At 41.3% G+C, this 288,358-nt stretch overlaps 7 protein-coding genes and 3 non-coding genes across 12 annotated transcripts; 4 read left to right on the top strand and 6 right to left on the bottom strand.

Annotated features, from left to right (window-relative positions):
• Positions 1-54,760: 54,760 nt before the first annotated feature.
• On the bottom strand, positions 54,761-66,384 carry LOC117496793 (nucleolysin TIA-1-like). 3 transcript variants are annotated; one of them, XM_034148556.1, is made up of 12 exons: positions 66,134-66,384; positions 65,279-65,375; positions 64,937-65,035; positions 63,313-63,367; positions 62,138-62,225; positions 61,865-61,940; positions 61,605-61,713; positions 61,416-61,511; positions 61,060-61,144; positions 59,563-59,701; positions 57,588-57,742; positions 54,761-56,148 (listed from the first exon to the last, which is right to left on the bottom strand). In XM_034148556.1, exons 1-12 carry the CDS (start codon positions 66,157-66,159, stop codon positions 56,010-56,012), a joined length of 1,164 nt encoding a protein of 387 aa, XP_034004447.1. In that variant the 5' UTR covers positions 66,160-66,384; the 3' UTR covers positions 54,761-56,009. The 3 variants fall into 3 exon arrangements, with proteins under 3 accessions (XP_034004447.1, XP_034004445.1, XP_034004444.1); XM_034148554.1 differs by having other exon boundaries at positions 54,761-57,081; positions 61,416-61,514; positions 66,134-66,359; XM_034148553.1 differs by having other exon boundaries at positions 61,416-61,514; positions 66,134-66,159.
• A 2,285-nt stretch (positions 66,385-68,669) lies between these two features.
• trnag-ccc lies at positions 68,670-68,740 on the top strand. Its single transcript has one exon. It is a non-coding gene; the product is annotated as a tRNA-Gly (tRNA).
• Positions 68,741-69,489: 749 nt separating this feature from the next.
• On the bottom strand, positions 69,490-69,563 carry trnai-aau. The gene has a single exon. It is a non-coding gene; the product is annotated as a tRNA-Ile (tRNA).
• Positions 69,564-69,590: 27 nt separating this feature from the next.
• On the top strand, positions 69,591-73,826 carry LOC117496808. The gene is made up of 2 exons (XM_034148578.1): positions 69,591-69,663; positions 72,963-73,826. The coding sequence occupies exon 2, from the start codon at positions 73,023-73,025 to the stop codon at positions 73,680-73,682; it is 660 nt and encodes a 219-aa protein (XP_034004469.1). The 5' UTR covers positions 69,591-69,663; positions 72,963-73,022; the 3' UTR covers positions 73,683-73,826.
• Positions 73,827-74,132: 306 nt separating this feature from the next.
• On the top strand, positions 74,133-76,725 carry LOC117496807. The gene is made up of 2 exons (XM_034148577.1): positions 74,133-74,947; positions 75,533-76,725. Exon 2 carries the CDS (start codon positions 75,571-75,573, stop codon positions 76,234-76,236), a length of 666 nt encoding a protein of 221 aa, XP_034004468.1. The 5' UTR covers positions 74,133-74,947; positions 75,533-75,570; the 3' UTR covers positions 76,237-76,725.
• Positions 74,745-74,818, bottom strand: trnai-aau. The gene has a single exon. It is a non-coding gene; the product is annotated as a tRNA-Ile (tRNA).
• On the bottom strand, positions 76,542-94,798 carry ttc37 (tetratricopeptide repeat domain 37). The gene is made up of 41 exons (XM_034148575.1): positions 94,767-94,798; positions 94,275-94,375; positions 93,974-94,117; positions 93,750-93,841; positions 93,548-93,623; positions 93,292-93,438; positions 93,035-93,133; positions 92,790-92,898; positions 92,546-92,686; positions 91,765-91,863; positions 91,442-91,566; positions 91,132-91,218; positions 90,815-90,918; positions 89,954-90,080; positions 89,279-89,458; positions 89,018-89,142; positions 88,669-88,919; positions 88,488-88,590; positions 87,665-87,847; positions 87,339-87,486; positions 87,178-87,256; positions 85,806-85,867; positions 85,655-85,711; positions 85,493-85,561; positions 85,076-85,150; positions 84,717-84,858; positions 84,530-84,623; positions 83,550-83,627; positions 83,327-83,451; positions 83,119-83,242; positions 82,649-82,873; positions 82,455-82,527; positions 82,303-82,356; positions 81,987-82,098; positions 81,359-81,487; positions 81,151-81,275; positions 80,822-80,986; positions 79,782-79,934; positions 79,144-79,274; positions 77,032-77,155; positions 76,542-76,946 (listed from the first exon to the last, which is right to left on the bottom strand). Exons 2-41 carry the CDS (start codon positions 94,362-94,364, stop codon positions 76,866-76,868), a joined length of 4,707 nt encoding a protein of 1,568 aa, XP_034004466.1. The 5' UTR covers positions 94,365-94,375; positions 94,767-94,798; the 3' UTR covers positions 76,542-76,865.
• Positions 94,799-94,944: 146 nt separating this feature from the next.
• On the bottom strand, positions 94,945-99,454 carry arsk (arylsulfatase family, member K). Its single transcript, XM_034148502.1, has 8 exons — positions 99,238-99,454; positions 98,919-99,048; positions 98,661-98,820; positions 97,065-97,347; positions 96,787-96,958; positions 96,057-96,281; positions 95,703-95,918; positions 94,945-95,603 (listed from the first exon to the last, which is right to left on the bottom strand). The coding sequence occupies exons 1-8, from the start codon at positions 99,343-99,345 to the stop codon at positions 95,329-95,331; spliced, it is 1,569 nt and encodes a 522-aa protein (XP_034004393.1). The 5' UTR covers positions 99,346-99,454; the 3' UTR covers positions 94,945-95,328.
• Positions 99,455-100,783: 1,329 nt separating this feature from the next.
• arrdc3a (arrestin domain containing 3a) lies at positions 100,784-109,051 on the top strand. Its single transcript, XM_034148562.1, has 8 exons — positions 100,784-101,302; positions 103,345-103,426; positions 103,543-103,690; positions 103,936-104,038; positions 104,201-104,457; positions 104,856-105,012; positions 105,101-105,243; positions 106,140-109,051. Exons 1-8 carry the CDS (start codon positions 101,023-101,025, stop codon positions 106,206-106,208), a joined length of 1,239 nt encoding a protein of 412 aa, XP_034004453.1. The 5' UTR covers positions 100,784-101,022; the 3' UTR covers positions 106,209-109,051.
• Positions 109,052-137,580: 28,529 nt separating this feature from the next.
• On the bottom strand, positions 137,581-279,801 carry adgrv1 (adhesion G protein-coupled receptor V1). The gene is given in 97 exon segments (XM_034148508.1): positions 137,581-138,016; positions 144,758-144,935; positions 149,153-149,338; positions 161,208-161,329; positions 169,960-170,117; positions 174,099-174,277; positions 180,720-180,836; positions 202,548-202,648; positions 202,848-203,008; positions 205,006-205,145; positions 205,243-205,489; positions 206,781-206,953; positions 207,291-207,698; positions 209,400-209,642; positions 211,326-211,497; positions 211,581-211,698; positions 212,057-212,123; positions 212,125-212,321; positions 213,436-213,487; positions 213,489-214,005; positions 216,497-216,635; positions 217,054-217,225; positions 217,872-218,015; positions 218,563-218,842; positions 218,920-219,140; positions 219,486-219,635; positions 219,900-220,139; positions 220,227-220,446; positions 221,615-221,813; positions 222,141-222,289; positions 222,786-223,021; positions 223,699-223,884; positions 223,998-224,136; positions 224,234-224,357; positions 225,384-225,504; positions 226,113-226,277; positions 226,767-226,946; positions 227,059-227,241; positions 227,783-227,959; positions 228,612-228,814; positions 229,507-229,762; positions 230,395-230,541; positions 230,972-231,176; positions 231,281-231,503; positions 231,727-231,849; positions 233,417-233,681; positions 233,774-233,854; positions 234,787-234,933; positions 235,238-235,419; positions 235,860-235,987; positions 236,586-236,761; positions 237,157-237,422; positions 238,234-238,375; positions 238,642-238,780; positions 239,080-239,158; positions 239,876-239,899; positions 240,129-240,216; positions 240,312-240,475; positions 240,578-240,757; positions 240,850-240,949; positions 241,172-241,302; positions 241,639-241,848; positions 241,935-242,244; positions 242,898-243,396; positions 243,766-243,947; positions 244,028-244,272; positions 244,358-244,573; positions 244,868-245,083; positions 245,167-245,410; positions 245,530-245,895; positions 246,054-246,193; positions 247,667-247,747; positions 247,968-248,097; positions 249,303-249,496; positions 250,833-251,013; positions 251,395-251,574; positions 252,939-253,312; positions 258,020-258,754; positions 259,522-259,745; positions 259,868-259,994; positions 261,904-262,164; positions 262,285-262,408; positions 262,495-262,658; positions 263,118-263,298; positions 263,680-263,865; positions 264,321-264,447; positions 266,664-266,887; positions 267,105-267,281; positions 267,760-268,086; positions 270,068-270,338; positions 270,441-270,778; positions 271,220-271,450; positions 272,756-272,869; positions 273,080-273,184; positions 274,526-274,621; positions 278,718-278,867; positions 279,616-279,801. Coding segments are annotated over 97 exon segments (18,645 nt in total). The 3' UTR covers positions 137,581-137,897.
• Positions 279,802-288,358: the final 8,557 nt, after the last annotated feature.

Here is a 288,358-nt window from a genome sequence, read left to right as displayed (position 1 = left end):
AAGAAAGTGCTGTTTCAAAAGGTTTTTCAAAGGTGATTTACTAACTTCAGTGTTGTGTTGACAGCTTGTTGAGCTTCCCCCAGGCCGACAACATGATCAGTTGATGAAGGCTTAACTTTTCTAAAATATATAAATAAATGTCTAGTTTAATCCTCTCTAAGAACAGCTAGTTCTTGACACACGTCGGAGAGTTTGTCTCTTGGTACTGTAGGATCTCATGCTGCACACAATGTACTTTACATGTACTCATGCAACAAAAGTGCCAAGAAATAAGAGACAAACTGAGAAAGCTGCAGTCTGCAACCAATACGATTTTAGAACCTTATGTCACTAAATCAGGTACAAATGTTGAGAATTATGTGATTAAAACAAATATTGTTTCTGTTTTGAATTAATCCCATTTGAACCTTTTTTAACGTCATGTGTTCAGATGATTAATAGTTTTGACTGTTGCAGCAGTGTAGCCTGGAACAGAAATTTAACAACTTGGCTGAACGTCTGATGAAGGTCTTTTAATTTCTCTCGGATCTGTTGAGAAAAGCCAGACTGCTCTGAAGCTGCGCTGCTGTCCCGGAGTGTAATGTGTGTGTTGTAAACACCAGCGTGCCACCATATTGTCTGGCAGCAGATCATATTTTACCATGTTAACACACCATCTGTTTACCCTCATAAGCATTCATTACACATAAATGAGTACACACAGCAGACTGCCACATCAGAGAGCGGGGGCACACACACACAAAAACATTTCTTAACAGACACAGGCGTACATAACAAATAAAAGTATGCAAATATACCATACATGTGGATGTTAACAAAAACACAGGAGTACACATTCACTGTATAAGTGTACTTCTCAATCTCTGCAGTCCAAAGACCCTCTAAAAATTCAGCAAGCAAAATACATTCATCCTTATTGTAGTATTATACTTTGTACTACTGCTCATACTTTGTTTAGCAGATCTCTAGCGTATAAGCCGTGTTTATACTGTGTAACACCCTTAACCAATTCTATGCTATCCCTTACTGTATGATGTTTATATCTCTCCTATATTCCTTTACATATGAAAATATTCTCCGCACTTTTTCCACATTTGGTCGTGGTCATGAGGATGGGCATGTGGTTCTCTTCATCCCAGTTGGTGTGGGTTTTACGCTAGGAATCAATGCTGTTTGGATGTCTTTGTATTATTTTTAAGATGCATCAAAACACGCCTGTTTGCTATCCTGACTCCAAAATGGCGAAATGAGCTTCCCATATATATTAGGAAAGTCTACACACCCTCTGTTTCCAACTGATCCCACCTGCTTTGTTTGTACCTTGGCCAATCGTTTGGAATCTAATTTACTTGCAGGATTTTTACATTTCTTCATGGATTGCACTTATTGTAAGTCGCTTTTGATAAAATCGTAAGGTAAATGTAATGTAACAATTATTAGTTTGTTCTTTCTTCTTCTTCTTCTTCTTCTTCTTCTTCTTCTTCTTCTTCTTCTTCTTCTTCTTCTTCTTCTTCTTCTTCTTCTTCTTCTTCTTCTTCTTCTTCTTCTTCTTCTTCTTCTTCTTCTTCTAGGCAAACAAGCTAAAGGGAAATATGCCACCATCTGGACTGGAGGGGAAAACAAATCAGGCGGGCACAATTCAAGCATCTCTCACAGTTATTGATGACAATTTCCCTCCAGAAAATGCATATATTTTGAGGAATCTGCTACATTAAATATATGTTTTAATAACACAGATATGTTTTCCTTTCTTGAAATGACTGAGTCTCTAATGTGATGCTTTCCCACAGCTGAATATGTGTCCATGCCCCGGACATGAGACTGAGCCTCTGACAACAGACAAGATTATTCTAATGGACACGGATCACTGCTTATAGTGAGAAGTTATTTACCCATATCAGTTATAAGGCCAGCTGTCAGACATTTTTAGCGGCAAGTAAACAGTTGCTCCTAAATTAGTTTACGGCTAATTATAATATGGCATTGGGAAAGAAGGGAAGAGGTAAGGGGAGGGAAAGAGTGGGGGAGGAAAGTGAGGTGATGGGGGGGGGGTGGGGGGGGGAGTTCTGGCTCAGCTGACAGAGGTCCATTCATCGTCCTGCTGCAGACAGAGAGCTGGCACTGAGGGACACAACCTATAAATCAGAGGCTATCACACCCTGCTGACACACACACACACACACACACACACACACACACACACACACACACACACACACACATGCGCGCACACACACACACACACACACACACACACACACACACACACACACACACACACACACACACACACACACACACACACACACACACACAGAAAGAGAGAGAGAAGGGAGAGAGAGAGAGTCATATAAATACAAGCCACAAACACACATACAGTATAGAAAAAACTGTTAATAAGATTAAGGTTTTTTTCCGCATTTCACATCTATACATCAAATATTCAGATCTCTTTTACATCCCTAATGGTACATGCACATGTGTATCCCCCAGACACACATATACACAGACACATACACACACACACACACACACACACACACACACACACACACACACACACACACACACACACGCACACACTCAAATGCTGCACATAGACATATACACTCTCACAAACACACACATTCACACACAGCCTCATATACAGACCATACTATGCAATATATACAACAGATATGCTCACATACACATTTTTTTGCACACTCAAAAACACACACACACTTACTCACACACAAACACTCACACAGTAACATTCATCCCACATACACACAAACAAACACACACAAACACACATACATACTTCACACACTCTAACATACTTCACACAAACAAACACAAACACACACACTCAGGGATACATATTTGTAGATACAGTTTTTCACTTCCCGTTAACTCTTTCTGCTGCAGCGTCATAATATTTGTACAAAGCACTCGTATCTCTCCTAACCTACACGTGTATGGATATAAATAATCAAATGTGCTCTTTCCTGCACTCTCTCTTATCCTCTTATAAAAGCTGCCCTCCCTCCTCCTTCCTCCTCTCCCTGTATCTCCTCTCTTTCTTCTCCATGCTTTGTTTTGCTCCGTGGGTCTAATAGAGGATGCACTCTAGCAGGCTAATGATCGCCCGGCCGGGGTTATTGATCACGCCCATGATTGATCTGAGGACCCCTCTGATTATTGGGTCATTAATCAGGCCTGGATTACCCTATCAATGGAGCTGCCACTGACTGGTCCAGTCTGGAGATGGATGACCAGGGGGTGAGGAGGGGGAGAGAGGAGAGGGGAGAGGAGAAAGGAGAGAGCATGGGAGAAGAGACGAGGAAGTGGCCATTACATTTAAAGGGTCAATAAAGTGTCCCTTTCTGTATATCTTTTTATATTTGGGACCGTTAAACTCACAATATGTTATTTTCTGACACTAGGGGTTGGACAAACAGTTTTGATTTTAATTATCTCCTAATGAATGACTTTCAATTTGATGGTTGTTTTGCTTTTTTCTTTGGCATGCCTTCATGTTTTCATAGCTTTGCAGAAATATTCTTACACCAAAAAAGAAACTAAGACAAAGTTTTGAAGCATCTTAAGAAATCCCTTAAAATAATGTTTCAGGATGCTTCGTGGTGATGTTGTGGATTCAATTGACTGTTATAGGTCTCAGATACATATATATATACAAAACATGTCTCTGAAGTGTTTGGCTCCAAACACCAAACAGATCATTGCAGCATCCCATAATCCCCTCTGTTTCAGCCCTGTTTCAAAAGTGCTGATTCTCTGTCTGTTACTTTAAGGCCCTTACACACCAGGCCGATATCGGCCGTCTTGCGTTGTTGGGCGAAAACGGGTTCCTTGTCGCCCAAATTCAATTTGGTGTGTCCCGAACCCTCGGCCGTGACACGCCTTATTTGGCCTTTCACGGTCGACACCCGGCCGATTCAACATGTTGAATCGGCCGGGTGTTGGACACAAGCTATCGGGCCAAGAAACCACTCTGATCAGCTGTTCAGCTAGCAAATGAGAAGCGAAACGGAAGTGAGGGACGTAAACAAACGATTTAAGGCACAGGACAGCAGCTAAACACCAGCAGGTGATACTTAAAGACATCAAACATAGCCCTTAAATGTCCTCTCTTACCTCCCACACATAGCAGGGACATCTCTGATATCGGCGGGAGCGTCCCCGTCTGTCCTCTGCTGAGAGCTCCGTGATTTGTTTGGTCAAGTCCGGTTTTTCATCTCATCGTAAATTTAGCAAGAAGTGGCCATTATTACATTGCTGACTCAATAAACTACACACCCGCCAGAACACTGCGATCATCAGATGCAGGTCTATTAACTGTGATTTTATAGTATGTCTGCACTTTATGTGCTCATTTCATCATGCATGTATTTTTATATTCTAAAACATGTTTTCGATGGACGAGAGTGAAAATGGAACGGCACCCGCCGCTATTTGTTTGTATATCAGTCTGTTCTTCTTCTCTGTCTTCCGGTTGTTGCCTATTTTGAATGACGAATACACACTACCGCCGGCTGCTGGTAAGGAGAGTTATTGCCACTCACGCATGCGCAGTTCGTACGTGCTCGGCTGTAGTAAAGCGGTGTATTTCAGTGTACACACGGCCAAGACGCAGGAGAACTCGTCGATGGATCTGTCGGTGTCGGATGTCGGCGAGTTCTCTGGTGACTGCCTGGTGTGTAGGGGGCTTTAGATGAAAATAAGGAGCCACTCCCCACGCCCCTCTGAGAGATATTTGGTTAAAAAGAACACAATGGTGCTCTAGGAGGAGATTCAGGTGATAAGGTGGGGGGGGGGGGGGTTACCTTGGTTGGTGATTGGCTAATGGTTACACAAGCCAACAAATCGTTATGACATCATAAAGTGGCCAAAATCTGATCAGCTCATTTTCAGACAGGTTTTTATATAAATGGATCAGGACAAAAAGAGAGAGAATCTTTGTTCCTGAAACTTTCAGAATCTCTTTACACAGAGGGGACACGTGTTGATGTAGAAAAGACATGAACAAGTGGATTTTGCATAATAGGTGACCTTTAACACACTTTACTTATGTTCCATTACATGAGTGACGTCACTGTCGTTTTACTTTCCTGTCGAGAGTAGTTTAAAATCCTCCTGGTTCTTCTTACTGTAAATTCCAATTGTCGTCTGTCAAATGTTGGACTGGCTTTGGTTGATTCCCTTTGTGAGCGAGTCTTGAAAGTGGTCACATGATGTACACTCACACACATCGAGGCCCTCAGGCTCCACTTCCTCGCTCCCCCCGGGAAAGTTTCCTTCTTACAGAGTACAGCCCAGTACCATGGGAAAGTGTGTGTCTGGGTTTAGCTGCGGTAAACCAGCTGTATGTGAGACTGTGTGATTATGTACAGTCCAAATATCTGCGGTGGACTATAGATCATCATCTGTGTGACAGTCTGCCTCTCTCTGTATTATCACTGTCACAATCTGTCCTTCTCTGCAGATCACAGAAACATATACACTCCACCGTGGAAATGTTATAGGAGAGTGTCTGCTGTTGGGAATGTCAAAGGAATACTCCCAGGGATTTGGTCAACAGGCATAAACACTGAAATCATCCTTATGTCTGTCATAAATCATTTTCTCTGGTGCTTAAAACTAGCTCTTTAGCATGCACTGTGTGATAAATGGGATAACAGCAGGACACAGACAAGGGAGAAACATGTCAGTCTGTTTATTCTCTATACAATCTGCAGGGATGACAAACGGAAAGCTAGCATCACAATGGTTCACTCAACATAAAGCCAATAGGATTTCTCCAATGGATTTTAGTTGATTGTACAAAATAAAGCCCCGGCCACACGAGGTCGATAACGCAAACGGACCGCAATCGTTATCAAAAAAGTCTTCCGTCCACACGCAACAGGCACCAGAAATGTGTCCGTTCACACGAGACCGCTCGAAAGCACTGGAGACGCTGTAGTACATATGCCAGGCCTGTAAGTGGCGCTGTAATCCTGCCACAAAAGCAGCGAAGAAGACTTCCCGCGCATGGTTGCCATGGTTGCCCTTCTGTTTATTCTCCGTTTGCTCCTACTCTCCGGTTAGTCCACCAGCAGATGACAAACACCCACCTCTCCGCCTCTTCCAAGGGACGAGGGGGCCGTGCGGCAGAGTTTCCGTTAGATTTTTTTTCGCCGGTCAACATGTCCGTTAAAGTTTAAATCTTCCGGACAAAATTAGAAAAGTGCCGGTCAGATGTCTTCTTTGTTATTTATTGAGCTTTAAAACAAATTGATAACGACTCTATATAATAATATAAGAATAAAAAACGGAGCCTCTCTTTTCCTCCCCCTCTTCTGACAGCCCAGCAGCTGATCTCTGAGCAGGAGAGGTGGGGAGAGGTGGGGAGAGGCGGGGCTTCAACGTTATCAGGAAATGATCGTATAGGCGTAAATACGGAGCCGTTTGCCCCCCCAGAGCGTTTCGTTTGCAGATCTACCCACCTTGGGACCCGTTATCGTTATCGTTTTCTGCGTTTCCAATGTCGGCCTCGTGTGGCCGAACCGTCTATCTGATAGTGAACTGTAGCAGATACGACCGTTATCGTCCTCATGTGGCCGGGGCTTAAGATCTATGGCAAACACACGTTTATGATACTTATACATTTTCTTAAATCAAGATAATGTTCATAACTGATTTGAACAACATATTTTGAATTTTCAAGCGCAAATGCAATCGCCATAAGTAAAAAAAGGCAAAAGTGGTTAACTAGAGGAAATCTGATTGACTGAATCTGTGATCTGTCTTTGATTCTCTTTTCAAAACATCCTTTTATCAGTGAGTCTTTCCTGATTTGACTACATTTTGAATGTCGTTTGAATTGTCTTACATTTATTTAATATTTTTGAAATGGCTTCCTATTCTTATCTTATATTGTGCTGTATAAATAAAGACTGTGTGCAGGGTTAGAAAGCAGCTCATTATTGTGGGGGTTCCTTTTTTTAAATATCTTTTATAATTTGGCATTTCTTTCAAATTCTCTAACCAGGGCTGGTGATTGTTGAAACAGTGGAAGAATACAGACAAAGACAGTTTTGATGGAGTTTGTTTTACTACAATCAGCGAGGTTAAATGACTGATTCTGTCAATAGAGTCTGATGGCTCTGAGGAGAGTTCAGTTCAGTTCTTCTTAATTGTCCCATTAGATGAAATTGGACTTGCAGTAGACTACAATAAACTGCAACAGAAGACATAACAACGCAACAGGAAAAGAAAAATCACAGCAATATCCGGAAATGGACACTTTATCTTATCCACAGTTGTATAAGATAAAGTGCAAAGGTCTTAAGTGTTAGTAGAAAGTGCATAAGTGCAAGGGAGCATTTACCTAATGGGTAATGTTGAGAGCTTATTAATTATAACTTTGGTGTGTTCATAAATGATGATTTTGTTTGCTATATATTTAATTAAACTCCTCACATTGAGCCCGGAAAAGGGTCAAAGATGGTCGTGTCCAACGGGGAATCGATAGATATCGTCACTACTGCAGAGTCATTTGTCACGGGAATGAATGCCGATTGTAAACATTGCCATTGAAGACAAAAGCCAGATTTCAGTAGGTGTTAGTGGGTGTTTCTCTCAGTTAGAAAAAGGGGGCGTTAGTTTCACTTTGAAAACAGAGAGTGTGTGACAATTCCCACATGATAAAGAAAGACAGAATAAATCTAATTCCACTGATTGTACAAACCATGCCAAAGCCTATCAATGGCTCTGGCTCTTACTAATTGGGCAGACAGCAAAGTCTTCCCTTGAGAGAGGAAGAAAAGTAGTTTCTCAGCAGTGAGTATCGATAAGGTTGTGTGTAATGGTCCCTTTTGTGTCTGATCCATGTACGTCTCTTGGAGGTCTGCGTCCCCCGCTGAGAGACAGACAGATATAGGGCCCATTATGGATGAGAGCCTGCGTGTGATCGATGACCTGCGGGACTGAGCACAGATCAGCCATCGATAGGTGTTTCACTCACACACACACACGCACACACACACACACACACACACACACACACAAACACAATGCTCTATCATTTCATTTATTACAAGAGCAGAGACATATTTCAGGTTGAGGAGGGAGACAATGATTAAAGACCTCAGCTGGTTGTGTCTGCTGGTTAGTTTATAGAGTGGAGACAGAGATTGTGAAGAAGGAAGCTTTGTCTGCTTTCTGCCTGTGTGTTGTCATGCATGGACATGTTTAAATAGATGTTATTATTCATGCACTGCCATATCTAGAGTAACAGGACATCCGTGACTGCACCGATATGTCCTCATTCAATTCTCTAATCAAAACTCACCTATTCAGAACTGCTTTTATGTGTAATTAGTAAGGTGTGTTTTATACTTGATTTATGAATTTTTATATTTATCTGTAAAGTGTCTTTGAGTAACAAGTGCTCTATAAATAAAATGCATTATTAATATCATGATTAAATGGAACAGCGTTAGGACATGCAGAAAAAGGTTTCTGTTTCAAAACAAAACAACATCATCAATGATATTATAAATACAGTTAGAAAAATGTGGATTATTAGCAGGATTACAATTAAAATACAATAAAAAAATCAACACATACTACTATACACATGTGCGCACATTATGTTACTCACACCATGGCTTCTTGTGTAAGTCAAAATAAATGCCAATGTTGGGTGAAAATGTCACAATTGTTTTCTCAGTTTAGTGCCACTTCTGCCTTCTACAGTAGCTGTGAAAATGCATGTGAAATGTGAACAGTTTACTTCACAAAATGATGTTAAGTTTAAAAGCACATAGTTGTTTTGCAGTCAGATACACACAAGGACGCATCGTCTAGCAAAGCTGAGTCCTTACAACTCCATGTTTAAATCTCTCTGTCCACTTTTCCTAGGTGTCTGCAGCTGTCCTCCAATCCAATGAAGGCAGAACATATTCCTTAAAACATGCTCTCTTAAGGTGGAATCACTTCAACTTGGTTTTCACAATCGACCAAAAGCTCTGGCCTTAAATCACACAACTCATTCACATTCCTAACCAATGATCTCAGGGGACAGTTTGTGAGTATTCTGAGTCCAGATTCAGTCCTGGTGCTGTCAGAGACTTCAGCCTTCCTTGTAATTGTACACAAAGCTGCATACTGTGCTTTGCAAGTTGTTCCCATTTTACTCGCTAACTTTTGATTAAGTTGTTGATGTGTCCAACTTGCAAATATGGTGCCAAAAAGCCCCAACACTTCTTGCTTGCACTGCTATTCTCAAAACTTCTCCTCCAACTCCTGAATGTGTGTGTCTTTGTGTGTGTGTGTGTGTGTGTGTGTGTGTGTGTGTGTGTGTGTGTGTGTGTGTGTGTGTGTGTGTGTGTGTGTGTGTGTGTGTGTGTGTGTGTGTGTGTGTGTGTGTGTGTGTGTGTGTGTGTGTGTGTGCGCGACACTCCCTGTACTGCTCACACAGATTACATTTCAAAAGGATCAAAAATACACCAGACAGTCCTGCTAGGATAATCAATCACCACACCCAAGATGTGTGTGTGTTTGTGTGTGCGTGTGTGTGAAGGAAGGAGAGAGAGAACAGAGGAACTGATAGAGACGGAGCTAAAGATAGGGAGAGGGAGAGAGAAGTGAAGCCTAGGAGAGGGGGGAAACTAAAATACATACATATAGTCGGAGTGTGGCCTGCGTCTATGTGTCTGCGCTGGGGAATTGGAGTCATAAATCAAACGGCCTGTCAGAAGTGGTGGTGGGGTTGTTGGAGAACATGAAGGGGGGAGACAGGGGGCTGGAGAGAGGGAGAGGAACAGGGGGGGAGAGAGGGAGAGGAACAGGGGGGGAGCCTCAGTGATCACACACTGCATCACACACACTGCGCCTGGATGCAATTTCCCCTGAATGTCAGAGATGCGAGGTGGGGTAGATAAGAAGAGTGTGTGTGTGTGTGTGTGTGTGTGTGTGTGTGTGTGTGTGTGTGTGTGTGTGTGTATGTGTGTGTGTGTGTGTGTGTGTGTGTGTGTGTGTGTGTGTGTGTGTGTGTGTCCTCGACCCCAGGACGTGAGACACAGGTCCAAATCTCATTATGCCGACATGATAGAATTTGCTCTCTGTGTAACCTCATTATCCTCACTGTTAGATAAGGCGCTGTAATTGCTCGCGGCAACAACAGCCGTACTGAAACGCTTAAAGTCTACTCGCTGTTAGTGTGTGTTTTGAGGCCTGCGTTGCATCCCTTTGTACCACGCAGCCAATCATCTTTAGGAATTATATTCCTATAGGAAATGAACATCAAATTCCAACAGTGTACAATGGAGTGCATGTGACCAAGTTTCTGCACAGAGTTCACAACCTCCAGGTCTGATTTCATAAGCAGAGGCTCGTCTGTCGCTCCTGTATAAACTCTTTGACATGAAGTCAGAGAACGTCACTTCCAATGCAACTGCAACCGGAAATGATTCCCACTACATACAGACTCATGGACCATTACACAAATCCAACAAATCAACTCCCTCCAATAAGCTAATTGAATTCACTTCAGCATTAAATATTGCAAGCACTGAACTTTTTCAGTGTTTGATTAAATTAGAGAGGACCTGTTTGTCTTATTTTCAGGTTCATATTTGTATTTAGTGTCTCTCCTGTGACATGTCTCCATGCTTTAATGTTCAAAAAGCTTTTTCTCATACTGCCTGTGCTGCAGCACCTCTTTTCACCCTCTGTCTGAAACCAGAGCCCAGTCTGCTCTGATTGGTTAGCTGGCCGGCTCTGTTGTGATTGGTCCACTGCTAAAAGGTGTACGGCCCCTTAGCCTATCACGTACAATGTGTTGGAGCGCTATCCAATAGAAGCGGGAGTGTTCCACTCCCGCTTCCAATGGAGGCGTTTCAGAAGTATACGTGGCAGAAAATGGTAATACTCAAGTAAAGTACAAGTATGTCAAAATACTCCTTGACTTAATTGAGTAAATGTTCTGTTCAAAACCAAACCACTTACTAAAATTTCACTTCAACACATACTTCCATTACACCATGACAGAAACCGTCTGAAATGTGCACGAGAAGCACAAACACCCCTCCGACCTCAGGACCAGAGAAGAGGCTCATGGGAAGTGCAGACATCCCAACTGCGTGTTATCCCTCCGCTGCATTTATTCAGCTGCACATGGATCATTCTGGTAAGAATAGCAGTTTTGTGGTAGACCCCGTCGAAACTGAATATATTCTGTACGTGTGTGTCTGTATGCATTGGTTCCTACAACCTCCGACCACCCACAATACACCTCGCTGGTTGTCTCGCTCACTCCCTTTTTTTGCCAAAAGCAGCATGAAAAAGCTAGCTTCATGAGCTTGTGGGCAGCAGAGGAGAAGAGGGGAAATGTAGACGATTTGTAGGCAGACCATAATGGAGACAGATGATCCGTCTCTGGGTCTGTCTGCCACCCAGTAGGGAGTGTGCATTCTCTGGCTCTTCCTCTGTGTTATTTCTGCTTTTATATAGACCTCCACTGCAGTCCATTTCACATCCATCCCAGAACATCCTGAGCATGCTCGGTCTGTTAACAATTTTGTGACCCTTCATAATCTTTATTGCATTATAAATATGTGCACGTTCCGCTGACAATTTAGTACATTCCTGCACACAATTTCCCCTGAAAACGGCGCATTACGGCCACTTTAAATTCAGATAAACTGTAAACACTTTTCCACACTAATTTGTCATGTTCTAATCGTTTGTTTTTCTTTCTTTTTTAAATTATGTTTCTTTGTAAATAAAATGTGTTTTTTATAATATATATATATATATATATTTCCTGGTGAAAGGGTAGTTAATCATTTTGGGGGAAAAGGATGACAAGTTGCTCAATGGTAAATGAAACTAAAAATCCGATCTCTGTGGGAGGCGGTGGCGCAGTGGCTTAGTGCATTGGTGTTTGGATCAGCGGGGCACAGGTTCAAACCCCACTGCAGTCAGCATGTCGTTGTGTCCCTGAGACACTTCACCCCAAATTGCTCCTGTGGGGATTGGCTACAGTATTGAGTATGTAAGTCGCTTTGGATAAAAGCATCTAACATGTATTGTATTGTATTATCGCTGCCGACCCTGATCACCTGTGTCTCTTAGTTCATTTTACAACTTTTAGGACCACATTTTTTAAATAAGGGCTGTTCAAATGTACATAATAAGTAGATTATTTGAGAATGGACTCCCTGATCCACAGACATTTCTTTGCCAATGTACATAAAGGGGGTTAAAATCTTTTTGGGGTCACCATGGCATCATTTAACCTTCCCAAAAGTTGTAACTCCACAGTTTGGCATTATGAGAAATGTCTTCAAAGTCCGGATCTCTTTTAAGAGCGCCAAACCGCCCTGTCTCCTCTCACCTTCCTTAGTCGATCGCTTCTTACCTCCTTCCTCTCCTCCCACACCTCATCAATACCTCTTTGACAGCTGGTTGTTTTCCTAACACTCTGAAGCGGCTTAAGAGAACTCTCTTTTAAAGAAAGCCACATTCAAACCTTCCGATGTGAGGAATTACAGACCTGTCTCTCTTTCTTTCTCAAACACATGAATGTGCACACTCAACTTTTTAAGCATCTCCACCAGAACAAACTTAGTAAACCCACATCAGTCTGTGTTCAAGGCTAACCACTTAACTGGGGCGGAGAAACTCTGAGCTGCCAGTGCAACCTCCATCTCGTTCATCTACATGTTTGGGGCAACTTTGACTCACGTTGTGGAGTGGTCGGTGGTTTGATCCCTAACCCCTGCATGTCAAAGTGTCCTTTTGCAAGAAACTAAACCCCTATAAGCCGTGTTAGAGGGGCCCTTTTATTCTATTTTGGGTTTTCCCTTTCCTGTAATGTGTCATAAAGGATTTTGTGCATTTAAATGGTCTGCAAAGGCTAAAATCCCAGCTTCAAATCTGCACCACTGAAGCTGGAAGTGTGTCTTCATAAACCATGTTTTAAAGGTTTGGTTAAGTTGTTAAAAGACTATATGTAATCAGGAGGACATTTAGCACTCCACATTGTTTCGTGTGCTTATTTGTGGGAGGCAGAGACTCAGCTGTGTCTGGTGTTCTATTCTTCTGCATGTACAAACTTGAGGAAACATTTCAAACAACACTCTGGTAAGCATTGTGCTGTTAAATTCCCACGACACCCAGACGGGCATTCTTCAGCGCCATTATGAGTACTATAGAGATGCTAAAAATGTCTATCAACAGCACCCTCATACCCCATAATCACATAAAAGAACGCCCTCACGGCAATGCAATGCATTTAAATGGCACGATAATAGACATCATCATTTTATCTCTTAATAAGGATTGATGATGACAGGGATATGTCAAATATGGAAATGAAACTGATTGTCCGTGTAAGCGCTTTTCTCTTCATTTTCGGTGTAAAAATGACCAAACACTGAGTGGATGTGTAATAAGAAAGAAGAAGCACAATTATATAGTCTGTAATGCATACTTTACGGTTTTAACACTGGCAGCTGTGGACTTCTGGGAAGTGTCTGGGAGGCCAGCTGTGGTCTCTGGATACAAGCCATCATGATGGACTCCTTCTGGTTGAATTTAGTGAAAAGGGACCAAAGAGACAGCCGTAAATTAAATAAACTATTATCAGAACATAGCCTAAAAGCCCTGACGCCAATACATCAAACTGATAATAGTCTCTTACAAAGGTTCTATCATGTATAAATTAAATCAGTTGTATTTTTGCTTACATGCAATCATTTAAAACATGTAGCCTGGTCTCACTCCCTGGGTTTCAATTAAGTCCAATGTAAACCCAACTAAGATTGTAGAGAAACGTACCCAAGCGCAATACTGCTGTAGTTACTATGAGCAGATAAATAAATAATACAAATAATTGAAAACATTGTAAGTTAACCTTTTGTTTTGTATTCATATGTTTTGCAACTTGCCAGTTCATTAACAATGCATTTACCTCAACATGTTGCAAATGAGATATATGCAATTGTAAAATGTTGAAAATGTAAATAAAGTCATACTAATATTACTTGCCGTAATTGCTTTCAATGCCATGCATAATAACAATCATAATAAAAAAAGTTTTGTATTATTATGTTTTATACAACATTATCGTTATTTTATTAGAATTTGAATTACTTCACCTATTGTTAGATATATATATTTGTATTCATTATTTGTAATCTTATGTTTTTGTAATTTTTTAACCATGTCTTACAAAATAAATTATTTTGATACTAATAAAGTTGTATCTTATTTTAGGAGACAGGAGTTTTACAGTTTGATTGTTGGGCTTTGAGGTTTACATATCTGGGTATAATGATGGGAATGATTTGATTTCGGTATGTGTTGTAGTCTCAAAGAAGAAAACAGCTCTTTGCTTTGACTTGTTTGGGAGGACAGAATTTGGACGTTTGTGATCGGTCTCATCACTGTGACTGACAGTCGGACAGGCCAGCTGCTGTCCCAATGCAAACAGGGCGGACATGGATGTGTGTGTAGGTTTGTGTGTCTGTGTGTGCCTGCATGCCTGAGATTTGAAGTCCCTGTGTTGTCCCTTTTGTGAGAGAGCCACACTCTGCGGCTCTTTGTCGGGCCTCCTGCAGCCTGACAGCCTGTGAATGGCCGTCCCTCTGTGCAGCGCCAAGTCAAAAACCTTCAGCAGCCCTTATTAGTGTCAGCGGCTCACACACATCAGGGGCCTCTGGCATCAGCATGAGCAACGCTGTGTGTGTGTGTGTGCGTGCGTGCCTACGTGTGTGCGTGTGTGCGTGTGTGTGTGGTTAAATCTTTGCTTTTTCTTTTATTGTTTTTATCCCAGCCCATTTTGGAGTTACTGGAAAAATGTTCATCTGTCCTGCAGAGTAATTGAATTGAACTGAAAGACACAGGAGGTCTGTGAAAGAATGTGTGTAGGAGAGAGGGCACGTGTGTGTGTGTGTGTGTGTGTGTGTGTGTGTGTGTGCGTGCGTGCGAGTGTGTGTGTGCGTGCATGCGTGCGTGCGTGCGTGCGTGCGTGCGTGCGTGCGTGTGTGTGTGTTGCCACGTCAAATGCCTCCTCCTACTCGTCCTCCCTCCTCTTTTCATGTCTGACAGTGATTAATGATCCTCAGCTGTCAGGTACATTACTCACACTCTTCATCATCTGCTTCTACTTCTTCTTGTCTTTCTACTGTTATCAAATGTTGTAGATGGGGAAGGATATCTTGTCACCTCTAAGATAGTCGCAAGAGATGTAAGTAATTAAAAGACCTCAAACAATATTACAGCAATGCAGAAAACTGGATGTAAATATTTCATTTTATTTCATGTCTTTGTGGGATATCAATGCGGCAAAATTAGGAGAATATTTTCTTTCAACCTCTATCTCAATTTATTTCAATGGCGCTCGAATGACTATAATGAATAGTACACCATAATATGAATATGAATATTAACAAGACATTTACATGTTGTTGGATATTGGGCAGCCATGTCTTCTTCTCCTAGTAGTATTTCTAGTTTTGAAAGGTCATTAAGTTCTTTGAAAACATGGGATTACCGAGTCACATTTTCCTTATTTTATTGAATGTCTCACATTTTTAGGAGAAAATCTGGTGGGGAGAACAACCAGAAAAGACCTTTCACAGTCGACCCAGCGCTGAGAAGAATAATACCACTAATGAAAGGCAAGAAACACGTGAGCCAGAATATATTCACTGCTGTGTGTGTGTGTGAGTGCGAGCCATGAATGTGCCATGCGAAGGCGTTTGAAAGAGGCCAGACGTCGGGTGTCAGGCGTTGCTCTGTCTTTCCTCCCCCTCTCCTCCCCCTCTCCTCCCTCCCGATGATGGATGATGGCGAATGAGAAGTTTCCTCTCCTGGACTGCAGAGGGCCGGCCATCTGCTTTCCATTGCAGGGGCCGACGGGGGCCTCTGGCAGCACGATGGGTGAAACAGAGAGCCAGGCGTCGAGGCAGGGTGGGCTGCAGAGGAATGAAACCTCTGAAACTGACAAATGAAACATACGAAATATTGTTTATTTCAACTAAACTGCAGGCGTGATTAATCAGTCTGGATCACTGTGGTGTTGGAGCTCCTGTGTTAGGGATTAGTCCAAACACTGGCACCTCAACTTTCAACTACAGAACGTCTTTGAAGTCTGGAACTCACCATCCAACTCCTCGGAAATGTATCATTTGTGTTGCGCTCTGCATAAGCTTGGGTGTGTTTGTTTATTTGTCAGGGGCAATGCAAAAACCAGGATACTGATAGTCAGTGTGCATCTAATGTTGGGAACCACACTACCATGAACCATCTCACACCAACTTCACATCTTTGCCATGTCAGAAAGTTAGTGCTGAAAAACGGCAGATTCAAACAAATGATTTTAATCAGAGTCCATCCTGTGTCGAGCCAAAACCTCGGTGTGTATGTCAGTTCTCATTTATTAACCCTGGAGGTATTAACTCGGCACGAGATGAAGACTAACACTGGCAGCACTGAGGAGAAAACTCATAACACAGAACAGAAAACTGAGAGACAGAGAGGAAAATAATCACTTAGCTTTGCTCTCCAGGTTTCAATATGTTGTACATTCCTGCATATTCTTTCACCAAAACACTGCAGAACTCAAGTACCCCAGCATACAGAAGAGTCTCAATACACAGCATTGTGAGGTCAATCAAGTTGAACAGGTGGTTATCATTACATAACATGTGCTGTTTGTATTCTGCTTTTTAATTGTGTTAAAATGTTTTGGGTGTACTGTGTGGCCAGTTTAATATGCCTGTAATGCATACTGAATTTAAGTTAAACTGGAGACAATAGAAACAGAGAGAGAGAGAGAGTTGAGGCCACAAACCCAGAACATATGTACCTCTATGTCGGTCTCTGTAAATATTATTATATTTTACTAAACATGACATTTTTCATTTGGTGCATTCATGCTAACAGTCTTAAAGTCAAACACAGTTCTGATGCCGACACCCAGGATTTCCAGTATCTTGGACAGGGACGAATAATAATAATAATAGATGACATTTGTATAGCGGCTTTCAAGGGACCCAAGGTTGCTTTACATGGTGAACAAACAAACAAACAAACAAACATACAAACAAAATTAAGAAGAATGTATAGACAGATGTGAGAATCGAGTTACAAACTTGATGACTTTAAACTTGATTGGACAAAATCAAAGACTAGAATAACACTTACAACTTATTTTGTCTTTTGACTTGGAAAACTTGATACCTTCCCCAAGCATGAGGATTAAAACAATGATTTAAAAAGTGTATCAATCTATTGATTTCCCTTCATTTGCAGAATCTACCCATTTTATCCGTAGCGAGTCCACACTTCTGTAGATTCTACTGATCTCTAATAAAACATACCAATGATCATTTCCCTCACTTGTTATTATAAAAAAGGATACTAAAAACCAATTGAAGAATGCAGAACACGCCAACCAAAACGAGTGAAAAGCCCATTAAGCGTTTGCTACTAAACATTATGACATTTACATCAACTAGAGTATTTACTTTGAATGTATTGGTCTTAAGAAGGGGTGTCAAACTCAATTTCATCGCGGGCCACATTCGCATAAAGGTTGCACTCAAAGGGCCGGTTGTAACTATATAAATATATAATATATATATCAAATAATGTATTATATTACATTATTGCCTCTGAATTGGATTATTATCGGATAGGATAATAACTTAGTAATTAACTACGTCTGAAAGCAGAAGTCCACGGCAAATAATTGCAAGTCTCTTCAGTGCGCATGTCACAAAACGAGATGCATTGTGGGACATGTCGTTTATGGGCAACGTGCTTCTGTAAATCGCCATGTAACCGTATAATAAACGTATTATATTCTTTGCAAGCACTTGCGGGGCCACATAAAATGAAGTCGCGGGCCGGATTTGGCCCCCGGGCCTTGAGTTTGAGACCCCTTAAGAATAACATGTTATGAGCTCGGGGGGGGGGGGGGGGGGGGGGGGGGGGGGGGGGGGGGGGGGGGGGGGGAAGTGTACAATAATTCCTATAATCCAATAAAGACAGAAAGGGTTACTTCAACGTGTTGCTGAGTCACTATGGTTTACTTTGTGTTATCCGACAGCATCCAATCAATTGAAGGACAAAATCATGGAGCACTAATGTAACGTTACAGAGTACATGCTGGAAAACATGAAAGTCTTTCCCACATTTATCAGCAATCATTTCAGGGAAAGGACTTAAACGCTCATCCCAAATACACACTGGTTGAGTTTAGTGATAGAAATAAGAAAAGCCTGAGCTATTAACTGCAGATTTTGGGCGAGGCCATAGTTTTATTATTACAGTTATATTTTGACGTCATCATAATAGATTTATATAATCATAATCATTTATATAATCATACCAGTCACATGATTATGGCCCAAGTGGAAGGAACGCAATAGTTGTATTCATTTAAACCAATCAGCCGAAAGAAAGCATTAGACCTACATTTTGCTGAGTCACTAGTCATGGTTTCGCAATGTCATGGGAAAAACGCTCCCAGGTGAATCTCCATTTAAACCATCAATCATCATCCCACTGCTTCCATCCTGCGCTCCCACACACATCCTCCCTCTGTCTGCTCTTTGTCTCACACACGGTATCCTCCCATGCACTCTTCTTCTTCTTCCTTTTTTTAAGGAGAGTGAGCTTTCCACTTCCTTTTGTTCTGTTTTTAGATGAAAGAAATGTCTCGGAGCAGGAGAAACACAGCGCAGTGTTTGTGTGATTCATGCCCAGACAGCGAGGTATAGAGGTTAGTGGTGAATGATAAAAAGTGTGGTCAAATATGAACCTCCATCATGGAACTGTATGTAAAATATGTGGTTAGTAATCTGAGCCCTATACTCCACAGGTACGTTGGGGTCGCTGAAAAAAGAGATTTGTGCGTGTGTGTGTGTGTGTGTGTGTGTGTGTGTGTGTGTGTGTGTGTGTGTGTGTGTGTGTGTGTGTGTGTGTGTGTGTGTGAGGGTCACTGACTGATAGGTGAAGGGTTTTCATGCAGTCATCAGTCGCCTGCCAGTTTTCTGACATCTCTCTCCTTGTGTCTCTGCCTTTCTGCTCTCCATCACTCCCACTGACACCTGTCTTTCACTCAGATGTGTGTGTGTGTGTGTGTGTGTGTGTGTGTGTGTGCGTGTGTGTGTGTGTGTGTTGTCTCCAGGCTTGTTTGTCTCCGTTTTTATCTGTGTGGGCTCTCCTGCGTTCACACACTTCCTGTCGAACCTGCACTCAGCCGGACGCAGATCGATGGACGGACAGGGGGAGTCGGCATTGATAAGGCAGTAAATAAAGTGATTGGCAGGATCAATGGAGACCCCCAAGGGAACAATGAGCATTTCTGCCTGTCTGTCTGCCTCTCTCTGTCTGTCTGTCTGCGGGGTTGCAGACAGAGACAGAGTGCATGCACAAGCAGAATGTAATACATAATGGAGCTCACCCCGGCCTCATCCATCCATATGACAACACAATGAAACAGCATGGCACCGTACTGAGCAATGGCTCCCATTGTGAGGAGAGTCAAGGGACTGGAACACAATCCATGCACTGCAGAGGATCATTCAACACCTACTTTCTTTTTTACACTCAAGCTTTTATTGAATTCAGTTTGACAATGTTGTGTATTCTCTCTTTGTTATTCATGTATGTATGTTTTGATGTACAACATGTGATAGATGGATGGTCAGTATCATGGATGAATATGCTTTATTGATCCCAAATTTGAAAATTCTTGATGTTAAAATGAAATTGAGTTCATTTAAAACTTCCCTGACAAGCCCTGTCTGTCATGCACCCTAGATAATTAACGACAGACATAATGACAGATTAAACCTTTATTCAATATTCTTACAGTCAAAACACTGAGACAGTTTGGTGACTGTCTTTTTTTCAGTGTTTGTCAAACTGCAGGTGTAATTTATTGCAAAATTGCCTAGATTTGAATATCAATCCAAGAAAACCAATTCATAAACTCAGGATTGGTTACAGCTCAGCTCTCTTAATCTGAAATCCCGAAATTTCTCACAGTCAAAACCCCCAAAAAACTAGATTCAACAATAGCTGTCCTTTTGGCCAGAAGAGTCAGAAAACACTCCCGTCTCCAGTTTCACTTTAAGCACCAGCTACTTTATGAATATGTATTTCATGTATACATAAAGGATTAAGATCTCTCCCTCAGTTCCTCTCCACCTCCTTCCCTTCCTCACCCTCTCTGTCTCTCCTCTCAGCTGTTCAAATATTGTCTTTCTATTTATACTGAGCTTGGGGAAATATTTACCCTGGGCCACTGAAGCAGGGTGGATATGAATGGGCATCATCTCAGCTTGTCAAATTAGCCGCCGCTCACTGCCTGCTAATGTCTCTGTAATTGGGAAAGCAGGCAGTGCCGCTGCCTGTTGACACTCAGGTCACGTGTTGCCTCGCGGCTCACAGGGTACATGCTAAAAACATTTAGATGACCTTTAGTTTTCTGTTAACATCCAACAGTGGATCGTACTTTCAAGCCTTACAACTTTTCAGTATATGCATTAATTATTTTAACTTAAAGGTCACCTATTGTGCAAAATCCACTTGTTCATGTCTCTTCTACATCAACATGTGTCCCCTCTGTGTAAAGAGATTCTGAAAGTTTCAGGAACAAAGATTCTCTCTCTTTTTGTCCTGATCCATTTATATAAAAACCTGTCTGAAAATGAGCTGATCAGATTTTGCCCACTTTATGATGTCATAACGATTTGTTGGCTTGTGTAAGCATTAGCCAATAACCGACCAAGGTAACCCCCCCCCCACCTTATCACCTGAATCTCCTCCTAGAGCACTATTGTGTTCTTTTTTACCAAATATCTCTCAGAGGGGCGTGGGGAGGGGCTCCTTATTTTCATCTAAAGTAACAGACAGAGAATCAGCACTTTTGAAACAGGGCTGAAACAGAGGGGATTATGGGATGCTGCAATGATCTGTTTGGTGTTTGTAGCCAAACACTTCAGAGACATGTTTTGTATATATCTGACACCTATAATATATTGATGAAAAACAGTATAATAGGGGACCTTTAATATCGCGTCACATATACACATAGACATGAGTTACTGCACCAGTTCAGTCAGACAACTCACGTGTTTCTTTAACATGTTTATTAGAAGCAGCATATAGTTGAGTTTGGCATCTAGGCTCGGGCCTCATCACTCCACAGATATACATAGCACGATGAGTGATGATTAAATAACTAACCCCCCGAGCCTACAGGTGGAAGCTGGGGTGGAAGCTGGGGTGGTGGTGGGGCAGGCAAGCAGCAGCGACGTGGAAGTAGCTGCAGCAATAGCAGCAGCAAGCAATGCATAGAGAGATTTCTGGCAGGTTAAATAGAGCGGCATATTAAGGAGACTCTGTTTGGTTGGTTGTAGAGTGGCAAGGGGCGATATGTATGAATGCAGCATAAGTGCTCGAGTTGACTGCCTGAACTAGCTCGCAGGCTTCGCCCCATTAGTGGTAGAGTGAGTAGCGATTAAAAGATTTTATCAAAAAGATTTGTACGTTCACATGTAGCCTAAGCATCATATTTTTCTCACTATACATTTGTGGTAATGACACATTATTGTTAAGAATACCAATTTTAATTGAAGTACAAATAATGGAGTCAAATCAGGTGGAGGTTTGGTTTCTTTAAAGTGAAATTCAGGGTATAAATGGGACTTCTAGCCACAGTTCATCTTTTCAAAGCTAGCTTTACGCTCACCGTACTGTCCCCAAACGATAGGTTGCGTTAGTCAAAGTGTTTTGCGTAAAGGATCCCCATATCAAGCCAATCAAATGTTTGTAATGAGTTGCCAATGGTACTAAGAATCTCCACTTTTAGAATATGAATGCCACAAATACTGATAAAAGCAAATAACTTAAAAAACGGTCTCCTACATATTTTTCATCTCAAAATTGGAACCATTACCAAATCTACTTTCCAGACATTTCTTTAGATTTTTCAGACCATATTTGACTTGATAACTCTGGATGCAGAAGATACTGTAAGCAGACTTAAATACCATTGCAAGGCGTTTGGCTTACAATTCCGCTTTCCTCATGTTTGAGATTTTGGACGACTTTTCTAGAAGTTTGCATCACATTAAGAATCTCTATTCAAGCTTTATATGTAGGACTGTCAAGTCAACTATCTAAAACTCATATTTACCAGAGTTAAGTAGGGTTTAAACAAAGGGTGTATATTTACAACATGTGGCTGAATCCTTTTTTTTGGAGTGGAATATCTACTGTTTTATTTTGTAGTTTTTAGCACCAGAATTTACACCGTTAATACATTTCATTTTATTCTGCACAACAACTGTGTTTACATTATTTAATTTGCTTAAAAAGTGCTATGGTAAACTACGCTATGTGCAGGTTTTTGTATGTGTTGACAACATTTTTGAAACACTGATTGAATCTCTATTGCTACATTTCAATACAAACCATGTCTTTCAATCCATAATTCATACCAACAGGTGTGAGGTACAAGTATATTCATAGTCATGCATTATTCACGTTCAATACGGAATATGGGTAAAGAAGTGGAAACAGTACCCACAGGAAATAGAGCACAAACGGGTGTTTACCCTTTTGAAAACAGCTGAAAGAGAGCCGGCAGTAAAACAGTGATGGAAGTGGTTAACAGCAGAGAGGAAAAGCTAATGGAGAACCAACTAAAAAGGATCCTAAACTGCAGACGCGGAGAGAAAGAAGGGAAGAAAAGCAGCCGAGGCGCTGATATTGATCTTCTGCCAGGGAGATTGATAGAGCAATAAGGATCTGAGGAGAGGAGAAGTGGAGTAGAGGAGGAGGAGGAGGACAAGGTGAGAGAGAGGAGTGCAGGGTGTGAGATGAATGGAGGGCGGGAGAGGAGATAGAAGAGGGGGAGGAGGAGGGGGGAGAAAGTGACAAACAGCAGGATGAAAAAGAGGGAGAGAGCAGGGGGAGTTGAGGTTGATAAAGTAGCCAGAGTGACATCATTTGAGAGGTGAAAGATCAGGTGTCTCTTTCTTAATTAGGTCAAGGAGAGCAGAGCGACGGGGTGATGGATGAATTAGAGGGGAGGCGATGGAGACAGAAAAAAAAGCGAGCGAGAGAGATGATTGGATTTCATGTGGAATAGGGAATGTGTGGCTGAGACACTAAAGGTGACCCAACCCCCCCCCACACACACACACCCACACACACACACACACTCACACTCACAGCATAATGGCACAATACATATTCTTTAATGAAGTCATAGTGCAGTCACATCTAACCACAGATCCACCGGCAGCCCCTGAGTGAAGATGTCAGTGTGTGTGGGTGACACGTGAAGCTCGGGCACCATTCATCTGCCGCCCCAAGGTGTGTGTGTGTGTGTGTGTGTGTGTGTGTGTGTGTGTGTGTGTGTGTGTGTGTGTGTGTGTGTGTGTGTGTGTGTGTGTGTGTGTGTGTGTGTGAGTGATATATGGGCGTGTGGCGCGGTGAGTGGAGGACCAGCACAGCCATCACTCAGGTCCAAGGCCTAATGGAGAGTCCTGGCAGACAGCTGGCTGATTGATGGCCTGACCAACACACACACACACACACACACACACACACACACACACACACACACACACACACACACACACACACACACTAACACGCACACACAGTCATCAGATAACAGTACTAATGCCTGACCTCACCCACTACACGTCCTTCAGGAGCAGCGGAAAGAGAGACAGGGAAGGATTTTTTTTAAAGACATAGCATTGTGTGTGTGTGTGTGTGTGTGTGTGTGTGTGTGTGTGTGTGTGTGTGTGTGTGTGTGTGTGTGTGTGTGTGTGTGTGTGTGTGTGTGTGTATGTGTGTATGTGTGTGTGTGTGTGTGTGTGTGTATGTGTGTATGTGTGTATGTGTGTGTGTGTGTGTGTATTGTGCATTGTGAGTCTCTGGCATGTCTACATGTCTGCCGATATGATCTCAATTTCCCTGTTAGTCTCTCTCCCCAGTTTGTCAGGAGCCATTAACATCAGCAGCAATCCTAACTTCCTGGACACACACTCTCAAACACACATACGCACACACACAACGCTCTAATGGACAAGTTTGATCGAGAGTGACACACTGGTATACACACGCACACACACAGATGCACACACACACACGCGCGCACACACACACACACACCTGCAGCCTCCACTGAAGCCACATGTGTTTTGTGTTGGTGCGGGCCGCAGTACGTGGACTGCCTTCACTCTTCGTTAGCTTCTATTTGAATGAGATGCTCGGAGACATTAAGGTAATGTTACCGGCCAATAAAGTATTTAAAGCCCCCCGGGTCTCGGTGCAGGGGGCGCAGGGTGGGGTGAGGACACCAGGGGCCAGGAGAGGAGGGGAAGGTGCTAGGAAGGGTCAGAAGGAAAGACGGTTCATATGTTCTACAGATCTCGTCAGAATTTGTAAATGACATATTTCTTTACCACAGAAAGAGATAATGTTCCTGTTTCACTTCTTTCTGATTTGGGTCACATCACTACATAAATATTATATCATATAACATTTGTTAGAAATAATGTCCAACCTTTTCCATTTTTGTAGTTTTCCCCAGATAGATTCTAATATTCAGCAGGTTAATTTAACTTTTTGCACTAAAGTCTGATTGTATAGAAGACTATAAGAAAATTAAACTGTGGGGTAGTGGTGGTCTAGTGGAGTAGTGGTGGTCTAATGGATAGTGAGGTGGGCTGAAGATCGGAAGGTTGTGAGCTCAAATCCCGCCTGGAACACCACCACTAGTGTGCACTTGAGTAAGGCACTTAGCCCTCAGTTACTCCAGGGAGAATGTCCCTGTAATTGGTAATTGTAAGTCGCTTTGGATAAAAGCGTCAGCTAAATGAAATGTAATGTAATGTAAACTAGTTCTCACTTGATTTAATACCTCAGTCAACATTTTCATAATTATTTGTTTGTTTTAAATCTCTAGTTTCAAGTCACCTTAAACTCTATATGATATTTACTTTTTAAATCATGGTGCCATTTACAGTCAAATAGACGATGAAGTTGGGTATGGTTTACCATGTGATTGATGTACTGTTTTCGTCTTACACATCATCCCTTTCACGGTTTGTTTTCAGTTCATGAAAATAACTATTCACATTTTGGTCACTTAAAAACATTTTTACAGTTCGGGTGTGCTTTGCTTAACTCAACCGTATCAGTTCTGGTTCCAAAAGCAATAAGATGGCGACCGCCAAAATGCCAACTCAAGGCTTTAAAACTGTAGCTCATATACAAACACCACTGTACTACATATATTTCTTATATAATCTTTGCAAATAAACTGAATAATATAACTTTAAAAAGTGTTTCAATCGTATTACTTCATATAGAGCTGTTTTAATCTGCTGCTATTCAATAGCTGTAAGTAACTTGCTTCATGTCCATCACAATGTGTTTACTAACCGTGTTTATTTAGCACTTTGTTGGATTTTGCTTTCATCGATGTACCCACTTTTCCACCAACACTTTTGTATATTGACAGTTTTTGTCATTTAACAATTTTGGTTTGTTCTGGCCTTTGCAAGTATTACAGCTCAATGATGAACCTAGAGGGTGAACCACATTTTTACAGCTGTATGTCACAGTTATTTCCGTATACTCTCACAACATAAAGTCTTAGCTGGAGCATCAGGGAGGAAGACATCAACCATCAGCATAACAAATACCAAGCTTTCAACTTAAACGACTGCAGACACATTAGGGATGGATCTTGCTTTGTGGACAATGGGTATAGTCTCGCTCCATTGATTTCTCACCAGCGTTTATTGCACTCCATCGACGGCTAATGCCCCTAAGATCCTGCCGCAGCCTGAATTATTCAGCAAGAGGGTTTTGTTTTTGTGTCAGAGCCGCGGGGGTAATTCTAGATCGCCGATATTTGATGATCTGCTGCAGGAGTAAAATGTCTATTCTCAGGGTAGCAGAGTGACTTTTCTGAATGGTGGTGTCCGTATCAGGTGGAGAAAGGCCCGTGACAGTGATATTTAGCGTCTGGCTTTGCTCCAATATTGTCCCAGGCGACATCAAGGCTTTTCATTTCAAAACAGGACAGACAGGTGGAATGAGACGGAACAGGAGATGACCGACTTCTCAATATCACGGGGGATTAAAAGAGGCATTGATGGAAGAGCTCAGAAGGGGAAAGAATAGACAAAGATAGAAAAAAGGGATGAAGAAGAGACAGACAGAAACACAAAAAGGGTGGGTATAAAGCAAAAAAAAAAAGCAAAGATAACACAATAGCACAGAAGATGAATTAAAACTAGTCAAAACAGCTGGTTTCAGACCTTGAATAATACAAGTAAATATTACATTGTTAACACGACAGAAAGGATTTAACTTAGGAAGAGTTCGGACATCAATATTTGGTGGTTTAACCCTGATTTACAATCACAGCTCTCATGTTTGTTGGCATCCTCTCCACTAGTGCTATTGTGGGACTTAATGCCAGCAGATAAACAGATAATCTTGCAGTGGTCTCTTAATGTTCTCCGGAGCTGTATATACACAGAGAGAGAAAGAAAGGATCCGAAGAGACGAGAGGAGAGGACAAAAGTGCGTTGGTTAAGATTCAGGGCAGGCGGTGGCGCGGGGCTATCATTACCATACATCAGGACAATAAATGAGGCTTTCAGCGGGCCGTAATAAGAGTTTGATGAATCATCGGGGCCAGAATTAACTAGACGTCAAAACAATGTGAGGGCTCTGACGGATGGCAGAGGAGGGGCCGATGGCACAGATTAGTCTAGCTGGAAGTGAAGGAGCGCTGAAGGAAGAGAGGGGGGGGGGGGGGGAGACATGAGGGAGAGGGGAAGGAGGGGAGGAGAGGTGAGGAGCACAAGGACAGAGGCAGGCAGACTGTTAAACAGAGGAATGAGACTCGGTCACGTTCATGTTGATAAGGAAGTTTGGATCACACTGGAAATGTGTGTTTGTATCAGTGTGTGTCCCATATGGGTTTTAAAATAAGCTGACCTCTGACCTCAGGGAGATGTGTGTTTATGGTAGACTGTATAAGTAATGGATGTAGTTAGCATTTGGGGTTGAGTGGGGCTAAGTAAAGTAATTATGTGACAAAAATGGTAATATTAATTTATATGAACACGCTCTAATGTAGTCTAATCTTATTATATCTAATTCAATCTCAAATTGTAAGACTAAAATGCAGACAACAACCAAACCAGGACATTATGGTACCTGCTACCTTTTCATCCAAATATTTCAAACATTTTTACCTAATTTCGAGAAAAACAGCAAAAGAAAATGCTTGTTTTCATCCAATACCATGCAACGATAAGGAGTTGTTCATTGAGGTAAACAGTAGGTGGCGCCAATTGTCATGTCACACAATAAGGAACAAGAAGTCCAAACAAGATCACAAATGAAATAAGCGCTAGTTGGACCCAATAAGGTAATAGTAAATTAAAAAAGTGGAAATTGGATGTTAAGGCTTTTATTGATTCACAAACCTGCAAACCTCGGCCGAGATAAAAGACTGTTTTTGGAATATTTCAACTTTTTTTTTTGTAGAAATTGAAAATGCGCATGAAAGGAGCCCCACCCTAAAGCATACACTGCTTTATTGTCTATTTATTTCTGAATAGGACCATTAGTTATAGATAATAAACATCATGCTCAAATAAATAAGACTTGAAACCAGTGTTTGAGGCCATAAACTCACCAGAAAAATGTTTCCTGAGGTAGGAAATTAATTTAGAAGTACAGCCATTTTCTCATAGGCTTCTATACAATCTGCCTTATTTTCGCCCCCTGCTGGATATAAGAGAGAATGCAGGTTTCAATTATTCTGTTCATTTGTGTGCATGTGTTTTCGTGTGTCGAGCTCTCAGCACCCCACAGCTAATCCTGTTGGTTATCATGATGAGAGGTTAGTGCAGCGCTGCTACTGTCCGTCTCCCCTCTCTCCCTCAACCCTGTCCTCACCCCCAATGGGGTAGCTTTAATTGCCAGGCTCTGACCTTTGCCGAGCGGCAGTGACAAGGCCTGTCTGTAGCGGTGGGAGGTGGTAGCAGCTCGATTAGCTGTGACAGCAGAGCGAGGTGATCGTGGGGGGGGGGGGGAGTGAGAGAGAAAGGGGGAAGTGTGGGGGGGGAGAGAGAGAAGGAAAGAAATGAGGGAGAGTAGAAAGCCAGCGCCGGCTAATTGGAGCCCCTCATCCTCGGAGCAGTGAGCCGGAGAGCAGTCGCTGCGAGCTGGGGCATGGTGTGTGTGTGTGTGTGTGTGTGTGTGTGTGTGTGTGTGTGTGTGTGTGTGTGTGTGTGTGTGTGTGTGTGTGTGTGTGTGTGTGTGTGTGTGTGTGTGTCACTGCCCAGCTTGAGGGCAATGTGTGTGTGCCTTGAGGTGAGTATTGTTTGCGTATTATAGATTCTATGTAAATTATTTGTGTGCAGTACTATCTTGTCTGACACGTATCAATTCAACCAGTTTGTACGTGTGTGTGTATGTACGTGAAAGGTGTGTGTGTGTGTGTGTGTGTGTGTGTGTGTGTGTGTGTGTGTGTGTGTGTGTGTGTGTGTGTGTGTGTGTGTGGGGGGGGGGGGGTGTGTGTGTGTGTGTGTGTGTGTGTGTGTGTGTGGGTGTGAGACTGTGTGGGTGTGAGACTGTGTGTGTATGAGACTAAGTGGAATGGACAGTTAGATTGAACAGAACGAGGCACAATTACCAGGTGAGGCTGAGAAGATAATGTTGTCCCAATCTAAGTCACCCCTTGGCTCCCCATCTCTCACACCCACACACACACACACAGACATGCACGCACACACACACACACACCCACACACACACACACACACACTGATGTACACTCCCCTCTCTTTATGTGTCCTACAGGCAAGAATTGAACGGTCTCTGAAGAGTCACTGGGTGGACATCCTGCAGGCAGAGAACACCGAGTCTTCATCAGCTGTCTTTTCTTTCAATGCATACTAAGAGTACGCTTTTAGGCCTACTGGTTACAGAACATCCCCAGGAAGTAATTCAGACAAATACATCATAGTAGCAGCAAAGTGTGGCCTCCAACAAGTTTCTATGCATGTCTATGGGAAGCTAAGGCTGTAATTATTGGGACAGGCAGCACCTCACCAATGGCTGGTGTGTTTTCCCTGTAAAGGTTTGGAGCATACAACCAAATACAATTAATTGTGGTTTCTTTTCGACACCAGTATAGTGGTACGAATGTAAAATCTAATTTAAAAAAGACGTTCATAGCCTGTATTTGTTTTGTGCTGTGTTGACGGAAGCAACCACAATTGCATTTTGACCCAAAACTATACGGTAGCCAAGATGGTGGTCAGTGAATGGGTGAAGTGTCCGGGGCTCAACATTCAACCTTTTGAACGTTATGAGTGTACCATCTGGGTACTCATAGCACATTCTGCCATACTTGACATTGGGATGCACCTTAACACTCAAAATAGCACATTTAAGTACAAAAGTACACAAATTGAGACACAGCATTTGCCCTATTTAGCATGTGTCACCATGAATATACTAAACATGCAGCTACTCTATTATTGAACCACAACTAGCTATTTCAAGTAGTTTGTCCTTCCCCATTTATCATCTAAAAATGTTTAATTCAATTGCAGTAATAGCCCACATTTGTGAGTCAAATATGTAAGTGTTTTTTCCACCACTGATGAAATTACTCAGCAACTTGGATCCAGTTTCCAATGAGAATCATCGCCCTTGGATCGTAGTTTATTGAAATTCATGCATTAAAGATCCTCTGCGTGACAAGATGTTTCTGGAAAAAAAACACCCTAGTCTTGGCTGCCCTCAACCCAACAGTCAAAACACTCTTCAGATTCAGCTCCTTTTATTGCATTTCTTACCAAGTTTTTTGAAACATAATACACTGAGGAGTGACAGCAAAGTGCATGGCTGACAGGGAGGAAATGAGGTGCAACCTGGACTCAAACCCACAAAGTCATAATCACATGGCGCATGCACGCTAAACCTCGGCTGAACCTGGACACCACAACCACAACCTTCATATCTAATCTCACTCTACCCAGTAATATCCAATTCATACATGTACAAACACCCTCAACTGCTTCTAATATTAAACTAAGAGCAACCACACTCTGAATCTTGGTGCCACTAAGTGTACAGTGCTTGACACGGAGGAACATTTGGTTTGAAACACTGCCAGAGTACAGTCAGTTTACAGCTCTATTTAAAACGGACATACACTTTTTTCGGTGCACCCCTTGTTAAATATGATACTCTTGTCAATCCTGCAAATAGAGAAGTAGAAAATAGAAAGGACTGAGAGATCTCAATCTGGTTAAATCGACCCAGGTGAAGTTCAGGGGTTCGTGGCAGGGACAAACTCGGCGCCACTTGGCGTGAAAGTTAAAATGTCTCTCTGCTGCGGCACCACTTTAGATATTTATCTCTGGTTTGACTGTGAAGCAAAATGAAGAAACCTCAAGAACATCTGTGGCTGTTTACTGTAAAAGTGAATCATTATGGAAGGAAACTTGAGACAAAAATGACAAAATCTGAAATGACAACTTGTTGTAAATTCAAAAAAATGTCATGATTCAAATGTTAAGTCACTAGTGATATTTCAGACTTAATGTACATACAGTTGACATTAAACCCATACATCATGCAAATGTACATCCCGTGTTGAAGGAAAGGGTTGGACCGGAAAACCTAGGACTGTAAAAATCAAGCCGTTGTTATTATACATTCATTCAAACAGAGAAGCTTTTGTAGACTATTTTCAAACCACTTTCTCAACACTAAGCTTCATGTCGTTGTAGAAATGATTGACCATTAGAATGAACAGATGACATGAACATGAAAAACTAAACAGCCAGTTAGAATGACTTCTTTCACTGCTGCCAATTTAAAATATTGACGATTTGAGACACGCTGTCAAAACTAGGCCGACAGGCGCTCGAAACTACCTGACATTGGCCAACAGCCCATATTCAGCTTAGTGTGTCTTCCAAGACTCAATCAATGGATGCACCTTCAGCACACTGTAGAGGTGTGTGTGTGTGTGTGTGTGTGTGTGTGTGGTGTGTGTGTGTGTGGTGTGTGTGTGTGTTGTGTGGTGTGTGTGTGGTGTGTGTGTGTGTTGTGTGTGTGTGTGTGGTGTGTGTGTGTGTGTGTGTGTGTGTGTGTGTGTGTGTGAATGACCTGAAGTATAGAGTGGTGCAGGGGTGACCTCGACAAAAAGCAATGAGATTTGGAATTATGCAGAAATTGAGCTATGTGGCAAACACCCACGATACTAAAACGTTTTTTTTTCAGCAGGATTATCTCAACATATTAACACCACTTTTATGATTCATAAAGTGTAAATGTAATTGGCAGGAATAGAAAGCTAACGTTAGGCTATAAAGGAACTACAGCATGGTCACATGACTTCACGTCCCTACCGCTAAGCTAAAGGCGGCTGATGTTCGTTGTGATGACGTTTAATAGTCTCATTTAGCAATTTTTTTTAGCAATTGCCGTTTTTAAGACACATAGAAGCTTCGGACATTCACAAGTGGGGTAATTACTGACGAGTTTAAAATTGTGAAAGTCTTTTAAGCTTGTGTTCAAACTGATCATATTTCAAGCATCTAACCAAACACAAGTTTAAGAAACGATTGACTTCTAAAAGAGGGGAAACGGAAGTAGTAAATGCAATGTAATGTAAACTGCTAACTCATTTCCAGGTGTTAGGACTCATTCCTGCACCAATCGATAGAGTTAGGGTGGTCTGATCGACGAAATATGTCCCAAAACCAATTCACACACTTCCCACTGCTCTGTTAGTAATATTAACTAACCCTTCATGGCCTGGTGTCTCTGACTGACAAACAGCAGTTTAATGACAACCATCTGGCACAGTAATGAAGCCAGCAGTGGGAATGAGATGTTTTAATTAATGAAAGCCACTCCATTAGCTCTGATGAGCGGCTTATCAGCTCCGGCTCATTATGCAAATGGAATTAAGATCGCTGAGCGTCCTGCATGGTTAATGACGGAGATGTTAAGCCGTTTTGTTCAAAGTGACTTCCTTCAGATGAGACTGGACAAGAAGCCCTCAGCTGTTCCTACAAAAATATATAGAGTTAGGCTAAACGTATACATACTTGGGCTGTCAATCCATTAGAATTGTAAACAACTTAATAACATAATATGCTGATTAATCAACTGAAATAATTGCTATTAATTGAATACATAATTAGAAAGGTTCCTTAATAAGCATATATATATATATATATAATATATTTCACATAAAAAACATTGCATTTTTCACAACGTTATTTGGTTTGTCTGTGAGCAGCATTACTAAAAAACTGTTGGCCAGAATCTAATGAAGTTCGGTGCAATGGTGAAGCATTGGACAACACATTTAAATTGATTTCTAGAGCAGATGAAACAATTATCTTTTACTTGCATTTGATCAATTGCAAGATAGGGCCTAAGACGATGCATTTAGGAACAAACTCAAAGCTGCGTTAATTCATCTTTGTTTTAACCATTGACTAAATGATGGGTCATATTATGACAGGGGTTGCTTGTAGTCATAAACATACTAAGCCTTTTTACCCCCTTGTAGCTTATTGTTTTGATTCTCTACCCGTATTAACATTTTTTTCCATGTGGTGCTTTAAAGGGGCAATACTCAACCATTTATATTTTTTAACTTTTCTTTGCTGTCTTAATTGTTCTTTCTTCTTCCTGCATCAAAGTGTGTGGTGTGTGTGTGTGTGTGTGTGTGTGTGTGTGTGTGGTGTGTGTGTGTGTGGTGTGTGTGTGTGTGTGTGTGTGTGTGTGTGTGTGTGTGTATGTGTGTGTGTGTGTGTGTGTGTGTGTGACTTGGGGCGAGGTTGTGTGGCTCTCTTTGACCCTGTGGTCATTAATCTCACTTGCTGTCAGCGTAATGGACACTGATGGACAGAATTGTGTTTGCTCACACACACACACACACACACACACACACACACACACACACACACACACACACAAGTACCTCGAGGTGCTGACAGCTTCAAACAGCCTCTCTCCACACACACAACTCAGTTACTCATTCACAGCAGCTGACGGCCATTCACTGCATATCCCAAGTTTACTTTTCCCGTGTTAGTTTGTGTGTGTGTTGGCGTGTGTGCGTGTATGTCACTCCCTCTGCTGGTCAGATAGAGCACTCAAACCTCTTTTTTGTCCTAGTCAAATTGGTCAAAGCTGCCTTCACCTATTCCCTGCCCCGCGAGGGTTCTCCATTTCTCCCAAACATCTGCATGTTAAATGTCCCGAGTCACGGCGAGGTTAGCGTCATGGCCCCCGCTCGAACATCGCCGCGTTGTCCAGCCTGCATGCTCGCTTCCTCCACATTTCAAAGCAATTACTCCATGTTGATTTAGCTGTCATTGGGGGCATGTGTTGCAGCGTGATTTATAGACGCCCGCCCGGTGCCAGTTGACTCGCGATAAATTGCACAATATTCCGAAAGGCTCATTTGCTTAGCGCTACATTAGGGGGCCGATGATTGCTACACAAAGCCATGTAAATGAGTTCTGAGAGGGGCCCCATCACTCAACATGTCATGTAGCCAATCCCATTATTATTTATGACTGGAGCTGGGCCGTGTTTCCTCAGAGGCCAGGCAAGTGAGTTTGGGTGCGTGTGTGTGCGTGTGTGTGTGTGTGTGTGCGTGTGTGCGTGTGTGTGTGTGTGTGCGTGTGTGCTGAGCAGGAAGGAGACAGGCTGTCTGTGTTATCTGCTGGAGGGTGAAGATTAAAAGATGGCGCTGATTGTACAGAAGATGGAGAGATGACTACTAACATGTTCATATTTCTCTTTCTCCCTCATTCAAGTCCTTTGCTGTACATTAGTACAATTTCTAATGTTCGTCTACTATATCTGAGTATTTTCATCTTCTGCTACTTTAAACTTCTATTCCAATACATTTTGGAGGCATGTATTGTTTTTCTCCTCCACAATTATAAGACATGCAGCTTTGATAAATTAGCTTACAGCTTATTACCTGACACAAAATATAAAATAAATCGTAGGTTAAAGAGGCCCTATTATGCTTGTTGGGGGTTTTACTGTAGTTTTAGTGCATATAAATGGTCTGCAAACCCTTTTTTTCAAAATATGCAATTACGTGTCTTCTGTTTTTTGGATGGCAGGAGAGTCTCACTGCGTCTACAGTACGAGTGCCATTACTGTAGCATGTTTCTGATTGGAAGAATAAGACATGTCCCGATCAACTCAAAATAGTACTTTCCACCACTGTTCTCTTATAATACACACACACAACCACACACACACACTTAACAAGCCAATACATCTGAAGATGTCCCCAAACAAAAGCCTCTCCAGTGTACAGACAGTGGAGGAGATCAGTGCAGTTCATTGTGTTTATTCTCTCTTATCTGCGTCGTGTCAGGGGCCGGTGTGAGGGGCCCGGGTCGACAGCGTTCAGCTTCTTCACGGTCGCTCAGACACGTCATAACACCGCTACTTACACACACCACTGTCAAACATGTCAGCTCTCCACACCATAACAAAGATAACAGAGGCTCTGCTCCCACATCCATCGCTCAGCGAGGGGATAACTGTGTGTGTGTGCGTGCGTGCGTGCGTGCGTGTGTGTGTGTGTTGACATTACCACTGAGCTGTTATTTGATCAAAACGGTGATCTAAGTGTCTTTGGTGATTAGGTGTAATCCGCTTTCCAGGCCTGTGATCTATGGTCTGCAGCAGCTGTATGGGGAGTCTGTCTGTGTGTGTGTGTGTGTGTGTGTGTGTGTGTGTGTGTGTGTGTGTGTGTGTGTGTGTGTGTGTGCGTGCGTGCGTGCGTGCGTGCGTGCGTGCGTGCGTGCGTGCGTGCGTGCGTGTGTGTGTGCAGCAGAAAGGGTTATAACAGGCAGAAATCTCATGTCTCAAAGCTTTGTTGCTTCTGCAAAGACATGTAGATCGGTCAAACATGAAACACTCTTTGTATGTATAAATGTACAGTATATGTACTATATGTGACTCCTCAATTAGTTAGCCTAATATCATCTTAAACATATATGCTTCTTTCATGGACATGGCTAAACTTTGTTAAGCTTTCGCTAAATCAATGATATGCTGTCTACAAACAGATCAGGTGAGGCTCAGTGAAACACAAAATATGAAATTAGTTGAAGAAGATTGCAGCGAACAGCTTGTTATTTGGTGAGAGTTCAGAGATTCTGTATAGTTTTAGGGAATTTTCATTTTTTTCTCACTTGACCAGAGTCATATATGGTTCACTATGTAGCTCTTTTTTATTATATATTTTTTCATTTTAAAATGAAGCAACCATTTAAAGTATTTCTGGCTCTTAGTGTTAAATCTTCATCCTAAAAGACACATGTTCAAAATGAATTTAGGCTACTTCATTGAGGAGTGATATATATGCATTACATATATAAAACTAAACAGAGTTGAATGTTTATCAAAATGTATGTGAATGAAAGTCAGTGTGGTATTCAAAAGTAGAGTCAACACACTAATCCAGAAGCCTAGAAGAGATTCAGCCATTGCCACACACTGAGATGGCAGTTTTTATAACTTACTTTGCATCCAGGACACTGTACTAATCTGGACCTAGAAGCATATTTTGCCCATAAAGTAATGTCCTGACATTACACCACTGATTAGTGCTACTGGTTAGTGTTGCTTCATGTATCATAATGGGGTGCGCTGATGAATGTTCACTCCCACTTACCACCTTCATATGATGTAGACATTTACTGACATAAACAAACATATGCAGAGCCACTATCTGCAGCTGTGAGACAGTAATACTATCTTGATAATAATCACGGAGGAAAGACACATTTCAGCCTCTTCAAAATCAAAGAGCGGATTGAATTTGTCGCCCCCACTGATGACTGACAGGGATTTGACGCCATGCTTACTGCTTGATCTTGTACAATGCTAGCACAAAGCCAGATATAATACAACAAGTGTAGCATAAAGCTAAGATTGCAATGGAAATGTTGATCTTTATGGCACTTTTTTGTCTGCATGAGCATTATACTGTAATGCTGCAAAGCCAGGCTTACTTTCAGAGTCAGAATATCTTTATTCGTCCCACAGAGGGGAAATGTACATTGTTACAGCAAGTAAAGAGCCAAATATATAGCTTAATATTAATTAACCCTCCTGTTGTCTTCGGGTCAAATCTGACCGATTTACTACTTTCATCAATCATGACTTTTTTGTTTTACATTCGATTGCATTAAGGCTTTACGATATCCTTCACAGTAGACATTTGAACATATCAAATTGCTGATCACCACTTTCATTGCATTTTGGATGATTTAGTCAACTTTGTAACACCCATGGTGTTCCCGCCATAAAGAAAAGGAATTAGTAACCATCCGGATCAGATAAAACACACACACAAACACCCCACACACACACACACACACACACACACACACACACACACACACACACACACACACACACACACACACACACACACACACAACACACACACACACACACACAAACACATACTCTAGATGTGTGTGTGTCCCTTATGTGCCCAATCCCCCCATGTGAATCACACCTGGCACTCACAAACACACACACAGAACAGTTTGACACATTTCCCGCTCTTATGTGCCCATCCCCCCACATGGATCACACCTGGCACACGCAATACATGTTCAGTGTCTATTCTTTGTATATTTACTGCTGTTTTTCATGTATACCAGTAGTCTGATACAATAGTTACAGTTTGAAAGGGTGTTAAATGACATTTGGTGATGATTAATGGTTTTTGTGTTAATGTAATAGCAGTTAAAACAGGACCGGTCAAATTTGACCACGAACACCAAAGTAAGGGGGGGGTGGAACGAAGACAATAGGAGGGTTAAGAAGCGTGCACAAAGATAAAGGTTTTAAAGATAAAAAGTTACAAATACACATCCATTAACAGTTGTGATATAGCAGATATAGGTGAAAGTGTTAAAGGTTAAAGTATTGCACAGTAATTTACAGGTTTATTACATAAGATAAATTGTCTAGTTAAGGGACAGCAGCCAGTAATATATATAATATTTATGAAGCAGTATATATATATATATTGCACATAATATATATATATATATATATATATATATATATATATACATATTTGAGTCATTGAACACTTTAATTGCATAATTTGAGGCTTGATAGATAGATTTTATAGAAAATATTTTTATCTTAAAGGGGACCTATCATGCAAAATGCACTTTTGTACGTCTTTTATACATGAATATGTGTCCCCGGTGTTCCAGGGAACTCACCAAGTGTCAGAAAACACAACCCTCTCTATTTTCCTCCATACCCAAATCTCTAAAAAAGGGGCTGCAACGGATCTGATAAAAACTGATCCAGATTTGAACACTTTCCTGACGTCAGGACAGTGGCGCTACGGCTATTGGGCCAACTCCACCAATCAGGAGGAGACAGCCACGGACATTGCCGTTCGAAAGCGCTGGAGACGATGTAGTACATATGCCAGGCCTGTAGGTGGTGCTGTTCTCACATAATCAGCCCTTGCTAAAAACAGATCTAGAAATTGTCAAATTGAGCAAAATGAGGCATGGCTAAAATGCATGATCTGTTTGGTATTTTGAAAAAAAAAATAATATTAATATGCCTTATATAGGTATGGCCCTACACTATATTATTCAAATATAGCATCATAGGTCCACTTTAAGATTTTTCAGTGATAAATATGACAGTTGAGTAAAAAAACGTAAAGCACCTGTTTTTAAAAGCCATGGTGTAACCAGAAGTGAAAGAAGCAGTAATACGGCAGTGTAGGCTTAGGATAGGTTGCTACTAAATCAAAAAGTATTAGTGTACTTAAAGCACCAATAGTAAAGTATACTCATTGTGCAGGACGGCCCTTTTCATAACACTTTATATCTAATTATTGCATTATAATCATTGATGCATTAATGTGTTTAATTAAGATGGTTAAGGTGGAGCTTATATAATTATTCTATACTCCTAAGCAGCTTGTCAATTAACACCCGGTATGACTTAAGTTTAATTTATGTGTTAATTTAGTTCATGACATTCATCTAAATCTGCAAAGTAACTCTACGTATTAAATACAAATATGAGAAAGAGTACTCTATCTCTGAATTGAAGTGCAGTGAAAGTATAATGTAGCATAGGCATGTTCCTATAAATACAACAGGGTAGCTTTAAGTACAGTTCTTGAGTAAATGTACTCTGTTACTCTCCACTGACTGCAGTTAAAGCATTTGCAGCTTCATTCATCTACTCCATTGTTTCCTCTCTCTCTCTTGCATGCTTGCTCCTCTTGTGTCCTTCATTGCCTCCCCCTCCTCCCCCTCCTCCCCCTCCTCCCCCTCCTCCCTCTCTCCACTGGAGCTTTTTGTTTTTTAACGGATGAGTTATTGACTTAAGCAGGGCCAATTAATCAGGGTGTAATGGGGCAGTGGGGAGGCCCAGGGAAGCAATGCATCATGGGCCAGAGATGAGCTCTGTCAGACTGCTCATGCAGCCCTCCTCAATCACTCCCACATTAACGCCAGGCGGAGATGATGAGGAGGAGGAGGAGGAGGAAGAAGAAGAATGGAGGATTGGGAAGGAGAAACAGGGAGAGGAGGGAGGAGAAAACACGAGAGAAAGAGGGTGCACGTATAAATCTGAGTAAAAGACGGAGAATGTGTGAGATTGTGAAAGACCACACGTAGACTGCAGACTTCATTTACCACCCAAAGACAACCATCAGTGTGTGTGTGTGTGTGTGTGTGTGTGTGTGTGTGTGTGTGTGTGTGTGTGTGTGTGTGTGTGTGTGTGTGTGTGTGTGTGTGTGTGTGTGTGTGTGTGTGTGTGTGTGTGTGTGTGTGTGTGTGTGTGTGTGTGTGTGTGTGTGTGTGTGTGTGTGTGTGTGTCAGATTAGACCAAACACTTGACTGCACTTTACACCCAAACATGGCATGCCAGAGATCAAACTTACAAACAAGCTGACATATTTGGTGTTTCTGCGATGAAAGCACACACACACACACACACACACACACACACACACACACACACACACACACACACACACACACACACACACACACACACACACACGCACACACGCGCACACGCACACACACATAATTCTGCATTATCTGAAATATACATCTGTCGGATAAAATGATATTTGAAATATAAAATAAAAAAGCTTTTTGCAGTGTTTAAATGTCTCTCTTTACAACCTCACTTACTTTTCTGGGTTATTTGTATATCCATTGCTGCTGTTTAGGAATTTACAGGCTTTTCTCTTTGGGCTACTTGTTCTTTCTTCATTATCAATAAACAGCCAGTTACCATTGACTTCCATTGTCAGTCGATGTTATTCCTGTAGCACTCTGGGAAACGGGTTCATGTAAAATTCATAGCCGACCATGTCAGACACATGTTGTCTCCCTCAGCCTGATTGACTTATCTGACTCCTTTTGGGAGAGTCTTTACAAATATCACGACATGTGTCAGTCACTGGCGTTAGGCCCACCACGCAGCTGTGTGTCACATCATAATCCTCCCCGTCACGACACACTTACACTGGAGTAAAATATCCACTTAACATGCCGTCCATCACTTTTATCTCCTTCAGCGAGTCCTCGTCTCCTTCTCTGTCTGTCTGAGCCTGACAGAAGCTGAAATATTGCTCTTAAAGTACTTTTCCTGTGAAATCAAGGACAGGATGTTGGATAGAAACATTATATCTGACGTTTTTCATCCAATGGGCCTCTCTGCAGTGTTAATGCATACAGAGTTGACCTTTTAACCCCCGATGCTGACAAGTTCGGCCCACCGACCTTCACTTTCACTTATTCGGCTCCACAAAAGTTTCCCTCCGTGTTTGTGATTCATGCGATGAAGGATCAAAACTTCACTCCGGGTCTCTCATGAAAGTTGGCAGCCTTGGGGAGAATACTGATCTTAATAATGGCTGCTGCAAAGCCAAAACAGAAGTGCAGCTGAGTTTAAAAGGATATGCAAATCACCCTCATCCTCCCCCCTGGAGTCGAGGAAATCTGGTGTCTGGTGGCGTCTGCAGTGATTGTGCCAGGGGGGCTAAAATGAGTTGCCAAGCTAAACGTTACAGATAACAGAAAAGACAAAGTGAGAGAATTTTGAAGAATAAAGGACGGCAAGTTCCCTTCTCTACCATGTGCTATATAAATGAAATACACTTGAAACTTAGGCACACTCGATACTGCAGCGAGGGGGTGATTTGGGATTATTTTTGTGCTGTTAAATTGTACAACAGGATGTAAAATCTTCGATATTAGGTTGCAGAATGGGCACATGGCGCAGGAAATTGAATTGAGAGAAATGTACAACATGAAGGATGTAACAGACGGGAGCATAGGACATGTGATCTAAAATGTATTGCACTGAAATTGGATCATAGGAATCAGGATCCGGCACACAACTAATTTAAAGACAATTACATTTACCCAGTGAAGTATAAATGAAAAGGCTGAAGTGACTCCAATTCATCTTAAAGCTTGCCATGCATTACATTACATGTCACTTGTTAGACGCTTTTATCCAAAGCGACTTACATACTCAATACTGTGGGCAATCCCCACAGGAGCAATTTGGGGTGAAGTGTCTTGCCCAGGGACATAACGACATGCTGACTGCAGTGGGGTTTGAACCTGTGCCCCCCCTGATCCGAACACAAACGCACAACCCACTGCGCCACACGCCTCCCTTATTACACACAAACCCTGAAAACCAGCCCCCAAACACAACTCAAAAGAAAATTCATCTTGACAATAAAGATTATTTTAATTGATTTGTGTGAAAACTGCAAACACACAGCGCAGTGGTGGAATGTAAGTAAGTACTTTTACTCAAGTGTTTAGGTTAAGTGCAATTTTGAAGTATTTATATATTGTGTTTTCATTTTATGTTTATACTTCTACTTCTCTACATTTTAGAAGCCAATATTGTACTTTGTACTTCACTCATTTAGTGTACACTTATTACATCTTAACTAGCTGTGATCGACAAAATAATGCATCAATAGTCATAATCCAGATATATATTTTTTAAACGGGCCATTACGAGTCCTCATACTTTTGTATATAGTGTAGTTTGATGCTTATACCTTTGTACTTTGGATTTTCAAAGCGGGACTTTAAAGAGGCCCTATTATGCTTGTTGGGGTTTTCTCTATAGTGTGGTATATAGGTTTGTGTGCATGTAAATGGTCTCAAATCCCAAGTTCCCTCCAGAGGGAGCTTATCTCCCACACACATGTAAACATGCACACAATACAAATATGAAACCTAAAAAGGAGCATAATAGGGACACTTCAACTTGTAGCAGAGTATTTAAAGTGGACCTATCATGCTATATTTGAATAATATAGTGTAGGACCATACCTATATAAGGCATATTTATACTTTTTTTTTTCAAAATACCAAACAGATCATGCATTTTAGCCATGCCTCATTTCGCTCAATTTGAAAAATGTTAGCTCTGTTTTTGCAAGGGTTGATTCTGTGAGAACAGCACCGTCTACAGGCCTGGCATATGTACTACAGCGTCTCCAGCGCTTTCGAACGGCAATGGCCGTGGCTGTCTCCTCCTGATAGGTGGAGAGTTGGCCCAATAGCCGTAGCGCCACCGTCCTGACGTCAGGACAGTGTTCAAATCTGGATCAGTTTTTATCAGATCCGTTGCAGCCCCTTTTTTAGAGATTTGGGTATGGAGGAAAATAGAGAGGGTTGTGTTTTCTGACACTTGGTGAGTTCCCTGGAACACCGGGGACACATATTCATGTATAAAAGACGCATTTTGCATGATAGGTCCCCTTTAATGTAGTAACACATCATGCCTGGTTTTGCTTGTATGAAGGCTCTGCCAGTACCTTTTGTGTGTTAGTGGGCATAAGGGTGTGTGTGTGTGTGTGTGTGTGTGTGTGTGTGGTGTGTGTGTGTGTGTGTGTGGTGTGTGTGTGTGTGTGTGTGTGTGTGTGTGTGTGTGTTGTGTGTGTGTGTGTGTGTGTGTGTGTGTGTTGTGTGTGTGTGTGTGTGTGTGTGTGTGTGTGTGTGTGTGTGCACATTGGCAGGAAGCGGAGCTGCGAGGAGTGATTGTCCCTCGGATAGGGACTGAGTGACATGAGGAGGATGGTGGTGGGAGGATTTCGAGGGATGGGTTATTTTGTTGTGGCGCCCCGAGGCAGACTGAGAGACGTGTTTTGACATGTGGCCCTTAACTCCCATAATCCAGCTTGATCTGACCGCTTTACAGAGCCAAAAACCTACTGTGTGTGTCAATTCACTGTCACAAGCATAAACAGAAAGAGATCTCACATACCTCCAAGCTAGCAGATATGGTAGTCAGCATTTTGAGACAGATTAAATATTATGCCATTACCAACATGTTTAAAGGGGCCCTTTTTTGGGGGGGGGGGTTTCTCTTTCATGTAGTGTGTTTATATAGATTGTGTGCATGTAAACGGTCGGTAAAGGATAAAAGTTCCCTCCAAAAGGAGTTTCTCTCCCACACACTTTCCCACTTGCCTTGATCGTCTTCATTGGACTCCTCAGGAACATAGTGACATCACTGTAACACTAGCACTTATATTGGCCGGTGCTCCAACACATTGGACGCTAAGGGGTGGGACCAAGCCCCCAGGAAGTGCGCCGGACTCTGTGCCAATATATGTGGTGTCCAAACGGCGGTACTGCAATTTCCGCATCAGTCCGTGACGTCACCCGGCCCAAAACCACTTTTTCCCATGGGGAAAGAGACGTCTGTAAATCGGTGGATAATTTTTTTAAACTAAATAAACTACCCAGTATGAACTATCTTATAGCCCTTATTAGAATCATTCGGTCCTTAAAGTTGTAAAATGAACTAAAAGCCGAATCTAGATTTATTTTCTGTCTCCATTCATTCTAGTGAGCCGAGAGTGGGAGCTCGGGGGGCGGGGCTTAAGGGGCGCATGCTCTATGAGCGCACATACGGGGTGTTTCTCAATCGCGAGTAAAGCTGCTGCAGAGCCACTATTTCAAGCATACTACGTCATCGAGTGCCGCCGAAGTACTGTTCCAATCTCCAGCATACTTGGAAATCTACCGAGCCCGGCGTACTCCGTTTGGAGAAATATCGAGGCTGCACATGAGTAGACTCCGCGGTCTTAAAATCCCCACAATGCTTTGCGCACGGACCAATTTCCCCAAATCTGTGGCGGAAGATGTAAGGCGGGGCCTCTCATATGACGCACACCTGCACACTTGCTAGCGTGTTCCACACTTCGTTTTCTGAATGCCAGGAAGTATTCTTGACTCGCTTCTGAAGCAAGACGCTCGGCAGACATGTGCTACCAAGCAAGCGTACTCGCGATTGAGAAACACCCACGGGTTCTTCTGCTCTGACAGCCAGGCATGATGGGTAATCTGTGACGTTTCGCTCTCTCAAAAGTTGGGCCATTTTGTCTTCATGCGCCAATGAGCAGCTCTCATAGGAAAGAACGAGACCCCGCCTCCCACGCTGTATCCAGTTCTTATTATACATCCATGGGTGGGACATCTCTAAGTGGTTGACCAATCACAACAGAGCCGGCCAGCTAACCAATCAGAGCAGACTGGGCTCTGGTTTCAGACAGAGGGGGAAAAGAGGTGCTGCAGCACAGACAGTATGAGAAAAATAAAGAGCTTTTTGAACATGAAAGCATGGAGACATGTCCCAGTAGAGACACTACATACTGATATGAACCTGAAAATGAGCACACCACGTCCTCTTTAACTACAATTTATTTTATGACAATGATATAAAATACAGACTTCAATAAAGTGTTATTTTAAGCAATAGGAATTTATTTTTTTGGACAGCAATTCTGTGTAAATCATGTCTGACATCTAAACTTTTTACAGTAACAGCGATGTCTAAAAACTTTTTTCTCTGAGGAAGAAAATATAAAAGTAATTGTTTCTCATTTTGCATGAGGGGATGCAGGAGCTCCTTCGGGGGCCCAACGGAGTGCAACACGCAGAATTGAGCAGCAGCATTTGGTTATTGCCTGAAAATATAGAGGTGAAGTGACAACAACAAAACACTCTATTGCTTTATTTCTGTTTCCTTCCCAGTGCCCCCCCCCCCCCACACACACACACACACACCGCCCCATCCTCCGCTGCACCCCCCCCCCCCTTCCCTTTTTCTCTCTGGTGCTGGTTTATGGGTAATGTCGAGTGACACATTTAAGCGGGAGCTGTCAACTCTGGGTATGTACAACTGACTGGCAGAGCCACTCAACGCTGGCGACAGGCAGGCAGGCAGGCACACACACACACACACACACACACACACACACACACACACACACACACACACTATCCATAAGAAGAAAGCACATACTGTCAAAACATAGATATGCACCATTGACCTTGGCTATTATATGTTTGTGTGTATGTGTGTGCGTGTATATGTGTGTGCGTGTATATGTGTGTGTGTGTGTGTGTGTGTGTATGTGTGTGTGTGTGTGTGTGTGTGTGTGTGTGTGTGTGTGTGTGTGTGTTTCAAACCCTTTTTCAACCAAAACTAGTGTGTATATGCAGTTGTTTAAAGGTGGATTCAAAAGCTAAATATAGGTGATAGACTCCATTTCCATTTCCTTGTGTTACTCTAGAGTTTTTTTTAGATATAATTGATACATTTACTGTAATGATCAAAATTACGGAAATTATTAGAAACCAATTTGAACAATCAACTAGTCTGGTGTCTTTGAGGAAAGCATATTACAGCTGTATTTTTTTACATTTACGGTTTTGATGACATTTATTTATTTTCTGTTCAGTTTGAAGTATGGTTCACGATGATCAGCTTGGAAAAATGACTGTTTCTGTCAATGGAGACTGGTAGCTGTGAGTAAAGCTTATTAATTGTATACATTCATTAATAAATCATCATATTTATCCAAATCTCTGTTGATTTTATTTATGATATGGTCACTTAACCACATGGCTGCACAACTACCAATGTTAAACGGACTGCATTTACATTGCACTTCTTTAGTCTTTGCAACCACTGAAAGCACTTTTACAACACGTCAGCACTCACCCATACAGTACGAGGTGCCACTTTAAAGGTCCCATGTCATGGCCATTTCTACTGATCATAATTCCATTGTTGAGGTATACTAGAATAGATTTAAATTGTGCAATTTTCCAAACTCACATTGGTTTCTCATACAGCATCTCTGTATAGTATGTGTATTCACTCTCTGTCCTAAACGGCTTGTTGGAGCTCCTGCCCCACCCCCTCCCTATGAGCTCAGTGGCCGTCTGCGAGACAGCGAGACACAGCGAAACCCAGCCCGAAACCAGCCCGAACACGCACACACACACCCACTCCTGGCTGGGAGTTTGTGTGTGTGTTCACACACGACTCACAGCCTCGCCGCGTCCCGCCGTCTCACGGAGGAGAAATCGGCGGAGCTGCAGCTGAGAAAAGATTGAGTGTGTGTGTGTGTGTGTGTGTCTGTGTGTGTGTGTGTGTGTGTGTGTGTGTGTGTGTGTGTGAGGAAGTCCGCGGATTGGTCTATTTGGACCAATCCACGGACTTAACGTAACGGCTCCGCGGACGTAACGTAACGGCTCCACGGATTGGTCCATTTGGACCAATGGGTCCATTTGGGTATGGGCACGTCACTGTACCCAGGAAGAAAAAGAGAAATCTCCAACGAGGCATTCTGGGGCAACATTTTCAGGAATTGCAGGTCTTTTCTGTGTTAGAGTTTTACTCGCTACGGGGTGTACTTTAAGGGTTTGTGACTTTGCAGACCGTTTACATGCATAAAAACCTTCATAACACACAAGGGGACGGGTAATAACCGGAAAAGCATGACATGGGACCTTTAACACACGTTTGCTTTGTGTGTTCAATATCTTCAATATCTTACCAAGGAGAGTGGCTGGGCATCAAACAACCGGCCTGGGAATGAATGCAGATTGTAACCTTTCCAACTGAAGACAAAATCCAGATGTTTGTCAGAGCTTAAGACACATCATCTACCATCAGCCCCTTCTTTCTTTTTCTTCCTATTACTGCTCAGATCTCATCTCCTCTCTCTGTGTCAGCCATGAAGCTGTCAGCGGTGCGTCCAGCGGGCCAAAAGTAAAGAGAGGAAGAAGAAGAAGAGGAAGAAGAAGAAGAAGTAAAAAGGCAGAAACATTTTATTTTTACAAGATGCTCGGCGCTGTCAGAGATCTCCTCTTCTGCGCTGACATCTGGATTTACACATCTCATTTTCTTGAGTGACAAAGTACATAAACACACGCTTCAAGTCGAGGAGCTTGGCAAGCTGCTCCCATCTCACACACACACACACACACAAAAACTTCGCTTTGGCATTCTGGATGAATTTAAGGAAGGGGAGGGGGATATGACATCTAGTCTCTGATCCATGGAGCTCTCTGTGTGCTGGCGATGAGCGATGAGTCAAGTCAGAGGGTTTTTTTCTTTATTTGGAGCGTTACAGACAGTTTTAATGGGGGGGGGGGGGAGTTTGCCGCAGGCTGTCTTTGTCCTACATTGGACTTCTTTAAGATTCCCACTACAACCGTGAGCACACAGGAAGTGACTCGGGTTGATCTACAGCCAACCATTAATAGAATATAAGCATTCCTTCTGTTGTGTTGAACTAATTATGTAAATGTTTTGGCTAATCTGTTTTATAAAAAGCCCGGGGTTGTTTTTGTAAATCCTATAGGTGTGTCCATACAATCTGTAGGTTACTGCTACAAGAAAGTGGATCACATCACTCCAGTTTTAAGATCTTTACACTGGCTCCCTGTCCGTCAGAAATTTGAATTCATCCATTCAATGCTGGTTTCTAAAGTTCTGAATGGTTTAGGGCCAAACACATTTCTGATCTCCTGCTACATTAAGAACCATCCAGAACTCTCAGGTCTCCTCGGACGGGTCTGCTTTCTGTCCCCAGAGTTTAAACTAAACATGGAGGGACAGCGTTCAGTTATTATGCTCCAAATATCTGGAATAAACTACCAGAAACAAATATGTTTTGTTTTTTGTAAAGCACTTTGAATTGCCTTGTGTTGAAAGGTGTCATATAAATAAACGTGCCTTGCCTTACTTGTGAAATGGGATTCAAGACATTCCCAGTTTACAGTCCTCTTTACTTTTTGTACTCTCTCTATCTAAATGCATCCGAGCCAACGTTAGCTTGGTGAAGTTAGCTATAAATGTATTAGTGTGTGTGTATGTAAAATGATCTTGAAATGACTGTTATTAGCTAGATTCCAAGAAGCGATTAAGAAACTTTGACATCGAAAAATGAACAGTTTTCAGGGGTCATTCATTTTAATTTAACTCAAAGATGAGCCAATCATAGTTTATTTTAAAATACTGGCTAGAGAAAGAAAATGTATATACAAATATCATGGGTTTCTATATGTCCAAAGTATGAGTGTTACATTAATGTAGGGGAGGAGAACGAACAATATGTAAGATTATACTGTATGGAGCATAAAATTGTAATATTCAAGTAAAGTACAAGTATGCCAAAAATAATACTTAAGTACAATACTTGAGTAAATGTACTTTGTTACATTCCACTACTGCACACAAACACAAAAGACGACTGAACCGTGATCACCTACGACTGCACGGACACAAACCTTAAAAACACACATTATCAAACACACTGTCCTGACCTGTGTGTGTGTGTGTGTGTGTGTGCGTGCGTGCGTGCGTGCGTGCGTGCGTGCGTGCGTGCGTGTGCGTGTGTGTTTACATTGGAAGCAGTAGCAGCTGGAGTGTACCCGAGAGAGCACAGCTTCATCTTTATTTGCCTGTTGGATTATTCAGCTTGTGTTTGACGTACTGCCTATAAATCAGTCACGACTGTCTAGCGAGCTACAAAATCACCTGAAGTCTATTTACACATGCCAGGGATTTGACTTGCTGCTGAAGCTGTACACAAAGTACACAATAAAGCTGTCAGAGTTATAAACACAGTGGCAGAGCTCTTGGCACAGCAAAGTTTATGGAGTTAGAATGATATAAAGGTTAGACTTTTAAATGTTTTATGAAAACAGGATAGCAGCCAGCCTGACTGTCTGTCAGACCTGGATGACACCTGCCTTTCTTCTTCAAAACCTGCTAACCCGTCTTTACAACTACAGTATGTAGCCATACAAAGAGTTGTAAAGGTCCCCTATTATACTGTTTTTCATCAATATATTATAGGTCTCAGATATATACAAACATGTCTCTGAAGTGTTTGTCTGAAACACCAAACAGATCATTGCAGCATCCCATAATCCCCTCTGTTTCAGCCCTGTTTCAAAAGTGCTGATTCTCTGTCTGTTACTTTAGATGAAAATAAGGAGCCCCTCCCCACGCCCCTCTGAGAGATATTTGGGTAAAAATAACACAATGGTGCTCTAGGAGGAGATTCAGGTGATAAGGTGGGGGGGGGGTTACCTTGGTTGGTGATTGGCTAATGGTTACACAAGCCAACAAATCGTTATGACATCATAAAGTGTCCAAAATCTGATGAGCTCATTTTCAGACAGGTTTTTATATAAATGGATCAGGACAAAAAGAGAGAGAATCTTTTTTCCTGAAACTTTGAGAATCTCTTTACACAGAGGGGACACATGCTGATGTAGAAAAGACATGAAGAAGTGGATTTTGCATAATAGGTCCCCTTTAATTGCACATATCCAATATCAGTGTTCCAACAAAAAGGAAGTGAACAAGATTTAATTCAAGATATTCAACAGCGAGATCATTGTATATAAATCAGGCGTGCCCAAACTTAAAACTGAACGTAATGATTTGCAACAGACCAAAAGCAAAAACCTATTGCATTTTGTCGTATTACTAAGATGCAAAAAGGTACTGCTGTAAGTAAATACTAACTAGACTACCAAAAGTGTGTCCATTTGCAGTAAAACGAATAATAATATTCATATAAAACTGAAATGCCACTGTTTCAGTAACGTATGGAAAATATCAAGCTTCAATTAATCCTGTATTCTCTCTAATATCCAGCAGGGGGCGTCATCACTGGTTGCAAAAAGAAGTCCTTTGTATAGAAGTCTAGGAAAACAATGACCCTTTTTCTCACTTGATATATTATCTCTTTTCCATTTCCTTTTATGTTTATGGTCTTAATCTAGTTTCAAGTCTTCTTCAATATAGCATGGTTCATTAGCTGACAAATAAATCAATTTGATTGACAGAGAATTAATTGGCAACTACTTTTATAATTGAATTTATATTATTAAAATGTTATTGTTCCAGCTTTTTAAAGTTTTTTTTTTTAAATGCTGCTTTAATCTATTTAAAATAATGTTAGGGTTTCTGGATTGAGTATTTTAGTTTAAGACTTTACTTACTGTAAGTAACATTATCAATAGAGGACTTTTACTTTTCGTTGAGTATTTTCACATTGTTGTCTTAGTAATTGAACTGAAGTAAAATATATAATAACTAATTAGATCCTCCACAACTGATTATATTTAGTTTTTTTGTAATAGTTTGCCACTCTTGTTACATGTAGAACCTATTAAGGGAACACATGTGTGAGTTCAGAAAAGCTTCAAATTAAGTATAATCATCCAGTGTGACTTTTAGTCTCTTTTTGTAATGCGTAATGTATTTCCCCTCTCACACACACACACACACACACACACACACACACACATGTTCAGTGCTGAGTGTGCGGTGTGACAGAATGCCTTAATTATGGATTAATTGTGTCATTAGCAGGTTTCTGCTGTTGCCACCACATTGGGCCTGTCAAGGTTAATTACTGGAACATGTTTATTTGCTGTCAGCCGCTGCCGCAAGCTGTCACTTGCATGGAAACACAGACAAACACACACAGACGCTGCTCACTCACACACTCCACAGGGCACCTCGTGTCCCCGAAGCTCTGCAACGTTCTCTGCTGCTGCACACTTTGTACAAAACTCTGTCAGCCACCTGCAAAACAAACACGCCTCCATTCAGAAGTATTTGTCCCCAGTCACAGAAAGAAGGGGTGGATCGATGTGAGTTTATCAATGGTTGATGCTGTTTGGAAATCAGGGCCATATTTCACATACAGTATATGTAATGCTGAAAAAAGCTACATTAAATAATACCAACAAATGCAAAATTGCTGAATTGAAATGAGTAATTATTTAACATTCTCATTGTATGCATTGCATCTGATTTCAGATCTGTACTCTGTCTCCCTGACATTTAAGTCCAACACATGTGGTTGGACCTAAGCAGTTTATGTATGTACATTCAGCCCTGTGTATATGGTCTGTTACCCTTTATTATACAGTGCCTTGTGAAAGTATTCACCCCCCTTGGCATTTTTCTTGTTTTATTGCATTAAAACATGTAATTTTATTTTATTTTTGGAGAATTTGTATTATTTGATGTACACAACATGCCTACAACTTTGAAGATGCAAAACATATTTTTTATTGTGAAACAAACAAGAAATAATAATGAAAAAGAAAAAACATGAGCGTGCATAACTATTCACCCCCCTAAAGTCAATACTCTGTAGAGCCACCTTTTGCAGCAATAACAGCTGCAAGTCTCTTGGGGTATGTGTCTATAAGCTCAGCACATCTTTCCACTGAGATTTGCTTCCATTCTTCTTGCCAAAACTGCTCCAGCTCCTTTAGGTTAGATGGGTTCCGCTCGTGTACAGCCATCTTTAGGTCATACCACAGATTTCCGATTGGATTAAGGTCTGGGCTTTGACTAGGCCACTCCAAAATGTTTACATGTTTCCCCTTAAACCACTCTAGCGTTGCTTTAGCAGTATGCTTTGGGTCATTGTCCTGCTGGAAGGTGAACCTCTGCCCAAGCCTCAAATCTCCTGCAGACTGAAACACAGTTTCCTCAAGTATTTCTCTGTATTTAGCTCCATTCATCACTCCTTCTATTTTGACCAGCTTCCCAGTCCCTGCCGATGAGAAACATCTCCACAACATGATGCTGCCACCACCTTGCTTCACTGTGGGGATGGTGTTCTGAGGGTGATCAGAGGTGTTGGGTTTGCGCCAGACATAGCTTTTACCTTGATGGCCAAAAAGTTCAATTTTAGTCTCATCCGACCACAGGACCTTCTTCCACATGTTTGGGGAATCTTCCACATGCCTTTTGGCGAACTCCAAACATGTTTTCTTATTTTTTTTTGCGACTCTTCCATAAAGCCCAGCTCTGTGGAGTGTACGGCTTACTGTGGTCCTATGTACAGATTCTCCTCTCTCTGCTGTGGAGCTTACCAGCTCCTCCAGGGTTATCCTCGGCCTCTTTGTTGCCTCTCTGATCAATGCTCTCCTTGCACGGTGTGAGAGTTTTGGTGGGCGGCCCTCTCTTGGCAGGTTTGTTGTCGTGGCATATTTTTTCCATTTTAAAATAATGGATTTTATGGTGCTTCGTGATGTTCAAAGTTTGTGAGATTTTTTTATAACCCAACCCTGTCTCATACTTTCCCACAACTTTGTGCCTGACCTGTTTGGAGAGCTCTTTAGTCTTCATGGTGTCGTTTTCTTGCTTAGAAAGGCCACTTGCTGTGGTATGGAAGACGGAGGCCTTCTACAACAGTTGTATAATAATAATTAATTAATATAATAATTAGAGATAATGAGGCACTTGATTGCACACATGTGAACTTTATTTAAATAATTGTGTGACTCTGAAGGTCTTTGTTTGGGCTAAATAGCAAAGGGGGTGAATACACACCACTTTTCAGTTTTACATTTTTTGTTATGTTTTAAAACGTGCTCTTTTTTTCTTTCAATTTTGACTGACTTTGTGTGGGGTCTTGCCATAAAATCCCCCCAAAAATATTATATTATTTTTGGTTTTAATGCAAGAAAATAGGAAAAATGGCAAGGGGGGTGAATACTTTCGCAAGGCACTGTATATGGGCTGAATGTGTGAATGTGTGTGTCTGTGTGTGTGTCTGTGTCTGTGTCTGTGTGTGTGTGTGTGTGTGTATATATTAAGCCTTGTGTACATGTGCTGTACTGTATATGTGTGGATACTAAACCCTGTATATATGGGCTGTATGTGTGTCTATACAAGACTCTATATATGTATGGGTTGTATTTGTGAGTTCAAAAACTCCTGTGTTTATGAGTTGTATGTGTGTATGAAAACCCTGTGTATTTGGCCCGTGTGTGTATATATAACCCGGGCTGTGTGTGTGTGTGTGTGTGTGTGTGTGTGTGTGTACATATTAACCCCTGAGTATACGGGCTGTACATGTGTGTGTGTCTGTGTGTGTGTACATATTAACCCCTGAGTATACGGGCGGTACATGTGTGTGTGTCTGTGTGTGTGTACATATTAACCCCTGAGTATACGGGCTGTACATGTGTGTGTGTCTGTGTGTGTGTACATATTAACACCTGAGTATACGGGCGGTACATGTGTGTGTGAGCTCTCCTCAGTCAGAGTTATTGTGTCTGTCTGCAGTAACAGCAGCAGAGCTGACAGCTGATAAATGCTTTGTCTCTTCAGGCCGCTCAGCCAGGACCAGCTTTAATGGACGGAGAGTCTGTTAGAGAGAGAGAGATGTCAGGAGATGAGTTAGTGAGGAGATTACAGCTGAAATCAATCAAAGCCGCCACACCGGGTTTCTCTTTCTGTCTCCTCTGTCTCCTTCTTCTTCTTGCTAATATTTTTTTTTCAAAATTCAACCTTTTACTTCACTGCATTCATCTTCCTAATTCATTCCTGACTGCAGGATTTGTTCTTGTTACAAAGTATTACTACACTCTGGTAATAATACTTTTACATAGCAGCAGAGCCACCTGCTTCACAGCAGCTGCAGGAAACATGAGCGGAGGGCGCCACCTAGTGCCCAAAGCCACAATCACAGTCTGCATCATCAAGCACGAGTACATTAACCAAGAACTTGGTCTCCACTACTTTATCCGGCAGTTAAGTTATTTAAATGTAACTGTTCATGCAACATTTTAAATAAGAATGAATGCTAATAATTGTAATGTAACATGTAATGGTTCCAATTTAAAATGGGATGACGAAGAGGTTTTTAAGATTCTTTCAATTTTAAGGTTTGTACTGTTACTAAATCCACAACATTTATCTGACAGCTTTACATACAAATAAGGACATTTGGTACAGAAAGTAGTTTGACTATAATAGTAACTTTTTGATGTTTGACATTTATTCAAAACTTTGTAATGGTTCCAACTCATCAAATAAGAGGGTTTGCTTATTTTCCTTAATGCATTGTTTTTCAATAACAATGTGGTTTGTACTCTTGGTTGAACGCAACAAACATTGTGAAATTGTCACTTTGGGCTCTTGGTAACTGTGTCAGCGTTTCTCACTACTGACGACACAATGACATCATTATTCTAGAAAATAGTCAGCTGATTGATCCATGATTAAATGTATAGAACAGTCACAGGAAACATTTTTCTGCATTCATTACTTTGAATAGTTTTACTCTAGAAAACATTTCCAACGCAGGCTTTTTATGTGGTGTATCTATTTGTTCTGCTGAACCTATAAATGTGCCACAAGAGACACAATCCTTATCTGTATACGTGATCAGCCAATAAATCTGACCTGAAGGTATTTACAGTCGACAATGCTTCAAATATTGAAATATTGACGTCGCTTCAAAGCTACCAATTCTAAAATGTGGATGCTCCAAACAAGAGGCAGGCTTCATCACGTAAATGTCTATCTGTCTTAGTTTATATTCGACGTAAAGTACATTTTAGAGTCACATCAAATATGTTATGATGCACATGCATTCAAGTCTGAGTCCCCTACCTGAGTGGTACAACAAAACGTTTGAGATGTGGAGAAGTAGAGTAGGTTGGCAGAAAGTGGTTGCCCAACAATATCTGCTTCCTAACAAATGTAAATGTACAATAAATAGTGTGACCCCCCCCCAGAGGAACTAATGTCCAGGCATACTTTGGTGCAGGGTAAGAAGGCTACTCTTGTTGGAAAGTTGAATCAAACCGTATTGTGCGTATTAAAATGGGTTGCTTCAAAACTTGTACTTACCGTTTCTGGTTTTGAGATGAGAAGCGAAACACATATTAGCCCTTCGTCACGCAAACAAATTGAAATACAGCCTTGAACGCAAGTCCAGTTGCAGTTTACATTACTTCATAATTTTTAACTTATTAGGCAATTGTGCAATATTGTGATTATAAGCATGCACATTTCAGTTCAAACTGTTACATTTGACACAAACCTTGACGTTTTGTATCCAAATGTGTAGAAATGTCTTCAAGAAGTTCCTGCGATAAATGTAATTATTTAATTATGAATTTTGAATGTCCATGTTTGTACTAGTGTTTTCCTTCCTTCTTAAATGTTTATGAAATATTTTGAGATTCGACGGAGCAGGGTGTACTTGTACTTTTTACTAGTCCTTTTATTAGACATGTGTCTGTTGTTTGCGTTTGTTTTTAGTGTCAGGATGGATCCCTTGTCTTTTTCTCTGCAAACAAAATCTACCTACGGGTACAAATAAAGAACCTGAAACCAGAACCCCGAAGCATACAAATAGATGTGTACATGTTCTCAAAAACAGTTTTTAACATAAACACAATACCATGAGTAAAAGGACAACACAGTGTGGTTTATGTGCATTAGCATTTTAATTTGACAAAGCAAGAAAACATTGATTACAGTAGCAGAGTCATCAGTTCTCAGGGCTAACACCTTTCTCAACAGAAGGGTCTGAAAATGTCTGTAGGCACTGCCTAATTAAAAAGAGGATCTTGTCAGCTAAAAGAAACCAGCTCTATAAGGCAACAGTTACAATGTAGGCCTCCCCATTTCTCTGGCAAAAAGAGCAAGTGTAAAGGTTGAATCCACTCAGATTTTTGATATAAAATACTGGCGTCTCAATAGATATTTAAAAACCATCCAAAGGGAAAAACATGTTTGCCCTTTCACATTTGAATCGTGTTAAATTTTAAGTATGCACTGCATGGCAATGCTGTTTAATCCCTGCATGGAAGAATCGCGTGTTGCACGGCGCCAGAGTCACTTCACATAGTGCACTCTGCTACGCACAATGTTGGAGTTAACTGTCAAGTTATCAAAACAAAAAAAGAAAGCAAGCACCCACAGTTAACAGTAGCATTTTTACTTACATCGTTTAAAATGGATTCATGGTTATTTACATGTGGCGAAAAAAGATTTGAGGCTGTCCAAAAGATATGAAGGAGAAATGGAATGCAAAAAAAATGAATAGGAAAACACTCTTGGTAGTCAAATTTGTCCAAAGTACAAGAGAGGAAAAAACTGTGCAATATTGATCTGCCCTTACAGAGAAACAGCAGTGGCAACAATCCCTGCAATTGATTTTAATCCAAGAGGAAACTAAAATTAAACAGATTTCCATTTCTCAAATAATAACTAAGGTTCATAACTTAGCACGACTCAGACTTTTTAACAGTTTCTTTTAAAATAAGAACCAAAGAAAAACCTCTCGGAGTCAGTCTGAGAGGAAAGATGTGAAAATGGAAGCAATTTGTAAAACCCGAAAAAAATCCAAAAGTTTCTCCTTTACAGTTTTATACTAATGTACAGTTAACTTAAAACTGGTAAGAGCCCTGGTTCATGGCCAGTCTTCCCTACCACAAAGGGTGTAAATACCTGTGTGGGTCAAAATCGCTCCTCCCTGGCTCCCGTTACCCCCTCCCCCCCACCCATTGTAATCCCATTTACATCTCGTACAGACGCCAGCCTTCCCATCAGGCTGCACGTCCCAGTAAAAGTCTTAGTCCTGCCCCAGGTGGAGGCGGTGTTACACAGCCCCGCAGGGCACCGTGCAGCCAATAAGAGGCCGCGGTTGACAAATCTCCCACCCTGCCCACCTATCAGTGTGTGGGGTATCCTGCGGCTCCCATACCGGGCTGGTTGGCTAGCATACTCCCATTCAATCCCTGTGTGGGCTCCATAACCCCACCGTTACTGATGGCGCTCATGCCAGTCCACCCAGCACTGGCCGGTAAGTGACTGCAAAAAACGAGGTAAAGAGAGAGAGAGAGAGGGGGAGAGGGGGGAGACAGAAAGACAAAATGCCAGCAGGTTAGAAGAGACAAGGCGAAAGGGAGCCAAAGGGACGGTTTATATTAGAGCTACTAAGAATGAAAACAAGAAGGCAAACAGAGTTATCAGAGGGTGTGAGGGTGAGGCAGGCTGGGTCAAAATCAAGCTAGCGAAAAATTAAAACAAAAAACAGAGAGTGGAGGGCTCTTTGGAGGGGTGTCATTTGATTAAACATGGGTGAACAAGCAGACAAAGAGCATAGGAGCTAAGCGTAGCGAGCTAAACATTCCTTCCTACTCCCCACCCCCAACAGCTGTAACCATCATTTGACCAACAAAGGACATTCTCCCCTAATTCACATGCATTCTGAGCCTTTTTTTTACGATTGAATACAACTAAGTTATAAGTTCAGTGTGGAGATACGACAGCTTACACAGGATAACGTATGTTCAAATTTCAAGTCAAGAGAGGCGTAGCGCCTTCCTCTGGTTATTTTGCATTTACTGTGCATTCCACAATCACACCTTTGTACAGAGCCTATTCATACAGCTGGTCACCAAGAATTTTAGACTGTCAACAACATATGGCCTCTCCTTTATTTTTCTTAGGTGCACAAAACGTCACTGCACATAGGCTGTCTAAAATAAAAACAAAATTTGATAACAGGCTACAAAAGATATTTAACATGTCCTACCGACATTCATTTACAGATCAAATCCTCAGATATATACGTCGAAATAAATCAATGAAATCAAAAAGAAAAGAAGAATGTAAAAAGCTATGACATGGATGTAGACATACAAAAAAACAAACTGAACAGCCTTAAAGAACACAGTCCTTACACACAGTAGGCAATCGTACAAAAGGGGAAATTAATCTTCGTCACACCCGTCCCCAGGCCTGGACAGGAAGTGAAAAAAACATTGTTCTGGGCTTTAAGCATTTACATTGTTCAGTCACTTTAACTCTTTAAATGTATTGAAATTCAACAAGCTTTTAGATAGTTTAAGGCAGTTGTCTTTACAATCATATTTTGGAACAGTTAACGCTAAGTGACAAAAACATTTTGGAACAGGAACCATCAGCTGTTAGAATGTGCTGTGAAACATGATGACAACAAAGGTAAAGTTCAGATTGTTCTGTGTGTGTGTGTGTGTGTGTGTGTGTATGTATGTGTGTGTGTGTGTGTATGTGTTTGTGCGTGTGCTTATGTGTCAATCAATCTTCCCAGTAAGGAGGGGTTTGAGGGGGGGGGAGAGTGTGTGTGTGGTTATGGGAGGGAGTTCTGGCTCCCTCCTGTGGCCAATGCCGGCTCTCGCTGCCCCGGTCTTGTGAGGGGTGGGGGGGGGGGGGGGGGGGAGGGGGGGCTCTGGTGTTGTTGGGAGTAGATGAGGCCCTGTACTTACTTGAAGCCCTGCTGGTTCCAGGCCTGGCCGTAGACGCCGTAGGCGGGGACCTGCCACCCGTTGGGCACGTACTGGCTGATCTGGGGCCCGTTGCCGTACCACTGGCCCCACTGGCCGTAGGGCTGGGCGGCCGCAGGGAAGCTCATCTTGTTCTGCTGCGGGAGGAAGAGCCACAGCCAGGGTTAGGACAGCAGTTTGAGAAATGTAGACAGGTTTGGATGAGTGCGTGTTAGTCAGTTTTCTGAATCCAGAAGTCTCTCATCCCACAGGCCATAAAACTGTTAAACACCCGAACTTTTGAAAGAACATCCATAACATTCATCTGGTTGTAACTTATATATAATATATATCAATATTCCATTTACTTGTATATAGACTATTCTGCACAATTTCTATTATATTCAATTTTATTTACTTGCACTATTATCTGTTTTATTGTGTTGCTCTGTTGGAGGAGCCTGTGACCTAAGATGTGCATTGTCATAACTACACTGTAGCTATGCACACATGACAATAAAAGCCTTGAAACTTATTGTCCTTTGTGTGGTTTAATAACATTCAAATTCTGTTTATTTTTCCATATGTTTTTATGATCTTATAACTAGGGATGCTCCGATTGATCGGCCACCGATCGATATCGGCCGATACTCACTCTCTGCCGCGAGAGCCGATCGCATGACGTAAAATGATGACGTAAAATACATGACACTTTTCTCTGTGCGCGGCAAAACAAGCTCGCCAAAATGGCTTCACCAGTCTGGCAGTATTTTAAGGTGTCCGAAAAAGACAGTAAAATAGCGGTATGCAACGTGTGTGTGAAGCAGAAATCCTGCAGCTCCACCTGCTGTGACGGACCGGTGAGCGGAGCAGAACACACACTAAGAGTTAGACCTTACACACTTAGCTATTTGATCTACCTCTGGAACAAGCTAAACTAGTTATACATATATTTATTCTTCACTGTCGGGTCACTCATTACTGGATCAGTGAGCTGCATGAGACGATACTGACAGGCTGTCAAGAGAGAGAGGGAGAGGGGGAGAGAGAGGGAGGGAGAGGGGGAGAGGGAGAGAGAGAAGGAGAGGGGGAGAGAGAGGGAGGGAGAGAGAGAGAGAGAGGGAGAGGGGGAGAGAGAGGGAGAGAGAGAGAGAGAGGAAAAGAGAGCTTTCTTTTTCTCCCGTGTTATTATCCAAAGTGAATGTAAACTTGAATAATGTACTTCATTTGAATGTAATAATGATGTTGGTTGTTGTTTGTGGAAGCGCCAGTAAATGAGCCCCATTAACTGAGTTTTAAACATCACTTTAAATGGAAGATCCCCATAGGCCCCGCCCACTTGATCGGATCGGCGATCGGTATCGGCCGATACTGATTCCAGCGATCGGAGCATCCCTACTTATAACTATTTATACATTCATGTGACATCCCTACAGCATGGATCTGCTTTTAACTTAGTTAGTCCTGAAGAGAAAAATGTGCATAACATGATGTGCAGTGCAGGGGTACAGAAAGAGACCAGCCAACCAAGTATGTACAAAAAAAGGTTTGGACCTTGAAATACATGCAACTTGCTTAATAACTAATAATTAGAAGTAGTAATGCACCATTTGAAAATGGCGATAATAGAGAAAACTTAATTCATCCTAGGGGGGCTAAATGTATATTTATATTTAAGAATAAGCTTAAATAAAGATACATTTAAATACAAATATTCATAAAAATATACAAAGTTGAACTAAAAATGTAAACATTGTATTTCAATATAACGATAAATATAAGAAAATGTGTTAATCACAATATATATATATATATATATATATATATATATATATATATATATATAGTGGGGTATTAGTATTTTCATTGCTTGCTTGATTTGATTTATTTGCTTTTACACGTTTTCCTAAGAGTACAGAAGGTAGGGACTTTCTTTAAGCATCATGTATACATCGTGTTTGGTACATGGTGTCCTCACCTGGGGGATGGGCATCTGCTGCATGGGGCTCATCATGTCCGGGGTCTCTTTCCCCCAGTAGCATTTGACCATGTGGCCCTCTATTGAGGTGCCGTTCACTGACACAATGGCATGGGCTGCTGACTCATGGGAGTTAAACCTGCAGCACAAAAACAGAGGGACACTCAGAGATACATACTTAGCAATGACTTCAGAAGAGGATGAATATCTATTATAAGTATTTAATCAACAATAAAAGCATCCGACAGCCCTTTTTTTTTTAATACGGGAAATGCAATTAATACTTCAAAGTCATTATTAAAGTTATTCCTGCTACCAGGAAATGTTGGTGCCATAATTCAAGTAAGGGATAATGTGCAGCGACGCGGTCATTATGGGGAAAAGAACACCGACAGGCTGATCAGGAGCCCGACGCGAAGCGGAGGGATCTAAATCTGCATGAAGGTGTTCTTTTCCCCATAATGACCAAGTCGCTGCACATTATCCCGCTTATTACATGGCCACATTCTCAAAAAAGTAACGATACGACTCCCACTATTAATTGAAATGCTTTTATGGATTTAGAAAATGATTTTATTGATTTAAAAAATAGTTGTATGTATTGATTTAAATTTACCTGCATCCGCTAAGAAAAGTAGTCCGTTGTTACTGTTTGAACTAACGTAGCAACGGCAGGAACTGCTTCGATAGCGTTTTTGAGAAGCTTTTTGATTACAGATTTGAAAACATCGTTGCTTGCTTTAAAAGTAGCACAATTCATTATGTCAAACCTTGGAAAGTATCTAGATATCCCTGCCCTAATGCCAAAGGAACTGGCAACTGAATATGTGTCGCCGTTTGATGTCTATGTCTGGAACGCTGCGTAAAAAGGAGGGTTTCTGCCCCATTACTTCTCCGCTGTTTTCTTGTCGCTCTTGTCTTGTCAGTTAGAAAAGCAAACTGCATGCAGTTTGCTTTTCGGCCAAACTGTATACAGTTAAAATCGAACGGACTTGTTTGTGCAGATGTGAGCGTCCTTAACAACGGTCAATAAGTCCTTGACAGCGGTCTGTCTGTTCTGGTTTAACAACGCGTCACGTGTTCCGAATTGACCAATCAGAATCGAGTATTCAACTAAGCCATGTAATAAGCTGCCTATAATGGCTGCTACTAATAATTATTTTCATTATTGATTAATTTGCTGATCCTTTCCTACATTTATCAATTGTTTTGTTTTTTTAATAAAGAAAGGAAATCGAAAATAACTGTCTAATGTCAGTTAATCTGATTTCGTCAGTCCAAATCCTAAAAGATATTAAATCTGATATGATGTGAAAAAAACTGAAAAGCAGCAACATTTCCACATTTGTCAAGTTCGAAACATTATATTTTTGCGCAAAAAATAACTTTTAAAAGATCAATTACTCAATAAGTTGATGACCAGGATCAAAACAATTACGTTATACTTTTCCATCGCTTTAAAGAACAAAGGTCGGGTAATATGAATCGTCCACATACCTCACAAATGAATAACCTTTGTCTGGGAAAACTCTGATTTCCATGATTGGTCCGAAGGCGGAAAAAGTTTGTCTCATCAGTTGTTCTGAAAGAGAGAGAGAACATATGGATATAAGATATCGCTTTTATATGGATTCAGGATTAAAAAAAAATTGTGATAGCTGCTTGAAAAACGCTGAATACACCACCATAGGAATGACTTGTATGAATTGAATTATGATTCACCTTAAAAGTAGTGCACACTGGTTTTCAAACAGCTTCACTGCAGTGGTATTCATTTAATTGTGTTGAATTCTTTGCTGTATTCATATGATACTCCCACTGATGCTAGCATTGTTAGTGATAGTGTGAATTACCTGTCAGTCCTGTGCTGACTCCGCCACAGTACACAGTGCAGTTACTGGGGCTGGACTGATTCACTACTTCTTCGAAGGATAGGTGCTTGGAGTTATCTGCTAGGGGAAACAAGAGACATTTCTACTGTGAAAACAAGAATCCAACAGGCTGTGTAACCAGGAAAAACACAGAAATCCATGACAACGCACTTTCATAGGTGGCCTTAGGGGCGGGGGGCTTTCTTGTGGCCCAATTAGTTCGGATCTGTCTGCCTCCTAACCACTGACCACCCATCTGCTGAATGGCGTTCTCTGCATCCTGGAAAACAGAAAAAAAAGGATCTGGTTATGTCAAAGCAGGAGCATTACAAGAAAACTCAAATACATTCCTTAAAAACAAAACAAGGTGCCTGTTTTCGGAGCATGTTTAATTTAATACGACAAGATTCCCACCTTTGACCTCAACTTACCCATTTGTTGAAGAAAGACACAAAGCCGTAGCCTTTAGATTTCCCTGTAGCCATATCTTTCACAACACGAGCATCTCTGTGGACAAACACACCAGGAGTATGTTAACACAAAGCATGACAGTACTACAAGTTCAAAGATATATATCATTGCCCTCTATATATGGAAATACCCACAATATCTACATTTTATTAGTATGAGGTGGAACAAGGGATAACAATAGTTCCTCGTTATTTTGTCCATAGAGATTTAAATCAGTAAATCCTGATACTTACGATATCCTGCCAAATGGACCGAAGGCAGCTTTGACGTCATCTGTAGTAATTTCGGGGCTGAGGTCTCCAACGAAGACATGAAAGTGATCTATGAGGGAGTTTAGCATGTGAGAATACAGCCATCTATTTCCAGCTTTTACCAAGATTGTGACTTCCTGCAGAGGAGTGCTGATTTGTATCTGTGTTTGTTAATGGCGCATTTCCACTACAGCGCGGAGCTCGCTTTAAGCGTGCCGTGTCGTGCCGTGCCCGTTTTTGGTTGCACTTCCACTAGGCCTAGTTACGGCCCGGCCCGGGGCCACTTTTTCACCTCTTTTCTGGCCCGACAAAATTGTGGTTCTATCGGGGCCAACAAACAGGGCTGAGTCGGGCTGAGTATGCTAAACTAGAGAGAGGATCGCTGGCAAGGGGGCTACAACTACAACAAGATGGACATATTTGACCGTGATTTAATTGTAATACACGTTTCAAAATGATGCCGAAGTAACAACATACTGATACCGGTTAGTAAAAACCATGAATTAATGCTTTGTCAAGTCTGCAGACAGACGGCAGGCGAAAAACCTTTTAAAATGCGTGTTTTTCTAGATGGAGATTGGCTAAGCTAACGCAGTATATGCTCCGACCGTCCACACTCACAACAACGGCCTATACAGACATAAATAAAGCAGCGACTGTATTCACCATGACACAGGCAGTCTGTGGTTTGTACTTGTTTAACTTTTGTCTAGTTTCTGAACAGATATGAGGAGCTGTGAGCTCTGAGTGCTAACAGCTAACGGCTGTGTTGTTTTTCTGGAGTTCTCATTGAAGATGACGTCACAGCTCCGCCTACACTGCGTTACTATAGTAACTACCCCAGTTCCTAAACTGTAATGGAAGCGCAGCATGAAGTGAGTCGGCCCTGTTAAGGCCCAACGCGGCCAAGCCGTACTGAGCGTGGCCGGGGCCGACCGTGTAGTGGAAATGCGCCATAATAGGGGAAGGACTAAGGGGAAGGACTAAAGCAAAGGCATCTCGGCAAAACCAAGACATGGGAAGAAAATGCCTACATGAAGAAATATAAGCATATATGCAGTTACCATCTTCCTTTGTACTCATTCAAATTACTTCTATGTTAGATTTGTCCAGTCTGTTAGTATAATGAAGTGTCATCAATGCCGCCTTGTACTTACTACTTGTGTCTTTTTTCTGGCTGGTTGGCGTCGTGGCCCAGTTGACTTTGACCTCCTGCAGAGAGAGAACAGAACAGGTGGGGTATGTTTACATCATTCACAGAAGAAACATCCACTATCGGAGTATATGATTTATCTTGAAAAGGTGAAGTCTGTGATTCTTATCCGATACGCTCAATCAAATTCAGCGAATATTTCTCACGTGTCGCTACCTTTCGGTACTGTGCTGAAAGAAATCTGGTGTCCATACAAAAACGTGGGTTTGTAACCGAAGTGTATTGGAACGATCCACTAGGGCCATACCGAAAGTTATTTTATTTCCAAGTTGTGCTTTTTTTTCAGAAGTTCTGAAATGAAGCATCGAATGTTTGTTATGAAAAAGGTGCGTTACGACGTTCGTGCGTATGTAGCAAAGGGAAAGGGTTTTTAAGGGCATTAAAAATGGTGTTACACTAACGCTGAAAAGTATGGATGGAAGCAGAATATTCAGTTAGACATAATTGGATTTGAGAAAATTAAACAATCTTTTATCAATACATTTTGACCAAAGACGATTAGACCACTGGCGACTGTGTTTTTAATAGAGACAAAAAGTGAACTATTGCACGCACCGTTTGTGTAAGAGCGTCTATATAGTGCAGTGCGAAAATCAAAAGTTCAGAGGTCATCATTCTGATTTGACTTTAGAAAAAGATTGAAGCTCTGTAAAAAAAATGCTTTATGGTCAATCGGGCTAAGTTACTAATAATTTGAATGCAAACGTGAAGAGTAAATGATTCTAGGCGCAGACCTATTTGATACAGGCACAACCCTTTCCCAGCAGACGAATGGCCGTGGATGTTTAAAGGGATAAGGCAGGTGAAGGGAGAGGGACGGTAAGTGATCAAATATCAACAATCTTTCTCAAGAATCACAGACTCCAACTTTAAAAGGCTGACTTATAAGCTCGTAAAACTGCGGAATATCTTTAATTACCTAACTTTGTTTCCTTTGCATGTCCGGAGACGTAGTTAAAGAAAATAATCTTATATTTAATGTTTTAGCTCTCAATCCACTCAATATAAAACTGCTATGGGTCTACCATTTGTGGCCCAAAGTATCTTATGACTTGATGCAGGAACTTCTTAGCAAGAAAAGCACAAAGGGGGCATCAATGCTATTTTGAAACATTATATTATGCGGCATTAGCCCATAACAAAAATTGAAGATAGAAGTACAATTTACAAAACACCTCTGCAGTCGTTGATTAAACACAACTCACCTATTGGGGTTGCTCAGTTTAGTGCATGAAAAGTAATTTAAATGTTTTGGTTTATGTCTTAGCACTGAATTCATAATCCCATTAAGCATCACTTTAATATTCTTTTATAAGGCCCCTGGGTTTTTCAAATGTGAATAGTTTGCTCTATTGTTCTAGATAACATAACTTACATATCACAAAGCCCATACACTTGGGCTTTGTAATGCTCAAGATATGATTTGGACCCTGGCTCCAGGAGCTTCCCCTATTGCTATGCTAGCAGGCCACTGTTTTGTTTGTTTTTGTTTTAGAAGGCACATAATCTAAATGTCCCATACCCAAAGTCCACCCATCGCAACTCACCCTGTAGACACGATAGCTTACCTTACCCATTATTTTCCTTCCATTCATTGCTGCCAATGAGGCAGCAGCATGCCTGTGGTCATAGAACTCCACAAAGCAGTACGGATCATTTCCAGCCGTCTGTCAAGGGAAAACAAAACTGATATTAAGTCCACAGCCAGGGGGACATTTTAATCACTTCAGATGACAAGAGCCACCTACTGTTAATTTGGAGTGTAATGCCTGATGTGATATACTGGGATTGGGAAATCAACAGCAAGCATAATGTGGATTGAGACTTTCACATGCAGCAGCACCACATTTTAGGCCCCTGTTGAATGCAATTTCCTATAGTGGAACAATATATATATAGATAACACTCACATCTACTATCATTTTACAGCTCTTGCAAGGTCCTATCTGTGTGAAGACCTGCAGGATGAGGGGCTCGGTGACATCCCTGGACAGATTCCCAACATACCTGCAAACAAGGAAAGAGATGGGGGAATTGAGTCTTTGTCAAACAGGAAGTAGCATGCAAACAAAGGCTAGTTAACCGGGCTAGCCTCAACCCACAACAATACTTTATATTTACAATACAAAACAAAAATGAAAGGGGGGAGGGTTAATATTACTCGGGGTAGTCTAATTTCCACACAGACAACTCGGATATGATCAGGTTTATTGGCGCTGTCCCGGACCGTTTCTCCCAGCGTTGACGTGGCTTGTCTTGCCAGCTAGCTAAAGCTAACGCTGGCCGGTTAAAAGAGGGCCTCATGCTAAATGGATTGGCAGCTACTGGCTAACATAACATCCCTTTCACAAGCTAACGCATGTCTAGTCCTAATAACACACGTATATTTTTATAAATACACATATAATTCGAGTAAAACGGGTGCATTTGAGAAGCAGTGACTAGCTAGCTGCGTTAGCATCTTTGGCTAGTGTTACATAGCATTAGCCTAGCATTAGCTAGCCGTTCAGTTTCATTTCAAGCGAGCTGTGGTTCCGTCTATTTATATGAACGGCTAAATCAAACAGAACCTACCGTTCAAATAAAAAAAGCAATATTGTATTTACAAACGTCGCTGTTTTGGCCCTGAAACTACAATGTGGAATAAATGTGACTTAATCAAAGGTTTTCTTTTAATGAAACAACAACGTGGAAACATTTCGCCGGTATTTACACCGATCCTTCTTTCCCATTCCAGGACATAGACGGGGCCCGATGTTACTCACAAGGTTCTGGGTTGATCGTCGTCCATCGTCAAGGTTTTAGTGGTCGCGTCCTGAGAGCTCTTTAATCCAATGACATACAAATGGCTTGTGCTTAACTTGAGCGACCGCAAACGTAAAGGGGTATATCTACTATTTTGTGATAAATCGGCGGCCGCTTCTGCTCTCACACACACACCGCAGACAGCCTCAGTCTGATGCAAACAATAGGAAGTTGAAGATGGCGGAGGAGCAGCGTCAGCAGCGTCAACCTGCGCGCTGAAATGAAGCCAAAATCAAGCGCTCTTTCTCCCACACAAAGATGTGGCTCCACATTTTTCGTGGCATATGCAGCAAAAACAGCGAGTGTTATTATTGCTTTGCACAATTATTCAAAACTGATTATTCTTGGTCATATAGCTTTAAAGACAAGGTTCAGAAATGTTAGAGAAATTAGAACTGGAAACCTCTGGCAAATAAGATAAGATAAGATGGACCCTATAGGAAATGCAGGTGTTAAAGCAGCAACAGAATAAAAGTGAAACACAGATAGTACACAGTATATGAGAATATACACAGGGATAATAGAATACACAAATGTAATGTCAATTAATCTCTATATCAGGTGAATTTACATATTTACAGTTATGTGAACAAGTTAAATAGATATATGAGTCTATCATCAGCATTTGAGACTTCCCAATTTCCCCCCAAAAAATCTGAGATTTTCCATTGAACTTCATATTCATTGTATTTGGTTGGTCAAGCTCCCACACTTTTTATAAATTAATTGCTGGCAGACAATGTACATGTATCCACCCTGTCATGGACAAATTCAAAGTAGAGTAAATACATTGTAATTACATAGTGATTATAAAATGTACATTTTCAGAAAGCTATTTAGTCCCTTTCTCAACAATATATGTCAGTTAATCCAGTATTTGGATAATAATAAAATGATGGTCCGTATCTCCTTCCTGTCACGAACCATGTCCACCCTGTCATGGAACTTGCTGACAGGGTGGACAATGACAGGGTGGGCATTTTTGGCTAATATTAGCATTTAATGAGCACATGGTGGACCTTCAGTTAGCAACATGATTCAGTTAACAAGGTGACTGTGTACTGTTTAACAAATATATTTCGAATTTCTGAAAGGTTTTTCTATTAATTGACATTTCACTATGACAGAGTGGACATGTTAAGCTTGACAACATCCAACTACACACATAATATGATTACAATTACGAAATATAAGTTTAAATACTTATTCTGCAACTGTCTCAGCCTCCATTGAAGAAAGACAACATGGTGGTAGTAATGTCACTGAAAACATCAGATGTTTTTTTCATAGGGACAGTTACCCCATAATGACAGGGTGAACAGCAATGTCAGGGACACATGCAAAATGTTCAATATAATTATGAAAATAGAATATACATGATCAAAATGACTCGTTTTATCAAATAACTTGTTGTGGACAATAAAAGCATATCATTAAAAAAAAAATGTAGTATCATTTAACCACTTATTACACACACTGTAGTTAGCAGAGCAGTGTGTGGGACATGCCAAAATCACGTACATCCAATGAAAAAATACGGTATAAAATGAACGAAACACATTTCAAGAGACTTATCATTGTACTGATATGTGTGTAAATGTTTGGCCATTTATAATAAGACCTCAGAGTTTCATTATTCTGCTACATTTTCATGATGACTGAGTGATTCTGATGGGGACACCAAAGTTACTTTATAGTGATATTGACTCATATATAAAAACATTGAAATGTGCAGGTACCAGTACGGGTGAAATAAATAAATGTGGAAATAAATACAGGAATAAATAAATGAATACAGGAATAAATGTGGAAATAAATAGAGGAATAAATAAACACAAGACAAGATAAATAAATACATACATGTATAAATAAAAATATATAAGCTGAGAATAAAATGTATTTTTATTTTCAATAACATTAATATATTTATTAATGTATGTGTCTGTGTTTCATTACAGAAAATAATGAAATAATAACATATAAAATAAAATAAGAATTAAAATAATTAAAAAAAACTAAGAATAAAAAAAAACGAATAAGATAATCAACAAATAAACAATACAACAATACAACTTTTATATATTTAATAATTAGATGCAAAATTATACTATTTTCAAAATTTGAATAAATTGTTTCAATATAATACAATTATAAAACAAAAAACAAATAAATAGTACAAATTATCATTACAAAAATTATACAATACAATAAAAAATAACACTTATAACTTATTATTTAATAAAAAGCGGACAGAGTTTGTGTTTTGGCCTCAGTCATGTACAAAGCTTTTCTGTTTGCAGCTTTAAGAAAGAAACACACACGGAGGTACAGGACATTTTGTGGTTTTATATCCATTATTATTTTTGTGAGTTTGGTCATGGTCGTGCGATCCAGTGAGTCCAAAGGAAAGCATCAGTACAAAGTTGCAGTAATGTGGTTGGTCACCAATTTGTTTAGCGCCCTTTATAAAGAAAGCTCTTCAAATATATTGCATCTGCGCCGCTGGTGTAGTGGTATCATGCAAGATTCCCATTCTTGCGACCCGGGTTCGATTCCCGGGCGGCGCACGTCTTTTGCTTCGGTAACTTTCAGATAAAGATGTAATGTCGCTCCAGTAATTGATGGACTGTATCAAATATAACGGAACTTCTAAATCACCCGTTATAAGACATATTATCTTGTAGTGTCACTTGCTTGGTTCTATGCATTTATTATTCATAATATTCAGTGCAGGTTATTTCTGATGGGTTACATGGTTAACCTATTAAAACAAATATTTGCACTGTAAGCACATATGGAGGATGGAACATGACAATAGTATAAATAAATAAATGCTGGAATAAATGTATGAATAAAAACATGAATAAATATGGAGTTAAATAAATACAGGAATAATTTCAGTATTTTTATAGCACAGTCACCATAGCCTCGTTGGTTCCATAAGATACGAGTTGGAATTGAACCAGTGACCTTCATGTTGATAGACATACCCCTTGAGCTAAAGCCACACAGAGATCACATTAAAATCTTTACAATTGGGCTTCTACATTCAAAGAACATAATCTGTTGAATGTAGAAGGTATAAGAAGCGGGAAAAATATAACAACTTGGAATCCACTCAGATATAGTTTAGTTTTTCTCCAGTCTTCCTCAAGATGGAAACAGACTGGAGATGGATTTAACAACAACGGCAGGGTTCGAAACACTCGTTTTCAGTTTTTGGCCAGCTGTGTGGTAATAATCATTATTGTCCCCACGTTTTGATACTCTGGTCCAATTGTACTAACTTTGTGTGTGAGAAGGAGAAAACATACATTGGCCAGTACGGGTATCGAACCCGCGACCTTCGCGTTATTAGCACGACGCTCTAACCAACTGAGCTAACCGGCCATTGGAAGTTCCACTAGTGACGTCATCAAACAATCAAACAATAAACGAAACCTACAGAACCGAAAGGGAAATCTTCCTGGCTGGTAACTCCTTACGGACGGTAAGATTTCATAGTTTAAACATGTTAATGCGTTATTTTTGCTAGATTTATAGAGAAAGTCAATAAAATAACATCAGTCATGGCATGCAACAGTTTATGGCTATCAGAGTGATAATGTTCAGGCTGACAAAAGCTACAATGTTTACTCGTCCTGTGTTCCTAAATGTATAGAGTTTTATTTGACTTATAACCTACTTTTCTGTTACAAACGGACTGCAGCTATAGTTGAATAAACTATCAATTAATGTGCCCTAGAGTTAGTGTAATGTTGAATGGAAATTTTAAAGGCAGACCAACTGAATAAGAGTGCGATACAACCAGCAAGGTTAGCAACATTTATGACAAGCTACAAGATGGACTTAGTGTTAATTTCGTTGACTAAAACTATGACGAAATATGTTCGTCAACGACCTTTTTTTCCATGACGAAAACGAGACGATGACGAGACGGCACCGACGGCAGTAAACAATAACTGTAACGAAATCATCATGCAATATCGTTGACGAAAAGTGACAGCTGTGTGTCTGTGCTGCGCGCGACGGTACATTTGAATTACACCGGGCAGCGGCACAATATGAACTGTCAGGAAGACTCGGGTCTAACTCATGGTCTAACTAACCTTATTTAACAGAAAAATAAAATGGCAACAACAGGGCTTGGGAGCAGTGGTCGCACTCGCGTTAACCGAATACCCCCCCGTCAGCGCGAGTGAGTGATACATTGTGCACTCGACGGGTATGATTGATTGATTGATTGAATTGATTGAATTGATTGAATTGATTGAATTGATTGATTGATTGATTGATTGATTGAAAAGTTTATTAACAGCTTGTATATTGGGTACAGTACAGTACAGCTCAAAACATACAATTGTTAAGGGGATGCAGACCAGAGAAAGACTTTCGTCTTGTTTACATCAGGGTCCCCCATTTCCAATTCATCATATCATTTAAGTCATATAAGACATATTTGACATACAGATGGCTTATTTACAATTTACATACAGGTGGTTTTTTACATACAGATGGCTTATTTACAATTTTCATTTTAGATTTCGTTCTAATACATCCTAACCGGACATTTAAGACATACCAAGTCTACAGATATACAGTTAGTAACAGAGTCTAAAATGCGAGTATATACAATGGATTATGACGGAAATGTTACGATCCTGTCCGTCAAAATCACTGACAACGAAAAAGTCTAAAGCTACCACTGCTTGGGAGAAAGAAATGATGTGATATTTGGGCCCATTTTCGCTACAATGAGGCGGAGAAAAAAAGCGAATGCATTGTTTTATCAGAAGGGAAGCAATGTGGCCATAACACAGCTGGTAAAAACACCACAAACCTGACCAGATACTCTCTGCAAAGCTGCATTCTTAATCATTCAACCTGTGTTTTTCATCAAATAAGGACAAGATATAATCTTATTGTGAAATAAGTTTGACTAAAATGACAAATTATTGGTTTTGGCTAGACTAGTTTGACTGAAATGTTCTATATAATCTGATGACTAAAAAAGACTGAACAGTTTTCATTGACAAAAAGTAGACTAAAATAATTAGTTTTCTTTGACTAAAATAAGACTAAAATGCTCAGACTTTTAGTCGACTAAATCTTGACTAAAATATTTATTGTTTTAGTCGACTAAAATAAGACTAAAATGCTCAGACATTTAGTCGACTAAAACTTGACTAAATAAAAACAGGATGAAGGTGACTAAATATGACTAAACATTTAACACAGGACTAAGACTAAAACTAAATAAAAAACGAAATTAACACTATGGACTCACTTCTGACAAGGAAGCAAATGTCAAAACCCATGTAAGAAGGAGGAAGCGAAACAGGGCAAGGCAAGTTCATTTGTATAGAACTTCTCAAGCATTCAGTGCTTTAATGTGACAAAAGAGTTATCTGGCACATTTTGAAATAAATACACAATATCAATTAACAGAAGTAATCCAAGCTAGCCACACTGTCTCATTGCTTTTGCTTGCCTCTTGTAACCCTCATGTCGTGTTTCCGCAAAATCTGACAGATTTACCACCTTCATCAATTATAAATATTGTGTTTCACCTTTGATTGCTTGATGCCTTATGATTACCTTTCAATGTAGGCATTTTAACTTATACAATTGCTGATCACCACTTTCATTGAATTTTGGTCAACTTTTTAACATCTAGTGTTCCTGGTCAAAAACGCCATAGGAGATGAATGGGTAATGATTATGATTACTAGATTATGTTCATCTGTCAGATAGTAGCTACACACGGACAAATCAACAAAAGGTTAATTTTGGAATACATGTTCATTGTCTTTTCTTTGTATATTCACTGCAGTAATTCATGTTAACCAGTAGTCTGAGACATTGTTTAAAGATTAAAAGGGTTGTTAAATAAAGTGTGGTGATGAATAATGTTTAATCACCAAAGTAATGGGGGAGAAACGAACATGACAGGAGGGTTAAGTTAAAGGTCACCTATCATGCTAGTATTAGGCAATAGCATATGGTCTCAGATATATAAACAAATACAAAAAACCAAACAGATCACCCCTTCTAGCCATGCCTCATATCCCTCTATTTCTCTTCCTGTTACAAAAGTGCTGATTCTGGGTATAAACAGGTCTCTCTTGAGAATGAGACCCTGTGTCTCAATGAGATTTTCACCTAAAAAAAAAAAAAAAAAAAATTTTTTAAACTGAAAAAAATTAAAATAAGAGGGGGCGGAGCTTATTCCGGCTCATGCGGGGACCTGGCAGATACTGTCTAAAATGCTGCGGTGATGAGACGCAAGGATTATTAGATCAAGGATTATTTCTGAAACAGTATGGAGCTCAAAGGCTTTCTCTCTTGCCGGTTATACCACAAGGTGAGTTCCTTTTTATTTCCTGCTTCTTCACACACTCTCTCCAGTACAGGTTAGCTCTGAGTGTTAGCGATGCTAATGTAAACACCGACCATATTACATCCAAAACAGTCGGGCATTGTTTCTGATAGCAACGTTTCTGATAGTGCTGTGGGTCCGCCGCCAATATGACGTCATATCGGCCGCAAATCTGGATCAGCTCCGTTGTACCCCCGTTTTTAGAGATTTTTTAGAGATTTGGGTACGGAGGAAAAGAGAGAGGGTTTTATTTTCTGACGCTGCGTGAGTTCCCTGACACACCGGGGACACATATTTATGTATAAAAGACATACAAAAGTGCATTTTGCATGATAGGTCCCCTTTAAAGTAACACCCTGATTGATCTTAATTCTAACATAATGCCACATCTCCCTTTGAATTTCTTACAGAGCTTCCGATCTTTACGGGATCTTTACAACATCCTCCATTAGCCACATATCTGAATCAGGATGTCAGTGCAGTTCTCCGGCTGGGAGGTGATTGACGATGGTGCTTCTTTTCCTGGTTTGGAGCTGAACTCGTCCCAGAAACCCCGAAGCAGGGGCGTCTACACCATGTACCACGGGACCAGCATCACCAGCGCACGAGTCATCATTGCCAATGGTTTTAAACAGTCTTCAGATGGCATGCTGGGAATGGGCGTGTATGTCAGTCGTAATATAAATAAGGCATCGGGTTATCCTTTTCTATGTAGTCCTGCAGACCGAGTTGTCCTTCAGTTACATGTGCGCGTGGGCCGTGTCAAGCGCATTGACAAGGACAACCATCCCATGCAGAAAACATGGCACTCACATGGCTACGACACTGCTTGGGTGCCCCCTAATATCGGCCTCCTAGCAGTGCGCAGTGGCCTGGAGGAGGACTGTGTGTTTGATCCCAAAAGAGTGAAAGTGGTAGGCATCGCAAAGGCATCAAATGATTCCATACAGAAAGAACTTAAAGGGCTGATAAAATCATCTGGAAGAGGGGGTGCTGGTGCTGCAGAGGTGTGTTCACTGTGTAAGAGAAAGACCCAGCAGGGCTCTCCACACATCAAGCAGAAGTGCTGGGAGTGTGGGAAAAACATCTGCATTCTCATGTCCAAGCATCTTTGTCCAGCCAAACCCTGACGGGGTGAGGGAAGGGGGGATTGATGATTAGATTTGACTCTCATATTGACTCATAGTGACATGTTTAAATATGTACTGCTCAATGTGTTTTGGGGATCTTTTGTAAGTTAAAAAAATAAAATCTCAATCCTGAATTGACTGTCATTTAAAGTAAACTGTAGCTTTTTATTTTTATAGTTCTACATATTATATATTGTATTGATTACACTCTCTTAATAGTATACAATTTGTATCACATGCAAAGGACACATAACACATGACAAGGCAAAAGGATATTTTCTCTCCAACATTTGACATTCATTTTTTTGGGATATATTTTTATGTAAAACATGGGACTGAAATAATTTGCGAAAACTCAAGCCAATAAATGTCATTGTAATCTAATCAAACCCATCATGTCTTTTTGTTTTATATGATTCCATGTTGTTAAGAGACTCAGTAAAGCTCATTTCTATAGTGATGCCTTCAGATAAAGCCGCAGCTTTACCATTTCCTACTTTTTATCAGTATGTTGTGTAGTGTGAAGAATATTAAGTGGCATTTGAAACACCTTTTTTAACAAGTCCCCATAGGACCTGCAAAGAAATAGGAGTCACAAAGTGGCTAAAAATATTTTATTTAATTTTGTGCTCAAAGGAGAGAGGCATCCCAGCTGCAGTCTGAAGTGAAGATAAGGAAGTAAGAAAATAAACTTCGCCTTGCTCGTAGATAAGCTTCTAGGCATAGGCACACAATACGTCCTCCCCTTGTCTCCACATTTACAGTATTTTACTGCTTTAAAACTATCTGATGTGGTAATATGATTTAAACAAACTAACCCTCTGAACTGAATATGCACTAGTAATCACAATATCCTCTGAGATATTGAAGGCCTAATTCTTAAAGCTAACCATACATATATAAAAACCTCAGGGGTCTCAAGCTCTGGAATTAAAGCAGCAGTTAGTGTAGTTCCTTTCCATGTCAGCTGATATTGTTGTGAACATGCTTTTTTGCCTTCAAATTGTATTATCTGCGATTTTTTTATTGCTTTGGGAGACAAGACATCATCAAAAACTTTGTTGACCAGTACGGGTATCGAACCCGCGACCTTCGCGTTATTAGCACGACGCTCTAACCAACTGAGCTAACCGGTCACGATCACACTACCTCAAAGTAACGTATATAATCCCAGCATAATATGACACTATCGAAAGTAGAAACGCTAAGAAAAGACAACGGAAAGTGAAAGTAATTTAGGTTAAAGACTACTCACCCACGATAAGGTTTGTTCTCTTACTTTTAAACGTTAATTCATACACCTTAAAGGAATTATAGCTCATTAGTTTAATAGAACAAGCAGCAGTCAGTTAAAGTCCGTCGTTTACTACTTTGTAACGCAACAGAACATCTTACTATTAGCATATAGTCTACATACCTTTAAAGGCTAACTCGTAACTAGCTAAAACGGCACAACACGGCACCCTATTGTTGTACATCTAGATATGGTCACTGAAAAATGTTTGATTCTTCTTGGATTTTAACTTGAATTACCGAAACATGCTACTCATCTAATTCTGAGACGATATGGTATCAATAACCTACATGAACAACGTTTAGCAGCTGATATTAACAATAATGAAAGACCATAATCTTAAATGTATTTTATGTTGCATTGCTGGAGGGGCCTGAGACAGTAATTGCCAAAAGTATACTTTAGCTATTGTGCATATGACATTAAAGCCTTTGAATGTGGAAACTTAGGAATCTAAGCTATATCAAATACATTTTAAAACATAGGTCTTGAAAAGTCACACCAAATCTGTCATAAGTGTTACAACATGATGCCATTTTTGCTTTTATTCTCACAGAGCCTTTGGTCTTGAAGAGCATCCCTTGTTAAATAAAGATGTCGCTGCGATTCTTTGGCTGGGAGGTGACCTACGATGATGAATCTCCTCGTTTGGAGCTGGGGGCTTCTCAGCAGCCCCAAGACAAAGGCATCTACAAAATGTACCATGGCACCAGCGTCGCCAACGCACGGCTCATCATTACCAATGGCTTTCAGCAGTCATCAGGTGGCATGTTGGGCAAGGGCGTGTATGTCAGTCGAGATCAGAAAAAGGCGGAACGTTATCCTTTAAATAACAACCATTCAGACAAAGTGGCCCTTGAGTTACGTGTGCGTTTGGGTCGTGTCAAGCGCATTGACACAGACAACCATCCCATGCAGTACACCTGGAGCACGCAGGGCTACGATACCGCTTGGGTGCCTCCGAACTGTGGCATGAAAGCAGTGCCCAGTGGCCTAGAGGAGGACTGTGTGTCCGACCCCCAAAGAGTGAAGGTGGTAGGCATCGCAAAGGCTCCAAACACCGTGCTGGCAGAGCTTCAGAAGCTAGTGGCTGATAGTCTAACAAATCCCAGCGCAAGAGATGATGGTGCTCCGGATGCCTGTTCACTTTGTAAGAGAAAGACCCAGCAGGGCTCTCCACACATCAAGCAACCGTGTTGGGGCTGTGGGCAAAACATCTGCACGCTCATGACCAAGCATGTCTGCTCAGCTAGCAACTGAGAGGGTGAAACAAGTAGATCCACGTCCAAAATGGCCTTGTAATGTGGTGGAGAGAAAACCATATTTAGAAAAACTAAGAGTAAAATTCAAAGCTCAGGGTGTGACCATACTTTTCAAACATGAGTCAACGTTTCTACTTTCCTTCCCCCATGTTCAAACCTTTTTCACTTCCTCAAACGAACATCTGTAACTTGCTACAGTAGCTACTTTGTGTTCATACTGAAGTTCAATATGATCTATTTTGAAATGTATTCTTGACAAATCGGTAAGCATAACAATTATATGCAATCAAGACGAGACAATCGTTTAGTTCAAGCAAGATGCCTTTATTTCAATCTGAACATGGACATCAGTTACTTAAAGTGAATTTCATTTTGAAGTAATATGCGATAAAGATCATGATTTTTGCTGAATGTATTTGATATCCTGAATGCTGTATAATGTTAAACCAAAGAACCATGTAAAGACAATAAACATTGTGATATCTGACACAACATTTTGAGTTTGATATGATTTCATATTTATTGAAGAGACCCAGAAGAAAAAGCTACATTTTGATTATTTCAGCCTGTAAATGAACCCTGCTGAGCTACATGATTTGATAGTGACGCGTTGCAGAATTGCACAACTCAAGCTGACGAAGAGGAAAGCAGTGAATCAAAGTCGAGCAGTCTCTGATCTCTGTTCTTTTTGGCATGTTGTAAAAGGACCTGTAAAAGAAAAGAGAAAGTTGGAAGTTGGAAATAGGCACTTCAAATGAATATACATCCAGGTATAAAACAGCTCTGTGCTCACATTCATTAGCTCCTGGTCGTTTTTGCTATGCAAGTGTCTGAGGAGGTACCAGCTGGCCACCTGCACCACCGTCACTGGGAGGTCCTGAGTGTACACCAGCCTCTCCAGCAAACGCCTGGTTTCCCTGCAGGAGACAAAGGTAAACGGACAAAGGTAAAACATGAGCTTAATACTTGTTAACCAAAATCACTACAATAGTCTGGATACATTTAGGAGTGGAATATGTGAATGAAATGAGCAAGAAATGTGGTAAAAATGCCTAATTGTGCTGCTTTTGCTGATGTAAATAACACATGCTAATTTGCTCTTAAGATATATAGAATTAGATGATGGCTGTTTTAAAAGTACCAACCACTTGAATAGATGGGAGTCATACATCTGAAGCTTCAGGAATCCCTTTTATTTACTTTAGCTGATATACTTCACCTACCAGCCAATGGGTTCAACACATTTGCATATTGACGCAGAAGCACCCACGCACATGCAACATGCTCGGGCATTTCCTTCAGCAGAGGATAATTCAGGGTTCTTACACCTTTTCCAAAGTCAAATTCAAGCACTTTTCAAGCATTTTCAAGGTGCATTTTCAAGCATCTTACAGCTGTTGTAAATTACATATTTATATACACATACTTATACTCAAATGATTATTTCCCTACCTCACATTAAATCAGATGTTCTTTATGCTATAAACAACCAAATGTGTGTTTCATAATAGCATTCTACATGAGGATGAACAATTAAAATGTTAGAAAAGAAAACTAAGTTTAATATTTCAAAATGAGTGACCCATCTGTACGTAGACTGGGCATCCCATATAACCTGGCTGAGCCAATATAAAACAATCAGCCAAATAACTTTTCAATATATTATTGATTACTATTTTTGAGGTACTTTTAGGTTGGCAGTAAACACAAGTCAGAGGTAAATGGTGTACTTTGACTCCACTACATGTATTTAATACCTTTAGTTACTTTACAGATGTGGATGAATGATGTGAAATATAATCAAGTGTTAAATCAGACTTTAGTTCCACCTGGAGTAAATTCACAAGCTACCCTGCAGTATACAAAGTCATTCAAACTAGCTGCAACTTTACCAGCTTTGAGAACACTTTCATGATCAATCATTATAAAACATATCATATACAATTATTAGGGATGCTCCGATCGCCAATTTTGGGGCCGATCGCCGGAATCAGTATCGGCCGATACCGATATCGCTCTCTTTTCCTCTCTCCCCCTCTCTCTCTCCTGACAGCCCGTCAGTATCTCCTGCAGCTCACTGATCCAGTAATGAGCGACCCGACAGTGAAGAATAAATATATTTATAACTAGTTTAGCTTGTTCCAGAGGTAGATAAAATAGCTAAGTGTGTTAGGTCTAACTCTTAATGTGTGTTCTGCTCCGCTCACCGGTCCGTCACAGCGGGTGGAGCTGCAGGATTTCTGCTTCACACACACGTTGCATACCGCTATTTTACTGTCATTTTCGGACACTTAAAATACTGCCAGACTAGTGAAGCCATTTTGGCGAGCTTGTTTTGCCGCGCACAGAGAAAAGTGTCATGTATTTTACATGCAACGATAGCCTAATCTAAAATGTTCTACTACAGCGTACCTTTCGTGTGGTGTGTGGCTCGTCAGCGCAGACTCTCGCATCGTTATTGTTGCACACTTTGCAGGAGGCTACTCTTGGGCTTCGCTTGACCCTCGTCTTAGCCATGGCTTGTATTTGTCTTCTGCTAGCCAACGCTCGTTTGAAACGGCAACCTCCTGGCATACTGTCATCTATCACTCTCATCAGAATGCCCAGGTCACACATGTAACAAAAACACTTGCCGGTCACGCGCATTGCGCGGGAAGGCCGGAGCGGAGCTGTTTTATGTAAAAGCGAAGCAATTAAGCGCGCTCCGACTTCTTTATTTTCTTTTAATCTAAAAAGCGAAGTAAAGCATTTACAATTTCAAGCACTTTATCCCAAATTCAAGCACCATTCCCAAAATTCAAGCACTTTTCAAACCTTGAAAACACCTCGTACAATTTCAAGCATTTTCAAGGATTTTCAGCACCCGTACGCACCCTGATAATAAAACACAGTGAGAAACACTGACCTAGCAGCCATCTTGGTCACAAAATGGAGCAGGGCCTGGAAAAGGAGGGCCACAGAGGAGGAACCCAGCTTCAACACTTCAGTGGTAGCTTCCACGATCATGTTTGTCCAGTCGTTTCCTGGGACACCCGCCTGAAAGGTCATCAAATGGTTAAGAACAATGCGTGGAGCCCGTGACTGTACTCAATATTACATTAACAGTAAGCAAAATGTCAGATAAACAATAATTGCATTTGACTTTGTTGTCCTGTGAGAAGTAGAGTGGAAAGCCCGTCCCTTTCATATAAATGACAAATGCATTTTTTTGCCTGCTGATCCTCTACGTTGTTTCTGACATTGACAGGGATGTCAAAAGGAGCTTCCTCTAGACAGGTGTGTGAATAGTATTATGCAAGTCTTAGGGTCAGCATTGTAAAATAATACTATTCCTTATTGCTTGAACATCACTCCTGGGGCAAAAGACCTTAATCCTTAATCAGTACTAATCTTAACCGTTTGCATAACCCATACATTTCTAAAATGCTCTTATTCATGGCCACAGTATTGCAGGAAAAAGATCTCAGATAGTTGTGCTGTAATAGCTGTACTTGAATCAGAAATCTTTTGGATCTAGATGGATGTAACACATTAGGAACTCACCATCGAGGGTCCCAGGGCCAGCAGGGCTAGTCTCAGCAGAGTGGAAACCTGGCTGCCGTGCAGGCCGAGCTGTGAGGAGATCTGCAGACTCTGCCTGTAGGCCATAACCGCCTGGAGGAGCAGACCCTGGCTACGATACACCTCGGCCAGCCACTGAGACACGGAGAGCAGGGGAGGGGTTTGGAAATCAAGGATGAGTGGGAGTAGATGTGAGAATGTGGGACAAGCGGGAGGAAATAGAAGAGGTAGAGGAAGGAAGAGGAAGGTAAGAGAAGATATTGAAAAGATCAGAAGACCTAAAATTGGTAATTTTTCTTCACTGAAGAGTTTACATATGATAATCACTGAAAAACAATCCTCCGCCTCTTACTTGAAATTGAAACCAAAAAAGGTTTTTACCCGTATATTTAAGGACTTACAGAACACATAATTGCTGAGCATTACATTATATTATTTGTTACATTATTGGTCAGGGCTACATCTGCCAATATATGCATGGCTTTAAAGAGAAATAGCCTAGTGTCTTTGCATCTTCCCCCGGCTGGTAGCATCCACTTGATGTGAGTCATATGACAGATGTGGTCTTCTTAGGTCAGAGCAGAAGCAATAGAAAACGGCTTTTGTGATGAAGAGAAAAATACATCTCATTATTTCGCTGAACTCAACACCCATCATCGCTGACTGAGAATATGTTAAAGCCTGTCTATAGAGTTCACTAGAGCAAGTCTGTGTGAACAGTGTCATATTGTGTTATAAACAACTGGTGCTTGCAATAAAGGAGTATTACATTACATTACATGTCACTTGTTAGACGCTTTTATCCAAAGCGACTTACATACTCAATACTGTGGGCAATCCCCACAGGAGCAATTTGGGGAGAAGTGTCTTGCACAGGGACACAACGACATGCTGACTGCAGTGGGGTTTGAACCTGTGCTCCCCCTGATCCGAACAACAACGCACTAGTCCACTGCGCCACATGCCAAAGCTATCATTAAGTCACTGCGATACAAAGACTGGTCTGATGTGTGTCTACCTACATGCCAGCCCCCAAGGTTTGTGGGGTTCATCATCACTGTGTTGTTTAGTTGCTCCAGCACGGAGTCTGACAGGACAGTACCACCACCGGCCAAAAGGAGACGCTGACACTGCACCTGTCTCAGGGACAGCATCACTGCCGGGTGCTCTGGAGAAACACTCAGCACCTGGGACAAAGAAGGCAGAGCATGAGGGGAAAAAGGCCACAAAAGTCACTTGTATTACTTCATTTTTGACATATTTATTTCAGGAACAAGTCTTATTCTTTAAACATTGAAGTAATTGTAAGGGAAATATTGAGGTTGTGTGTGAAAGGGTGTTTATATGTCACCTGTGTGCAGAGGGCTTCTGCCTGCTCCAGCTGTCCTCCCAGCATGAGGCCAGTCACTGCCTGTTGTAGCACCCAGCCTTCCAGAGTCTGTGCAAGAGGGCGCTCGATCTCCTCCACATTATGCACTGGGAAACAGTAACAAGTCACTTATTCTCTGAAACACATACAAAAAAAAAAATACATTCCATAAAATGCACAAAGCACACACCTTTCTCTGAAACCACTGACATGAGGGTTTGCTCTAGTCCTCGTCTGCAAGGAGCAGAACCTGAAAGGTAACAGGAAGTGTTTTCTGTGTGACAGGCAGCCATTAATCCCGCCCACGTGGCTGGATCATCTGAAATAAAAGAGAAGAGCGGAGGATGAGATCACCGGGGACGTTTCACAGTATTCTTACCAGGTAGGTGTAAGGTGGCTAAACATTCATTGCAAAGGGATAACAAAAAAACAAGCTAATCGTCCCAGACTGCTGCAAAACTTGATTTCCTGTATACATTAACAACACTTGTGTAGATGAAGGTTCTTAAAGTAGTGTGCCATACAACATATTTCACTAGAATTCAACTCAATATTGAAATAATAACAAATGTATTTCCTATTACTGGCTATTATCCTCCCATGACATGTTGTGTGGTTGTTTTCAAGGTAGTTTCAGTGTGTGTGTGTGTGTGTGTGTGTGTGTGTGTGTGTGTGTGTGTGTGTGTGTGTGTGTGTGTGTGTGTGTGTGTGTGTGTGTGTGTGTGTGTGTGTGTGTGTGTGTGTGTGTGTGTGTGTGTGTGTGTGTGTGTGTGTGTGTGTGTGTGTGTGTGTGTGTGTGTTTCTGTGTGTGTGTATACCAGGACAAAGCATCACAGCTCTCTGCATAGTCTTCAGTGCATTCTTGTGTTTGTCCTCTCCAGAGTGTTTCCCATTAGCCAGCTGGTTCACTCCACTGTACAACAACGCTCTCTGCAGGACAAAAAGGGACATCAGATTCCTTTACAAACCACTGTGGCAAGATACCAAAGTCAGTATTGACAGTTTCTTACCATTAAAATGTATTTTGCATGCTGACATATCAACAGTTTTCCATGTAAAATAATTACGCTTACGCAAGTTATAGAAAGACAAAAAAAAAGACTCGGAAATATAAATATATACTCAATATTTTACCTTTCCTAGGGTCATACTGGAGAGACAGGCAACATGACCAGCCATCGCTCCACCCTTGAATACACAGAGGAAAATAACATCACTTTAATTGTCCTAGAGCAAGAGTGGATCAGGTTGTTCAAATAAATGTATGTATATCAAATGTTCCTTACATTTGCCTTCCTTGGGTAGTATTGTGGAACCAGTCTGGACAGCAGGGCCCACAGAGACGGGTTTCCAGGATTGCTGTAAATTACATAAGCTTTGACATTTTCCATCCACAAGGGACCAAAGCTAATAACAGTACATCTCGCGGTACATGCAGCAAACATACGTGTCTCCAAATCTTAAATCTGTCGTGCATTACCTGTGCACAGCTCTGGAAGCCTCTCGTTGCACGGCGCTGTAGTTCCCCTGCAGGGCGAGCAGGGCGCAGGTGAGCAGACACCGCTGCTCGATCACACTCCCAGAGGCGGGGCCCTGCTTCAGCAGCTCCGTCAGGGCAGCAGCACTCAGCGTAGCATCACTTTGGACCAATCCCAGCGCACATAAACACAGCAGAGACTCCGGGATTGGCTCCTTTAGCATCGAGCTGTTTAGGCAGAATGCGTGTGGGGTGTTTACTAGCGTATATGCTTTTGCAGAACAAAACATGGAAATCTCTTACGTTTCTGTTAATCAGAGAACCTATTTCAGACACCTAACCAAGAACACGTTCAAAAAAACATTGACATCGAGACAAGAGAACTGGAAATGGTCAAATGCTAATTGATTTCTGGGTTTTAGGATGTATTCCTGCACAACTCTATCAGTATCACAAAACCCCAGTGGACTCACCATTTAAACAGCAGAGTCTTGGCTGAGTCCAGGTTCCCCAGCCGGTGCTGAAGCAGCGCCAGAGCTGTCAGGATGTACGCCTTCTCCTTCTCACTGGAAGCCACAGCCAAGGCACGTTCATAGGCTACAGAACACACACACAATCATTAAAGTCACAGTCCCTCTGACAGGTAAACACAAACACACTCTCTGATTGTTCAGTCCTCACCGCTGATGCTCTCTGGGATGAGTCCGGCCCTGCAGGAGGACAGAGCCAGACCAGCCAGGTCACTGAGCTCCTGCAGGGGGGTGGAGCTATAAACACGCACCGCCTCCTCCGACTGCCCTGAGGTGCTGCAAGGGACAACAGTGGGACACGCAACATATTGAGTTTGCGGTGTTTTGTAAGTGTTGTCAAAGATGGTTCAAGTACATGGTTAAGCTGTTGTTACCATAATGCACGGCCATAGCTGCCCAGAGCAAAGGCCAGCGCTTCTTCAGAGGACATGGACTGGAGAAGTTCAACAGCTCTGAGGAAAGAGAGTTAGGATTTAGAAAGGTGTTCTGTAAATACATATCGTTTTTTACAGATCAAATAGAGGTACCAGATATTTTCAAAATTAGAATCAGAAATACTTTATTTATCCTGGGGGGATAGTGGGTTTCCTGACATCTGCTCCAATTAAGAATAACATTAAAGTGGACCTATCATGCTATATTTGAATAATATAGTGTAGGACCATACCTATATAAGGCATATTTATACTTTTTTTTTTTCAAAATACCAAACAGATCATGCATTTTAGCCATGCCTCATTTCGCTCAATTTGCACTTTTTTAACTCTGTTTTTGCAAGGGCAGATTATGTGAGAACAGCACCATCTACAGGCCTGGCATATGTACTACAGCGTCTCCAGCGCTTTCGAACGGCAATGGCCGTGGCTGTCTCCTCCTGATTGGTGGAGTTGGCCCAATAGCCGTAGCGCCACCGTCCTGACGTCAGGACAGTGTTCAAATCTGGATCAGTTTTTATCAGATCCGTTGCAGCCCCTTTTTTAGAGATTTGGGTATGGAGGAAAATAGAGAGGGTTGTGTTTTCTGACACTTGGTGAGTTCCCTGGAACACCGGGGACACATATTCATGTATAAAAGACGTACAAAAGTGCATTTTGCATGATAGGTCCCCTTTAAGTAAGAATGTGCCATAAAAGATGAAATAAAATACAAATAATCAACTATTATTGACACATAAGAAGTGCTGCGTTAAAGAGTCTGACGGCCTCAGGCAGGAATGATTTCCTGTTCTGCATCTTAGTGGAATGAGTCTTTCACTGAAGCTACTCCTGTGCCTGACAAGAAGTGTGTGTCCTTCCCTGGTACGCTCGTGCTTCAGTGAGCACTTTCGAGTCTGTGAGTGTGAGAATTCAGACACCTTTTGTAAGCCTGCACGGCCTGCCTCTTCAGCTGCAGATGCTCATTCAGGTAGCCGAGCATAATGAAGGCATCGGGGTCAGACTGGATCCTCTCTGGGAGGGATTCAAGAACGTAATGTTAAACACAATCTGTTTCCAGAACATGACTCAAATAAAACTGAGGGATCAGTGGATCAGATGCTGTACCTGTGTACTTGCTGAGAGCCACCTGAGCAGCAGAGACGGCGTTCATCTGGACTATGTTGTAGCGGTACAGTGTCGAGTCTCTGTTGCTCTTATCCAGCAGAGTGGAACATACCCAGTAGGCATAACCTTTCACTCCCTCCATCTGCCAAAAAAGGACGTAGATTAAGAGGGGAAAAAGCAGAGAAACTTAAGGAATACACGGAGCTTCATTTTGGTATCACCCCTGGTTATTTGCTATTAGAAGCAAAAAGACTTATAGCTGAAAACTTAGTGAGAAAGTTGGAGCAAATATGTAACTGTTATTAGCCAGAGAATGAGGGGGTATCAAGAAGCCCCAGTGATTGTAGAGGGTCACCCACATGAGTGCTGAGTTCAGTGGTGTGTCTGAAGAGATCCATGGTGTCAAAGCTTCCCACTCTCTCTGCTATCAGCGCCTGGTAGGAGATCAAAGAGAAACAACTTATATTTAGACAGATAAACAGGGTCAGAGACAAGAAAGAAAATCATTAGAGTATGATACATATTAGCATACTGATATTATATGTATTTTATTCTAATGAAATCGTTGAATCTATACTTTCATATATAGTGCTATAGTGCTAACTAATAGAATCAAATGACAGTATATTTTAGCCAAGAACAAAGTAGTTCTCCTTCTGCTGAACTTGAAATCCTTTCATTGCTGAATGAAATGATTCATATCTGAATGTTAGAATGAATGCCAAGTGTTCAGTTCCTCGACATGATCCATTAAAGTTGAAAGGATGTCTCTGTACCTGTCCGATCCAGCAGTTGACGTAAAGCGGCTCCAGGGACTGGGCAATCTTGAAGGCCTCGTGAGCAAGCTAAGAAAAACAAGAACAGACTTTAACACAGAAAACCTCCGCCAACTATGATACAAAAAACGCAATGAATGTAAAAGAAAACTGTTCACATACCTCTATATTGTTTTGCTTTAAATACAGGGTGCCAAGGTTGGTCCAAGCAACAACATTCTGTCACAAAATCATAAAAAGTCACATAAAGAACATCAGGATATTTTCTGGGAATACTTTTTCATCATGACCGTAATGAATGTTCACTACATACATTTGGTTCAACTTGAATGGACTTGATGAAGCAGTGTTGAGCCAGAGCGAAGTTCTCAAGACCTGACGAAACAGAAAGTAAGAGACAAGATTGCATAAGTTACTATGACACTTTGTTCTAATACAGACCCATGACTTAAAGGTAGGGTAGGTAAGAATGGAGAAACCGGCTCGAGTGCGCTAGAATTTGAAAGTACACAACCGGAAAAAATCTGCCCCTTCCTTCAGACTTCCTTACAGAGCCCCTCCTCCAACACACACGAACGCACACATGACCAATGAGGGCACGAGATAAGTTTGTGCACGAGATGGAAGGCTGACAGGCAGGTAGGCCATCCAGTTATTTTAGCCGGGCCGGCTCAGATGATTGGTCGTGCTTTTTACAGCGCCACGGCTTCCACAGATGACATTTTTTTTATGTGTTTATTGTCAAAGCATTTAATGTATTCATTGCTATCGGGATGTTAAGAGCATTCCATGGAATATAACAAAAAGTGTTTCTGAAGTGAATTACCTACCCTACCTTTAAGTGTAATAACTTGAGTATTTCCTAATGCAAAATTAAAAACAGTTTATTGAGGCCACCTTTCTACTAAATATATTTTAAGCCAAAACTTTTCACTAATTGATGATTACAGTTATTTGAATCAAGACAATACACCTACTTTATTCAAGGGCAGAGAAATGACAGTAAAACTGCTCGATAAACACATATATATTTCAAAACAATTTTAAAATATGTTTTTTTATCCTCGAAAAACGTTTAAAGGGGACCTATCATGCAAAATGCACTTTTACGTACGTCTTTTATACATGAATATGTGTCCCCGGTGTTCCAGGGAACTCACCAAGTGTCAGAAAACACAACCCTCTCTATTTTCCTCCATACCCAAATCTCTAAAAAAGGGGCTGCAACGGATCTGATAAAAACTGATCCAGATTTGAACACTGTCCTGACGTCAGGACGGTGGCGCTACGGCTATTGGGCCGACTCCACCAATCAGGAGGAGACAGCCACGGCCATTGCCTTTCGAAAGCGCTGGAGACGCTGTAGTACATATGCCAGGCCTGTAGGTGGTGCTGTTCTCACAGAATCAACCCTTGCTAAAACAGATCTACAAAATGTCAAATTGAGCGAAATGAGGCATGGCTAAAATGCATGATCTGTTTGGTATTTTGAAAAAAAAAAAAAGTATAAATATGCCTTATATAGGTATGGTCCTACACTATATTATTCAAATATAGCATGATAGGTCCACTTTAAGCAACTATCCCACACGGAATAAATACATCTAGTTAGCAGAATAAATCAATCTGTCCACCAGTTATGTCACACCTTTATTCTTCATATGAACATGGCAGCATATTATTACCTTTGCTCATGGAAATCACTCCCAGGGCATTCCAGTAGTTATGGTTCCCACTGTCCATCATGATAGCCTTTTTTAAACACTGAAAACAAACCAGAAAAATATCTTAAAAGACCTCCTTTTTGGATTAAACAAATATAAAACTTCCGGACTGTGTGAATCACCTGCTTGGCCTTCTCCAGGAGCAGAGAAGAGGAGTTCTGGTCTTCATCTGAGGGGCAGGTCAGGCTGGACTGGCGGTAATAGTTCAGTCCTAGGTCGTACCAAAGGCTGGGAACCTCAGACATCAGCTTCAAAGCCCGGGCATAACACCTGCAGACAAAGATAATACACTCTGTTCAGTGTTCAGTTCTATGCTTGGCCAAGAGGGGCAGACACAGTACATATGGGGCATACAAAAATAAAATAACGCATTTATAAATGTATGCTTTGATGGAGTAGAGATGGTAAAGGCAGCTTAGAAGACATCAATGCCTATTTGTGGTCTTACCTCTCACCAACTTTGAGTGTCTGGGCCTGGTTCAGTGTGTGGCTCTGGGTGTTGGGGTCTAAACCAGCGAGTGGGCCTGGCATTAAAACCTGAGCTCTGTTTGGCGACACGGTGCTGACTGCGGTGCAAGCATCTCCCAGCAGCTTCCACAGACAGGACAGGTCTGGACGCAGCTCCACAGCTCTGAAATGCAAAATGATAGGTCAATCAAATCAGACAAAGAGTCTGTTTGTTAATGCAATGTAATAAATCACACAGAAAGTCTAACTATATCTTAAAGGTCACCCATTGTGCAAAATCCACTTTTTCATGTCTTTTCTACATCAACATGTGTCCCCTCTGTGTAAAGAGACTCTGACAGTTTCAGGAACAAAGATTCTCTCTCTTTTTGTCCTGATCCATTTATATAAAAACCTGTCTGAAAATGAGCTGATCAGATTTTGGCCACTTTATGATGTCATAACGATGTTTTGGCTTGTGTAACCATTAGCCAATCACCAACCAAGGTAACCCCCCCCCCCCACCTTATCACCTGAATCTCCTCCTAGAGCACCATTGTGTTCTTTTTAACCAAATATCTCTCAGAGGGGCGTGGGGAGGGGCTCCTTATTTTCATCTAAAGTAACAGACAGAGAATCAGTACTTTTGAAACAGGGCTGAAACAGAGGGGATTATGGGATGCTGCAATGATCTGTTTGGTGTTTGGAGCCAAACACTTCAGAGACATGTTTTGTATATATCTGAGACCTATAATATATTGATGAAAAACAGTATAATAGGGGACCTTTAAAATGGACTCATATAACTAATGTCTATTCATTACCTGAAGAGGTTCTGTATGGCTTGCTGAATGAGATCAATGGCCCCCCCGTCTCTACAGTCTTCCATCACAATTTTAGCCAGAGACAGTTGGCACTCCCCAAGACCTGAATATCAGATAATTGAAATATGATTAAATGCCCCGATCCAGAAACATGACTATGCATAACAAACCAAACACCCACCTTTAAGAGCAGGCACATAGTCCTGCTGCGCTGTGATCTGCAGGTACTCTGCGACCGCCTCTCTGAACTTGCCGAGTGTCTGTTTGATAGCAGCGGCCTGGTAGACGCTGTAAATGGAGGCGGGTTGGAGCTGGTGAGCTTTACCGAAGGCCTTCAGAGCGGCTGTGAAGCTGCGGCGGTTCAAATAGGCTTCACCTAAACACTCCCAACACACCCAGTCCTCAGGATCGGCTCTCAGAGCTGCTTGCAGGCTGGAAACATGAATAAAATGCTCAATGATGCTCATATATCTATTATAATGTAGGAAATAATAAAGAACTAACATATTTTACACTCTTTAAACTCTTACTCAGATACAGCTTGTTGATACTCTCCGACCTTCAGGTAGTAAAGCCCTCGTCTCATCCACGCCCATTTAGCCGAGCCTGGAGTGGCTTTCTCAATCACGGACTGAAGGATTGCTAAGGCAGTGTCCTAAAGGATTTGAATTGAAGAGGAAGGGGAGAACAGAAAGGGAGGATAGGGGGGAAATGAGCATAGGCTGTTAAGAAACGCTATAGCATATTTTCTAACCCCATACATGTGTCTGTCCTGCAACAAATCCCCTCACCATGTCGTCCTGCTCCATACTGAGGTCCACTGAGGCGGCTCCAGACTCGGCATCATCCTGGTCCATCTCGAAGGCTTTCTTATAGCAGCCTCGGGCCCGCGCGGGATCCTTTGCCACCTCCCGGTAGTAATGTCCGAGGTAGCGGAAAACACAACCGAGGTTTGGGTCTAACTTTGCAGCCTGAAATGAGGAAATTAAGCTTTCAAAATAAGATGTCATCCAGCACTGCAATTTAATTAAAAAAACTAAATTTGACTGATTCTGCAATTGTGATATGACCTATGATATAAGATGGATTGATCTTTTTTTTTAAAACATTATTCTCATTATCATTGATAAATATATATAATACTTTTTTAAAGGATCTGTTCCAAACATGATTTGTTTATGAAATCTGTAGAATACCATTTGTAGCACTAACATACTTTATTCAGAATTACATTTTCACATATTATGTCTCTACTAGATAGTGTGCTTACTGGGATCTGGATGTTGCACTAGGCCACATCGCAATTTGGATAACATTTTGATTAATTGTGCAGGCCTGCTTCTGACATGTTTATTTGTGCACAAGTTAAGTCCTTAAACAGGTAATCTTCCGTAGACTAGACTATAGTGAAATAGGACTCCCTCGCCAGCAGATAATTACAACTTTTGAATAATAGTTTTACTCACTTTGAGCAAATGTGTGTGTGTTTTGCTCCGGTCTTTACGGGTCTCTTCTCCCATGTCCCAGTAGAGTCGTCCGAGCAAGAAATAATACTCCCCACAGTCTGGGCTCTGGCTCGCTGCCTTTAGGAAACTAAACAACAGAAGAGCAATAGAGAGAACTTCACCAAGGAGAAGAAAACAGTTTTGCACTTGTTTAATTTCACTTGGCTTCAAGAAAGTGGAATGCCACAGATTTAAATCAAATCAAATCAAATCAGGTTTATTTATAAAGCACATTTAAAAGCGATTTTTGGTCGAGCCAAAGTGCTGTACATGTAATAAAAAACACATTACTACAAAACACAATAAACGACAATAAATTACAACAGATATAACTATAACAGATATAAAACACACGGAGAAGTCAGGAGTCATGCTCCGCTCTAATTAGAAGGCCAGAGAGAAGAAGTGTGTTTTTAATGTGGATTTAAAACCCCCTAGGGTCTGGGCCGACCTCACATGGAGGGGCAAAGTGTTCCAGAGCCTAGGGCCAGCTGCTGCGAAGGCTCGGTGCCCTCGGGTTTTTAGCCTGGTCTTGGGCACTACCAGCAGCAGCTGGTCAGCAGACCTTAAAGCTCTGGCTGGGGTGTAGCGCTGGAGGAGTTCAGTTATATAGGCCGGAGCCAGCCCATTTAGGGCTTTAAAAACAAATAAAAGGACTTTAAAATCAATTCTGAACCGAACTGGAAGCCAGTGCAGTGAGGCCAGAATAGGGGTGATGTGGTCGCGCTTTTTGTGACCAGTCAGTAAACGTGCAGCCGCGTTTTGGACTAGCTGTAAGCGTTTGATTGATTTAAAACTCAGATTTAAACAATCTGTTTTCACCTCTCCTCTGCCAGCTGAAGTTTGCCCTGGGCCAAATGTGCCTGTCCTCTCAGAACCAGCGCCTGGGTCAGGTTAGGGTGAGAGTCCACCAGCTCTGAGGACACCTACAACAGACATTATAGTTTCATTTGTATCAATGTGTCTAAAACCATAGATACCTTGTTCCTTTCCTTAAATTGAAAGAAAGGACAACAAGCTGTTACAGTGTTCATTTCTGTTAATTGCCAAATCAACACATAACATATTTTTACAGTAGCAGCATTTTTTCCTATGGTATCCTAAATCCAATGAGTCAGAGTTCAGAAAAAGTTTTGTACCTTGAGTGCTTCGTCAACTTGTCCCTGATAAAGGTATGCATGTCCTCTAAGCGCTACGAGAACAGGGTCTTTTTCAGCATCAGGGATCTAAAAACAACAGACAAAAACAGTATTTGTATGCTGACATTAAGTAGCACTACACATATATATATATATATATATATATATAGTATGACTTATGTTACAACCTCAAAACAGCTTCACCAACACAAATAATAATAAATATAACCGTTTTAACTGCTGCAATGATTACATTCAAAGTATCGTACATACAACAGGCTGGATACATTAATAAAGTTAACCACATCACCTGTGAGAATGTCTCTAAAGCCTGGTCTGCAGCCCCCTCTCCTCCACTCCTGACCAGATTCTCTAGCTTCAGCTTGAGCAGTTTGACCCTCAGCTCTTTGTCTCCAGAAACACACAGCGTCAGTCCTAACAGAAGCAGACACACAGCAAAGTTCAGTATCTAACTCAGGGGAAAACATGCACCTTTAAAGATTGAGGCTAACATCCTTTTTTATTTAAAGAAATTGTATATTTTTACAGTTTTTATAGTATTTCTTTGATTAGCTGGATCAGTGATTGCATCTGGGTAAATCATAGTATTGTATGTAAGCAGACATAACATACCTTGGGTGCATGACATAGCACTGTCTGAGTATCTCTGCATTTTAAACTGCGCCTCGGCCAGACTGCACCATCCTGTGCTGGAGCTCATTTTCTTCAACCCTAATGAAACAGAAGAAACACATACGGTGTACTAAGCACAAACACTTTAAATGACATAAATCAGGGTATATGCAGGAATCCTGAAGTCAAATGTAATGCCTTTTAAGACCTTTTTTAAGACCCTTTCCATACATTTTAAGACCTCATCGCCACTTTGAGTTCTAACCGGTTACATTGGCGACACACTTTACCTCACATTTACTATATAAAGTATTGATTGTCCTTCCTCCTTATCTTCCAACCATTTGGACGCAAACTTGCATTTCCCCATAACGATGTTGTTTAACAACCGGCGTAAACGGACCTTCGCGCGCTATCAAGCAGTGAGCGTGCGATGTCCTGTTCAGATGACGTCAAATCCAACGGGATGCTATAAATAAACTACACAGAATCACACTACACACCTACGCAATGATTACATTCAGGCAGACTGTAGAATACAACCTCTTTGGACAATTTATATACTTATTGCAAACAAGCTACAAAATGTAATACCTTGGAAAATGCCGTTTAATACTTTTTAATACTTTTTAATAGCCTTACATTTCGCTAAATTGATTTATCAACTTTTAATACTTTTTAAGACCCCGCGGACACCCTGTAATTGTAACAAGAGTGCATGTCTCAGTAACAACTGTCCAGATGCCTCTTACAATAAGAAATACATGATTTGTTCACTCACCTTGTGAAAGGTCCCTGATGGCATCTTTAAACCTCCCTTCTTGCAGTGCTTTGGTGCCCAGACCCAGATGACCTATTCCACTGTTAGGGGCCACATCCAGGAGCCGGGAGAAACAGCTGACTGCACCCTCATCCTGAACACCTTCACATTCAAATTGAACATGCAGAAAGAGCAAGACTGAGTGTCACAGCCTCAGGGCATTCTGGGATTACTGATTTGTGTAAGCAAGACAACAGTATGTTACCTGCTTTGAGGTAATGAGAACAAAGCACCTCAAGAGGATAGCTTTGGTTTGGGTAGAGCGAGAGCATGGACTCACATGCCTCTTTCATTTTGGTTTCTTCCTGTGGCATCTACAGGAGGGGAAGATTCATGATGAGCAGCTCATTAAAACATAACTGCAAAGAGCCATGTATGACGTGGACTATTTGATAGACGTGAAAAACATCCTTCATTTTCCGTGTTTCTGACTTGATGAGGTGGACTTACTTTAGAAAGACATTTGACATAGTCAGCTGACATCTTTTTGTGTTCCTCTCCTGGGACGGGATCCATAAGAACCATGGCCTTTTCAAATGCTGTGATTATCTGAAAAGCACAAATAAAACAGTTACATGAAGTTCAGATAGGTTAGAGACATGTGGTTTTTGTGTTAGTCCGGGCTAATAGATTACAGCGGTGGGCTCGTATGTGTTGCAAAGTGTTTATACACAAAAAGAAACATAATATTTGGGGAAATATCTCACATATTGTTGAATTTCATTGTCCTGCTCTTCCCCATTGAGGCAGTCTGAGAGGAGTTTGGTCAGCTGTTGCCATAGCTGCAGTAACTCTTTCTTGTCCACTCCCTCTTCCTCCTTCACTTGAATGAGCTGCAGCTTAACCTTTGCCAACTATATTCAAACATACATATTAATTAAAATCTACGAACGTTTAAAAAAAAAAGAAGAAGGATAATCCATCGTTCCATCCATTGAATGCATGTGTTTTAATATAAAATACCTTTGCATATTCTTTGTCAGACTGATAGATATCGGACAGCTTACTGATGGTCTCGTAACATTTATTTTTGTCAGAGCTGTGAATGGAGAGGATATTTCAAATCAATAACATCACAAATCAAATATGTTGGACTAGTCAAAACTAAAACATGTTGCTAAGAACTCACTGAGGCTAAATCACAACCATCCTTAAGAGGTGTTACCTTGCATACAGCTCAACAAGCTTCTGATAGACGTTAGGTAGCTCCACTTGGAAGTCCCACTGATCCGTCTTCACATAAAGATTTGCCAAGCCCTACAAAACATAGTTCATAATTACTGCACTTGGGGAGCATCAAATACAATAAAAACAACTAAAAATGATCTCAATGTGAGACAAGCAACGTGTTGTATTGGATTTGTTAAACACTACATGTTCCACCCTTACCTGCCATGCCAGCAGCTGCTCAGGCTCCAGCTCCACAGCTTTCTTATAAGCGGTCTGTGACTGATCTGGTTGATCGAGTTCACTAGCTGCCAAGCCGATGAACACCCAGGCATTATAATTGCTCTTCTCAAGTTTCAAAACAGCCTAAATAAGAGAAATAGAAGTCATTTATATAACATCTCTGTGAGAGATGAATTGCCTCAAGACTATCTGTGTCATCACTCCTTGGAACAGGTTAATATCAACAACAACAGCTCATTATACTTCATTTTATCAGTAGTGTGTATCTCAGATACTTTACCTTGCAGTGCTTTAGAGCCTCTTTGAACTCTTTGTTTTTGATGGCGTCTCTGGCACTTTTTAGTGCTGCTTTCACTTCTTTACTAGACATCTTGTCAATATCTAAACGAAGCAAAGAGGGACATATCAAAAACAAAAATGGTCACATCCCAAACATACAAGGCATAGGTATATGAACTTAAAACATACATGTTAAGAGCTAATTAACGCTAACTATTTGGCTTAATAAAAGAGTACTGAGCAGGTGTATCCGACAAAGTAGAAATAGCTGTTTAAACAGTACATAATGTGAACAGTTTATATTAGCATTGTTGGCTAGCTAAATGTAGCATCAGCTGTAAGCTTGTCATAGCCTCTAAACTATTTAACTTTAGTACTATAGAATATGACACAGTTTTAACCCTTCCTTAATATATAAAAGGTTATTGAATTGTTTTGTCAAGCTTTTAGCCACGAAACTATTGCTATTGTGAATACATATTGGGGAACCCACTGTTTACGTTGAAAACTTCCTCTGTTCCTGCAGTTGGCTGACACGGAAGTGAAACAGAATTAGCCACGCCTCCTTTGGATTTTCTAAATAAAATGACGTGCAGCAGTTTGGTCCACACTTAATACATCCATGGGTCTCACTTGAATGTGAGTGCAAATACAAGCAAACAATCAAAACAAAAGTGAACAAAATATTCATTTATTTTGGATAAGGAAATAGCGAAATACTGGGAGGAATTCATTATACTTTATGTGATTGACATGTTATGTTTGATCCCATTGAAAGTCATTGCAAATGATCAGAGATGTTACATAAGTAAAGGTCCAGATTTAGAGTCAGATTAGGAAATTAAATATAGCCTATTCTAGTCTATTCTATTCTAGTCCGGGATGATCCATAATTATAGCATTTACAGTATAAATATAAGAGCAACATATAAACCCATTGGTGGCTCTCACTGTAAAAAATGGTGAGAGGCCAAGTTTAATCAAAGCTTGAGTCCAGCTCATTCAAAAACAAAAACACATCCTAAAGTTAACCATCATTTCAACAAAGCAAAATATCACAAAGAGTCATCGAGCCACTTGTCAATAGCTCTTTCAAAGGCAAACGCATCTTTTTGCCAATCCACATGCCACCTCAGGTTAGCAATGACCTGGCTGTAGTTTGTCCCCACACTATGGCGCCAGGCACCAAATGCTTTTCTATTGTAGAGATGGACATTTTTGGAGACTTCTGGATAGTTCACAATGCCACGCAATAGCTTGTCCAAATGTGCCTGCACATCGGGGAATTTTAGAACAACATTATGAAGTTCATCCTTGTCCAGTGTTACGTCTGCAAAACAAAGAGGATACAGGACACATGGTTTAATGATTGTTCCATTGTTCTTGAAAGCAAATGAGGATTAAGTTATATTAGGTTTCTGAGGTTTACCGAAAAGCTGCGGGGGGACTGTCAGGCCGTCTGCGTAGGCAATATATTTCCACCTGCCACTTCTCAGCATGTATGTCGAGGCATTGACATTACAGCCGTGATATTCACTCAGAACCCAGTCTGGATGTTGCTTCTTGGAAAACACTCTGGCCTTTGATAGCAGAGGAAGGAGGGAGTGGCCACTGAGATGACCTACTGCTGCAACACCAGCAATGTCTGCAAAAACACAAGTGTGATGTATTACGTTTAAATACTAAAATCAAAATATAATAGGGCTTTTATTCTTTTGCTTTTACAGATAGTAGGCAGACAGTTTAGACATTTTAGTCCTATTTTTTCTGTCTACTTCCTTACCCAGCACAGTGGGATATAGATCTACCAAGGACACTAGCTGGTTAACCTGCAGGCCAGACATCAGCCCAGGTCCCATGATCATCAGGGGAACGTGGGAACTGCCCTCAAACATCGACATCTTGTAGAACTGCCGGTGCTCCATGGCCATCTCTCCGTGGTCAGCCGTGAAGATCACCACAGTGTTGTCGAGCAGGCCAGTCTCTCTCAGAGCTGAAATCACCTGACCTGGTGGGGTGAGGAAGCGTGGACAAAATGGCAGATAACTCAATATCAATATCTCTTACATATCATTGTGCATTTATTTATTCATGGAAGTTTTACTGAGAGTAATTAAAGTTAAAGTGGCCATATGTTCTTACAGGCTGCAGCGAAGAAAAAGCTATACTGCTTCAAATATTCTGAATAATTTACATTTTATAGATTTCAATTTAAAGTTACGCTAGACCTTGTTTTATAGCTGGCTTTGATGGAAAAACACTGTCACTCTCTAACACTACTTCACTTAACTACTTTTGGTATTTTGTCCACATTGAGATACAGTAAGAGTAAGACTGCTCTTGCAGGTTTGGGGCTGCCCACATTAGTTATCTTTGCAACAGAGTTCGGTTTGAATTCAAGTAATCTATTACGGCGTGCAAAAGACTATGGTAGCGCCTTAAGTTGGATATGAAAACCCAGTACCTCCTGCTTTAAGAGTCTGTCCCCTGGTGAATTACTTCTGTTAACTAACCCAGCATGGCATCAGCTTCAGCACACATGGCATAATAGAAGGCTCTTATGCTTTTGATTTCCTCCACAGTGAAAACACCGCTGCAGTTTTTGGTGAAGGTGGAGTAGAAGTCGACGGGGTGCATGGCATCAACAGGAAGCCATTTAGGAACAGTGATGAGCTCTGAAGACACCTGTGTGGAAGAACAATTGTTTATGGTGATTTATATAAAAAACATACACTATTGTTTTTGCAATAATGAGGATTTTTTTTTTTAAAGAAACAGGGAATGAAAATGCCTTTTTCAGCCAGTAGGGTGAAGTGAGGAAAGTGGATCCTCCTGCAGTGGGTCCCAGGGATTCCGTTTTATAGGGGTGAGGTAAATTGAGGCCGAGATAAAGAGCGAAGGGCTGGTGTGAGGACGCAGCTCTCTGGTGGATCCACTGTGCAGCCTTGTCTGTGTTTTCCCAGTCTTTTCTCATGATCCTCACTGTGGACATGTTCCCAACAAGTTGTGTAACAGGCCGGCCCTCTTGGCGCAGGAGGAACTGAACATCCCGTGTCCAGGCCTCAACTCGATTACTGCAGAAATTACACAATTACACAAGAAGATGCAGGTCTAGACACAAAAAAAGGAAATGGAAAGACGAAAGAAGCATCCAAGAAGATGATTCACACTGTTCTGAAGAATAGGTGCTCACATAGGCAAGGCAAGGCAAGGCAAGGCAAGGCAAGTTTATTTATATAGCACCTTTCAACACAAGGCAATTCAAAGTGCTTTACAAAAATGGAAGACATTAAGAAAATGGCATTTAAAATCAGTCATTAAAAAGAAAAGATAATAAAATAAACATTAAAAGAAAAAATACATGGATAAAAGTTACAGTGCAGTTTAAGATGTGAATAGTTCAATTAAAAGCAGCGGCAAAAAGAAAAGTCTTCAGCCTGGATTTAAAAGTAGTAAGAGTTGCAGCAGACCTGCAGGTTTCTGGGAGTTTGTTCCAGATATTTGGAGCATAATAACTGAACGCTGCTTTACCATGTTTAGTTCTGACTCTGGGGACAGAAAGCTGACCAGTCCCTGAAGACCTGAGAGTTCTGGATGGTTCATAATTTAGCAGTAGGTCAGACATGTATTTTGGGCCTAAACCATTCAAAGCTTTATAAACCAGCCACAATATTTTGAAATCTATTCTTTGACACACAGGAAGCCAGTGTAAAGACTTCAGAACAGGAGTGATGTGATCCACTTTCTTAGTGTTAGTGAGGACTCGAGCAGCAGCGTTCTGAATCAGCTGCAGCTTTCTAATAGATTTTTTAGTGAGACCTGTGAAGACACTATTGCAGTAGTCGAGTCTACTGAAGATAAAAGCATGGACAAGTTTTTCCAAATCCTGCTGTGACATTAGTCTTTTAATCCTAGGTATGTTCTTTAGGTGATAGTAGGCTGATTTAGTAACTGTTTTAATGTGACTGTTGTCACAGTATACTATTACTAATTCACTCAAGCAGTGAGTCTCTAACACTTCTTCTGTGTCTAAGGGCTTGTATGTTTTATTATTGATACAAATAACTGCAACTTTGGACACTATTTGTAGATCGGACTATTATGGTGTATTCTAACTTATTCTGTGTATTCCATATATTATGTATTCTTTAGATATTCTATTTATCTTGTACTTATTATATAGCGAATACTGTCGATGTGTATTTATTTACTTTTTGTTTTATTTTATTATATTTTCAACTCATGTATAATGCCTGTTAACATGCTGCAGTGACAACAACAATTTGGGATCAATAAAGTATATATAATTTAATCTAATCTATTAAGTGCAGGTTTTCTTATCTGACACATCTCATACAATTATCTTAAATACAGTTGCTCTGCCTACCTGACAGAATGACTCCCTGAGGTGTAGTCCAGCTTTCCCATCGACTTGGTCACATATCCATTCTCCTCCAGCAAGTCCATCCATGTTGTTGCATTAGCATCGAGGCATTTGTAGTTGTTCCAAGACTGAGTGAGGTGAACAAACTGACCGCTCCACATCGCTGGGGAACAAATATGATAAAAGGTGAAATACATTCATGATTCCACCTTTATTAAATGACTATGATATGTTTGTCCCCAGTGTCTTTGGGTACCTTACCTGCTCTTGAGGGGCAGCAGATGGGGGAGTTGGTGTAAGCATTGAGGAATGTGGTACCAAGCTCCCTGAGGTAGTTTACATACGGCAGCTTCACAACTTTGCTGCCAGGGTCAAAGGTCAATCGCCCATCCTGCAATAAGAGGAAACATTGAGGCACAAACAAATCTTGGGGAAAGCCTCTGTATGGTGTTTAATCTTGAACTATAAGACTGTCCTCTCATAGAGATTTAGCATAAAACAGATGAATTAAAGGCTACTGTGTTTGTGGCAGTTACTAGACATGAGTAAAGCACTGTTCTCTGACTTAATTCATACTTACAAATGCATCACTCATCACCATCACAATGTTGGGTCTGGTTCCATTTCGGCAAAAACTTTGACCATAAATTTGAAACAGGAATATCAAAAACAACACTTCTTTCTTCATGCTTCACCTGCTCCAAAACTGCTAGTTTGCTATCGTTAAAGAAGAGATGTGTCTGGAGTTGATGATGTATAAAAGTGTTCCTCTTTGACAGCAAACGGGAACTTTTCAGGTCTGAGGGACTTGATATAAACTTCCCGGTTACGCTTTCAAAATAAGAGCTTTCTTTTCCAATTTCAAATGAACACTACTAACGTGTAATGATACATTTTAAACTCTAGAGGGCGACATTCATCTGTTTATCAAAACCTCTGTGGTACACAATTTTGTTGAGCTGGCACTACTGACGCATTACAGTGTCACAGATGTACAGTATGTCAATGTGTTTATGTCTGCATATATAATTAGCCAATACATGGGGAAATCAAATAGAATCACGTGACTTCTATTGTATTTTTTTTTTAATTATCAGAGAATTGCATTAAATAATATTTACAATTCTAATTAGATTTTTTTTTATTGGGTTTTAATTAACCGCCATCCAATTTCTAATGCCATATATCTTGCAACCATTGACCTCTACAAAATATATAATGCACCGAATTCCTTTAATTTGAATTTGATTTGAATTGATGATGTAATATGGCACCTTGTAAAGAAATCCCAATTAAAGGGTTGTTGTTCTGCATGAGTTGAATGAGTTGTTAACATTGATGTTCAACAGGTGATGCTGCAGCTCATGGTAAAAAGCGTCGATGGCCACCAGAGGGCTCCTTGAGCTCCAGAGTTGTTTTTGTACAAACTGTGACTTCCACACAATGAGAAATCCCAACCCCCCATATGTGCATGGATTATTTTAATCTTACAACAAAAACAATATATCTAAAAGACCAATATATAGTTGTTTTTTTGCAGATGTGTGCTCCCAAATTTTAATCCTAGTGCTACATAGAAGAATCCAGCAATTGTACATGGTGTGTCTTTACTGCAGGCCCCATTCAAGATGCAGCTCTGTTGTTTTCTGTTTGGTAAAGGCTGTAGTGTGTCTGGACATATGAGACCATATGTGTGGATTATTTCACAGCTGAATTTGTAGGGATTTAAAAGTCTAGACATCAGGCTGGAAAATGTAGATTTCTGAGGTGATGCACCATGTTCTGGATGTTATCACATCATCATATATAATAAAGAGTGGAAATGTTGCTCGAATAGATCTCTGAATGAAAATATTGAAAAAAAGTAGGGTTGACACTTTTTGGGGGTATATGTGTTCATGTATTTGTAATATACCAAATAAACTGTAAAGAATAAACTATTAATCTGGCGTAGTGAACATTTCTTTGTGCAGTCTTTCAGCTGTTTGACCAAACTTGTCATCTGGCCCAAAGCCTTGTTCCAGAAGGCGGAAGGAGGGGGCAGTGGAGCCCTGCGCATGCGCGGAAGGTTGTTTTTCACACAGCCTCTCGCTTAAAGTGAGCTGAGCTACTGGGGTTTCCTTGTCTTTGACTGGAGACCATCGAGCAGAGAGGAGGATGATAGCAGCATCCCTTTGCTGTTATTCAGCCATCACACATCTCAATGACCTGCCCGCACATAAACCACTGATCGTGCCTTTTGCTTTTTGCAGGGCAGAGATACTGATCAGTGTCTAAAAGACTGCATCCCTTTTTTATATGAAATTATTTTTTCATATACTCCTTTTTTTTATTTCAAGGTCTCTGTAGCCTGACTCTTTCCACCATGGTGCTAGGAAAGGTAAAGAGCTTCAGAGTAAGCTACGACTGTCTGAATGACAGCAACGTCCCCGTGTTCTCCAGCGGGGACTGCGTCTCAGGGAGGGTGATCATCGAAGTCACCGGAGAAATCCGAGTCAAATCTCTCAAAATCCACGCCAAAGGATTTGCCAAAGTTCGTTGGACTGAATCTAGAAATGCTGGATCCAACACTGCCTACACGCAAAACTACACAGAAGAAGTGGAATATCTAAATCACAAAGATATCTTAATTGGGCATGAGAGAGGTAAGAGAGTTTTATTTATTTTTTATATAAGTTTTATATTGATGCTCTTTGTGCTGGAGGATGCTGTTTGTCCTGAATGTCAGTAACAAAGCCCATTTTATATACTGGAATAATTGTATATAAAGGATAACCTCTTTTTTAATGCGGTTGCGTAAAGAGTTTTGTGACTTTGGGTAAATGGAGCTCCATCGTTACTTGTGTTAAGGTGTCAGAATGAATGACAGCAGCTTGGGGCATCTGTTTTTTTCAGAGTATTTCAATCATAAAGCGAGAATTAGGCGTATTCGAGACACAGGACGATAGATACATATATTGCAGTGATGTATGTGCAGCTTTGTTAAGCGTTTTCAGTGCAAAAACGCATCATATTTGGTGTTTCTTTGTAGCTTTTCTTAAGTTTCCACCCATTGTTCAAAGCGGTTCAATCCTGTTCAGAAAACTGGACCGGGAGGGGGCGGAGCTAAGAGGCAAACCCCCTCCCTCACCCGTGTGTGATTGGCTGAGGTGCTCATGTGTGGCCAATGACATCACTTTTTTGCAGCGAGTGACAGAAAATTCTGCAACTTTTTAATTAAGAAACACCTGCAAAATGGAAAGGCTCGATCGAAGCACCTGTAGTTTGTTTCAAATTATATGAAACGCTGGAAATCTCTCCGTTGTTTTGCATTGATGTGTTTCCTTTGCACCTATAGGCCTATGTTTAATTGGAAAGTAATAAGGTTGGGCTTTATTGTCAGCTGGTTTGTGCTTCAGACATATTGTCGTCACTTTATCCGCACAGTGGTTGACGTTTTTTGATAGTAAAATGCATACTTTTAAAACGTTTGTAAGTGCATGTGTGCCCTTTTATAATGGTTTGGGTTTAGCCCATCTGCACATTTTTTTTTTTTTTTGCATTGACATATAGTTCCTGTAGAGCATAACATATATGGTTGATTCTCAGGATTTTGCTGCAGTGTTCATAGTATAAGCGGTTTATATTGAGGTGCATTTTCAGTGTTTTTCTTTGGCGTTAGGAAGAAATAGTTCCTCTGCAGCAGCCTTTTTTTGTGTAGAGCATGAGAGGTTTGTCTGGCTGTCACACCGATAGAATCTTAGTAATTTTAAGGTAAATTGCACTGCAAATTATTAATTAATAGTCGAGCTGAGGTTTAATAAGGAGATACATTAATGCAAACTAGTGCAATGCCACGCCATTCGCCAATAATGCTCTCTGACCGAATACATTTCGACAAAACGCTGTCTATAAAACATTTCCTATGATGATAAAGTGGATAAAACGGTGAAATACTGCGGTAGTCGGTGTGGGGAACCGGCTGGTTGTGGATTAGTAGTGGCTGCGGTGTCGCACAGTGAATGCGTAATGAGCGCAGCGGCTGTGGAGCTGCTCGCACCGGTTTAGGCCGGTCTCCTCCTGCTGGAGTCTGCCTTTTGACTGACAGCTCTGCACTTGTTTACCACACTGCTGCTGCTGGGGGAGGGACTGCTGAGCTGGCAGAAACACACTCGGCCTGTCGAACCAGCTCTTGATGTTTTCAGTTTAAACATTTTTTACAATATATATATATTTTTTTTTTAAAGCTTTTAAGGTGCGAAAAAAGGTCCCATTCCTCCCTCTGGATGGAAACAATTCTTTCTTGTTTTTCAGAGATAGGCTACATGAAAAACGAATTGGTTATTTGGATAAATTAATCCATCGATAGGGATTTAATTGATGCCCCATAGCCCAGTTTCGCCACAATAGCCTCTCTATTCCCATCACATATTACACAATGGACTCAGGGACGAGTCGTTCTTTGTTCATGCAAAAGCACAATCTTGCAAGCTCAGTTTCTGGCACCTTAAACAATCTTTGGTGTGCTCTTAATATTAGACTCAACTATATACATATTTTTTTTCAGAGCGATATGATAGTAAAATCCGTTATTCTCTTTTGTCTCCCCCACCCTGTGTTTTTGGTATGACTTTCAGATGCCTTCGTAGAGCATTTTGCCCAGGTATGGTATACATGTGTTTGGAATATTGTCCTCCTTGTTTTTCAGACGATGACAACTCGGAGGAAGGACTCACCACTATCCTTTCAGGAAGACATGAGTATGCATTCAGCTTCGAGCTTCCACAGACGTGAGTGTCTTAATACTACCCCTGAGTCACGGAATATCAACATCATTATTCAGCTGTAGTAGTATAAGCTTTTGACTGTTAATGTAACCCCTTTCGCTTCTTTTTCTTACATGTAGACCTCTGGCTACCTCTTTCGAAGGGAAGCATGGCAGTGTGCGCTATTGGGTAAAAGCAGAACTCCACAGGCCATGGCTCCTGCCCATGAAGACCAAGAAGGAATTCACAGTCTTTGAGCACATTGACATCAACACTCCATTATTGCTGGTAAGTTGTCTTGAAACAACCTTAAGATTTAAAAGTGTCTTTTAATTTTGTCTTTGTCCCTGGGGAATCTGAATTCAGTGAGGCTCAGTCTAAACATAATCTTTTCAAATGTTGACTGATTGCCGAATGAATAGCACAAAACGGAATAGTTTGTTCAATATAATAACCTTTTATCCAAGTTTGGCATTGGGAATATAGGAAATATCCAGATCTTTGCTAATGCACCTGTTTTCTTTTCTCTTCAGTCACCACAGGCCGGCACGAAAGACAAGACTCTTTGCTGTTGGTTCTGCACCTCAGGTCCTATTTCCCTAAGTGCCAAAATTGAAAGGAAGGGATACACCCCAGGTAAGAATAAGTAAAATATTTATAATGCAACTGATAAGCCTTTGAGTCATCTATTAACCAGATACGTTGTTGCTGCATTGATCCGACTAGATAGAAAGATGATGTCTTCCATTGATAGAAAAACATAAATTGACCTCTAGTCTACCATCTCTATTTCTGTAGGAGAGTCGATCCAGATCTTTGCAGAGATTGAAAACTGCTCCTCCCGCATGGTGGTGCCAAAGGCAGCCATTTACCAGTCCCAGACCTTCTATGCCAAAGGGAAGATGAAGGAGGTGAAGCAGCTGGTGGCCAACCTGCGGGGAGAGTCTCTGTCCTCGGGCAAAACGGAGACCTGGAACGGCAAAATGCTGAAGATCCCACCTGTGTCCCCCTCCATCCTGGACTGCAGCATCATCAGAGTGGAGTACTCCCTCATGGTGAGCACAGTCTTGCTATATTTGGGCTTGTCCTACATCACATTTAGCATCGAGATCATTGGCATAACACATAGGTCGTTACCGTCTCTCCTCTTGTCCTTATTATCACCATTACTCAGCACAGAATCAATATTTCCTAGTAAGCCAATAACCCTGGTTAAGGATTTGGCTGACTCAGGCTTGGATTCCACCAGGTGTTATCTCCACATGCTGCTAAGAGCATTAGCCCAGAATATTCTTAGTAGCGCCTGTCTTGAGGGTGCTTATAACCTCTTTACCTTGCATAATCAACCCTAAAGTCATTGACCCACATTTTGTAGAACGACTACACAACCCATTTAGCCCAGTACAGTGTTTTCACAGCTTATTCTAACTGGTGTCTTTATTTCTGTGCTCAGGTGTACGTTGACATCCCCGGGGCGATTAACCTGTCCCTGAACCTGCCCCTGGTCATCGGCACCATCCCGCTCCACCCCTTTGGCTCCCGGACCTCCAGCGTCAGCAGCCAGTGCAGCATGAGCTGGCTGGGCATGGGTTTGCCCGAGAGGCCTGAAGGTAGGTTGGATCTCAAGGTCAAGATGCAGATTTTAAAACTTCCTTTTTAGCTAGGATGCTAACATTTGGTTTTGCTCCTCCTCTGCAGCTCCTCCAAGCTATGCAGAGATTGTAACAGAAGAGCAGAGGCTGAGCAGTCTGGACGTCCCTGCGGCCCGCGAGGATCTGAACGGACCGCTCTTCGCCTACATTCACGAGTTCCGCTTCCAGCCTCCTCCTCTGTACTCCGAGGTAAGCACCGTAGTGTTTGTTTATTGTCGTTTCACCATGTAAAGGTGGGGTAGATAAGTTTGAGAAACCGGCTCGAGATACACTTTTTGTTATATTCCATGGAATGCTCTTAACATCCCGATAGCAATGAATATCTTAAGTGCTTTGACAAAAAATCCATAAAAAAATGTAATCTGTGGAAGCCGTAGTACTGTAAAAAGCACGACCAATCATCTGAGCCGGCCCGGCTAAAATAACTGGATGGCCTACCTGCCTGTCAGCCTTCCATCTGTGCACAAACTTATCTCGTCCCCTCATGTGCGCGTTCGTGTGTGTTGGAGGAGGGGCTCTGTAAGGAAGTGGCAGATATTTTCCGGCTGTGTATTTTCAAATTCTAGCTCACTCGAGCTGGTTTCTCCAAAATTACCTATCCTACCTTTAACATACACACGTCTACCAATAACAAAAAATTCACAGTGCAGGACGAGGCAGAAAACCCACTGAGCTCATTTGAAGCCTTCACCTAAATAATGTTAAAAATCACAGTGTTATAGAGTACACAAGACTTGTATACAACACATATGAGTTCAATAGTGATGGCAATTTACCAGAACAAAGAAAAACCACAGTACAATAACAATTAGCTGTAAATAAGTTAGGATAAACCTTTTTAATCCCTGTAGGGATTTCAGGTGTCATTGCAGCAACAGAAAGGAGTTCAAACAAGGATAATTAGAGTAACAAATCACAAATCTAAGTGACAGTATTGATTAGAGTCAAACTGGAGAGCTGCCAAAACAGACTGCCACTCACAGCAACGCCACTCAGTACTAAATAACATCAAGCAGAGCTTTTGTATTAATATTTGAGTACATTTCAAACAAAATCAACATGTTTCTGTCCTCTCTCCTCTCCAGATCGATCCTAACCCTGAGCACGCCAGACGCACAGAGGAGCGCAGACTGGACGCCTGTCCGTCACGCTGAAGGGTTCTTCTGAAATTCCCCTGAGCGACTCGGGGATCTCTAAGAAAGAAACCTGCTTGCAAGGCTCAGCTTTGTTTATTTTTCTCCAACAACAACGTTCACACAACGCTGTTGACGTCGGAGAAAAACAAAGTGTCCCACCAACAGACAAAGACTTGGACACATATCCACAGTCGAGTTGGACAAATCTGTTCCTGCCTCTCCTCAGCGAGAGAAACAGGAACCTCTAGTTTGGGGCATCGCCTCCTTCCTGTCAGCCTGCTGGGGGGGGGGATGTATACAGATGAACACATATTCAGGCTGTATGATTAAAACCCCACCGGTAGCGAGAGCCCCGCTGATAGTATTGACGATGAAGAATCGGCGAGGCTCGGCCTGCTAAAGCTAACCTTTTGATTCTTCTGTACTCATGGCACATAAGGACATGGCTCCTCACACAAAGGGCAGGACTAATCATGTCCCGACTTCAGCAGAATCATCTTAAGAAAACAGGACGAAGAGAGCAACGTAACGATGTTCTAACCACCGTAGTCCGTATGAATGAGAGCACTCAGCGGCAGCAGTCAATAACAGAGCAAAGACTAACTCCTCCTGCCTCATTTTTGGATTTTTGTTTTGCACATTTTATTCTTGAGTTGTGTGGCTCTGTTTAATGAAAAAAAAAATCACTAATAGTTTGGTTCCAGCCTTGTAACGCGCCAGACTACGAATATAAGCCTGCAAGGCTTACCTTTTTCCTCTGCATCACTTCGAGCAACGCTGACAACAGGATTTGACAAGGACAAGAACAATGCACTGAATTTGTAGAAGATATTTCTTTTTCTCCTTATGACATTTCCTCTATGACTCATAATGACTAGACTTTTTTTGACAACTGCAGCTCACTATTTTCCATCTGGAGGCTCTTTAAGATGTTGCCTCCTCAGCTTGGATCCATGTGTGGCTTCCCCCCTCTTTTACTTTAGTTCTGTTCGCTTGTATTTAGTCCCCAATCCTAGAAAAGCTTCTTCTTTTTGTATTGAGGTTGCTCTGAATTTGGACTAGGAGGATTGCAGACCTGCATTTGCCACTCAAATTGTAGCTGAAGAGAAAAGTGTGTGCGTGCGTGTGTGTATGTGTACGAGTGTGAGTGTGTGTTGGAGCGTGGTACATTGTGGAGGGACTCGCCTCACCCTTATTACCTGCAGCCCCTCTACTCCTAATCTCAGGGCTAACCAGGCTTGCATAACTGCCCAACAAGCACTGTCTCAGGTGGTCGTCTCACTTGCCAAACGTTTGGTGGAAAAAAAAAAAAAGAGAAAGAAATTAGCTTTTTAAATGCACTGTTAAAAATAATGAATACTTTTCCAAAAACAAGAGATTGGACCCGCAGTGAAGCAAGCTTTCTGAGATGTATCACATTCCCTTTGTTTGTCCCACTGCACTTGCCCAATTCATCCATCCAGACCAGTGAAGCCAGAATGCTAACTATAAAAAAAAAACAGAGTGACCCTGCTTCTGTGTTAAAGAAGCAAACCCAGCACAGATTAAATAATAAAAAGATGGGGACGTTGCCAAACCTTTGTTCAGTTCGGTCAGAACAAGTAGTAGTAGTAGGTTGACATGAGTAATACATTGGTTTTCTCACTCATTCAACACAAAAGACCAGCTGCAACAGAGGTTTGGCATAGTCAGGAAAAGAAGAAAAGCAGCACTCTTTTAATAAATAAATATTAAAATAATAATATTTAAAGAAAAAAGCATTCAATGGTGAAGGTCTGGAGGAATTGGTAGTTAGGATCTTAGGAGTTATTCAGTAAAGCAGTGCCGAGTAGGACGTTAATTAAATGTTTTGTTAAGATTAGCAACTTTAAAAAAAAGTTGACATCTTTAATGTAGCTGACAGGTGCGTGCGTGTGTGTGTGTGTGTGTGTGTGTGTGTGTGTGTGTGTGTGTGCACGCGCTCTTACGGAGATCCAGCTGGCAACTAACTAAACGGCTTCAGAGAGTAATCGACAAACTGCAGATTATTAAAGTGATCTTATCTTAGTGGCCTTGACACAGAAAAAGACCTGATCATGATTCTTCATTTTTCAGCGTCTACGTTAACTCTTGTTTATCATGTTTGTTCACACCTGTATGTTTTTAGACCTTTCCATGTTTCAAAGGACAAAAAGGGAAGAGGATATATAAAAAAAAAAAAAAAAAATTAAGTCCTTTTTTTAGAAGCAAGATCCTGGACAGGCTCTGAAGATGATTTTATGTATTTCTGGGCATTAATATAGTTTGCTTCCTAGTTTAACAAGCAACCCTTCCTGAGTTAGTCTCCCTGACCTCTCTGATCCCCGGGCGGGGGGGTGGCAGCTGTTGATCAGCAACCCTTCCCCCGTATCATTTCAACATTTAGCTAACCTGGGATAGCAGACAGAACTTCTTCCACGCTTTTTGTTGTTGTTTGGGTTTTATCTTAGGGAAACTGGATCAAGCTACATGCTAATGAATAAGCTTACATATATGTTTCAGGTTGGCCGATTCCATAGTCCATGTGCTCGGGCCGCAGAGTAATCCAGTGTCAAAACTAAGCTAAACTCCTGACCTGATAAAGGCAGGAACTGAAATGTTCACAGATTAAAAAAAACAACCTGGGAGACAGGATCTGAGACATTTCAGAAACAAAGTGCAATATCACTCACTGACTTTTCCTCATTCTCCATTTGTATGTATTGTTTTTTGATCTTTTTTTTTGTCTTTTTCGAACATGACGATGTATAGATATTCTATGAATATGCTATGTTCTGAATGGTTTAACCTTTTGTCTAGTTCTTCCTTTTGATTTGAATAAACATTTTTGTTCTAAATTACAATGGACTGTGTCTTGAATTTGTTGAACACAATCATACAAGTGCACCCGATACGCTTTTTTTTGTATGAATTGGTGAATATAAAGCAGTCTGAGCAGCAGTGTTTGAAAGAATGACCACAGCCCAACCCTTCAAACGCATACAGAGTCAAAGCTGCAACTAAATGAATCATTTACCCACGCTTTACCCCAAATCGACTTCATTTGGGTCATCACAGTTTCAGATTAGAAGCAAACAGGTTTCCACTCTACTGGATATAGATTATCCTTTTAAAAAACGAGTACAGCACTGCCCCTGGAGGTGGTTCAAAACACTGCATCTGGCCTGTGCTGGCAGGAAATTGGACTACACTGAATACGTTTAAATATTAATTGAAAACAAATCCTTCTTATATTTAGAGATTATTTATTATGTCTTATGTCAGAGATGGAAACGGCCCAGAAGAGAAACATAATTATCTCAAGTGTCCAAAACAAGGCAAGGCGAGTTTATATAGCCCATTTCAACAACAAGGCAATTCAAAGTGCTTTACAAAAACGTTAAAAGCATAAGCCATAGTCAAAAAACAAACTTATTATAAAATGTAATTTAAATACATGTTTAAAAAGAGCTCAGAGAAATCCCCAGATGATGGTTCCTGATGACTTTGGACACTCTGGACCATCCGTCACCAAAGGAAAGTTAATTCTGTCCCACGATTCCTTTGCGGCCGCAGTGACCCATCCGACTGGTCAGTAATGGAGATAACCAATCATGACCGTCAAACACAAATCAGAAGTAAGCAACATTCCATATTAAGCATTTTATAAAGCCAAGAGATAGACATTTAAAAATGAGCCAAAATAGAATAAGACAGGATATCAAATACAAGAATAAAAATGACAGTGCTTAGTAAGATATGAATAGTTATTTGATTCAATAAAACTCAGCAGCAGACAGAAAAGTCTTCAGCCTGGATTGAAAATAAATGATTTGCAGCAGGCCTCCAATTTTCTGGTAGTTTGTTCCAGATATATGGAGCATAAAAAACCGACGGTGCTTCTCCATGTTTAGTCTGTACTCTGAAGCAGACATGGATGTTTTCGTAATAAGATCAGAAATGTAATGTTGCCCTTGAGCCTTCAGTGCTTTAAAACTGACAGTAGTACTTTAAAGTGAAATGGCTCAGGACTTCTTTCTCTCCGTCTGTACATGTCCACTCTGGTCTTTAACAAAAGGAGTGCCATTTGGTTCACTGTGGACCCTCAGGTCAGAGAAGGAGAAGCAAAGCCGGTTAGAAAATCTGTACTTTCCTATTTGTCTAAGTACCAGGCAAAGTGAATTATGTGACTGCTTCAGGCCCAATCATTTACTCTGCCTTTTTACCTTTTATTATTGGCTCACTTTGGCTTTATTGGTGGAGAAGAAAAGTCCCTAAAGTCATGTTTCTGAAATAGTCCATGTTAAAGGGGCACTATTGTGCTTTTGGGGGTTTTCCCTTTCCTGTAGTGTGTCATATAGGTTTGTGTGCATGAAATGCCTCTAATTTGTTTACCTCCGTACATCACCATGTAACATTCACTTGTATTGGCATTGTAGGTGATAGGCTAAGGGACGGGACATCTCTAAGTGGTTGACCAATCACAACAGACCCGGCCAGCTAACCAATCAGAGCAGACTGGGCTCTGGTTTCAAACAGAGGGTGAAAAGTTGTGCTGCTGTATGAGAAAAATAAAGACCTTTTTGAACATTAAAGCATGGAGACATGTCACAGTCGAAGCATAAAATACAAATATGAACCTGAAAAAGAGCAGAATAGGGATCCTTTAATTCTGACTAGGCAGGGTTGAAATATTTTTAAATGCACACATTTTAGACAAACCAAGTTGTAATTATGACCCATGTGATGTGTGCCAAAAAGCATTATGTTTAATTATTATTAAACACCTTTGAAAAGTAATAAGCCTGAGGATGAGTCCCCTCTCGAGGAACCTCAGTGAAACCTGAGAGCAGTCCATGGCTTCAGGCCAAGTGAACTACAGTCACCGGTCCACGTAAAACAAAACCCATGATTTATTGATCCCTGCTGAAAGATGCATGCACAAGAGGGGACACTGTGGCCTGCAGCAGAGCAATGATAGAGCATAATGTATCAGCACAAGAATTGAATGTATTACACATTTTTCTATAATCTTTAGTAATGCCCAATACACAATGTTCAATCATCAGGTAATGACTTTTATTAACTAACACATTTAAACACGTGTTATTTTTGTGTTGGCAAGTAGTTATTTTATTGTCTTTGCAGGAGTTTTACTTAGTTCTGTAATCCCTGTAGCATCATTTGTTTCTTTAAACAGGGTTGTTTTGATTCTGCTCATTTGACCTACACGTAATGTTCAACAGTGTGTTGTCAATCAATTTGACTCCGTCGGCTTGTGTATGACGTCATCCTGGCTTTACACAAATTGATTTTCTTGGAGAATACCAGCAAGTATGCACAAATGAGCTCAGCAAATTCGATCACGCCGGATAGGAATGAAAGCACGGTGCTGCTGCTTGTCTCGTATAGGCCTATAGGTCAAGCTGGAACAAAGTGTCCAGTGTGATCTCTGAAAAAAAGGACAAATGTCAGTCCTTTTGCATAAGTGAGATTTCTAAATGTCCTCTGTGACGCAGGACTCTGCAGTAACGGAAGTGTGAAGAAAGGGAAACACAGCCTCTAAGCATCAGCCCAAAAACTGTCATGTTGAATACAAAGTGACAGCTCATCAAACTTACTCACAATTTCTGCAAATTGTCAGTTTGAGCCAGCATCAGTGATGACTCAGCAGCTCTGTCAGCTTTGACCAAGCACTTCAGTTTGCCTTTGTCCCCTCCCCTCATGCCCTCAACAGCCCCCCCCCCCCCCCCCCCCCCCCCCCCCCCTCCCCTCTGCCCCTTTTTGGCTTTTGTGGGCCTTTGTGGGTGCCTGAGTCTGACCCCTGTGAAAAAAGGAGGAGGGGGAGCATATATTGGAGCGGCGTGCATGTGTGTGGTGGGAGTGTTGATTAGCAAGTGCTGACGCTACACAGGCCTCAGCTGTTTCCTCTCACCAGCTAATCCCACTACCCAGAAGCCCCCTGTGATCCAGAGGTTCTCACCGGCCTGCTGTGACCAGTCACGTTCAGCATGGATGGGGAGGTTTGGACAGAGGCCCCTGAACGCATGCTTGCAACATCATCACTGTGACATAATAGAAATAACACACACACACACGCACGCACGCACGCACGCACGCACACACACAGATCTCCGCACTGAGGCACGGAGGCAGCATCGATGCAAGCCCACATATTCCCGAAACAAGGGAACAAACTATGTTACAGGTCTGAATATATTAAGAAGCTACTAGTTCACAGATAGGATGTGACTTAATAAATGTATCTGAGAAATTACAATTTGTGATACTTTTTAAACCAGAGAATGTAATATCTTCCATTCGTTCCATTGTTTCCCAGGCATCATTCAATTCATGTAATATACTGCATACTGTCAGTCCCATAAAACACGTTGCACTTGTTGAATATTTCTTGACATTGTAAGCTATTTGGTTGTTTCGGAGACACATCGAGGTCATGGCTGATTAGGCTGGAATCTGCGGCTCATTACTTTTCATATTTGACAGAGTTTAGCGTCTGTTTATTTTTCATTATCAGGCATGCTTCCTTCCTTCACTGTACATCTCAGTGCTTTGTGTCAAACATGAATTAGTTCTTACTTATTTACTAAGCTTCAAGAGGAAAGCAAAGTCTCTACTTCTTAGCACCGCTTACACACACTGACTGTATTTCTCCAAGAATCGAAATGGTCGTATACAGATTTCTTTCTGTGCTTATACCTGAACTAATTTATTGTTTTCAATAATTTTTTTACCGGTTAATCGTATGTAACTATTCAAGGGATTCTTGCTCTTTCCATATAATCAGTCGGTTCTTTTCCTTCTCTTTCAAACGGTTTCAAACAATATTGTAACCCTGCAAAAAAAAGCCACTCTATTGGCTATCCTAATTAGCTTGTCATAGCCTTTCTATTCTCCTTATTAGGCGCCTATATAAAATAAATGTATTATTATTATTATTATTATTAAACTTTAAATATTTGAGCCAATTTCAGGAATTATGCTCAATCATTGAATATGTTTAGGTTCAGTATTTGCCCTGAAGGCTTACATTTAACATCAAGTCTACATTGCACTTATATAAATTGCATGTTTGATCCCAATTCAATATGCAAACAACTTTTGATGTCATTTCAAAAGCATGTGATGTTAAAATCATGCATGCACACCTGGTTTTAAACAGAAAAACGGTCCTCTTTCAGTAGATACATGTGCAAACAGCCTTCTAGTGTACACACCATTCTGCACAATGAAGGTCAAACATCCAACAGAGTTAACAATATGAGACATATTTCCATGAGTGCAGAAGGAACTCACAGAATAAGAGGTGATGCAGGATGACCTTAAAAAAATCTGAGTTTGCATTAATTGAATCATATAGGAAAGTACATCAAGGAACATAGTCACTGGACTTCTTTATCTGGCCTTCATAGCAAACACTCACAGCAGCAGCCAGCTCTCCATCTGTCCATCTGAGCACAGACTCGCTGTGTTGTTCTCTACAGGCACAAAGAGAGGAACAGAGATAGAGCTTCAGATAGACTGTACAGAGAGGCGGAGGGGGATTCTCTTCATGATCTTTCTCGGCAGCTGGTTCATTCCAGTTTGAAGCACTTCTGCACGAAGAGGCTGACAGCAGAGGCTGCTGCTTTTTCGTCACTGAAAGCCGGGCTGTTTTTCGACCTTGCCAGGAACAAGTTGTTTACGTTCCCTGAATGCACCACATTGGACAGCTGAGAGAATATCTCACCCTGACACAAAGCAGGACCTTTCACTTTGTTTACCCTGCTGTAAGTTCACATTATTAACCTTTGCGACGCCTTTTGTCCCTGGATATTGTCTCTATACACACACATGTGCACACGCCATAACACTTTAAATGAACTTTAATACAGTGCATGCATGCACATACGCAGTGTCTTTTTCTTGTGAGTTTTGGGACAGCTTGACAGTAAATAAGTCACTCCAGGAAATGCCCGATTCCTCTTTCTGACTCACTAACTCTTCCAAAACTCTTCTAAATTCCTTTGAATCAAATAACTATTAATATTTGATATAAACACAGCACTGGAACCGTTATTCTTGTATTATTAACCTGTCTTCATTTGTATTAGTTTTATATCTATGCTTTTTATGATTGTTTTTAATTGTAATTTTATGATGTATTTATGTTGCACTACATCTCAATGCTTGTAATGCTTTTTTTTGTAAAGCACCTTGCATTGCCTCAGTTTGAAAAGTGCTATATAAATAAACATGCCTTACCATGCCTATGTGTCGTTTCACTGTGCATTTATAATCTAAAAAGTGTTACCAACAGTAGCAATAACACAATAGTCTTCATACATTGACTGAGTGTAATTTATAATGATGGTTGCTAATAGAAAATCCCCAAAAAGGCTGTAGTAGGCCCTCCATATTTAGTAGGAACAGGAACCCACAGTGAGGGACACTCACCATGCTATGTTCACATGCCAGGACTCCCATCCCTCCCATACCAAAGTCCCAGCATGGTCAGCATTCCTCCTCCAACCATCCTTCTCACACAAACACTCCACTGGCATGTTTGCAGCTCTTTCGCAGCACCACAAGTTCGAGACCTTGCTATTACTACGGCCAGGGAACGCACAGTTTGCAACGGCCAAAATAAAAGGAAAGGGGGTCCGGTTCAAGGGACTGCAGCTAATATTAAGTGTGGTTTTTAGTTATTCAAAGAGAAATACTGTATGTCCTGCAGCCGGGCAATCTTAATCTCTAGATGCACTTGTGGGACATAAGATTAGACGTTGAGTAAATCCAGCCCCACAGTGACCGTTGTAACTGAGCCACATGCAAAAACAAGCCTGCTGGAGAATGACGTCAGTTTGATTTCTGTTTGTCATGCTGCAGAGGGATAAGAAAGCCTAAAGCTATACAGTTGCGTAGGTAGGATGTCAGCCATGCTCCACTGCTTACACTGTCATCACAGCCGGCAGAGGGACAGTAAACAGAAGGGTTTGTCACGTTTACTTATAATACGTTTGAAGAAGAACAGTGAATATGACTTGTTACCATCAAATCGGAGATACAAGGTCACTCTTTTGTGCACCAATCAATCCTCAGATTAAATACAAAGTTAAATCCCAGGGTCTTGAGCATTTTGTCCTTAGTGATTGTAATGTTATGTTAAATGTCTGTTTCCCTGTTTCTTTACTTAATATTTGTCCTTTAAGAAGTTTCAAATGTAGCTGCTGTGATACAAGAAACATTTCAGACTTAATCAGACAAAAAAAGAGTAGTGTATCGTATTGAACATATTGATTTCGTAATGTATTGATCATACTGTATCATATGGTATTAATCGTATCGTAGCATATTGATCGTATCGTATTGATCATACCGTACCGTATCGTATCGCATCGTATCGTACCGTATCGTACTGTACTGTATCGTACTGTACTGTATCGTATACTGTACTGTACCGTATCATATCATATCCTGTTGATCGTATCATACCGTATCGTATCATACCGTATTGTACTGTACTGTATCGTACTGTACTGTACCGTATCATATCATATCCTGTTGATTGTATCATACCGTATCGTATCATACCGTATCGTACTGTACTGTACTGTATCGTACTGTACTGTATCGTACTGTACTGTACCGTATCATATCATATCCTGTTGATTGTATCATACCGTATCGTATCATACCGTATCGTACTGTACTGTATCGTACTGTACTGTATCGTATACTGTACTGTACCGTATCATATCATATCCTGTTGATTGTATCATACCGTATCGTATCATACCGTATCGTACTGTACTGTACTGTATCGTACTGTACTGTATCGTATACTGTACTGTACCGTATCATATCATATCCTGTTGATTGTATCATACCGTATCGTATCATACCGTATCGTACTGTACTGTACTGTATCGTACTGTACTGTATCGTATACTGTACTGTACCGTATCATATCATATCCTGTTGATTGTATCATACCGTATCGTATCATACCGTATCGTACTGTACTGTATCGTATACTGTACTGTACCGTATCATATCATATCCTGTTGATTGTATCATACCGTATCGTATCATACCGTATCGTACTGTACTGTACTGTATCGTACTGTACTGTATCGTATACTGTACTGTACCGTATCATATCATATCCTGTTGATTGTATCATACCGTATCGTATCATACCGTATCGTACTGTACTGTACTGTATCGTACTGTACTGTATCGTATACTGTACTGTACCGTATCATATCATATCCTGTTGATTGTATCATACCGTATCGTATCGTACCGTATCGTACTGTACTGTACCGTATCGTATCGTACCGTATCGTACTGTACTGTATCATACTGGACTGTATCGTACTGTACTGTATCGTATACTGTACTGTACCGTATCATATCATATCCTGTTGATTGTATCATACTGTATCGTATCGTACCGTATCGTACTGTACTGTACCGTATCGTATCGTACCGTACCGTACCGTACTGTACTGTATCGTACTGTACTGTATCATACTGTACCATATCATATCCTGTTGATTGTATCGTCCCTGGACATCGCATCGTAACATATTGCAGCATATTGTAGTATATTGCAGCATATTGTATTGATTGTATCCTACAGAACCGCACTGTACTGAACCGTATCGTATTGTAACCTATTGTATCCTATTGCATCTTATTGTAATCTCCTCACAGCAAAAAAAGTGCCTTATTTTTGAAGCATCGTATTTGGACAGAGGCCTTTCGTTTTTTTTTTCTCTCTCAGTTTTGGCCATCTGTTGTACTTCGTGCATCTACATAGTTTTCTTTCACCCACAAAGTTTCAATGCCACCTTATCACCACATGACTTTGAATTGATAGTTTTAAGGCTATAGAAACACTGCATGAGTTAGCATTTCTTATCACAAGTGTGCAAGAAGGACAGATGGACTTGTGCACTCTGTGTGACATGAACCCAAGGAGAAAAACAAAGTGATCCTGACATTACCAACACACCTCCCCACAACATATTTCAAGCAGTGTACTATGCATCTCAGATTACTGCCATTCCTCACCGTGATGAGCAATGGTGTGTGCTCTCTCTGCTCTATTCTGAGCGTTTGAGGGGAGGAATGTGAGATATTTTAACCAGTGGTACTCTCTCTCTCTCACTCTCAGTTATATCACAGAGGATTCAGATCCAGAACATAGAGTGGGTGTTGCCTCTATATTAACCATATAGATGTTGCACTTAATACCTTTTAAAGTGGTGATATGCTTTAATTAGTGTCTAAATATACTATATTTTTCATCACTTCATTAAATAACATCTATCTGATAACATAGACGCAGGTGGTAGACAACATTTTTTAACACCTCTTGAAAAATTGAGACCCCAGGTGGTTTAGTTACTTTAAAGTCCCTTGTTGTTCAGTGCTATTCGTGGCATAGAAAATGTGATATCTGCATGCGAGCCACCGGGTCAAACCACCGGGTTATACAATGTGAAACCTGATGTGTTTTTTATGCAACACCCTGCCCGAAGTCCTTGGTCAGTTTCTGTTCTGAGAGGCCGAGCTGAGGAGTGCTGCTTCACCACTCATCTTATTTTACATTGCCGGTCCCCCGGATGAAGTCGCTCAGTTTCCTTTTTTAGCGACGGCTGACTCATAGCATAGCTCCCATCCCCCCCCCCCCCCCCCCCTCAGCTCCCTCCCAATGTCCCTGGTCAGCTTTAACTCTCCCTCTCAGTGCCTGCTCAGATTCTCCTGAGTCACAGGGAGCAAAAGACACCCCCTTCCTCCCACTCTGACCCCCCTCCTCGGTGCGTCTCACTGCTGAAAAACAACAGGTGCAGCGGGGCCTTCAGAGGGCGGGCTGTCTGGTGGGCAGCGTGTCCAGGCCTTCCCTTAGCTTCTCGCTGTTATATCATACATCCAATCTGTCGCCTCCTTCCCAATCCTTCACCCAATCTCCCTAAACCCTTTCACCCCGTCTGTCCGTGCCCCCCACCTCTATATTTGAACTCGTTCCACCTCTGCCACTCCTCTAATGTCAAACTCCGGCCCCTCTCCCCTGGACTGGATGCACATTCTCTCCAGGAAAGTGATGCTCAGAGTTGGGAGGGTCACTTTAAAAATGTGTTTTTAATAATTAGTGATTGGGAAACCTCTGAGAGATCTATGAGGACATATATGTCTAAAAATATATGTATATCTTTAGACATATATTATGGGTCTCAGATATATACAAATATTTAAAAAACATGCCTATGATGTGTTTTGCTCAAAATACCAAACAGATCACCCATTCGAGCCATCCCTCATACCCCTCTATTTCAGCCCTGTTAGAGAACTGCTGATTCTGGGTCCGTAGCCTTGGCAGCAAATCTGGATCAGCTCCGTTGAACCCCCGTTTTTAGAGATTTGGGTACGGAGGAAAAGAGAGAGAGTTTTGTTTTCTGACACTTTGTGAGTTCCCTGACACACAGGACCGGACACACACATTTATGTATACAAGACATCAAAATGTGCATTTTGCATGATAGGAGACCTTTAACAACCGTCACCTGTTATGTGGGAAAACATATGCTCTTTGTATGCAGCCTCATGGTTTCTAGGCCATCAGTGGTGTTGCGCTAACATTAGCATCCAGATATCACATGGGCCTGCTTCTCTAACCCAGATCCCTTTGTTTAACACCCTCCGAGTGATATCCCTCTGACTCCCAAAATAGCACACAGTCCTTATCTACACAGTGAAATAGGGCAAGTTGCACAATACAGCATCAGAGGGGAAAGTATTGACACGTCTGAAAAGGGTTTTGTTTTGTCGGTCCATAATTCTGACTTTTTTTTCATTTCTAAATAAAGGAAGTACACTGCATGGGGAACTCTGCTCCTGTGCTATTTTGGGTTTAAACTCTCGTGTGGCCTTTAGATCCGCGGTTGCACTGCCGTGACATAAACCCTCTTTACAGCGACGGGAACTCGTAAAAAGTTCTCTGCGGCCTTGTTCAAAATAGGACTGGGACACTTGTTGATTAGTCTAGCTGACATTAAAAAACGACCCTGCAGCAGCATCATGCATGCAAAAGCCGACAATTTAAACCACCTCCAGCATTGAGTTGTTCCCCTTTGCTGTTTCATTATAGATTTTAAATGGGAAACAGGGCGAAAAAGACCTTCTCTGAGGCATCTCATGTGTTGTGCTCTCTCTGATATATCAGGTCTTAATTAGCATCTCAAGCTGGAGTTTAAAAGTTTGCAACCCTTCAATAAGACACATTTTGCGAGACACAACATGCAAGCAAAGTGATAATCTTTTAAAGCTATTAATGGAGCACAATATCAAAAAACACTGCACTTATCCAACATTTGATCAACATCTCAGGTGTAGCATGGCCCACTTCTGACACCACTTAAGTTTCCGCTCCTAAATGTGTTGTCAGATATCTCAGGACTTCAGCTCATGTTCCTGAAGATTCCACCCAGGCGTCTGGTCTGGACCGGACTGGACCGGTGGGCATTTCCCCCGACTTCGCCTCTTAGGTTCGACTGACACGTAAACAACATGGTCGCTCACGCCTGCTGGAGCATGTAAAGCATAATCCAGCAGAATGGACAGGAATGGCCAGGTGTAAGGACACATACACACACACACACACACACACACACACACACACACACACACACACACACACACACACACACACACACACACACACACACACACACACACACACACACACACACACACACACACACACACACACACACACACACACACACACACACACACACACATGCATCTTTAAAAAGCTGAGTTGTGTGTGCTAATTGTCCCCAGGCTACACTCTTGGTTGTGTACAAATGAGAATTTGATGAAAGCCACAAAAGATGTTAATCTCAACAGAGTGGGAGCTGCTGAAATGTTGATGGGATTTGTGTTGGCTCAGTGACAACAGAGAGCATAACAGAGCGATGTTACACAACACAGAAATTACTTTTGACAAATTATATATTAATATAATTTTCCAGTTGTTGATGCTGCATGAAATAACTCTTACGTAATGCTTACTCTGCATTGCTTTTGAGATGTATTGACACAATGTATTTTCTCCACTAGCTTTAGAGGAAATCAAAGCAAACATTTTCATTGCTTGAAATTATGATTGGGAAATAACGTAAGAAGATTCAGAGCTGAGCCAAACCGTTTTGCCAAAAGTCTCTCAGCAGTGCAGACAGAGGGATATTAGAGGAGGGAGAGGATTAACTACTTTCTGGAACTTTCGGAGACTTAACCAAATTCATATTTCCTTTTGTCTTAAACTGACTATCTGATGATGTTGTGGAAAGTCATTTTCCGTTACATTCTATTTTCAATTTTTCCTAAAAACGTTTTGGTTTTGGTTTCTTGTTTCACAAAGCTCTTGTAGTTTCAGTTTCTAAACCATTTTATTACTGTACCCGGTAGACCACCAAACACACACCAACACCGCTGTGCAATTACATTACACTTCTTATGTGCAGTATACACTATTTTACAATTGTTATTAATAGCTGCTACTTTTTTGTTGGGTTAGGGTTAGGGCAATATATATTCCTTTTACTATTTACTATTATTACTGGCTGCAACTTTCTTCATAGGTTCTTATACTAATTATTATTATTTTATTAAATAGTTCTCGCCGTTTTATTAGTCTACTCTTTTAGTTTGCCTTTATTTACACTCTCCCCTTTGCTGTAACAATGTACATTGTCCCTGGACAAATAGGATGTCTGATTTCTGATTGTCTGTTTTCTCTTCTCCTGTCTCCATGTCCCCTTCCTTCCTCTCCGAGCACTGAATCCCCACTGAGTCAGTAGGGTAGGGTCCTGACTCCTGTGTGGGGCTGTGGTTAACTGTAAGCTGTCAGAAATCAGCCAATAGGAAAATGGGGATGGACCACACCCGCACTAGTTCCTCCCCCCCTACTCCAACATTTGAATGCACACACACATGCACACACACGGTTTTCCCCTCCACGTGGTACAAGTCAGCAAAATCCTTCTCTCCACTTTCAAAGAAGGAGCCTCTCTAACTCCCTGCCTCCTGTTGCTTGTCAGTTACTCTGTTTGTTCTTTATATTGTCTTATTTGCACTGACATTAATAGATTATATATTTCTTACAACAGTTTGGTTTTGCCTCTCTATCCACAGCTTCTTTCTAGAAGTGACGTTCACATGTGAGTCACTTCAGGACAAGAGCAGCCCGGTCCGGTCTGCTCCAGTTCTTTGACTCGTTTTAATCATTTGGAGCAGTTACTAAAAGGCTTCTGTCATTTCATCTAACTGAGTCAGTTTTTGGCAGCCCGACTCTTTTCCCTCCAAATAAGCATCAGAGAGCGGCAGCAGTGAGAGCGTTTCACTGAGAGCTGAGCAGACAGAGAGGAATGTGTGACACATTCAGGGGAATCGTGCTCTGACCGGTTCACCATGTGCTCGGCTGGTCTTGGTTCACAGGAACCTTTCACAGCAAACTGGGTGACGACAACATGTGACACACATCTATGGTTTACATTACATTACATTACATTACATTACATTACATTGCATTTAGCTGACGCTTTTATCCAAAGCGACTTACAATAAGTGCATTCGACCAAGAAGATACAAACTTGAAGAAAACAGAATCATATAAGTACATTCGGTTTCATAGAGCCAAAACATTTCAAGTGCTACTCAACTGGCTTTAGATAAGCCAGTCCTTTATTAGTATATACGTGCTTTGTTAGTATGTAAGTGCTTAGTTAGTATATAAGTGATTAGTTAGTATCTAAGTTAATATATATATTTTTTTTTTTATTGCTCGAAGTGGAGTCGAAAGAGATGAGTTTTCAGTCTGCGCCGGAAGATGTGTAAGCTTTCTGCTGTCCTGATGTCAATGGGGAGCTCATTCCACCATTTTGGAGCCAGGATAACAAACCGACGTGTTTTTGCTGATGGGAACTTGGGTCCCCCTCGCAGTGAGGGTGCAGCGAGCCGTTTGGCTGATGCAGAGCGGAGTGCACGTGCTGGGGTGTATGGTTTAACCATGTCCTAGATGTAGGAAGCGCCAGATCCATTCACAGCATGGTACGCAAGTACCAGTGTCTTGAAGTGGATTCTAGCAGTTACTGGAAGCCAGTGAAGGGAGCGGAGGAGCGGTGTGGTGTGGGAGAATTTAGGAAGGTTGAAGACCAGACGAGCTGCTGCATTCTGGATGAGCTGCAGAGGTCGGATGGCACATGCAGGTAGACCAGCCAGGAGGGAGTTGCAGTAGTCAAGGCGTGAGATGACGAGAGCCTGGACCAGAAGCTGCGTCGCTTTCTGGGTCAGGAGGGGACGTATCCTCCTGATGTTGTAAAGAGTGTATCTGCAGCAGCGGGTTGTTGCAGCGATGTTTGCAGTGAAGGACAGGTTGTTATCTAGGGTCACACCCAGATTCCTTGCAGTCTGAGTCGGGGAAACAACAGAGGGGTCGATGTTGATTGTTAGGTCAAGAATGGGACAATCTTTTCCCGGAAGAAAAAGCAGTTTATATGTTAATGTTAATATGTGTCTTATATTGTCCAACTTTTGAAACACTGTAGGCCTATTACAGTTTTTCACATTTTGTAACTCCATGAGAAAATCAGCTCTGAACATGTTTCATGAGCTCAAAAGCTTGGTTTGATACAAGACTGAGAAAAAAATAATTGTGTAACTGTCAACATTTTAAGTGGTGAGAGGTACGAGGTGATCTCGATGTCAAGGCTGTTACAGAAGGAGAGTTCCCATGTTTCTCATGCAGTAAACCTGTTGGAGCATTGTTGTATTTTGTCACCTTTAGTCCAAATCTGAAGTAGTATGGGATGGGATAGATAGATAGATAGATAGAATCGGAGGGATGAAACCCCTCTTTAATGGTCACACATGCAGACCGCACAGCTCACACAGTGAAATGTGACTCGTAAGTGTTGTTATGTGTAAGACTATAATATGTAGTATATCATATTTGTTTTACATTGTATTGTCACATTGTATCCTGATAGTAATTCCCAATATTTTCAAATGTCTTTTTCTAATGTAACTGGTAAGAGAATACATTTACTTTGTAATACGTTTGTTTGTATCCTGATTTCATAATCCCGTTACATGTAAGCTGAGTATTTACAAAGTAAAGAGTCCAGGAGTAATTGCGGGGGAAAGCGGACTCACTCAGGCCAAACAACATAAACCTCTAAAAATGATAACAGAATGAAATCATGATAGAAAGGGAAATGTATTAATTTGGTAGTTGGTGTTGTTGAGCCGATAATGAAGTGTGATTTACAAAAAAACAACACAACCAGTTCCTCATTGTGGTCAGTTACAGCTGCCTGTTATGCAGCTGAGACTCCCTGCATGTGCTTCTCTCTGGTGTTCTCCAGCATGCCGATAACAGGTGGGCCACTTCAAACAATATGACCCACGAAGCATGCAGGGTATAAAAAGGTCACATTAACTCTGAATAAATGCTTCCTGGCAAAGACTTTCAAAGTGCTATAAATAGTGTGGCATTGATGTGAATGATCTGCTTTAAAGGATGCACTGGAGTAGATTTATTGGGTTAAATAAGGTTGAAATTACTCTTAAACCCTTATTCTTTTTATTTAGATCTTAGAGCATGTTGCTGAAGGGAAGTCATGGGAATGGTGGAAAAGGAATACAACTTCATATTAAAACACATTATCTTAATGAGAGAACTTGTGCTTCTGTTCATATGTGACGTGTTTCTCCCCTCGTCACACTAACCATTGTTGGGCAGCGACCCTCAGGTCTGTCTGCTTTGCATTAGACACTTTCACGCGCACACAACAATAACTGATATTGTTCCTGAAGTCGGAGCCTGATCGGACCGGTTGACTCTGCCTCATGTTGGGTGGCTGCTGCTGTTGAACTGCTGGATCAAACCAGCTGTGTCTGGCTGGCTGCTCACAGAGGAACCAGTGTGACATGATGACTCGCTCCCTCTGATGTGTCACTTCCTGTGGTTTAGAAAGGCCACACGTCTCTCCAGTGAGGTCACCACCATCGGTTCCCCTCTGTATCGCCTCACACCAGAAACTTTCTCCACACACCCTTGCTGTTTTTTCATTGTTGTTGTCCTTTTCTGGCCGTCGGTCAGGCTAACAGAAGTGCTGTAAGTTATATCTGCCCGCAAGAGAGCCCACATTTCCCCTTATTGTGCTAAGATTGTGGTATTTATGGAGTACTTCCTTTACTACTGAGGTCAGAAAGTGCTCGTTCTCACCAGGCAAACAACATTTACTCACTTGGGTGGAAAGGCAATGTGTCTACTTTGAATTGATACTATGAGAACAGGAAGTTAAACATAAAGGAACTCCTTTGGCTGGTAATAATGTAACATTTTGTACTCTGAATTCTACTTCCAATAATTTTCATTCCTAACAATAACAATGTAATTACAGTATGAGAAGTGCTTGTCTGCACTACATGAAATGGGATAACATAATTAGATTACAATAAAAAGTTAGATAAAAAAAGAGTACATTTAAATAAAAAGGGGGGGGGGGGTTAGTAGCATGACTTCAATGAAATAATACATTAAAAAAATTAAAAAACATTTTACAGGCAATATTTTTTTAATGCCTTAGGTAAAAAGTACCATTTGCGTTTTCAATATATTAAACTAAAATAGCATTTGTAAACTTCACTATTCTGTAAGCCTATTTTAAGGCTTTATTTGCTGTGATTTTCATTTTCAGTAGGTGACACCTGATTGGTTTAAATATAGTGCAGGGGCTCATAATCCACACACTGAGTGAAAGAGCTTATTGTTGTTATATGTTTCTTGTAAAATAAGCAGAATTACATTTTTCTTCTACAGGCCCAAAACTTTAATCTATACGGCCACTGAATGAATTACCTTGTGTTGATCCTGCGGATTAATATAAGGTTGATGATGATGATGATGATGATGATGTGTGCCATAAGAGGTCATGGAGGGCGGCTATCTGTCATAGCATAAGCGGCTGGTGGGTGATAAGGACAAACTGGTCAGATCCTGCTTCACTGAGAGGGGGGGGGGGAGTGTGTTACCGACATTACTCCTTGCCACACATAGCTGGCGACTCTGAAATACTTTATCAAGACTCTGTTTGTCATCTGCTCCACAGCATGGACGACAGAGTATGAACACACATGCAAACACACATTTACTTCACACTACTGAACACATAAAAACATAAATATACAGATAGGCTTAAATACACATAGACACAGGCATTTTAGACCCTCAGGATTTGGGTGAATTTAAAAAGCACTGAGAAAACCCCACACACACACTCACATACACACACATGTGCTTGATGAAAACACAACATATAAATACAAATTGGAGGTAAGGTTTGTGTTCTGACTGAAGGTTAGTGGCTCTAAGTGACGTCTGTATTTCCAGCAAAACATCTCATCTGTCCAAACATGATGACTATTTCAGGCAATATATATACATATGGCAACCAGCAGCTCCAGTGTCAACTTTCATGTACTTGAAAGCATCGTGATATCGAGAGACACCTTTACACGTATGCTAATCTGCATAAACACATGCATGATCTCATACATGTTGGCTACACACACATATAAGACAAGGTAATACACAGCCATACAGTATCCCAGCTAGCGGGGAACGTTCTCACAACTTTGGCTAACATTACAGGTTCTAATAATGTTTTAAAGAAACGTTTTAATCTGATGTTCAAAGAACCTTTTTAGGATGTTTATTATTTCAAATAATGTTCCTATAAGGTTTAAGGTTAACTAAGACATAACGTTTTAACTGCAACATTCAGAGGATGTTTTGAGGATGTTATTAAGGCCTGAGATGACAGAAAGTTTTTTTTATAAAACGTTCCTTTAATGTGATATGTTAACAAAGGTGGAACGTTTTGCCTGCAACACTCTCAGGATGTGTTTTGGACGTTGTTGGAGTAACACATTATAGATGTTCTTTATAAAACATTCCCTCAATGTTACATGATAACAAATGAAGAACATTCTCCAAGAAACATTCTGAAAATGTTTTCAGGATGTTATTCTTTTTTTATAAAACATTCCTGTGATGGCAAATATTAACACGGTCATGCTCAACGTCAGATTTATTTCTAGAGCGCTTTAAAAAACAAACTTGTTGCATTTGTTTGAAAAGGATGTTTTAAAAGAAATCTGATGTCACCATATTTTCCTTTTGAAAAAAACAAACAAGCATGTAATTCATGATAAGCTGTAAGCAGATATTGCATGTTTGCGGTGGCATGTGTGAGTTCCCAGCTAGAAATGTTTGTTGCCATTCGTTGTTCAAGGAATGTTTTCAGCGGGACATTTTATTTTGGTTCCCAGAATGTTCTTCTGAAAGGTAGGATAACGTTCTTTAAAAACATTCTTGAAATGTTTGGTGATAACCTTCTTAAGATGTTTTTGATAACATTGTTAGAACATTATGCCCTACTGTTCTTAAAACGTTTTCAGCGGGATGTTTTATTTTGGTTCCCAGAATGTTCTTCTGAAAGGTAGGATAACGTTCTCTAAAAACATTCTTAACATTGTTGGTGATAACTTTCTTAAGATGTATGAGCGCATTGAGACAATGAATAGGACGTATAAAAACGAATTTGCATGCCAATATTCACTCACATGCACTTATAATCACACTAAGGTATGTAGGCCCACAGTATTCATAATATCATTTGTGTAAAATATCAGAAAATAATCACACTTTTTTCTGACTATATGGTTGTGTCTTGTATGTAGGTTCTAACTGTTAGATAAGCTATCTGGCCGTGTGTGGTTTGTGAGGGCTGCGTATACAGTAAACAGTGTCCGCTGTTTATGCATAGTGGATACAAATCGTTATTGCACCCTTTAGATTTGAGACCGACAGACATATAGAAGAACGGACCGAATATCACTGCCCGTCCCTGAAACCCCTGTTAGTGTTTGTATGTGTTTGTTTCTACTGTGTGTCTCTCTCTCCCCCCCCCCCTGCCTGCTGGTCTGCTCTACACGGCTGGGAGCAATCTCCAATCAACCACACCTGCAACCTGCTCATCAGCCACACTATGAAAGCCTGCAGCCTGCACTCATTCCCTGCCGGATTGTTGCCGTGAACGGTTTGTTGAGTGCCGCTCTAGCTTTTTACCAGCATATTCTTTGACAACTTTGCCTGCTTTTGCCTCACACTCATTTGTATGTCTCTCCCAGGAGGAATCCAAAGCCTTCCACACTCCCAAGACCAGCCAGGCCTCTCTACCAACCCTGGAACAACTGTTTCCCACTGCCGCCATAACCAACCTCCACTCCCAGCTCCCCTTTTCTAATAAACAAATGTTACTTTCACCAGCTGATTCCGAGTCTGATTCTGGGTCCCCTCCAGTACATGTGACACCGACAGTGACTTGTACTAGCTGCTGGTCGCATTTATAAAAAAAAAAGAAAAGACTTCTGATAAATCGGAACGATAAAGCACGTCTCTAAAATAATAACATTCTCGCAACATAAAAAAATCTAACTTGCAGCTGAAAACGTTTTAAGAATAGTAGGGCATAATGTTCTAACAATGTTATCAAAAACATTTAAAAAAGGTTATTACCAAGCATTTTAAGAATGTTTTTAGAGAAAGTTATCCTATCTTTCAGAAGAACATTCTGGGAACCAAAAGAAAACTTCCCGCTGAAAACATTCCTAAAACAGTGAATGGTAACATTCTCAAAATGTTTTTAGAACCAAACATTTCTAGCTGGGATAGTATGGGACATACTGTACAGTACAGATAAGCATATGCCACAGAGGGGATCTAGCTCTCTTGCCAACCAGACAACATAGTGAGAACAAGATTTGCAGACATGATATATCTACTCCCCCGGTCCTTGGTCAGCCATGTTGGCAAGGCCACTACTGACAGTGTTGCCTTTCACTTTGCAGATTCACATTTCATAGAGCAGCTCCGGCCTTCAGCGAAACACACTGTGTCCTCTGTTATTAAAGAAAGACCACAGAGAAAGCGGGTTTTTCTTCATTACTGTTGAATTTGCCATTGAGGCTTCAGTGCTAGACTCCTCTTTCAACTTCAATCAATAACCCGCTCATTTCAATCCACATGCTGCATTGATCTGTGAAGCGTATGTATATGGCTCAAGACATCCTGTTTGCTCTCCTGCTCCTGGCTTCACCTCCAAAAGGCTCTCTTTTAATCTGCCTGACCTTTGGAGTCAGCGGACGGAAAGAGTCAAAAGGTCCCGTTATCTGACCCGCTTGTCAGCAGCTTCAAATAAAAACTAAACCAATGTCAGACTCCCGGGAAAAAAGAGCAGCTTTCAGCAGCTCAAATGCATTTCATCTATTGTAATTAAATGAAAAAAGAGCCACTGACATTCATTTCAACAGGGTATCATTTTTGCAAACATGAGACTTCAATGACGTTGCTAGTCAACAACTTTTAGTAGTTTCAGGGGCGGTGGTGGCACAAGGGGTAAATAAGCATCTACCAATCAGAGGGTTAGTCAACACGTCCTTGGGCAAGATCCCCAATCCACGTAAAGACTGGCCCTTCAAGTTGTTTGTGTATCACAATGGATAATGCTCAATAAGATAACAGCTAGAGAAAAAAACCCAAGTTAGTTTAGCTTTAGCTAGGGCTGTCTATGTGATGGTGGTATAAACATTATAAAAACCTTGCAGACTAAGAAAAAATAAGAACGAATCAAAACTACACAGCCAGAATTTAGTAAGTGCGGTTTCTTGTTTTGTTAGTTCTGGTAACATTTTAAGGACTGCACTTATACTGTATAGCACTTCCAGTCTTTGTGACCATCTAAAGTGCTTTTACATATACCAGTCATTATTCTCCCATTCACACACATGCATACAGAGGCAGATGCTGCCATACTGTTCAGGGAGACTGAAATTCACACACTGTTGGCTGTTGGGAGCAATATGGGATTACGTACTTTGCCCAAGGACACATCAACATGTTGATTGAGGGGGCTGAAGGACAAACCAATGACCTTCCGACTGGAGGATGGACATATACCTTCTTTAAAAGAATCACTCCATTTTGACCAAATATGTAGGGTAGCTACTGTTCTTTTGAAATACAAATTAAATATCTTCATTTACTGATTTTCTGATTATTACAACTTACAAATCAATTGACATACAGCGATAACAACAAAGTAAACCAACTATACTCTTCCATATTTGGCTTTAGAAGGGCAAAGTCTTCGTCCAATCACCTAGGAATAAACATCTACTCAAGGTTTCTAGCAGTGTCACGCCACTGTTGCTGCTGAGGCCACCGGACACCCTGCAGGAGTCGTTGTGATGTCAGACACGCTGCAGCGGCGCTGAGTGCAATGTAACGGACCTCCGATGACAAGATCACTTTGGCACATCGAAGCGTAGAAAGAGAAGCACACACTGATCTCATTATAGAAAGGTCATCATGATTAGGGGCTATAAAATGTGGACCTACTGTAAGCTAGATCACACTCACATATTTGCATCATGTCCTCACTGTGCTTATTGTGTGTTCGTGCCACAGACGTGAGGAAAGATGGGGAGATGGCTTTTATGCAAATATGTGCACAAAAGCACACTCTCCTCAGCACCAACATTAAACATGTTTACTTTCATACTTTTGCATAGCGCTGAGTTGAGCTGACTCGGCGTCCTACCTTTACTGTACTGTATGTGTTGTGGTGTGTTACGGGAAAGGCTGGTGGGAGCATGGGGAATGTGGTGGGAGCACATGTGCGTAATTCACAAATGCTTAATTAGAGCGCAAATCATTTGAACTTGACCAGATTCTGAGACAGTAGTGTGCTTGTTCAGCTTTATCTGTAGGGTGCTTGAGTCTCCTTCATGCTCTCTTAATATGGAAAGAGAAGTTATGTTATCTGTAAGTCAAGCTTTTTCCATGCCTGTCATGCATGCATTTCTTACTTTATCTAAAAAAGTAGGATATGCAGGCAAAACGGTGTACTGTATCTGTGTGTATCTGTTGCATAACTACTCCCCAATTAGACCTTATCTTGCATGTCTTATAGTAATCTTTTTACTGAGTTTAACCCCGAAAATCAGCGTCCATACCGTTCAAATTACTTGCAAGCAAGTTATTGATTATCCCACAGACGTCACAGCGGGCTGATTGGTTGATCAGATTAAACCTACACGATACTGACGAGGAAGAGTGATTAGATTCAGTCGGCTCAACTTTAAACTCTGAGTGCTCAAGATACACAGAACCGTGAAAACTTTATTTAATAAAGCTTGGGGAGTAACACACTACATGAAATGGGATAAGATAATTAATTAGATTACAAAAAAAGAACTGTATTCAATAAAAAGTTACATAAAAAAAGACATAATCAGATTACAAGTACATTTAAAAAATTTTTTTAGACATTGTAACAGAATACATTTCTAAAGTAACCCTCCCAACCCTGAGCACAGATCATGTAAACAGATATGAGTTGAGCCAGCAGGTAGCACACGCTCATTTTGCAGGCTGGTCCTCCTCTGCCTTCTTCTTTTACACATCCCTCAGCACCTCTCTGACTCTCTGTCTGGCTGTATTGATGTATCCGAGAAAGACTGTCGCCACCAGGCTTTTATTGTGGATCTGGGTCCCTCCCTTTTTACTCTGAGACTGGATGTTGCGTGTGTCATCTACTCCCCTGACTGGTTCATATTCATCTTAACTGTATACCCATTCAGAGTTTTAGAATAGCAGGAGTTTTTCTTACCTTTATGATGCTGTAGAGAAAAGAGCAAGGGAAAACGAATGGCATTATCAACTTTCAGATATCACACCTGCTCCTTTGACTTTAAAGAATGATGGGGGGGATTGCTGTTGTCACTTTAACTATAGGTGAACGTCATTGAAGGTATATAAATAAGCATATCATGTCTCTTTGTCTGATGGTGTCATTTTATATCCTGAGTGATGCAAATCTGTGCTTTTTATTGTCCGGCTATTGAATCTAGGATGTGGTGATTCACTGCAAGCTTAAAGTGCAGACTCATCATGCAAGAATCCATTCACACGGTCTGTAAATAAGTGTGAATCAGCTGTTGCCTGGTTGTCTGCTGTCTTATCTCCGTGGTTCCCTCGAGGCACAGAGAGATAGAGAGGGCACACAGAAGAGAGGAGAGAGCGAGGACTTCAACGTAAACATGTTTGCCTGCAGTCTGGCGTCTCTGGGACAGAGGCGGGTGGGTTGGGACTTCAAGCTGCTTGCCGTGGCTGTTTAATTGCTTTTCCCGCGCACGGCTGAGAAAGATGATTAAGATAGTTTTAACCTTCTTTACTGAAGCTCTGAGCAGCGCATCTGTGACTCTGTGAAGTGCAGAACAACTTAGATTACTTGTACATCAGCCACCAAATCAATGCCATGATGACAAATCCTAAAATGTGTCCACAGGAGGAACCAATTCCACTTTTTATAGCAGGGGTGTCGGAACCTTTTTCACTGAGGGCCACATACAGAAAAACATATACAAGTCTGGGCCCCTCTTTAGAGGTTAAGTTTATTGCCTCATAAGTTAAAGGGGACCTATCATGCAAAATGCACTTTTGTACGTCTTTTATACATGAATATGTGTCCCCGGTGTTCCAGGGAACTCACCAAGTGTCAGAAAACACAACCCTCTCTATTTTCCTCCATACCCAAATCTCTAAAAAAGGGGCTGCAACGGATCTGATAAAAACTGATCCAGACGTCAGGACAGTGGCGCTACGGCTATTGGGCCAACTCCACCAATCAGGAGGAGACAGCCACGGCCATTGCCGTTCGAAAGCGCTGGAGACGCTGTAGTACGGTATGTAGTATATGCCAGGCCTGTAGGTGGTGCTGTTCTCACAGAATCAGCCCTTGCAAAAACAGAGCTAAAAAAGTGCAAATTGAGCGAAATGAGGCATGGCTAAAATGCATGATCTGTTTGGTATTTTGAAAAAAAAATAGTATAAATATGCCTTATATAGGTATGGTCCTATACTATATTATTCAAATATAGCATGATAGGTCCACTTTAAGTTATAATTCAGCAAAATCAATCAAATGTAGTTCAATTATGCTTTCTACTTGAATATGATTTAAGAAACACCACAGCTCTCCAGAGGGTTTCAGTTATCCTGTTGCAGCTCATCCCTTAAAACAGGAGCTTCAGATTGCTTATAATAAGGGGGAAAATGAAGGGTCTATTTTTAAATCTTGTTATGGAAATTCAACTAGGATTTGTTAGAACATGTTCTCAGCTCTAATTGACTGAATGTATTTCAAAAGTGGGCTGATTAACACATGAAAACTGCTGTGTAATATAGGCTCACATATATTTAAGAAGTACAATATAAGACAAGCACGAGTTTCAGGTAGGGGTAATTTTCCATTATACTTTAAGAATTTGCTGAGGGCCAATTAGAAATGGACAACGGGCCTCATTTGGCCCCCGGGCCGCAGTTTGGACACCCCTGGTTTATAGTCCTCAATCATAAAGGTTTATTATTGACCTTCAAATAATAGCTCATCAGGTGTTTTTTTATACAATCCAAGCTGGGTTTCTTTGTCTTTACACTTAAGTTTTTGTTAGAATAAATAAATGAAATGATAAGTGTTAATCAATGAGCCTTAGAGAAGCTGGTATAGACCTTTGCAGAGAGCCAAGCTAGCTATTCCCCCCTGTTTTCAGTCATTGTGCTAAGCTATGCTAACTGTGGCCTGGCACCAGAATCATATTGAGTGTAGAGGCGTTACTTATAACAGAACAATCCACATCTTAAAGTCACGGCTGGTACACCCAAAGACAGGACACCCGTGTGAGACACCATTATTTATTTATTTATTCCACACATGGCAGTTATTTTAAAACAAAACCTGTACACTTTACAAAACATGTACACTTATACTGTTTTTATTTTTATTTTTATAGCACATGGTGGAAAGGAGAAGAGAGAAGAACATCTTATTTTACCTGCCCCTTCTTAAAAAAATTGTTTTAAATGAAATAACCATAAAAAAGTAAAATAAAAGCAATATTCTTTCAGTCACAGTTGCTTACAAATACTGAAACATAAAACCAGAACACACTCAAAAGTCAACTTCATTCTGTCTAATTACATCTTTTTACATTTTCGTAAACATAAAAAATGTCTTACAGCCCTATAAATCATTCGGAAAAGATTATGACATCACACCTGACAGCTGGGGGTCAAAGGTCAAAGGTTATCAACAAGTGGACAGTTGGAGGGTAGGTAACTATCTTCCTAATTCACCACCATCTGATACAATTAATTATAGTTTGACTTGCAAAACACCAAGAAATGTTTTTGTATTTAAAAAGATGAACTTTGGAGATGACAGTGAGGTCAAAGGTCATCAATTAGTGTCCAGTCAGAGGTTAGCTAGTATCTCTACTCACAACCATCTGAGATAAAGCTGAATTACGTTGAACAATTGTTCCTTTTTATTAGCGGCTGTTACGCTTTAAGTCCTATTTTCTGACTGGCTCTTCAAAAAGTTAAATTTCCTTTATCTAAGCCTGCTGTCTAACTCTTGACCTCCAACATTAGATAAGATTGTGGCGCACACTGCATTGATTACATAACAAACATAGGTTATGAAATATGCCACTGGGGTTACTAGTAGTCAGCTGTTTTTATGCAGCAGGTCATTTATCTAGCAAAGGTCTAAAAGCCTTTGTGTTTTTCTTTTCTTTTGTACTCTTGTAGAAATGACTGTTGTCGATTTCACCATGTGTCATTACCATTAATGAAACAGTCAACAGTCAATGCTGTTTACTCTAATGGATACACAATGGAAATATGTCGGAGCTGTTATGTCTACATTACGGATGCTCTAATCATACATGGAAATTAATTGCTTGTGTCTTAATCGCTTGTCTTAGAAGGAGCTAAACAATACAACAGGCCTCTAGGAAATCCTACATTACAACAAGAGGTTGTTAACACACTATCACAGGCTCATTTGCTGCAGGAGAAAAACTGAACCCAGTGGTGTTATCTTGTTAAATGGACTAATAACGTCTTTGCTCTCCTGTGCTCATTACAGCAATGTTTTCCAATACGAATCCCTAAGGACAGACTCCTGTTGACTGTGAGAGGATGAGATTCAAATGTGATGTAATCATATTGCAGGTAACAGAGGAGAGGCGAATGCTCAAAGTTTCCTGTTCAGGGATATGACAAGATTTATCTGTATACTGCGTAGTGGAAAAAGTTTCTTTGCTGCTTGCCTTAAGGGGTGAAAAATGGCCAGAGAGATGGAGAGAAAAAGAAAAACAGGGGGAAAGATTTTTGCACTCCAGCCGTTTCTCCCACTACAGTGAGGAGGGAGAGCAGGATCGATCCTGTTATTGATTGCAGAGCTGTGAAACACTGGCTCTGATTCACTCCCTAAATAAAACTACTTCAAGTGTAAAAGAAGAAAACTCATACTTTCTTCCATACTTATATTCTTCTCTTAAAAAGTCTTACCCCCATCTCCCTGCAGGAATGAATGAAGCCAGTGGGAGGGAGGCATATCAAGAGACAACTATTTATAGCTTGCTTAGTGTCGAAATATGTTTAAAGGGGCCCTGTTGTGCTTTTTTGGGGTTTACTCTGTCCTGTCATGTGTAATAAAGGTGCATGTAAATGGTCTGCATAGGCTAAAATCCCAAAGTTCCCTCCAGAGGGAGTTTCTCTCCCACAACCCCCCCCCCTAGTGTCAGCAGAAAGTAATGCAAATAATAATTCCCAAAATATGCAAAAATAAATATGTTAAAATATATTTTAAGATCATGTTTAATCATCTGATTCGTCTGTACATTGCTGTTTTAGTCTGCGTTCTTCTAATTAGTGTCCACAGTGTGCCTGTTGAGCCGTTTTGAGCGACGTGGTGATCTAGCCCCTCTCTCTCACTGTGAAAGTGAATGGAAGCTGTAAAAACTACACTGCGCATGCTCAGAGTATTTTTCTATTCAATGTGTGCGGCAACAAAATAATCACCATCGGGGCACTGTGCTGCCATACCCACCAAACGTCATCTCATAATTCAGAGAGCTGATTGGCTGTAAGTACGTGTGCCGTGAAAATAGTAGTTGTTTGTGAAGAGGAGACGAGAGAGAGCAGCGTATAGCGATTCAAATCAGTCAAACGGAAAGAAAATGAATGAAGTTGACCATCTACTTCAGCTTTGGTAAGTTCATTGTATGTCATATCTTTTGTTGATCTTCTGTGTTTTGCCTATAGGCTATTGCTCTGCTGGGTCGATTGATATTGTGACCTCGGTGATGAGTGTCTGTGTTTGCCTTATACCGCCCCCCCCCCCCCCCCCCCCCCCCCCCCCCCCTCTCTCTCTCTCTCAGAACCATGGATAGCCTACAGCTATTTGTTTAAAAAAGCACCAGAAGCTTATATCTACACATCTAAGTTGATCGTGCCCCACCACTTAGCGGTTGACCAATCACAACAGAGCCGGCCAGCTAACCAATCAGAGCAGACTGGGCTCTGGTTTCAGACAGAGGGTGAAAAGAGGTGCTGCAGAGCTTTTTGAACATTAAAGCATGGAGACATGTCGCAGAAGAGACACTAGATACTGATATGAACCTGACAATTAGCAAATGAGGTCCCCTTTAAGTAGCAAACTGATTTACTGCTGCTGCAGCTCTCTCATTGTCTCTTGGGATTTTGACCATTCAAAATGAACCTAGGAGGCTAGCTGTCAGCAAGCAATGGCAACACATTGATTAATGTGTCTCTATTTTCCTTTGCTTCCATCGACAATTTTAAAATTCTTGTTTCTTTCTTGAGTAGTTTGAGTAACAAGGGTCTTGTGCAAGAAGAGACACAAATCCAAAGTCCTGTTGATGACAGACAGAGGTTGAAAGTTCAGTTCAAAGGTCAAGTAGACTTGGATTCCACAAGGTTTAAAGCTGCTGTAAAAGTTAAAAGGGGAATTTGTGCATGTACATTCACACCCACTGATTATTCATGGTATATCAAAGGCAATAATTATCTCCAACAAGTGTAAGCTGTAAAATTAAATAGGTTAAAATATGGAGCTCATAAACTATACGATTCAACTTTTACAGTGTTTTTCGATTTTCTCCATTGCTCTGATCTGCATTTCTTAGGCAAGGCAAGGCAAGGCAAGGCAAGGCAAGGCAAGGCAAGGCAAGGCAAGGCAAGGCAAGGCAAGGCAAGGCAAGGCAAGGCAAGGCAAGTTTATTTATATAGCACCTTTCAACACAAGGCAATTCAAAGTGCTTTACAAAAATGGAAGACATTATGAAAATGGCATTTAAAATCAGTCATTAAAAAGAAAAGATAATAAACATACATTTGTCCTGTTTGCTGACCTGTTGCAGACAGAACCAGTTTGTGAAATTCCTACGAGGCAATGATCACTCTTACAGACCATCTTCCGTCAGGGAGTGACCCCAGAGGAACCTCCAGTAGTGAACTGTATCTTAATTGGCAGCTGATTGGCAGCATTACAATGAAAATGTTCTCTTATTATACTTTTGCATCTACATAGTATATTTATTCCTTTATTCCATTGTGTCCTTTGCGCTACATTCCTGCACTATTTTACGTTTTATTTTCATTTTGTCTTAATTGTATTGTATGCTTCACTGTTGGAACAGGTGGGACCATGTTAACTCAAAATGTAACTTCGAAGCAAATTGTGAAGTCGTGTGCAAAAAGGGCACCAGAGGTTGTTCTATTTGAGAAAAACTCTCCTATTTCAACATTGACAAAACCATTATGGCCATGTTTTATCGTGCTTTTATTGATTCCTGTCTGTCTTTTTCTTTAGTGTCATGGTTTGGTAACCATAAGAAAACTCTCTCAGTCAGGGTATAAAAGCAGACTGATTGGTGAGGAGACCCTGTACCTCAGACAGGTACAGCGGTTATCCTGCTTTATGTTAAATGACGACTACCAGCCACTGCACACTGCATTTAAACATCTTCCTTCAGGGTAAGCAGTCACAAGGTGTAGAGAAAAGTGGTATTAAAAACAGCTTTGTTCCAGCAGCCATTGCACAAATGAACAAGTTGTAGCAACGTCACACAGCTGCTTTGGAAGAAACAGCTTTTTATTTATTGACTTGATTGTTTCATGTTTGTACCAGTCATGTCATAATGGATCCCTTGTCTTTTAACTGAAAATCTACCTATGGGTACAAATAAATAACCTGAAGCTGAACCCTGCCGTGGATATTGTGCATATTACAATGAAAATGAAACCTTTAGATTTTAAATGAATAAACAAGGAATCAGCCCAGCCAAAATGTAAAATATATGGTAAATCATTTATTAACAATGTTACACAGTTTCCCCTCCTCAGCAGCTGCGGTTCCACATCTGGCTATATCTCATTTGCTATGTCTCGGCAGAAAAGAAACAAAAAATCCAAATATACATTCAGAAAACAACTCCATTAAAAAAATTAATTTAGTTCATGTATAGGTTCATATATATATAAAAAAACAGATGTACAGTAAAAATCACATACAGTATCAAACGTCTATATGAAACATGTTCTATTCAAGTTTTAGTGCAAAAGCATTTTAAAATATAAAAATACTGTGTTGTAATTTCTCTCGTATGAAGACACGGGGTGTGTGTGAGGTGAGCGGGTTAGAGGTGTGTGTCTGCGATGGGGATTCGTCTCAGCTCCACTATCTGAGAGTTGGACATGCTTCCTCCGTCGTGACTCCCAGGGATCGAGTCGTTGTCGCTCACATTAAGGCCGGTCCCTGAAACAAGACGGAGAAAAGAAAATCATATTACACTTCCATTGAAACACACGGTTATTTTATTTGTAGTAACTTTCATTGTGCAACATGTACATGTATTTTTTTTAGGGTTGCATATATTGCATATCCCTTAACCGTAGTAACAGTAGTGCAATACCAGGGCTGCACAATTAGAAAAAAATAGCTTAATTGTGATTGTTGTGACTGATATTGCAATGTACACAATATTAGAGGGACTTCACGTCATCATTGAAAAATATAACCAAATGCTATTGTTGTGATTTTTAAAAGAGGATTTTTACCAAACAAGGATTTTTTATAAAGTCTGTAGAGTAATGTTTGTAGGCTGGGACTTTTCTGCAGACCCAAAATAATTCATTCAGATATTTTCACCTGTTCTGCCTCAACCAAATATTGCACTTCCTGCGATTTGGATATTGCACTAGTCCATATTAGGATTGGATATCATGTAAATGAATTGTGCAGCCCTATGCAGCACCTTGTTTCATTATTTCAGTGCAACACATTCACACCACTAATCGTTAACCGTGCCAATTATATGTTGCATTTGTCCTGTTATGGCAATTGGGTATTATGTAGCAGAAAAACAAACTTGTTATGAGTTAATCTAATGGCAGACACATTTCCATATGTTTATATATTTGAATTACAGGGTATGTGGACTGTCTTCTGTGGGTGTTCAACAAGAGGGTTATTGTACGTGTTCAATGCTGTTTTTATGTATATCAGTATTCAGAATATCCATATCATTTGGATTCAATTAATTATATATATTGAAGGGGAATTACACAAACAAGAGATACGCTTTTGTGTGGTTCAGCAACTGTTAAATGGATTTCTAAACATTGTTCACTGTGTTTGCATGATCAGACTTGAAGGGCAAAAAAAGCCATTATGATATTTTGTTAGGATTCTGGATTCACGTATACATTTTTTTATTTATTATTTTATAAGAAACTTAGACAATGCAACCAAGGTTTGATGGTTTTTATTTTGATTTCTCAGGTATCAATAGTATTTTCTTATTTATTGATAGTTTGTTTATATTATCCACTTTTCTCGTGGTTAAGTTCCAATGTTACAATATGTATTAATATTAAACTAACCTTGAACCTTGAACCTTGACGGTTCAAGGTTCAAGGTTAGTTTATTTGCATATAACATTTGAATACACAGAGGCAATTCAAAGTGCTTAACATAGGCATTTAACAAATAATAATAATTAAAAAAAAGACAATTCATAAAAGCGATAAAATACTGGCTGCAGCTAAAAGTGGAATGATAAGGCACGGTTAAAGGATCTCAGGATAGGCTGCTTTAAAAAGAAAGGTTTTTATCCTTAATTTAAAAGAACCCAATAGCCGCTTTCACACCAAGTACTTTGCGGTACTTAGTCCCCGGTACTTAGTCCCCCCGAACTCTTTAGTCCCTGGAACTGTCCTAGCAGATCGCGTTCACACCGGAATAAGTCTCTGAGGGAGGATTACGCAAATGAAGCCGCTGACGTCGCTTCTTCTTCTTCTGCTTTGGGTTTACTGGCAGGCCGCAAACAACTTCACGGCGTATAATGCCGCCCGAAGTCCCGGAGTCCCCCGGAGTTGGGGGCTGGCTTCAGTAGAAGCTGCTGGGTCGCGTCTTCCGAGTAAATCGCCAGAAGCGCCGACACCTCCTCATCACTCCCATGTTTTCTTTTGTGTTGCCATAAGTTAGTCTCTCTGCGTTGGTGCGCTGGGCGAATGCTAATGCTAATAATGCTAATGCGAGCAAATAAAATGGCGGCTTCACAAAACTTTTCTGAGTTTTACGGGCCGTGATTTGCAATTCGCCCAGCCAATCAGAAATTGTTAGAGTGGCCGACACACCCAGGAACCATTTCCTCCCCAGGAAAGTACCACCTCTCTAGCAGGGACTATCTGGGGGTGAAAAGGTTCGCGCGAACTACTGAGACCACTGAGTACCTGTCTCTGTCTTTAATCTGCTTGAACACCAGGAACAACAATGGACATAAGCTCAGGATATTCATGTTCTCGTAGTGAAATGAACAGATGTACTTGACAAACCTACTAGAAACGGTAGCTGCTTCTTGTCCTTGGTTGAATGCCCTGTATTATGCAATAAACCTAAATAATAACTAAAGTCTGACTCTGAACCGTTAATGATCAGCTCTCACAGTATGCAGAGTACATGTGTCCTCAGGAGAGTGTTAATGGTTCACTACCAAATGCAGTATGAAGACTCTCATTACAACACTACCTACTGACCCTCGTCAGGAGGTGGACCATTATATAAGTCTGATTAGAGAATTATCTTCAATGCTGACTGACTGGTTGAGATTAGACCAGGCCACAAGTACAGTGTCACGCACACGGGCAAGGAGAAGGTCAGAGGTCACCAGGGAAGTGAGAAATGGAGGAATGTCCTTGTGACTGGCGGAGCAACAAGTTGAAAAGTCAACTGCAAAACAGAGATGATTGTATTTCACAAAAATGTGGTTTCCAAACTGAAAAGATCAAATATTTTCTCGAGGCAATGAGAGTAGGGTCTCATTTGACTTAATTACATATTGCTGGCTTGCCTTCTTGCTACTCTGAATAATAAAACATGCTGCTGAGTTTGCAGACGAGGGGACCAATACATTCTCCGGCTTGTTTTTCTGCAGCCTAGAGGCTATTTAAGGTTGAACACCCCGACAGCTCAGGACAGAGGGGTCAGGAGGAGAGCAGCTCAGAAACACACACTGCAACAACTGTCCGTTTACTTGAGACGGCACACACACACACACACACACACACACACACACACACACACACACACACACACACACACACACACACACACACACACACACACACACACACACACACACACACACACACACACACACACACACACACACACAGTGGTTCGTGCTGTCACCACACAATGAATACAAGGGTTACAGGTTATTTATTTTTTTACAAAGCGTAACACTAGCCTAATCCACATTCATTAACACCCGCAGGTCCCTTGAACTCACACCTGCTAGAGGGGACTTTCAATTTGGCTGTCTCCATGGTTACAGGTTTTGTTTTTCTGGAATGCACACTAGCAGGTCTCAAGAGCTGCTGCATGCAGGCCGACAATACACCGAGGTTACATGAAGAGAGTCTGTGAGGCTTTAGCAAAGTGAAGTTTAATGTGGATTTCCTCAGGACATCAGAAGCCTCTCAGTGCTCAATAATGTGTATTAAATCATATATTTTCCTTCAAAGTTCATTTCTTGACTCCAGGATCCCGAGAGTTTAATGTGACCTGACACACTTCCATTACATTTACGGTCTTATCAGGTCGGTATGTTTTTTTTAACTATACATCTACTTATCTTCCCCAGAGAGATCACTATAGAGAACCAGACTATTCCTTTTTCCATGATGCAGGACGAAAGCTCACTGGGATATACTTAAAGCTTAGTTGAAAGACAGTTTTACATTTTAAGCTGTCCAACAGAAGGAACGCTCACTATTGGTTGTGAGTAACAGGGACCAACAATAGAAAAGCAATACATAGCAATCAAATAACGGGATCAGACAACAATTTGCATTAGTAAACCAATTTGAGCTTCAACCACACGCCTGTATCCACGCACGCACGCACGCACGCACGCACGCACGCACGCACGCACGCACGCACGCACGCACGCACGCACGCACGCACGCACGCACGCACGCACGCACGCACGCACGCACGCACGCACGCACGCACGCACACACACACACACACACACACACACACACACACACACCATCCTAAACACTACAGAGCAGCTGGTCGCAGCTTAAAATGCAGCCATGTTGTTGTTGCTCTACGTCTCAATGTACAGTAAGTCTTCAGACAATTGAAATATTTGAGTTATACTTTAAGAATCTGGTATCATTAAGGCATCACGGGACTTAAGTAATCAAGTACATTTTCACCTAAACCCCAAAGAAAACCCCCCAATGAATATCTTTGACCACATCATTGATTAGTCATCTTGATGTTTCAATGTGACCCTTAAGCTGATCACTGATTTCATGTCAGCAAATGACATATTCACCGGCATAACTGTCAACAAATTAAAAAAAACTCTTTTTACCTGTTGAAGAAAAATCATATGCACATAATTTGCAGGAATAAAAGGCTCCCACTTTGCAATGCATGAACCTCTGTTGGCACAGCTCCAAAGTTAATAAGACGTAGGATCTTAAATCGAGGCTTCAGCTGATTCTCAAATTAGATTTACCTCACTGCACCGCCATCTTTCTCCTATTTGGTTTTTAAAGTGGTTATTTTTCAGGTGTGTAAAAATGAGTGCTTCTCCTCGTGGTTATGTCTCACATTAGAAGCAGAAAAGTGTCCCGCGGTACTGAGGCCGTCGTCCAGCTGATTCTCATTCGGACACTGTGAAGCTATTACTCTGTGATTTCAAAGAGTGAGGAGAGGACTGTGCGTGTGCGTGTGTGTGTGTGTGTGTGTGTGTGTGTGTGTGCGTGTGTGTGTGTGTGTGTGTGTGTGTGTGTGTGTGTGTGTGTGTGCGTGTGTGTGTGCGTATGTGTTGGTGAGAAGTTTGGACCTTCAGCTCATTAAACATTGATGGCAACCGAGGAAGAATGGTTTCCATGGCAGCAGAGAGATTTAGGGGTAAGCTTGGGAATAACTAAGCAGGGCTGATGTTAAAAGATGTTATAGATAGGGGTTGTATGCTGGCTTTGAAATAATAAAACACACACACACACACACACACACACACACACACACACACACACACACACACACACACACACACACACACACACACACACACACACACACACACACACACACACACACACACACACACACACACACACACACACACGATATCCGCAAAGGCAAAAGTTTTGTCATCTCTCTCTTTCTCTCCCCCAACTTAAAGGGACTTCATTTTGAAAGGTCGCTGTATTTTTCCTTAAATGTTTAAGATAGTAGTGTGGCCGACTTTCATGGAAAAGAACTGGACATAAGTGCTCACAGGATGTGTGTATGCCTACAGTAAGAGTTTGACTAACATAATGTTGAAGTAATCTTGAGGAAATGAATAAGAACAATGGAGGGGAAGTAGTTAAAAATCCATACACATTTAATTATAACACAATTGATGAGCAAGAGGAAACTCTAAATAATATTGTCATTTTTACTGCAGTGTAATGAGCTGGAAAGGCTTTTGATACTGCCTATCCTGAGGATGTCCACATGAAACTAAGCTAAACAAATAAATAAACTCACATCAATTTGCAACACACACTACTAGCCTATAGAGTTAGCTACTGTACCAAGTTGTTGGTCCCACGCTCAAAATGCATTGATGTCTTTTAAAACTCATGAAGTCTGTTGACGTTATGTCTCCATGTTAGCCTCTTATAATTGTCTTGTGTTGCATTTAGAACTGTTTTCGTAAGGCTGGACACCATTGTTGATATCTACACCTTTTATGTAAATGTGATATAGTATCAGTGTAGGCATCTCTGCAATTGTTTATAAGACAAATGAACGTACAGTCCTAAGCTGAAGTAGGGGTTACTCTCTTGTTTTTGTTAATCGTCTATGCCTATTAGCTTTTATCTATGCTTTTGTGTCTGTCCTGTGTTTACAGGTTGGTTTTATTGTGCTTTGATTGGGCATATGTGCTGTACTATGTGGTGTCATTTTGTTTACGTGTCATCATTGTGCTCATGTGTTTTTCTCTGTGTCTATGTGCTCTTGTATGTTTTTTTGTACGTCATCTACAAAATCATAGGAGGCGTGTGGCGCAGTGGACTAGTGCATTGGTGCTCGGATCAGGGGAGCACAGGTTCAAACCCCACTGCAGTCAGCATGTCGTTGTGTCCCTGAGACACTTCACCCCAAATTGCTCCTGTGGGGATTGTCCACAGTATTGAGTATGTAAGTCGCTTTGGATAAAAGCGTCTAACAAGTAACATGTAATGTAATGAAATGTGATGTAATGTACCTGCCAGGAAATGCAGAAGAAAACGAGTCTCTATGGGTAAATCTGGCACATTTACATGATGGATTTAATTGTTCATGTTAATTAAATAAATACATATTTAAAGGTAGGGTAGGTAAGTTTGAGAAACCGGCTCGATATCGCTAGAATTTGAAAATACACAACCGGAGAAAATCTGCCACTTCCTTACAGAGCCCCTCCTCCAACACACACGAACGCGCACATGACCGATGAGGGCACGAGATAAGTGTGTGCACAGATGGAAGGCTGACAGGCAGGTAGGCCATCCAGTTATTTTAGCCGGGCCGGCTCAGATGATTGGTCGTGCTTTTTACAGCGCTACGGCTTCCACAGATGACATTTTTTAATGGATTTGTTGTCAAAGCACTTAAGATATTCATTGCTATCGGGATGTTAAGAGCATTCCATGGAATATAACAAAAAGTGTATCTCGAGCCGGTTTCTCAAACTTACCTACCCCACCTTTAATACTACATTTATAGGAGAAATAATAGCTGGATTTAGTTTCAAGTGATACAATGAAAATGCTTATAAGATACAGAAAATGTAATAGAATTAAGAGATTTTGAGTTGTTTGCAGGTAGAGTAATTAACTTTTTTGAAACACTTTTGTCAGATACACAATGATGTAGTGTCATAGAAACAGTGAGACAGTGTGAGGGTTCAGTACAACAGTGTGTTAGTGGGATCCTCACCGGTTTTTAAGGCAAATATAAGGTCATCAAACTCCTGTGACTCCTCGTCCTCGGTGACCAGGTTGGTGTTGATGAAGCCTCCCTCCGTGCTGTATGTTCCCATCACAGGACTGGGTTTGAACACGCTGCTGGGCTGACTGCCGGGTCGCAGCGACGAGCGCTCCCAGTCTGCCGACACCTGACACACAGACACATTTACATACATATGAGCGCAGGGAAAACACAATATCAATTTTATGTTTGTTAATATTCAGAGAGAACTTTGATTGAACCCTTTACGTGTAAGGTTGAATCAGATGCATTGCAACTTGATGGGGTATGGGTTTGGATAGTACATACATTTGAATTTGTGCTTCAAAATGCACAAGGTATAACAACTGAAAGTTCCTGATATTTTAAACTTTGTTTGAAATGTGAGATTTTTTCTTAAAAGTAGCTAAATAATATGAATATAACATTTACATTTGTAAAGCACAAGTTCACAGTATTCAACATTATTTTTTATTATAATATTTCTATTCTTTAGATTTTCTTTGATCTTTTATTGGACATTTTCTTTGATCTTAATTAGTATATTTATATGATATCTAATTTGATTTTATATTTTTATTGCACATTCTAATTCTTAGGTTAATAAATATTAAATGTTATAAAACATTTTTAAATGTAATTCTCAAATGGAACCACTGCCACTAAACCTGATTTCCCCCAGGATAAATAAAGTGTTTCTGATACTGATCCTGGTTATCATAAATAACACATAAACCATATTAATATGGAGAGAGTAAACCTTTGTACACATTAAAGCCTGTGTTCATGCGTTATTGATAAAGATTAGTTCCAACCCAAAAACATGAACTTCACATGAACGCAGGGCACAATCAGGTCGACCAATCTCATCAGTGACGCACGCGCGCACGCGCGCGCACACACACACACACACACACACACACACACACACACACACACACACACACACACACACACACACACACACACACACACACACACACACACACACACACACACACACACACACACACACACACACACACACACACACACACACACACACTTAATTCAGAGGCTTGCGGGGACTGTCAGCCGTGTGCTCAGGTCTGTGATGAGTTAGGGTCAGGCAGAGTTCATGTTTTCCGAGCACCCCAAAGGGTTAAGGCCAGAACACGGGGTCACTGCAGGTTCATGGGGTGAGAGCAAGGTCAGTGGGTTTAGGGTTTCACACTGACTCAGACAAACATCATGGAGAAGATGCTGTCAGACGCCTGAGATAGATCACTGCCTTTTCTTTAGAGGCCAAAAGAAGCAGAGAGATTTGGGGTAGGGATGCTTTATTCATGCATCCATAAAGCGTCTCAGAGGGTCAGAGGTTTGATCCGACCCCTGCAGTCAACATGTCAAAGTGTCCGTGGGCAAGATGCTTAACCCCACATTGCTCCCAAAAAGCATGTATACTTTATTGAAGTGTAGCTAAGTCTGTAGGGGCTTGGCTTGGGAACAGAATGGTCGCCGGTTCAAGTCACCAAAGGTCAAAAGTACAGTGTGGACTGGAAGGTAGAGAGGTGTCCTTGAGTCAATAAAGTGGATTCTTCATTAAAGTCACTAAATCAAGGTAATGTGATGTGTAAAAGTCAATGGCAGAGAGTGATATAAAAAGAGGAACCTGACAAAAGGGATTTTTATCACATTAAGTGTTTATCAAGCTCTTCTCCACAACAACCAGATGAATCCATCTTGTTTTCCACTGTGCTCATTTATAATGAATGCCTCAGCTGTCCATGTTAATGCATAAGTGTGTGTGTGTGTGTGTGTGTGTTTGTGTGTGTGTTTGTGTGTGTGTGTGTGTGTGTGTGTGTGTGTGTGTGTGTGTGTGTTGTACAAGCTTGTGAGGCGCTGGTCTGTATCGGGTACAGAGCGTCCCGGTGAGGTGAACTGAGCGCCACCAGGCACCTCAGATCTGTCATATCCGCTCTGAGGGGAGGCAGTGAGCGGACGACTCAAAGCTTTCAATAACAAATTCAACCCCAAAAACGATCCTCTCCCAACCCTGTTCTTATCAGATCCTTTACTTGAGTAAAAGTAGAAATACTATGGGCTTAAATGCCTCCATTAGAAGTAAAAGTACAAACGTATTAACATCAAAATGTACAAAAAGTATCCAAAGTAAAACTACATTTCCTCACAGAATCATGTCAATGTTGAGCAAAATGCACTTCAAGTATCACAAGTATTTATTATACATAATGTCTATTTTCACAGTATTTTAGAATATTAATTTTCAATTTCTCAGTTTTGATCACCAACAAATACAAGTCATAATATTTTAATGTTGGAGTTTGTCATGGTTAAGCCGATTCTTCGTACTTTTTTTAGATTAGTGGTACAGTACTGCATCGTAGTATATGAGCGGATCATGTATTTTTATGTCAGAGGTAACTGTGATTAACTGTGAATGTTAAATGATGTAGTAAAAAGTGCAATATGTGCTTCTGAAATGTGATGGAGAAGAAGTAAAGGTAAATACTCAAATAAAATACAATCATGTCTACATAATACTTGAGTTAATGTAGTGACATTACACACCTGTTATTCAACTAACACTTACATCTTACACTTCGCGTTCTCTATCTGCTCAATTATTTTTCTCACAGTCAAATCTCAGAGGTAAGTGTGCTATCATGAATAAAACAAGATTAGTGGATTCCTGTGTGTGTGAAGAGGGATCCAAACAGAGAGAGGGAAGGCGGGAGTTCCCAGGAGAGTTGAACCTGCCCCATTTTCTCTCCTTCTTCCTCTCACCAGCTCACTCCTTATAGGGAATTCTCCAGGGATAAACTGGCTTAGGACACAGAACGTACAGCACGGGAGTGTGTAGTGTGTAATTAGTATGTGCTGTTCTACTCTGACAGAAGGGGTTGATGTGGTTGAAGGTGGGAGTTAAACACAGGAATGGAGTTGAACTAAGTACATTTACTCAAGTCTTCAGTACTTTTGTGAGATACTTAGTCACACACTTAGTTTCACCATTTAATGTTACTGTATTTTAGAGGCAATTATAGTACTTTTTACTTCACTATACTTCTTTAAAACTCATAGTTACTAGCTACTTTTTGCATATTAAAACACGTAATATGCTTATATACGATATTTTGCTGTTTTTCTAGCAATAATCTACCGAGAAATGTAAAAAAAACATTTCAATTGGCTCAAAATGGACAAACTACAAGAAAAAAGTAATATTTTATAATACTGTAATATGAAAATAGTCCTTCTGCATACTGAGTACTTTCACTTTTGATAGTTGCATTTACAAACATTTAGCTGATTATACTGTTGTACTCCTACCTAAGAAACATTTTACATTCAGTATTGGAGTAATTTAAGACTCTTCGTAATTCTACTTCTACTTAAATAACGGGTCTAAGTAATTCTTCCACCTCTGGTTACACACACATGATGAGCATCAGTCTAAAGCAGACAGGCCTAAAGATAGTGTGTGAGTGTGTGTGTGTGTGTGTGTGTGTGTGTGTGTGTGTGTGTGTGTGTGTGTGTGTGTGTGTGTGTGTGTGTGTGTGTGTGTGTGTGTGTGTGTGTGTGTGTGTGTGTGTGTGTGTGTGTGTGTGTGTGTGTGTGTGTGTGTGTGTGTGTCCTAGTGAATAAGAATGTTCCCGGTGGAGTCACGCTCAGCTGATGTGAGAAATGTGTGAAGGAGGACCAGGAATGGGCAAATACAGCCATGGGAATGAGGGCATGGGAAAAAAGGGAGGGATGAAAGTAAACCAAGGTAAGGCTAGAATATATTTTCTAAAGAGTGTAATTATAAAGTCTTATTTTTATATTTGTGCTTTCCATCCTATAAATCACGAGAGTAATTTACTCATCTATGCAGCACTGTGTCTCCAATTGAGTGAAGAAGATTAGATGAGTACACACTTTGTACACACATCCTGAATTAAGGACGGATTATCTAGAATGATTGGAGGAGAATCTTAATGATTTAGAGGTGAAACAAAAAGTGAGTGCACCCAAAATATCAGTTATGATCCCACATGGTATAAGTTGAATCAGGAGGTGAATTTAGGACTGGTGCTACATCCCACATTTTCAGCAAAGACGATAGAAAAACGGGATGAAACGATACACAACTCTACAAGCAGAAGATCTAGATATTTAAAAAAACACTTTTCCAGCCTGTTATTAGATGAAGATATAGTAAAAAATGTGGTGTAATGTAACTAAAATAAAAATGTTAAGCCTTAGACCTAGGGAGTTGGAATATTTGGTTGACAAACACTGTAAATTAAGCTCCATGTGTGTGTGTGTGTGTGTGTGTGTGTGTGTGTGTGTGTGTGTGTGTGTGTGTGTGTGTGTTTGTACCTCCTCCATGGCGCTGATGAGGTTTTGTGTAGACTTGTTGATGTCGCCCCCCACAGTGGTCAGCCCCCCTCCCTGGTAGGTGGCGTCGGGACCCTCATGGCCGCTCATCTCCACCGTGTAACTGGCTTTAGTCGGCCAACACAGCTGGTTGTGCATGACGAAGAACACAGCGAACACATACAGGCCCTGCAGAGAGAGAGAGGGGGAGGAATACATCAGACTTTACCATAGCTGGCTTTACAGTATCTCTGTTTCATATAGGCTCTGATTCTGGAGGTGTCATGGTGGCTTGTTATGTAATCCAAGCCCTAAAAGCCACCTATTATGCAAAATACACTTTTTCATGTCTCTTCTACATCAACATGTGGAAGACATTCTGAAAGTTTCAGGAACAAAGATTCTCTCTCTTTTTGTCCTGATCCATTTATATAAAAACCTGTCTGAAAATGAGCTGATCAGATTTTGGCCACTTTATGATGTCATAACGATTTTTTGGCTTGTGTAACCATTAGCCAATCACCAACCAAGGTAACCCCCCCCCCCCCCCACCTTATCACCTGAATCTCCTCCTAGAGCACCATTGTGTTCTTTTTAACCAAATATCTCTCAGAGGGGCGTGGGGAGGGGCTCCTTATTTTTCATCTAAAGTAACAGACAGAGAATCAGCACTTTTGAAACAGGGCTGAAACAGAGGGGATTATGGGATGCTGCAATGATCTGTTTGGTGTTTCAGACAAACACTTCAGAGACATGTTTTATATATATCTGAGATCTATAATATATTGATGAAAAACAGTATAATAGGGGACCTTTAAAGGTATATTTATATGTTAAAAACTTGTAAAACATAATGATACATTTCGTTAAATCAAGTCATTCTGTAGTCAGGATGAAGAAATGATTAGCATCAGCAGCCCTCAGTCTGTAGGGACTCAGCTGGGGAAGAGGAAGGTCACCGGTTCGAGTCCCAGAACGGACACTGAGTGGACGACTTCATCTCTGGAGCCATGACGTCATTGGCACTCTGGTATGTCTGCTTCCTCCACTTCCTCATCATTACCAAATCCTCTAACGTCCACAGCACCGGCCTGAGAATTACCCCAAAACACCGGAGTGTCAAATACCACAGGGCCGTCCCACATCTCACAACACCCATCAGCGGGCGGTGACGGCAGACAGAGATGGAACGCACAACGCACAAGTGTGTGAATGTGTTTGTGCATACAGGTGCACACAAACACACAACCTACCCTCACACACAGAAGTTTAGAAATACGAAGAGTTTTGTTCAGTCTTATTTAAAGTGACAAGAAATGTGCACAATTGAGTCTCCATAAAATGTATTGAGGAGCAATCCTAAAAGACCTGCATGCTCTAGATCAGGGGTGCCCACACCTTTTCAGCTTGGGAGGTACTTTTAAAATGGCCAAGTCAAAGTGATCTACCTACAGGGCCGGCCCTGCCCAAAGTCATGTGGTGAGGCCCTGTGTGTCGCGATTGGGGGGGGGGGGTGCTAGTGGACTGCGAGCACCGGAACCTCGAAGCGGCAGAGAAACTGTGGCGCGCTTAAACTTATTGTGCCGCATTTGCGCTTCAGATGAGGAGGTGAGGCCCCCCTTATACCCTTTCTTTAGTATAATTGTATAAATTGGAAGGCTAACAAGGTAATCAGCTCGCCGGTGACCGCGCATACGTGATGAACTGCGTGTTAGAAAATATGAGATTTCAGACTGGCTTACCTGTACGGCAATCAAGTGGCAAATGCCATAATAAGGATGGATGATAGGCTAACTTTAAAAAAAAAAAATGTATTTAATTATTATTATTATTTTTGTTTTTCAATGCCATGTGATCCCACACTACCTTCGACGTATTGGGCACCCCTGCCTATAGAACTGATTTCTTTGATTGCCTTGTTTGTAATAGGGCAACGCAAGGTAATTTTATTGATATAGCACTTTACAATACAAGAAAATTCAAAGTGCATTAATCGTTAAGAATGCATTTAAAACATTAAAAAACAGTCATTTAAAAAAGAGAAAAAACAGAAAAAACCAAGCTAAAATACAATAAGACTTGTAAATTACAAGAAGACAAATAACAGTGTATTGTAATCATCATTACTCATGGGATATTGGTGGGATATTGACATAGAAAAGGGACTATAAACAGCGCTGATGGTGACAATCAACATTAAGGGGATGAAAGCCAGCCCGCTGACTGGATAGTGCATGTTTATGGGTGTCTGTAAAACAGGAACATCCAGCTTGTAAAAAGGGAGAAAAGGGCTGTGAATAAATACGACACATGGAAACACCTCACAGGTCATTAGTGGAGTTTTATAGCTTGATGTTACTGAAAGAGTCTGTGAGTGCTGAACGTAAATGTCTCTGTGTGGAAAAGAGAAAGACATTTACAATACTGTATGTCAATTAGGAAATGACATATTTATGGGTTGAAGGCCAGATTAAAGTTCCCATGTCATGGCCATTTCCACTGATCATAATTCCATTGTTGAGGTCTACTAAAATAGATTTAAATTGTGCAATTTTCCAAACTCACATTGGTTTCTCATACAGCATCTCTGTATACAGTAGTATGTGTATTCACTCTCTGTCCTAAACGGCTTGTTGGAGCTCCTATATCATATATCTGCACTTTCTTTGTAATTCAGAGTTTGAATCCTTACTGTTTTTGCACTTAAAGGGGACCTATCATGCAAAATGCACTTTTGTACGTCTTTTATACATGAATATGTGTCCCCGGTGTTCCAGGGAACTCACCAAGTGTCAGAAAACACAACCCTCTCTATTTTCCTCCATACCCAAATCTCTAAAAAAGGGGCTGCAACGGATCTGATAAAAACTGATCCAGATTTGAACACTGTCCTGACGTCAGGACGGTGGCGCTACGGCTATTGGGCCAACTCCACCAATCAGGAGGAGACAGCCACGGCCATTGCCGTTCGAAAGCGCTGGAGATGCTGTAGTACATATGCCAGGCCTGTAGATGGTGCTGTTCTCACTGAATCTGCCCTTGCAAAAACAGAGCTAACATTTTTCAAATTGAGCGAAATGAGGCATGGCTAAAATGCATGATCTGTTTGGTATTTTGAAAAAAAAAAAGTATAAATATGCCTTATATAGGTATGGTCCTACACTATATTATTCAAATATAGCATGATAGGTCCACTTTAATGTAAGTCGCTTTGGCTAAAAGCGTCAGCCAAATGTAATGTAATATTTTGTGCCTCTACTGTGACATGTTTCCATGCTTTAACGTAAATGAAACTGTGAAGCTGGGAGTTCTCTTCTAGCCCTAGGTGAGGAGTTGTTATTGCTTTAAGCTGAAACAAGAAACAAATGAACTCCCCTTGCGTAATAACATGAAACACACAGCAGCCGGGTGTGTGTCCATGTATGAGGGTGTTCATGTGCGGGTGTGTGTGTTGCCATATATGACTGTGGGTGATTAGCACAGATCATTATGTGCAGCCGGAGGGACAGGCTTTACGACCACAGGTCTGTTATGTAACTGTTCCCTGGTCAGTGGAGAGGCCACGTCTTTAGAGATGGAAAGCTCAGAGCAGAAGGAGAGCAGGAAGGTCAGGGAAGGCTGAACAAAGTACAAAAGAGGGACCATGAGGAATGATATGCTGTATGAGGGCAGGGACATTGGAGGAGGTGCACCACTTCTGAATATAACACTACTTTTGAGAAATAACAATGCTACAAGTAGAGGAATAAGTGGCCAAAGAAGCACACATATGTATTTTCATTATGTTACAATGTAAAGTTTTGGTAATGGACGGCTGTTTGAAGATATCTTTCTGCAAAATGACGCATTATTGTGAACATTTTGTCTTCTTCAAAGAGGACCATGTCTGCCTTATTACATGTATTATGTGAGGCGTGTGGTGCAGTGGGTTGTGTGTTGGTGTTCGGATCAGGTGGTCACAGGTTCAAACCCCACTGCAGTCAGCATGTCGTTGTGTCCCTGGACACTTCACCCCAAATTGCTCCTGTGGGGATTCCCCACAGTATTGAGTATGTAAGTCGCTTTGGATAAAAGCGTCTAACAAGTGACATGTAATAATGTAATGTAATGTATCTCGCAGAGAGGCGTTTTATACAGTAAAGCAAATATTTAATCAATGCCTATGTCCTATATCTTTGTAATACACTTGTGACTTATAGGCAAACATGGAATAGGAAGTAAATGATCCAAAATGTGTGCACTTTTCTGTCATAAAAATTAGGATACCAATCACAAAATATATTTATTTAGGTACAAAAGACTATTATCTTATAATAAAGTAGGTTATTTTACACGTTTTCACTGGCTGCTACTTCACTTACTATTACTTATGTATTTTCATATTGCTGCAACTTGGATGTTTTTGTTCTTATTTGATTGACTTTATTTACGTATGGATGGCCTCTTTTTTTTTATATGATCTGCTACTAATTTGCCCTTTGCTTTGTAACACTGCAATTCCCCCCGCTGTGTGGCAATTAAGGATTTCTGATTCCTTATTATACAACAGAAAGGGAATAACAAACGTATAGCTACAGATTGTCTTTGATGGGTGAAGGGGTCGAGTTGACAAAAAAAGTCTTCATGTAATTCCAAGAAAATAAAGCCCACAAAGTCTAACTCATATGAGTGTTTGCTGTTGCCTGCAGATCATTCTCTAGGCCTACTTCCCCTAAATACTAATAATTTGCAGGCTTCACACAGCTGATGCGTGCGGACACGTGGGTCTTATTTTCCATAGTAAAACACAGATATCCGGTGCCCTATTTATAGGCCATTTCAAAGGTTGCATGAGGAAGCTGGGGGTTGAATTGGATTGTAATGGAGCGTGGTGCCGCTCCACTGTTGAGGATGTCTCCGACTGTGAGTTCACCAGCAGAGGAGGCGCCACAGGAGGAGATAATGAGGCGTGGTGCTGCTGAGATTCGATTATTGTCGTCTAATTCAGCAAGATGTGGCACAGATGTTGACCCAGAGTGGAAAACGATAGATGGAAGGAATATGAGAAGAAAAATCTGTGGTCTGTGTTTCAAAAAAGTCTAAAAAATTATGAGTAATCTTTCCTCTGCAAAACAAACACTGTTGTGCACAGCTGTAACATCTGCAGCTGTTTAATGGTGTTCACTAATCAGCTGGTGGGAAATGTGCCACACAACCACATCAATAACAACAAGGTGAGCATGGAAAAAACTCCTAATGGAAAATTCTCTGCATGAAGGAAACAACAACAACTGCTCTTCTTTGCAACCGAGAGCTGCAGAATAATGACTTCCAACCTCAAGGCAAAAAACAAAATGGAAAATATAAGCGTGGAAGACCTGAATAAATGATGAGATGTTTAAAGGAGCAGCTTTTGGAAAAATAACCAGAAACAGCCTGTATAATATTACAGGATAATACTTCTATTTACAGTTGTTCAACACACTCCTTTGTGACCATTAAAGGGGCCCTATATGTATGTGTCATGTCTCCATGCTTTAATGTTCAAAAAGCTCTTTATTTTTCTCCTCACACTGCCTGTGCTGCGGCACCTCTTTTCACCCTCTGTCTGAAACCAGAGCCTAGTCTGCTCTGATTGGTTAGCTGGCCGGCTCTGTTGTGATTGGTCAATTGCTTAGAGATGTCCCGCCCCTTAGCCTATCACGTATGATGTGTTGGAGCGCTAGCCAATAGCAGAGTTACATAGTGATGTCATTTTGTCGAGAAAGTATACAAAGGAGTCCAAATGAGACGTTTCAAGCAAGTGGGAGTGCGTCGGAGAGAAAGGGATTTTTAATAATTCCCTATGTCTGATGTAATTCCAGGAGGCCTTGCAGTTTTTTGCCTAATATGTAAGAATATCATTTGTTACCATGAAATCTACATTAAGAGTAATTATGCCAGTGGCAACAACTTTTGTTTAAAGGGACCTACAGTATCATGCAAAATGCACTTTTGTATGTCTTTTATACATGAATGTGTGTCCCCGGTGTTCCAGGGAACTCACCAAGTGTCAGAAAACACAACCCTCTCTATTTTCCTCCATACCCAAATCTCTAAAAAAGGGGCTGCAACGGATCTGATAAAAACTGATCCAGATTTGAACACTGTCCTGACGTCAGGACAGTGGCGCTACGGCTATTGGGCCAACTCCACCAATCAGGAGGAGACAGCCACGGCCATTGCCGTTCGAAAGCGCTGGAGACGCTGTAGTACATATGCCAGGCCTGTAGATGGTGCTGTTCTCACAGAATCTGCCCTTGCAAAAACAGAGCTAATTTTTTTCAAATTGAGCGAAATGAGGCATGGCTAAAATGCATGATCTGTTTGGTATTTTGAAAAAGAAAAAGTATAAATATGCCTTATATAGGTATGGTCCTACACTATATTATTCAAATATAGCATGATAGGTCCACTTTAAAGTATTTTTGTGCAACAGTTTTTTGAAGGCCTTCTATAAATAACTATTTAATCAGAACTTCCTGTAAATGGCACCAGAACACATTACCAGATGAATTAACTTATTTAATATCTTTGAGACGTGCAACTGTTATCAATCATAATGAAATCTAATAGCTTTTCAAGGTGTACAGATGAGAAGTATATTTTCAGACTGGTTATCAGGATCCCATTTGCTTTCATTAAACTTGAATTGTAATAGAAATGCCACAACAACATACCATATCCGCTCTTTTACTGCTTTCCCTTTCCCTTTCTCACACACACACACACACACACACACACACACACACACACACACACACACACACACACACACACACACACACACACACACACACACACACACACACACACACACACACACACACACACACACACACACACACACACACACACACACACACACACACACACACACACACACACACACATTTGAATACTTTATTTGGTTCCACAAATTATATTACAAATATATCGGGGCTAAGCAGCACAGAACACTTAGGGGAACACATAGCATCTCCTTCTCCACACGGCTAAGCTGCCAATAATAGCTGAAACAGAGCAATATTTGGCAATTTGTTTGGCTTTTCTCTTTGACATTCCAGCAATTCTCAGACCAATCATGGTGTATTTATATACATGGCGAAGACCCACACACACACACACACACGCACGCACGCACACACACACACACACACACACACACACACACACACACACACACACACACACACACACACACACACACACACACACACACACACACACACACACACACACACACACACAAACACACACACACACACACACACACACACAAAAGTCTAATTGAAACCATGCTTAGGCCATGGAGTTTCCAGGCAAAATGGTGCTTTGTGAAAACTGGGTCAGACGAGTTTGTTTACTTCTAATCGATGTCCTTGGACACACTTTAGCTTTGGGGATCTTTACCTGTCTGTTCCACTCAGATGAATCCATCATTATTCCCAAAAACCAAACCCTAGAGGCTCCCCTTTCAGTCTGAGTTTGGACGCTGCAATGTACGAGCGGGGATTTAAAATCGATTGCCAAAGTTGTTTTTTTCTTCCAGTGAATGCTGAGATTGAACATTTGGCTGCGAGGGTTAACTTGTCGCCAGTATTAGTTTTGCCTGAAGCCAAGGGCACACTGTAAAGGGAGGCAATCTATTAGGCTGGCGTGAGGCTCTTTTATGTTGTGTTTTCTCCTCACAGTAGAAAGGTAGCTGATGGGTGATTTAGGTGAGATTGTGTGTATACGTTATTTGTGTGAAAGCAGACTTTGGAGAACTGGAGGCAGAAAAACTCGGAGGCCTCATGGGACTTAGTAAAAGTTAACAGCACATAAATCACTACAAATGCAATAAAAATAGATTAATCTGGGGTTTACCTCGAGGCTAAAGGCTGGATCTTTGATGAAATAAAAGTAAAAATGTTAGAGAATCTAGGAAATAAATGGTCTCAGGACAAAACTGAGAGGCTCCTGGGACTTAATCAAACACATTCAAATCACTACAAAAGAGGGTTTTCTTCAAGATGAATGCAACATTTTCACCTCAGTCAAGAGCAAAATGAAAGTAAAAAAATAAACTGAAAATGAAAGAATCTAAGAAACTAATGGTATATCAGGAAGAGTATGTCGCACAATGGAAAACAACTAAATCCTTCAATTGCTTCTACGGGATTAAGGCAGGTTTTTCACATTAGCCAAAATCTGGAGTTGTGCCTTGTAAAGTAAGAGCACAACAAAATCCAGAATCTAAGAAATGAGTGGTCACCCTCAGGACAAAATGAGTGTGTTGCAGATTCGTAAATAGAAGTTATATCCTGTAATTTATAAAACGGACAAGTCAAATCAAGCAATCTGATTGGTTCTTAGCCGTGATATACTGAGCGTATACCACGGGTAGAATTGTAAGTTACTTTTCACAACAAGTCAGTATCCCTCCGCGTCTGAGAAAAACAGTATACAGTTGGGCTGAAAAGCAAACTGTGTCTGGACGCAGCGGTCCAGACATAGACATCAAACGGCAAAAACATATTCAGTGTGCAGTTCCTTTGGCATTAGGGCAGGGATATTTAGATACTTTCCAAGGTTTGACATAATGAATTGTGCTACTTTTAAAGCAAGCAACGATGTTTTCAAATCTGTAATCAAAAAGGTCCGCAAAAACATTTAAGATTAACTTTCGACCTCCGGGGGGGTCTTACTATGGAGGAGTGGATTGAGGAGTGCGAGTGCCTATCTCCAGAACAAAAAGCACCTAAACGACGACATGTAGAGCTACGTGAAGAGCAGGTAGTAGACCAACTGGAAAATTATCACCATTCAAAAGCTTTCTGATGCTTCGCGTCGGGCCGAACCACGCCCCTTAGCTGTGATATAATGAGCATATACCACGGCCTGTCGTGAGCTATTGCTTAATTATAAACTTGGTGATATGACCAATGACCACTGAGTGTAAAGAGCACCTCCACACTATTGGTCGGCTGAAGAAACTGACCACCTGATGTCATAGAGTCAGACAAACTCTAATGGAGCTCATAAAGAAGTGTGAAGTGCGACATCGTCCGTCCACATTGACATCACTTCTCTTCATTAGTCACTTCACCAGCGGGAGAAGTTGACTTTAGTGCAACACTGTTGTCTTTGGCATGTGGATAACACATATCACCACCGGTTAGCACAGACCTGTTATGACACACTTTACAGGCAGACGGTGTCTCTCTGAGGAAGACTGAAGAGACCGCAACATTTAGAGAGAAGGCATGAAAGAAAAGAGTCTATTGTACCGAAGAGAGTTGGCGAGTAGACACATTCTTCTTCTGTCTTTTACATCTGAGGTTCTGAGTGCTTCACAGTAAAGTTAAAAGTGTTTGTACAGCACTTTCAAGTCAAAACTGCTCAAAGATTGTAGGTCAACCCTTTGAGAAACTCTACGCTTCAACCTTCAATAACAACATAATTAGTGTGAATGCTTCTTCTTCTTCTTATTTCAACCAATATTTTGCCATCGAATAACTTCAGCATACTTTCAGAAACCATTCAAATATCAAAATATTCAGCCTTTTCAGCACATGATGGGAAATATTTTTCAAAATATGTTATACTTTTTGAAATATTCAGCTTTTTAAACTCTTTTTTGAACATGTAACTCAATGGGAGGAACCTTCAAATCTTCTTTTGACTACACCAACGCCAAATGCTACTCCTTCCACATACTTTCAGCCAGAGACTTCATTCTAACTTTAACGCATCCCTCGCCATAAAACACGATATTGCTATAACTCCTATGAAAATGGTCAAAAAGTGCTCAAACTTCACATGTGTGCTAACAATCCAGCCGTGAAGACATCTACGTGACAGTTTTGAGATTTCTTTCAAATGCCGTTGCCATGGCAACACAATGCTCACGGTTTTCTCATAACTTCAGTGAAAATGCTCCAAACGGCCCCAAACTTCACAGGTTTGGTAACTATGCAGCTATCAACACATCTAAGCCATGGCGACAGATCACTCGCCATCAAGTTAGTTCAAAAGTTTGCAGTTAAAATATTCTATTGCTTTTCAAAGCCTTTTTACTTTCTTTTCTCTTCTTAATACACATTCATTCACTACTACTTACATTTAATATCTAACACCTTCAGCCTACTTTCAGCTGCAGAAACCATTCAACTATTACATTATTCAGCTATTTCAGGACATTGAGGCATTTTGTTGTTTATACCTTTTTTAAAACATTTTCTTTTAAATATTAAGCTTCTTCACTATTTTTCCTACTCTTCCAGTCTAACATTTCACTTTCAAGTTTTCAACAAAGTCATTGCAATGCATTTGAGCTGTAACAATTTGGATTCAAATCATTTCACTTTTCTCCGCTAAGTTCAGCAACACACTTACTTGGTTTCTGTAGCTAAAAGCAGCTACAGAGACCATTCAACTAATACAATATTCAGCTTTTTCTGCATTTTCAGCTAAATTCAGCAACACATGTACACAGTTTACAGCATTCGCACGCATTTTCAGCAGGAAATGCATTTTCTAGTTATTTAACATTTTCTCTGACCTTGACTGAAATGGAAATCCAAACTGAAAGTGACTGAGTGCAACCCATAATGATTAATGATTGTCTGTTTTGTAACTGTTTTGTTATGCTCGATATCAGTCTTAATGTCTGGGAGTTTCCAGTTGATGAGAGATATATTTGGTGAAAGAATTATGTTTTGGCCCATTACCTCTTGTAAGTCCTCTGATAAGAACTGGGAGCAGCAAATTAAGGGAGTAGGGAACAAAGAGACAACAAACAGACAGAAGCACAGAGTGAAGAGGAGAGAGAGGGAGGCTTCAGAGAGATGGGACACAGTGATAACCCTGCCTCTCTCTCTCTCTTTCTCTCTCTCCCCTCTCCTCTCTCTCTCTCTCTCTCTCTGTCCTCTCGCTCCACTCCTGAGGCTCTTCTTTTGCCTCAGCCAGCACATCAAAGCAGGGCTTCAAAGTGGGATAAAGAAGCCTTCATCACTCTCTCGCTATCCAAGTCAACAAGACATCAACAGATGTATATATAACCAAACACGCACCAGTCTATAAGCCAAAATCATCAATAAGTTATTTGTTGTGACTTGCAGGAAGCACCATGGTTTTAGTGTCCTTAGAATGAAATCCTGATATTATTAGTGTGTCCTGTAGCAGCCTCATATCCCCATGTGAGCACTGCTTTAAAACATTTGGCTTGGAGGTAATAGAGAATGTACCTTGAATGTCTTAAAAACATGTGTTTGTTGCGCAAACAACATAATAAAAGCATGAGTGGTGCATTACAAAACACTTTTAGACCAGTTTCATCGAATAACTCTGCACTCGGGACAAGATGACAGCTTAAATGTGTGGCGATGATATAGTTAATGAAAACACTAATGACACTAAAAATGAATAGCAAATTAAGCTTTTTAACTACAAGGCAAGGCAAGGCAAGTTTATTTATATAGCACCTTTCAACACAAGGTAATTCAAAGTGCTTTACAAAAATGGAAGACATTTTAAAAATGGCATTTAAAATCAGTCATTAAAAAGAAAAGATAATAAAATAAACATTAAAAGAAAAAATACATGGATAAAAGTTAAAAGTTACAGTGCAGTTTAAGATGTGAATAGTTCAATTAAAAGCAGCGGCAAAAAGAAAAGTCTTCAGCCTGGATTTAAAAGTAGTAAGAACTACACAAAACTACACATAGAAGGAAATGCAATACAAAATGCAAGCTGCTGCTGTTGATGAAGTGTCTCGATAAAAAAACAGGATGATAATGAATAAATAAGTAGAGAAGTAAGCAAGCAGACAGAGATAAATCCCAGATCAAATGCACGCTAAAGGGTCAGTGATTGTGCTGTTATGTTAAATGTTTTTCATGTGTTGCGTCTTGATATTTGTCTGTTGATGTTACACATGGAGCTGCTGGGATGCAAGTCAAATTTCAGACTTGATCCGACCAATAAAGTATTATCGTATCGTATTGTATCGTAAGCATGTCTACAAACACACAGAAAGATAAGACAGTGAGCTCACCAGCAGGCAGTTGAAGATGACGAAGAGGATGAGCATCCACAGAGACCTGTAGCTCATGTGAAGCCCCGCCCACAGCCACACCAGGGAGATGAGCAGGAACAGGTAGAGGACCAGCGGCACCTCTGGAGCACAACATCACAACAGCAGAGGTTAGAAAATATGTTGTGCACAAGTACGTCATCCACTTACTAGACCAGGGGTGTCCAAACTTTTTTCTCCGAGGGCCACATACGGAAAAATATACGAAGGGCTGGGCCGCTCACTAGAGGTGAGGTATATCGCCTTATCAAGTTATAAGCTAGCAAAATCAATCAAATGTTATGCTTGAAAAAAAAGCTTAGATCACAGCTTTCCAAAGAGTTGAATTTATTTTGTTGGCAATATTTTGTTACAACAAGAGGAAATATGAAGGGGATATTTCAAGCGAGTTATGTAAATAAGTTATTGGGCTTTTTTCTTATCAACTTAGATTTGTTAGAAAATGTTTTCTACTTTAAATGACTGAATTTATTTGGAAAATGGGCTTATTAACACATGAATACTGTGTCATATATTTGTACATATATATTTAAGAAGTACAATATAAGACAAGCACAAGTTTCATTATACTTTTTTAATTAGCTGAGGGCCGATTCAAAATGGCCCAAGGGCTGCATTTGGCCCCCGGGCCGTAGTTTGGAAACCCCTGTACTAGACGTCTACCTTAAGGAGAGGTATTGGTAGGGTGCAAATTAAAAGTGGCTTATCAACATTGATGTATATATTATCACTGATTGATTCACTAGAATAAAAGGTGTGTATGTGGCTGCTATTCATGGTCCAGATGTGGAACTTAGCAACATAACAACAAGAGGTTTTAAACAAACAGCCTATTGGACAATTGCACTCAGTATTTGACACACACTTTACTAAATACAGCCCTAAAACTAACACACAATTGTCACAGAAGCATACAAACATGTTGTCAAATTCTCACTTTTGCCATTCATATTGTTGATAGTGGACACACACAACTCTGCACACAGCATGCAGAAAAATAAAAGACATCAGCTGTTTGTGGACCAGGTCAAGTGTTTCTTAGATAAGCATGACCACAGAGAGGTCACTCTGCAAGCGTTTCCAAACCGAGGATAAATACATATTCCTTTAAGCCGTTTCCCCTCTTGTTCTGAATGATTCATGATGTGAGCCTTCAAGAGAACATCTCACACTGAAGTAGAGACTAAATTAAAGCCTTTGACGGATTTTTGAACCTCGTCCATACAGTATCAGGTTGTGGTGTTCCTCTTGAAAAATCATTTCCTCATCTATTATTGGAACAGCTAATTAGAGGACAAGCACAATGATCAGTGCCAATCAGGAGCCGGCTGAGTCACTTCAACGAGTGAGTCATCACCACAGAGCGAGACCTTGTTTCTTTCAATAGAAAATTATCAAGGAGAACATGACGGAATATTTTTTTAATGAATAGGGTCGGCTCCTGTTGTTTAATAAACTCAATAGCCTACTTCAGTTTTCATGTCAGCGTAGATCGTGCTTTGCAAATAGAGGAAGAGATTTGTTTTCCAGTAGGATGGTAAAGGTGTAATGAAGTAAATTGAAACGCTGTCAACAGAAAATACACCTACATCATGAACCCCACACCCAATGTGGCTTTAATGGTGGTGCTAATCCTGAGGGACATTATCAGGGATCAATTGTTTGGAAATCTATGCAAAAATACTCAAAAAAAAGTTTTGTTTTTGTTTCAAGATAACATTTCAAACTACTAAGATGGTTAGTAGAAGTTCAATTTATTATGATTTGTTAGCATTAGGTTTCACACGTAATAAGCTGATTAAATGAGGCCAGAATATTGGGGATGCTAGGACTTAAAGTGGACCTATCATGCTATATTTGAATAATATATTGTAGGGCCATACCTATATAAGGTATATTTATACGTTTTATTTTTCAAAATACCAAACAGATCATGCATTTTAGCCATGCCTCATTTGCTCTCCTCCACCCTGTCTTTGCATGCGCTGCAGCTGACCACGCCCCCCTGCAAAGGAGGGGGCCGAGTTACGAGCGTCATGTTACCATGCTGTTACCATGCTGTTACCATGCCACGGCAGCCTCTCATTCCTCTGATAGGTGGAGAGTTGCCCATACAGGCGGAGCACCCCCGTTGTTGACGTCAGCGCGCGTTCAAATCTGAATCAGTCTGTATCAAATCCGTTGCAGCCCCGTTTTTTTTAGATTTGGGTATGGAGGAAAAGAGAGAGGGTTTTATTTTCTGACGCTGCGTGAGTTCCCCGACGCACCAGGGACACATATGTATGTATAAAAGACATCACAAAGTGCATTTTGCATGATAGGTCCCCTTTAACTAAAAGTTAATTAAAGGTCACCTATTATGCAAAATCCACTTGTTCATGTCTTCTCTACATCAACATGTGTCCCCTCTGTGTAAAGAGATTCTGAACGTTTCAGGAAAAAAGATTCTCTCACTTTGTGTCCTGATCCATTTATATAAAAACCTGTCTGAAAATGAGCTGATCTGATTTTGGCCACTTTATGATGTCATAACGTTTTTTTGGCTTGTGTAACCATTAGCCAATCACCAACCAAGGTAACCCCCCTCCCCCACCTTATCACCTGAATCTCCTCCTAGAGCACCATTGTGTTCTTTTTAACCAAATATCTCTCAGAGGGGCGTGGGGAGTGGCTCCTTATTTTCATCTAAAGTAACAGACAGAGAATCAGCACTTTTGAAACAGGGCTGAAACAGAGGGGATTATGGGATGCTGCAATGATCTGTTTGGTGTTTGGAGCCAAACACTTCAGAGACATGTTTTGTATATATCTGAGACCTTTGATATTGAATTAAAACAGTATAATAGGGGACCTTAAAGAAAAACAGAGCTCAAAGGTCGATTTTAGATCAACGATTTTGATGACATTTCTGTTTTTCTGCAACAAAAATGCATTTCAGTTGCTACAGATCATTTGGCATCCATTCATATTATTTGCTTCCTAAAAGTGTGTCTGAGTGCGTGACGTACCATTGATAATTTACAGTCATGCCCCATACGGTCGTCTTTCCCTTACCATATGGAGCACACTTCATCAAATGGAAAAGGATTGCAAAATAAGATGAATCAAATATATAAGATAACAGATGGAATTCAAGGCGACATCTTCAAAATCAATTGTACCCAAGACACAAATGCTTTCGACTCCAATGGTAGAGCAATGGTGCAATATGTGCAATATATATATATGGCGTTAAAAACTGTGCAATATATACCTGGCTGCTAAATCCTCAGAACTGTTACAGGATGTGTATTTTTGTAAAAGGTGTAATTTCTTTATTATAATTTCTTTTTGTATCTTTAATACTTTTGTATGCATGCTTCTTAAGGTGGCTACACACCAACCCGATTTTGGGAGTCAGAGGCCGTCAGAGGCAGTCGGGCATTCGCGGCGCCCTACTCAGGTTGGTGTGTCCCGCACCGTCGTCTCTTTACGGCACCTTTTCACACCTCCCGCGGCCGATTCAACATGTTGAATCGGCCGCGGGAGGTCAGAGAAAGTCGGCCCAAGCAATCACTCTGATTGGCTGTTCACACTACCGCTGCCTGCTGGTAAGGACAGTTATTGCCACTCGTCGACTGAAGTATTTGCGGTGTGTTCGTAGGCGGGCGGCGTAGCCGACGCAGGCGACGTAGCTGACGTAAAAGTCGGGACGCCTTCGGTACGCGTTCTCAGGTGGGTGTTAATGTCCCCTCTGTGGGACTAATAAAGGTATTCTGATTCTGATAATGTGCCAATTGAAGACGACAGTGCTGAGTCAGCCTCCAGCCTGCTGCTTGGTGTTATGTAGGAGAGACTGTACAGTTCACTTCACAAGTAGGATGGAAACACAGAGCACTGCTCTGCACAGAGAGCCCTCACCTAGGTGCCACTTCCTCCTGTCAGTCCCACCCTGCTCCATGTTCCTTATCTCACTGACACTGGCTGAACCCAGTCCTATTTTCTCAGCCTTGATTTGCTCCTTTAAAAGCCTTTCTCATTGAGCCTAATTTCCTGTAAGACTTTATTCATTCTGCCAATACTCTTATTGTTTTCCAAAGCTTTAGCTATTATTTCACACCTAATCTCTTTGTGCTTTCTCTTTGGTTCTATTTTGGTGCAGGGAGTCAGAGTAAAGAAATCTGCTAAATAGTTTTTCACTTTATTTCCTTTGACTACTCAAACTTTTCTCAAATGTCTCTCTTCTATTTTGCACATCTGTCTCTTTCTGCTCCCTCCTTGGTTTGAGTTTTCCAACCATGTAAGCACATTCCAGTCTGAGGACAGGGAGGAGCTCCCACAGTAAGAACAGCTTCCCAGAGCCAAATGCTGACTGACTGTTTCGCTTGATACCACCAAGAAGGAGCAGAGGAACACATTTCCCACTGTATTTGTGCATGTATTTGTATGCGTGTGAACATGCGTGAATGCATCCGTAAGCCTTTGCACAGACACACAAGAAAGTCTCTCTGTTAAAGATGTGAAGGTCATATTTCTGTCTGGAGATAATAAAAAGTAAACAAACTGATCAAAGTGATTTTCTTTGGACATGAGGGAGCTTTTTCTCTCCACAGGAGCAAAGGCCTCAGTATACATTGGAGCAGATGTGGTTCCTGGTGTGGGAAGACCAACTGAGAGGGGAACGAGGGTTCAACAAAAACAGCTGGAGCAGAAACACAAGACAGCGCTGACCACAGCTGTAATAACAGGCTGTCATAAGTGTGCAGTGAGCAGACACAAACACCCAACACAAAGATAATGTGTGTGAACCAAGTGTGAACATTTAGGCAGAGTATAAGCTGTTTTCTATAGTGTTTAAATGCAGAAAGTATTCATAATAAGAGTAAAATAAACAACACAAATATTTAAAGGGGCCCTATTATTATTCCTGTAGTGTGTTATATAGGTTTTTGTGCATGTAAATGATCTGAAAAGGCTAAAATCCCTGTGTCTCCCCCCCCCTGGTTTCAGACAGAGGGTGAAAAGAGGTGCTCCAGCATGTATGAGAAAAATAAAGAGCTTTTTGAATATTAAAGCATGGAGACATGTCGAAGTAGAGACACAATATACAATTATGTACCTGAAATTGAGCATAATGTGTCCTCTTCAAGTAAAAGTAGCATTATGCTGCGTTCACACCGGACGCGATGCGAATATTCGCTTCGCTCTAATCGCTGGAGTTTCACCTCGGCTGCCAGCTGTGTTTACTCGCATCATTCAAACAAGACGCGCTGGCTCGGGAGCTACAACTACAACAAATGAACATATTTTACCGTGATTAAATTGTAATACACGTTTCTAAATGATGCCGAAGTAACAACATACTGATACCGGTTAGTAACAACCATGAATTAATGCTTTGACAAGTCTGCAGACAAGAAGGCAGGCGAAACACCTTTTAAAATGCTTGTTTTCTGAATGAAGATCGGGTCGACCAGGCTAAGCTAACGTTGTATATGCTCATTCCACACTCATAACAACGGCCTACTGACATAAATAAAGCAGCGACTGTATTCGCCATGACACAGACAGTCTGTGGTTTGTACTTGTTTAACTTTTGTCCAGTTTCTGAACAGATATGAGGAGCTGTGAGCTCTGTGTGCTAACTGCTAACAGCTAACGGCTGATGTTGTGTGGTTGAACGTCAGTGACGGCGGCTGAGATCCTCACCGCTGATTGGCTTCCGCGAGAACGCGTCACGTGAATTTGACGCTCGAGTTGAAAAAATTGAACTCTCGCGTTTAACGCGGCACCGTTCAATCGCGTGATTCGCGCCGCGTCCACCGCTTCATGCGCGCCGTTGGAGCGAATTCGCGTCTGTCCGCGTCTCTGCATTGACTTTACATGTAATCGCGCCGCCCCCAAACATCGCATCGCGTCCGGTGTGAACGCAGCATTACGAATATTTAAGAATAATTATACTAAGATCTCTAACAACTAGTAGACATCTAACATGACCAGTATTGTATACATCTTATACCAATTTTTTTTTTTATAGACTTAACCTATGTTTAAAATGAAAATTCGGACTAAAAGTAAAAATAATATTAGCTGTAAATGTAGTACAGTAAAGAGTACAATATTTCTGGGTAGTACACAGTAACACCCTTCGACTAAGTTTCATGAATATCGGGCCAATAGTTTTTCCAATTCTTCTGTCAAAAAGCCAAAAAGAACAACTGCAAAGCCTCACACTCCAAAGGTCAGTCTCATCCATCACATTTACAACTTTATATCCACATTCCTGATCAATTAGAACATCAAAGTGGAGTCAGGGAACATTTGAAGTCATAAAAACATAGAACAATAATAGCTATTCACTCAACCCTGAAAGGCCGCTCACTTCCCTATCAAAAGAACATCATGTTTTTTCAGATCAGCTTCGATAGTGGCTCAGTGCTTTGAATTATTCTGTCCTGTGTTCAGTTCAGTTTGTTGATGTTTCCTTGCTGGCATGCCTGACATTGGCCACAGTGGAGTTCCAGTATCGGCTGAGGTGCAGGTACGTCTTGTGCAGGAGAGCGTGCAAACACACACACACGTCAGGAGTCCTGATATATCTTGCAAGCCCTTATCAGTTGTTTGCTGCAGTATGGCATTTGAGAATGTGGCCAATCGAAACGTTTATCGTCTAAATCGCATCATCTACAAAAAAGACTCTGCACGAATGATTGACAACCATCTGTTAAACATGTCAAGACGAATTTGGTTTGCTGTCAGACCACTACACTTGAAGGACAGAAACATATCAGGGTTGTTGTCAAAGTTCCTGTGGCTTTAAAACCCGTGGAGCCCATAGAACAAGCCGAGGCGTAGTCCGTGTTCAGAGAAATAAAATATGGCAGGCCTCTCCCTCACATTTGTTTTATTCCCCTTTGTTCTCTGGACATGTTAAAACAAAGCCTGGATATATTGCATAGAGCTGAACACTGTGTGCTGCCAAAATCCACAATAAAAGAAAAGAGAAATTAGTCCACAGAGTCCACACTGCTTGAGCACATGATGAAGTCATACTCATATATCTGTCATTATAAACACCAAAACGTTGAACCAGCACTGCATGAACTCTGACAAAGAATGTCAAAGTCTCGTGTTTTTCAAATTCATTTGTATTCCCTTTCATGTGCGGCCTTTTCTCACTGCAGCTGTTCAACACAAAACTGGACAAACATATTCACACCTCAAGGGCCGCTCTGTCCTCTGTGCCGGTGCCAAAAACACTCAGTCAGCACTTTACACTTGAATAGCGTGTGCTGTGCTTACCTTTCCCGGCATTTGCTCTCTCGTTCCCTCTCTGTGTAAATAAGGAGTTTTAGAAGCAGCCTGCTCTGCTTCCTTTCTGTTTTTTTCTCATTCAACACACAGCACAGCACCATATTCATCGTTTTCTTACCCCTGAACTCACCCTAAACCTATACTGTCTGCTCTTGATCTCTGCTCAGTCCCTCAATTCTCCTGGCAGGCAACAATCCTACAGTCTGACCTTTACCCTCAGCCTGCTGGGCTCTCTTGTTATTAATGCACACGTACTGTACCTGCAGCTCAGCAAAGCTCTGTTTTGGTTTCCCACACTCCTTCAGAGGCCACACACAGTGCGTCGGGCAAACCCTGCTCGCCAGCCACAGGACTGGCACTAATTCAGGCTTTGCTTTGTCATTGGAGGGCCTTGACTGAGCAAAACAAGCTAAAGCCGGCTGACTCTCACCAATGGCCGCTGATTGCTGCCGTGGTACTGAGCGGCTTGGATCTTCATGTGTGGGCGAAATGACCGCCTGCATCAGATAAATGCTTCTCATTCATTCTGACCATAAATCCATGAGGTTTATTTTTCTGCAAACACTAATCTTACATAAAGTACGAGTCTGAGGTTGTTTACACACATCACACTGCACTGCATTGGGTGCATTTAGGGCTTTAAAGAGGACATATTATGCTCATTTTCAGGTTCATATTTGTATTTTGAAAAGGGTATTTATTTTTCTCATACTGCCTGTGGTTAGCTGGTTGTGATTGGTCAACTGCTTAGAGATGTCCCGCCCCTGCGCCCATCAGGTAAAATGAGTTGGAGCGCTAGCCAATGGAAGCGTGATTGTTACATAGTGATGTCACTATGTAACTGAAGTAAACAAAGGAGTCCAATGGAGGCGTTTCAGGCAGGGGGGTAGTGTGTGGGAGAGACACTCCCTATGGAGGGAACGCTGGGATTTTAACCTTTGCAGACCATTTACATACACAGAAACTTACATAACACACTACAGGAAAGGGAAACCCACAACAAGCATAATAGGGACCCTTTAAATGACCTTGAATGTATATTTTAAAAAGGTTTTGGAGTGTTTTAAATCTCAACATATTTCCACGGCTGAATGCGTGACTGTCAGCAACTTCTCATTTAGAAAAGCAGGTATTGTTTGCTCTTGTATAATAAATCCCTTAGGTACACACACTGCAGACAGACACAGAGCCTGTAAGCTGAGCAAAATACCAGCTTAAACCTTTAGCCAAAATCAGCACCAAAAAGGTGGATGTCGTCTGGTTCAATGAGGGCGTCCTGGCAGCTGGTTACTTGTTTTTCAGGTGTGTGTTCATGTGCACAGAGATTGTGTGAAACTTGAGAAATGTTATTTTGAGTCCTTATCTTTTTTTATACACAGATTCTGAACTCTATGTGTTTGTGAACGCACGGATCTGTTACCTGTGCTGTTGGTTCGTCCGCGGTAAATGTCGTCGTAGGCCTTCCACTGCGGGGTGACCTGGTAGACGTGGATGAAAACCACCATGACAGCAACCAGACAGATGAGAGGCACCAGCACCGCCGTGCACAGAGCTGCATAGATGTTTGGGATAAAGCACCTAGAGAGGGGGAAACACTAAGTGTGAGTGTATGTGGAAAGAACAGCGATGGCAAAAGTACACACATCCTTTACTCAAGTAGAAGTACAGATACTCGTGTTTAAAAATACTCTGGTAAAAGTAGAAGTACTGACTAAACTTCTTTACTCAATTAAAAGTAAAGAGGGCTTTGAAATGTACTTCAGTAAAAAGTACCCATAACTAGCAGCTGTTTTAAAGAGTACCTGACCTCCCTTTATATTAATAGAACAATAATGTCATTGTTAGCTAATGAATGCTTCCATGCTGAACAACGGCAACATGACAACGTTCTCATTGGTCCCTCTTCTTTAGAGAAGACCAGGAAGTGATGGATACACGGATCGTGTTCAAATCAATAGGCACGCAATGACTCTAAATAATAATGATCACGCCACCAAACACACATTCAAACTAAAGGAACCAGCCTGTTTTGAAGATGTAAGAAGTAGAAAGTACAGGTATTTGTGTTCAAAATGTAAGAAGTAGAAAGTACAGGTATTTGTGTTAGAAATGTAAGAAGTAGAAAGTACAGGTATTTGTGTTCAACATGTAAGAAGTAGAAAGTACAGGTATTTGTGTTAGAAATGTAAGAAGTAGAAAGTACAGGTATTTGTGTTCAACATGTAAGAAGTAGAAAGTACAGGTATTTGTGTTAGAAATGTAAGAAGTAGAAAGTACAGGTATTTGTGTTAGAAATGTAAGAAGTAGAAAGTACAGGTATTTGTGTTCAAAATGTAAGAAGTAGAAAGTACAGGTATTTGTGTTCAAAATGTAAGAAGTAGAAAGTTAAGGTATTTGTGTTCAAAATGTAAGAAGTAGAAAGTAGGCCTACAGGTATTTGTGTTCAAAATGTAAGAAGTCAAAGTAAAAAGTCGTCAGAAAAATATAGTAGCGGAGTAAAGTACTGATACCAGAAAGATGTACTTAAGTACAGTAACGAAGTATTTGTACTCCACTACGTCCCACCTCTGGGAAAGAACCAGAATGAAAAAAAGGCAATTGAAAGAGAGAAGGGTGGGGGGGGGGAAGGAGTTAAGAAACGTCGTACTCAAGGTAAGCTCTGGAAATCGTAAACATATTACATGCCTACTGTATATTGCTCTTTACCTAATCAAGTTAAACACTTTGTTTGTTTTCAAAGTTTCACAAACAGGATCTTGGCCTCTGAGCCGGCCTAAGACCCCAGCATTATTGCTTAACAGCAGCTTTTGGCACCAGGTCACCACCCTGCAGCTACAGCGGGATAATATCTGAGGCCAAAGACGCTTAAAAGGTTTTTTTTCTATTTAAAGGAAGAAAGAACATTTCAAACAACAAACAACACGATACATGGGTCTCCTTCTTCGAAAGGGAGATACATATGGAGTGGTTATGTGAGTTCATCTGATGATCCTGAACAAAAGTGAAAAGGATATCTTGAAATTGTGGAATTATGTTTAAAAGCCATCTATTAAACACCTGAACTTTTGAAACAACATCCATAACATTCATCTGGCTGCAACTTACAAATTATGTATCTAATATATCATATTCCAATCACTTGTATATAGACTCTTATTGCACTATTTCAAAAAAAATTGTAATTACTTGCACTATTTTTTCAGTTTTATTGTGTTGCACTGTTGGAGGAGCCTGTGACCTAAGATTTTCATCAACATAACTACACTGTAGCTACGTACGTATAACTAATAAAAGCCTTGAACCTTGAACTATGGTTTCATTACAATTAGTTATGCATCTATTGGTATGAGACAGTATGACTGGTTTTCCTGGGAAAGTCCTTTCCAAGATTCTGTCCAATCAGAAGTGTTTCTTTTTTATTAAAGATTTTTCTCTGGGAAAATCATCATCCTCATACAAACTTTAACTGCCATGTAACTATCAAACTCTCACTGTGTCCTCTCTGTCTCGACAAAACAAGCTCGGGACAGGGTTTGGTGGGAGCCTGGAAAGCAGATAGGACCTCTTGAGGAATCGCATAGGAGTTATTGGAGATATGCTATAGCCATAACATAATGGGAGGAAAGACAAATAAAGCATTGCATCAACCTCTGCCAGGAATACAGTCAGACTATGAGAGTGTGGACTGGAATATGGATATGTGTGCTGCTGTGGCCTTGTGACAGCATGAGATCCTACTGTCGTCTAAAAACAACATTACCCAGGGGCCCATTTCACCGGCTTTATAGTATGGGAAGAGAAAAGTAAATAGAGTGAGGCCTTTTATTGTGGATTTTAATAGATGTACTGTAGGGACTGACTCTTCTATGGCAGTGTGTAGTGTCCTTGTTAGGAACACCTAATATAAAGGTATAAAGAGACATACATGCTCCTGTGGTAGCCTTTGTCTCGCATAATGTGATGGCAGGACACAGGTAAGACTATAAAACACTAACTACTTCAATGACTTGTGCAAATCAGCCTGTCCAGGTAACATAGCTTATCATGTTAGACTCAACTTGTTAAATACAACTGTATAAACATCGTTTTTTCAACTCATGGTTATAAGATTTACTGCACTGGCAAAAACCAATCAGGTGATTCATCTTTGAAGACATTTTTACGATCTCTTCGGCTCATAAATGGGGGCATCGGTAATGAGTAATGAGTGAGAGAGCACAACATTCAGGGAGAAATTCAAATGAATGAATTCAAGGCTCAAGTGTGGAATCAGAAAAAGTATTGACTTTGCAGGAGGTATACACATTTTATATCTTAATCATAAAACATGAAAAATGTCTCTTATTGAGGCAGATTCTTTCCATCCTCCTGGATCCATCTTCTTTATATTCTTACAAATTATACATTTTGTCAATTGGACTGTCTACCTCTGACAACTATTCTCTTTTTTCGTCTTCACACACACCATCTATTGCATGCCTGTCAGTCCTGAGGTGTTTTTCAATTTTTTTTCTCCATTAATTGTTGGGTTTCTTTGGGAGTTTTTCATTTTTCTAAGGATAGAAGGTGAACAAACTGTAGAGCCCCCCCTAGACAAAAGGTGTAATTCGTGATATTAGATTGAATACAAATTGATTGATTGACAGTTAACAACAGCAACCGTTGTTATAATATATATGACACAAATACATACAATATGGGACAACAAGCTTGCTTTTGAAAGGCCTGGGCTTGGCACCAGGCAGAGTGAAACTGAGATAAATTGAGTTGTTGACGGCTACCGGTTCACACACATGAGGAGAGAAAGAGGGAAGGAGAGAGGGAGGGGATTGAAAGGCTGCCTCATTCCCTGAAAGAGGAAGGTACACTTCCAGGGGAACTGAATACCCCTCTGTATCCTTCAATCTCCCATGTATACGCTCACTGTCTCACACACACCCACCCACAGGAAACACGCACACACACACGATCCCAAGGATAACAGCCACACCTAAAACCTCGTATTTTTAGATGTGATTTCAGTATTTGACTTCGCCGGTCACGCAAGCTTGATCACACACAAGACGACCCCTGAAGCAATTACACTGCTCGAGTTTACTTTGGCATTTACTGCTCACACACACACTTAGGCGCAGACACACCTGCCATTGTGCATGTTTTTAAAAAGTGATCTCACCTGTTGTGTTTAAGGAATCAGGTTCTAAACATAGATAGCAAACGGTTATTTTTAGCTCACACACAAAGCCTAACATTATATGGGTTATTTCAAGTTTCTCCCTGCTGTGGGAAAGCCTCCACCCCTTAGGGCTAAGAATCAAGTTTCTATGTGGGGAGACGCGTTTGATTGGTTAAGCTGCCTCCTCACATGATGTCACAGGATCAGGTGTGTTTTGTTTGCTCTTCTCTAGCCTGAAGTGGAATTGACCAAACCCTAAAAAAGAAAGTGGAGTCACTAAGATTGATTCAGGCGAGCTTTAAAAACATCTCCTCTTATGAAAACAGATTACGTCAGGTCTAAAGAACACGTGTGTGTGTGTGTGTTTTGCAATGTCCACTCACACGTCTCCTTGCACCAGTCCGTACACGCTGTGAATCGTCCATCCGAAGCCGCCGAGCAGGACGATCACCAGGACGATGATGACCATGGCAGGAAGTCCCCAGCCCAACAGGAAGTAGAGCAGGTGTCTGCGCTCCGTGTGCTCGTCGTTCATCACCAGCACCTGCCAGAAGTTCACCGCCTGGGTGCACAGTTTAAGAAAACAACGTGAGTGTGAGCGGTGAAGCAGATATAATAATAATAATAAAGCTTTATTTATATAGCACTTTTCATACAACACATGGAGCTCAAAGTGCTTTACAAAATGACACATCACAAGTTTAAAATAAATAGCTAATTGTGCCAACACAAACAACAAACTCATATAAATATCATATGTATCTTTCATTTTGTTGTATAATTTCCTTTTGTATGGGTTTAAATACACAACGATCAATATTTCAAGATATTACTTAAATTAATTTCTTCCAAAAAAGGCAAAAAATCAAATTAAAGAACAAAGAAACGGATGAAAAATATAGGAAATGCTCCATCATTGCATATTGTACTCTACATACTGTAACAAATATGTTTCCATGATGACATTAAAGGTAGGGTAGGTAAGAATGGAGAAACCAGCTCGAGTGCGCTAGAATTTGAAAATACACAACCGGAAAAAATCTGCCCCTTCCTTCAGACTTCCTTATAGAGCCCCTCCTCCAACACACACGAACGCGCACATGACCAATGAGGGCACGAGATAAGTTTGTGCACAGATGGAAGGCTGACAGGCAGGTAGGCCATCCAGTTATTTTAGCCAGGCCGGCTCAGATGATTGGTCGTGCTTTTTACAGCGCCACGGCTTCCACATATGACATTTTTTTATGTATTTATTGTCAAAGCATTTAATGTATTCATTGCTATCGGGATGTTAAGAGCATTCCATGGAATATAACAAAAAGTGTTTCTGAAGTTAATTACCTACCCCACGTTTAAAGGTAGGGTAGGTAAGTTTGAGAAACCGGCTCGAGATACACTTTTTGTTATATTCCATGGAATGCTCTTAACATCCCGATAGCAATGAATATCTTAAGTGCTTTGACAAAAAATCCATAAAAAATGTCATATGTGGAAGCCGTAATACTGTAAAAAGCACGACCAATCATCTGAGCCGGCCTGGCTAAAATAACTGGATGGCCTACCTGCCTGTCAGCCTTCCATCTGTGCACAAACTTATCTCGTGCCCTCATTGGTCATGTGCGCGTTCGTGTGTGTTGGAGGAGGGGCTCTGTAAGGAAGGGGCAGATTTTCTCCGGTTGTGTATTTTCAAATTCTAGCGATCTCGAGCCGGTTTCTCAAACTTACCTACCCTACCTTTAAGTAATTGTTGAATTTGTTTTCCCTTTTTTGAGGTGTAGACGCTTCTTTTTTTAAAGTTTATTTGTAAATTGGCAAAAAAACAACAACAATTTAGCCGGTTATCTCAGTATTTTGAAAGGGGCAGAGCGTTGGAGAAACATCTATTATACAATCTCTTTCAATACGTTCTTAAAATCTTTTTTTCTTAACTCTATATCAAAACCAAAAGGCCTGTGTGAGGGAGTCACTCTGGGTGCAGCATTTTTAACATTTATATGATGGGATAATATTTCTCAGTAATCACGAGAGGACATTTGGTCTTTATTGTGAGAAAGACACACACATATCCACAGTGTTATTACACCCACAATAGCTATATTTGCTTGGTAATTTAGCAGGCTTTGATGGTCTCATCCATGTGATGCACTGAGCCCCGCATTGTTACATAAGCAGCTTATCTGAACACCTGTTGGTTGCAACACAATGTCTTATTACTGTGTCAGCAGACAATTACATATCCTCAGGAAATGTCAAAATGCTGCAGTGGTGAAGAGCAAAGGGCAAAGATTTTCAAGTTAGGCTCAAGGGGAAAAACAAAGTAGCTCTCTATTATTGATCTATGGATGATTGATGTCCTTTACTCCAGCTAGCCTCATGAAAATCCTTTTATAGCGATCCAACTTGAATTTATATAGGGAAAAAGTAGGCTATATCTTCTGAACAATTCCTTCTTTTGTTCAGAGTAATACACATGTATGCAACAGCTAATGAACAGCTGATGATGTGAGTGACTGTCCATCTGTCTGCTACGCTGTGATGCAACTATGTAATGAGGTTAAGGGACGCTGACCCCCCCCCCCCCCCCCTCCTCAGATAACCTCTGTCTCTGCTACATAACCATGTTGTATAACTGCTGACAAAGGAAACATGTATGTGAGTGCACACAACACAAGAATACACACACTCAGGCTCATAATGCAGCTACACTACACTTCAGTTGTGTAACAGCCTGATTGTTTTGAGACAGAAGTGTGATGTCGGTCCGACTCAAGAACTGACTCTCCCTATAGGTACAGCTAATGGATTATGGGTAACTCAGCTGTTGCCTTTGTACCCCTCACCTACTAAATAATAAAGCAATGTGTTACAAATCTAAATGACTGGCCTACATATCGATGTGCTTTCTGACTAGGTGGTTTCATAATGCTCTTATCAACCAAAAGCAAGCTAAATAGGGTCGGTTCAACCCAAATATATTTTCTATTGTCTAGTAACTAGCCTTGAAAACAGTGCTATAGTTATTATTGATATAACTGTAGGCTGTGTGAGGGCTTTAGCAGGTATTTCACTACAGTGTTGTTATGTAATATTATGCAGTCTCTCAATAAGCTGCCTGGTCTGGATAGTGGTTCAGTTATTGGCGTTTTTTTGGCATTTTGTCAGCACATATTCCTCCGTCCAACTATTGCATGCATAGCAACTCAAACACACACACACACACACACACACACACACACACACACACACACACACACACACACACACACACACACACACACACACACACACACACACACACACACACACACACACACACACACACACACACACTGCAGTTATTGATTTAAAGTCTTCTTCGTGGTCTGAGATGGGTTGCTGGCGCCAACTCATATCAGCTACTTAGCTGAAAGCAGCTACCTGATAGGGGGAGAGAAATGAGCTGCGAGGCATCAGTGGGGTCGATACTGAGACGTTGATGAGGACAGAAATGTCTTAAAGTCACACATCAACCAAAGCCAGAGAGGCAGCAACAAATTCATTGTCAGTTAATGTCGTTTTTGTTGTTGTTGTCTTTATCAAACAAGGACCGTGCATACAAATACATTAAATTCAAAAAGAGATGCTTTATCATAGATGTACCTATTGGCACATGTTCATCTGGAGTCCCTGGGCAGGTACATAACAATCAACAAACACTCGACATATACATACTATATGACTGGTTTCTCCAAATGTACCATAGGAAAAAGAGTCTGTGCATGTTTCAGGCTCACCTTGAAGCCAATTCCAATAGTTGCTATCAATTAAAGGGGCCCTAATGTGCTTTTTGGGGGGGGTTTACCTTTCCTGTAGTGTGTTATACTGTATAGGTTTTGTGTGCATGTAAATGGTCTGCAAAGGCTAAAATCCCAAAGATCCCTCCAGAGGGAGTTTCTTTTACTTACTTTTTGAACATTAAATCATGTAAACATGTCACAGTACAAGCAGAAAACACAAATATGAACCTGAACATGAGCATACTAGGGCCCCTTTAAGAAATGGCCTTGGAGGTTTTTGGCAATTTATGAGAAAGTTACAAGTCATTGAGCAAGTGTATGAATACAAATCTAAAAATCTTTCCCGAAAGCAGAACCTTTTCTCCCTGTTTGAACCCCTTCTGGGGTGAGTCACAGTTGATGTTTTCTCCACTAGATTGTATCAGCTCTTCTAACTACAACCATGTGTTTCCAAACTTGCTTTTTACGTCAAAACCTATTTCATCTCACGACCAATTCTCGTCACTCAAATTGGAACACTTCAAAAGCCACATGAAAGCTTTTGGTCTGAGCGTTAATCCCTGAAGATATCTCACAGGTCGTCTGGTAAACAATCAGATATGAAAAAAAAGGCTAATCCTATAATACTCGACCTATAGTAAAGTATGTGCCAGGGGAGATTATATCCACTACATAAACAATGATTATGTTCCCTTACAAACGTCACACATCGGCTAAGAATGAGGGTTGATGCAACAAAACACAGTGAGTTACGCAAGAGGGGGAGAGTTTAATTGGGGACAGCTCTCCTCTGTACACTGGTCTGGTACATTAAATACAATTACTGGTGAATTGCGTGTCCTTTGTTAATGTGGTAGAACCCACTTAAACCCGGCCTAAATGACTCGTATACACTCTTGTTATCTGATTTATTGTTGGACACGGAACAACAGTTTTAAGGGATTTTGAGTTATGACGACAATGGATTAGACTATTTGTTTGGCTGTGAGTTTACATTACAGTTTTCACAACATGTTCAGCCGACACCCAGTGAAGGGAAGCTGGTGTGCAGTCAGTTGTAAAAAGAATATGTAAGGCACATGCTGATAATATAAAAAAGGCAATTAAATATAAGAAAAGTTGCAGCCTAGTTAAGGTCAGCGGATCATATTTAAAATGTCATTTCTTACTCTTCCTTAGGCAGCATTTCATGGTGGTCCAACCTCTATTAAAGGGGCTGTTTTAAACTTTTTTGAGTTCTCCCTTTCCTGTAGTGTCTTACACAGGTTTTAGTGCATGTAAATGGTCTGCAAAGGCTAAAATGGGAGAGAGGGAGACTCTCTCACACACAAACCCCGCCTGCCTAAAACACCTCAATTGGAATCCTTTTTTACTTCTGTTACATAGTGACATCACTATGTAACACTCATGCTTCTATTAGCTAGCGCTCTCCAACACATTGTACGTGATAGGCTAAGGTTTGGGACGTCTCGAAGCGGTTGACCAATCACAACAGAGCCGGCAAGCTAACCAATCAGAGCAGACTGAGCTCTGGTTTCAGACAGAGGGTGAAAAGAGGTGCTGCAGCACAGGCAGTATGAGACAATGAAAATGAAAATAAGCATAATACTGTAAGGCCACTTTGAATCTGTTTTTAACGAGTTTATATTTTTTAAGTGTTTTAAAAAATTATTATATTTAGTAAATTAATTTGTTTTACCGCTCCACATTCCTGTGATCTAAAAAATAAGCAGGTACAAAATCATGTTTAGTCTTTCTAAAGTTTTGGCCTTGACGAGATTTACTCAGGTGTTTGTGGGATGTATATAAAACAACAAATAGAAAATAGGGGTGGAATTTGTTGTTGAAGCAGAAGTTTAATGATCCGTGGCAAACGTTTTGAAGTCAGTCTCTGATCGCATAAACCACGGCACTAATAACTTGTTCATGTTAAGCTGGGACTTTGCCCGCCCGCCTTTGTTCTTCGCCGTTATGTCACAAACTAAAGAAATAGGGGGCAGATGGTAAAAAAAACAGGGGGTTTAGGAGCTGCGAGGGGGAGGTGTTACTAAGTAGTAGCAGTCTAGGGTCAAAGATCATGTCATGCAGCAGTCTGGTACCTCGACTCACCCCCTTACTCAAAACCTGTCTGAGCCTAGATGGTGGAGGAATGAAGTCTCACTAGCTATTATGTAAAAAACACATGCTTCTTCAAAGAATGGGAACCCAGTCTATGCCAAGTCATGAGGACAATGAGCAGGAGTAAGGGGTGAGACTTCACTTACAAGTGCACTTCAATTAGTGATATTTAGATGAACACAAAAAGGGAATGACTACAAGTAACGCCAGTGAAGAATACAATTTGGGAGGAAAACTGAAACATATTGAAGTGCACAATAGAATAATATGCTATGAAGTTCATATGCTGTACTGTATCCTTTAATGACAGACTGACCTTCTTGACCCTCTTGAGTTTCTGCTCAACACTTCGCTCCTTTGTCTGGTTAAAGGCCAAGTAAACAGATTGATTGTTAAAGCTTGCAGACTAGATAGACATAATAGAAACAGGGAACATATCGCTGCTAAAATGAGGATAATAGTGTTTCATCTATATCTAGCTGAATGGCAACAATTACAGCAAAAATGGGTAACCTAGGAATATGTCACCTGACCATATCACCTGACATATGATACCATGCAAAAGCATCTTATAAAGAGTAAAACACTTCAACTTAAATGTACCAGCTCTAGTATGGTTTGGAGACGTCCACAGGTATGGAATCAGATTGATGAAACTTTATAAATATCTTTATCTTTGTCCGTCTGAGAAAAAAAAACGAAAGGCAGCAGTTTTTAACCCAATAACGTCAGAGCTTGAATACACTAATCGGAGGTTTAATATTCTCAGAAATGCATTTAATTTGTACAATTATTTTCCCTCTGTCCTACAGTATATCTCTGTTTATTATTTGTTACCAATATGAACCCCATGTGTAGATGTTTTGGGACCATTTAGGGTTCAATTAGATCAGTTTTAGGGTATATGTTAATATTAGGTGTTTTTTATAGCTTTTATTGTTTTGGTATATTACAGTAGATGAACTTTCTTCAATTCTAGAGATTTGAGTAATATATATTGTAACATTTTACAATAGGGGTTTCCTATTTCACATATCCCCATTATGTCCTATGTCGTTTTTGAGTTGCAATGTAAAGTAAATTGTGTCTTGCTGGTTAGCCTGCTGTTACCTGTATGAGCATCCAAAAGAACTGACTGAGGTGGAAATAGTGAGAGAAGAGTGCCAGAGCAGCACAGCTGTCCTCTGAAAACATCCGGCCACGGAAAGCTGACACCAGGAAACAGATCTGAGGAGAAACAGAGAAAAAGACAACTTCAGAATCAGCTTACATTGTGTGTAAATTAGCCTTTCATCCTTTAGCATATCAAGCATTGCAATGACTGTATGCACATCATTTGCTCTGTTAGGAGGACACATTGACATGTTGGCTCACACAGACACACAGGTGCAGTCCTCTCAGTGTCAGCGGGTCATATTGCGTAGGAGGCGATTTATTGCTTGTGTTATAGAAGTCCATACATTTTTAAAAAGGAGACAGCAGGACTCAGACGGCCCTCCTCCCAAACAGAGACATCCTATCCTGCAGACCTGTTACATCACCTTGCAGCAAGCTATGCAGGCAGGAGTACACATAATACATAAACAACTCTGACAAATATGTTTCGAACCATCCCACATGCACACAGATTTGTACAAATGTGTGGGTGTAGGAATCCAAATAACTGAATAAAGGGCAAAAATCACTGCAGAAATAAGACACAGAGAGATGGAGAAGTTATTCGAAGGAGGGATCATATCAGGGCCAGAAATGAATTAGTAACATTGGAGGCAGGGCTGTGTAAAGCCATGAGGGCAGCAGAATATATTCAACCTGCTGTCCGGCTGAGAGCTTCATTACCCTCAGGTCTGACAGAGTTACATAACGCAGCCTGAGGCCAGTGCCATGGAGCAGAAAGAGGGTGAATAGAGGAGAGAGGGATATGAGAAGGATGAAAACTTGGTGTCAAATGTCACCTAGATTATATTAATTTCCGTTAGCAGTCAGGGACAGACAGAGATGAGGTCAGAACACCAACTATACTTTGTCGAGATTCTTGAGCAACATATATATCACATTTCATTTCAATTTTATATAAAGCGATTTCGAATAAGTGCACTCAACATTGAGGAAACAACCTAAGAAGACTGCAGGTACATTAGCTCTCAATTAGTTACCATTGTCGGTGCCGTTTCTTTTCTTTTTATTGGCCAAGGTGAACAGGTGGGTTTACAGTCTGAGACGCACAATTCTCAGTGACTCCACCATTTTGGAGTCAAGAAGGGGTAACCGGCGTGTTTTTCTTAAAGGCTACAGCAGGGCTTCTCAAACTCCGGATCCGGACCGAACTGCAAATCAATCCGGACCGAACCCTGTGTCCCATTATAAAAAAAAAAAAAATTATTAAAAAATTATTAAAAAAAAAAAAAAAGAATTCTGATTCTGATAAATTAATGTACATCATCATGTACGCGCGTCTTGTGTCTGACGCGTTGTGAGAATGAACGTGCATATATATTTACTTGTGTGTGCGAGCGTGACACGCATAGCAGACCGCAAGTTAACCGCAAGTTTACCTTGACTTTCTAATGCTTCTAATGCCTTTTTTGCCGAGGTTCAAAGCATTGACTACAGACAAACAGTGCCATTTCTCCCACTAGTTCAAGCCACCATACTGTATGTATGTATTGAATGTGTGTGTGTATACAGGGGCGCCGTTTACCGACAGGCAACGCAGGCAAGGCAGGCAAGTGCTTGGACCAGAAGGGGTCCCCCAAAGAAGGTAGCAACGACAACATGAAACACCCATGCTTAGAGCGCCAAGAAACTGCTTCTTAATTTCAGTTTCGTTTCTCCGCTTGGGGGGGGGGGGGGGGGACGACGACGACGGACTTTACTGGCATTGATCCGGACCAGTGACCTTGTATAAAGTTCACAACTGGACCTTTAATAAAAAAGTTTGAGTACCCCTGGGCTACAGGGTCCCTCTTGCAGTTAGCGAGATAATTGGCTGATGCAGAGGGGAATTAATGTGCTAAAGTGTATGGTTTTAATCATGTACTGGATTTAGGAAGGACCAGATCCATTCAGAGCACAGTAGATTGGTGTCTTGATGGGGATTCAGGCAGCCACAGGTAGTCAGTTAAGGGAGTGGAGACAAGGTGTAGTGTGTGACAACTATGATAAAGACCAGTCTGGCAGCATCTAAACAGAGTCTTCTCACCCACATAACACACAGTCATTATGTGTGTTACCTCAACAGTCATTTTGAGTGAATTAATCAAAGCCAAGCAAGCATATGATTCTGAGGAGAGACAAGTTGAGCTCTTTATATATCCCAAACAAGCAAATGTATACTGCTGGCACCGGCTGGTTTGCGTAGATACACAGTCTCTATAGTAACCAGGTAAACAGGCACATTGAGCAGTGACATCACATGTTTTCCTCACTCAAATACAGGCGCACACACCTTATACTTATTTGACTTCACTGGGGTTGAGGTTACTCCAAATAAATAATGACATACCCTTTAGAATAGATGACACCCTTGACACCATGTTAGAGTGGGGATTTCAACATAGTCTGACCTCAGATGACTCTCTCTCATCCTCTTTGTATTTGATCATTCCTGTCTTTTATCACACATTAGAAAGCCCATGAGGGGAAAACCTAAAGAACCATTCCTGGGGTTTCCATCAATTACTAACCAGTTCTGCATCTTCCTGTTGAGTAAGGGGAATAATCAGGGTTTTCCACATTTATGAAAGGCGCACACTTAAAGTGGACCTATCATGCTATATTATAATAATATAGTGTAGGACTATACCTATATAAGGCATATTTATACTTTTTTTTTTTCAAAATACCAAACAGATCATGCATTTTAGCCATGCCTCATTTCGCTCAATTTGCACTATTTTACCCCTGTTTTTGCAAGGGCAGATTCTGTGAGAACAGCACCATCTACAGGCCTGGCATATGTACTACAGCGTCTCCAGCGCTTTCGAACGGCAATGGCCGTGGCTGTCTCCTCCTGATTGGTGGAGTTGGTCCAATAGCCGTAGCGCCACCGTCCTGACGTCAGGACAATGTTCAAATCTGGATCAGTTTTTATCAGATCCGTTGCAGCCCCTTTTTTAGAGATTTGGGTATGGAGGAAAATAGAGAGGGTTGTGTTTTCTGACACTTGGTGAGTTCCCTGGAACACCGGGGACACATATTCATGTATAAAAGACGTACAAAAGTGCATTTTGCATGATAGGTCCCCTTTAACTTTGTTTGACTTGATTGGTGTTGAGGTCACACCAAATAAAGAGTGACAATAAGTGATACTCTTTTGGATGACACCTTGCATGTTTGAGTGGTGGGATGTCAACGTAACTAATGTATTTTTCCCTTCCCCTTTGTACAGTGTGTTTGTTTTTCTTATGTCCTTTATTGCCCACTAGGGAAAACCCCAAATAACCATTCCCGGATTTTCCACCTCTTACTAACCAGGTCTGCAAATCCCCCTGTTGAGTAAGGGGGGAAAGTCAGGGTCGTTTTAAAAGAATAGAAAAGGGAATCATGAGTCAGTTTCCCATCCATGCTCCCAGCGCTGCATGCAGTGAGTGGGAGGGATGGCACAGGAAGGAAACTCGTGCCTGCGCTGCCTGGAATCGTGCCTGAGCGGAGAAGCTGTTCAGGTAGCTTATGGGAACAAAGATTATGCGGCGGGGTTGTGTGTTTTTGGCAGCCAGTTAGACTCATTTGGCCAAAGGCACAGTGTGACACACCGTCGATCCTCCCGAAAGCAAAACAATGGGGGAACTACCAAGCGAGAAATGCTAAATAAACTGTAGGACGCTGGTCACATAATCATAAGCAAACATGCAGTACAAACAGTCAAGTGTGGCTCGCACAAAAAGGGTGGCGATGCATTTTTTTGTGGCTGTGTGCACCAAGGGCACACAGAGGGCCGTTTCCAAACCGATCCCTACTCCCTCTCCCACTCCGTTTGTGTGTTCGCTTGGAGGGTCCGCCACATTAAGTGCCATCTAAAACAAACTAGTGGAGAGAGGAAGTTATTTAACCCTCCAACAGGAAGTCTGCATCGGTCCTGACTGAACAGCCTGCCCTGCCGTGTACAACACTGTTTATGTGTGCATTTAAAAGCCCTGTTTACAGTGCTATGCAAACATTTACTAATAAACTGCGCAAAATAGGACACACAGTTAATATTGTCATACAGATGTAAACAACTTGAACTTCTAAAGATCAAATGTACCTGTGTCTAGTTTAGAAAACGGTATCCTGTACATTTAGTTGTACAGTTTTGTATATTAACAAGGACTGTTGCTAAAAACAAGCAGCCCCTAAACATTAGATTTAAAAACAAAAAGAAAACGGTATAGGAGGTCAGTTTAGAAGTGGGAAAATAGACCAATGGGTGTACAGTATTCGGTGCTACTCACAATCGCTGCCAATCACTTTGTCTCTGCTCGTCCCTTTGCAAGGACATCAGGCTAGATATCAATGATATTAGGTTGTGTCTTAAACTCTTTGTCTTAACATGGTACATCTTTGAGCAATGTCCCTTTTACTGCAGCCTTCCGTGACAAACCCTAACAGCCACAGAGAGAACTATTGAACGACTGACACCACTGACCTGTGGTGAAACAATGACATAACAGCTACAGAGAAATGGCCTCGAATAGAAAGGAGGGCAAAGGGCTGGAAAGAGCGTTTGAGTGCAGTGGTGTGTGAATAAACCCTATCGCAGGCCAAGGACAGACAGCAGGGAAACAGGTCTGTCGGTCTGAGTCAACAGGTCCCTAAAATAAGATGTCACACACACAAGCTCTGACAGGAACACGAGCCAACTTTTTATTGGAGACATTAGAGTGCAGGCTGGAGGATGAACACACATACACAGACTCTTTGAAGTGAAGGTCCAATGAGGTTTCAATTGAACCGGGCCTTCAAGTTTTCTGTAAACAGACAAGTTACGCTGCTGTTGCCAAGAACTGTGCAGTTCAGAAACACTCCTACTGTCAAGGAAGGCTAGAAACAAGCATGCAAATACACACAATGTTAAGTTCTGTATATCGAGGCGGACATCTTCAACATTAAATGTAGGCCTTCAAATGAAGCACTAGAATATATCTTGGAGAAATAAATCATCCGAAACTAAGCATAAAGCATAAAATGGATGCTAAAATCGAAAAAACTATTTATTTTCTGAAATGAGATACAGGGTGTTACAGGGAGAAGGGAGGTACCCATCCTCCCTAGAGCTAATAACACTAATTATACACATTTAAACTGAACACACATACAAAGAGACAATAAAGAGACAATAAATTAGCCTTTGATTAGGGCTGGGATTGATATGATCTTTGTGGAGGCCCATTAGCTGCGAATAGCCTATAGTAATGGAGGTAACGGTCATAACTGTGGTCATTGTTAATATAACACAGGTACATGTCAGCACTGCAGTAATAATGAACCGCCGCAGGCCTAGGTTAGTAAGGTGGGGAGGCTACAGGTGTGGATGTGGAGCTTATCAGAAACCGATCTAACGCTGCACCCTTTGTCCCCAGGCCTCCTTCTCCTTTGTGTAAGACACCAGGAGTCGATCTGTCTAGACCCCGGGGCTACAGACTTATCCAGAGCAGAGACTGGCTGGTGCTGCGGGACTCCTAATACAAGTCTTGTCAGTGTGGCGTGTGTTATGTGTCACGTCTGGTAAAACAGGAACCTCAGAAGCTGGAAAACAAAGTGCTGCAATTACGCAACACAATTATTACTCAATTTAACGAAGATTATACAAGGCAGAGAGCAAATAAAATAGAAAAAAAGGCATCCTCTCATAAGAAAGGTTTGTCTCTCTGCTTGAGAGAACATGAGAACATCTGACTTAATCTACAGCAGGCCTCACATCTCACATCGCTTTCCGGTCTGGTGTATTATATGCATATATTATCAGTTTAATCCTGCACAATAATCAATACTTCAGCTATATGAATTCTGTTTTCTTCTTCTTTTGGCCCTCCTCCCAAACAGAGACATCCTATCCTGCAGACCTGTTACATCACCTTTGTCACTTTAACGAGATAAACTGGGACAGCGGGTGGGGGGGATGTTTGAGTAACGCTTTTTAGTTCATGTTCCAAAAAGTACAGGGTAAACAAGTGAATTCTGCTTTTGTTGAAAATGTATAAAAACACCAACTGTATATGAAAGCATGTATAGTGTAGTAGATGCAACTCTGTACAGAATGTCATTGGGCTCATGCCAATAAAGCTATTTCAAATTAATTGCCCATGAAAAGCTCTTGAGATTACATCAAAAAGTACAAAACAAAGTGGCTCTTCATTTCTTGTGGCCTTGTCATCAGGCCAAAGTCTTCAAGCCTGAACGATTGGTCCATCTCCGAGGCTAAACGTCCAATCACAGAGCTCCTCATTGTTTAATGGCCATGGAGACTCTCAGTTTAGTGTTGTTGTTGTTTTTGTTTCAGATCTACTGCTGCCTTGGGAATGCCTCGACTTATCTTTAGACAAGATTGAACCTCAAGTTTGACATGATAACCAAAATGCTTCTTTCCCATCATTAGCTCTGCAGTGGTTAGCGATAAAGAAGCTGAGAGGAAACCGGCTTCATGCCAAATGGCCTCATCAAAAATGAAACAATTAATAGACAACGAGATAGGCAAACACACAGTAAAACAAAGAAGAAGTTAGCTGTATTATAAAACTACAACACTGTATAATTGCAAGGCCTAGCAAAAGAGACTGGTAACAATGCTGCACACAGGAAACATAATATATCTCTGCAGCTCCGTTGAAGGGCTCATCCTCCCATTGAGCCGTGCTGCTGATCAATAGCCCTGTGTGCTGATGCTGGTGTAGCTAAGTGTATCAGTGATGCTAAAAATAGCCCCTGCCTGGTGCATTACATCACTGAGGGAAACAGGCCTGAGCTGTCTGCCTGCCAAACTATCCATCTACACTTGTGCCTAAAAACACTTAACCTCCACTTCTCCTCTCCAACAGCCTCCCTTATCCCATCTTCTTCACTCTACACCCCCAGCTCCCTCTCCATCCTCTGCTCCACCCTTCATCTCATCTCCCCCTCCTCCTCTTCCTCCTGCTTCACCTCCCCCTTCTCTCTAACAGCTACCGGTCTGATCTAGCTGGTTCCAGCCACAGCCTGCACCCTGGGTGTTTCCTCTTATGCCTTTGTTCAGGGAGAGATAAAGCTCAAAATGAAATATGATATTATCATTCAACCCTTTTATAATTTTCTCACAGAAGCAATGCCTCCCTATTGTGCAACTTCAATCCTTTTCACTATCAATCCCACCACCTCTCCTCCTTCAAATCGGACCTATTTTTCTTTTACCAAAGCAAATAACACATTTTTTCACTCAGTCAAATTATTACTGCTTCGAATTGAGTAATGTTCCTGGGAGTACGTATTTCAGAGCCATTCAATGTCAATGTTCCCTTGTGTTTCACTATTTAGTATGTGCAGGCATCTTCAGTCTCCTCACGTGCCGCAGCTCAGTTCAAGTGTGTGTGTTATTTGAAGCACACAGGACAGCCAGTTGTAAGAAGCAGGTCACATGGGGGGGGGGGGGGGGGGGGGTGGCTGTTAGGTGGGTTAGTGGGCCAGTGTGTGAGAAGGAGAAAGATTTAGATTCAACATTTGCTGACACGACATAAGAGGCAGTTAAAAAACGAAAAAAATTCAGACGAAAACACGAGTGCGCTGAGACGGAGGGTGATTACATCTTACTGGTGTCCCTTGCGTCACACTTTGAGGGAAAGCCTTCAACAGAGCCATTATTGCTACATTTTGAACATGTTGTCCTCTTCAACACATTCATGCGGGCTAATGCTAAGCTACCTTAAGTGTTGTTGTGCAGAATGCCCGGTTTCTTAAGGTCAGAGAGCAGAAGTAAAGTTCACAGGTGTTTTGTGTTGAACCTCAGGCTGAGGCTTTCTTGCTGAGCCAGCTGTTGCCAAATAAACACACACCCCCCTTCAGGGTATTTTACATTCAAACAACCACACACTGCATCTCCCTTCACTTACACACAGTTGAGCACGTATTCAGGGAATTACTGACATATTCTCAGTATAAAGGATCAACTGAGAGCCTGAGTGTGGATGTGATCTGGTGTGACACAGCAATAAGAGCCTGTCAGCACTTTGAAGAGTATGAGCCGCTTAAACCAATGTTGACAGTGTCACTGTTAAAAAGCAAGGGAATGCGGAAAGTACGAATATCCCAGACTTGCTGCGTGTGCTCTACAGCTTTGAAGGGAAAATGTAATGGGGGAAAAAATATCCTGTACAATGTGTATTTCTGTTGTATTACATTAAAGTACATGTAGCTGATACTTTCATTCAAAGTGACTTACATACTGTATAATTAAATACCATATACATGCCTATGGGACCAATTTAGGGTAAAGTATCTTGTCCAAAATGTTTAACCCCTGTGCCGTAGTCGCCAAATGGGTGCATTCAAAACAAAAAGCATTACAATACATTTCATTTCTGATGATTTTATCCAGTGTTACTTAACCTCTTAAGGACGACGGTCCCTACATTGGACCCCTCCCATCTCAGGGCTTCTTAACATTTATGAAACTATTAATGTGTAGCACCAGATTAACGGGAAGAATCTCAGCTAACTGAAGATATGAACCATTTTGTACACACTAAAGAAAAGGAAAAACCCCGAAAGAAGCATAAAATGGCACCTTTAAGATAATTGCATTCAACCATGAGGAAATAAACTCATGCAAGTACGTTAGCTTTCAATTAGCCTGACCGTTGTTCTGCGTTGGCTTCGGGTCAAACCTCTACTGTATGTGTGCTACATACAGAAGACTTGTTATGGCCATGGTGCAACCTCAAAGCATCGTAAATCGTGATTTGTTTTAATTTGTATTTTCTCAAATAATCGGTTGAAGCACATTCCAGCAGGCCTTCTCTCGTTCTCCTTTCACACTTCAGTCAGAGAGCGTCTGCAGCTGCTTTCCATCACGGCGGGGCTGCGTTCAAGGAGCCTCTTGAATTTCCTCTCTCAACATCTGGTGTGAACTAGTCTGGAGACCAGACAGAGACCTCTTAGGGCTGTGAGGCACGAGACACACACACACACACACACACACGTGGGATTCATGTACACACACACACACACACACACACACACACACACACACACACACACACACACACACACACACACACACACACACACACACACACACACACACACACACACACACACACACACACACACACACACACACACACACACACACACACACACACACACACACACACACACACACAGCTATAAAAACACTGTACTGTAGGCTAGCTGCTCAAGGTCAGCTCCCTAAACACACACACTCAATGGGTCTACTTTGCTCTGTCACAGACCTGTGTGTGTGTGTGTGTGTGTGCGTGTGTGTGTGTGTGTGTGTGTGTATATAAGTGGTGTGCACCAAGCCGCAAATAGACTTACTTGGTCTACTGCAATGCTTTGTCTATTAAACACGACACCTTTATGCTATCTCAGTCAAAGATAAAATGCCGCACAGCAAAACATCATGAAAACAGTTATATACAAAAATGTTGCTGTGAAAGGATTTTTTTTTTCTTCATGACGGCTTGCAAGGCTGTTGAGTCTCAATTAAATGCTGATATAGCGACAGTGCAATGAGATTTTTCATATATGTTTTTGTATTCAGCTTATTCAATATGAATATAAACCGAAAAGGTTGGTTGAAGTGGGAGGGTAGAAAGAACGCTTATAAAAAAACATGATGTATCCATTTTTGGTCAAAACCTAAAATCTAATGGTGACATAACTACAAACTTTATGATAGTTACGTTTCAAAACATACACAAACACGATTATGAAGTCTCAAGGCAAGCTGCATCCATGGACACACAGATCTGTTTATGGCGACCTGTTGCATCACTTCCAGATGATCAGAGGGACGAGGGCACGGTTAATCATATCGATCAGAAACCTACCAGAAGTCAACACAGAGCAGCCTCATCCACTGCTGTCCAACAGGCCATCGATCCGGGACACATCCTTTCTCTGCAAATTGAGTGATCTGTCGCAGCTCTTAGTGTCCGTCAATGGCTGTAAAGCTGATCAATAATTAGTGAAGAGTCTGATCAGTTTAAATACAGTGTGCTCCACTCATGCTGCTCCTGCATACAAAGCCAATATACACTGTGCTTTACTTCCTCACGGTGTAATTTAGACTTAATGAGAGCCACAGCTGCACTATCATGCACTCTATACCGTCTCAGTCCACGATACTCAAAACTACCACAATGCTTGGAAGACTTTACGACAGTTGTGATTCAGTGGCCATTTGTTTTGCACATTTGTATCAAGCTACTTCATCAGAACAGAGCTTTGTCTAAGTTCTGCACACTAAACAAAAATGATGTTTAGAGTGTCTTTACAGATGGATATGAGTGCAGCAATGTCTTCATCCAAAAAGGGCCGGCCACTAAGAGAGGACAAGAGCTCAGAGAGTCCTTGATGAGGCCCTTCATTCATCTGCTGCTGAACTTAGTCCTGACTGTGGAGCTACAGTGACCCCTACAGGAGCTGAGGCTGTGTGTGTGTGTGTGTGTGTGTGTGTGTGTGTGTGTGTGTGTGTGTGTGTGTGTGTGTGTGTGTGTGTGTGTGTGTGTGTGTGTGTGTGTGTGTGTGTGTGTGTGTGTGTGTGTGTGTTTGTAGACGAGTGGGTTTAATTGAGTGGGCAGAGGTGGAAGAAATACTTACAAATACTTTGTTACAAGTCAAAGTCAAAGTCAAATTTGAATGACGTTTTATACTGCCAGGTATCTTAATTCATATTAATACCTCATAAATCATTTGTCAAATTATATAGATTTTTATAATATGAACCGAAAATGTAACTAGTAACTGATGTAGAGGAGTACAATCTTCCAAATTGTAGTGGAGTAGAAGTATAAAGTAGAATACAATGGAAGCACAAGTATCTCACAATTGTACTTGAGTAAATGCACCTAGTTACTTTCCACTACTGCAAGTGTTTATGTGCACATATGACCATAATTGCAAGCATGCATGTGTTTTATAACTACAGAAGTATGGAGGCAGCTCGGTTTTTGACAATATTGTGATCATTAATGTGCATATTTGTACATATTCACGTTAATGATGTGTACGTATTTGTTTGTTTCCTTGTGTGTTTAATGATTTTCTCCGATATGTTTTGTTTGTGAGCCGATGCCCTCGCCACCAGCAGCACGCCTGCTGTTGGCATCATCTCAGACTCTAATTATTACATTATTCTCAGGATAAGAGAGATTCCAGATTCCAACGAGGTTAAAAACAAACTTGAAAAGCGGACTGATTGCAATTTGCTGATAAACCAAGAACAAAGAGCTTATAATAGACACAGTTATATTTGATTACCAGTCGCCATTTCCTTCCTCCATTCAACATTTCCTGATTCTGCGAGGAAGTTAGGCGACTCATATTTTCTATTTCAGGACATTTAGCTGGCATCAAGAGTCTGGCTCAATTCCTCTGTCTTCAATTTCCTTTGAGAAAATCTTGAAAATGGCTTTCAACAGCATCTTCCCAAACGATAAATGATTGTCAATATAAATATGAAATGTACAATATTGGTAAAAAGAGGCAGCATTATAGCAACAATTCTGTGTCCTGTCTGTGTCTGGGAAACATCCAGGTGACCTAACCTAGAAAACCAGAGCAAACATCAGGTTTAAATGGCATCACTGACCTCAACTGTATCAGGGTAAAATGTGTTTTTACTTCACTCAACCTCCAAAGTTCACTCCAAAACACACACACACAGTTCTGCCAAGACAAGCTGTCAAACTCCCAAAATAGAGCAGACCGCCGTGGGGACTTTGACAAGTAAAGGCTCCCACTTTATTTATCATTCCCAGTGTCATCAGCCTGTTTGATAAAGTCCTTGATGACAAGCTGAATCACCTTTCACCAAAGTAGGTGAAAGGTGGCTGCTGCCGGGAAGTTCGGAGAGGACAAACACTCTTACATTTTAGGCATATATCTTTGTGAAGAAGACGCCTTCATCACAGTTGGCATAGGGGCATGGTAATATATATCCGGGTCTAAAATTGTTAAGTTATGAGCCTGTCAAAATAGATTGAGATAACAGGGATGCAAGCAGGTGATAAATGATACAAGCCCCTGACTTGCCATAAGTGATTTTATGCCCAGATATCTGTCTGCTGATTGTATTTTCTTTATCCACTGAAGCAGGTAATGAATGGGAAGTCAATATGTTACAGCTCAGGGGAAGTAATGGGTCATATCAGCTGAATAAAGATTAGTCCGTTCAGAGATTAAGTGCCCAGCCTTTGAGACATTTCCTTTGAAAGTATCTTGCTATATTATTCATCAATCCATTCTTATGTGAATAGCTATTTATGGACCTAAAACATTGACGTCTTATTCTGTCACAACGTTTGTTATTCTGAAATATCCCGTCTGAAATCACTGCCCAGAATGAGTCCTAAAACCTGGAAATTAGTCAGTGTTTTACCACATCTGGTTCCTTCTACTTGAAGTCAACAGTTTCGTGTGGTTAGATACCTAAAATAAGATGGATGATTAACACAAGCTAATAAGATTTTCAAGTTTTATTCTATGACCGAAAATACGTCAGTAAAAACCCCACTTGTGGGTATCCAAAGTTTTAATGTGTAATAAAAAAACGGTTTCTAAATTAGACCTGTAAACATCATCAGGCCGACCATTAGCCACCTTTAACTTAGCGGTGAATTATTGTGAACTTGATGTCGTTTGTGTAGCTTTAGCCTTAGCTTATCGTTTGATTTGTACTTCTGGTGATTAGAATTGTGCTTCAACAACATCATCATTATACAGAAAACAAAGAGAGAAATCCCATTGTTTTTGTCGAGGGATCCATGCGATGCTAACTTTTGAGTCAGCCTACTGTACAAAAATAGATCATCGCTGCGCCACTGTAAAGACAGTTTGTTTGCATGTTCGCTGTCTTGGCTTTAGCTAGCAGACAGTAGCTAACTGCAGAGCCCTGGTGAGAGAGAACGGCTGCCTGACATTACATTACATTGCATTTAGCTGACGCTTTTATCCAAAGCGACTTACAATAAGTGCATTCGACCAAGAAGATACAAACTTGAAGAAAACAGAATCATATAAGTACATCAGGTTTCATAGAGCCAACACATTTAAAGTGCTACTCAACTGGCTTTAGATAAGCCAGTCCTTTATTAGTATATAAGTGCTTTATTAGTATATAAGTGCTTTGTTAGTCATTGTATCGCTCGAAGTGGAGTCGAAAGAGATGAGTTTTTAGTCTGCGCCGGAAGATGTGTAAGCTTTCTGCTGTCCTGATGTCAATGGGGAGCTCATTCCACCATTTTGGAGCCAGGACAGCAAACCCACGTGTTTTTGCTGATGGGAACTTGGGTCCCCCTCGCAGTGCGGGTGCAGCGAGCCGTTTGGCCGATGCAGAGCGGAGTGCACGTGCTGGGGTGTATGGTTTAACCATGTCCTGGATGTAAGAGGGGCCAGATCCATTCACAGCATGGTACGCCAGTACCAGTGTCTTGAAGTGGATTCTAGCAATTACTGGAAACCAGTTACTGACCTCCTGTTTCTGTTGAATGTACTTTTTCCGGAATCAGAGGAAAGTTCATACAAGTTCAGTGTTTTGCTAGGGTCACTAGCCGTTAGGACAACACACATTTGGCCAAAATCAGATTAAATTCCAGAGTCCAGAGAGTCAAAAGACTGCGCAGCACAATGTATGGTAGGAAAACTATTAGCACTCTTTACCACAAATCCTATTTATATTGTACAGGTGCAGACATTCGACCAGTAGCAGAGAAAATGCATATAGTTAGAGCTGCAAACGGATACACACAGATAGCATTATGTCCTTTTCAGTAATATTGACCAACCTGAGTTCGTAGACAGTTTGGATTGTTGGTTTATATCCCAATTGCAACACAATAATATAATCAAGATGAAGCTAATGTCGGACCACCCTAGTAGATGAATAACTTTAGCGAGTCGAGATAATAATTGCTGCCTTCAAGTTATTTTTACAACAGTAAGTTGGTAAAGAAGAATTAGTGATTTCTATTAGTACATAAACTAAATTGCCGTTAGGACATGTTGTATAGAGTATAATGTTTAAGTAAAATACTTCATTTAAACAGATAATCGTAAAAGACTTTATATCCTGGAAATGTCTAATCTGTGTCCCATTTTATATGACAAAGTTAATGTCAATATGTAAAGTGTATGAAATTAGCTGACCTTTAATTCCTTGCAGGTGTAATGGTTGATAATGTGTAACCATTGTGTACAGTTGATGAGTCCTACTTAATTGCAACATGATTATGCAGTAGTCAGTCAGTGTACTTCAGACTGGTGCAGTCTGTTTAGTAACCCTTTTAAAAGTCTCCATTTCTTTTGTGGAAATGAGCCTCAACGATATCATAATGTGTTCTTGTGAGAACATCTGAATGTTAACTTACTTACTGTACAAGACAACTCAACAGAGCACCTTTAAGGACTACAGATCAGTCCCTTGTTGATGATGTTGTTTGACATACATTTTACTGGCAGCCATCCGGATGTTTGGTGAGTCAATGAAAACAAGTCGAGTGTCTGTAACCAGTTCAGGGACAAGCAACATGTGAATAGGGCATCATCATTGTTCAAATTGATGAGTCATGCAGGTTGAGCCCAGCCACTTATCCAAACACACAGAGAGAGAGAAGGGAGTCTTTCAGCATGTCCCTGCACCCAGCTGAGCCCAGCAGCAGACACAACGACAGAGGGGGCAGAATAAAAGAAGCAGGGATTACTCAGCCATTTATGAAAGGAGCAAGAAGGGCAGCAAGTGGCATGAATGTAAAACAGGAAAATGTTGACATGAAAGGGAATTCACGAAGGACTAGCTAATTGTACGGTATATTGTTGCTTCTATTTTCTCCTGCACTTAATTGGTCACTTACTCGGCAACATTGAGCTTGTATGTCTAAAGGGAACTTCATCTGCATTACTTGCACATTGGTCTGCAAGATAATATTGCACTATTTTAATCTACTCTGTTTCTTCTTGCACTATTTTATTGTTTTGAATTTGTTTCATATGACAATAAAGCCTTTAAGTCTTGAATCCTTGAATGGGAGGCTGTGGCTCAGAATGCTGCTGACTTGAACAGAGATATATCAGATAGAGAGGAGAGGAGTCAGAACAAACTGGACACAAGGTGTTGGATCAGCCAGCAGGGTGTAATGTGAGTCTCCCAAGAGGCTGTCTTCACCTCTCCACTGTCCTATACACACACACACACACACACACACACACACACACACACACACACACACACACACACACACACACACACACACCACACACACACACACACACACACCACACACACACACACACACACACACACACACCACACACACACACACACCACACACACACCACACACACACACACACACACACACACACACACACACACACACACACAGTATCACAGGCCCCGACTGCTGACACTTTATACCCATCTATTATCTGCCATTAGCTCAGGCTGACACCCAGTAAAGAGGTTAGATTTGCATTCAAATCTTATCAAGGGCACGCTGTATTCTTTATATTCAAACAGGCACAAATGAAATCCATCTCAATCTGAGTTCAATGAGAAATCGAAGGAATAAGTAAATTCTTATTCTTCCCCTTCTTTTGCTGTCTGATTTTGTTTCCAAACTCTTGTGGGAGCAATCATAGAATACAAAAACAAAGTCATATTCTCTGACGTCAACGTGGAAACACAAAAACTCTCTGTTTGTTGATTTAACGATTGATCGGTCGCGATGGGAAAAGATAAACTTCCTCAGGAAAAGCACTCAGTTGATTTACAAAGACTTGTGTTGATCTTACGTTCTAAAGCCAAGGAGACGCTAAGGTCTTGGATTTCGCAATTCATACACCCCCTTTTCCCGGAGAGCTGAGAAACCGCATGCATGCTCGACCACAACATAACCCCCCCCCCCCCCCATGCACGCACACATGCACACTGACGACAAACAGGAACTTTAAGGAATCCTGACAGCTTCTTTATTCGGCTCAGAGACCGGAAGATCGGGTGGTGGATGGTGTTTCAGGGGGATAACAGTTAGTGTTTATGCCAGTGTGTTTGTGCGTGTGTGTGTGTGTGTGTCTGTGTGTGTGTGTGTGTGTGTGTGTGTGTGTGTGTGTGTGCGTGTGTGTGTGTGTGTGTATTGAGGAAAAGCCATCTGAATGCTGGATCTAGTCCCAGAGCTAACAGGAAATCCTTTATAACCAGAGCTAGGAGTCATCTAAACACCTCCCAGATACTGGGATACAGCGCAGGGTCCCCTGGGTAAACGCTCCACTGACTGTGTGGGAATGGCTGTCTGCGACATGGAGGGATGTTTAATTACAATGGATGAGAAATGAATTGTGTTTGGTTTTGCAATAGAGATTGAGATTAGATGTTCTTTTCCCACAATACAATCATGTATTGGCGAAATACTGGATCGAGAGGACACATGAGTTGATGAACACGTGAAATAACTAACAAACAAACTAACAAACAAACTAAAAAGTACGAACTTATCAAACACGAAACAAACGTTCTTCCTACTTTCCTACCTCCTCACCTAGTGAACAAACAAACAAACAAACAAACCAACTTACTGACCGACCGACCGACCTATACAGTTTAATGTCCTGGTGAAACATATTAATTGGCTGGTTGGAGATGACTAAATGAGAGGGGTGCAAATGGGGTTAATTAAAGACTTTAATAATAACATATACATCAATATTGTTGTTGATGAGCCCGACAGATAAAATACTTTTTATCATGGGACCTTATGTAAACAGACAACAGCTGTTTCATCAGAGGGGATGGAATAAGTGATGTTTGATATGAATACAATGTGGTCTTACATGCTGCCTCTCAGTAATCCTAACAGGAATAAAGGAAAAAGTGACCCAATAAAAGCAGCAGCAGTAGGATCCTAACAGTCTGGGTCATGGCTCTGAAGTACAGAGGCCATGACACTGATCTTTTTATTGGGGAAACCATCGGTTGTGGCTAAAAGCAATTCAGTTAATCAAATGTGGAATCAGTTTTCCTATTACAATGCAAACCACCATTTCTAAAATAAGATGATGAAGTGCCCCATAGGGACTGAAAGAATAGCGTTGAAAAACGAGAAATGAAACTATCAGCCGTCTAGTTGTCTTAAAGGCCTCTCATCCATCAGTTTTGTGAGCCTGAGTCTTTATTGTCATTGATTTATGTTTCGGTGAAATGAATGCAGAAGGATGACGGCAGTGGTCCGTCCCCTGGAGTCACAGCGAAACCACATGAATACTGATCAAAGATTTGACAATGTGTCTCACTGCATTCAGGACCGCATGTCACTGTGGTCCAAAATCCTGTTTAGACTAAACCTCATCTTCTTCATCCTCAGACGGCAAAACCACAGAAAACTTTTGGGGACTAATGCACAATGTTTTGGAGAAAATTGGAGCAATGTGTTTGATTTTTTGATCGAGTTACAATGTTCTGTCAACCAAATATATGTATGGTTTTTGCTTAAACTTATGGCTAAATGAAATCATATTGTGATCTGTTTATGTATATATTTGACATTTGTTTATTTTCATTTTCCTGTTATTCATCACAAGCCCTGTGCATGACTATTTGATATCCCACTTGAAACTTATTTAACAACAAAGTTGGTTATTACACCACTGGGTTTGATGTCTTTGACCAAACACCATGTTATGGGGTAACTCACAGCAGGCTATGATTTCTGCCTTCCTGCATCAACTAATGATGTTTCCTTGTTTCTCTTACCTTGATAATATTGAACAAGCTGAACAAAACCTACTTAGAGAGAATATGAAATGATCAGTAATATTTGTAAAATACTGTTTCAAGGGAGCTAATGCGGATAGAAAACAAGCTATTACCCTCACATATGTGCAGGTGCATTTGCACATACACAGATTGTACTTACATACTTTAAATCCCGTGCACATTAGCAGACATACACACATGACACCAGAGGCTCTCTTACACAGAACATATGCACCGGGTAAATTTCCACTCTACACACACAATCTTCAGTTGTCTTGCTGAGGGGAGGGCAGACTGACTGGTGTGACACACACACACACACACACACACACACACACACACACACACACACACACACACACACACACACACACACACACACACACACACACACACACACACACACACACACACACACACACACACACACACACACACACACACACACACACACACACACACACACACACACATAATTATCTCTCAGCAGGAGGTCTGACGTCTGTCTCATTGTGTCAGTAGCAGCACTCTGTCACCTCTGGGTCCGGATCAATTTGAACCTCTGACACCTCTCACAACCTGCTTCCATCCAGTATATATGAAACTTTGTTGGACCTTGCTGAAGATAGCTTAACCTACAGAATATATCTGATACTGTGCGGTAGTGTTACAGGACTTTCCCAATTCTTTAAAATACAAATCCCAGAAGATTAGGAAGAACATATTAGAGTTTTGAACACATCATTGCTAAAAGACTCCCTTAATGCTGAACAAGTTGTTCGATTGACATTTGATGTACATTATCTACTTTGACTGAGCTGTAAAGTGTCACATGTCACATTGATTATAATAGTCAGGGAAACTGTTGTGATTAAACTACAGCAACTTACTTGCTCTGAATGTGACAATGAACACATTGAATAGATTTTCATTGTGTGATTGTACTGCCCACAGTTGCTTGGAAACACTGAAGATAGGATAGGGAGTATTTCCTTCTCACTACATTCTGAAGATCTTAAATTATCCTAAAAAAAACATAATATTTAATTGAAACCCTAATCCTTGTTTGTAAACAAGGAGATGAAATTTCAAAAAAGAAAAGGCGTAACTAAATAAAAAGTATTTACAACCTTGTTCATTTTCATCTTGTAAGTCAGCCAACGTTCTTTTTCTGTTCCTTCTGAAAGCTCACTCGTCCTCCTCTTTGAAGTGTACTTGCTTTCGTTTGTTAGTGGTTTAACATCTAAACATACTACCATTGATGCCCTGAGGTTTGTGAGATGTTCTATCGATTGATATATAAAAAGCATGGCAGCCAGAATACTGAGAAAGTAAGAAAAAACACATACATTAAACCACAAGCCTCAACCTGCTATCACTCTCCCAGAGGCGTGGGATATTCCTCTAGTGTTTATAGCTGACTGTAGCTGTTGCAGGAGGATAAATCTAACCAACAGCTTCATTCCCCCCCCCCCCCCCCCTATGGCAGTGACTAATCCCAGCCCACCACCACAGATGGAGAGCCCTCTCCTTCAGAGGTGGCTGGTACTGAACCAGACAGTTCAAATCGCTGGTGAGGCACGAGCAGGGCTACGATGTCACAAATGACAGCTGATCTAGGATCCAGGATCTCTGGCCTTACTAATATGGACATGTACCACTAATCACTTCCTACCTATGACTCTATATATAAAGCTGATTTCAAATAAAAAAGCCTAAATAGACACCACTACCACAGAGGATTAGCTTTAAACCATGAATGACATGTTCATTTACTGACCATGCATTGCTGTACAACAGTAACAGGCTTAGATTAAAATAAATATGGATTCACATAAATCCTTACAGAGATTTTAATGTATTCGGTTCTGAGATAAATACATGCTTATTGACTCAATCTTAAATCAGCAAACTCAAACTGCATCAACATATACATTAGTGATGCTTTTAACAGGTGCTGTTTGCATGGGAAGTGAGGAGAACATCAATATTATGTATCCTGAGGGCAACACTTTTCTCCAGGACACAGCACTGGCTCATACTCAAACTCATTACATGTTTTAGATTTAAGTCCACATGCATCACTTTGTGCATGCATGTTTTCACTAGCCAGTAAGTAAGGCTCATTCAGTAATGGAAAGAAAAGAGGAAAAATCCGCTCGCATGCATTCATATAACAAAAGTAATGTTTTCTTCTCCTATTTCTAGCAAGCAATTTCAGATCTAGGACAAAGTATGTATTTAAGTGAAGACCATGACGTCAGTAGGTCTATTTTGACTCGGCACATCCTGCACTGTGAGTCCGTCACTACCTCCAACATATTCCCAACAGCACCACACGAGCACTCAGAGGGTACATCTTAAAACCAGAAGGCACAGCCAGTCTGGCCTTTAGTTTGAGAGACACACACTTGTATTGGATGAACTATAGCTCACACACATTCAAGGAGAAGGCCTTCACCTGCAGTACAGTACCAACACAGAAACAGAACACAACGGAAATTTCCATCCAAACCCTTTCAGGTCCAGGGGCTCTGCCTGGGCCATAAACAGGTCGAGCCCCCAACAACAGTCCGCTTTAGTAGGGGCTCGTGTTTGTCAACCAAATAGAGGGGGGGACCAGTGGAAAATTACCAGTCCCGCACTGGCTCCCGCACACACACATGCACACACACACATACATGGTGACCCGCTGAGAGACTAACATATCTATCTCGCTCATTGCTTATGTGACAGCTTGCGTTTTTAATGGGCCAGGCTGCGGGGGGCATGGTTGCGTTGTCAGGACGCAGCGGCCCGCAAACGATGCAACCGATGACATTCGATGATGTGTGTGTGTTCACATCCATGCACATTTCCAAGAAAATACCTGTGACCTGTGGAGTAAGATGGGTTGGTAGCATGCAGTGTGTGTGTGTGTGTGTGTGTGTGTGTGTGTGTGTGTGTGTGTGTGTGTGTGTGTGTGTGTGTGTGTGTGTGTGTGTGTGTGTAGGTGTGTGTGGTGTGTGTGTGTGTGTGTGGTGTGTGTGTGTGTGTGTGTGTGTGTGGCAGAGGGAGAGGAAGTACTCAGATCTTTTAATACCAAATTGTAAAAATACTCTGTTACAACTAGCAGTCCTGCATTCAAGATCTTTCTCAAGTAAAAGTACAAGTATGAACATCAAAATATAGTCAAAGTAGTACTTGGTATGCACTGGGGAACATTTCAGAATCATATTAAATTACTTTTACTAACTATTTACTATATGTATACTGCTGCTGGATAGCTACACCTACATTTATATTCCAGTGTTTATAAATGAGTTTGTTGACATTTTTTTAAGCTAATGATCTGAAAGTATTTAAGATTTTCAAATACATGTAGTGCAGTAGAAGCACTCAGGTTAAGTTTAAGTACCTCAAAATTGTACTGAAGAACAATAATTGAGTAAATGTACTTCAGGACATTCCACCACTGTGTGGGTGTTTGCTCAATGAAGGTCTAAACTATAAGCAGTATATGCTTTTGTATGTTTATGTCAGTATAAAAGCCAAAGGTGTAAGGGCATTATACATGTTACTTGTTAGACGCTTTTATCCAAAGCGACTTACATACTCAATACTGTGGGAAATCCCCACAGGAGCAATTTGGGGTGAAGTGTCTTGCCCAGGGACACAACGACATGCTGACTGCAGTGGGGTTTGAACCTGTGCTCCCCCTGATCCGAACACCAACGCACTAACCCACTGCACCACAGCCTCCATTACTAATGTGTGTGAGCCACTGATCCATATAGCAAAGAGAGAGATGAATGCCTCTATAAGATTTTCTAAAGGTTCACTATCCATCTACATTTAAGCCATAACAGAAAATAGAAGACGCAAACGAAAATGCCAAAGGAACTAATGCAGATGGCTGGGAGTAGGAAGCACTTCATCAGCTGTGAATTGTGGGTGTTCAGCGGCCTTTTATGTTAAAGGACTGCAGTACTACATAATATTAGATCAGAACTGTATTACCTGGGTCCCGAGGCAGCTCAGCATCATGTGAGTGAGCAGTTTGGCAGCGAACATGGGGAAACGGGAGCACAGAATGTGGGATATGATGGCCAATGCAAAGCCTGCAGAGGGAGAACACATGGAACCAACATTAGTGTTAGATTAACAAATGCTTCACATGAATCAGCGGCGGCTATTTATAACAACGTGGGAGGAATACGGAAATAACACACCACAGAGAAAGCTGAAACGTAGGCAGTGGGCATACAGAAAAACCCAGGAAACAACATGAAGAAGAGAGGGAGAGGGTGTGTTTTGTACCCGAGATGCAGATGAATCCTGAGGCGTAGAAGGCCTCGTTGTAGGAAGCAAGCGTGGCAAACTCTGCATAGGCGCTGAAGATAGACATGTGGGAGCAGGCACACTCCACATAGTTCCCACTTTCCTTCACCACCCTGCAGTACTGACCATCTGATGACCAGCTAGAGGAGAGAGGGAGAGGAGGCAGGAAGAGAAACAAGTGAAGACACGACTGTTACAACAGAGTTTAGGAACAGGCAGGTGAGACAAATCACAATACATAGCGATGAGCCTGAAACACCATCATGTGTATGAGTAAGTCCAGTATGCGGAGATAGAGGTTTGAAATAGCTAGCTCCCAATGGGCATAGCCATATTTATAATGCTCCATATATCTGAAACAAACGTCCACAAAACTGCAGGTCTGCGGCAACTCTTTTAAAGAGGCCCTACCACCGCTTCCCTGCCGTGTGCTATATAGGTTTGTGTGCATGTAAATGGTTTGCAAAGGCTGAAATATGTGTGTTCCCTCCAGAGGGAGTTTCCCTGCTACATTCAGCACAGTCATCTCTTTAAAAGTAGTGTAACAGTCTATGTCCAACATACACTTTTCAATACAATTCCTTGTGTTGCTAACGGCGCTATGATTGGTCACAAAGACAAGGAAATGAATGTGGTTAGTGGTCTTTATCTGTGGTCACCTTTGAAGATGTATTGCAACAAACCAGAACAACATAAACACGTTTCTTCTTTATTTGCTTACACAAAACACCCACAAGGATTCGGAGAGCAGAATGTGACCTTCAGCAAGAAGCTCACTCTGCACCATTGACCTTTCCCTCTTAAGGACTTTGCTTCTGCCTCCATATCAGTCTCTCATCTACTTTCCTTTCTGCGATGATGTTCCGCCCAAACCTGCCGTTTCAGGACTAACACGGTGTTCCAGCCAAGTCCCATTCCCCTCCCAGGAATGTCCTCGACAAACCCAGAGGGAGGATTGAGGGTGTAGAAGACTGGATGTGCAGATATTAAACACAATGATGTGACAGAGTTTTTGCCTTCTCTTCAAAAACTGGTTTCAGCCATCCAAAAAGTGTAAGGGTGACAGAGCAAGGTGAGCGCAGGGTATTACTAGCAATCTGCACATTTTTGTTATTAATTAAACAATATAATTAAACTAATAAATTATGGTGTATTATTGTAGGTTAAGCTACCAGCAGTAAATAAAGTCACATTCAAATATACCGCACCAATATACCATATGCAACATTAAAGTATATTTAAAGTATCAATAAATATATTACAATAATTTAATATATAGGATTTTGAAATGAGCCTTCATAATGGGTACTTTTACTTAAGTATGATATGATGCTGATACTTTTATGCTTTTACTTAAAGTATGATTTTGAATGCAGGACTTTTACCTGTAAGTGAGTATTTTTACAATGCAGTTGTAATACTTTTACTTAAAGGTGGGGTAGGTCATTTTGGAGAAACCAGCTGGAGTGCGCTAGAATTTGAAAATACACAACCGGAGAAAATCTGCCACTTCCTTACAGAGCCCCTCCTCCAACACACACGAACGCGCACATGATCAATGAGGGCACGAGATAAGTTTGTGCACAGATGGAAGGCTGACAGGCAGGTAGGCCATCCAGTTATTTTAGCCGGGCTGGCTCAGATGATTGGTCGTGCTTTTTACAGTACTACGGCTTCCACAGATGACATGTTTTTATGGATTTTTTGTCAAAGCACTTAAGATATTCATTGCTATCGGGATGTTAAGAGCATTCCATGGAATATAACAAAAAGTGTATCTCGAGCCGGTTTCTCAAACTTACCTACCCCACCTTTAAGTGAAATATCTTCTTCCACCACGTTCATCATTTCTTGGAAACAATTGTGAAGTCTAGGATAGGATGAAGGCCAGTCTGTAGAGCTTGGCCTATAAACGCAGGGTCGCCGGTTCGAATCCTGATCGGTCCAATACTAAAGAGTGTGGACTGGTAGCTGAAAAGGTGACAGTTTTGACTCCTGGGCACTGCCGAGGTGTCCTTGAGCAAGACACCACACCCCCTACTGCGAAGTCCTTCCAAACCACTGAAAGACTTGTCGCTCAAACACTTTTTAAATGACGTAATATAATATCCGAGCTGTTGTGTCTGTGGAGGGTTACCTTGCAGTGGTCTGGTTCCAGAGCAGGCACACAGACCGGCCTGGTTTCACTTGTTGGCCGGGGGTGTGGATACGATACACCACCTCATTGCCATCTTCCAGAGGTCGTGACCTTCTGTCCTGCAGGCTGGCTGAGAACACCTGGATATGAACAGAAGAAATAAAGTGGGGTCATAAAATGGCTAATTTATACTGGAGCAATACTGCCCTCTGCTGCTCCATCTCCCTGCTTCCCCACCTTTCCATTGAGAGCAGTGATTGTGTCGTTCCTGAGAAACCAGTGCTCAGTTCTGAACTCGGTGAGCTGGATCCGGCTGAGGTTTCCACAGTCAGCAGTCAGGGCTGCCGGGACAGCCAGCAGGGTGTCAGGAAGCTGGAAGAAGTCTGCATTACGACCCCTGAATCTGTGTCCATTGATCTGTGTGGGGTACCACTGGAAGGCAGAGATGGTCATATGCGGACATGTTTCCAGGATGGTGCCCCTTCTGGAGAAATCACACAAAGGAACCATTTATCATTTGAAGCATGATAACCTTGCATATAAGATATTAAAGGTCTCCTATTATACTGTTTTTCATCAATATATTATAGGTCTCAGATATATACAAAACATGTCTCTGAAGTGTTTGGCTCCAAACACCAAACAGATCATTGCAGCATCCCATAATCCCCTCTGTTTCAGCCCTGTTTCAAAAGTGCTGATTCTCTGTCTGTTACTTTAGATGAAAATAAGGAGCCACTCCCCACGCCCCTCTGAGAGATATTTGGTTAAAAAGAACACAATAGCCGCGTTCACACCGCGTTCTTTGCAGTACTCAGTGCCCGACACTCAGTGTGGGGCACTCAGTGCCCCATGGGGGACTGAGTACAGATCGCGTTCACACCGGAGTACTTCCCTGAGGGAAGATTACGCAAATGAAGCCGCTGACGTCACTTCTTCTTCTTCTGCTTTGGGTTTACTGGCAGGCCGCAAACCACTTCACGGCGTATACTGCCACCCGAAGTCCCCGGAGTTGGGGGCTGGCTTCAGTAGAAGCTGCTGGGACTCCCAGCTGCTTCTACTGAAGCCTTCCGAGTAAATCGTCAGAACGCCGACACCTCCTCATCTCCACCGCTCCCATGTTTTCTTTTGTGTTGCCATAAGTTATTCTCTCTCCGTTGGTGCGCTGGGCTAATGCTAATGCTAATAATGCTAATGCCAGCAAATACAATGGCGGCTTCAAAAAACATTTCAGAGTTTTACGGAGCGTGGTTTGCAATTCGCCCAGCCAATCAGAACTGGGGCACTTTTTTCCCCCTGGAGAGTACCACCTCTCTAGCAGGCACTAAACATGGGGCTAAAAGTGCCCTGAACCAAGTGAACTTTTTGGTGTGAACGCAACGGGCACTGGCACTAACGGAACTAAAGGGGAAAAGTACGGGTGAAAGTACTCCGGTGTGAACACGGCTATTGGTGCTCTAGGAGGAGATTCAGGTGATAAGGTGGGGGGGGGTTACCTTGGTTGGTGATTGGCTAATGGTTACCAAGCCAAAAAATCGTTATGACATCATAAAGTGGCCAAAATCTGATCAGCTCAGTTTCAGACAGGTTTTTATATAAATGGATCAGGACAAAAAGAGAGAGAATCTTTTTTCCTGAAACTTTCAGAATCTCTTTACACAGAGGGGACACATGTTGATGTAGAAAAGACATGACAAATTTGATTTTGCATAATAGGTGACCTTTAAAAGAAAGAGGGGTATCTCCCTTCCCCTCGTTTTAAATGGGACACTCACATCGCACATTGACTCTGCGTTAGGAGGGAAAACGCAAATCGCTCAGCCACCTCAGCAAGGTGGCTGAGGCCTCGGGTGTCATCTCTGCTGGGATTGGCCAACGCACACAGCAGGTCGTAGGTCAGGTTGCGGCTACTCTCCTGTAGAGGAGTCCTGTTGGCCTCTGCAAGCACCTGATTCAGACCAAACAAAAAAGTGAGAGGGATGGATGGAGAAATGTAGCAAAATCATATTGAGAAACACCTGGCTTTGCTATTGTTTGCTTTGTTAATCTGTATGAGTGATCTACACTTGACTGTCTTTGTCTTTTCCCCCCCCTCCTGCCTCTGTTACTGTCACTTTCTTTGGTTTTAAGTGATATGCAGCTCTTATGGCACTGTCTCCTTTTAATTGATACACAGTTTTATCTGAGTCTTCAGCTTCCATCAGACTGATTCAGTTTGCCCTTCAATAAATGTAAGTATTAGTTTAAACAAAACGTTTCTGTCCACAGTCTTCAATCAGTCTTACCTTCTCCAGAGCTTCGAGCACAGCGACCATCTGCTCCCGAGACAGAGGTGTAGAGACCTTATTGATCAGTTCCTGCAGCACCTGGTTTAGTATAATAGAGTCAAGAGGCTGGTGTAATTGTTCCAGTAGGAGCCACACAGCTTCACTGGCTGCATTCGACACCAGAGTCACATTAGCTATCCCGAACTCAGGGTGCACTCTGGCTCCACCTGAAGCGTTGAAGAGCTCCACCTGGAAGCGCTTGGGTGTCGGAGAGGAGGAGGCGAGGTCAGGAGTGAGGTAAATCTCCAGAGATGTGTTACGCTGACCCACAGCGAAGGTTAGAAGACCCTGTTGTTTAGGGAAGTCCATCCCTGTCTTAGCAGGCCGGATCACAGAGGGACCCACAGCCTCCTCTCTGGGCAGCTCCTGGAGGAACAACAGAAATGTCTCGTGTTGAGTGGAGTTATGTTGACCAGCAATGTTTGTCAAAGTAAACCTACATGATTCAAATTCAATAGGTTTTATTGTCATATGCACATAAGCTACAGTCTAGAAATGGCAATGACATTCTTCTGACCTGAGCCTGTCCAACAATGCAACATATATAATAAAATACAAAAATACAAAATAGTGCAAAAAGTCTATATACATGTAAATACATGTAGTATATGATATGTACAAGAACAGCATATCAAATTAAATAATGTACATTAAGACAAAATTAAATGTAGTTTTGTATAAAAGGTCAAATTATATTGACATCTAAGGGCGACCCCTGTAGTCAGTAGAACAAAAAGCCACAGTTCTCATCCGTTAAGTTCTTTAACGTTATCATACAACAGAAAAAAAGACAATTTGATTTTGCTTTTTATTTAATATGAGTTTTACCTCTAGTGTTTTGCCCGCTTGTGAAGGCCCGTTAACGTTGTTGAATGTGTGAGCAAACTATTTTATTTTATGGTATTCACCATGCGAGCTGCATAACAACGGGCTAGCCTCATAACTGTGATTTAACTTTTAACTTAAAGGTGGGGTAGGTCATTTTGGAGAAACCAGCTCGAGTGCGCTAGAATTTGAAAATACACAGCCGGAAAAAATCTGCCACTTCCTTACAGAGCCCCTCCTCCAACACACACGAACGCGCACATGACCAATGAGGGCACGAGATAAGTGTGTGCACAGATGGAAGGCTGACAGGCAGGTAGGCCATCCAGTTATTTTAGGCGGGCCGGCTAAAATGATTGGTCGTGCTTTTTACAGTACTACAGCTTCCACAGATGATTTTTTTTTATGGATTTTTTGTCAAAGCACTTCAGATATTCATTGCTATCGGGATGTTAAGAGCATTCCATGGAATATAACAACAAGTGTATCTCGAGCCGGTTTCTCAAACTTACCTACCCCACCTTTAAGGGATAATGTGTTTGAAATGTCTGATTTAAAAGGCGTTGATAGTGGCTCTCAGAAACTCATGAAAGGATGCCGCAACAATGTCCACACAATGTCAAATCAATGGTGAAATCAACAGAAACAACTGTAGCAACACGTGTACTGAACATGAGACAAGTTGAATTTGTTGTTTAGTTGCATTACAAACTAAAATGAGAGCTGGGCTTCACCTTGCTTCAAACCTTTGTCTCATAATATGTCAGAGAGATGAAAGCAGATGACCGGCCGTGTGTCTCGTTGTTTTTCTGTTGAGTGCACTACTCTTACTTTGATCTCCAATATCAAAAAGTGTTAGTGAGTACTCCATGCCCCTGAACTGCGTGTGCTGTAGCCAAGATATCTTTTATCATGCTGCCGAGGAGAGGTGAAGGAGGAAGGCAGTGAGATCAAAGAGGAGAGGAAGAAACATTTGTCATGGACATCAAATAAACCATGTTTGTATGTAATATATCCATAGTGGCAGAATAACTGCTTTATACCTCAATCAAAAGAAAAAAGATAACTAGTAAATGCCATTTAGTTCACGTCATTTCATTTTAAAATATGTGTATAAGGAGTATATCATGCAAAGTTGGTGTTAAATTTGAATTGAACTATGATTACATTTTACACTAATCTGCTCTCAAGTACTGTCCCAATTCAGAATAACATAAAATATGCCTCTAATTTAGGCCTCACCAGAGTGCGGTAGTGCACCGTCATGCTGGAGGCGGTGCTGGCCCGTCTGTGGACCTGCAGACTGATCCTGGTGGTGGTCCGGGTGGCGATGGGCAGCCTGTGACCCACAGAGAAGAACATGACGCCTCGCGGGTCGTCGCTCTCCCTCAGGGTGATGTTGGCAAAGCGGGTGGTCTCATTAATGGCAGCTCCAGCCCCCACCTGATAAATCTCCACCAGGAACCAGGTCCCGGGCTCAGGCTCCTGCAGCAACACAGAGGAGGGATTGTTTTAATTTGTGCAACACTGAATTTTGTATGAATACTCAGGAACACTCTGTCCTGGGGGGGGGGGCAGCCTGACTCTGTGGAGGTGGGAGACAGGTGAACTGTCATCACTGCTGGACAAAGTGTGTGCAGCTCCTTCTCCTTCTGCTTCACTTGCATTGACTCATGGAGAGACTGTACTTTCATAGCCAGTATAGGTTCATAACATGTTTTAAAGGAGAGGTGTCATGGCCATTTCCACTGATCATAATTCCGTTGTTGAGGTATACTAAAATAGATTTATATTGTGCATTTTTCCAAACTCACATTGGTTTCTCATACAGCATCTCTGTAAACTACGTGTATTCACTGAATTTCACTCTCTGCCTTTAACGGCTCGTTGTAGCTCCCAAAGCTCCAGCCCCCACCCTCCCTATTTTTCAGTGTGCTCTGATTGGTCGGGACGTTGTGAATCGCGCTGAGCTCCGTGGAGGTGTTGCTTCCTTGTTTAGGATACATAGCGAAACACAGCCAAACTCATCCTGAGCACACACAAACTCACAGCCGAAGTAAAAACAATAAGTGTGGCTTGATATTGAGTAAGAAAAAGGTTGATAAACGCTGTGAGAATGGGTCTGCAGAGAGAATTTCGCCGCGATCCCAACTGTCTGTTATCAGCCTGCAGCCAGGGAGGAGAAATCAGCTGAGCTGCTCCCTGCACACAGATGTGTGTGTGAGGAAGTCCGTGGATTGGTCAATTTGGACCAATCAGCGGGGGCTTAACGTAACGGCTCCGCGGACGTAACGTAACGGCTCCACGGATTGGTCCATTTCGTTCCGGGTACGGGTTGACATCATGCCGTACCCGGAAGAATCAAATGGACAATAATGACGTATCTCCAACGAGGCGTTTTGGGGAGGTATTTTCTGTGTTAGAGTTTTACTCGCTACAGGGTGTACTTTGAGGGTTTTGACTCTGCACACCGTTTACATGCATAAAATCCTTCATAACACACAAGGGGACGGGTAATAACCGGAAAAGCATGACACCTCTCCTTTAAAGTATATACTGTTTATAGCATTTAGTAATGTTCTGCTTATTGAAAGATATTCTACCTGCAGGATTTTGGCATTGGTTCAATACACTTATTGTAAGATAAAATGTCAACCAAACTACATTTAATGTAATGTAAAGAGATCCTTCCTTCCTGTACAACCACCACGGACCTCTGTACAACTCCACACGCTTAGAGACTATAAAATAGTATATCTAATATTACTAAAATTGCTATTACTGGTTTTGCAATATTTGAAACTCTAACAACTTTTGTGCAGTATTCCTTACATGTAATTTGTTCATCTCCAAGCTCGGTTGTACAATAACTGGCTGCTCCTCCACCATATGCTCACTTCCTTTTATAATACTGCTACTTAGTTTTCTACCTTCGATGTGTACTCATTTCATTTTCTATTTCATTATTCTGTGTGCTTGGATCTTAAATCAATATGTAAGTCTACTCTTTTTTTTGTCTTTATCTCTGCTGCCCTCTTTGATGTCACAATATTAGTTTCCCCATAAGATAAAGATATTAATCTGCAATCCACCTACTGTACAATACTTTAGGATTGTGGGGATTTCAAGTTCAGCAAGACACCAACATGGCCTCTTTCTCTCTCTCACCTCATCATCATGGACCTCCACAGTGAGAGCGCAGAGAGTCTCTCCTCTCCGACACAGCGCTGTTCCTGAAGTCTGCACCAGCTCTCTGCTCAGGTTCACTCCATTGCTGACAAGAGTTGGAGCTGCTGTGTTGAAGGTAGCTCTCCAGAAGACTTGCAGATCCTCAAAGGCTCTGAACACAGGGAGAAATAAAATACTAACGAATGAGAAACAAGAAAGATGTTGGAGACAAGAAAAATGGAGGTGTTTTATTACCTGTTTTCCTGTCTCTGCAGGTAGAGGAGGGCGGTTCGGTTTTCGGAGTCCTCATCCAGAACGTGGCCCATCAGAGAGTTAAGACTGAACCCTAGGATACCGTTATGGAAGTCACTCCCTGGTGTGGGTAGAGAGAATGATTACAATTAACAACAGAGAAAAAGAGAAGTACAAATTGAGTTCCATATAATTAATTTTTTGATTTCTAAAATCAGAATAAAAAATGTATCTGCCCACTGCGGTGATTATTTGCAAATCTATAAATAAAAAAGCAGCTGGAGAATAATGTAGCAGTAATGCAAATCAACTGGCATTAGTGAAACTGGAGAAGGACACTTAATCACTCATGCAAACACAGCAAATACACATATACATATACACATATAAGACATCATGCAAACAAAACATTACTAAGAATGACTTTTTTTATCTGAAATAAAACACAAAACAAATATGTTTTTCGTTATCATTTTTACCGAGGATAGTGATCTTGGCATAAGCTCCGAAGCCCTGCTGTGGACTGTCTGTGATCTGCGCCCCCCCCCTCCGGGTCACTGAGGTAAATGAAGAACACTTCCTGTCCCTCGGGCTCCGAGTCGTCCAGAATGAGGAGGACCACTTCTGTCTGGTTCTGACCGGCCTGAAGAGACACCATGCTGGACTCCAGGCGGAAGTCCTGCTCCTCCTTCGCCAGGGTCCCAGCAGGGTCCACAGTGAAGGGGGGAGGGGCGGTGCTGCCCTCTGGAAGAAAGAGCACAGCGACAACTTAAAGCAACTGTCAATTCAGTCACCTACTAAATAGTACACAATGGTTAAGACAAAAGTCAATATAAAATACAAATAAATGAATAGAAAAATAAATCACTAATTTTGTTTTTTTAATGTGTTTTCATTTTAGATTTTTTTATACCAATAAGCATCAGTTGCTTTGGATCTGAGTAGACATTTTTCGAGTCGTGTGAGTTTTTTATTCATAAAAATATTTATAACTAACTATATATATAACTGCATTTATATAGTTATGCATTAACTTGCATAATGACTTAAAGGACAATCATTGATCAAGTAAGGGGTGGGAATTAATAAGCATTTGCTTCCTCCTGCTCCCTTTCGGACACATATGATTTTTTTTTTTAATTATTATTATTATTATTCAAATTAAGACTTTTTTTGTTGAATATATAAATATTATCGTGAATGTGGATAAATACTGTATTTTAACAATACGGTATTCTGTTTTTCACATTTGTTATTTTTTATTTGTTATTTTTTTTAATCTGTTCGAAATAAAGATTGAAATGAAAAAAATGAAATTAAATATTTTATTTTGACAGGTTTCGTGGTGTTGTATAGGAGGCTATGAATATGAGTTAGATTAATGCCTACAAAAACTGAAAAGCTCAATTTTTTTGTATAAAATCAATTTTAAAGTTTACATTTTTATTGAGATTCTTTGTAAACATTTTAACTTTATTTTTATTTAATAATCTTTTTTTTTAGACATTTTAAACTGGTATTATTTTTGCTTCCTTTTTAAAACGTAATTCCTCTTACTGTGTTCATGTGTGCACCATTACACACCAAAGCAGATATCTTGAAATGTGTTAACCTACTTGGCATTAAACAATACAATACAATACAATACAATACCAAGGGGGTTTATTGGCACGACCACATTTTAAACATAGTATTGCCAAAGCATTCCGCACAAGGCGTTATAACAGAACAAAAATGTGTGTATGTGTGTGTGTGTGTGTGTGTGTGTGTGTGTGTGTGTGTGTGTGTGTGTGTGTGTGTGTGTGTGTGTGTGTGTGTGTGTGGTCACTCACTGCTCCTGAGGTTGACTCACACTCACCTCCGTATGCTTGGACCCGGACCCTCACATCCTGGGCCAGGCTGTCGGACCTCCCTCACCCTCAGCACCACCCTCCTGTCCTGCTGCGTCCCCTCCTCCCGGTCCTCAGGGGTCTGCACCAGCCCGGGTCCGATACTCAGCACTCCTCCGGTCACATCGCTGGCTAGGATGGTGACGGAGGCCAAACTGTGACCAGTATTAAGGCGAGGAGAGGAACCCGCCCAAGATAAATCTGGATTGAGGACTTGAACATCTGTTAAATGAACTTGGAAGTGCTCGTCGGCCTCTGAGAGGGAGTCGTCCAGGATGGAGAGGCTGAAGGAGGAGTTGGTTTGTTGAGGCGAGTAAAAGACTAATCGTCCGTCTGGCACGGCGATGAAGTCCTGTCCTGCTGCCGCGCTGCCTGAGACTGTTGTGTAGGACAGGCCGGTGCGGTTGCTGCGAGAGCCGTACAGCCTCTGAACGTAAAGCGTTATAGTCTGGATGTCCTCTGCGATCACCAGCTGCCGGGAATCAGGAGCAAACTGGTAGATCCCTAACGGCTCCACTTCTGCTACGGTAAACCCTGACCTGTGCAGGGAGAGGGATCTCATCGTGAGGATACATTCACATAGACAATTATGTGATTGTATTAATGATTTACATTTAAAGGTCCCCTATTATACTGTTTTTCATCAATATATTATAGGTCTCAGATATATACAAAACATGTCTCTGAAGTGTTTGGCTCCAAATACCAAACAGATCATTGCAGCATCCCATAATCCCCTCTGTTTCAGCCCTGTTTCAAAAGTGCTGATTCTCTGTCTGTTACTTTAGATGAAAATAAGGAGCCCCTCCCCACGCCCCTCTGAGAGATATTTGGTTAAAAAGAACTCATTAGGCGCTTTCACACCAAGTACTTTGCCGTACTTAGTTAATGAGAATTTAGTTCATCAGAACTCTTTAGTTCTGATGAACTAAGTACAGATCGCGTTCACACCGGAATAAGTCCCTGAGGGTGGATTAGGCAAATGAAGCCGCTGACGTCACTTCTTCTTCTTCTGCTTTGGGTTTACTGGCAGGCCACAAACAACTTCACGGTGTATACTGCCACCCGAAGTCCCTGGCCGGAAGTCCCCGGAGTTGGGGACTGGCTTCAGTAGAAGCTGCTGGGACTCCCAGCAGCTTCTACTGAAGCCTTCCGAGTAAATCGCCAGAACGCCGACATCTCCACCGCTCCCATGTTTTCTTTTGTGTTGCCATAAGTTATTCTCTCTCTGTTGGTGCGCGGGGCTAATGCTAATGCTAATAATGCTAATGCCAGCAAATACAATGGCGGCTTCACAAAACTTTTTGGGAGTTTTACGGGGCGTGGTTTGCAATCCGCCCAGCCAATCAGAACTGGGAACCTTTTTCTCCCATGAAAGTACCTGCTCTCTAGCAGGGACGGAAAAGGGGGTGGAAAGGTTCTCATGAACTAAGTTCTAGCTCCGGACTTTTTTGGTGTGAACGCAACATTTCGGAACTATATCGGAACTATACTGGGAAAGTACTGCGGTGTGAACGCGCCTAATGGTGCTCTAGGAGGAGATTCAGGTGATAAGGTGGGGGGGTTACCTTGGTTGGTGATTGGCTAATGGTTACACAAGCCAAACAATCGTTATGACATCATAAAGTGGCCAAAATCTGATCAGCTCATTTTCAGACAGGTTTTTATATAAATGGATCAGGACAAAAAGAGAGAGAATCTTTTCTTTTCTGAAACTATCCTTTTTTTTTCCAGGGGCCACATGTTTATGTATAAAAGACATGAACAAGTGGATTTAGCATAATAGGTGACCTTTACATTTCAGGAAATTAGTTTATGCTTAGTTTATAGTTTGAGCAGAGTACATATATGGACAAACCAATATGTACATTTCATTGAACAAGAATGAACTGTTAAAAAAAACTGAAATGCTCTCATTAACTCATTTTTGTAACATGCAGTAGGTTTCTGAGCTTTTGCACTATTTTATTTGCACTTTCACATCTCTTTTACTTTATGATAAGTATATTGTATGTTGCGTTGATGTAGAAGCTTGAGATATGTGACCTGCTCCATCGAAATCAGTCGCATTGACCCAAAGACACATTTTGAGTTGTATACACTGTTGGAAAGAGGAGATTCCTAGCTTTCTAATGATATCAGGATTGTTTTTGTACTCCAAATATTAAGCAAAATACGTCACATGATATAATGACTGTCACAGAGTCATCATGTTGAGAAAAAGGCCTTCAAAGTTTCCTCTTCTCTGGAATCCATCGATCTGATTGATTATTAGCGGAGCAAATGATCAAAATACTATGGAGGGAAGATATTTTCGTTTGGATTGCTGCTCTGGGGGAAGCTCGCGAGTGTGTGTGTGTGTATACGTGTGTGTTTGTGTAATTTTGCGTTTCTGTGTATTGTTTGATTCCCGGGGAAAACACTCAGGAGAAACACCGGCTGTTGTTATGCTTGCTGTGACTTTAAGTTACTCCGTTCTCCGCTTGTAAATATGCCGTTACAAGCTTCAAAGTTGTATTTATCATCTGAATTTGCCGAAACAAGTTTAATATTCTGAAAGCCAAGACCTTGTTTAATTGAAATCAGATGAAAACAAACTGTAACGGACCCCGCCGTGTTATCTATGATTACTATACGCCTTACATTCATAATGTCAGCCGGAGGGAGGGGAAGCTGCGCTACGGAACAGCGAAGGAGAGCTGTCATCTTCCCTTTACAAGCTTCAAAAATGTATTTATCGTGTGATTTTGGAAATAAAAGTTTCATATTCTGAAAGCCAAGACTTTGTTTATTTAAAATCAAACAAAACACCCGAACCCCGAAAAACAATTTTTTTACGCAAATCCTGGTTTATTTTGAAATGAGCCGTTGCGACTTCCGACTGATTTCGATAGAGCGGGTCACATATAAGATGTTACATTACCAAAACTATGCTGTAGTTAATGTGCATATGAAAATAAAGCCTTTGAATCTTTAAATCATAACATGTATTAACGCCATCAGAACTTTATACCACTGTGAAGCCGTTACCTGAGCCGGACAGGACCCCCTGCAGCGGGGCTGGAGGCAGCGCTCAGGTGGAGAGCGTAGGAAGCGGGTTCAGACGCATCATCAACAGCCGTCAGAGAAATGGACTGAGTCTTCTCTCCATGGGCCAGGGTCACTGAGCCTGAATATGAGGAAAGGAGCACATTATCAACACCAAGGACTGCAGATGGAAATTCGCTATTAGCTCAAATCTGGCATAATTCATCTCTTCTCTTTTCTGAGATGAATGTATTTGTATGCATGGTCCTTGTTGAAATGAAATAAATACATAATATAAAAAAATAAATGTGGTCGTAAGTGCATGTTAGTGTTTGACCTCAGCGTGATTTGCAAGTGCTCTACGGAAAAAAGTATATTATTTTCACATTTTTCCTCGTATCAGAGATGAAAGCTCAGATTGGTTCATTTGATAACATGTATGATATATCAAGCGAAAAGACATCTGGGTACACGTTATGGTCGATAGAGGTAATTTACACAAAATGACACCTTATTTTTGAGTTAAAGAAGGCAACGACTTCTGTCTGAGGGTGTTTTACCGGAGCTTGGGGTGATAGCTCCCACTCTGAGCCCGGGTGGAGTCTGTCCTGCAGGAAACCCAGCTGTCCACTCCACCCTGATGTCTCCAAACAGACCCGTCCGTGTCACCTTGGCTTCACACGTCCCCGTTTCTATATTTGATAACTGCAGAGCCAAGGAGGCGAAGCCAACCTGCACAACACATGAGAGAAGACAGTTCATATTACTGTGAGCTCCAATTAAACACTGTCAGTGATTACATGAATATGCTTATAGACAGGGGTGCACATAACTGGTACGCAGGTACGCATGCGCGGCAACAATCTGAAATGCGTACCGTCACTTGTGTCACAAAGCGCATTTGCGTACCGACGTACTTGTGAAGCTTTTTCTCCGTGTGCACAGACAGGGCTGCTGTTAACGTCGGTCTGTACAGCAGCACTGCGCTAAAACCACCCCCCCCCCGTTGACATTCGCGATACAGAGGGCTTCATGGGAATTTTGAGGGGAGCCAGAAGTTGGAGATAAATATAATTAAAGAGATGAGAACAATGAATACAATAATGGGATTAACAATATCAGTATGAAATAATATCCGGTTGCTCATTGAGAAGGTTATCAGGTATAATGTTTTAATAACCAGATGTTTATCTATATGTTATAGATGTATATCTCCAGCAGAGATAAGTGACGATATGAGTACATCACTGAGGAGACATAAAGCCTAATAAAATGTCTTTCAGCAAGTCTTGCATCCTGAATGCTCTGCAAAGGGACACATACAAAAAGTGTTTCCCTCACAGATACTGTTTATATCAACAAACAAACAACAACTTACATCTGAGCTGGCTGCTTCCTCTGGGACAGTCATGGTAGCGACGGTGGCCTCATGAAGGAGGCGGGGCGGAGGTCCGAGGAGGGGTCCGACCAGTCTGACATCAGTGAGCTCTGCAGTGAAGCTGTCACCTACTGACAGAAAAACCTACAGGGAGAGAGGCAGCAACAAGTGTGAAGGTCACCTATTATGCAAAATCCACTTGTTCATGTCTCCTCTACATCAACATGTGTCCCCTCTTCTTCATGTCTCCTCTACATCAACATGTGTCCCCTCTTCTTCATGTCTCCTCTACATCAACATGTGTCCCCTCTTCTTCATGTCTCTTCTACATCAACATGTGTCCCCTCTTCTTCATGTCTCTTCTACATCAACATGTGTCCCCTCCCCTCTGTGTGAAGAGACTCTGAAAGTTTCAGGAAAAAAGATTCTCTCTCCTTTTAACCAAATATCTCTCAGAGGGGCGTGGGGAGGGGCTCATTATTTTAATCTAAAGTAACAGACAGAGAATCAGCACTTTTGAAACAGGGCTGAAACAGAGGGGATTATGGGATGCTGCAATGATCTGTTTGGTATTTGGAGCCAAACACTTCAGAGACATGTTTTGTATATATCTGAGACCTATAATATATTGATGAAAAACAGTATAATAGCGGACCTTTAAAATCATTGTAGGTTGCATGTTCATCCTAACCTGGTTGCTGATGGGTAGAGTGATGGTACTGAAGCTCTGTCCCTCTCTGAACAGCAGCCGTCCTTCAGCCTGTCCTCCGAGGATCTCCTGGATGTCCATCACTGCAGTAACCCCTCCACTGACCCTATAGCCCACACTGCTGTTTCCAAACAGCCCCTGATGCCGGGTCACATTCAGAACCAGAGCTCTGCTGACCTCAGAGTCTGACACTGATACCATTATGGACACTTCCTCAGGGTTCAGGGCAAAGACACCGTAGGGCTCATCGTTAGCACGCACCCTGAGGATGAGAGAGGAAGATCTTATTTCAAGTTCACTTTAAGGTAGTTTTATTACCTGGAGGTCAATATGACAAACCTGATGCGTGTCCTGGTGAGGTTTGGGTTGGCCTCCAGAGTAGCTCCACCCTCCACAGCAGTGAGCTGGACGGTGTAGAGCTCCTCCAGCTCCGGCACTGTGTCAGGCATCAGACTGAGGACGACCTCCGCCTCCCTTTGGCCTTCTGGGATCATCACGGAGCCAGATGAGACGAGGAAGTCCCCCGCTGTGTCTGAGTCGCTCTGGATCTGCCAATGCACCTGAGGAGAGAGAGAAAGAAGGGTTGTGTTTACACTTCTTTTTTTGTATTGAGTATTTAAGTGATTACAGGAAAGGTGAAGACAAAGAAAGGGTAACATATAACAGACAAAATACAATTATGTCTATGACTTTAATAAATAAATAATAGGGCACAGAAGCAAACTGAATAATGGGTTTGGACATTTTGTGTAGTATGGCGTGTACAGTATGTGTGTCTTGGGGGGAGGAGACAGGAGAGAGAATATCATGCTTCAATAGTGGTCACAATGAACTCATTCAGTTGGGATAGGCACTCATACTGGGTATGGTTGATTAAAAAGACATGTATATTGATGAGTTCTCACCGTGATGTTACCCATGACTCCCTCTCTGCGTGTGATGAGCAGGGACACGTTGAAAGGACCCTCTGCCTCTGTGGATTCATTGTAGACACGCTCCCGGAGAGCATCTTCAGTGAACTGGACTATACCATTCGGGTCTCCAAACTTCTCTATCTGGGGGACAAAACAGGAGAGAGGAAATGTGAGAAGGGTGCATCTCATTACAGGAAAAAGTGCTGAGGATATCAGATTGTGTTATCCTTCTTCAACAATCTGATTCATGACTAAAACAACCTTTTAGGCGTTACCCAATGACGGTGCATTCCCTATGTATTTGATATCCATGTATCCCTGTTGTATTACCTTATTTGTTTTATGCTAATATTGACAATCTTACTATTATGATTATTACTATTACAAAAACCAATAAACCAGTACCTTCAGTGTGATGGAACCAGCCTGAGGATCGACCTCCAGCTCTCCAGACACAACGCTGAGCTCTATAACAAATGTCTCCTCCACCTCCACTTCCCCATGAGGAAGGATCCTCAGCTCTATGGTCTGTACACCCTCCTCTCCATCGCTGAAGAAGAAGGAGCCGCTCACAGGCTCTCTAATGTCTGTGTTTAATGGGGGGAGGAGCTCTCTGCTGTTAGGGCCTCGGATGATCCAAGCAACCTGTGAAAAGATAACACAAGTTTGAATTAGTCCATGATGAAGAATTTCCGAGAAACCGAAGTGATGTAAGATATTGTTTTGTCGTACAGTTGCGTTGCCCACTAGGCCTCCTGCTCTCTCCAAAACCAGAGAGAGTTTGCGAGTGGAGTTGGGGTTGGCCACGGTGATCAGACTTTCGTTCAGGAAACGGACCACCCCACTCGGAGAGTCACTTTTGGAGATGGTAACCCTTGCAACCTGCTGAGAGCCCAGCACTGCTCCCCCTGTAGCTCCAACCAGCAGGACCTCAAACACCTCGGCAGATTCACTGGGGAACAAAATGTAGGATTGAATAGTATATATAAATATAATAGTATGTAGTCTTGAGGCTTTAAAAACAATTATTAGGTTGGCGCTGTGTCTGGAGCTCTTCAGTATTTGATTAACCTGTACAGTATTTCATTTTCAATTCTGTTTTATTTATACTCTATTTTATATGCACATATCAAAATCAGAATTGCAAGTTTATTGCCAAGTAGGTTAACACATACGAGGAATTTGTCTTTGGTGTTTTTGGTGCATACATAAACATACATACCTACAAATAAAACAATGATAAAAAACTAATGTTAAGAAACCTATTATAATATTAAAATATAGCACATTTACATTGAATATGGATGATATTTCTCTTACATATTTTTTTAAATAGTGTAATTTCTTTATTTATTTCTTAATTTTACTGCATGCTGCACTGTTTGTCATTGTCAACAACTAAGCTGTATATATTGTGCATATGAACATAAAGCCTGTTCATCTTAAAATTCAGTTTTTATTTAATTTAAAGTCTGAGAGGTAGTATTATGTAACCTGCTGAGGATTATCCTGCCAATTTTACTGTCTTAAATGTAACTAAACATCTCTCCAAGTTTAGATACAGTAATTAAGCTAGCACAGAAAATGGGTATGTGTGCTTGTTACGGCCGCCGCCTTCTATCTGCCCATTAACCTTTCAGTAAGTGTTTGCAGCTGTGTGTGATATGTATATGAGCTGTGCCATTGCCCCGACGCCATTGGATGTCGGTTTTCCTGTGGTTAATTTGTCTCCAGGCTGTGTTTTATAATAGCCTATTTTTTGTTAGCCCAATTCTCCTTTCCACTTTAGAAGTGAGGCTTTCTTTTGTTTATTTTGTTTGTTTGTCATTTTGCTTGTGTGCTAACTTGTTAAAACTCTTATTTAATTAAATAGTCTACCTTAGTTCCTTCTGTTGTTTATTTAAACCAGTGCCTTTGTGGCCATTTGTTTTGATTGTGGCTGTTTGTTGCCAATTTTAGTGCACGCTTTCATTAAACAACTTCCTATTCACCAAATTCAACTGGTTATATGTTACTTTCCACTTTCCACGAGCCGGGACGTAACAGTGCTAAATAAAGAAATACACATCTTATGGATTAAGCTAGACATTTGTTCCAATGTTATCAAGTTGTTCTCTCACCTGTCGAGGTCGTCTATAATAGTCACATTGATGAAGCTGATATTCTGGCCATTGAGGAACGTCACTGAGTCGTTGTTTAGGATGAAGTCGAGGTCAGGGGTCGCACTCAGGCCTCTGGAAGAGAACTGAGCTGAGACCAGTCCATAAGAGCCCGCTCTCCTCACCACCGGGATCAACACAGAGCCCACGTCCTCTTCAACTGGGAGGAAGAAAACCACAAGCAACATGGAATCGACATATACAGTATTAACTCTCTTATCTGAATCAAATGTTTTTTTCCCGCTTTTTAACAGGCAAAGATACACATAAGATGAGGGGACAATACCAGCTCACAAAATAGAATAACAAATACACCAAAGAACCAAAAACACACATGACATGTTCGTAAATCTGTCCCATTTCATTATGTGTTGTGCCACCTTGTAGTCGTTTCTGGAAATATATATATTTTTAATAAATTCAGATAACAACCTAAAAGTAAGTGTTGGTTGTTTCACATTTCACCAAATAGGGCTTCTACACTTACCTGTAATGTTGAGATAATCCTGCCTGAACTCCAGGATCCCCTCAGCGTTGTCATTCTTCAGTATGACCACAGACAGAGAAGAGATGTTTCCTATATCTGGAGGCTGATCCAGCTGGAGACCCCCCTCCCTCACACTGTAATCCACAGCACTGACCACCAGAGGGAGACACAGGATGGAGAGTCACTGACAGAGAAGTCTACGCAGTAACATGGACACTAATTGAAAGCTTCACATTGCAAATTTAAGAATAGATACGACTCATACATCCTTTTTATCTGTAACTCATCACCTGTTGAGGCTATTATGGACATTCCAACAAATAAATGTACTAATCTACTCCAATAAATCTTAATTAATTTAAAATGTTGCACTTAAACTTGATTATTAGATATACTTACTTGGTCTTTTAATCCAATTAATCTAGGTATTTCTATCCTTACCACTCTGCAATAAACATTTTTACAATATATGTATTTTGTTACTTACTGAATTCTTACTTTTCCCTACATTTATTGTTACATTCCTCTTTATGAAATATGTTAATCAGCTAATATTATTTTAGCATTTTGTCTGAACTGTCCCTTTGATGGAAAATTGCAAATGTCCCCGCTGTGGGACGAGTAAAGTATTTCTGATTCTGATACCTGACATTGAGCAGCTCCACGTTGGTGATGTTGAGCAGGAACATCTCACTCTCCTCTGGAAGGTCGTCATCCTGGATGTGCAGTGTGAGCTGTTCTGAGGTCTGTCCTGGGGAGAAGAGGAGTCGTCCTGAAGCTGGAGAGAAGTCCTCTCCACTGACCGCTGTGTCGCCTGAGGTCTGATAGCTCACCCACACACTGCCCTCACTGCCTGCAGAGCGACTCACTGTCACATTCACCTAGAGAGAACATCACATGGCTTAGGTTTGTACAGGCGACCCCTTATTTGGGAATGAGCCTTATCCACCATGTAGCAGATCCAGAGATGGCAAAAGTACACACATCCTTTACTCAAGTAGAAGTACAGATACTCGTGTTTAAAAATACTCTGGTAAAAGTAGAAGTACTGACTAAACTTCTTTACTCAAGTAAAAGTAAAGAGGGCTTTGAAATGTACTTCAGTAAAAAGTACCCATAACTAGCAGCTGTTTTAAAGAGTACCTGACCTCCCTTTATATTAATAGAACAATAATGTCATTGTTAGCTAATGAATGTTTCCATGTTGAACAACGGCAACATGACAACGTTTTCATTGGTCCCTCTTCTTTAGAGAAGACCAGGAAGTGATGGATACACGGATCGTGTTCAAATCAATAGGCACGCAATGACTCTAAATAATAATGATCACGCCACCAAACACACATTCAAACTAAAGTAACAAACCTATTTTGAAAGTTTAAGAAGTAAAAGTACAGGTATCTGTGTAAAAAATGTAAGAAGTCGTCAGAAAAATAAGTAGTGGAGTAAAGTACTGATACCAGAAAAATGTATTTAAGTACAGTAACAAAGTATTTGTTCTCCACTACTTCCCACCATGTAGCAGATCTCATAATCAGTCTCATGTTGTTGATCTCACCATTCCCTCCTCCTCCGACGCCATGATCTGTTCCTGGGTGAAGGAGAAGAAGCCGTAGGGGTTGTCGCTGGCGGCCATTATAATCCTGGCGTGTTTTGCTATGGGACTGATCTCCAGGCCCGAGGTGGCGGAGGTCAGAGTGAGCTGGAACTCACGCCTCTCTTCAGGAAGTTCATCATCCAGAGCCTGCAGAGATCACAACATTATGATGCATTTAGGTCAGCGGGTGTATTCTGCAGTGCACTGATACAGACATATCCATTGTTCTTGCAAACTGTGCACTCTATTTCATGCAGTACCTTCAGGGCAATGGTGGCAGCAGACTGTCTGTCTCTCATGGTCACAGTGCCAGAGATCTCTTCAAACTGAGAGACCGCAGCAGGAGTGATGTTCCAGTACACCAGGACCTCTCCAAACACACCTGGACCCCGCACCAGGCTGGAGGAAACACAGATATACATTTTAAACATGACATTATTGATTAATACACCTCTCTCTTATTTGTTTCCCCAGGTTAGTTTGAAGCTCATCTCACCTGACCACTGCACTGCCATTGTAATCTCCCTGAGGTTCTCCAATGAGGATGTTCCTGGAGGCCTCTTCTATCCCAATGATCCCCAGCGCAGCTTTATCTGGCCTGATAGTGATGGTGGCGATGCCTAGAGGAGCAAAGAAGAGAACAGAGTAGTCAAGAAGCATGAGGAAGATGGTGTAGATGTGAGCTTTCATTATTAACAAACATCCGTGCAATCACCGCTAAATGCACTTTAATACAGGGGTATCTCCTCTTGCACTTTGTATGTCGTTGCTGCTATATTGTATTATCATGTCATAAATACTTGTGTATGCTGCTTTTGCTCTTTTGCACTTTTTGCATATCATGTATTTGTTTTTGCTATGTTTGTAAAATGTAATTTTCTTAAATGTTTTATGTGAGGGACTGCGGATGGAAATTAGCTCAAGGCAAGGCAAGGCAAGGCAAGTTTATTTATATAGCACCTTTCAACACAAGGCAATTCAAAGTGCTTTACAAAAATGGAAGACATTATGAAAATGGCATTTAAAATCAGTCATTAAAAAGAAAAGATAATAAAATAAACATTAAAAGAAAAAATACATGGATAAAAGTTAAAACTTACAGTGCAGTTTAAGATGTGAATAGTTCAATTAAAAGCAGCGGCAAAAAGAAAAGTCTTCAGCCTCAAAGCTAAATCTGGCACTGTTACGCTTGATACATTTGAATGTTTTAAGTGTTCATTATTGTGCATTGTCCCTGCTAAATAAACGATTAAATGAAAAAAATGTGCTCTGTATTTGGTTGTTCATGTAGGGTTGCACATGACCGCTTGAGTCACGCTGTACAGCACATGAAGTCAAGTTATAGGGGTACTGCACATATTAAGAAGATGAAGAAGATGGAGCAGGAACCTTTACACTTTAAATGGAGCCAGCATTGTCGTTGTCCTTTGGAGAACTGTCTACAGTGCACTTTTTTAGCTGATGTGATTAAAATAATATTCTAACTTCTTCTTTTTAATTTTTTTCCACCAGTTCTCAGATGAGGTGTCAACATGGACTTTCCACCTCGGACCACAGAAATGATTATGGCATCAATGAAAAAACTGTACATCTCTTTAATCAACATATGCCCAGGCGGTATGTGATGTTTTTGAATAAATACTGACCATTTAAGGGGTCGATGACAGCCCCACTGCCAGCAGGAAACAGACGGACAGTGAAGTGCTCCTCTCCTTCCAGTGTGGTGTCAGCGAGGGCTCTGATCACAAACGTCTTCATAGACTCAGTCTGGGAAGTAGAGCAGACTTCATGAAGCAGCAGATATAGATACAAGTATTTCTTAAAGGTCACCTATTATGCAAAATCCACTTTTTCATGTCTTTTCTACATCAACATGTGTCCCCTCTGTGGAAAGAGATTCTGAAAGTTTCAGGAAAAAAGATTCTCTCTCTTTTTGTCCTGATCCATTTATATAAAAACCTGTCTGAAAATGAGCTGATCAGATTTTGGCCACTTTATGATGTCATAACGATTTTTTGGCTTGTGTAACCATTAGCCAATCACCAACCAAGGTAGCACCCGCCCACCTTATCACCTGAATCTCCTCCTAGAGCACCATTGTGTTCTTTTTAACCTAATATCTCTCAGAGGGGCGTGGGGAGGGGCTCCTTATTTTCATCTAAAGTAACAGACAGAGAATCAGCACTTTGGAAACAGGGCTGAAACAGAGGGGATTATGGGATGCTGCAATGATCTGTTTGGTGTTTCAGCCAAACACTTCAGAGACATGTTTTGTATATATCTGAGACCTATAATATGTTGATGAAAAACAGTATAATAGGGGACCTTTAATGTGATTATTACTATATGTTGTAATACCACCCATTTTACTGTACCTCAGTGAAGACTAGAGTTCCATTAAAAGGTGAGAGGTCTTCTGAAGCCTCGTCTTCAAGCTGCCACCTCAGAGTCACCGAGCCCTCGCCTCCCGCACTACGCAGCACTGTGAGAGTTGCCATGGCAGCAGGATCGTCCACAAACTCTGGCTCACTGACAGTGACCTAAGAATGGATTGAGTAGGATGATTATTCGTAATATTGAAAAATGTAAAGATTGAACTCTGAAGAAAAAGGTAGCTATAAATAAGTTGAGAAACACAGAGTTAACTGTTTAGGATGTAATATTATACTAAATAAAGAAACATCTTGCAATCTTAACCTCGGGTCCAGACCATTTTTCTATAAACTATTTAAAATAACTCAGAGAGACAAGTCATTTAAATTAAAGAAACATGGTTTACTCACTACCGCTTTACAATAAGGAAAAGCGGTCATCAACATACTATGAACCAAAATGACCCCTACTAAAAATAGAAGAAAAAGAAAGACCAAGTGCACAATACAATTTACTTCAAACTAGTAAGCACAACACAGAAGTTGAAGTATTATAAAATAACATATTATAAAGATGTCAGATTGGGTTTGTTATACAAGTAAGGAAAGTTTGTTTAAGTCCAGTCCTCAGGTTTACACTTAGTAATTTACACTCACCTCCAGTTCCTGAAAACCAAATCGTCCGAGAGGCGAGTCGTTGGGTGGGATGCTGACGGTTACAGAGGTCACTCCTCCAAGTCGAGCTCCACCAATCACACGCAGCAAATTCACTCTGAAGGTCTCTAAAGTCTCCACACTTTCATCATCAAGGATAGTAATGGCAATGGTGGCTTCGCTCTGAAATTAAGGATATAAAAACACAAGCTAACACACTGGTGGGTGCATGCAATAACCGGTGTACATTTTTACGTCATGGTTGCTGTGAGGGCAAAGGCATTTATCTATTTACCTGTCCATCTTGGAAGGTGATGTTCCCAGATGAGGGGCTGAAATCGCTCAGGTCAGCAGTGATTGGCTGAGCCTCCCAGTAGGCGACCAGTCTCCCAGTCGTTCCTGCGAGTCGCACCACTGACAGATGGAGGGTGTTGTCTGGTGGAGGAATTTCATATGCCAGCACGCTTCCAGCGATATCCTGAGCGAAGTATGTTGAAATAATGTTTAATTAGGATTTCATATTATGAGTAGTTTGTGTCACTATTGCAGCAGTTTTTTTTCTAATTAAGCTCTTTAGGAACCAAAACAGGTTTGCAAACTGCATGAAATCATTCTTAAATATTCTTATACCACACATAAGATTGAATGTATTTTATGATCATGTTAGGGGCTTCACAACTAATACAAAAATGTACGTAATCGCAACATTGACTAGTGAAATATATCTAAATAACAATAAGCGCAATATTTAGTAAAGGCTAAATAAAATGAAAATTGTGAGAAAATTCTAACTAAATATTCTGAATTCTGAAGTATTATGATGGGGCAGAGAAATCTCGATGTGCTACAGAATTTAAAAAAAATCCTTGTTTTGTACAGATCCTCAAAAAAAAAGACAGTGTTTTTTATATATTTTTCAATGATAAAATAAATAGCATTTCAAAAATCATACTCTCCAATAAATCAAATCATATTGCAATTTCAGATGTGTCAGATAAGTCACAGAGTCTGACCCTCACCTCAGACACATTGAACTGCAGGATCCCTCGGGGGTCATCGTTCTCCTGGATGGAGACCTCTGCCACCTCCAGACCCGGCCTCTTCACAGTGGGCTGCCCCGCCCCTACGGACCCTCCTATGAGCTCCACAGAGGTGATGTTCACCAGGAAACTCTCTGCCAGCTCTGGGATGTCATCCTAAGAAAAACACACATGAAGAATTGTTGTCATCATATATAATATTGAATCCCCACTCACACAGGCATTAACAAGCAGCTATATGTGTTGTTAAGGTAAGGGTTAAAGGGGGGATGTGTTTGGTGTGGTGTTTCTGCAAAAAAATGTATTGGCAGAAGCGCGTTCATGTTTAAAGCCCCAACAGACTGGAATACTTTACCTGCTACTATTAGATCCCTTGCATCATTGGGTATGTTTAAGCATGCATTATCATCTCACTTTCAGCTGGTCTGCTCTTGTTATTGATGAAACTGATCTATTAGACACTACTGTCTATCAATTTGTAATGATTGTAATGATTGTATGTATTACTTCATGAATTGTACTTAACAGACTGTACGTGGTTTGTCCTTGTTTGTCATGCTTTGCTTTCTGTTAGTTTGTTCATGTATGTATGTAAGACGTTGCTTTTGTCGGGAACCCCTTGAAAACGAGATGGTGCATCTCAAAGGGTTTATCCTAATAAATACATGTATATATAAGGGTTAGTTCTGAAGGATACAAACTGAGGAAAAACACTTTTTAATGTAAGACTGTATAATGGAATCTGTCCTTCAATAAAAACCTATTTAAAAATAATAATCTCCTCCCTTACTCCTCCCTCTCTCCTTACCGGTAGGATTGTGACAGTGACCAGGGCCACCGTGGCCCCATTGATCATGATGATGGTGTTGTCTCTGGGGGTGTAGTCCTCTCCTGCAGTGGCCTGGTTGGGGGGGGGCTGGTACAGCGCTGGTCTGGTCTGGTAATGGATCTCCACCTCGCCTGAAGAGCCCTGCTCCCTCACTATGGAGAGGGTCACATTGACTGGAAGTCCTGTGGGTGGGAGTAAAGGGAGAGCACATGTTAAAACAGCACAAAAATGATATCTTCAAAACCTGTAGTGAAATGAAAGATGGCAATATCAGCCGAAATTGATTAAAATTGTATAAAGTTGAATAATAATAAAAGGATATTATAAATTGTATGCAACCCTACTTGGACTTTTCTGACGTTTCAGAAGCAGAATCAGAAGATCTTTATTGACATCATACCCAGGCCAAACTAAATTATAAAGGCTTCTAACAATGCAGTGAAAAAGAATTGAGAAAAATCAAGAATGCAAGATAGAAAGCACTAGTTTCCTATATATACATTTAAAAAAGTAAAAGAAATGTACGTATGGGTGCGTAATTAGATGTTAAAAAAGAATAACACATTTTTGTTTACAAGAAATTGTTGTTGCAGTCTTTGAGAGAGAGTGTATGTGTGTTTGGGCAGGCGTCTGACAAACAGATTAAGGAATATTCTAATATCAAAGTATAATAGCTTCAAAAAAATGACATCCTAAAAAAGATTGGTATTCAGCAATAAGCTAAAAATATAGTGTCAGGAACAAAAAGTATGCATCATTGAGGGATATCTTTGAACAGGTTATAAATAATGTAAACTGATGTACACTCTGATCCAGTAAAAACACACTTATTGACAATTCATCACTCATTTATGCAACCATAAGTCCCTCTTACTCTGTGGTTCTTGTGTCAGAGTGAACTGGGAGTCCAGATGCCATCCGATGACCCCGTAGGGAGAGCCGTTTGGCAGGATGTTGATCAGAGCTCGTGCTCTCTGCTGGTCGATGGTGGCAGCCTGTCTCAGGTCCGTCAGCCCCACCGTGGTGACGTCCATCAGGGCGACGGTAACGCTCTCCATCAGCTCAGGAACACCATCAGATATCACCGTCAGCGCGATGATTGCCACCGACTGGCCCTCAGAAAACGTTACCTATAATAAAACAGATTTGAAAGGTCACCTATTATGCAAAATCCACTTGTTCATGTCTGTTATACATCAACATGTGTCCCCTCTGTGTAAAAAGATTCTGAAAGTTTCAGGAAAAAAGATTCTCTCTCTTTTTGTCCTGATCCATTTATATAACAACCTGTCTGAAAATGAGCTGATCAGATTTTGGCCACTTTATGATGTCATAAGGTTTTTTTGGCTTGTGTAACCATTAGCGAATCACCAACCAAGGTAACCCCCCCCCCCCTTATCACCTGAATCTCCTCCTAGAGCACCATTGTGTTCTTTTTAACCAAATATCTCTCAGAGGGGCGTGGGGAGGGGCTCCTTATTTTCATCTAAAGTAACAGACTCAGAATCAGCACTTTTGAAACAGGGCTGAAACAGAGGGGATTATGGGATGCTGCAATGATCTGTTTGGTGTTTGGAGCCAAACACTTCAGAGACATGTTTTGTATATATCTGAGACCTATAATATGTTGATGAAAAACAGTATGATAGGGGACCTTTAACCTTACTGAACGTAGTTGAGACGTTATTTTGAGATTTGGCCATTGTTTATTTTATGTGAAGTGAAGTGTATTATTTATTAAGGAGGGGAAAGGTTTACTCACCACTCCTGAAGTTGGGTAAATGTCTGCCAGATTGTCGCTGGCCGCCCAGTGAACGGTCAGTCTGCCAAACGTCCCTCTCTTCCTCTCCACACTCAGAGAAATCTGATTATTTTGCTCCAACTCCTCCACCTCCACAGATAGGGAATTCTAAAGAGGGGAAATAACAATATATATCTGCATTAAAAGAGCATGTTGTAATGATTAAAAAGTACCCTTGAAATAATACTGATGTGGTTTCAAAACACTGAGGTTTTACAATAGATGAAAGGCTGAAATGAAAATACCAGCTAACACACAGACAAAAAAATGAACTTTTTCAAAAATACTTTGCTATGTATTTCTTTGACACCTTAAATTCAGATAACTCCTTGATTGAGCTTTAAAAATAAGTATTTTACCCAACCCATCCCCCCATTTGTATACAGAACCCCTGTATGAGAGACAGCAGTAAGGCCTCTGTTCTGTAAACTTTGTTTTAGATTTCTGACACCTTTTTGTTAGGCACACAAACTTGTAATAGACTACTTAACATAAAATAGCATGAGCTCTCTAATATAAAAGTGTTTTCTCTGCTTACCTGAGCAAAACCGATGACTCCATGTGCATCGTCATTGGTTGGGACGATGACGGTCACCTGACCTCCAAACCCAATCTCCGCTCCGCCCTTTGGGTTCTTCAGGCTGACCTGGAAATACTCCTGCTCCTCAGGGATGTCATCATCCACGATGTTCACTGCTATCTCCAGCTCGCTGTCCCCTGGGGCAAAGAACAACTCTCCGAAACTGAATGTGAGGAATAAAGAAAAACAAAGCATGCATTATTTAACTATTTAACTGGATTTGTATTTCTGGGCAAAAATGAGCCTGTATAAAAACAATGTGGGTACCTGGGTATGAAATCAGACTGATTGGAGACAGAAGTGAATTCATAAACAGTGGAGCTGTTCTCCTCAGAGGAAGCCAAGAGGGTCTTGGTGGTGTTGAGGGACGGGACCCCCAGAGAGAGGAAGCTGTCGGCTGGAGGGACCCTCAGGATCATGGCAAACAGGTTGACATCAGACCTCCAGGAGTAGAGAGACGAGCCATTTCTTCCAGCTAGCAGAGCATAAGCTATGAGAAAGAAAAGCATTTTAATCAGGGATACTGGTCAACGGATTCTTACTGCGACATGTCTCCATGCTTTAATGTTTTCATGCACAGAAACCTATATAACACACTAGAGGAAAGGGAAAACCCTAAAAAGCATAATAGGGGCCCTTTTCAGACATAACTGAAACAAATAAAAAAAGCTACATTTACATTAAAGCAGGTTTTGACATAAGAGTGCACTTACTGATCCCAGTAGAGGCAGTGAAGGGGTGGATGGAGGTGAGGCCTGGGTGAGGAATGGACTGATAAAGCTGTGGGGAAGGCTGACTCGAGCTCCACTGTAACACCTCACAGGATGGAGAGGAACCTGGAGAAGATACAGGAATGCACACACACACACACACACACACACACACACACACACACACACACACACACACACTGATAATGCTGGAATTGCATGTTTGTGTCAAGTAAGGGTTGGTTTGACTGACACACCCAAAACTGACAAATTACAACCTCTGAGTCCCGCTGCGGCTCTCCACACTGAGGCCTTTCCCGTAAACCCACAACAGGTCCGGACCAAGAACACTCACCACTTTTGCAGACTCAGAGAGATTAAGTCTGATCAAAATATACAGAGTGTAGTATAAGTACATGGTCTGGCCTGCGTAGTGAATTTTGTCATCTTAGTTGAGAAAACAGAACTGTAATAGACATATAGTTACTGTGTGCCTTCTCAAGCATCACCAATTTGTTTGTACTATCCTAACCAACATCTAACCACTGCAAAATCCACTAGAAAGTACACTGAGAGAACAACCACACCAAATAGCATCTCATTATTACAAAAAAAGACACAACCGTCCACTTAGCATACTGCACACTAAGGGTACTTGACTCCAATCTTAGGCCACTTTTGGATATGTAAACTCTGCACCACAGTCTTTTCATAAAAACAGAAATCAGTTCTGTTCAGTGGTGGAAGAAATATCCAGATCTTTACTTAAGTAGAAGTACTACAAGTCTGGCATTCAATTTGTAACTTAAAGTGGACCTATCATGCTATATTTGAATAATATAGTGTAGGACCATACCTATATAAGGCATATTTATACTTTTTTTTTTTCAAAATACCAAACAGATCATGCATTTTAGCCATGCCTCATTTTGTTCAATTTGACATTTTTTAGATCTGTTTTAGCAAGGGTTGATTCTGTGAGCAACAGCACCATCTAGAGGCCTGGCATATGTACTACAGCGTCTCCAGCGCTTTCGAACGGCAATGCCGTGGTTGTCTCCTCCTGATTGGTGGAGTTGGCCCAATAGCCGTAGCGCCACCGTCCTGACGTCAGGACAGTGTTCAAATCTGGATCAGTTTTTATCAGATCCGTTGCAGCCCCTTTTTTAGAGATTTGGGTATGGAGGAAAATAGAGAGGGTTGTGTTTTCTGACACTTGGTGAGTTCCCTGGAACACCGGGGACACATATTCATGTATAAAAGACGTACAAAAGTGCATTTTGCATGATAGGTCCCCTTTAAGTGCAAAACATTGGCATTAATATACACTTAAAGTACCAACAATTATGCATTATTGAAACTAAAACTGCAGTTTGAAATGTGGAGATACCTTTGATGACTTTTCATCCTCCCAGGTATCTTTATCCATAATAATACGTCATGAGTCAAATCCAAAAATGAACCTTCAAAGTAACTCATCTTGTCAAATAAGTGTAAAATATAAAATGTTTTTTTCTAAATCGTAGTGAAGTAGAATCATAAAACAGTATACAATGGTACAGTACTTGAGGAAGTAAACTTAGTTATTTACCATTATGTTTAAATACAAAAAAAATTAAATATATTTTTTAAATGTCTACAGTAAACATAAAAGTAGTTATTATATAATGTGAAGTCAAAGTAAACGGGTCACCTTCAGTAACCACCATGAGGAGAGTGTCCTCTGCTCGCGTGTTGATCGTCTCCACCTGGATGGCTCTGCCTGTGATCTGGAGAGGCTGTGGGTCCTGAAATCTCCCGTTGGTCCATGGAAGCAACAGGCAGGCGGCCGTCTGTCTTTCTATGCACACTAACAGGTGGGGAACAGCTGATCGAGTGAAGGGAGTCACACTGAGGACGCTCTCCTCGAAGTCCAGAGTCTGGAAGAGGGTGAAGGAGCTTCCAGTCCAAACAAAGATCTGTGGCAGGAGGCATGAAAATGAAAAAGATTGAGTTCAGTAATATAAGACTGGTAGGATAAGATAAGCTTAGATAAGACAGTCAGCCTCACCTGGCTTGATGCGATCAGATACTCTCTGCCCTCAGAAGAGAAGTGTTTCACATCCAGAGCTTCAACTCCTAAAGTTTGTTCCTAAAGAAATCAGATAACCATAACTCAAAGTCAAGTCAACTTTAATGTCAATCTTACTCAGTTTGTGTTGACAGACAGATCGAAATGACGTTTCCAACAATCCCGAATGTAAAATGATACAGTATACAGATATGTATACAAATATGTATAAAATATGTATATCCTATATACACAGTCAACAGACACATTTACACATATGCACACATTAAAGTGGACCTATCATGCTATATTTGAATAATATAGTGTAGGACCATACCTATATAAGGCATATTTATACTTTTTTTTTTTCAAAATACCAAACAGATCATGCATTTTAGCCATGCCTCATTTTGCTCAATTTGCACTTTTTTTAGCTCTGTTTTTGCAAGGGCAGATTCAGTGAGAACAGCACCATCTACAGGCCTGGCATATGTACTACAGCGTCTCCAGCGCTTTCGAACGGCAATGGCCGTGGCTGTCTCCTCCTGATTGGTGGAGTTGGCCCAATAGCCGTAGCGCCACTGTCCTGACGTCAGGACAGTGTTCAAATCTGGATCAGTTTTTATCAGATCCGTTGCAGCCCCTTTTTTAGAGATTTGGGTATGGAGGAAAATAGAGAGGGTTGTGTTTTCTGACACTTGGTGAGTTCCCTGGAACACCGGGGACACATATTCATGTATAAAAGACGTACAAAAGTGCATTTTGCATGATAGGTCCCCTTTAAGATAAAAAAACACAACAATCAATATATACAAAATAACAGTCACTTCAATATAAACATTTTTGGTGCAAGATTGTCCATAAAATGTGCATTTATTGCAGATTGTCCATAGCAGCGTAAAAAACAATCTTGTGCTGGATTATCATATCATATCATTATAAAACAAGATGGTGGTAAAGTATCATAGGAAAACATGATAGTAATGTTGTACCATGATTGGATTTGTACAAACCAGTGTGATATTAAGGTCCATCTGCAGTTTGAAGATGCTGAGGTTGGCAGCAGGGGAGAAGGGGGGGCCACTGTGCGTAATGGCTATGTATGTGGAGCCATTCACTGCAAAACCTACACAAGAGCCCGGGTCCTGGATCCTAACAGACTGTAATAACCAAAGGAGAAACAATTAGCTTGGTGCTCATTTCTAATCAAATGTCCACAATAGTTTACAATTTAGTATATATAAGTTTCAAGTTCAAGTTTCAAGGCTTTATTGTCATTAGCACATTAGCTACAGTGTAGATATGGCAATGAAAAACTGTGCAACATATATATAGGACATAGAACTAATACAACAGATAAAATAGTGCAAGAGAATGTTTTGAGATGTGCAAGTAAATACAAATCAAATAGATATAAGTACAGTATCTTCTGCATATTAAGACACAGAGATGTTGTAAGCCTACCTCCACTGGCACAAAAACTCCCTGCCATCGGTAAAGAGTTGCCAGGCTGTAGGAGGATCCAACACCAGGCCTCCTGTCCAGCCTCATGGCCAGGAAGGAAGGCCCTCCAGGTAGAGAGCACCAAGAAGAGGTGGGGTGATCATCAAAGCTCTGGTACACACCCATCACTGGGAGGTGACCCTCTGTAGGGAAGAAAGGAAAGATACAACAATTATAGCAATATACCTGTCGAGTGTAATGTTCGGGACAAGTACCTTCTTAAGATATTACTGATTGCTAGCAAAAAAGCAATCACTAAAAAAAGACTCCACACCCTACAATTGTTGTATACATGTATCTACTAGCCTCTTATGCTGGACTGCAATCAACACCATTTGTTGTGAGCCTGTTTTGGGGGACGGTGCCCCATGGTACTGGACTAATTGCTGTGAACATATTGATGTAATGTATTGCCTCTGGTGACCTGTTGTTTGTTATGTTTTTGTTGTGATGTGTTAAAGACTTAAAAATAGAGAATACAAAAAAATTGCTCATTGAAAGAAAAAGTGGATTACAAAGACAACTGAGGAAATTAGGGGGATTTATGAGGTGACTTTGAATTGGGACATTTATTAATACTCACCAGAGGCAGTGGCTGTGTCCGACTGCGTCTCCCACTCCACACTGACAGCTGACTCCAGGCCATTACTGCGAGACACAGTGAGGAAGACTGCTCTGCCACCTTCATCAGCCACCACTTCTGTGTTGGTTCTGTACAGAAAAAACACATTTAAAGGTTTTACATCAATATATCATAGTTCTCAGATATATACAAAGTATGTCTCTGACGTGTTTGGAAAATACCAAACAGATCATGCATTGTACCACACCATAAACCCCTCTGTTTCAGCCCTTTTTCAAAAAATAAGGAGCCACTCCCCACGCCCCTCTGAGAGATATTTGGTTAAAAATAACACAATGGTGCTCTAGGAGGAGAGTCAGGTGATAAGGTGGGGGGGGGGGGTACCTTGGTTGGTGATTGGCTAAGGGTTACACAAGCTAAAAAATCGTTATGACATCATAAAGTGGCCAAAATCTGATCAGCTCATTTTCAGACAGGTTTTTATATAAATGGATCAGGACAAAAAGAGAGGGGGTCTTTTTTCCTGAAACTTTCAGAATGTCTTTCCACAGAGGGGACACATGTTGATGTATAAAAGACATGAAGAAGTGGATTTTGCATAATAGGTGACCTTTAACTCACACTGCATCACATTTCTGCATGAGATTTGAGACCCTTTTGTATTTTACAACATTAGATAATCAGAGTGTTTATGATTGTTCTAAGTTATAGAATCTGTATTGAGACCTGTTGACGGTAGGTCCGATGCGGAACAGGCCAGACGGAGCCAGGTTCTCCAGGACGGTGATGAGTATTTGGAGTTGGTCCCCCATCCGAGCCCCTCCTGTTGGGCTGGACAGAGTCACTGTGAAGGTTTCATTTGCTTCAGGCTCAGCGTCCAGGACTGCCCAGATCTCCAGCATCTGGAATAATATCAATCAAAGTATATTTACATAGCCCAATCAATAAAAAACTACATATTTGTCTCAGGTGGTTTTACAGTGTTACAGCATACGAAACCCTCTGTCCTCTCGCAGCCTAAAGGGAAAAACTCCCCAAAAAATATATATATATATGAAAAAAATGAAAGAAACTTTGGGGGTAGCAACCGAGGGATCTTTTTCCAGTATTGAATTGTGCAATAGATGTCTTGCGTAAAGATAAAAGAATAGACAATCATAAATAAAAAATGTGAGTGTATTTATAAAAAAGATGGATCCAGTTGGTTGTCAACAATCTTCCAGGTGCGGCCAAAAATAATAACACTCTACATGTGTTTGAATGCTGTAAAGCCACTAAAAATCTACTTCTCCCTCACCTTAAACCGGACTCCATCCTCCAGCACCACAAAGCCCTGTGCTGGCCTCAGGTCTCCCTCTGCCAGGCTGCCGTTGGCGTCAGTGATGCTGAACTGAACCGCCACGGGGCCGAACGTGCCCTCCGCTGGGTTCCTGATCACGATCAGGGTGGCCACGCTCTCACTCAGCCCCGACACAGACGTGGGCTCCTTCAACAGGAAGTGCTCGCTGGTGTTGAAGGAAATGACGCCATGTCCATCGTCACTGGCCAGGATATTCACAGTGGCTTTAAGAAAACAGAAAGATGTAGAGGTGGGAAGTACAAATACTTTGTTTCTGTACTGGTATCAGTACTTTACTCCACAACTTATTTTTCTGATGACTTTTTACTTTTACTTCTTACATTTTCCAAACAGGTTTGTTACTTTAGTTTGAATGTGTGTTTGGTGGCGTGATCATTATTATTTAGAGTCATTGCGTGCCTATTGATTTGAACACGATCCGTGTATCCATCATTTCCTGGTCTTCTCTAAAGAAGAGGGACCAATGAAAACGTTGTCATGTTGCCGTTGTTCAGCATGGAAACATTCATTAGCTAACAATGACATTATTGTTCTATTAATATAAAGGGAGGTCAGGTACTCTTTAAAACAGCTGCTAGTTATGGGTACTTTTTACTTAAGTACATTTCAAAGCCCATACTTCTTTACTTTTACTTGAGTAAAGAAGTTTAGTCAGTACTTCTACTTTTACCAGAGTATTTTTAAACACTGTACTTCTACTTGAGTAAAGGATGTGTGTACTTTTGCCATCTCTGGTTAAAGATAATAATCTCATAGTTACGTACAGTTGTTCATTTAAACAGGTTGATACATGTTGTTAAAAAACCAAACAATTCTATAAAACCTTCCTTATACTCTCACATATTTATAATGTATTTACCTCCTTACTCTCTTAACCCCAAATCTTGATCATTCATCGACAGTATGTATAGTTTATTTGAACTAAATATGCACTGGAAGCATATGTTTTGCTGTTTGATGCTGTTGTATTCATGTTTCAGAGATGATGTTGTACTGTGTCCTGCGCTCCTGTACCTGTGGTGTTGGTGCCCAGCTCCAGCCCGGGGGACGGCTGGGACAGGATCAGCTGGAATCTCTCAGCTCCCTCAGGAACAGCGTCATCGATGATCTGCACTTCTACAAACTTATGCCTTTCACCGTCAACAAAGTGGAGCATCTGTGTGGACAGAGGGGTTTCAGTTCAAACACTTTGTGAAGACTACCATTAATCCAGGCCAAGGGCTCATTCTAAGGAAATGTGAATTGATTTAGATCCAAAATACTTTGTTGGTCTATCTATATTTCGGATGAGAGGCAGAACCACTTCAAGAAGGTTCAACTTTCTTAACTAAGCCCATCTGGATATGCATGCTACCTCAATATGATGTGATGTGCATTTTGTGGGTTATAGTATCATATGTTTAAATACTGTGCACAGCAGACCGTTTCACTGGTGTTGTAGTCCAATCCCTGTTGAGCTTCCAGGTTCTGAGCGTAGAAGAAGAGAGAGACATTCCCATATGTCCCCTTGTTCCTGTAGGCCACTAGACTCAGTACTCCTATCGTTTCATTCACTTGAAACCTGGAAAGAAGCATATTAAGAGGACAAAACTATTAGGGCATGTACAAATCACATTACATTACATTACATGTTACTTGTTAGACGCTTTTATCCAAAGCGACTTACATACTCAATACTGTGGGCAATCCCCACAGGAGCAATTTGGGGTGAAGTGTCTCAGGGACACAACGACATGCTGACTGCAGTGGGGTTTGAACCTGTGACCCCCTGATCCAAACACCAACGCACAACCCACTGCACCACTGCACCGCACGCCTCCCACAAATAATACAAGAAATGTATTATTTGATTGTACTTACATGGTGTTCGTCCATTCAATGACTCCTCTAATTCCATCATTAGCAGCGATGCTAACCTCTGCTACCAAACCCTGAGTGTCTGCGGAAAAGACATTATAAAAACAGGAAACATGTTAAATGTTAATTATGACTGTATAGATACTTTATTATTAGCATCAGCGCCTTATTATGGCTGCAACTACCATCAGCGCAATATGTGCTGGAGGAAATTCTAGAGGAACTAACTTCTGTCATGGCACATTGGAGCGAAGGATTACAGCTAAGAAGCGTCTCCTGTAAGTGGCTTGGAAAGCGGAGCAGCCAAGTCTTTAGGGTGGACTGATTTATGACCCCCTGAATAGTCGTCTTCCAGTCACTCTATGGCCGAGACACTGGGAGGCCAGCGCCGGGTTTAGTTTGGCTCTCTCCCTCCTCACCACACAGTGCTACTCGGCTCCCACCAAATCCCTCGGCTTCCTCAATCATGGAAAGCATCAATCCCGCCATCCAAGCCACATAATGACTGCTGCCAGAAGAGCGGCCGTGTGTTTTTACCGAGTGTCTCTACGCAGAGGCTGATAGTATTCTGGGAGCCTGCTGCTGTATTCTGTCCACTCATCACTTTCTGAAGTAACTAATTCATATTGTGGAGTGCGGTTTGGATTGTGCAAAAGCGGTAGGAGAAACTACAAAGCTCTTTTTACGATGCATTTTGACATTAACTAAAATATTGCATTTTAATGGACCATGTTGGGGGATTTTATTAAACTACATGAGATTTTAGGCAAAGCTTCAAACATATGAATGTGTGTTTTACCTGGCAATGTGCAATATACAACCTCTAATCATCAAACAGAGCAAATGGAGAGAAATTATGAAAAGAAAGAAGGAAATAGATTTTATAAAATGGTGAAAAATTGTGAAATACATCAGAACAAAAGTGACACAAACAGAACAAATGATTGAAAGAATTGTACATGTAATTTGACACTATAATAACACAACTGTCTACTATGACCAATAGCAATCATAGACATTGTGTAACAACAGATTGCGAAATTGCTTCATACCTAGTTGGGGAACAGTGGCAAGAGTCGTGATGAGTACTGCTGATGTTATGTTCACCAGGAAGAACTCCTGCAGCTCAGGGATGTCGTCCTAAAAAAACAAATATACAATGTTTTAAAATTCCACATCCAAACAAATCTGCTTAAAGGAAACAGAACTTTGGTCAAAGAGAATCAGAGCTCTACCTCCAGTATGGTGACCGGGATGGCGACAGAAGTCTGTCCCTCCTGAAGGATAACAGAACCAGCTCCAGAGATGAAGTCCTGTCCCGGGTCAGCGAGCGCCCCCTCCACCTGGGACAAGTCTTGTAGAGACCCTCTGAGAACTTCATAGGTGATATTCACAGCTCCTGTACCAGAGATTTAGGTATGATATTAGTGAATAAGTAAAGAATGGAATAAAGTATTTAACAGGAGGTAACCAATTCATGTTCACACTTCGCCCCACTGACCTGAGGATCCAAACTCTCTGTTGACGTAGATGTTTATAGTTCTGTCCCGTTCCTCGGTGGTCACCCTGAGTGATGAGGGGGCGATGGTCAGCAGACCGTACGGCTCATCGCTGGTGTCCACAGAGAGCACCGCCTCCCTGCCCTGAACATCCAGAGCTGCATGACCTGTCACCACGACACCTGTGTGGAGGTCAGGGTCAAAAGTCTCAGTATTTTGAGGCATTTCTGGGTTCATGTAAAAGTATCGACCATGCAGAGAGCAGATGCATTACCAAACGTTTGGATGTTGGACAAGACGACTTTGTATTCATCTTTGTCCTCTGGTGTGGCGTCATCAAGAAGCTGCAGGACTATGGTGTTATTTAGCTCTCCCTGCAGGAGACATACATCATTAATGCAGGATCAAATAAAATATAGCTTGACTGTCTCAATTACATATTTTCCTTTAAATGATGTGTGATACCTTCAACCACCCTCACAGAAAAACAACAATAACAACCTGCTGATTGTTGCCAAAGTCTGCATCTTCATACTCTGCAATAAATGTGTTTTACCATAATCCCACATTCAATGATCTCTTGCTAAAATATTTACCTCCGTGAAAAAGAGTGTCCCTGAGTTCTGGGTGAAGGTCCGTTGCACAAGAGGCCCTTGTAGAGTCCAGTCCACAGTGACATTACCCAAACCTGGAGCTGTTCTCAACACCAATAAGGAGAGCCTCTCACCTGTAATGTGAAATATAAGTTATAAGTTATTTAGGGAGCATTTAAGTGAATTCTTATAATGTAGGTGCCAGTGTTCAAGTTCTCTAATTGTATGGATTACACTCAGGGAGACTTCAATGGCTCATGCATAAATCATTTTAAGATGATGACAGACGACCACCTGTTGCTACATGCTGCCATTACTATGAGAGCATTCCCTTACGCTAGCACTCATACATAATTAGGACACATCTCTTGTGAAAGTGACAGTGGAGAGGGTTTGAAATGTGCTGGGGCATACATGGTTAATATTAAGTAGCGATACAAACATGCAAATGATAGAAAACGACTTCCCACCTTCTCTGGCAATGACAGAACGTGAGGCTGGATGAAATCCCACTATTCCGGCCACATTATCGTTAGCCAGTATCACTATGGTTACAGTGTCGGAGCTGGGCAGGATGCGACTTCCTCCCTCCGTATTCACAAGACCGATCATGAGGCTCTCGTTGTCCTCTGGCTCAATGTCATCTCTGATTAATACCTGTATTGTCTTCTTCACATCACCTGTGGGCAGAGACAGTACATAAGATGTTTCATTCTGGGAAGATGTTGGAGAATTTAAAAAACGAATCAGTGTTTGATCCACACACCGTCAAAGACCAGAGTCCCTCCTGTCCCGGTGAAGTCAGCGTCTGGTGTGGCCTCCCCTCCAACATACCTCCACTCGACGGTGACGGTGCCCAGGTTCCCTCCTCTCCTCTCGATTACCAGGGGCACCACAACCCCAGGCTCCTCTCTGACCTCTAGATAGAGCCCGTCGTTGGTGGTGTTGGGGCTGAGGCTGTATATCAGAAACACCCCGAACGCATCTCCATTCATCCCTATAGTGACCACCGCCTGGTCAGGCTGGCCGATGGAGGGCAGGTTCTTCTGAGCCACGGTCAGATTAATCAGCTCCACCTTTAAACAATACATGACAAAACATTGTGTTAAACAGTGGAAATATAATGCATGTGAACAAAATGAATTATTATTAATGAACGGAAATAGGGTGGTGCAGGAATGAGTCTTAAAACCCTGAAATGAGTCAGCATTTGACCACTTGCCAAAAGAAAGGTATGTTATTAACTAAGGCTTAAAATGTTTTCATGTTTTGTACCATGACATGAAATACGTCATTAAATACCCCACTGGTGAATTTCTGAAGATGATATGTTAAAAACAGCAGTTGCTCACAAGTTATTAAGACTACTAAACAACATCACAACAGACATTGGCTGCCTTTAGCTTAGCGGCAGTGGCTTAAAGTCATGTGACCTTGATTTGTTTGTTTACAGCCTAAAAGTTAGCTTTTTACTTCCGGTTGATTGCATTTACTCTTAAAACATCATAACAATTTGTGTTAACATGTGGAAATTAACCTGCGGCACAAAACATGTAAGGATCATAAATGTTTCTTTGCCACATACGCATCTTATTTTCTGCAATATTTCAGAATCCAACAGAAAAATGATATTGCTTTTTGTCTCTTGTGATGCTAACTTTGGGTTTAGCCTACAAGAAATACGCCATCACTGCACCACTCTATATATAAAACAATTGTAGTTTTTTACCTTTAAGATCTGTATGAGGAAGCTCTCATCCATTTCAGGGAACTTATCAGTCAGGATTGGGACGGTGAGGTTGGCGTCCCCCAACCCGTCTTCCATGAAGGCACTTTGAGCGGTAACGGGGGTGTAATCACTCCCCGCCACAGCTTGGGCACTGAACAGCACAGCAGCTGCAGTGAGGTTTTTTACATACGTCAAAACCTGAGGGTTAGAGGTCAGCTGGTCAAACCCTGAAGTCACCCAGGTGCAGGAGGGTGGGCTCCCCCCTGAAGAGAGAGAGAAGGCCTGGCAGGCAGCCTCTCTCAGACAGGCAGCAGCACATGAAGCCAGAGGGTCCGTCTGACCGGTGATGTTTACCGTCCGGAGGGGGGTGGAGGATGGAGATCCAGGTTTTGGGACGTCATAGTACGTTAACAGATCCTGGCCGTCCGCCTGAGCCACGGCAACTATGTCGATCTCAGAGGTTCTGTACACGATCTCCAGGCGGCCAAAGTGACCGCCACTGGAATAAGGGCAAGGAGGATGGTAGAGAAAAGACAGCAGAGAAGAAAAGTGGGTTAAATGTGAGTGAAAATACACAAAAGAAAACCCATTATTTTGACTTTGCAACACCCTCTGAATCATACTAGCATCTCTACCTTCCAAATACAGACTCAAACACAATTTTTTTTAATACTTTTTAAAGTATTTTGTAGTATTTTTTGCTTGATTATTGTTTTTATTTATTTTTTCTCTTGCCTTCTTTTATATTTTGTATACACTATGTGGATTTAGCTGAGGAAAAATGTTTTTTTTAAAGTAGGCAAAAGTATGAACATTTTTGTATAAGTTTTTTATAAAAGGTGAGTTAAATTGAAGGAAAAAAAAGTACCTTCTGCGGACAGTAACATTGGCATTATAAACGCCCTCCAGTGGCTCCTGGAGGCGGTATCCAGACTGTTCAAAGTACACCGTCCCGTACGGGTTGTCATTTTCAGGCACTATTATGTCAACAGATGTATCGGCTCCAAGGCTTCCTCCATTACTGGCATCAGTCAGCTCCACCTTAATTATCTAGAAAAGACAGAAAAAGTGTAATAAAGATTGACCATACATATTTCCAATGATGTACAAATTCATGGTCATCTTCATACCTCAGTGATTTCAGGTACATCATCTGCTAAAACCTCCACCCTGAGCGTCTTCATGGTCTCTCCTGGAGCGAATGTCACCTCTCCTGATGTGGGTGTGATATCCCCCACTGCTAGTTTACCATTAACCGTGGCCTGCCATTGGACTACCACTGTGCCAATAGTACCAGCATTACGCACTATAGGCAACGTGACTTCAATGGAGTTAGACCCTGGTTCCTCTATGGTCACTGGAACTGCTTGGAAGACTGGGTAGACATAAAATAAAAAACTGAGAAGTAGTCCAGAATAAGATGACAAGACTTGAACATAGCGTGGATAATGTCGACTAACCAAAGGCACCAAAAGGGTCGTCAGAAGGCAGTATGGTGATGATGGCACGTGTGAGCTCCCCCAGCAGAGCTCCTCCTGTGGTCTGGTTGATCAGCTCGATGAGAAAGGTCTCCTCCAGCTCAGGGACCATATCATTGATGACATAGACGGGGACCGATTTACTGGACTCCCCTTCTAGGAGGACCACATCAGTGGAAGCTACGCTGTAGTCTTCACCTGTAGTAATAATAATAATACATTTCATCTATATAGCAGACTTTCAAAACCACGTCGTCTCAAGGTGCTTCACAATGCTATGAGGAGAACAACATTTAATAAAAAAGTTATCCAAGAATCATATTGAATAAAATATGGTAATATATAAAAGGTTAGAATAAAACAAATTAAATAAAGGTCAGTCAGTAAAATGCGGTGCGGAACAGGTGTAGGGTTACACACGCACACATATGAACATGCCTGATAGCACACACATTCAAATGGAATTGATTTCAATCCATGCCGAACACTTACTGACTCTGGCGGTCAAAGGCACTGCTCGGAATTTGACTGATACGTCAGCAAAAATCCCCCCAACACGAGTGACGTTTATTATGGGCCCAACGTAGTGCTCGGCCACACTGACAGCAGAAGCAGAAAGTTGCAGGACCCCAAACGCATCGTCGCTGGCCTCCACTACCACCTGGGCTATAATGTCAGCCCGGGGTCCCAGAGAAGGGGAATTGGAAACTGGAAGGAAGAGCAATAGCATATTTGTCAGTGTAGTGGAGTTGAAGTATAATTATATCTGAAATGAATCGTCCGTATCTTACTGAGCCTCTCCTGCTCTCCTTCGATGAGGTGAACGCTGATCAACCTCACGAACACGGACTCGCCTCTTTCTGGATCCTCATCATCCAGCACTCGTAAGGTGATGTTTGCTTCACTCTGATTGGCTAAGAACACAACCGAATCCAGAAGAGGAACAAAGTCCCGCCCCTCAGTGGCTCGACCCACCCCAGGGGTCCGGTAAGGTTCTGGATCTGTCTCTTTTAGAGTCCCATACGTGACTCGCACCTAGAATAACAAATAAAAGAGGACGTTTAAGATATGTAGGGGTTCATCAAACCGGTCTATTTATTTATTAAAAGCTAAAGAAACGGACTCATAGGTGGCTTTAATTTCACTTCCTGTACCTGTCCCATCAGGCCTCTCTGTCGCAGGATGGTGAGGGTGACAGTTGTGTCAGCTTCAGGAATACGGACCGATCTTGTTACATTGGCGAAAACAAAAACACCGTAAGGATCGTCACTGGCGAGCACGGTCAGAGTGGCAGACGTCTGGACACCCAGGCGACCGTGGGAGACGTTGACCAAAGACACGTTGAAACTCTGGTCCAGCTGAGGGGTCTGATCCTGGGCCACTTCGATGATGATGTCCTCCGACGTCTGACCTACGCCAAAGGTGATGTTCCCAAACCTGCTGAGCAGCTCCCCCTCAGAGCTGGGATCAGCCTCCCAGAACACAGTGACGTTAGAGAGGTCTCCAAAGGACCGATCCACCTGGGAGAGAGCACACAGAAACATAGCATGAAGATTCAAAAAGACCTGACCAAGAGCAGTATTATATCTTGACTTTCTATAGTAAATATAGGTAAACATCTACATCTCTGAGATCTTACTGGATACCTTTACATGTTTAAAATGGTCATGACACTGACCTGCAGGACCACAGAGCTGCGTCCATCCTCAGGTTCTGTCCCGTTAACAGAAAGGGATTCAGGACTGAACTGAAACACTCCATGGGCGTCATCAGAAGCAGCGATGGTCACCGTGATGTGGGACGCAGCTCCTAAGCTGGCTACACACAAAATACCAGGTAAAACCCTGTGTTACTTGTTTGTGATCAATTCTGGTTACAATTTCAAGTGTTTAATTTAAAGACATTGAAAAGGACCGGATGAGAGGGAATGAAAACATTACATTTATCAATCAAGTTGGGGATTACAATTAGGGCTGAACGATTAATCGATTTTAAATTTATTATTTTTTTTTATTTTCTTGTGTGTCAGTCATCCACACCAATCAGAAGTGCTGTGCTCCACATGTACCAGCCATTGTTAACCAATCAGAAGTGGCCCATGATAGAAGGTGATTGACAGAGTGATCCAATCATCTGCCAAGTATTTTTTAAAGTGCCTGCCCTTTTCCAAATGTCAAGGTTCACGGTTCAAGGTTCTTTATTTGTCATACGAACATAGCTACAGAGTAGTTATGTCGATGAACATCTTAGGTCACAGGCTTCTCCAACAGTGCTTGGAGCTTTCCTTGATGGTTTGGTGAAACAAACCATCTGAGTCAGGTTAGTAATGCTCCATCACATGTTTTACATCTATTCCAGGGTGAATCTTAAACTGAAGCTTGACTTTAAAGCAACCCAACCCCCCAATCAGAAAAATCGCAATTAGATTATTTCCCCAAATCGTGCAGCCCTAATTACAATAGTAATCTTCCAATTATAATACACACCTTCTTACTACCAAATAACTTAGATAAAGTAATATAATGGTCAGAATATGTCACAGCAGCCGTTAAACACCGGGGTCTCCACCACTTACCCTTTCTGCCTGTGAAAGGCTGTTTGCTTTTCCCACAGGCTACTCCTCACAGGGGTCACAGTACTATGTAAATACCACTCAAGATTGAACACACATGCACCCACATACCTAGATGTGTATGGACACTTGAGGCTCTAAAAGATAATAATTGCACAAAAAGTGTTAAGGACTTTTGTTGTATTAATACATCTCGTTTTTCTCTCCCCTGTCTGTCTCATTGACGTTCCCTTTTCCCCCTTGACTTGTTATTTTAGTTTTATTGTCATTATTTTCTTTTGTTCATTAAGCATTATTCATGTTATATTACTTACTTTTTGTTTATGTACTGTGGAAAATGATAATGCAACATATTTTTCAAAGGACATATTCTGGCGAACTATTGTACACAGTCCAGAATTTCTGTCATAACGTTTTCCGAGGAGAGTATCCTAGCTATGGTGGTCAAAATCTATTATTCCAACCAGCCAAAAATATTACTATGAAAAAAATATCTTGTACGAGTGATTTGTTAGGTCATAAAACGGTCAAATGTAAAGGAATTAGGTATCAGACCAAAATATGGCTTGTCAGCAGCAGCTACATGTTACCTGATCACTAATAAAACTGGACTTGGAGTAATGCAGCCTTAGGGAGTAAGAAATGATGTGGTTGTGGGGGTCAAGGAATGAAAACTAGAAGCAGTTTTGGGAAAAGGAAAAAAGGAGGGGGAAACTTACCACGGTGGAGATAGGATGGAAGCAAGAAGTCAGAGTCACTCTCCCCACTACCACTTCCTTCACTACGCAGAAACGGATCCACTGATGGATCGAACACGAGGATCAAACAAGGTTCACACCAGGAGAGAATCACACAGAAGAGGAGGGCAAATGGGAAGGAGGGTTGAGTGGGTAGGTGGGTGTAGGGAAGCACACAGGAGCACAGCACACACAGAAACAGCAGGGCACATCACAGGGTCAGTTAAAAAAAGCTCTAAGGCTCAAAATGTAACTGAAACTAATGAAAACAGTTCTCTCTCACCTCCTCCATCAGCGTTGTAGAGCTCCACTCTGAAAATCTTGTCCAGCTCAGGGACAGGATTGTCTACGATGGTCACACTGATGAACTTTAACCTCTCTCCTGGAAGAAAGTCCAGCACGCCATCTGAGTCCTGGAATATAGAGGAGGGGGTAACCAAGCAAGCAGGATAACATGTATTCCCTCTCCACCTGCGTATTATTGGCGTGTATTCTCCAGAAGGATTAAAGACTTTACTGGAAACTAACTTCAAGATAATAAATACAATTAGTCTGTTTGGTAAAAAAAAATATTTCAAGGTGTTTCTTTTGGAACTTTTTTTTGACACAACATGCAATGGGACAACATGAGCTGAAGTGTGGAGTGGGATTATGTGGAACAATAAATAGTCATGTGTTTGTTTATTGGTTCTCCGGTGTATCAGACTGTTGACCTACTACTTTTAAAAAGTGAAGGGACCCTATTAACAATGTCTTTTTAGCTGGTATTGTCATCTTATCATTCTGTTATGTAAAACATACAACAATAATAATAATTATTAATAATTTTCTCACTCATAATAATAATTATAACAAAGTACAAAAAAATAAAATAATAATAATTAAAATAAATTCTCAAATAGTTCATGTTCAAAAGAAAAACGTTTCTAGTCCTACCTCCTCTCGCATACATTTTCCTTATAAATAAAATATTAGGTCATCGTCATCAGCGACATGTTTGTCTTGGCTCCTAAATAATACTTTCAGTTTAGATAGACTTGTACAATATGTCAGTGCATCAGTACAGTTATTCCACAGACTAACACCTTTTGTTGAGATGCAATGCAGTTTGGCATTTGTTCGTACGGGTGGTTTTTTGAAAATGCAGTTTCCTCTCAACATGTGCATGCTTTCTCTCCGTGTGAAAAGCCCCTGGATATTATGAGGTAATTGTTGATTTGCGGCTTTGAACATAATTTGAATAGTTTTATAGTCAACCAGGTCTTGTAGTTTTAGTGTTTTTAGTTTGATAAATAATGTATTTGTTGGTTCTCTGTACATAGTTTTATGTATAACTCGTATGGCTCTTTTTTGCAGGATGAAGATAGGATGTGCATTTGTTTTATATGTGTTCCCCCAAACCTCCACACAGTACATCATGTATGGAAGTATGAAGGAGCAGTACAGCATAAACAAGGAGGCTTGATTCATTAGGTCTTTGGCTTTATTCAGAATTGCTATTGATTTGGATATTTTGGCTTTGATATAGCTTATATGTGGTTTCCAACTGAATTTATTGTCTATGATTACTCTTTTGCCTGTACTACTGATAAATATTTAAAAAAATAAGATGTAAAACCTCGTAGTCCTCGGGGCTGGACGCTGTGAATGGCGTTGTCCTGTATCCCACCATGACCCTTCCCAGAAGGCCTTGAGCTCTGGCCACCAGCAGACGGACGTCTCCATCTTCCTCTCTGACAGTGATGTGGGCCGGCTCTGACACTGGAGAGATCAGGCCCTCTCCTGGGGGGCTGGGCTGAAACTGCAGCAGGCCTAGAGTAAGAGAAGGATGTGTATATGGGTTAGATTACGTATTTAATACATGGAGCATGCATAAAAAAACGTTAATCTTAAAAAGAGAAGAGAGCCAGAATCAGAATCAGAATCAGAATCAGAATACCTTTATTAGTCCCACAGAGGGAACATTTACATTGTTACAGCAGAAAAGAGCCAAAGACAGCTTAAAGGTGGGGTAGGTAATTTTGGAGAAACCACCTCGAGTGCGCTAGAATTTGAAAATACACAACCGGAGAAAATCTGCTACTTCCTTCCAGAGCCCCTCCTCCAACACACACGAACGCGCACATGACCAATGAGGGCACGAGATAACTTTGTGCACAGATGGAAGGCTGACAGGCAGGTAGGCCATCCAGTTATTTTAGCCGGGCCGGCTAGAATGATTGGTCGCGCTTTTTACAGTACTACGGCTTCCACAGATGAAATTTTTTAATGGATTTCTTGTCAAAGCACTTAAGATATTCATTGCTATCGGGATGTTAAGAGCATTCCATGGAATATAACAACAAGTCTATCTCGAGCCGGTTTCTCAAACTTACCTACCGGACCTTTAATGTTACCTAAGAAGCATAACAAAAATAAGCTATTAGCTTATACCTGTATGCAGTCCTTGGTCACAGTAACAGTACATGTAGGTGCCATAACGCTACTTAGCTCAAGTTCATTATTTGTATTATTATTATTCGTTTAAGTCACCTTTATTTGTTTGTTGAGCACTTCCGGTAATTGTCACATGGGTGTGGTTTGGTTATATAAGTCACCTGTTTGATGTCGAGTGCTGATGACAGAGGGTGAGCTTGTGCTGTCAGTTTTTCTGTTGACCGTTTTGTCCATAGTTACTATGTTTTGATTTTGTTTATTAAATATCCTTAAAACTATATTGCTTCAATATGGACTTTCTCTTCGAAAAACGCGTCACAGTTTATAGCCAAGTTTAGCCTCTCGGCGACTCAAATGTAACTGGGGATTGAGCCGCCACAGTACACATAATACAATATTACAATGAATTGCATCTAAAAACTCAAATAACGTCAAGTAAATATGAAAGAAAATGGTTAAAAGATGATAGTAAAAAGAAAGGAAATTGGGGAGAATGTATTGAGAAGCAGGGGAAAGCTTTCCTGGAGGGCAGGGAGTTTAGAGTAATGCACATAAGAGGGAGAAGGAGAGAGGGAACATGGCAATTATATCTAGCCGACCGAGTAAGCCACTTGTCTCATCCTAATCTTATGACTAGAGATCTCTTATGGCTACAAATATCAGCATTGAAAGTACAACAAAATAGTTGTCTGGGCATGTGAGTGAATATTACCGTATGGGTGGTCGCTGGCTGTGACAGTGACAGTGTTAACGGAGCTGTTCGGGTCGATGCTGGCTCCGCTGGTGGGGGTGGAGCCATTCCTCCCATCACTGGACTCTGCTGACACCAGAGTGACCTGGAAGGACTCTGCCAGCTCTGGGAGGTTATCATCCAACACCAACAGGTTCAGCACCTAACAGAGAGATGGGCATATATTAGGTTATTTTTCTAAACAAAGTTGTACTCTTAAAAAAATGGTCGATATTTCAGCCGTCAAAGGAAAAGCTTCATTATCTGCTGGCACCTGTTGACTCATTAGGAAATTCACAACCAACCAACCAACCACTAGGGGGGGCTGGTTGTCTAAAAACATTTGCATTTGGGACGTAAATCCTGCTGTTAAACTAGATAAATAATATGATGTTTAAATACAGTGCACACTAAATAACACTTGTTTCTACCCACTTTGCACGTTGTGTGACCCTGGATAAATTCAGAGGTGTTTTTCCCAGCTCAAGATCACATTAACACAGGTCAAACCGTTGAGTCCCTCTCACACACACAGTACACACACCTCAGAGCGCTGTCCAGGCATGAAAACCACCGCTCCAGAGGCATTTCCAAAGTCTTGATTGGCTGGCGTCTCACTGTCCGAGCTGTCCAGTTGGGTCACAGTGTAGTTGACATAAACGCGGTCCAGAGATCCCCGCATACGCTCGATCACACAGGACACAGTGGAGCCTTCCTCTGTGGTCTGTTAGGACAACAAAGGTATGAACATGTCAATTAATTATGGACAGCAAGAACGCATTGATAAATTGTCCTACTAACTATGTTAGCGACCCTGTCTAGCTAAGGGATAAGGGCCTCAGAGGGTTGCTGGTTCAAGTCCCAAGACGGACAAAGTATGGAGTGTGGACTGGTACTTTGAGAGCACTACTGAGGTGCCCTTGAGCAAGGCAACAATGTCACTGCACCTGGACACTGTTTAATAGCTGCTCCTAACACATGGATGTGTTAAAAAAACGAATTGCGATTATCTTAAATGATTTATTTATGAACAATAAAATAAAATACAAAATATATTTAAACCTATCAGGGTGTGTTTTTTTAATGCTTTTTATTAAGTCTGGAAAATATCAGGACTTCTCTTCAGCACCACAATACCTAAATCAGAAATGTTTACATATTTGACTTAAATAATGTGTATACTGTGAATTTGATATTGCACTATTTTGCGATTTGTATGAAAATATGATTAATTGTGCTGCCCTATTAAGCTGTACCCTGCTCGCATACATAAGTGAATTCCTTTGAATGATCCATTTCCAGGTGATTTAGAGACTAAGCACCTGATAGCCCACATGCCTCCACGTCTATTTATCCCCAGAGGACATAAAGAAGACCCTCTGGTTCTGATGGAATGCCTCCCGGCCCTGCCACCTGTCGTCCGGATGGAAACGAGGAACCAGATCTCTCGTTTCCAGTGCTGGAACTCCTGATCCGCTCGTACAGGAATGCTCTGACTGACAGACCTGCTGCAGCCTCGCCAGCTGTCGCTCCACCTGAGACACGAGAGCCAACGCATCCAATCCAACTAAAAACAGAGAGCATCTCTCCCTGCAGCCAGGCATGCAGCCTGATGAAATATGCAGCAGGACAGGAACCGACAAACCAGCTGGGTTTACATTACATGTGTTTCTACGCATATGTTTACTCTGGAGACACAACTGAGTGACGAAGAGAGATGCATAATTAATCAAAATGTTATCGAAATTGCAATATGGACTATAGTGCAATATTCAAAGCACAGTCAATAATTAACAAAGGCAAAATAGGAGAACATATCTGAAGTCCCCAAAAATGTGTTATTCTAGAATCTAGAGTATTAATGAAAAATCCTTGTTTGGTACAGAGCCTAAAAACTACTTTTTTCCAAATCTTGCAATCCTAGTGGTGACATTAAGGAATATTAATAACATTGCAATGCCACTGTAATAGTAAGACTAAGGCTTATTCAAAAGAGTATAGTTATATTTGATTATCAGCCTAGTTTACTTCAAGAAAAGTGATGTTTGCTGTGATTTGAGGTGCGTATGTTCCATAGTGTGCACTTACGTCAGGTATGCAGGCCCCGGTGAATCCGAACAGCCCGTTGGCATTGTCGCTCTTCATGACCCGCAGAGTAGCGATGGGTCTGGGCAGAGGGAGGCGCGCTCCTCCCTGAACCCCCACCAGCAGCAGGTAGAACAGCTCCTCTCCCTCCTCCTCTTCATCATCCCGGACCTCCACCACAAAGGACTTCTGCCTCTCGTCCTGTCGGTACCGCAGGTAACCGGAGAGGTTCCTCAGGTCTGTTTTGGCGGGCTGGGTGTGAAGCTCGTGGATGTGACTGCGGTTCAGTTTGGTTCTGTACAGGCGGACGTCCTGCAGAAGGCCTGTGTAACGCTGCTCTCCATCAGGGTCAGAGCCAATGAACACTGACGAGGGTCCTGGAGGGGACAGTCACAGGGAAAGGCAAAGCATTAGGTTTCACAAATGGCCAACATGATATATATTCAAGCACTATAAGTATGAACTGGTTGGAAACAGATGTACAAATATAAAAATGGAATCACTCTATTTTCCCCATCAAATGATTGGTAAACAATTAGATACATTTTTCTTTGTTTAAACTCTCACTTTTGCAAAAGAGGACTATGTCTCACATATTGAAGTTATATCCCTGATATCTTTTGAATGCTTTAAAGGTCCGATCATATTTTCTTATGTTAAACGATTCACAGCTGAGATTCTGCAACCTTACATTTGACTAGACTTGAGATACTGTATGGTGAAATGAGAGCACATTTAATATAATAGGTCATTTTCACACTGAGAATGAGACATTTTTTAAAGGCTGATCTGGACCTTTAAAAGGGTCTGTTTTTGTTTGTGTTTTTTTTTGTTAGTTCGGTTTTAAAACCCTTGTATGGTATTCGGGTCTGTGGGACCCGTTTTCATTATTTAGCTAAAGAAATGATTATTGAAGTAATTTGTTCAAACCCACACTCAATGGCCTTGGCTCATTTTCTGTGAAGAACATATATCAGAACCCCCCCTACACATTTACATTACATACAGGGTGTTTGTGTGTGTGTGTGTGTGTGTGTGTGTGTGTGTGTGTGTGTGTGTGTGTGTTTGTTAGTGTGTGTGTGTGTGTGTTTGTTAGTGTGTGTGTGTGTGTGTGTGTGTTTGTTTGTTAGTGTGTGTGTGTGTTTGTTAGTGTGTGTGTGTGTGTGTGCGTGTGTGTGCGTGTGTGTGTGTGTTTGAGAGAGTGTGTGTTTGTTAGTGTGTGTGTGTGTGTGTGTGTGTGTGTGTGGTGTGTGTTTGTTAGTGTGTGTGTGTGTGTGTTGTGTGTGTGTGTGTGTGGTGTGTGTGTGTGTGTGTTTGTTAGTGTGTGTGTGTGTGTGTGTGTGTTTGTTAGTGTGTGTGTGTGTGTGTGTGTGTGTGTGTGTGTGTGTGTTTGTTAGTGTGTGTGTGTGTGTGTTTGTTAGTGTGTGTGTGTGTGTGTGTGTTTGTTTGTTAGTGTGTGTGTGTGTGTTTGTTAGTGTGTGTGTGTGTGTGTGCGTGTGTGGTGTGTGTGTGCGTGCGTGTGTGTGTTTGTTCGTGTGTGTGTGTGTGTGTGTGTTGTGTTTGTTCGTGTGTGTGTGTGTGTGTGTGTCTGTGTGTCTGTGTGTGTGTGTGTGTGTGTGTTTCTGTGTGTGTGTGTGTGTGTGTGTGTGTGTGTGTGTGTGAGTGTGTGTTTGTTAGTGTGTGTGTGTTTGTTAGTGTGTGTGTGTTTGTTAGTGTGTGTGTGTGTATATATGTGTGTGTGTGTGTGTATGTGAGTGTCTGTTAGTGTGTGTGTGTGTGTGTGTGTGTGTGTGTGTTTGTTAGTGTGTGTGTGTGTGTTTGTTAGTGTGTGTGTGTGTGTGTGTGGTTGTTTGTTTGTTTGTGTGTGTGTGTGTGTGTGTGGTGTTTGTTAGTGTGTGTGTGTGTGTGTGTGTGTGTGTGTGTGTGTGTGTGTGAGAGTGTGGTGTTTGTTAGTGTGTGGTGTGTGTGGTGTGTGTTTGTTAGTGCACGTGTGTGTGTGTCTGTGTGTCTGTGTGTTGTGTGTGTGTGTGTGTGTGTGTTAGTGTGTTTGTTTGTTAGTGTGTTGTGTGTGTGTGTTTGTTAGTGTGTGTGTGTGTTTGTTAGTGTGTGTGTGTCTCTGGTGTTGTGTGTGTAGTGTGTGTGTGTGCGTTGTGTGTTTGTTCGGTGTGTGTGGTGTGTTCGTGTGGTGTGTGTGGTCATCTGTGTGTGTGTGTAGTGTCCTGTTGCGCTGTGACTGGTGTGTAGTTTGTGGTTCGTGTGGCGTTGTATTGTTGTTCGTGTGGGTGTGTGTCTATGTGTGAGTGTGTGGTGTTGTGTGTGTGTGACGTGAGTGTTTGTTCGTGTTGCGTGTCTGTTCGTAGTGTGTGTGAGTGTGTGTGTGTGGTGTGTGTGTGTTTCTGTGTGTTGTGTGTGTGTTGTGTGGTGTGTGTGTGTGTGTGTGTGTGGTGATTGGGTGTGTGTGTGTTGTGTGAGAGACTTTTGTGTTTCAGCCCCTGCCATTCCCGCACAAGGTTGCAACATTGTTGTTAAACCCCAGCACGGACTCCTGTCTGCTGCTCTCACATTCCAGCATTATGTCTTACGGGAACCAATCTTTATTTTGTTCCCACTCTATCCCAGCTGCAAAGACGGCCTTACAAATGATTCTGGAAGAGAGAGAACCATTTGATGATGATGTAGAGGAAGAGGAAGAGGTTTCAGAATGTGAGGATCATATTTCTGAGAAGTCTGAGTCTGACAGACTTTGAAGATGTTAAATATTAACCATGCTGTCTATATTGCTTGTAATTGGGATGAAGTAAACATCTGTTGAGTATTTTAACATAAAATAGTTTGATGTGTTGAATTGAAGCCCAAAAAGGCAGCGTGACCACCTGACCCACGAACACTGGCTGAGTAACAAAAATATGAACACCACACAAGCGGCTGAGTGTAGGTTCAATGTACACTTATGTGCGATTTACACTTTTTATTTACAATTATTTAACATTACCGTCTTCTTCAATACTTTTATGTATTGAATAACTTTTGAAAATACCGCTTCTCATATTTTTACCTTGGTTTCTTTATTTGTTGCAATTTACTTACTTATATTTTTTGTAACGTGCACTTGCATCATTATCTAATATGCAAGCATTGCAATTTGGCCTTTAATCTGCACTGATTCTGATGTGTTGTTACTGTATCATCTTTTAAAGGTGGGGTAGGTAATTTTGGAGAAACCGGCTCGATATCGCTAAAATTTGAAAATACACAGCCGGAGAAAATCTGCCACTTCCTTACAGAGCCCCTCCTCCAACACACACGAACGCGCACATGACCAATGAGGGCACGAGATAAGTTTGTGCCCCGATGGAAGGCTGACAGGCAGGTAGGCCATCCAGTTATTTTAGCCGGGCCGGCTTAAATGATTGGTCGTGCTTTTTACAGTACTACGGCTTCCACAGATGACATGTTGTTATGGATTTTTTGTCAAAGCACTTAAGATATTCATTGCTATCGGGATGTTAAGAGCATTCCATGGAATATAACAAAAAGTGTATCTTGAGCCGGTTTCTCAAACTTACCTACCCCACCTTTAACTGTTAAAAATATGAGTCATTAAATATGTCATATTATAGTGTTATCAATGTTAATGGTGGATCACATGTGGTTGCTATGTATTGGGACCACAAACAGAATCTTGATTACGGCTGCCAAATGCCCTGCTCTGGCTCTTTCTCATTACTCATTTATATAAACGTACACCTCTGCTGCCTATCGCTGTCTTTAAGTGTACCGAATGTGACAAACGCAGGACATGTGCCACACTGAGCAAGAATAAAGCCCAAACACAAAACCAGTCCTGAGTGCGTTGAGCCACCAGTAGCAGACAATAACTCGTGACATGATTGATGATTATGTATACATCTCCTGTGATTGAAGTTAGCCAAAGAACCATCAGAATATTTCCCCTCTGGGGGATTTTGGTCCAATAGAGGCTATGACTATTGTCTCCATTAATTACAGAGAATAGAAAGAAAAGAAAATGCCGACTGATTCCCTTTAGCGGTAATAATATCCAGCAGTGCTGAGGCTAAGTGGTCACTCAAGCATAGCAGAGTCCCAGTAGTCCTGAACAATGTCTGTGTGTGTGTATGTGTGTGTGTGTGTGTGTGTGGTGTGTGTGTGTGTGTGTGTGTGTGTGTGTGTGTGTGTGTGTGTGTGTGTGTGTGTGTGTGTGTGTGTGTGTGTGTGTGTGTGTGAGGCCATGCATTATATCTGAAAGACGTTAAGACTTGACATTCCATATGTGAACAAAGGGAGAGAAGCTTGAAGTTCTCTGCCTAGATAGTCACACACACACGCTTGCTCACACACACACACACACACACACACACACACACACACACACACACACACACACACACACAGGACATAATAAATAATGGCCTGTCATATTTTGACATGAAAAGTGTTTTGCCTTCTAGGTGACATTAAGAGTGTTAATACTAACACTGCAATAATTAAAAAATACTTATTTAATCTTCCCCAACAAATTGATAACATGTAATGTTCCAATTCATTTTAACAGTACATGCATCATCATTTGTTATGGGTGGGTTGTTTTGGGCCACCAGTGTGCAAACTGAAGTGACAGTGTTGAATGGGGGAGACAGAGGTGATGACATGTGGTCTCCTGCACAGTCTATACGTGAGCTATTCAGCAACCCTGATATATATGTTTTACATTTAAAGCAACATGATAAAACTAACATTCTAGAAAGTCATGAAAACAGATGCTAAAAATAAATGGTGCCATCAGATAGGAGGTGAAGACACAAGCTGTTTTGTGGGACGGGATATTTCTAACACATCTCTTAGTGGTTGACCAATAAAAGCAGACTGGGCTCTGGTTTCAGACAGAGGGTGAAAAGGAGGCTGCAGCAAAGGCAGTATGAGAAAAAGAGCTTTTTGAACATTAAAGCATGGACATATGTCACAGAGACACACAATACAAATATAAACCTGACAATGAGCATCACATGTCCTCTTTAATGGACTACAAAGTACTCTGAATCTGAATATCTAATGCAACAGCTCACCATCAGTGATGCCCTCTCCTTTGATGCTCCTCAGTCCTCCAGGAATAGGGACCCCATCCAGGAAGAACTCAATAATCCCATCATCTACAGTAACGATCACATGTAACCAGGCATTACTCTCCAGATATTTCTCAGCACTGGCCCGGGCCACCTGGGGACTGTTTGATCCGATCACTGTGTAATACAGCATCACCGTGACGTGAGACTCATTGATGTGGACCTTTACTCCGTAATACAAGGTCCCATTCCTGTTTCCTTTGCTGACGATGAAGCCGTCAGTGTCTGGTTCGGGCACTAGCCAGGCAGAGAAGGTGAAGTTTCCGACAGCAGCAGGCCCGTCTTCAGAGGAGACGGTCCCGTAAGCTCCGGGAAGGCCAGAGAAAAACCACGTGTCTGTGGCTGAGTGGTGTCGCCTGGCATGAGGCCGGAGCTCCACCTCGTCTGGGAAGGAGGCGAGCAGGAGCAGGTCATCCATCAGGGGAAGGCCCTCTGGGAAGCGGCCAGAAACAATCTCCCAGGAAACCCGTACATCGCCAAAAGTACCCTGCTGTCGGAGGATGGTGAAGGAAGTGACGTCAGTCATGTCGTCCTCTGAGAGTACATCTTCGGCTACTTCTTGGTCCAGGTTGCTGTCAGAGATGGCAAACACACCGAAGGGGTCGTCATTGTAAGGGATGAGAACCGAGGCATTCAGGGAAATCTCTGCTAGTCGTCCACCTTCCCCCGGGTAACCACCTTTAAGAAATGATAGACAACAGTTGAAGAATTAAAATCAAGAAAAAATATTTCTATGAAATGAACCATTCTTGCACGGTCCGTCCACACAGCAGCGTTAAAAAATCTTCCAACGCTTCTGCCCATTCACTTTGAATGGGGTGACGTCACTTTGCCTCACTTTTCGTCGAACTGCATTGTGGGAAGCAGAGCGGAGATTTTCAGGATTTTCAGGATTCAAAGTTGAGCAATGTTCAACTTTTGAAGCTGAGGTGGAAGCGTCAGCCAATCAAATCCCGTTTATGCAAATCGGACAGTTCAAGCGCTAGCCAATCAAACCGCGTGTATGCTGGGAGAGACATACCGCAGGTCATTTCCTCATATTCCAAAAAATGGAGGAGAAATTAATTATAGCGCTAGGGAATCACCCGGTGCTTTATGACCAGTCCCTATTTACCTACCGGGATACAAACCAGGCATGGAGGGAGGTGGCAGAGACAGTGGTAGGTTTTCGCCTGTTTGGGGAGTTTATATCCAGTTTACTTCGGGCTTTTTTGCTTCGTATGTCGGGGGCGGGAGATTCATGTGATTGGTTGTTGGTCGCGTTACTCAAAATCCCCAAGCTTCAGATACGCCCACCTCCAAGATTTTTTTAACGCTGCTGTGTGGACGCTCCGTAAACGTATTGACAGTTATTTTCTATGGTAGTTGCAACTTTTCTTTTGCGAAGAATTTATTTATATTATCAGTTAAGTCTGACAAAAAAGTAACTTTTATCTTGATCTCACCTGAGATATTAACGAGCCTGAGGACGAAGAACTCGTTGAACTCTGGGAGCTTATCAGAGATGGCCTCCAGGACTATAGGCTTGGTCTCTTCTCCTGTGGTGAAGGTGATGGAGCCAGATGTGTTGGTAAACTCCTGGTTTTCCTCCAGAGGAGTCACTGAGTCATTGGCAAACAGCTGCCAGAAGACTGTAACGTTACCAAAATGTCCTCTTGCACGAAGCACACTGGGAGGAAAGAGTAATGATTTCAGATAAAGAATACAGGGTCTGTTCAAAACATAGAGACAACTTAACTCTTCAAGAAATGTGTAAAAGAAGCATAGATACTGTAAAGGCCTGTTCCTTACTTAAAGTTATTGGTCTTGCCCTCTTCGACGGGTTTCTCCGTGGCTTCCAGGGAGAAAATCCCATTGGCGTCGTCATTGGCTTCAATCACCACAGTAGCTGTGTCTGCTCCATACACAACAGCATCACCTGTGGACACAATCATATGATCGGGTCAGATAAAGACCTACATGCTGATGTAATGTGAGTTTCTTCGAGTCTGTTTTACGAGATGTAAACGCTTTATATATGAAGAAATACAGACAGATTGCATTCCCATAGCTGCATAACCTCTCACAAGCAAATGCTGGACCATACCATGCAAATCTTCTCCAAATTAAACAAAGTTTGATTGACCTCTAACATGAGGGTTATTGACTTTTAACACAATCCCTTATAAAGCACCATCGCCTGGCGTAAGCTAACGCTAACTCAACTCTACTCCGTGTCACTCAGCAGACAGAGAGAGGCCGGCAGAGTCTTTGTGTCTTAGAAAGTCTGGAGTCTAGTAATTAAGGTCCTGTTGGGGCCCACTGCTCTTTCATTCCCATCCCTGACACACAATACTGGGATTAGGAGCACCAGTGCTACCACAGACAATGCTAAATGACCTCTCTGTACATAAACAACTAGCATTAGGACGGGAGGATAAACAGAGTTGAAGGGGAGAAGTTGTTCTGAGATGATTGCATGGTTTTCTCCTATAAAGCACATACAAAAAGAAACTGACTTCGAGCTGTTGTAATCCTTGGACGCCATATAGATATGTATTTTTTGGGCCAACATATGTATAGACATGAAACAGCCAGTATATATTCAGTGATGAGAATTACCAGAATATATCCTATCTTGTTCTAACCACTTTAAAAGAAGTGTAAAAGAGTTGAATATTGATGAAAATACTTGCACTGCAGGAATGTAAGAGTTTTTTTTTTAACAGAGCTCAATGATTTGGTAATATTAAATACCAATGAGCAACGTTATTTTACATTAACCCTCCTATTGACTTTGTTTCCCCCCCCCTTACTTTGGTGTTCGCGGTCAAATTTGACCGGTCCTGTTTTAACTGCTATTACATTAACACAAAAACCATTAATCATCACCAAATTTCATTTAACAGCCTTTCAAACTGTAACTATTGTATCAGACTACTGGTATACATGAAACACTGCAGTAAATATACAAAGAATAGACACTGAACATGTATTGCGTGTGCCAGGTGTGAGCCATGTGGGGGGATGGGCACATAAGAGCGGGAAATGTGTCAAATTGTTCTGTGTGTGTTTGTGTGTGTGTTTGTGTGAGTGCCAGGTGTGATTCACATGGGGGGATTGGGCACATAAGGGGGGGGACACATCTAGAGTATGTGTGTGTGTTTATGTGTGTGTTTTATCTGATCCGGATGGTTACTAATTCCTTTTCTTTATGGCGGTCATTTTTTGACCGGGAACACCATGGGTGTTTCAAAGTTGACTAAATCATCCAAAATTCAATGAAAGTGGTGATCAGCAATTTGATATGTTCTAATGTCTGTGAAGGATATCATAAAGCCTTAATGCAATCAAATGTAAAACAAAAAAGTTATGATTGATGAAAGTAGTAAATCGGTCAGATTTGACCCGAAGACAACAGGAGGGTTAAATGATATGGAGATTTCAAAGCAACATAGCCTGGCTTCTCTTCTGTGGACATGCACAGTTATATCAAGACAGGAGGAGAAACAGGGGAGAAAGGGAGAAGTTGTTTATAGATTTCAAATGTGTTGTCAAGGGACCAACGTAAATGAAGGTAGGACACTGCCACCATTTTTTTTGACATGCTTCACAGAAGATAAACTTTTTTGTGCAAACCACTTGTTTATATGTACATATCATATTCTATTTACATGTATATTGACTTTTTGCACTACTTTTTATTTAGTATCTTAGTATTTTATTATATATGTTGGATTGTTGAAGGAGCTCAAGTCATAAGATTTTCATTTCCATTTCTACACTGTAGCTTTGTGCATATGACAATAAAACCTTTGAATTTGAATTAATAATGAGCCCGCACTCACCCGTAGCATTGTAGAGAACGATGTAAAAGGGTTCATCAGTCTCCGGTGTGTCGTCATCTTCCACGGCCACAGAGACGTTCTTCATCCACTCCCCCTCCTCATACACCAGCAGCGTGCCATTACCCAACAAGGTGAGGTCACCTGGAGACGCATCTCCGTACTCCACACGGTACATCACCGTGGCAACAAAGTCTGCCCGCCCTGCCCTGAGAACAGTGAAGTTGGCCACGCCCCCTTCGCGAAGATGCACGACCACAGGTTCTGAGGAGAGGACGAGGCATGGGAAGAAAGACAGGGAGACGAAAAAGGAGTCACGACTGTAGCTATAATATATCAGAATATTATCACCTTCGTAAACTGTATCCATAAAAGAACACTTACCAGAGAAGTAAATGGGGTCATCATTCTTATTAATCTGTAAGCTGGCAGTGAGTATGTTTCCCAGTCTTGCACCACCTGTAGCATTTAACACTGTGATGGTGAAATTCTCCATGTCCTCTGGGATCTGGAATAAACAAAGTATGAAAATGACTGTGGGCATCTAACTCCAATTTGGATTGTATGCATTTTTTTATTTAGTGATCATTTTACCTCATCAGGGACAGAGAAGAGAGTGAGGTTTTTGAGGAACTCCCCCTCCATGAAGGTGATGTCTCCCTGGATTGGGCTCACGTCTCCGGACCAAGCTGGCTCCAAGACCCAGGACACCGACACCTCTCCAAAGTGACCCCTGTTCCTCACCACAGGGTACACCGCTGGAGGAGAATCAGAAGAAACAAAGATGTATTTATATTTTCAAACACTTTACAGTCAATAACTCTTTTGTACGCATTTTTATTTGTATTTTGTACCACCTGTCAAGGCTTTTATTTTAAGTTAGAGCACAATAATAATGTGGTTTTCTGCAAATATTGGGGATACATTCAGTTAAGGCTGAGTGAAGTGTTTTTGCTTCTTAATATTCTCAGGACCAGATCAATAATTGGACTGCATCATCCAATCAGTGGGGGTGTACAAGTTGACTGAATAACTATTTGTTCTGCTTTAATTATCTATTACAATAACATAATTAGTTGTAAACACAAACTTAAATCATGTCTATCTCATCCCCCATGCAGAAACATTTTATGCGTTTCACTTCAATAAGGTCCGTTTTAAGTGTCAATGAGATAGTGCTTGTCATTATTATCTGAAGGATTGCTACTCTAAAGTACCTCGGTGAGTCTCGTCCCCTTTGCTCTCATTGATGGCCACCGTTAGTCCTGATTGGATGAACTCAATGACCCCAAAGGGGTCGTCATTCCTCCGCACTGTGATGTTGACCTCCCGCCGGTTGCCTAGGCGACTGGGTGGAGTGCTGTGGCTACTCAGCACCACAGAGAAAGTCTCGTCCAGCTGTATGCACACACACACACACACACACACACACACACACACACACACACACACACACACACACACACACACACACACACACACACACACACACACACACACACACACACACACACACACACACACACACACACACACACACACACACACACACACACACAAGGTTTAATGGAGAAAACACAGGTTTAAGATACACTTTAGTTATCGCTGTAGGGAAATGTAGGTCATAGCAGCAGACTATGAATACTAATCCACTATAAGACCATTTTTTCACTATCTTTAAATAATATTGACCACTTTTAGACTTCAAGGACCGAGTTTAGTAAGAAAAAGAAAGTTGATAAATGTGAGAGGTCATTATTGAATCGACCATATCCCTACCTCAGGCACCCCATCAGGCCTCGCCACCAGCGCCACCACCACCTCTCTCTCTCCGGGTTTGAACTCCAGGATGCCCGTGGCGCCGTAGAACTCCGTGTTGTCTGAAGGCATGACGGCGTATCGCACCAGCTGTTTCAGCAGCTGGCCCTGGGCTCTGACCACGTGCAGCTCCACCGCCTCACCCTCCTAGGTACGTTTACAGATGTGACCAGAAGACAGAGACAAGGGACACAATTATATGATATGGATTAGATGTAATACACCTCACAGTAGCTGTTGTTATTGTCATTGCACAGAGAACAAGTAATGGGACAGCAAAATGCAGTTAGCATCTAACCAGAGGTGCAAAGAAAACCTAAAGTCAATAGATCATGAACAGTATTTTTGCGTATACACACTATAAACAGTAGTATAAATCTAGAATACATTTAAGAGCTGGTAGAAATAAAGACATTATAATATATACACTCTAGATTGAATGAAATGAATCACTATAGACCGTTACTGACACTTTTATAATTAATAATGTGAAAAATATGAGTACGCTTTACAAGCTAAAGCTGTGTGGACAGTTTTATATATTACATTTATATAGTCAGATATTTAAATTACAAAATATAGATTACATCTTTTAGACTCACATTAATAAACCACGGGCCTCTGGACAGTGAGGAGAACTCAAAGACCCCCCCCGGGTCGTCGTTCTCCACGATGACAATCTCTCTGCTTGTGAAGCCAGCCTTCAGGATCTGATTCTCAACATTACTCCTATAACACACACACACACACACACACACACACACACACACACACACACACACACACACACACACACACACACACACACACACACACACACACACACACACACACACACACACACACACACACACACACACACACACACACACACACACACACACACACACACACACACACACATGCATAAACAGCATGACATCATAATAGTGTTAAAGTTGTGAGAAAATAGAGAAAGAAAACTCATATCTTTGACACAAGGTGTGTGTCGTTTGTTCACACAGCTAGAAAACTCAACTAGAGAACCATTGGGAACGTTCCTACCAACACTATCTTTCCAAAATAGCACAATAGCAATGTTTAACTGTTACTGTGTTAGAGTGAAGGTCAAACATCCCAGAAAAGGTGCATAAGTTCATTTCTAGTGTTTAACCACAGACAATGGTGAAGTATGTCTCTGACGTCGGTACCTACATTGTGCAGACATGAACCATTTTTGGCCTGTGTTTTCTGTTGTGGTTTGAACTTCTGAAACTTCAATATTTATGAAATGAGGTTAAACTAAGCTCTTTAACTTCAATCAGTGTAATTCATTCCTTACATTGTGTGATGCTTATTCATTATTGGCCCCATGTGTAGAGGTCCTGCTGTTTAAACCACTTTTAATAACAATGTCAATCTACGCCGGGCCTGCCTCTGTATTGCTCGATGGCGGTGTGTGCATGTGTGTGTGTGTGTATGTTGAGAAAATTGAAGCCAAGTAAGCATCACATAACGGGTAAATAAGAGACAAAGACATGACAGAATGCAGCACTCCAAACAAACGCTCACAGCCAAGGCGCTGCATGCATACAAACACTGACACTGTCTTTAAAGCGCTGCACAATCAGGCCTGGTTCAATTAGAGCGGAACACATAAAGAAGATGCTCTATTTACTCCCAACAACCACTCTCTTTTGGGTTCCCTTTTTTCACACCATCACTAAACCCCCCCCCCCCCCCCCCCCCCCCCACCCTAAACCCAGAGCCCCTCATCCCCACGTCAACCAAAGGGCCCAGAAATCCTGAAGTGGGCCCTTCTCTGAAAAACAAAGTCTTGATTCACGCCACACAAAAGGCCCAGGTTCATTCCACTCTCTACTTACCCGAAGTACACTATAAAGCGTGCAGTCTCCACCCTGCGGGGGAGGAGTGGGAGGGAGAGAGAGCTGCCGTTCTCATCAGAGCAACAGATGAACCCCCCCCCCCCCAAACCACAAACACACACATATCTACAGAAAACCAACGCAGAGATGGGATGAGATAGCACCCACACATCCTTCCCATGCAGTTGGCTCTTAAACTTAAATGATACCAGCTGCCAAACATTATTGTATTACAATTAATATTATAAAGCAGGAGGGTCTAATAATTAATGAACAAAATAAACAAGTATTATTGTGCTTAAAGATTACTTTTGTCTTGATTCATTTTTAAGTTTCTTGTTTTATTTAAAATGTCTTCTGTCTGTACTTCCTGTGTTTTCCTGTTTGATTTATTGTCTGTCTCGGCCTTATTCGTTTCCATGCTTTAAAGGTGGGGTAGGTAAGTTTGAGAAACTGGCTCGAGATACACTTTTTGTTATATTCCATGGAATGCTCTTAACATCCTGATAGCAATGAATATCTTAAGTGCTTTGACAAAAAATCCATAAAAAAATGTCATCTGTGGAAGCTGTAGTACTGTAAAAAGCACGACCAATCATTTTAGCCGGAACCAGCTAAAATAACTGGATGGCCTACCTGCCTGTCAGCCTTCCATCTGTGCACAAACTTATCTCGTGCCCTCATTGGTCATGTGCGCGTTCGTGTGTGTTGGAGGAGGGGCTCTGTAAGGAAGTGGCAGATTTTTTCCGGCTGTGTATTTTCAAATGATAGCGATCTCGAGCTGGTTTCTCCAAAATTACCTACCCCACCTTTAATGTTCAAAAAAGTATTTTTTTATATAAACACCGATATATCACACTACTGGAACCCCAGAAAGCATTAAAGGGCCATTTAAATCCTGTTTATTTGTTTTGTCGTATCCTTGTATTTCTTTGTTTGTCGTACATCGGAAAACTTCTCTGTTTGGCCTGGTTTTCTTAAAATTAAAGCAATTTTCTGTGGTAAGTTAATGCCTCCTACATTTGGGTCCACCCTGCTCCACTTTCTATGACAACTTTTCCTGGAGTTTTGTATCCCTACCTGTCCAGAGTGAGCAGTAAGGTCTCATTGACTTCTGGGATGTTGTCGGCCATGATGGTGAAGTTGATGGAGGCATCGCTCTGCCCGGAGAGGAAGACCACAGAGCCGCTCAGAGGCTCCAGGTCTTTCACAGTTATATCCGCACGATTGTCTCCGATTGGTTGAAGACTCCAGAAGACTTCAGCCTGACCGTCTGTCCCGTCACGACGCAGGGGAAGGCTTACCTGCAGCACCAAAGACATAGTCACCAAAGATATCATGGGAAAGGTTTTTACCAAATGATACCGATGTAGATCCCCAACAATTAAACTATACTATGTACCAAATGTAACACCGTAAAGTTAAATCAAATCATCTTACAATTTAGTCATATGCAGTTTTAGGGTTAGGTTTATGGAAAGTCATAAGAGCCATGTCAACTGATAGAGGGTCATATCTTACTGTGCTGGTATTGCTGTCCTCTGGTTCATAGACCACCACTGTGGTGTTACTTGTAAAGCCGATTTCCCCGTTAGCGATGTCAGGGGTGACAGTCAACGTCAGGTTTAGAGGTCCCCCAAACCTCGGGCTGTTTGAGTGAATCATAGGTCTGATATCAACCAGCTCCACAGTATTCAACTAGGAGAAACAGATGAAGAAACTCAATTATTAAAAGGCTCACATCGGTAGCATGTCCCTGTAATAAATCAAAATGTAGCTACTTCTTAACCAAGGTCATTTATGTCCTATCGCTTTTAAATACGTCGTTTTTGTTACATTCACATAGGTGTGTGTAAAGGGGTTTGACTGACAGTTTGTGATGTTATTATGGTTCAGAATGTGAAGGAGGCTTTTCTTGTGCTTGCTTGAGGAGCTAGGTGGTGTTGTTGCTTTGGACAGTCGGGCAAATCCCATAGCAACATGCCAGATTGAAGTGCCAGTGTCAAACCATTCACACATGCAAATGAGGCACTTAAAGCTTGGATGGCACTGATTTAGCCATTAAGTGGAAACACAAACATAAAGAGCACATCTTTGCCTGGTTTACAATAATAAATGATGTCATTAAAAGAGAAAATAAAGATATATAAGGCAATATTTCATCCAGTATTGTTACCTGTATGAGGAAATGAGCTCCATTCTGCAGAAAGGCATCGTTCCTGATCGGCAGTATGACGTGCACCATCCGTTCGAGTGAAAACAGGACGTTAACATTTTTGCTAACATTTAGAACCCGGTCCCGGGATAGTGCTGGGTCTATCGGGCCTGCAGGGATGTAGAGGGCGGTGAGGGTCAAAGACACATTACCCAGTGTACCACCGTCTCGCAGGAAGTGAAGCGACAGGAAGCGGCCCTCAGGTTGGCTCTGGATGCTTTGCTCTTTGGCCGGGTCGAACCGAAAGAGCCCGTAGACATCGTCACTGTCCTGGATGTAGAACACCATCTGTTGGGCAGGGCGGAGGAAAATCAGATCAAAGAGTGGAAAGGAAAACAAAGAATTGGCAAAAGAAAAAAGAAATAGGCATATCATGTTACATTCAAACTGAGAGAATGAATAAAAACACATTGTCAGTCTCTTGAACTTAACCTTGCCACTTATTGAAGTTGAAGAAAAAGATGAACCTTTATTGATCCCCTGCTTTTTTCCCCCTGTTTTGAATTTACACAGAACAGTACGAATACACACATGCATCGGAATACAGGTATGCAAAGCTGGAGTTTCTGTGGCTTGCTCAAGGGCACCTCGGCAGTGCCCAGGAGGTGACTCGGCACTTCTCTAGCTACGAGTCCACACACCGTATTTATTTGGTCGGATTAGGACTTGAACCAAGTCCCTACTGACTGAGCCACTGCCTCAAATTGTCCCTCTTGTTTGCCTGACATTTCCACCCAACAACATCTCCATCAAATGCATGCTAGGATTGAAGCCACAAAAACAAGTTCATGTTTAAATTGAGCAAAAAATAGCTTCACTTCACAAGTTCTCCGTAGCTGCACTGCAGTGAGGAGGAAGGTGATATATATTTAGGGTGTCAGGGGATAATTGCCATGAAGCCCACATTTACCATCAATTACTCTGGAGGATGTTGTTGTGCATCCTGTTGTTGTGTAACCAAGACTGTATCAGCAAAAGAAGAAAGTAGAGGTGAGGAACAGAGAGAGGAAAGAAAATAAGTGAGACTTAACGTAGTAAAAATAAAGAGCCCTGAGCTAACTTTAGAGAAGCATCCTCTTTAATTAACTCTGCTAAGATGGATAGAGTCGTTTTTATGAGCATTTAAACTCAGGCTCATTCATTCCCCTGCAGCCTACACTTGGCTTTGCCTGGCGTGCTAACAATAGCCGATTTACAGCTCAGTGTAATGTCAGTTAAATATCTTAGAGTTAATTTCAATTTACACTGATTAACTTGTCCCTCTGTTAAAATGGTTTATGTGTTCCTCAAGGTATTTTCTGCTGAGTCAACTCTTTGTGCACAGGTGGTAAACAGACCCCACAACTTCACCACGTGAGGTGGTGATCTGGTGTGTGTTTGCATGTGACTGATGCAAAGTTTGTGCACGTCTCGTCTCATGCCTTCAATATAAACACGGCTTAGATCTGCCCACTGCTTTAACACATGGCCAAGAAGAGGCTTGGACAAAGATGGGAGCTATAAAAAAACCTGTCGCCACTTTGCCCACGCTTTCTAAAAAAGAACACACACACACACAGACAGACACCACACACACACACACACACACAGACACCACACACACACACACACACACACACACAGACACCACACACACACACAGAGGGCCTGCTGTTTCCGCTTTGTTTTGATTCAGCCACATGAAGGGAACACCCACAGAGCAAAGTGACACACTATAAGAGTTTGACTTTTGAAGAATGTGCCAAGTTTGCCACTGTACTTACAGTAGGTCACACACAAGCATTCACACATGCACAACATATGGAGGATGTGTTCGGGAACAAGTGCAGCTTTATGTTGCTCCCTGTTACAAAATCATTATAGTAACACAATAAATAAACTAAATTCATGTGACGGGGTTCGTTTTATCAGGATACAAAAAAAGGTAACTTTTCTCCATTAAAGTCACATTAGAAAAATCAGATTACTGGTTCAGGGTTACACATTAATACGCTTATTTTTATACAGTAGAAAAGAGTATACAGAGTACATACGAGCATGAGCTGTTTCTTGTAAAAAGAGGACACAAAGAGCAATATTTTTGATAAAAACTATCTTGGTTTCTTCTTTTCTTACATTGTTCTGTTGAACATTGAGTTTGAATCCGACACAGGTCATCCCATCTGTCTCCCCCTTTCAGCTCTGTCTCTCAAATAAAAGCACTGGTGACTCACTGTCTTCATTGAAGAGACAGAGGAATTGGCATATCAAAGATCTCCTCAACACTGACCTCCATTGGTTCGTCGACTTCCACATTTCCTGTTGTAGTGTTGCGCAGCAGCTTGAGGAGGAAAGCCTCTGCTTCTTCAGGCAGATCATCTCCCTCAATGTCGAGAGGAATCACAGCCGTCACCTGGCCGGCAGCGAACCTCACCGTCCCCGCTGCAGGCGTCAAATCATCTGAAACTGGGGAGGGGTCGCTGGAGTTTCTAGAGATGGACCAGTTTGCAGACACGGCCCCATAGCTGCCTCCATTTCTAACAATAATGATCCCTTCAAATCTAGAGGGAATGATAGAAGATGGTTAAAGATGTAACAATCTTGGATGTTGTTTCAATATGATACAACACGAGTAAGACACATTTCATTTGTAAGGTATCCACCTCTGTGTCAGGTCTTCATTGATGGTGATTGGCTGAATGGCTGCGCTGCTGCTGATTGACAGGACACCGTTAGGCTTGTCATTGGGCTCGATGGTCACTAGCACAGCATTGGGTGAAACCAGCACAGCGTCTCCTCTGATGCTTTCTTCCAGCAGCACCAGATGGAAGGACTCTGCGATTTCTGGCACGGCGTCATCAGTGATTTTGAACAGCAGGCTGGCAGTGTAGACAAACGGGGGGAATGTCACCGTTCTGACGGGCTGCAGGTCGAGGAAATCCACATCTGGTGACGCGCTGCCCTGTCCTCCACCGCTCACCACCATGTAATCCACAGAGACCTGAAGACAGAATAGTCCAAATTATTCAAAGTCAAGGTCAACTTGATTGTCAACCTTTCAGTTTGTGTGTACAGACAGAGAGATCAAAATACCGTTTCCCACAATCCCGGATTACAAAAACAAATATATATAAAAATATGTATGCAAATATGTATATACCTATACTGTATATACACAATCAAAGACACATTTATATATATCCACACATTAAGACCTAAATAGATATGATATACATATGGTAAGTTGTATACTAATGCTGCATAAAAAAACAAAATGGAGTAGTGCGATACTTATCACAGTAAGGCAACATATGGGAAACTGTAATTATGAAAATAAAAATAATTGCAATTAGTCATTTTCTTCCAAATTCTGCAGCCTCATTGTATACTTTTTGAGTTCAATCAAAAAGGCAAATGAATACACATATTGAGAGAAAGGAACCTCGGTGTCATCGGAGCCAATGAATGGTCCGTCCTCAGTCAGCCGCCCGCGGGTCACATTGAGGGCGATGACTCCAGCGGACTCTTGCACTGCCATGACAGAGTGGGAGAATCTCAGCGGGCTGTCGTTACGCCGGATCCTCAGCTGGACGCTGCTGGCGTTGGGCCTGAGGAGAGCTCCACCTGCCACGCCTGTCAGCCTGACTGAAAACACTTCATCATCCTCTGGGATCTGGCCGATACAAAAAAGAAAAGCATTCACATACAATTGAACATTATATGCAAATGTTTCAAAGCTCTGAATAACTCTGAATTTTCCTCTTTAGTACAGCGTACAGTTAGGACTGGTTTTAAACTCCCTTTTAAACATCCTCATTCATTTTATGGAATTTTAATTATTGTATTCTAAGCGTATTTGTGTCATTGTGTTTTGTACCCATTCATTGGTATTTTCACATTTATCTTGTCATTTTACTATATTCTCAGATATGTTTGTTGTTTTTACATTATCATTCATGTTTGTTGATTTGTGAAGCCCTCTAACAGCGCGTTTCCACTACACGGCCTCGCTCGGCCTCGCTCGGTATGGCTAGGCCTCGTTAGGACTGGCTCACTTTATGGCGCATTTCCATTACAGTTTAGGAACTGGGGTAGTAACTATAGTAACGCAGTGTAGGCGGAGCCGTGACGTCATCTTCAATGAGAACCCCAGAAAAACAACACAGCCGTTAGCTGTTAGCACTCAGAGCTCACAGCTCCTCATATATGTTCAGAAACTAGACAAAAGTTAAACAAGTACAAACCACAGACTGCCTGTGTCATGGCGAATACAGTCGCTGCTTTATTTATGTCTGTATAGGCCGTTGTTGTGAGTGTGGACGGTCGGAGCATATACTGCGTTAGCTTAGCCAATCTCCATCTAGAAAACACGCATTTTAAAAGGTTTTTCGCCTGCCGTCTGTCTGCAGACTTGTCAAAGCATTAATTCATGGTTTTTACTAACCGGTATCAGTATGTTGTTACTTCGGCATCATTTTGAAACGTGTATTACAATTAAATCACTGTCAAATATGTCCATCTTGTTGTAGTTGTAGCCCCCTTGCCAGCGATTCTCTCTCTAGTTTAGCATACTCAGCCCGACTCAGCCTCGTTGTCTCTGGCCCTAGACCCACGATTTTATGAGGCCAGAAAAACTGTGAATTAGGACCCGCTGGCCGGTACTAGGCCAAGTGGAGACGCAACCAAAAACGGGCCGCTGACGTCACAGCCCTCTTAAACCGTGCTCCGCGCTGTAGTGGAAACGCGCCATAAGACAAATGTGTTTTGTGATATTGGGATATATAAATACATTTGAATTGAATTGAATAAGTAAAAACTGCTTGCTCCTATTGACAATTTAACATCCATCAGGGTAATGTAGATAATGATATTTTGTAAATGCAACAATACATGTTCAAAATACATCCAATCAAAATCTCTCCTGATATATGACATATAATCATACAGTATATGGTTTAGTTTAGAGTCTGTTCAGTACCTGGTCATCCTTGATGAGGATGCTGAAGTGCACCACAGCCTGTCCCACAGGAATGGTGATGTTCCCCCTGTCTGGACTGAGGTCCTCAATGGCGGGGTTTGGACCTTCAGAGATCTGAACAGGAAGTGTGATGTTGATGTTACCACGTCAGCATTTTAATGTACTATGTGAGACCCACAATAATGTTTTACATGGACATTTAAATGTAATGTTTTGTATAAGTACTTTTTTGTGTGTTTGATTAACCTGTTATTTTCTAATATATGGTCATGTGCAATAATCACAAGTCTATGTTCATGTACAGTCAGTGCACGGCCCTCTCACCTCATAGTTGACAGTCACAGTCCCAAATGTTCCTTTTTCTCTGATCAGGGTGAAAGGCACATAATGGCTCCTTCCTCTTGGTTCATCGACTACAACCTCTTCAGTCTGAGATGAAGAGGGGGGGGACAGAGAAACAGACAAAACCAATAAGTCATATTTAATTAACTGTTTTGTATTCACTATAAGAATACATTCAAGTATGAAACAAAGCAACACACACAATCCTTTATAAGAGAATATTTGATTTAATTTGACTTATTTTATTTTGAGTTGTTCTAACAGTTTTTATGTTTTGTGTTCAGTGTTTTTACTTTTGTTAAATATCTAATACATTAATAAATGTATTAGATATTTAATGTGATATTGTATGTAGAACCTTGGCAGCAGTACTTACGATACACATTTTGATCAAAGCTGTATATGCAACATACAAATCTATATCCCATGGCAACAGAGAGTAAATAAAACATTAAATCTCACTAGTTTTTGAAGTCTTTATCGTGGTCTTAACATTTGAAAGTTAAATCCCCTTTTCTTTTTAAACATAATACCAGTTGTATTTTCCAAAAACCAAAGAAATTCAAGAGGAAAACAAAAGAAGTAGAAAATAAACGGCAAAAAGGAATTAATTTAGTGCTCTAACATAAACACTCCTCCCGATGCCAGGAGGCCTTTATTGATTCTGAGCAAAGCCAAATCATTATCCAGCATCCGAGACCATCTGGGGGTGGCAGGGCAAACTGTTATACCACCGCTGCCATGGAAACGCTAAAAACTTCCCCTGATAAGTGAATCCAGGGAGTTCTGTGGGTTTCATTACCCCCAGGATCCACAACCACGAGAGGGTCAATTCTCCCACAACCACTAGCATGAGTAAACCCCATAATGCAGCAGTGGTTCCAAATAACTCCACCCACAACCCTTTACTTACTACTACTTACTAACATGGTAATTACCCACAAATACAAGTGCATGGTTAGGGTGAAATTGCAGGTTAATGTGGCCAGCTAGGTCTTTATTATTGGTGACAAAATAAAAATCTGATACAGTGTCGCACACAATGACTGAAAAAAGGTTATCATTTTTTCATAGATAAATGTTTGTGTATGCTTGTAAGAAATGTTTTTTAGAGGTGTCAGAAAAACACTATATCAATTAAATGAAATTGTAAAAAATCAACATATTTATTTTATAACAATATCATATATTTAATATTTCATTGTTATTTGTATGATTGTTATTGTTATCATCATCAGTATTATTATTATTTAAGAGGCCTCCCATACTCAAATAATTATGCTAACAAATTTGCATTATTATACCATTAAATGATCTATGATGAATTGAGGATTAATTATAGTTAGAAATAAGTGATTCATTTTAAAAGATGAGACAAAAGTGAAGAAACAAATGAACACAAGATGTGTTTGGATGATGGTTTCTTACTGAGTTGAAGGCAATTATTCCAAAGGCGTTGTCGTTGGACAGGATGGTGATGGTGGCCTTGTTTGGTGTTCCCACTGTCACACCATTAGAGGAGCTCTGGAAAAGGCAATAATTCAAATGGTTAGATGAAACCAAGCCTTACAGTATGTACCTGAATGCATCTTAACCTCCCACTGACACGTGGGGTCATGTGAAAAACCAGAAGGCCAGCATTATCCGTTGTCTTTACTTAATTTCTTTGCTCCCACTGAGGGTCCCCGGTGAGAGGGCACAAAGAGTGCTGCTCTCAGCCTGCTTGATTTGTCAGGTTAGCTCACAGCGGGACGCCTCTTCAGGGCCGGTGCTCTGTGACTCGGCACTAAGACCTGAGAAACTTCACCAGGCTTAAAATCACACAGCGACTTCAGCAAGACACCATGTGAGATTTTAACTCGAGAAAAAGAACCAAAAACGTGCAAAGAGTTTCCATTTTTCTGAAGACCATTAAAAAGAAAAACCACAGCCTTGTTATTTGGTGTAACTTCCCAAGATTTCTGTCATTGAGCAACATTTTTACAAGCATCGCATGACTGAACTGTCCTTTCATTGGAGCTGAAGTGCAAAAGACATTAACCAAAACTTTAAAGGTCCCCTATTATACTTTTTTTCTTTTTCTCAGATATACAAAACATGTCTCTGAAGTGTTTGGCTCCAAACACCAAACAGATCATTGCAGCATCCCATAATCCCCTCTGTTTCAGCCCTGTTTCAAAAGTGCTGATTCTCTGTCTGTTACTTTAGATGAAAATAAGCCACGCCCCTCTGAGAGATATTTGGTAAAAAATAACACAATGGTGCTCTAGGAGGAGATTCAGGTGGTAAGGTGGGGGGGGGGGGGGGGGGGGGGGGGGGTTACCTTGGTTGGTGATTGGCTAATGGTTACACAAGCCAACAAATCATGACATCATAAAGTGGCCAAAATCTGATCAGCTCATTTTCAGACAGGTTTTTATATAAATGGATCAGGACAAAAAGTGAGAGAATCTTTTTTCCTGAAACTTTCAGAATCTCTTCACACAGAGGGGACACATGGTTATGTAGAAAAGACATGAACAAGTGGATTTTGCACAATAGGTGACCTTTAAAATCCCTTTGCAACAAACTAACATACGTGCCTAGGATAATTAGTATATGTGCTGCAATGAGACGTTTGACTAAGTGTGATAAACATACACTTTTTTTTCCTCCAGAGTCCAATTAAAGGTTCTAAGCAAAACAACTGTATGCAAGTGATTGGCAGTCTAAGGTGAAAGCAGACAAAGGAGACAACGAATAAAAAGAAAGTGCTTAGGTCTCTTGCGTTTATCCCTCTATTCAAACAGGGCTTTTCCCAGCTGTAACAGGGCTTTTCTTTAGCAGCTGAGCTGTGAGCAGTCAACTCACAGACACTGAATCCACACGCTGCCACAAAGCCAAGACACTGACCGAGCCAGGAAGCTGCTCACACACTTACCGAACCCTAACCCTAACCCATTAAAAAATCACATTCAAATAAGGAGTGATTCAAACAGACTTAAAAAGCCAGGATTGTAACACACAGGTAACTTATCATAAACTCTGCAGCCACTGATCGTATATGCTCTGACTCACTGTGTGTTTTTACCCTATGTTCCTTCACAGCGCTGGTGGGCTGCACCTGCTCTGGTCCACACCAATTCTACACTATTGTATATAGTATATATTGGGGGCAGTGGCGAGCCGTCAGGGCCCTCTAGGCCCTCTGTGAGGGCCTAAGATATTCCAAAAAATAATATTTAAAAACATTAAAAAAAAAAAAAAAATGTAAAAATATATTTTTTTAATATTATTTTTGTTATATTTTTCATTAGTTTTACCGAAAAAAAACTTGATTTAATAAAATAACATTCCAAATAAATAAATCCTTCGAATCTGCCTGTTCAGTCTCTGTTTGAATGTCAGTTATAGCGGGCCTCTCTGCGATTCACAGAGGGCCCGCTATAGTAACTGAACGAGAGAGTAATGTCAAATGACAGTACAATTGACCAATCATATCTTCCCTCTAAATGGGTGGGTTTTATTATCGCGGACTAGATGACAAGTTCCGCCCGCTGTGAAACTTTCTTGTTTCCATAGCAACAACAACTTCCTGTCAACAGCGTGAACTCGCCTTCAAAATAAAAGCATGCCAAATTACACTTAAGACATACAACTGCAACGAAAGTAACAAACACAATGCAATATCATTTTCAATTTCAAAGAACACAAATTGGGTTCACAGGTGTTGTTTTGTGTGGTAGAGGGTCGCTGTCATTGATGCGTTTTGCACCCTGGGCCGTTGTTTTGATATTCCGCTGAAGTATACGCTGTGAGTAATAACTCTTTTTTTTTCTTTTTTTCGAGGGAAGGGGTGGGGGTCAGAGGGCCTAGGTATAAAGCTCACGGCTCGCCACTGATTGGGGGTGAGTAGAGAAATCCTTGTTTTGTTTTTACGTCTGTGATTGCATTGCTACATACAGTAGTCCAAGTGTTTGTCCAAAGTTAAAACTGCGTCCCCAAATCAAAATCTGCTGAAGTATTGTAGGTCTTTTGAGAAACTCTATGAAACAAGCTACCATAATAACATATTGAGGCTGGCCAACAACGTTTTCTCTGACCCCAACCGGAGACAAAGGGTTCCACAATTTAAAGAGGAACTCTTGAAAGTAAATACAGAGTTTAATCCCAATAAATCAAATGTACATTAAAGGGTCTTTGTTGATGTTTTGATGCGAACAGATTTTAGTCCTGAACTGATTGTATTGTATCGTATCGCATCGTATATAACAATTCTTGGTCTGTCTTACTCGTAGCAAAGTTAGTATTCATATTTGAATTAAAACGAATATGGCAGGTTTAACTGTCAGAAATGATAAATGAACCCTGATCAACCCTTTATTTCTCACTTGCACTTGATGTATGACACCCCTTGTAGTGCACATCCATCCTCCAGACAGGCCTTCAGTAAACTGATAGGGTAGCATTTGGCAAAAGCTTTGTCTCCGCTGTAGTGTAAACAGAAGGGCTAAGTGGGCCTCATCTGGTCTTTCACTTTGGTAGCACGCTAAATACGGGCTTTGCGCTACTGGATTTTAACCAGATGTCACAAAAATGCAGCGTCAAATTGAAAATGTTTTGAAGAAAGTCACTCTTGCTGACAGCTGTTCCGAGTTGTTGTTGTTCGTTTTGTCGACTTAAATCGCTGATTCACATCGACCTTTGTCTTTGGTCTTTTAGTGAGGGATGAGACAGGCAGACAGCAGGACCAGCTCCCAGCTCATCAATCACACCTGACAGCTAAAGGCTACGTGAAACCATGGAGACAGTCTCTAGGTGTGAGGCATCCTGGGCTTGGATGGTGATTCAATTGACAAGAATTTACAATGTTTACCCATTAAAAAAACAAGTTCACTTTCAAAGGTCTAAATCTGTTGTATACCATAACCATAACCATAACCCTAACCCTTATGCCAACACAAATGCTAACCCTAACCCTAAATTTAAGACTGCAATGTTCTTGTTTTAAATCTTTTTTACAACAGTAACTGGACATTAAATGAAAGAGGTTTGTGCTATCAGCAGTCTCAAAATGCATGACAATATAAATGGGGTTGTAAATCCATTGATTCATTGTAACAGACTGAGCTTTCATCAACAATAGAGTGTCAATTGCAATGGTGAACACACGACATACAGAAATGAAATCCTCGGAACGGACATGCCCATTGAAGTGAATGAGGACGGTGAATAAGGGAATCACTTTAATCTTCTGTGTGGTGGGGCTGTGGCTGTCAAAGTTAGTTTCTGCTCACAAAGGTGTCTTTTAGTGGGGAACCTCAGAGGTGCACACAACATTTAGCCCCACCCAGACCAACCCTGGAGAAGCCCTTTAGGGCACACACACATCAAAGACCCTGGAGCTCAGACCCTCCCAGGCTTACTGTGGTCTTGGCCCCCACTCTCTATTGCTTAGGAGATGGGGTGAGGGTTAAAGACGGTCAGGCAGGGGCAGAATTAAAGCACTTTGTGGGAAGGAAACTTGGTGTTGCAGAGAGAAGGGAATGAGGAGGAAAGTGAGTCAATCCAAAAACCATGAAAGAAAACCCAAAGACCAAATCCAATTCAAAGACATTGCGAACAAACAATAGGTAATTACCTGTAATGTAAGGTTGAAGGTAAAGGTCTCATCGGCTTCTGGCAGGTTGTCATCTTTCACAGCAATGAAGATGGTCTTACTGGACTCAGTGGACAGCAGGAAGGCTGCCGCATTAATGGATTCAAAATCCCCTGTGTCAACTCCCTCAAGCTGGGGAAACAAGAAAAGACTCAAATTGATTAATCACTACTGAAATGAACAAAGATTCCTGCTTCTTTTGTGTATCTTTGTCGGTTTTAAGTACTTTTTGCATCCATTTGACAGTGGTAAATGAAGACAGGAAAGGCACATAACAGATGGAAAGAATGTGGCACAGTAGATAAAAAGTTGGTGTGAATTTAAGATGCAGCAGGTACATGACTTTTTCCTTTAATAGCATGCCTTGGGCTTGAGGTTTTTGACTGTTTCATCTCTTCCCAACAGCAGATAAGTACGTTTACACGTTTCTTAATAAGTTTCAATTTGATCCTCAGTTGCTCTTCTGTCTATCCCCATTAGACTTCTGGGAAGATATTACACTCTTATATCAACTACTATGGCAGCTCAGGTGTAATAATCCATGTGGCAAATCTGGTAAAGGTATCAAGAAGTAAGGAAACCCCACCAACCAGAATTCACTGCCCGGTCAGCTCTCCTTACCGGACACCAGCTGTGAGCAGCTGACACCTCATGTGGAGGTTGTAAAGCCTAAACCAACAGTGATTTCAAAACACTTTCTAGAGACAAACTCTGCTTACTGGCCGCTGTGTGCCAGAGGGAAAAAGGTCATTCGTTCTGATCTTCGCTAGACATATAAAGGTGGAGGCTCAGCAACACAGCAAGGTGGTTAAAAAGAGACAAGATAGATGACTTGACAGGTTGATGAGTTTTGTTTCACGTGAGTGCATAGATGTCCTACCAGAACCAAAGCAGTCACATTGACCGGGTCTCCCACTCTCTCCACGACCAGTCGGACCACAGCTTCCTCGCTCTCGTTGACAACAAAGTCAGTCTGGCCCAGAAACCGCAGCGTGGCCGACTCAGACGCTGTGCCAGGGACGGACAGCGCCAGAATCCAACCAGCAAGCAGGAGGACAGGGAGCATTCCTGCAGAAAGAGGGGAACCATGAGCATTTTTTTTCCACCATGGATCTGTTTTTATTTCAATTTGAATCCGTTAACATGTGCTTGCCTCTTAATCTAATATGTTAGTCTACTCATCTTGATTGTGCCATTTGTCTGCACTGTTCTCTTTGTTGTAGCATTGCACATTTCCCAGCTGTGTGACTCATGAAGGATTTATATTTCTGATATTGAAGGACAAATAGACATTATTAGAGATGTCCCGATCCGATCACGTGATCGGGGATCGGAGCCGATCACGTGATTTTCAAAAGATCGGAATCGGGAGAAAAAAATTGGGGATCGGGAATTTTTTTAATTAATTTTTTTATAAAATATTTTTATTATTTTATTTAAGGTTACAAAACAAAAATGACCATGTTCACGTCTTAAAGTCATCCTGAGGCCTTAGTTTTGGGTTAAAATTACACAACATCATGTATGTGTTGCTTCTTTTGGGCTTGTTTTCAAAGACCTGGTTGCTTATTTCTCTCAAATCTGGCAACAGAGTGGGCAGGGCGCAGTGTCTAATAGTAGCAGTAAGCTAACGAGAGGCTACGTTCAGCTGGTGCCTCGGGAGTCGGACAGAGAAAATGTCAGGAGTTTGGAAGTATTATAAAATTGAAAGCGAAGGCAGTGTAACAGCCAGATGCAATGTTTGCAAGGCGGAGGTTCCGTGTGGTGGAAAGAACAGAGCTACGTTCAACACGACCAATCTAATACGCCACATGAGAAACAAACACCAACAACAACACGAGGAGTACACAGCGGCCACTCAGGTAACGGCACTGAAACAACCAACACTTTCAGAGACTTTTAAAAGGAAAGAGAAACTGCCCCAGAACAGTGAAAAGGCCAAAAAAATAACAGCCAAGATAGCTGAATTCATCGCGTTGGATGACCAGCCGTTATCTGTTACCTTTTTTTTCTCTTAATATCGGATCGGGAAAAATCGGTATTGGCAGATTGTCAAAATCAAATGATCGGAATCGGATCGGGAGCAAAAAAAGGTGATCGGGACATCCCTAGACATTATGCATATATTGAAATGAATCAAAGGCTAATATGGGGCTAATTTGAGACGTTATATAAACTCGAAAGGCAAAAGAAAGTTAGATTTGTAATCATTCAGCGCCTAGTGTCGTACATAAATACACTCCAGATTAAGATATGTGTTCCAATACTGCAGAAATGATGTCAGAAATGTATGAAAACACTAGAAACACTGACATTTAGACATATAAAGTCAGTTTAAATTAAAAATGAATGTGATCTACGGGCAGTATTGAGTGGCCAGATGTTCACATGGCCTGACTTTTGCTGGTCATTGTGGTCTGAATGATTCATAACATTATTCCATCATTTCAACAGCTGTTGTCCTCATGTGGCCATAACTGTTAAAGCAGTTGTTGTTGAATGTATTCTCTTCTGACCACATGCATTTAAAGCCAGTATAAATATAATCACTGAAGGTAGTTTCAGTATTTCAGCCTCACTGAAACACTCTCCTCTCTCTAATTATCTTTTCTGATCTCATGCTTCCTCCAATCATCCTCGCATCTCTCCTACACCCCTCTGCCCTCCTCCTCTCATCTGTCCCCTGCTTTCCATCATCCAGAATAATCCTCAAGCTGGATGGAGCCACTAAGTCAGTTGTCATGGTTAACACAACAAAACAACACAGCATGACAGAGGGGTGGAGCCAGCTTATAGCCAAATTTGACCACTATGTCCTGTCTTTCCCCTCCATGCTTCCTCTTACCCATCCCATTCATAACTCGCACCACACACTTGTGCCAACAGTATGAACACGTAAGGTCTAAATTGCTCTTAATTACAAGGTTTAAAAAGAGCATCAGCAGCTACGGTGGATGAAGTCATGCTGTTCGGGTCTTTTTTTCGAAAGCAGAAATCGTTTGGGGAAAGTTGGACATTGAAAAGAAACCATTTTTCATATGTTCCATAGCTGTTAGATCAATCTGAGTTATTCTCAGTAGTGGCGGGTGTTTAAATAGCAACCATCCATCAATCAGTTTGTCAGCATATAGAGGGTAGAACAAGACACTGTGTCAGCATTAGAAGTTGTAGGTTGACAGTTACAGTCAGAATCAATCGGGTACAAGTGTGTTTGAGAGTTTGTGTAGAGGTGGTGTCAAGTGTGTGTGTCTGTGTGAATGTGTAGCACACAGGACAGCAATGGAGAGATTCCTGGGAAATCCATCAAAAAAGGATTTAGAGCTGGTGGGGAGGCTGGACAGTGGGAGACAGAGGGTGAGGCTAAAGGGGGAAGAGGTGAGTGTGTCGCTGGACAAAGAGAATAAATCCTGTTATTCGTCCTGCTCTCTCTCCTGGGGTTGGGAACTTCTTGCACCACTGGCCAAGAGCTTGTGAGGAAAGCTATTAACCCTCTCCCTGGAGCTGCCTCACACACTTAGAGTCTACACTAGTCTAGAACACACTCTACTGGGACATGGGTTACCCGAGGGTGTGAAACTTTATAGCATGCGCACACCTGCTAGTGTATATCCACATGCCCGCTTAATTGAGACATATTGGACAATCAAGGCAAAAAAATGTCTATTTCAGTCATGGCAATAACTCATTGAGCATATCATGCAAAGCTGAAGGAGTTTTACGAATTGTAAAGCCGTGGTAGGTGCGGAAAGGGAAGTTTAATATTTAAACCCACACCACAGAAGATACGATACGATACGATACGATATACTTTATTGTCCCCGTAAGGAAATTTGTTCTGGACTCCGTCCTGCAGTGCATGTACATATACAAACATAGTGGACATTAAGAGACATACACATATCATCAGTCATACACCGTTTGAACAAACACAATACACAGACGCACATACTGACAATGGCGACCTATTGCACAACCCTCATGGCCAACATTTAAAAAGTACATTTCATTACATGTGACTACATATCATTTCATGTGAATGTTAAGAAGCTTAATCGACATAGGTAGGAATGAGTGCTTATAGCGGTTCAGCCTGCTCCTGGGAACCCTGAAGATGTGACTATGTTTATCACAGCATTCCTAGGCACCTATCTGACCAACAATAACGCACAGCAAAGGAGCTAAAGGGGGAGGGATTGTTGGATATAAGTAGGTGCTAATGGAGGCTGTGGCTCAGTGGCTAGGGGGCTGGACTTTGAATCAGGGGATAGCAAGTTCGAATCCCACTGCAGTCAGCATGTCGTTGTGTCCCTGGGCAAGACACTTCACCCCAAATTGCTCCTGTGGGGATTGTCCACAGTATTGAGTATGTAAGTCACTTTGGATAAAAGCGTCTAACAAGTAACATGTAATGTAATGTCTAATGAATTTTGACACAATAAACACTAATAACTTACTAGGCTACAGAAAAACGAGATCCAAGTGCCAACGTTATACAAATGACCTTTAAGGATGGTAATGCAGAGCCACCAAAAGTGACTGTGCTACAGACATGCATCCTGCTAGCTGTAGCAAACGGGACGTGACAGAACTTCACCGGTAGCATATGTTGAGCTTTCAATAACTGACAGTAAATATTCAGCTTATGAGACAAGTTGCTGTTTCTGAACCAGAGCTGTATGTTTGGAGTAACGTTAGGTTACCGCCGCACACCAAATGCTGCTCCAGCTGGTTCTTTGAGCCTCCCTCTGCTAATTCTGACATCATTCATAAATCCTTTGCACTTCTTATGAGTAACGTGATTAATATTTGTATTTGGTGACTATAAAACCTTATACTACAGGCTGATATTTTGAGACGTTTAGGGAACATTGGTGTGCAAAATAGTAAAGGGACCAACAGTTTAGGGAAGTCTTACGCTTAAAATCACCATAATGTAAGTTTCATTTCTTTCAACAGCAGAAGGAATATAGTGTACTGCTGTCTCTTCCCTTTCTTTTCACTGGTGCCTTTATCAGCTTGACCTTGACTTGCAAGTCTCTTTAAGGCTATTCATTTTCTGGATATATTTTTTTTTTCATTGGATCTCAGTCTCTTTGTCATGTTTGGCTTCTTTTTCAGAACGAAAAGTTAGGCCTCTCTATTTCTTCAGTAAATCTGCCTCAAAACCTCACTTCCAAACTCCCAAAGCATTGCCTAGCATCATGTGGACCACAATCTTTGAGATGGATGATATGGTTGCGAGCATCCAACCCTCTAACATCCTAAACCCCCTCCTTAAAAACAGAGGGGTGGTCCCTTTAGCATCCACTGACCACGATGCCGCACTCTTCCAAAGAGAGTAACACAAAGCAGATGCTGTGTGGATGGCACAGGTCGTTCCTACAAGCAGCAGGGCAGTTTTTGTGCAGGGCATCATGCGTTGTGCCAGCCCTGACCCCGGGGGCTAGGGGACCAATGGTCTGTCTGTCACAGCAAAAGGCATCATGGAGCGCCTGGCGCAGACCTCTGACATTGATAAGGCTGGGAGTCAGAGTCCATGTAGAGAGGTGCACAGCGGCACAGTTGCATGCATACAAACATTCACACAAGTTTGCATACGAGGAAGCATTGGCGAACTCACAGTTAGCAACTAAAATGTAGGATCTCAATGCTCAGAGAGACAGCTGGGTGACAGGCCAGGACACTGGAGAGCTCTGAAATGTCCATCAAAAATATCGCAAGGCCAAAGGAACAGAAAATGATGGCTTGGGCCAGGACTCAGGGACCAGGCGCTCCAACAAACCACAGACAGCACCACAACTGAAGAGACTTCACATTCTCAACATTTAAAACAGCTTTTATTGACATAGTCTGTGACTCTAACCTCAGACAGCTGACTTTTCTTTTATGTTACATGACTTTATTTCCTGGAGCTCGCTTTGCGTCAAATAAAATATGTATTTATAGTACAGGCTAAATATGTTATTCCTCTTCATCCACAACAATGAGTCATCAAATGTACGTGAAAATACGTCAACAAGCTCAAATGAAAATCAACCCCTTGGCCTGTAACAATCCTGCATCGTAATGAACAAACAATAGGTTACAAAAACCTGATTATTATATCATTAAACAATGACATTGAACCTGCTTTCACCAAAACAGTTTTTGTTAATACTTCCATCAAACTCCTTTCTTCTTTTCAATATGCCAAGTCATGTCAGATGTTGGTCCTTTGGCACAGGGAGGCTTTGTGTTTGCCAGGAAAGTTTATTAGCGCCTGGCATTGTGTTACAACAGAAGTGCCACTAAGTCCACTCGTTTCACCGGCTAAGCTCAGATCAAAGCAAAAGGGAACTATGCGTTGGCAGCAAAACACACATACGCACATGCACGCACTAACACACATGTACTTCATGTAGAGTATCCCTTCAGTATCTGCTTGTAATCACTCACTCCTCTGTCTCCCTTAATAATCCACATCTTTAGTGTATCTCAACAGTTTTACCTTATTCTATTTTATTTTAAATGATATTGTTACTTTCTTTTGTTGTTTCGTAATCCTATTAACCCTGCATGTACTCTTACCTGTCCTATCCTGTGTTTTCCTTGTCTCTTATCCCTATTTCTGCAAAACCTGAATTATGGGGAATAAAGTGGCCCTATTATGCTTATTATGGTATTCCCTTCCCTGTAGTGTGTTATATAGATTTGTGTGCATGTCAATGGTCTGCAAAGGTTAAAATCCCAACATTCTCTCAAGAAGGAGTTTCTCTCCCACACTGAAACGCTTCCTGGACTCCTTTGTTTACTTCCGTAACATAATGACATCATTATGTAACACTCTTCTATTGGCTGGGGCAGGGGGGACATCTCTAAGCAGTTGACCAATCACAACAGAGCCGGCCAGCTAACCAATCAGAGCAGACTGGGCTCTGGTTTTAGACAGAGGGTGAAAAGAGGTGCTGCAGCACAGGCAGTATGAGGAAAATAAAGAGCTTTTTGAACATTAAAGCATGGAGACATGTCCCAGTAGAGACACTACATACTAATATGAACCTGAAAATGGACCAAATACAGCCCCTTTAATAAAGGGTAATCTTATCTTATCTTCTTCTTGACAACTAACTCCTCTTGTATCTCTGTGATGGATAGCTCATCAACAGAGAGATTTCCCAACAGGCTCAAACATGATAAGCACCCTGACCAGTCACCGGTGATAACATCAGCGCTCTTCAGCGGTGGTTTGACCTCATCACCTGTCAGCCCTTTTTAAAGCAGCCTATAGGTGTTAGTAGCCTGGTTTAAAAAAACAAAAACATTACATTGGATCCCTTGCAGTCACTCACACACACTCATACACACACTCCCTGATCTATGTGATATCCCTGTCGGAGGTGCTGAGGCGGTGTCTGGTTGCAGGGCTGCTCCTGGGGTCAGGGCTGGTGCCTCTTGGGTTTCTGCTGACAGTGGCCTCTGTGTCGTAATCTTTAGCATGAATTATTCACTGAAAGTCTAAGACTTAACAGTCAAAGGACGGTAGTAAGCGTGACAATGCAGGATTCACTGTATAGCATGTGCCGAAATAGTCATCCGGATGTTGACATACTGAAAGAACACATGATTATGCTGTCACAGGCGGCCATGTTTCACAGTTAATTTCCGTCTGTAAGTTAAAAATATGGCTTCAATTTCCATCATGTTTTGCCACTTTGGCTCTCTGAGAGAATCCCAAGGTAAAGTACCGGCTTCTATAATCATAGGGAATGACTTTCACTGAGAATACTCCATATGGAAGCTTTAAAAGAGGAAAGCAATACTCTTACTTCCTTTCTGGTAGCGGGCGTGTGGGATAACGGTCTGGAGAGTTTTAATCAAGGGCTTTCCCATGAGGCACCCCTGCCTTCAGGCTTCCCTGGTCCTGAGACGCCCTTGGTGAAAAGCTTGTGGTTATATCTGACACACACACACACACACACACACACACACACACACACACACACACACACACACCACACACACACACACACACACACACACACACACAACACACACACACACACACACACACACACACACACACACACACACACACACCACACACACACACACACACACACACACACACACACACACACACACACACACACACACACACACACACACACACACACACACACACACCAAGTGATCTCCAGTTGTCTGATACCGGGAGGCCTGCAGTGGGATCTCATTCATCAATCTTACAGCTCTGGTCGGTGATCTGGAGTCAGTCTGGCCACGAAAAGCAACTGCTCTGTCATTAACATCAACTAATATAACAGTGTTCCTGGAACGCTTGCGTGTTTCCTCAGGACAAATTCACACTAAAAAACCAAGCAGTATGACGGCTACTGAGAGAGAAACAGAAAAGTAAACAGCAACACAGTGCCAGATGGTGTGGGAGGTAGAAAACACACAGAAAGAGTTGATGATATGCCGCCGTATATCAATCTTATGTATAATGTATGGGATGACTGCTGAGCCAAATCTTTGGGTATATTAAAACTGGGAAAATGGAAGTGCCTTGTGGTCGGAAGGCTGGGTTATTAGTGTCCAGAGGGGACACTTAATATTAAAAATTCCTAATATAGGCAGGGGGAAGCAGGGTTTGCCTTTGCAAGAAAAAAGGTTTATTTAATACCTTAGACACAAATCGAATTAAAACCAAATAATAATGGAGCACTGCCATTTAAAGGTCACCTATTACGCAAAATCCACTTGTTCATGTCTTTTATACATCAACATGAGATTCTGAAAGTTTCAGGAAAAAAGATTCTCTCTCTTTTTGTCCTGATCCATTTATATAAAAACCTGTCTGAAAATAAGCTGATCAGATTTTGGCCACTTTGTGATGTCATAACGATTTTTTGGCTTTTCAGCACTTTTGAAACAGGGCTGAAACAGAGGGGATTATGGGATGCTACAATGATCTGTTTGGTGTTTGGAGTCAAACACTTCAGAGACATATTTTGTATATATATCTGAGACCTCTAATATATTGATGAAAAACAGTATAATAACCTTTAATGCATACAACCTATATGTTTCTAGTTTCATAGACTACTGTATTAAAAAATATGTCTCTGCTCTGTTCATTTGATTGTTTTCTGTTTGAGCTGCACTAGCCCAGTGTGTGTCGGGCCACACAAACCACCCACCGTCCGTTCTCAGCCCGACGTGGCCACGGCTGCCATACCCGGTCAACTCATGAGCCCATAATTGCACTTCACGTGTAGTTTCTCCCTCTGGTATTTTTAGATCAGTGAATGTTCTCGCCATACAGAGAAGTTGGGGGGAAGAAATTAAGAAACTTAATAAGCGAGTAGGGCTAAAACATACATCATTAAATCTGACAAAAACTCTGTGTTACTCGCTTATTTTGGAGAGCAATGCCCCAAAACAGAATTCTATTTATTTTGAGGAGGAAAACAGAAAACCTACCATTAGTCCGACAAGAAGGGGAGAAAGAAGATGGCAGTGGGCTGAATTGCAGCCAAATTATGCCATTCCACATTAGGGGGTCTAGAGAACACTTGAATGAATACCTCTCCGAAGAACAAATATGCATGAGGTCAGCCCTGCAGCTATTGTCAGACGATACT

The sequence above is a fragment of the Trematomus bernacchii genome, unplaced genomic scaffold (assembly GCF_902827165.1).
Source record: "Trematomus bernacchii unplaced genomic scaffold, fTreBer1.1, whole genome shotgun sequence".
Lineage (NCBI taxonomy): Eukaryota > Metazoa > Chordata > Actinopteri > Perciformes > Nototheniidae > Trematomus > Trematomus bernacchii.
The sequence above is the reverse complement of the archived record's forward strand: the minus strand, read 5'-3'. Positions and strand labels throughout refer to the sequence as shown.

Excerpts from the sequence above, each read along its gene's own strand:
- ttc37 (XM_034148575.1), bottom strand. The coding sequence starts at position 94,364 with ATGTCTAGTAAAGAAGTGAAAGCAGCACTAAAAAGTGCCAGAGACGCC. Across the intron at positions 94,118-94,274 it reads AGGCTCTAAAGCACTGCAAG|GCTGTTTTGAAACTTGAGAA; the intron begins GTAAAGTATCTG and ends TCTCTTATTTAG. Across the intron at positions 81,488-81,986 it reads AGCTGTGATGCTTTGTCCTG|ATGATCCAGCCACGTGGGCG; the intron begins GTATACACACAC and ends CTTTTATTTCAG.
- LOC117496793 (XM_034148553.1), bottom strand. The coding sequence starts at position 66,159 with ATGGACGACGATCAACCCAGAACCTT. Across the intron at positions 65,376-66,133 it reads GACGATCAACCCAGAACCTT|GTATGTTGGGAATCTGTCCA; the intron begins GTGAGTAACATC and ends CCTTGTTTGCAG. Across the intron at positions 63,368-64,936 it reads GAAGGAAAATAATGGGTAAG|GAGGTCAAAGTCAACTGGGC; the intron begins GTAAGCTATCGT and ends CTCTCTCTGCAG.
- LOC117496808 (XM_034148578.1), top strand. The coding sequence starts at position 73,023 with ATGTCAGTGCAGTTCTCCGGCTGGGAGGTGATTGACGATGGTGCTTCT.
- arrdc3a (XM_034148562.1), top strand. The coding sequence starts at position 101,023 with ATGGTGCTAGGAAAGGTAAAGAGCTTCAGAGTAAGCTACGACTGTCTG. Across the intron at positions 103,691-103,935 it reads TCAACACTCCATTATTGCTG|TCACCACAGGCCGGCACGAA; the intron begins GTAAGTTGTCTT and ends TTTTCTCTTCAG. Across the intron at positions 104,458-104,855 it reads GAGTGGAGTACTCCCTCATG|GTGTACGTTGACATCCCCGG; the intron begins GTGAGCACAGTC and ends TTCTGTGCTCAG.
- LOC117496807 (XM_034148577.1), top strand. The coding sequence starts at position 75,571 with ATGTCGCTGCGATTCTTTGGCTGGGAGGTGACCTACGATGATGAATCT.
- arsk (XM_034148502.1), bottom strand. The coding sequence starts at position 99,345 with ATGAAGAAAGAAGTGTTGTTTTTGATATTCCTGTTTCAAATTTATGGT. Across the intron at positions 95,919-96,056 it reads TCTATATCCCACTGTGCTGG|ACATTGCTGGTGTTGCAGCA; the intron begins GTAAGGAAGTAG and ends GTGTTTTTGCAG. Across the intron at positions 95,604-95,702 it reads AGTCCCCCCGCAGCTTTTCG|ACGTAACACTGGACAAGGAT; the intron begins GTAAACCTCAGA and ends TTTGTTTTGCAG.